This window comes from Equus asinus, chromosome 28, assembly GCF_041296235.1.
Source record: "Equus asinus isolate D_3611 breed Donkey chromosome 28, EquAss-T2T_v2, whole genome shotgun sequence".
Taxonomy (NCBI): Eukaryota; Metazoa; Chordata; class Mammalia; order Perissodactyla; family Equidae; genus Equus; species Equus asinus.
This window is the reverse complement of record NC_091817.1, coordinates 30,503,892-30,792,249: the sequence shown is the minus strand read 5'-3', so window position 1 is coordinate 30,792,249 and position 288,358 is coordinate 30,503,892. Positions and strand designations below refer to the sequence as shown.

Genomic DNA, 288,358 nt, shown 5'->3' with positions numbered 1-288,358 from the left:
TAACAACCGTACCCTTGTTGACTGTGTTTTTCCTAGTAATGTCCCATGACTGGCCTCCTGGCCTCCCAACATCTTTCTTTTGTCTTTAGCTGAAGAAGGTATTTAAGGTGGTGGCTTGGGCCATTTCAGAGACTTGATCGGTTTTCCTGGACATCTCCCAAGTATGCAGGAGGTGTACAGGTTGTTATATTTCTGTTTGCTTTTCTCCTGTTAATCTGTCTTTTATTACAGGGAGTCTCAGTCAAGAACCTAGAAGGGTAGAGGGAAAATTATTTTTCCTCCCCTCTGAGGGTGAAGTTGACCAGGCTTGATCCCAGATCTACCATGTATGAATGACTTGACTGGGGGTAGCATGTAACCTCTTGGAGTCTGTTTCTTCATCTGCAAATTGGGGGCAGTAATAACTGCCTCCCAGGGTTGGAGTAAGGATAAAATGTGGTAACTCACAGCTTCTGGCATTCAGAAGTTTGTGAATCAGAAACCCCTCAGACCAAGAAATTGACAAATTGATAATGGCAAGAGGGACTGAAAAACTGACTGAGTCTGAACGCCAACAAAACCAGCTGGCCAGCTCTGGCCTCGGTCCCACTTGATTGCCCTTTATTAGCATATATCCAGGTATCACGCTGCAGGCTGTGGAAGAGGCAGAAGAGAAAAGCACAGTTCCCCAGTCTGGGGGTAACGGGGAAAGGCAGCCTCATGAGGAAGGTGGAGAGATAAGCAGCCTCACCCTAAGGGTGGGAGAATTCAGTGAGTGCAATGGGACAGGTACAAGTAAAAGGCTGTGGGGACACTGTGGGAATACAATCAAGTCTGAATCCCAGGAAGCATGTCTGCCATGTTGGTGACCAGACCTCTAAAGCACTGGGGACATTGTAAACAGAATGTTTTGTCATTCTGCAATCATGAATGCCTACCTGGGGAGACATCCACTGCTACATATGAGTCCCACACTAAACAGGGGGATGGGAAGAGAAAAATAGCATCTGCATGGAATCCACTGAGGGCCAGGCACTGGGCTGGGTGCATTAAAATCATCTCCCTTGACCCTTAAAACAAGTCTGTGAATGAGATGCTTTTGTGCTCCATTGTAAAGTGAGGAAGGTAAGATTTAGAGGATCTAATTCACTTGAGCAAGATCATGCAATCAGAAAGACAAGGCAATATGTGTACCCCCAGGGCTTATTGATTCAAATGTTCTTTTTCCTACTATACTATGATGCTTCTCACTAGTCATATATGGATCACAGTTTCCCTTGGGAGAGAAAAGTAAGTTAAAGAAGGTGGAAACAATCCAATAAATTGATTCAAAGTGTCATCCAAGTGCAGTGCACTATTATTATCGAAGGTTCAAAAGAAACACTGGATTTACCCAGGCAGAGTAATTTGCCAAAGAAAGTGAGGGCTATTTCAGGTCCAGCATTCAAGTTATTTTTGTCTGTTGATTTTTGCCTGATCCTTTTATAGGACATAATCTACTGTGACCATATGCATTAGACATGTAAAGGACATGAGTCTACACCTTGACTTTGAGTAGGGACTCAGGACGTGATCTTGAAATCATTATGGTGGTTAATAAGCATGTTAAAATGGTTATATCATGTAGAACTATCCATGATTTGTGACATAATTGAGTCAGTTCATAGACATTATAAGGAGATATGGATTCAGGGGAAGACTCAAGGTAACAAAACTATGTATGGTCAAGGATCAGGGTCCTGAAAGAAGAGGCTTAGTTGTCCTTTGAGAGGCTGACTCACAAAATTCATGAGATTTGTCATCCGAAGCTCTTTTCTTAATGGACCAGATTTATCCCAATTCAAAGGCAAGAATAGATGTGCTTGGAAATTCACTCAAGGCTTAGCAGGATGTAAAACAATCCTGTAACCTGGTCAACAGTACTATTAAATCTGATGAAAGAGTATGTTAAAAAAAAAAAATAGAAGGGCATTTCTGCATCCAAGAAGAATAAGGAGAAAACAACACTTTGTCAATGTTGATTCAGTACTGTCCGGGGAGAGATACTGAAGTTAGCATATACCCACATTCTGGACACTAGGCAGAGTTCAAGAGTCATCTCCACTACCTAGAGAATATACTTCTTAATATTATTCATCACTTTTTGCTCTAATTGCTGTTCACAATGGAATAATTGAAAAGTCTGATGTGGATTACTTGGAATTACAGAGTATATAGTATGATTATTTGCAAGGTATAACCTGCAAATATGTAATTGTACGTTAATATGTTGGCCTCTGAAATCTACTTTGGTCTCTTGTGATTTGGGTCAGTATGATTTAGCCTCAAGTGGTCACTTACCTTGAATGCCCTGATATTGTTTCTGCACTCATGATGCTGAGGCAAGACCCTGAATCCTGATGGTTACACCCAGGCCTATAGCCCAGAGACACCTCGTCTGCATCTAACACTATCACTTCAGTACATCATGAGTATTGAAACAACGTACATTTTTATGTAAAGATTCACTCCCTAGTCCTTAAGCTGGAAGACAACAGGTGTGGCTCTTTTTTTTTCAAGTCCGAATGGGTGACTCTTGCTATGTGACATTCAGCCAACAGCCATTACTGCCTTTACTATGTTAGCAGGTACAGAAATGAGTAAGACAGAAGCACTGCCCATCAAGTACTGAGTCAGGTGGCAGAAACCATTCACGCGTTCATCCATTCATTTATACACCCATGAAACAAATATACATTGAGTGCCTACTATCTGCCAGACTCTGAAGATCCAGCAGCGATCAAAATAGACAAGTTCCTTGACTTCATCGTTCAATGAAGAAAGAAACATGTAGTGTGCGCAATGATGGTCCATGCTGTGGAAAATGTTAAACCAGGTTTAAGATGGAAAGAGAGTGATAGGCTGGGGTAGGGACAGTGGTGGTCACTATTTTATATAGAGTAATAATGGAAGGCTTTTATATTAAGGGGACATTTGAGCAAAGACTTAAAGGAAGTGAAGGAATGAGCTAAGTGGATAAACGGGGAAAGAGTGCTCCTAGAAGAAGGAAACACCATATGCAAGGGCACACTTAGCAGGGTCAAGAAAAATGCAGAGTGAAGTTGACATAGGAAGAACAGTAGGAGGTAATTTCAATGGGTTGAGGGGAACAAGATTATGTAGCACTTTGTAGGTCATGAGGAAGACTTTAGCTTTTCCTTGAAGTCAAAGGGAAAACTAGTGGAGAGGTTTAAATAGGGAGTAATGTGATCTGAACTGCTGTGTGGAGAACAGGTTGTTGAAAAGCAAGAGTGAGTAAAGATGCTACAGAAAAACCATCTCCAATGCTATGAACACCATTCTAACCTAGCAATTCAGGAATGATTTGTCCATTTAGAGACATCTGGAGCTGTTCAGAGGCTAGGTCCATGGGCCAGGGATGACCTCCTTTTTGTTTCTGTCCTTCCTCTAGCCTCCAAGAGGAAAAAAAAGAAATAGTGGTCCATGATCTCTGGAAAGAGCACCAATGGAGCATTTGCCTATAATTGACTTGAGGTAGAGTAAGTTCCTACTCTTAAGCAAGGCAGGAATAAAAAAGAGTAAATATTCAATCCAGGACACAAAAGGAAACTCAAATGACTCATTTCTTACCCTATCCCTGACCCCACTCTAGTCAGAGGACAATATAAATGCCCTCAAGTGGTAATGAAAAGGTGGAGATCCCAAGCTCTCTCTACTAGCCAAGAAGCTGACCAGAGAAAGAAATGACAGGAATCTGGAGTGTCTCTCCTGGGGCTACATTTTTGTCTTTCTCCAAAGGTTAAAATGGAGGCACACTACCATATTTGGGAAAGAAAGCCAGCAGTATTGATGATGATGTTGGCAGAGGCAATGAGCCAGCTAAGATGTCAACATTTCTGAATATAGTGGTTTTGGGGATGACATAAGAGATGGCAGGAGCAGCTGTGATGTGGGGAAAAAATGGTGAAAGCACCTCAGGACTAAAACAGTGACTCTAGGAAGGCACCAAAAATACAATCAAGAAAGAGACAGGTCAGCAAGATCCCGACTGAGGATCACATGGCCATTCTCTTCAGTGATCACTACCAGACAGTGGAGAAGGTAGAAGCTGCAGTGGAGATGGTGAGAAGGAGGTTCACAAAGAGCAGGGTAGCAAGTTGAGCAGATGCTGACCAGAGTTGGTGGAAATGGAATCTAGAGCATGACAGAAAGGTGGTGGCAGTGGGTGTGTCAGTCCCCTCTCAATGATTAGGTAAAACAGCACACATTTACATAAGATGCTTCCTTCCAGCACCAAGTGGGAAAAGTCTAAATGGGCTTGGGACTTATCTAAATGTTAAACTAACAAAAGAGATATTTGCTCCATCATCTCCCCTGGGTTTATTTCTCCATCTAACTTGGGTTGCACTAATAGATGCATGAGAAGGTCTGTGTTGTAATAAATGTGGCAACTGTCAACTCCTGCTAGGACTGGAAAATGGGAAAGAATAAAGACATTACGAATAGCTCTGGCCACAGAAAGAATCATGGCCTTAGACAAGATGCAATGACATAGAGAATGAACTGGGTTTGTCATGACTGAGAAACAAGTGAAAATGCAAGATTTATTGCTGTAGGACAGCAGAAACCAAAATTCCAGGGAAGGAAAAGGGTGGGAAAGGAGAAACATGGGAGAGGAAGGGCTTTTAAAAACTCCCTCATGTATCAGGTAATCGAGAAGGCCAAGCGCATGCCCAGGGCTGGACACATGCTCAGAAAAAGCCCAAGGAGACCTTAAACTTTCAGCTCTAGCTGACCTTCAGACTGTGCACAGGCAGGGAGTGAAGGCTGAGTCAGAGTTGCAAATGGACTGTCCAAGCTTTGAAGGAATGCCCCGACAGAAAGACAAAATCCACAAAGACTGAGAATGTATCTTTTTCTTTCTTTTCCCTTTTTTTCTCTTTTTGGCTCCAGGTGTCTAAGGAAACTGTGTCTAAACACTAGCTGACCAGTAAGCAAATAGAACACAGACTTTAGTGGCCACACTTGACAAATAATACAGAATTTCACAAAAGTCGTTTAGAAAATCACTAAATAAACAACAGCAGCTCATAACAATCAGCTACAACATACTATGGGAAGGGGGAGTTGCTGATTTCTAGAGTTGCTGCATCATATTATTCAAAACGTCCAGTTTCAACAAAAAATTATGAGGCATGCAAAGATACGAGGAACTGTGACTTATTCCCATATAAAAAAAATTAATAGGAGCTATAGTGTGTACAGTTTTCCCAAAACTAATATATCCTTTATAGGTAAATAAACTATGGTCAATCAATATGATGCAATATTCTTCTGCATTGAAAGGAAAGGAATGATCAGGCTGCAAAAAGACACAGATGAATCTAAATACATATTACTAGATGAAAGAAATCAATCTGAAAGGGCTACATACTGTATAAATCCAATTATATAATATTCTGTAAAAGACAAAGCTATAGAGATAGTAAAAATATCAGAAGCTTCCTGGGGCGTGAGTCAAAGAGGTAGGATTGAGTAGGTGAAAAATGGGAGTTTTGGTGATGAAATGCTTCTGTATGATGCTGTAATGGTAGATATATGACACTATGCATGCATCAAAACCAATAGAACTTTACAGCACAAAATGAACCTTAACATGTAAATTTGTAAAAAATCCTGTAGGCATTTGGGGATCTCAGGATGAAATGCATAATATGATAAAAGAATCTAACTATTTTACAAATATATGAAATAACCTCACTGAAGGGGGTAGAGGGAAAGGATGGTGACTAAGTACCTTTGGAATTGAGTGGACTCTATAAGATAAAGGCAAAAGGAGCTGTATATAAGCACTGTACTCTCATCAATAAAGTTGTTTTCCAGGACGGTGGATTATTAATTCTCACACTATACATGTACATTGGAATGAACAATTAAGTCAATGGTGGTGAATGGTGGCAGCCAGGTTTCTCACTGTTGTGTAGGAGGTTACACAGAAGCAAGGGGAAGAGGCTAGAATGATCTATGTGATGATGGATGATAGTTGGAGATATCTGTAAGAATTCATGTTTAGCTTAATATACATACAAGTGGCTATATATGGAAATATTTACAGATACGTGTATACACACAGTTTTAGTATACAAACATACATGCCCCTGGTTTGTAGGCTGAGAGGACCTAGAAAAAATGACATCCCAGTAGCAATGAGCACGCCTAGCTTCCAGATCTTGGTTTCTAATACCATTCTCCAATACAAGAAAACAGGTCTCCTTGGTAAAATGGATTATTCTAGGACTGGGGCAGAAAATATACAAAATAAGCATGGGGCTTCTTGTAGTGCCAGAAGGTAAGGAGGTGCTAAAAATAAATATCAATAATGGGGACACAGGGGCCAACTGAAAGAGCTCCCAACGGCCAAAGCTGGGAGAATTTGAGCAACAGAATAAAGAAGTATGGGATTAAAAGTCTGAGTATAAAGTAAACATTGATGAGTCCATACTGACACAAATAAATCATTGAATAAATAAATCAATGTAGGAGAACAGACAAATCTCCCGTGCAAAAAAATTCCAAATAATTTACGTAGATTGTTCGCCCACAAGGTGGGAGAGTACAGCCCCACTCCCCTAGTGTGGGCTGTGCACAGCGACTTCCATCCAAAGACTCCAGCATGTAAAGAGGGGTATAAAGAATAACTTTACAGTTGAGAAACCTGACAAACAGGAGCTCAGCCAGGTGACCAATATCGACATAAATAGTGGCAAGCCATCTTGTGAGCACGTGGTCTTGATATGATGCGATGAAAATAGTACTTTATCTCTGTGGTCTTCCTCCCCAAAACACATAACTCCAGTCTAATCATGAGAAAAACATCATACAATTCTCAATTCCGGAACATTGTAGAGAGCGTCTGGACAGTACTTCTCAAAAATATTAAGATCATCAAAAACAAGGAAATTCTGAGGAATTGTCATAACCAAGAGGAGCCTAAGGAGTAACAATAACTGGGTATAATATAGTATCCTTGGTGACCCTCGGACGCCAAAAGCAATAGGTAAAAAAAAAATAAGGAAATCTGAATATAACGTGGACTTTGGTTAATAATAATGTATCAACACTGCTTCATCAATTGTCACAAATGTACAATCCTAATGCAACGTGTTCATATTGAGGGAAACTTGGTATGGAGTATATGAGAACTCAGTACTATCTTCACAAATTTTTGGTAAACTTAAAACTGTTCTAAAATGAAAAGTTTACTTATAAAAAGAACAATGACTAATATCATATCACATTTTCCTCAAGTATTTTTCCCTATTTATTTTATATATATTTAAATTTATTTTATATGTACTTATATAACCTGTTTTTTCAATTATTTTAGATAAATTCATTAACCCTTGTTATCAAAAACCTTTTCTTTAAAACATTGCAACTGCAACAAAAAGTATGTATGGAGGTACCGTAAGTTACTCAATCTCTATTACTGTACATTTAAAGTGTTTTAAGACACCTCTATTTATAAAATATCTTCCACATAATATTTTTTAAAGATTAGATACAGGTGGATTTTTTTCACAGGTTTTCAAGGATGAGTATCAGCAGTGTGGTCATTTCAAGGGCAGAGAGTAGGAAACAAAAGTATTTGCTAAACACAATGCTTCTTACATTTTCACATACATAGGACTGGCCTGCAGATCTTGTGAGTTCAAATGCAGATTCTGATTCAGTAGATCTGGAGGGGGCATCTGAGATTCTGCATTTCCAACAAGATCTCAGGTGGTCTTAATGCTGCTGGGTGGTGGACCACACTTTGGATGGTCAGGCTGTAAAGAGCACTGTGCCTTGCTTCAGAGAAGCCAGATTGTCTGCTTTACCATCTTTCTTTCTAGTGTGACCTTCAAAAGTCACATGCCATCTGAGAAAATATACCCTCCCAACCCCTTCCTTGTTCCTCTTTCCTCCTGTGGCTGCTGTGAATTAGATCATGAACGTGAAAGCTCTCTGTGACCTATGAAACACCTCATGTAAGTATGTTTGAGTTCTGTCTTTCACTGGAAAGCTCACTGCAGTGAAGCCCCCATATTGTACATTGCAACTTTTGCAAAAGTGTCTCAATCACAAAAATGGCAACATTAGCAACTAAGACATGCATGAAATGGCTGCAGCACCATTAAGGTTCTTACAGTCCTCGTCGCTGGGAGTCAGACCGTTTAATCCTCATTAGGACTGACATCATTAGCGGAAAGAGTTAGGAGACGTAAGAGGCCATAAAATCTGCGCCTTGTTTTCAAGGAAATTGACATTCTTAGCAGAGCTAGGCATGGTACAGGTCATTAGGGATGGTGGGATCATCATTAAACAAGAGCAAGTCAATCACATTGAAGATGGCAGGCGAACCTTGTGTTTTCCCAGAAACGGATGCTCTCAGCAGCACGTTCTCATCAGGGGCCCACAAAAACACTTTCCCAAATAAACAGGCATGTTGGGGTTTGCATTTCTGTCCCTGGGATATGATCATCAAGTTGTCAGGTAACATGATACCCAAGAGTTACAGATTCTGTGCAGATGGATCCAGCGTAACCTTACAATAAGGAAAATACATTTTATTTCATTTCTTTAATCAACTGGAAATTAATCAAGTAAAGTATGATTTTATTTTATTATGAAGGCTTTGCTGGCACTAATAAATGGACGGATGGATGGATGGATGGATGGATAGATGAATGGGTTAACAAGTGTAAAAATAAGTGAACGGTGAGTGATAAGGGTTGGACAGATCCAATCACGTGGGATTTGGTGAATAACACGATTATATTTTTAACATGCAAGAAACTCCATTAAACCCAAAGTTTTAACTAGTATATGAAGAAAACTACAACTAATGGAAAGCAGGCAAATATAATATACCTACATGCAGACAGAAATTGGGAAAGGAGGGAGAAAAATGGCAAAAAACTGAATTGAAAAATCTCAGAGGGCAGGAACCGTCTCTCTTATCCACAACTATATGACACAACAGGAACTTAGTAAATATTGTTGAATGAATGAACGACCATGTGATTGCACTAACTGGGTTAAGACTTGAAAGTGTATGAGCATCACTTGGGGAGTACAGATGAAATCTCCATTTCCAAAAATTCTGACTGTGTAGGTCTGGGGTGAATCCACAACATTTATTTCTCCAGTAACTATCCCTAGATGTCTCAGATACAGGTGAGCCTCACTGAGAAACTCCAACCAATTTTTTCATAAGAAGTTATTTTCGAGTGGCCCCAAAGAGGCACCGGACATGCCTCATGACATTCTGTTGTGGACAGTCTAATAGCTCAATACTGAAACCACATCTTTGATTTCGGGTTCAAGACTGTCTCTGGAATGCTAAATTTGCCAGGCCATCGGTTGAGCAGATAATTCTGTAGGCAAGCTACATTTCAAACTCTACTGTCTGTTCAGAGATTTCTGTGTCTTGCTCTTTTCTGAGATATTAGTTAGTATAGTTGTTCGAACTTTGGATCAACATTGGAAGCGCCAAATGGAGGGGTTTTAAAAAGACCCATGCCTGAGGCATACTGTAGTCAGTAAAATCACAAATCTGGAGCTAGGACTCAGGGGTGACTATGTAGGACAGGTGTCCTCCACACAACCAGCTTGAAGACCCTGCTTCATCCGCACCTGCTCCACTTTCAATGAAGTTTCACACAGCCCCTTTTATCTTCTTCCTCACCATTGGTTGTATTTTCTGAAAACTGCTGGATTCAAAACCTTTTACGTCCTGAATTCTGGTTAAAAACAAGGGAAAAGCCCACTGCATTAAAATGAACCAGAGCAGAAATAAACGGGGAAAGAATCCATTTTTGAAATTATAGTTTCACGTAGCTTACTTTCATTTAATAATTTAGTTTGGCAAGGCTGCGGTGTGTTCCATTGTCATGCAGCTTGGATTCGAGAGGGAGAAAAAGGGTTGCAGATCCAGTAAGGGACCGCTGTCTTACTGGCCTGCCCTCGAAGTGATCCCACTGCCTGGGCTGGTATCCTCAGGTGGGAGAGGATCATTCACAAATGCATAACCTCTCTCTATTCATTAAAAAGACCTATGTGCTTTATATAGCTTCTGCCTTGTTCCAGAACAGATTAAGGAAAGTTTAAAGGTAATTCAATAAAGGAAAGATACATTGGAAGTAGGTGAAAACAATGAAGCAAAGAGAAGCAAGGACACATGGATGAAATGAAGCCAAATATGAGTCCATGTCCCCATCTACTCTCCCCAGGCCTCCCATAGGCTCCTTCGGGCTCCCCAGCCTCCCGAATGCTCTCAGCCTGTGTGGTCCTCTCCTGATGCTGTTTTGTCATGCCGACTCCACCTCTCTCCACCGACACCTTGCATCGAGGTGCCTGCCTTATGATGCTGCCCCGGCCGCGCTTCTCCAGCTTCAGCACGCACCAGAATCTCCTGGAGGGCTTGGTAAACCTCAGATTGCTGGGCTCCTCCACCTGAGTTCTTCCTTCAGTAGGTCTGGGGTCAGGCCTGAGAGTTTGCCTTTCCTACAAATATGCAGGTGATGCTCATGCTGCTGTGGGGACCACATTTTGAGACCCACTACTCTTACGGTTTCTCGTTAGAATACGCACTCTTGGGACAAGACAAAATAGCTCTCCTGACTTACAAGGCTATGGAGTTTTGGCCTCTACCTTCTTCTATAGGCCTGCTGAGCAGCACTGTGTAACCTCTAAGCTCCTACGACAGCTCCTCCTTCACACAGTTTCTCAAATGAGCCATACTCCCTTCTGGTACAAGCCCTCTGCACATGCAGTTCGCTCTCACCATTAACCTCATCACACAACCCCTGCCCCACCATCACCAAAACTCTATTTGTCCAGTTAACTCATGTGTCATCTCCACAGGGAAGCCCGTAGTACAAATCAGGTTTTCCTGTTTTATACTCCCACTGAACCCTATTCCTTTCCTCTACAAGACCCATCTCAGCTGGTAATTATTTATTCATAAGTGAGATATGTAGATTAATGTCTTTCTACTCCTCTAGACTCTAAGCCCCTGAGAGTAGCAGCCATGTTTGGTTTTGTGCACTTATTTTCCTTAGATCCTAGCACACTGCATGGGACAGAGAGGAATCGTTTACTTCTAATGAAATAAGACTGCATATACTGGTAAAGAAACCAGTTGTTCATAATTATTAGAACCATCTCTGATTCTTGAAGTAGGGTGAGGGTTGCATGTGACACAAACATCCTGGTCACCCCAAAGTAACAAAGCGTGCATTGATGTCATCCCAACTGAAATTCCAGGAATTGAGCTCTTGGCTCCTGCCCTTCACTGAGTTCCTAGCATGGGCCAAGAGAAGACTTCCAGAGCACGTTATGGTGGTGATAGGTGGACAGAATGTGATACTCTGCTGGTGCACTGCTGATGGCTGATGGTCTGGCTTAAAACAGAGTTGATTTAGAATCCTCAGAGGAATCGACGGACTCTATATACTCCAGGCCACATTCCAAGAATATTGCTTCTCTCAGCCAAACCTTTGAAAAATATTGGATATCATCAGTGTGTTTAAGATTTTCCTCCCTGGCAAGTCACTGGAGGGTAGTTCGATGGGTTCCATTAAAGACTGAAACTTTATGCTTTACAAGCCAGCCTAGACGAGAAACCTGAACCTTGGACAAGCTGCCCAGGACCTTCTGGGATAGCCAAGGTTACATCTACTATCATTTTAATAGTCGTATTCTGGCTTCCCTGATCTGTAAGCCTAAAGCTTTCAGGCTCCAAATTTCTTACAGGAGACTGCAATGGAGGCACAAAGATTCACGCGGTGAGAAGAATGGGGGCTGACTACGGATCACGATGATCTGGGTTCAAAACCTGCCTGTGCCAATGGCCAGTGTAGACACTTGAGTAAATTGTGTAAACCCTCTCTAACCACCCGTTTCCTCAATTGGAAATGTTAAATATGTTTTTAAACGATTAGGAATAAATAAGATAATGTATGTAAACTGACCAGCTTATAAAGTATAATAAATTTTATCTTTATTGTCATCTATGACTCATGATTTTAATCAGCTATTTTAAGGAACTGAAAGCTTGATATACAATCATAAAGCGATGTCACAGGAGTTTTCATTTGTGAAGCAGAGCAGATTTGAGGCCAGGCTAAGCCTGGCTACAAGCCTTTGTTCTTGTTCCCTCTAATGCCTTGAGAAAGACCCAATGGATGCTTTTTTAAAACACTAAAATAGAAAAAAGTGATTCCCCAGGGCCTAGTGGATGATGGGACCTAAGAGAATCAGGCTGCCTTTTGTGCTCAGTCGGGTGGTGGCAGGGCCGGCACCTGGGGCCCACCTCAGAGGCTTCTGTTCACAGCTGAGTCCTGCAACTCAGGCTGCTCCTGAACACCTTGTAAGTCGGGTATTAACCTGGCTTGCTCAGCTGCCAGATCCTCTCCCCAGTGGTTTCTGCAAAGAGTCTTAAGTTTGTCAGCTCATTTTTCACTTGCAGCATCTAACTCTGGAAATGGCGAATGGTCTTGGTCTTCCCCCAACTCTGATTAGCACACAGAGCATTTTTTTAACAGATTCTTCCATTTTTAATACTGCTCAGAGCACCAGAGTGAAACAGCACTCACTGGGCATCAGGAGACACTTTTGACCTGACTCTCCTTCTGAAAGGGCATTCAAGGAGCAGGAATGGCATATGCAAAGGTGCAGAGGCAACCAAAGGGCCTGGGGTATGTAGAAAGAATTTGGAAACTCAGTGTAGCTGGAGCCTTTGGAATTCAAAGGGTGGGTTAGAGAATAGGGTCAGGCAGGGATGTTGGAAACAGACATTAAAGGGCCCTTCTTGTTCCTGGGTTCTTCTTACTCTCATAAGACACACGAAATCAGCACATGTAGGGGAGACATGGAGAGGCTGGCAAAATTAGAGTACGTGTATGAAATGCCACTCTCACTCCGGCAGGCTTTGAGAAGGATGGAGAGAATATAATTGAAACACAAGTAAACAAAACATCAGTCAAGATGTTCTGAAGTAGATGTTGAAGTAATCCAGATTTTAAAATTATATATATGTATATAATTTTATATATTTATATATTATATATATAATTATATATATAATTTTTCCTTATGTAAACATCTTAACCACCCCCTAAGCCTGCACACACACATGCGCGCACACACACACACAGACACATTTTAAACAGAGAAATCACAATGAGGACGAAGAACAGCCGTGAAATTGAGGAAGCCATCCTAAGGAAAAGTCAACTGGATGTGGGAAGAAATGGCGGAAAGAGCAAGCTTTTTGTTTGCTGGCTTAGCATGTCTAGATGGATAAATAAATTATCATGAAGGAAGCTTTAAACAAAGGCCTTTCCCTCAAGGGTCTTGGTTTTACCATTTGTAAGATTATCATTTATAAGTCCTGTCTCCGATTGAAGACAGAACTTTATCAGGGTAGAGGGAGGAGGTGTGACCTCTGTTGCAATCATGATCATGCCCAAGGTGGCCTTCTGGTCAGCCAGCAGCTGTATTTTGGGGAGGAAGTTGGTGATTTGAGTCTACAGCATGAAGGCCTACATGCAAATATTTGAAAACCAGGATTAACGCTTCAGGGCTTGTTGCATGTTCGAACATTAGGATAAGAATTATGCCTGATGAAATAATTCCATGACCTGGGCTAGGTAAACCTGGCTTCTCAGTGTGTCTGGGCTATTTAAGTGAAAATTCAACCAAAGACACCATTTCCCAAAATTTTGAGTTATTTGCAGAGTGGCTCCATGAGCTCGTTCTGTTCCTAGATAACTGACATAAGTTGTCTCAGACTTAATTTCCTTAACTCTAAATTGGGTTACAAATACTGATCCCATCAGACTTCACTGAAGATAGAATGAGAGAAAGTGAGTAAAATGACTACGGCACAGTTTGATATATAGAAGGGCTCGCTTGAAGTTACTCCTTCCATCACTCTCTCTAGAGGATGAAGCCTCAGCTCATGGAATGCCTGATGATTTGGAGTCAAATAGGCCTGGAGGCTGTCTTATGAACTTGAACAACTTAAGTTGCCTAAGCCTCAATTTTCTCATCTTTCAAATGGAGCTAAGAGTAGCTACGTTACATGGTTGATGAGCTATAGGCAATAATCTGTTTTCATTGAACCCTTGTTCAATACATGTTTGAAATAAATTGTATCAACTGTTACTGAATGAGCTGAAGCAGGGCATGGTTATGAGAGGTTTGCTCAGACAGTAACAGCCAATCCAAGAGAGAAAGAACTAGAACATTCCCTTTTTAACTAAGTTAATTGGTGATGAACATGTGGTGGGTAACAAATATGTTGGGGAAATGGAGCATTAAGCTCTCAATCGTTGGGAGAGAGTGATGTCTAAATAGTTTTCTTTTTTGAACAACTTTTTGTATAACAAGATTATAACAATTCAATTAACAGAAAACAATACATTTGAGCATTGATCAAATACTATGTGGCAGACGCAGTACTAGGTTTTGAAAGAAATAGAAAAAGAAGATAGAAGAAAATACAAACTCTCACCCGTTTCCCAGGGAAAGTAACCCATAAGCGAACAAGAGTAGGCAGAATCAGTCTTTCAAGTAACAGTAAGCACATCTGTGGCAATGCACAGAGCCTATTTCTTAGTTTTCTCTTTTTCCCCTAGGTGACCAATACTTGCCTTTGCAAGGAGTCACTTCCTCAGTTAGGAATGCACCCAACAGCTTCGACTGGAGAAGAACTAAATCACAGAGGTAACAAAAGATAGTGCCGCTCTCCAAGAAAAACTCACACAGAGACACAAAAAGACCTTGAACATCTAGAAAATGTGGGCCCCCATTAAGGAAGCAGAATGCATTTTCTATTTCTAAACAAACTTTAATATTTTTCATCTGGAGTTATTTCTATACTGTCAGCAGAAAAAAATCTTTGCATGTGGTTGTGTATTTATGAGTGAGTTTTATCTCTAAACAGATTTGTAACTAAAAACAGAAATATCTTTTTATGGGAGACAGCTGGTTGGGAGATTAAAGATACACATGGAGAGAGAGAGGGGCTCAAATTAACAAACATTCCTAGACATAGCATGTCTGTGAGTATTAGGAATCTTTTAACTTGTGACCTAAAAAATATCTAATTCCCACCAGTTTCCCAGGATAGATTTCAGCCTATTTGACATTTAAAAGAAAAAAAGATCTTGGAAAGCCTAGCATGGAACTATAACTCTTCAAAATCTCAAGGAATCATAGATAACCTATAAATACTGTGTGAACGTAAAATTCCTAAATATGCAGTTCCGTTTATGGGATTCAGGAAAAAAAAATTACGCATCAAATCAGGCCAATTCTGGGCTTACTTTCTCTTTCTTGGAATACAAAAAAGATGTGCTTCTGAAATTTTGGATTTGATCTCCAGTTTTGAGCATCTGCCACATGTTTGTGCTAGGAGTGTGCTGTCATTGCAATAAAACTATTCTTGAGTTTATGTTCCAAAGGGCACTGGCAAACATAAACTTTTGAATTTTATGAACTTGGACTTTTTTTTATTGGGACTGGGTGAAACTCTTTGAATTTGGTAAACGAATCCCAAAATAGGATTTAAGGTACCAATGATGAAAACATCTCCAGTTATTTTCTTCCTAGTCCGGGAATGGCTTTTAAAATAAAGGACCAGAACTCAGGCTGGCTTCATCTGAGGCTGCGGTTACTGTCATGGGAACACTGGTGGGAGAGGGTTTGAGGACAATCACTTCCACGTGGTGAGCTCCATGTCCCAACTCAAGAGTCACATGGGCATTAAGCTGATTTAATTTTTGGAATCATCCGCATAAGACCAAGACATAGAGTTGGCTAGACTCAATGCTTTTAACACTAAAACCAGTTGCAATCGTCAGGGTTGGCTGATGCAAGAGAAATTAAACAATGTCCATTTCCCACTCTTCTCCCAATCTTGCTGTGTGTTTCTCAAAATTTCATTATTAAAATTGACTTACATGTTTTGATTTGTTTGAAAAGGAAAGATATGCCTCTCTTATATGTGGAAAACTAGTATCAATTGCCACAAGTCGAAGGTTATGTAAAAATAAATACAATGAAAATAAAACAATGCTAGAAATTGTTGACTCCTGATGACGCTCTAGTCTAATGCCTACTCTTTTGTGGTGGTTGTTTAAAGGGAGGTTAGCAAGTTTTAATAGATGTTAAAGAAAAATTACCAACAAAGTCATTGAACGGACTGATGGATTACTGAAAAAGTTATACTTTTACCCTTTGTAATATTTACTGTCATGGGTTTACACTATGAAGAACGATCATCTTTAACAGTCATCAGCGGTTTATATTCTATGCTTTGGGAAATCCTTCTCTAGAGGGCAGCTGCTACCACTATACAGAAGCCATGTCACTTGATAAGGCACAGCTCTTTAAGAGCTTATCAGTCATTAGCACCCAGGAGTGGATGAACTTTAGATTCTTTCTTGGTCTCTTTTCTGCCCATCAACACTGCCTGCCTCATCTTCTTCATTCTAGAGTACAGACAAAGGGTGAAGCTTTCCTTTGCTCTCATATATTCCACACTTTTATACACATTACTTCTACAATCTAGATAATTCTCCTCCTCAACGCAGTCTTTCCTCCCACAAACATGTCATTTTCCACTTAGACAATTTCCACTCACCCAGTAAGTAAGTCTCAAAGAACCTCTAGAGGACAAGTTGACAATAGAAATTAAATGTGCTACTTTGAGAAATGTATTAATCACAAGTCTTTTCTTAAAGGTATAAAGATATGAATACAAGACTGATTATTTTAGCATTGTTTGAAAAATAAAAATGGAAGCAATGACATTATCCATAAGACTGGCTAAATAACCATGCTTGCTCCATAAAATATATTTTGAAGCAGTTAAAAATAATCCAATCATCTATATACTTACACGGGAAGATAGCCATCTTGTCTATATAATTTATTGAATGCCTCCTTGCTCCTTACCTGAATTAATTCATTCATTGAACCTTCACAAATCACTAAGGAGTAGCAGTATTACCCCATATTACAGATAAGGAACTGAGGACATAGGAAGGTGAGGTTATTCACCCAAAGTCACCCTGTTAGTGTAGAGGCAAGATTTAACCCTAGGAATTTTAATGCCTTAGATAGTTCTTCTCAAGTTTAGACTATCTTGTAGGTTTTGAAGAAAATACATTGAATTGTTAACTTCATTTACCTTGGAAGGAAGTAGCAGATTCATAAGGGGTATCTCTGCATCCCAACAGAGCACATGGTGCTTGTTCTCATTGGCTAATTGCCTGATGCCTTTAAGCCCTACTTAGAGGGTGGAGACATGAAATGGGACATTTTTATTTATGGACATTTCTATTTATGCCAATACCAGGGTCCAATACAAGGATCATAGTGTTACTCTGTGAGACCCAATGTCCGGGGTAAAGACCTTCCAAAAGGACTCACCCCTGCAGGATTGGATTTTCATGACTATATCCCCATAGATCTTACTTCGGTTCACTATCTCGCAGTCCAGATTCCTCCCCACTTCCCACCTCCTCGACCCTCTCAGTCTGGCACATTTTGTACCTAGCTCATCTAGCTCTGTTTTATTTTTAACTCTTCTAAGATTTGGGGTTCTTCTTTAGACTTTCTGAATATCAGAGCTCAACTTATCCCCCCTTTTTGTGGTGGGGGGATTTTTATTTCCAGAGTCGTGCTGAGCTGGCACTGCTGTCCCCAAGTGGAGCTGGGTAGGAAGAAGTTGATTATGGCCCATGGTTTTAATCTTTGGATCTCGTCTGTCTTTTCAAGGTGAAGCACAGAGATGTATTGGGGGGCGCTGTTGATAAAATCACTGAGGTAGGGTCTGGCTTATTTTGAGTACATTATAATCACTATTGGCAAATCTATTCTGAAAATCTCTCTTTGAAAACGAAAGCTCTGGGCAGTATGACAAGTATCATGAATTACCACCTTCCTACTCAACAACATAATTATTATTGTTGTTATTATTCCACAGAGGTTTATTTGCAAACTTTAAATAGCAAGTACTTTTATCTGGTTTCCTGCCAGATACCAGGTGTCCCTCCCTCTGTCTTGGTTAATAATGCCTATAAACATCAATTGGAAATAAGTCTGGAACATTTCCGTGATACGAAGTGGCAAAAGATGACTGAACATCACGGGGTTGACTATGGCAACAAGATGGGTGTTCCTACTGGGGCCGACACGGGGCAGACACTGTTATGTGCTTCATATTCAGAATCTCTCACCTTCTCAAGAAAACATCAAGGTAAACATTATGAGCCCATTTCAGAGATTGGGATATTGAGGATTTGAGAGGTCATGTGATTTGACCAAGGTCACCAGTAAGTGGTAGAACCATGATTCAGATGTACAACTTTCTGATCTAAAGCCCCAACATATTGTCTAATTCTGACTTCCAAGGTCAAACCACAGACTTGCTTTGGTAACCTCCAGCCTTTGAAAGGAGTTCTTGACAAATATGAATGCTAAAGAAATTCTTCTCTAATTTCTGGGTTGTGGCCACCATGAAGGGGTGGGGATATATGGATAGGAGTTTGCTTTTCTCCTTCCTAACCACGGCTACGCATTCTGGAATCTCCCAAACCTCACAGCACTGTGCTGCATCAGCACACAGCTGTGGGATGTCTTCCAGAGAAGATGTTTATTTTCACTGACTGACCCTTCCTCTCCCACGCTTTAGTTTTATTTTATTTTTTTTATGGGTGTAAGTGTGAACAATCACCATCCACATGAAATCTTCCAGCTGCTTCTGGAGCTCTTTGGAAGCCAAGGTCTGAAAGCCATAGTCTACTCTGCCCTGTTGGAGGCACTCTCTGAGGGAGGGACCCTAGGGACCAGGCAAGGCTGGGAGGGAGCAGAAGGCAGGGAAAATCCAAGCCAAAGATCCCTCTGGACCTTCTGTGGCTGAGTGGGGCTGGCTGTTGGGATGATCAGTAGACATGGAAAGTCTTTCCAGCTCTGCTCCTGTTTCTTTCCCTACTGGTCCTCTGTGGATTTTAGGACTGGCTTCCAAGTGTTTTTCATTTGGTCTAAAGCAAAAGGCCCCGAGCTTCCCATCAGGAACTGCAACTTTTCACCTGATAAGAAAGTTATGAGATCTATTGGATACATTCCAAGTGTGTGGCATTAGATTATATACTTTTTTTTTGCTGAGGAAGATTAGCTCTGAGCTAACATCCATGCCAACCTTCCTCCACTTTATTATATGTGGGTCACTGCCATAACATGGCTGATGAGTGGTGTATGTCCCCCCACAAGACCTGAACTCGTGAACCTGGGCTGCCGAAGTGGAGTGCACCAAACCCAACCATTATGCCAGGAGGCCACCTCACATTATACAATTTTTTAAAACTTTTTTATTGAGATAAAATTCACGGAAGATGAAATTCACCATTTTAACCATTTTAAAGCATGCAATGCAGTGGTTTCCAGAACACTCACAATGTTGGGCAGCCAACACCAGTATCTAATTTCAGAATATTCCCATGACATCGACTCACTGAATCCCATCAACAATGCCATGAAGCAGGCATTCTTGTTTGCACTTTCCAGATGAGGAAATGGAGCCTAAGAGACCTAAAGTGACAGAGGTTACAAAGGTGTAGAGAGGTGGAACTGGTATTTATATGCCAGAGTGCCCCGTTTCAAAACCCAGCTGAGCCTGTTCACCTGGGGGGCTGCTCACAGGAATATTTCTTGATACACAGAGACATTCAAGTGGCACTAAAAGCAATGGCTTACTTCTCATAAGAAACCCAGAAATTCAAATGGAGGAGAAACACTTGGTGGCATTGAGCTTAAAAACTTCCCAGTGAAAAGTTGGAGAGGTACTACGAGATTGCAATCTATAACTTAGGATGGGAGTTGGGAGGTTATGACTTTGATGGAAGTGGAGCAGAGGGTACAAATGAAAAAACAAAAAAATAAGAAAAGTATGAGTTGCCACCAGAAAGTCTACACATACGTTTGATCAGCATCTCCCTACCTCTGTTTCAGTCATGACTCTGTAGAACTCTTCAGTACGTTACTCTGATGGATGAATGTGGTCTACACTGTCATCCAGGAACCAGTAGTTTAGCCAACAAACTAAGCCGCTTGTGTAGGGCAACACCAGGTTACTACAGATGGGAACCATTAATTAGGAAGAATGCCTACAAGAGTGAGGAGACGTTATGCCAGCATTGTAAGTACCCAGCATTAGGGGGAGATGAACTCAGGGAGGCAAGACGTGCAGCAGGTGAGACCCAAACATGGAGGGTTCTGATCTCTTGAATCAGAGAGGGCTTCAGGCAGAACCCTAGAAGAGGAGGAATACTGAGCAGCCCTCAGACCACTCCCAAAGCCTTTATTCCTTCAGTGGCATCTTCCCTGATGCTTCTCCTCTCTCCCTGTAGCATTCGGTCTCTCAGAGATGTTGCTCTTTTATTGCAAAGCCTGGTCCACGTGGATCCCCAGAGTAATTCTCATCTCCTCTTCTCATGGGATTGGAGGTAAAAACTGAGTATGCTCTTCCGGATGGAGTTACGTCTCCCTTTGGATCTAGAGGATTGACTTCAAGTTCAGAGGCATGGCTTCCTCCCTCTCGCTGCTGCTCAGTTAATTCCTTGCAGTTCTCTTTCTCCAGTCTGTGTTGGTTTCAGGGTCTGAGGTTTGCGCTTGAGCCCTTCTATCTGAGGGCTCCGATTCCTCACTGACTCCACTTGAATTACACATATGCTTTTTAAATCCCTTACTTTAAAACTGCTGCAATTTCCCCATTCAAAAGGAAATATTTGAAAACAATCCCTTGAAGAATTGATATAGTAAAGATGTCAATTTTCCTCAAATGGATCTATAGGTTTAACGCAATTCCTATTAAAATCCCAGTAAGATCTTTTTTCATAGACATGGACAAACTTATTCTAAAATGTATATGGAAAGGCAAAGGACTTAGATCAGGTAAAACAATTCTGAAAAAGAAGAGTGAAAGAGACACTTTATCTAATGTTAAGTGTTGTTACATAGCCACGGTCATCGAGACCGTGTGGTATTGGCAGAGGAAAGGACAGAGAGCAAAGGAACAGAGTAGAGAACCCAGATATAGACTTATATAAATATAGCCAACTGATTTTTGACAAAGGCACAAAAGGGCAGCCCTTTCAAAAATGGTACTGGAGCAACTGGACAACTGTAGGCAAAAAAAAAAAAAATGAACCTTGACATAAAACGCACAACCTGCACAGAAATTAACTCAAAATAGATCAAAAACTTAAATGAAAACTGTAAAACTATAAAACTTTTAGAAAAAAAGAAAAACAGGACAAAATCATCAGGATCTAGGGCTACACAAAAGATATTTAGACTTGACACTCAAAGCATGAAGCATAAAAGGAAAAACCGAGACATTGAACCTCATTGAGATTTTTAAAATTTGCTTGGTGAAAGACCCAGATAAGAGGATGAAAAGACAAGCTACAGACTGGGAGAAAATATTTGCAAACCACATATCAGGCAAAGGATTAATTTCTAGAATATAAACAGAACTCTTGAAACTCAAGAGAAAAAAATAAAAACTAACAAAAATGATTCAATTAGACAATGTACAAAAGACAAGAAGAGATTTTTACCAAAGAGGATATACTGATGGCAAATAAGTACATGAAAAGATACTCAATGTCATTAGCTATTAGAGAAATGCAAATTAAAACCGTAATGGGAGATCATTACACACCTATCAAAATGACTAAAATTAAAAATAACGCTGGCAAAAATGAAGATTAACTGAATCACTGATACATTGCTGGTGGGAATATAAAACAGTACCACCACTCTGGAAAAGGGTTCAGCAGTTTCCTATACAACTAAAAAACAAAAATGTGACTATTACATAACTGAGAATCACACTCTGGTATTTATCCTAGATAGGTGAAAACTATGTTCACACAAAATCTTGTGCATAAATCCTCATGGAAGCTTTATTCACAATGTGCAAAACCTGTAAACAACCCCAATGTTCTTCCAAAGGTGAATGGTTAAGCAAATTGTGGTATGTCTATACCATTAAATGCTATGCAGTAACAAAAAAGAAATGAACCATTAACACACGTAACAACTTGAATGGATCTCAGGGGAATGAAGCTGAGGGAAAAAAGCCAATCTTAAGCTCTAAATACTGTGGAACTCCATTTATATAACGTTTCTGAAATAAAATTATAGAGATGGAGAACAGATTAGAGTTGCCAGGCCTTAGGAATGGGATGGTGGAGTGGTGGGAGTAGCTGTAAAAGGATAACGCTGGGGCCAGCCTGGTGGCATAGTGGTTAAGTTCACCCGCTCTGCTTCGTTGGCCTTGGATTCACAAGTTTGGGTTCTGGGCACAGACCTAGCACTGCTCATCAAGCCATCCTGTGGCAGAATCCCACAGAAAATAGAGGAGGATGGGCACAGATGTGACCTCAGTGACCGTCTTCCTCAAGTAAAAAGAGGAGGATTGGTAACAAATGTTAACTCAGGGCCAATCTTCCTAACAAAAAAATAAATATATAAAAGGGATAATGCAAAGCAGTCTTATGATGATGGAAAAATTTTGTATCTTGATGTAATTTTGGTGTTGGTGTTTACACAAATATACACGTGACAAAATTGGTATAACTAGATACACGCACAGATGTGTGCACCTATAACTGGTGAGACCAGGATGAGCCTTATGAACTGTATGAGTGACAATTTCCTGATATTGATATTGTACAAAGTTACACAACATGTCACCACCAGGGGAAACTGGGGAAAAGACACATGGTACCTTCCCCTACATACCTTTATAACTTCCTGTGAGTTCCTGATTATTTCAAAATAAAAAATAAAAATTCCCTTGAGCAGGGCATCCCCATAAATGATCCCCATTCTTTTCTTCCGGTAGAAAGGAGCCTGCCTTTGCCTCCCATGCTCTCTCTCTCGTTAATTCTACCAGTTACAATCTCATTTCCCTCCTACCAATTCATTCTAATTATCTTCCTTGAGGTCTCTGGCAATGCTTTAGTCTCTTCTCAGTCTTCTCAGGGATTTGACCACGTGGTAACTATTCACCAAACTCTGTCCTGGAGAACATTAATTTGATTAAAGATATTTGCGTAGGAAAATGGGTGACTGAGTCTGTTATTCAAATACATTCCTAAAATGCTGAGTGAAACAACTTGCTTTACTGCGAAATTTCCGAGAGCCTTTAATAAAGTGATTTACTCTCTGAATTTCTAAGAATCTGTCTGATCTTGAAGCAATCACCTCAGTAACTTTCCACATAAACTTTCTTTCCTGGAGCTAATTCATGAGAATGGTGCTCCATATAAGACCACTTTTGGAAATTTTGCTAATCTCTATATAGCCGCCACACCCATATACACCCACACGCATTTACACATCATTCTTTGTATGCCTAATTTCTCTGACCTCTGTGTTTCTTCATGACTCATATTACCTGTTCTATTTATGTCTCCCTAAAGGCTCATTATATTTCTTCCTTGCACCCTGCCATCATGATTCCCCAAACTATAATGCTTATTGTTTCATGATATTCAGTATTCAGGTAGCTCATCTTTTCAATCTGCCTGCTCCCTCTTGATGTCAATTTTCATGGTTTCATTTACCTCTATGAAGCATCTTCTAAATCTTTCTCATTAATCAGACGTTGCCTCTCTAATTCACACTCATGTATCCAATCTACAACTGGGCATCTCCATTTGGGTGTTGTGAAAGCAACTCCAAACCAACTGGCCCAAAGCTGAATTGCAATCTCCCAGTCCTGGTTGTTATAGGCTGAATGGTTGTGTGCCCCCCCAGAATCATATGCTGAAGCCCTAACCCTCAATGTGGTGGGTATTTGGAGGTGGGGCCTTCGGGAGTAATCAGGTTTAGATGAGGCCATGAGGGTGGGTTCTCATAATGGGATTAGTGTCCTTCTAAGAAGAGGAAGAGACCAGAGCTCTCACTCTCTCTGTCAAGTGAGGACACAGCAAGAAAGCAGCCGTCTCTGAGCGAGAGAGAGGGACCTCACTAGGAGCTACTGTCACCCTGATTTTGGACTTCCCAGCCTCCAGAACTGTGAGAAATAAGTGTGTGTTGTTTAAGACTGCTATGGTTTTTTGTTACAGCAGTCTGAGCTGACGAAGACACTGGTCACCTTCTCGTTTTCCTCATTTCAGGAAAAATTACTTCCACCAAGCCATTCATCTAAGTGAGATACCTAAAGGTGGTTCTCAACCCCTACTGCCTCCCTCTCCATTAGAATTAGCATTTACAGAGTACCAGTACCTTCCATATGAATTAGGCCATATATACCCATTCCCTTATGGAAAATGCGATTTAGATGTTAAGCTCATGCCAAAACAAAAGTAATGGACCTATATCATAAATCACTATCTACCAGACATCCAAATCCAGAGTCTTTCCACCCAACTCTTCTACTTCCTTGAAATTCATTCTTTCAACCACAAATAATATTCATTCTCCCTTTTCCATTTTCTTTGCAATTCCCCATGGCTTCTTTCTTAAACACTTGCAATAGTTTCCTTAGCTGAAATTTTCATCTCCAAGCTTTCCTTTCTCTATTGAATATTCACGCCAGCACCAGATTTTCATGATTTTCAGAAAAATTCATCAGCTCTCATTGGATACTAAATTAAGTTTACAATTTTTAACTGGAATTAAATGATTTACAATATGTCCCACCCTCTATCTCCATCTGTATATGCAAAATAGCACTGTTTCTTTTTTTTCAATCAAACACTTTCCTTTCTAACTACTTAATTATATCTATACTTTTGGTTTATACATTTATTTACTGGTATCAGAACCTCTGGATTGGAAGCTCCAGGTCCTAGCCCCAGACTGGTGTCTATCTTGCTTAATATCTCTCAACAAATTTTATAAAATAACCTAAAGAAGTGTTAATAACATATGTGTAGAGGAAAACAGATGGGAAGGACTGTGATAGCAAGAAGAGACTGATGTGAATTCAAGTCATTGCCTACATTCATATCTAGAAAGAGTTGTAAAAGGGCGAGTGAAAGGATGGATGCATTCATACAAGCATACATGAATGAATAGGTGGCAGATCACACTGTGAATTAAAGAATAAGCCTTAAATATGTGGAAAAATTTAGGTAACTTCCTGCATCACCCAGCCTGAGCTACCAAACAGCGAGAATTGCTTTTGGTCATCTCGTACTGACAAAGGCTTGAAGATCCTAGTGCTACCTAAACCCTAATTTTCAGACTCCTCCATGTTCCTGCCATCGTAGGAGTCACTATTACCTACTTACTCCACATGAAACAAAAAGATGCATTGAAAAGCCATAAAACCAATGATGGGATATCTTGTCCTGCCTCATCAGTGAATTTCCTATGGACTTTAGTTTTCTCATCAGTAAATTGAAGGCACTGGATAAACTAATATGGTAGGATGACCCTCACCTTGGTACACTGACTTTCTGGGCTTCTTGCTTGTGGATCAGCTTTTTGCTTGTGTGTCTCCCCCTAGCTTGGCCTCAGAGAACCAGGAATCACTTCCTGCATGGGCAGGATGGGACTAAGAGTCTCAGTAGATCACCTGCATCTGTCTGAACTTCTCTTGGATAACCAATGCATCTGTCTTCATTTCTATTGCAGGTGTGGTTCCCTAAGATGGAGATGAATGTTGCAGGAATGTCATTATGGAGTACTCTTGAGATCAACACCCATGGGAAGATAGGGAAGGAAGCAGAATTGGAAGGATGGAGAAGTCAAGTGCAATGTAGTCTCAACCATTCATGACGTCATGAATTCAAATGACTTCATGATGAACTCTGAAACTTGGATGGTCTTTTAAAGTTGTCCCCAGTTGGAGTGGAGAGATAGGCCTTTATAATCCTATGTCAACTAGACATTGGATACAGGCTGCCCCAGTTGAGCAGAACAGTTCTCTTCAGCCAAGGTACTTCCAGAAGAGAACTAACTTCTGAGGACTGTTTGCCAGTGGCACTTTCAGTAGCTGGATAATAGGCTCTTTAGTCCTAAAACAAGTCTAGGTGGCCCATCATAATGATGGATTCTGTCTCCAGGTAAAGCACAGTGTCTGGAAATCATAATGCCTGGCAAAGAAGTAGGAAGATTTGTGCTGGCAGAGGTGTCTTAGAGAGTGGTTGAAATTCTTGCGTCTTTCTCACTGTATGGAGAATGATCTGGCACTACTTATAGCTGTTTACAAATTCCTCAATATGCTCATTGACATTGACATTGGCAGAGTCACTAACTTGCTGGTCTGTAACCTCTTTCTCCCAATCTTTGTTGACTGGCTAATTTTATTCTCCAATTCCCAATTCACCTTCTGGCCAGCAGACATCATTTTCAGTCTCTTCTGAGTTAGGTATCCATCGTTCTTTTGGATGGATTGCTTGGAATAGGTTGAACAATATAAGGTTGACTTGATGGGTAAACAATTTGATGGGATAAATGGGGAAAATGGATGGATTTATGGATGAGTGGATGGGTGTATTTGATGGAAAGCAGTATCCTCTGGCCAGTTATCTTGAATTCCTCCCTATGGTTCTTCTGTTCCAATATCAAGGAGAAAAAAATGAGGTTAAAACTGGAACTTTTGTTGGAAAGAAGAGAAGAAAGTGAAGTAAAGTTCTCCAGTGCCAAAGGGGATCAATCTTACTGATCTCAAATGCACCATGCTCATCTCTATCTGGTTTTTTGCATATGCGGTTCTCTCCATCTGTGATTCCCTAGCCTCCACTCTGGTTTCATACAAATCCCATCTATCCTTCCTGATCCAAAAGAATTCCCTTGGACTACTCGGTCTTCAACAATCTACCTTGTTCTCTGAGCCAATTTAATATTCTCTGCCTAAATAATAGAACTCAAGGTAAGAAAAATTCATTGATCACATATTTTGTGTTTGTGGTTGTGTTATGACTTCAAGATTAAAGAAAAATGGTGAAAACTCAGTTCCTCTCTCAAGAAGTTTGTTTTCCTTTTTATGCATTCCATAGCAGTACAATATGGTAGTCATTACCATACAAGGTATATGATGTGTTGAGAACAGGTGTATAGTAAATGCTCAGTAATTTTTTTAAATAAATGATTGCATGAATTAACAGATTTGCATTTCAGCAAACCATCCAGGATAGATGGATAAATTTACAATGTGGGAAGACCAGGTGGGGGGTTTTGCCTGAAATGAGATCCTAAGCTAGGATAGTGGCAAAGATGTCTGAGAGATAACTGAATAGTCAAGAAAATAGTGCCCTACTTAGGGACACACACAGAGCCCCTCTCAGGGATCTGTCATCAGAACATGTTGGGTCAATGAGTGAATGATGACAAAGTTTGCACCCTGTCACATTCAAAATAATAAATCCACAAATTTAGAGGGAGTTTATTTTCTTTTTCTTACTATTTTAAGTCTTTATCATGAATCTTCACATTTCTCCTTTTCCCCTAGTTTTAGCAAATGTATTTATAGTTCGATTTAAGTAATGAAGCATTTTACACAGTGATCTTTTCCCATTTAGAATAATCACTTGTTTTTTTTCTCCAAACATATTTTATACTAAGACATTTTGGGAACAAATTCCCACAATTTGGGAACAAATATCTTCCAGATATCAGACACATACTAAAGCTGAATTTTAGCAGCTTACCAATGAAATAAAACAGGTTGAAATTTGAGTTGTCAAATTGTCGCTTTTGGTTCAGGAATGACCAACTGAGGAAGTGCAGATGCTCTCCTAAGCCCACTGCCATAGCATTAAGAAGCCCATTTTTTTGCTGATTTGTTTAATACATGTAGTTTTGAATTCTAAATTTAAAAGAACTACGTCTCTTACCCATCCCCCTGACACACATGCATACTCTCACAAGGCTCAAGCTGTAAAAGGCAACTAATTTTGCCCCAAAACCAGTGTGTTTTTTTCACTCTTTGTGCTTTTGTTCATGGGTTTCTTCAGGGATAAACGTTTTCTGAAACACTTCTCTTCCTGTTGTTTAACTCCCAGATTTCCACTGTGAGAATTAGCCACTGCCATCTCTGTCTAGAATACATCATATTAATGTGCGTCATTATTAATGTCTGGCACAAAGGATGTGTTTGATAAACATCTATTGAATTAAATAAATACACAGATCATGAAGAGAAAATAAAAGATCAGAAAAGAAATGCATTTATAAAATTCCAATGAACATACACTTCAGATTTTTGCATTTCATTGTATATACATTTTTAGATGAAAGAAAAATATTGTAAATAAATGTCAAACTCTTCTTAGTAATGTGCATACAGAAGTGTCTGGGGGAAGTGTATACGATTTACTTGGAAGGGTGTAAAAATAGATGGATCTATGATGGGTAGAGGGATGGATGGATGAATAGATATGTGGTTTACAAAACAAGCAAAATGTTCACAGTAGAAACTAGGTGGTAGGTATGTGGGTGCTCACCGTAAAATCATTTGCTGTATTTGAAAAATTTTATAATAAAATGTTTGGAAGAAAAACAAGATGAAAAAGAAAGATTAATCAAAGAATGTATACATGCAAAGAAAGTAATCTCACTGAGCCCCCCTGTCTCTGATAATCAGCATTAACTCAATTTTTTCATTAACTTATTTTTAAGCACCCACTATGGTTCACATAACAATATTGTGTTACAAGACAGGGAGGAAAGAACCTTTGCAAAAAATTTTCATGGGAGGAAGATTCTACTAAAGGTCACCCAGGTGGTCTCTCCCTCGATGTACACTTACCCAAATATTTAGGCATCAATCTGAGATAACACAACTCATAAGTTGAGAGATTAATGATAGTTTACATGTGTTTTTGAGATATGAGGGACGTTTTATGGAAACAACCAACCCAAGATTTGTAGCAGGATCACAGGGAGCTCTGGCCTGAAGCCATGACATCATTCATGTGCAATATTTTATTTATCTGGATTTCAAGGAAATAAATTAAGGATACATTTGAGGCTAGAGAATGAAGCTTTGGAAATCACATATATCTTTCTTCTGATTTTAGAGTTTGAGCAGACTAATAAATAAAGGGCTGGGGCTTGGTTGTTTAGATCCACGGGAGATGGAGAAAAGCCTGCAGTAATGGGGACCCAGGTGTAAGGCCAGAGTCAGCTAGTCCCTTGGGAAGGTCACCTAATTCACAAGTTAATTCACTTACTTTGTGACCTGAAGTATGCTACAAGCTCTCCACACCTCGATTGCCTCATCTGTCAAATGGAGCAATAGGCTTTACATGCAATTGTTGTTATGGACTTCTGCTGAATATGACAGATTGAACACACTGGTTTGTCTCCGATCCCTCCTAACAGTTCAGTAAAATGACAATAAAAAACTAAAAGAGGCATAAGCCTGAAAGGGCAAAGAGAACAAAGGAGGAAGTCAAAGAAGAAAAGAAATGGACACATAGGTTTGGAAGATAGAAAGCTGATAGGAGAGTGAAAACTGACTTAGTCGAGCAGCGAGAGTTGGGGAACCAACTTACAAAAGCTTACAAAAGTAGCCACTTACAGCTTACAAAAGTAAGCCACTTTTTCTCTGAAAACTTGAGAAAAGCTCAAAAATTGGACACTCCAGTTGTCTAGGAAGGCAGAATGAGTTGCAAGATTGAACTCAGCAAGGTTTCTTAAATGTCTTTATAAGATTGCTCAGATCCTCAAGTCATCTATTCCACTCTGTGGGACCAGGGAACCATCATTCCCCAACTTCCGTAGAAGACTGTATTTAATACTTAGAGAAAGTGGGGGCAACCCCGTAGCCGCGTGGTTGGGTTCACACGCCCCACTTCGGTGGCCCAGGGTCTTGCTGGTTCGGATCCTGGGTGAGGACCTAACACTGCTCATCAAGCCATGCTGAGGCAGCGTCCCACGTAGCAGAACTAGAAGGACCTACATCTAGAATATACAGCAATGTGCTGGGGCGGCTTTGGGGAGAAGAAAAATAAAAAGAGGAATATTAGCAACAGATGTTAGCTCAGGTACAATCTTTAAAAAAAAAAAAACTTAGAAAAAGTGAACCAGAAATGCCAGTCTCAGGCCACAAGGCACAGATGAGGGTAGAAATGAGACAACATACTAAAAAGAGAGAGATTAAGTGAATGTCTACAGACCGAAAAGGGGAAACTCCACCTCAACCCCCTTTCTTATTTGGCTCCTGTAATTCTGGTGAGCAGTCATAGAATTGTAGGAAATATGACAGTTCTTTACTTGGGCAACTGACCAGCTCAACAAAAGGGAAAAAAATTGATTAATAGATAAATGGATGGATGGGAAGAGAGAGAAACAGAAATAGTATACTAAGCTTTTTAGGAATGTGGAGAGAGGGAGGGGGAGGTGGAATGTTTGACAAGGGGAAGCAGATAGAAAGGAACTGAATCTCATCTTCATACCACGAAGTCAATAGATGGTATCTAAAAATGAAGAAAAGATAAGTATGAACATATTATTTAGAAATATGAAGCTAAATACTTGCTGAAAACCACCAAGGAATTTGAGAGCAGCTGTTTCTGGGCAGAAGAGATAAACTTGGGCAGGATTTGGGCAAGGAACTGTTGATTTTTGTTAGTTACACATTTATGTGATTTTTAAAAAGTATACACATATTTTACTTTCACAAAAAACTAGTTCACATAAGCATTAGGGCTTATCAATAAGAGAATTGCACATGGAAGGAAGTGGGTCCTAATAGTGAAGATGTGGACTCTGAGCTGGGTTGTCTAGATTCTCAGTCTGGCTCCAGCTCTTAAAAGCTGTGTTGGCCTTGGGGAACTGATTTATGCTCACTCTCGTTGCCTTAATTCTCCTATCTGTAGAATGAAAACAACTTCCTAATAAAATGAAGGACCAGTTTCACAGCTTTATTGTCGGATTAGAGAATGAGTAAATTTCAGTGGATTAGGATATTTCTACCAAGTAGGAAGTGCTCAGTAAGAAGAGTATCATTATTATGTAGAGCCATTTAAGAATGATGTTTACATATAAAAATGCATAGCAATTAATAAAAGGATACTAAGGTCTATATTGAGAAGTCTGTTATATTGTTTAAAAAATAGGAAAATCCTGGAAATACAGGAACATGTAAACAACGATTTTCTCTTAGTTGTGAAGCTTTCTATACTTTCAGAATGTCTATAGTGAACAGATCTCACTTTTATAATCAGACACAAAACCTTGATTTTAAAATGTGAATGAGCTTTGGAAGATAAATCTGGCTGTCGTGGGGAGAAATGATGTGAAGATTAAATGAGAAATGGTAACATCTGACACGTCCAGACAAGATATTGGCTTTGTCCAAAGGTAATTTTCTGAAAGAAAGGTGACAACTGGTTTTGTCCAATCTAGGTTCTAGTTGTTATCTAAGGTCCCAGCAACACACATACGCATCTCCACCAATATCTGAAGAAATCCCTTTATTCAGATGCAACAATGATAAAATGTTTAGTCAAAAACGACTTAAAACATTAGTCTTAAGCATGGCTATTTACCAGTGTTTAATGGGTAGTAAACAATATAAAAATATTTATTGATTGAAGAGATAAAGAGTATTGGGATGTGAACTGCATACAGCTTCCCATATCATTATCTCAGATGCAATTATGTAAAATGACCCATAAGAGTTGCTGATTGTAGTGCTGATATAAACCTTTAATTCTGTTTTCGTTAGGGAACTATCCAATCCCATCCACAACCACTGTCTTGGGCTAATTCTATCTGTTGAAGTTTCTTCTGGACTTCTTTTCTTGAGCTACCCCAGTTCTGCTGGTTTGCTTCTGTTTACTCCTCTCTGTTCCTTGTCACTTTGATCTGCATTCAGCTGGTCACTCTCTGGTATCAGAGCCCTTGTTATGCTATGCATAAGATCCCCGGCTTTTGTGGATATTCTCATTAATGTTCACTTTATGTAACTTAACATTGCTAAGGAAACTTGCTTCCCTCCATAACGGATGTCAAATGTTTTCATTCCGTTCATTCATTCATTTTTTTCAACAAATGAATATTGAGCACATGCTCAGCTCCTGATGTGCCCTGATGAGCAAGACGTAGTGCCTGATCTCAGGAAGGTTGAAGTCTAGTAGAGGCAACAGGTACTTCACTTTATAACCACAAAGGCAAGGATGTGTGCCTCAATAGAAGGAAATATAGGTGCTAAATGACCGTATAAGGAAGCACCTGATCTAGACAGTGTGAGTCAGGGCGGATTTCTTGGGGAAGGAAAACTGTGTATTGCCTTCTGTCCCACTTCTCTAAATGGAATGCTTTTCATTCTTATCAACTGCTGAGGCACTTTATCCCTCTGTTCTTTCTGGGACAGGCATAGTTTCCTAATGTGAACCTGAGTTATAAATGGATCTTCCATTGGTCTGAAGAATGATGTCCATGACACATCAGCGTAATGTCATCAAACAAACACTGCATTGACAACAGCTTAGGTGGCTTCCATTTAACTTTTCTCATCCTGTTACTCTAAGCAACATTCTGAATTCCATGAGGGCTTAAGAGCAAATCTGTCTTGCTTAATGTTTTAACACAAGTGTTTAGCACTGTTTCTCAAATAGTAGGTGTTCCATGAATATTGGTTGAATAAATAAATAAATGGAGTGTAGAAGATAATTAATTTTTACTAATCTTCCAAATGAAAGGGCTGAATGAGATGGTCGCCAAGTCCTGCTTCCACTCAGAAATGCTTTAGTTATGTGTCAAATGGATCTTTTCATAACAATGGTGGTCTCTCTACACTTTCCTTCAACTTGCCTTCAACTGCTTCAAAGAAAAGTCATCAGACAATAAATCAAGGGCATTAGACTCAAATACTTCTGAACCACATGTGTGACAGAATGGACATAGGCCCTGGAATCAGATAGACCTGGGTTCTGATCCTGGTACTGTCAGTTGCTAATTAATTGTGAAGTGCCAGGACAATACAGATGAATTCTCTGGGCCTCAGCTTTTACCATCTCGAAAAGAGAAATAGTGATGTGCGCATGACATATAGAAGGCACTCAATACGTATTTGTTGCATGATTCAACTTAACAGAAAACCAGATGAAATAACCTATCTATATTGCCTGAGATGAGTGTTCAGGTGTTCACTTCCTCTTTCTATACATTTTACAATCAAATACAAGTAAATAGGATGATGGCTGGAATGATTTCTCTGACCTTGACAAAAAGTAAGCATCATGTCAAATTTTTAAAGGGATAAAACTGCACAACTTTCCTACTTTCCCACAGAATTTAAATAGAAAAGAACAAGCAAAATGAGACAAGCAATTTATTAATCCATTTCACAATAGGTCTGTATTACATTATCTTTAAGGTCCTTTAACAAACAAAAATTAATTTCTAGACCCACAAGTTGTTGGCACATTGATAGACTCCTTAATTACAGAGTCTTTGGTTTAGAAAATAATGATTGATTATTTTAGACTGTATTTCACTTAGTTATGGATGAGACTCTGAATATTTGCACAGAGAAATTATTTCAAAGTTATTATGATTAATAAGTGTTATAGACAGGATGTCTGAGTTATTGCAAAGTCTGAGACAATGAAAATAATTCTCTAGAGTATCTGAAAGGGTGGTTCTGAGGTAGATGACAGGAAATTAGGAAAGTGAATTGTGCTTCTGTTTATTTATTCCGCAAATATTTATTTGATACTTTCTAAATACCAAACCCTGTATTTAGACGAGGCATGATTCTTACCCCAAGAAAATCATACTATAATGGAGGAAACCAAATATTATAGAAACAAATGCAATGTGGTGACATAGGTGCCATGATAGAGTTCAGAGAGGGGTCTCAAATGTGTGACTTTATCTGACGTGCTACACAAACAAACAAACATTGCCTCACAGACAAGACGACTTGAGCTGAAGTTAGAGAGAGAAGGAGAGGCTTCCCAATGGCCAAGGGTAGGAAAGACATGCCAGATTGCTGAAACAGCATGAGCAAAGGCAGCATTAGGCTTAGGGGACCCTTTTAGGGGCTTGGTTGTAGAGTGGAGGGTACCAACGTTGAACGGCAAGGATGAGGCTAGGGTGGTAAACAGTCCATTGGTGGTTTGCCCACAAGCAAGGAAAGTGACCACAGTCACATTTTAAAGAAACCATTCTGGTGTCAACATGGAAACCTAAAGATGTCTAAAACAGGCTCCATGAGGCTCTTTGAGAAACTATGCAGATAAAAGGATGACGGGCAATGCTGAGGTTCAAAATGGCAGTGGGATGCAGTACAGGTAAGGCGACCCTCAGGTTTCTGACTAAGGGTATTGAGTGTGGGGTAGGGAGTGAGGTTATTCCCAGAAATATGGAATTCAGAGAAAGAAATAAGTTTTATGGGCAGGATAGATTCCAAAAAAGAGATTACAGAGATCTGAATTACAGGTGTCTTTTATTCATTAGAGATATATTCTTAATGAGAAACGATAAAGTATTTGACATAGGTAAATCTTGGTTTTCAAAGTAGGGATCCAAGTTTCCTGAATCTTCTTGTTATTATAACACCAAGCAAAACAGAATGCTTTGCGCTTTAGCCTTACTGATGGAGTATAGAGGAAAATGATTCACAGTAATTTTCATGGTGGTTGCTCTTGCTTTGGGATTCATTGCATGTTGTAAAAAGAGAGAGAGACTCCTATTCAATTCACAAGGTAAGGATATCAGGGGAAGATTGGTTGGAGGTAAAGAAAAACACAGAAACTCATGGCTTCTCTTAAACTGGGTTCCAAGCCCATGTTTGTGTGTTCAATTACAAAGAAATAAAAATTATAGGAGAGTAAAATCTAACTCCAGGGTAACCTGATGTGACTTCCATCTTCTTTCCATGGGTAATCCTTGAGATGTCGTTCTGTTTATATTTTGTCTGTCCCTTTTTTGTTCCATCTGCGTCAAATTCCTTGGCAGAAGAGTTCAAGGAAGCAGTAGTGATAACGGAGATGTCACTGGATAGCCAGTTAAGGGTGAACCAGGACAAATAAATTGAAAACAAATTTAACTTCTATGTGTATAGACAGTACGGAATAAGGACTGTTCCAGGAATTGTAAAAAAGCAAAAATTCAGAGAAGGGAACACAATGCCCTGGACAGGCAGAGATCTTCCTCTTTTCCCTCCCAACCTTTTGGTGCAACATCTCTTAGACCAAATCCCCAGAGAGGCAGTCTTGTGTACTGGGATGCCCCAAAATGGGTTGGAACTCTAAGCACAGCCACTTGTTACCTATATGACTTGGGAACAACCTGTTCAATCTTACTGGTGTTTATTCACTTACATGCATTCATTCATTCACGGAGGCAGGACAAGACAATGGTCATGTATTCGGCAGTGATCAAATGAAAGAGTGAATTCACATTTTACAGGTGAGGAAAAAAACATAAAGAGAGATTATAGGGGTTCATAGTGAAGCCTAGACTTGATCCCAAGTCTCCTGATAGTGACCACAAATATTTTCCATAAGAGACAGTAACAGAGGACACCACCGTGCTTTGGAGGGGAATGGGACTATGAACATGATTTGGGTTCCTTGGAATCATAGCAGCATTTTTCCTCTGTTCTCAGATCTGTTTAAGATTGTGGGGCTCCAAGGGTAACTTGGGCAAAAATATTTGAGTAATTTATCAACCCTCCACTTTACTTATGCTGTTCAGCTCTGGCCTAAGGGAGTCAAACCACGAGCCTCGTTCACCAATGAAGCTCATCAATCATTCAATCCATCCTTGTCCCCAGCCCATGGAGAAGAACTGAAGTAGCTAAAGGGAAGTTTGGTATCATTTAAGGAACAGCCAGCACATAAATACGGTCGTTCAAGATGTATGCCTTTTAAAAAAAGAAATTGTTTTGCAATAAAAAGAAGTAATGATTATCAGGGCAAGAACCATGAAATAGCAGATTGGAAATAAAATATGCTTTTCTTAAGTCTCTATTTCTATGTGGCGGAAAGGGAAATAAATAATAGAATGCAGAGCTAGGGGCTGAGAAAATATTGCCAAGGGTGGAGTCTGATGACTTGAGTATGAAACAAAGACCCAGATTTGGAGAGAGTTAAATATGTTGGTGAAATCAGAACAAATTTTTAAGTTCACCACTGACCTCACATGCAATGCTTCTTTATTTCTTGACTTTTAAACTCGAGGGACCCTTTCATTTTTTTTTCTTTTTTCTAATCTCTTTTGATTTCCTTTTAAGAAGTACTTAGCCATTGTTAGGCTCAAATAAATCCTCTGATTCATTAGGATTCATTGAGATTTTATAATATGATGTTTTAAATAATACCGCAATTAACATTCTTTGTGCTCTGTTTTTTTATTCTCTGGTAATCTCTCTTTTGTCTCACCTTTGTGCGCTGCCTTGAAGCTATCATAGTCAATTTCATATATATATATGGACAGGTACATACATATATATATGTAACTTTGCTGGTAGATTGTCTAGGCTAGATTCTGGCTGCTTTCATTTTGTAGGTCACTGCAATGTCATATTCATACTGAAGTCTTTAGTGAACTGCTTTGTGCTAGGAGAAAAGTAGGAACATGTTAATTTTCCTTTTCTCTTATCCTTAAAAATATCTCATTTTTAGCATCTTGATGAATTTATAAATCAGGCTTTAAGGTTTTATTAAGTTTCAGGTAACAGTAAATTAAAATCTCATTCACAGATGCTTCATTAATTTCATTTGTTGCCAATAAATGCATCTACATTCCCTGATCCATTTGAGTGTGTCCTATAAATATATATTAATAATGAATTCCCAGAAAGAAATGCAACACATTGTTGTGTAAAGCATATTACAATAAGTATTTTCAAAGTGTGTGTTTAATACATAATTCAAATTATCAAAATGTGGGTGTATAAATCATAGCAGAGCTTAGAAATGAATTCTTATATGTAAATTTCTAGCAAGAATCTTTCTATTTTTCTTGTGAATGTGTGGGTTTGGAATAATTACTTGATAGGCATCCACACATATTAATGGTTTATAAGCATGTCATAATTAATCTGTCCTCCTAAATGTAGCACAGAGGTATTTTTTCTTTAAATTACTTTAACTGCTACAGAAAAAGTGTCACAGCTTATGTTTACCTGATTGACTCTCCTAACTCTGGTTTTTGTCTTGGTTCAATGAGTAGTTCAAATACTGGAGATGTTGGGTCATTATTTTTGCTTTTGCGTGATTCAGACTGAGAGCTGCTGCACATGGAACTTAGACTGAAGGATAAAAGAGCCAGGAATATCCAAGCTGTCTTCTCTCCTTGGATCCTGTAGCTTCAAATATTTATCTTGAGGGTGTCAAAAATAAGGATCATCATCAGGGAAGGGGGCTGACATTGGCTCTAAGTGGATGATGTTAGCTCTGTCTAGTCACAGAGGATTAAATTGGAATCTAAGAGTGAGTGCAACTCACCCAATTTTAGAAAGAATGTCTGACCAACTCAAAATATCTTAACATAAAGAGTACAGCCTTAGAGGCAACGAGTTTCCTGCTATTGGAAGAGGTTATGCAAAGGCAAGAAAACCTCTTGACAGGGAAGATAACCTCCTCTGGATGTCCATGAAAGTTCTCTCAACTCTGTCATTTTATGATTATCTCCCTGGGCCAAAGCTTTCTGAGGGAGAACAATACTCTAGTGGATTCTTAAATAAGCAGGTAAAATAATTTTTGGTCACCTGAGTTGGTTTTATCCTTTGTGAAATTAATTTAGAGTTTAGTATCTCAGAGTCTTTCCCCTTCTTTATAAGGGCACCAGTCATGTTGGATTAGGGCCCACCCTTATACAAAAGGGGAAACTTTGGACATGGAGATAGACATGCACACAGAGAGAACATCATGTGAAGATTGGAGTCATGCTGCCACAAGCCAGGGAGCTACCAGAAGCTAGAAGAAAGGTCTTGAACAGATACTCCTCTAGAATTTTCAGAGGGAGCATGGCTTTGCTGACACATTGATTTCAGACCTAATGGTTAGACTTCTCTTTTAGAATATGTTCCGTTCCCACCCAAGTCTGAAGACTGATTAAGAAAGAGGAGACTTCCTTTTCATCTAAAATGGTATCCTTTTAAATATTTTGGACATCTCTCTGAAAGCAATACTGTAAATTAAATCTCTTCCAAGATACAAAGGGTGAAGCAAATCTTTACCTATTTTCTTGCTCCATGTTGCAGATACTGCCAGGTAATGGCGTAGTGGGTCTCCCTGTCTAGAACAACCCCTGATCTGTGGGGTGAATGAACATGGTATCTGATACCTGAATCCTATTGGATTTTATTTATGTTTTGTTGCAAAACACTTTGACACTTTTATTACCTAATCCCTTCCTATTATCAACTCCAGAAAGTAGGCAAGGAGGCTAGTATTTCTACTTTAAACAAAAGATGGCCTCATTCATAGAAAGATTGAGTGGGCTGCTCATGATCACACAATGAACTAAAGACAGAGTAGAGACCAGTGTATTGGTATTTTGTGCTAAATGATTTTCACCTGGTAGATGTCAGCATGTGTTTTAATCCTCTCCTCTAATACTTCAAGATGTTTGCCTGCTTTGATACAGGACTCTCAAATATCTATTCTGTCTGCCTTGGAGAGGGTTAAATATTTTGGCCTCATTGCCTTCTGGTTTGGCTATGTGACTTGCATGGTGAATGAAATGTGCATGATGAGTGGAAATGACATGTGCACATTTAAGAAAAAAATTATAAGTTATTGTGTGGTCCCAACATGGCTGGTCCCTCTGGCATAATGCTGGTAATACTCTCAACAGAAACTACTTTCTTAACTTGAGTTCTGGCATAAAAGTGGTATGGAGCATGCCATATCCAACACATAATGGTCATGTAGAGTGGATGACAATAATCTTTGTTTGTAAACTACTGAGAGTTGAGAACACATCCTTAGCATAACATAATGTAAGCTAGCTGACTAACACAGACTTCAAAGACGTTATCTTCTCTATCTTGCCTCTGGAGGGAAGAAAAGATTTTACTGTTATTCAAAAATCAATATAGTAGAAACAGATCTTGAATGTATTATGCAGACTTTTAATTTATGATGTGCTTAATATGTTAATACAGAGATTAAATACCTCTGTGTGATAAGACCTAAAACTTATTGAATACCTACTATGTTTTTAAGCACTTTATACCTCATTTTAACTGTCTCACATCAACCTTGAGAGGAGATGTGATGGATTATAGAAGCATGGGCAAATTTTTCCCTTTCCTGTACCATGCCTTCACATATAATGTAAGAGCTAGGAAATTTTTTTTAAAAAACACATTTTCTTCTTTTAAAAATGTGAAAATTAAATCTCAAAGAAAGGAAGAGACTTATTTAATATTCTTCATTTAATATTTGTGAGAAAGGCAGTACTAGAACCCAGATACTCTACATCAGGGTTAACACAATTACCACAAAAGAAAGGATTTTCTAGAGAAGTGTTGGGTTTTTATTATTTCACTCTTAACTGTAACCCTCATATAAATGATTATGCAGAGTTTCTCTGGGTCTAGAATGTTGAATTGCTCCAATTTTGCACAAAAATTTAATTTTGAACCATTTTCATGATTGGTATTATCAGGGCTTAAATTACAGATCCATCGTATGAAATGCAGACAAGAAGGGGCCCAACATCTTAAGGCAAATGTGGAGGAGAGAAATTTGGGATAGCATTCAAGTAAATTCTCAGTTATAAGTATATATATGAAGACAAGTATCTACCTGTAGAGCTATTAGAATGGAAACCACATATACTAGACCAGATATCAAAGGTGAAATGCAAAATCTGATGTGGTTCCCTGAGGGTTAAGAGGGTCACCATAGTATATATATTTTAGAAGGTCCTTATCTGTGAATGTGAGCACTGATGGAGCTGTTCCAGGTGCTGACCTGTCCGGGCCGTCCAGAGGTGAGAGATGCACCAGTCAGCTTCTCAGGGGTGAGGGGAGTGCTAGAGACTGTGGATTTGTAGTGGCATCAATTAAAGGGTCAATAGAGAAGATGGTCTCATGCACTGGAAATACCTTATAAAAAGCTGCAAAATAAACCAAGAAGCAAATGTAAGATGTATCAATTGTCATCACTGTAGATTTGAGAGTGGAGAAAAGGCTGGAGGAAATGAGGATCTCCTGTCCTCATGTTTTCAGAGGGGAAAACAGTGCTAGTGGAAAACATGAGAGAACTGTAAAAAGTGCCTGAGACCAAGTACATAAATTGTACAACATAAATCACTGTTCACACTTTTTGGCATCAATATAAAACAAAATATTTCAAAAAGGATGAAAAGAAAACTGGTAACAACCAGGAGAGAGAAAGGTAGCGTTTTAGGAAAGAAATATGGGTGTGTTTTAGGTTTAAGAACACGGGCAAGAATGTGTGTATGTTGGCCTCAGGTGAACAAGAATGCTTGTGAGGGTGGAGTTTGCCAGAGCATGAGGAAGGACTTGCAAATATTTTAGTACAGTTAGGCCTAGGACATCTTAATTATAATCATTTGTCTCTGCACCTCCTTCTTGCTGAAGTCACAGTTCTTTCCAGATAAGCCACTAGGGAAGATCTGTGTGATGTGACACAATGAAGAGGCATTTGCAGGAATCCTGTCTGTCCCCTGTGGTTTCGCATCCTAATGAAGCTCACCCACTTTCCCTAAGCAGAATCCTAATGACTGAGGCCTTTTAACTCTCTCTTTGTACCTTTTGAAGCTTTGCTGAAGTGTCTGAGAATTCATTATACTTTATTTGACTTCCTTTTATTCTACAGAAGCAAGGAGTCTCTAATGGAATGCTGGAATCCACATGTTTCAGGAATTGCACCCAGTGAAGTGAAGGAGAATCTTTAAAAAAATGATGCTCCCTGGAAGATAGTTCAGCATTTATGTACACATGTATGCTCACACACATGTGCGAGCACATGCATCCTCACACTCGTGTATCACTCATGATATGGTTACTTGTTTCCAGTGAAGCCAACCCACTGAACTTTGAAAAAGAGGTCTACCCATCTTTAAAATAAACTATGCACGTGGCAAACTACACTGGGAAAGAAAAAAATAAGTGTCAAAAAGAAAGCAATTCGGAAGGGCAATAGAACAAAAAGTAGTAGTTAATTATGATTTATAAACTTATTAACTTGCTGAGCATTGTAACGAACCGAAGAACAAATTTAATTTTAAATAGCATTAAAGCAGCAAAGTTGCCTAGATGGAAACATGAGCCATGGAAATGTATCTAAAGACTGAGAAATCACAACTCTTTAGGAAATAGCCCAAACGTCACCTTTTAATTCAGCTTTCATCCATTTAACATGAATGCAAGCAGAACGAATACAGAATAACAATGACTCAACATTTCCTAGATAATTGTTATTAAGTAAAACAATGTGTATACTTTTTTCTTCCTTTGACACAAGTTGCATACTATTTGCAAAAACAAATTACCATGGCACTTTATAGTTTTGAACCCTAACGTTCTTCATGCATACTCTGTGCAAGTCATGGTCTAATAGTCTATATATTACGCATGTACAATTAATCAGAAGAAAGCCTCATATCCTCTACTTTGAAAGCAAAAAACCCAAAACATTAAAATGATATAGAAATTTGGTATTATAGAAATGAACTACATAATAGGTGATGACAAAGCTAACTTAATTGTATTCGATTACATAATATTACATTTCAGTTGAATTATAACTCTGAATTTCCCTGTTTTGCCCACTAGTATGTGAAACAGAGGAAAATTGTCGTGGAGAATAAATCAGACTGTACCTCCTTAGGCACATCCCACTTCGTAGAGTTTTAGGACCTGGGAAGTGATTCTGTTCCTACGCCAATCAAATGTAACAAAGATTGATGATCAGAGATAAAGAGGAATAATGGTGTGTCTATACTAAAAAGTTTTAGGGAACTAAAAGCTTAACCTACCCTCAATCTTTTTAAAATGATGAATAATTTCTATAGAGCACCTGAGTTTTAGGCTCATTTCCATGTTGTTTTTCTGAACTCCCCATGCTGAGCTCATCTGTGCCCCCACTGAATCTAGATCTTTTTTATATATAATTAAATTGTACACGTGTTGAGCTCTTATTCTATATCAGGCACTGTGTAAAGAGTTTTACAGAGATCATCTAGTTCCTCAAAAAAAATCCATTAACTGCTAGATGAACTGAGGATAAGAGAGTTGAAAAAGCCTTCCTAAACACATCAGGCTGAACTGGGGGAGCTGGAAGTGGATCTCAGGCAGCCTGACTCCATGTGGTGTTCTTAAGTCTCAGGCTGTTGGTGTGGTGGGATCCATGTGATGGATGGCTGGATGGCTGCTGGGTTGGTTGGTTGGTCAGCTGGTTGGTTTGCATGCCTTTCCCAATGGACTGGGAGCTTCTCGAAAACAAGGATTACAATTTATTCATTTATCCTGGAAGCACTGATCGTGTACTACATACTAGACACTATTCTGGATAATTGAAGTATAACAAGAAAGAAAATAGAAAAAAACACCACACCTTACCTTCTGGTGGGGGAAGAAAGACAAATACAACTTTACAAATAGATACATAACGTGTCCAGTGTTATAAACTGCTATGGACAAAAATAACCCAGGAAATGGAATCAGCAGTGCTAGTGATCAGATGGTAGGGAGCTATTTTATAGACGGTGGTCAAGGGAGGCTTCAAACCAAGGTGATACTAATTCCAGCAAAAGATCAGTCATTGAAAGGCCATGAAGCATGACTATATGAACTATGTAAAAGAAACACCAACAAGAGCAGATGGTAGCAGGTGACATCAGAGAAGTAGCAAAATGAGGGAGATGCCATCAGATAAAAGCTGAAGGCCATTTAAAAACCTTTGGTTTATGTATACAGCACCTGGTGTAGTTCCCTTTCCATAGGTTTTCATTTTTTTCAAAAAAAAGAAAAGACTTGACTTTGACCTTGAACAGGTCACTCCTTGTCTCATTGATGTAGAATCATCATCAGATAAATAAATGATAAGGCTGGTAATGGGTTCTTGACCTCTGCATATCTGATTTTAAGTTGCATAAGTAAATTCATATTAGTATAAAATCTACTCTTTAATGGCTTAATAAGATAATTAATTTAAAATCAAGATCAATAAAGTTCTGAGAGAGAAGTGACCCTAGACTAACCCAAGATGAACTGTACTGTGCTCAGGACTATGGCTTTTAACAATCTGGCCTTTTATAGGATAATTTAAGGTATTACATGAGGAATTAAGCTTAACTAGTTGGCACTGGCTTCTAGAACACTCAGAGCAAAGGTATATGAGAGAGAGAGGAGGAGAGAAGGATCGGGGAGGGACAGGAAGAGAAGGAGGAGGAGGAGAAGGGGGAAGAGGAAAAGCAGGAGAAGGAGGAAAAGAGAAGAAAAAAGATAAGTAATTTTCTCAAGGACAGAACTTAGATTTTGGAATCAGTCAAATCTGGGTTCAAATTTCAACTCCTCCACTTGGCCATGAGATGACTGGCTGCTTACTTGCAGAAATTCCCATTCTCCTTTGTCCTTGCTAACCCTGACCTTGCCTTTCTTATCCTCTAATGGCTATGTCCCCAGGGAGATGGAGCCCACCTCAACTTCATGATTGGAACCTTTCTTGGTCTAAGGTCATATCTGAAATGTTTACGTGTGTGTAGGTACAAAATCTAGAAGGATCTAGGAGAGCTTCTAGTATAGTCTTCCTTGATCTTAAAGAAACGTAAGACAGGAATGTTCCCTTAATTCAGTCTCTAGAGAGTGACAGCTGCCATGTGCCAGGCTGCCTTATTTTGACAAGCTACAAGTTAAAGGTGGCAAAATGTGAAGCTGGTAGAAAGCTGGCTCCTTGGGATGACGAGTCATTGAATTACACTATCTTGTACTTGAAATAGCAGTAGTATCATCTAAGCCACTCTTAGATGGGTTTTCTGTTTGTTGCAACTGAAAGCCAACTAAGTAATAAAATTCACAACATAAGTGATCTCCTTTTATCCACCAAATACCTAGTGAGCCCAATCAACCGTGCTAGGAGTGAAGGGTACAACGGTGATAAAGGTTCTTAATCCTGTTGACCCTTAATTTACTAACTTTAAAGTGGTGCTACTAATACTGACCTCATAATCTCACCATTGAGATTAGATTATTATTAATCTTGAGCTTTGTAAACATTAGGAAATCAGCTGAGAGATTACTATTGTATAAATGGAAAGGTTCAATGGATGCCTCTGGACAATAAAAATGGTTCCAATACGAGATTTGGTAATTGATGATGGCCTCTCTTCAGAATATTAACACCAAATAAGGATGTCTGAAATGTAGATAAGCTTTAGTTTTTTACCCTGAAGAAGGTTAGGCAATACCATTATGGTGTCATGGAAAGAATGTAGTTCAGAATCTGAAATCCAAAGGGCTCTAATTTTTATTGCTAAGTGACTTGGGAAAACAACATATTTGCTCTTGATTCACTGAGAAAATAGAAGCTACATCAGAAGAAACGTTCTACCTGTGTCCATCACCAAATATACCAAAGTCCCTGCATCTGTATCCACAAGGGTGTGTCTTTGTTCCTGTTATGGTGAATGAACTCAACCTTGCTTCACAGGCCAACTTCTCCAGTGTGCCCTGGGCCTTCTCTCACCTAGCCAAGGATCACTCTCTTGCTCTGATCACCTCTCTTTCATGCATTGTCAGGCTTCCCCTATTACCGTATCACTTCCAACATCATACAAATACACTGTAGTATTTCCCATCTCACTAAAAGCCCTAGCTTTATCCCATAACCTCTTTAGACTATTGCCCCATATCTGTTTCCTTTTACAGCAGAACTCCTAGAACGGGATGTACATTCACTGTCTTGACCTCTCCCCATCACGTTCCCCCTTGTACCAATTCAAATTTAGGCTTTTAGTCTGACATCTCCATGGGACCCACTCCTATCAATTATTCCTGTCACCAAACATATGGTCATGTATTGGTCCTCATCGCACTTATCAAATGAGCAACAATTGACATAAACTCCTTTCATCTCTAAATGCTTAACTTGGCTTCTGGGACACCACCACACAATTCTCTTCCTACTTCACTGATCAGCACTCACCAGTTTCCTTTTTTGTTTTCCCTCATTTATCCCAGCTCTAAAAAGTGAAGTGCCCTCTGACGGACGTCCTGGAACTCTCTTCTTATCTAACTGTACTTATCCCCAGGTTATCTCACTCAGTCCTTTGAATGTGGACCTCATGTGTTTCTCTCCTATTTGACTGAACATCTCAAAATTCATCCATCGCAAGCCAAACTCCTGATTTCTTGCCATCCCACCCCCAAATCGACTCTTTCTACAGTCTTCTCTCAGTAAATGACAACTTTATCTCACCAGTTTCTCAGAGCACAAACCTGGGTGTCATGATTGAGTCTCCTTCTCTCCTCACATCCCATTTCAAATTCATAAGCAAGCCCTGTCAGATTCATCTCCGAAATACTTTAAATGCAAACATCCCTCATGTTCCCCACCGCTATCTCCAGGTCCAGCGACTGATTTCTTACCTGATTCTGTTTTGCCTGCCCTGCTCCCAATCTATTCCCCTCACAGCAGCCAGGATGACCCTTTTAAGACTGAGCATGCCACCCCTTAGCTCAGAATCCTCCAGTAGCTTTTTATTTCTTTCAGTAAAAAGACTTCTTTCAGAGTACTAAAGACTGTCTACGGGCTCACAGGATTCTCCTGCCGCCAACCATCGCCCTGCTGACAGCATCTCCTACTAGTTTCCCTTCCTCACTTCATTCAAGTCGCATTTGCTTCCTTTTTTTCCTTGAAGACACCAAGCACCCTCAGGGTCTTCACATCTGATGTTCTCTCTGCCTGAATGTTTGTCTCCAGTTACCTACCTGGAGAGCTTCCCCACATTGTTCAGGGCTCAACTCAAACACTGTCCTTCCCAAGAGGCCTTCTGTGACCAACACACATAAAATAATCCCTTATCAATAACACTCTATTCCCTTACCCTATTTAGTTTTCTTCAGAGGATTTTCATCAACTAACATACTATGTTTGTTTCTCATGTGCCCTCTCTCCATTAGAATATAAGTAGCACAAGACACCAGTTGGTCAATTCTATTCACTGCTGTGCCTAGAACTGTGTCTATAACATCATTACCTCTCCACAAATGCCTCCGGGGAAAATAAAAGAATAAATGTAATAATCATCTATGATCATACAGACTATACAGACAAATACTAACAAATGTAAGAGTAGATTTAGCATTTGTGTATATTTCCTTCTTATCTTTTCCTACATATTCATATACCTTTGTTTGTTTATTCATTTGTCTTGAAGAGTGTAGATCTCATAAAATACTCCATTTTACAGTCTAATTGTTTCACTTGACATGCAAGCCAAATTATTTTCACACATTATTTTCAACTTTTCATAAATGAGTCTTCTAATAAAATGGGGTAACATTGCTTCAAACAATGAGTCAGATTTTACCTATCCATCTGCCCATTACTGGACATTTAGGCTCTTTCCATTTCTTTCTTCACTCTTTTCATTAACCTTGCTATTTTCAGTACCATCCTACTTCTAAAACTTAACAATTTCCATCAATATTTCCATGTTGTGCTTTCTACCTGCCTAATCAGTTAATACTGAGTGTTCATACTGGATTGCATTACTGAAAAAAATGGTTTTCACACTAGGGTTTCAAGCCTTGCTCTGTCCACGCATGAGTGTGGGAGTCACCATGTTGTCTTGGGAAGAGCATGGACTTTGAGTTCCTTGGGCATAGATTCAAATACCAGCTCCAACACATACAAATTCTGTTACTTTAGGTAGCTTACTGAGTTAGCCTGAACTCAGCTTCTTCACTTAAAAGAAAAGTAGAAGGAACAAGACATATCTCACAGAGTTGTGGTCAAGATTGAATGACAACTAAACGAGAACAGTATACAAAGGTCTTGGAAAACTATAGAGATATTCCCTCTCTTTCCTTTGTTCAGCCACTTGTAGATTTTTCTCCTTCGCCGATGGTTCCAGTTTGTTGCCGTTGTTGTGGCAGGGGCCTCTCTAAAGGAAGATTACACAAATCTACCCTGTTAAACTCTAGGGACTGTGTGAATCGCTTTTGCCAATGAAATGTGGACAAAGGAGTGTGTCACTTTTGAGCAGAAGAAGCTTGGTCAAGCATGCCTTGTTGTATTCTAGGTCATGACAACCAAAAGGAGCTTGTTGTATTAGCATGAGTCCCAGAGAGAAGAGGGCAGAGCTATAGCTGACCTTCAGTGGACATGCAGCATATGAGAGAGACAAACTTCCATTTTATGAGTCACTGGGACTGGGGGACGTTTATTATCACAGTTTAATCTAGCCTACCCTGACTACCCACCCTAACAACACAAAAGAGAAGTATCCAGTGTCTCTCCCCACTTCAACAAAAAACGAAGCATCTAGGATGTCCAGGTAAAAAAAGAAAACGTAAAATAAACAAACATACAAAAAGCTATGCCTACTTAGAACCTAAGCCTGGCCAAGGCTCTTTGTGAGTTATTAAAATTATTTATAGGTACTATTTGCCCTCAAAGAGATCACAGTCCATTATGTTAGCATATGTTGTTGTAAATTATCTCTTTTCCGTTCACACAAGGGAAGATGTTCTCTGACCTGGAAACATGAAGGAGACGTCAAAAAATGTCCTTCTGCCAAAAGGATGTGGAGTGAAGAGAGAGTTTTCTCATTGAATCCACATCATATTCTACATATATCCCAAAGCAGCTAGCTCACTGCAGTGTCTGTTATTGTAGAAGGACAAAAAGCAATTCCACAAGCTATTTTAGGTTTCTTAATGGAAAAACTAGATGCCGAAGATGAAAGAGTTATTAGAAAAATAAGTCTTAGCTTTCCTATAAAAGCATCCAAAATGTGCTGCATATCTTGGCCAGTCCATCAGCACTGTGAAGGTATACATTAACAGACGGGATCTCTAATCAAAATATACCTTTCTTCCCTAGAAAGTAGCCAAAGAAGAAAAAGAAGAGCCAGAAAAGACACGTGAAGTTGAGTGAACATGTTTCAACCTCATTTTTGATGCACCTTGTTTCCAATGACAGACAGAGTCCCTGTGGGGGGAATTCACCCAGGCCATTCACTCAACCTCTGCTTTCTCTCCTCCCTTTCCTGGCATTATAGCTCCTCATCGCCTCTGTCAAGTTCTGCTTTTGATGATGTGCTTCTCTGTCCCTGATCCTTGCCATTTCCTCTTCTTCTTTTATTTAAATTTTTAATCATGATAAAAGATGCGTAACATAAAATTTACCATCTAAACATTTTTAAGTGTACAAATCAATAGTGTTAAGTATACTCACATTGTTGGGAAACTAATCTCCAAAACTTTTTCACCTTGCAAAATGCAACTCTACACCCATGAAATAACAGCTCCCCATTTCGCTCTCCCAAGCCCCTGCCAATCACCCTTCTTACTTTCTGTTTCTAGGAGTTTGACTACTCTTGATACCGCATGTAAGTGGAATCACACAGTATTTGTCTTTTTGTCACTGACTTATTTCACTTAGAATAATGTCCTCAAATTTCATCTATGTTATAGTATGTATCAGAATTTTCCTTCCTTTTTAAGGCTGAATAATATTCCATTGTATGTGTACATATACCACATTTTGCTTACCCGTTCATCAGTTCATGGACATCTGGACTGCTTCCATCTTTTGGCTACTATAAATAGTGCTGGAAGTAGGGTGAGGTGATGAGGTATCTGCCTCGGGCATAAAGTTTAAAGGACTTCAAAAAACTCAGCAATCAACGTCCATAGTATTTCAATGCACTTTTTAAGATATCAAAATTAATGCAAAGATCCACAATAGACAAAATATCAAAATTTTAAGTAAAGAAAAGCACAATAACAGTACTATAGAGAGCCACATTAGAGTCAGAAACAAAAGAAAAATTAGTAATATTGATCCTGCCTTTATTTAAAATTTACCGTTCTGTTCATCATGGAATTTTTGCATTATTGTTTAAATTATGCATTAAAATATTATGTATCTTGATTACTGAGCTTTTTGGTACCTCCTTAAATAGTGACATCTGTGACAAGCACCTCACTTTCCTCACCCTAATCCCAGCTTGTCAAACAGATTAGAGTTATGTGCCTATGGTCCCCACTGGCTTGATAAAATTAGATCAGACTAAGCAATAGCTCCTTTATTTTTCTCTCTCTAAACCTGAGAAGGAGGCCAAGTTCTACAGCTTAAGTTATCACCCATTCTGCCCATGAACCTGCCAAATATATCATTCTTTGAAACAGCCCTTTTTGTGAAAATAAATTTTTCATGGCCAAATTAGTTTTGTAAGTGATCGGTTGAACAGAGGTAAACAGGTAATACTTGAGAACGTCTAGGAAGATATGCTAGATGTGCTAATGTGTACTGATGTGCCAGTATATACTGTGACTCTCTGAGGTAGGTGGAGCCTGCAGTATTTTTCATATTTGAGAAAGAAAGCACCCTTTCAAGGACAATCCAACTCAGACATCCAGGGAAATGTCTAGAAATCTTGGGGAAGAGATCTCAATAAACTGTCTCAGAGAAGATGCACACAGCTTGTGAGAAGGTAAATTGATAATAGGCGTGCTGACACAATCTAAAAAATAGTGTCACAACAGAAAGTTGAAAATAGCTCACTTGCCACTCTGAGGGAAGAAAGTTTATGTTGCATGATTTAACATCCTCCTGTTGTTAGATAGCACACAGCTTCGTGTAGGATAGAGTAAGAGAAATGTGAGTTATTGTTCACAATCCTTTTATAGCTGATATTCCTTCATTCACAGAAAAGTACCATTTTGTTAATTTCATTTTAACTTTCACAAAATCATCATGTAGAGTTGAAAGACAGGGTCAAAGCTGGCTTTACAAGAAGGAGGAGAAATGAATTGAAATCGATTAATTTGAAGGCATGGAAAAAGGCTTCTCTCTCAGCATTATAATTGTGAGATCCATTTCTCTGGGTGAGCCAAGGTGCTGGAGTTTCTTTTTTTTAGATATTGGCAGGTCAGCTGTTTTATAGACATCCCATTATAAAGAGTAGATCAAGTTTATTGGTTGCTCCCCATATGCCAGATCCTCTGCTAATCACTAATGTAGATTATACTTTTTAATACATATGACAGTCCCATGAAGTAGACACTATATTACCCCCATTTTACTCAAAAGGAAATTAGGTTCAAAGAAGTTAGGTCACTTGCCAAACTCACAAACCTAGTAAACAATGGAGCTTGGATCATAAACCAAGCAGTCTGACTTGAGTTGGCTCATAACCACTAGAGGCTAGAACCTTAAAATCTTTGCCTTCTAAGTATCAGCAGGTATTAAGTTGGCATCCAACTGGCAGCAAGTTTGGGGGGAACACAAACCTTTCCAGCTAGGACCAACCTAAATAATGCAAAGGAATTAAAGAACAATCGAGAAAAGTGGTGGCAGGACCATCAGCATCAATATAATAGCTTCACACTTTCCATGTGTACAACAGTCAAAGAGAAAAGAGGGAAAAGCACCCCATGCCATGGTGGAGTTGTCATATTAAGAGTATCACTTTCTAGGAAAATAGAAGATTAAATCCATACCACATCATATCCACAAACTTTCAGAGAAAGAAAGATACTTAGAGGTAAATAATTCTCAAAATCTGACTATGGCAAAGACATTGACTCTACTCCCCAAACCCATGTCCTCCTCCACATTTCTTAGCTCCTTTCCACTAAGGCCATGTGATGAGGTCTGACTGATGGATTTGGCAAAGATCTAAGAACTAGTGCATGACCCTTCAGCTCTTCTTTTCGCCTCCTGCAAGGACATAAACATTTCAATGGCAGAGCCAATGACAGAGTATCTTGGTTTGTTACTGCAAAGAAGACATCTTTTGAATAATATTCCGTTATATGTACATACCACACATTTTTTATCTATTCATCCCACGATGAACACTTAGGTTGTTTCCATATCTTGGCTATTGTGAATAATGCTGCAATGAACATGGGGTGCAGTTATATCTTTGAGATCCTGTTTTCATTTCCTTTGGATATCTACCAAGAAGTGGGAATGCTGGATCATATGGTGGTTCTATTTTTAATTTTTGGGGAACCTCCATACTGTTTCCAAAGTGGTGGCACCAATTTACATTCCCATGAACAATGCAAAGGATTCCCTTTTCTCTACTTCTTCATGGAATCTAAAAAAGCTGAACTCCTAGAAACAGAGAGTAGAATAGTAGGAAGAGGGGAATAGGGAGATATTAGTCGAAGAATACAAACTTTCAGTTATAAGATGAAGAAGTTCTGAGGATCTAATGTAAAGCATGGTGATTCTAGTTAATAATACTGTATTATATACTTGAAAGTTGCTAAGAGAGGAGATCTTAAATGTTCTCACCACAAAAAGTAACACAGTAATTATGTGACTTGATGAAAGTGCTAGCTAACCTATGTTGGTAATCATATTGCAATATATAAGTGGATCAAATCAACATGTTGTGCACCTTAAATTTATACAATGTCATACAATCATATCTCAATAAAGTTGGAAAAAATAAAATAAAAAAAGAAGACATCTTCTCTGGAGAGTCATCTAAGCAGCGGATTTGTGAGTAGGAACAAACTTTAATGTGCTAAGTTTCTGAAATTTCATTGTTAATTACTTACCACAGCACTACATAGCCTGTACTGATAAATGCATTGTATCAGGATCACCAAGAAAGCAGCCCAAAAATAACAGATTATAGGCCCACACTCCAGCCTACAAAATCAAACTTCCAAAGATGGAGTATGGATCGCTGTCCTTACAAATCTAGGATATTCTATTGATTAGCAGTTTTGAGAAACACTGTTACAGACACTTAGGCTAGTCCCATTCAGCCTTCCAAGCTGTTTCCTCTCCAAAACCTACCATTACAGATAGAAAAACACAAAAGGAAACCCACAGATGGTGAAGCTAAGCCTTGGGTGTCCCGGCACAGGACAGAGAGGAGCATGGGTCTGACCACCAGCTTTGCTATTTCCTTCTGGTATGGCATTTGGCAAACTTTTTAACCCTTCTGGACCTACTTTTTCTCATCTGGAAATTAGAGCTAAAAATAGCATCTACTTCTGGGGTGATGGACATATCTTCTTGATTGGAGTATTGGATACACAAATGCATATATTTGCCAAACTTTTGAAATTACACGGCTAAGACGTGCATCTCACTGAATGTAAGTTTTACAATAAGAAGAATAATAATAGTAAATAAAACAGCACCTACTTGGCGGAGGTGTTGGGAAGATTAAATCAGATAACCACAGAGAACACTTAGCATGATGTCCGGCATCTTTTGGATGTCTGGCTACTATTAGCTATCATTATGTTTATACTATGTGTTACGTATTATTTATCATGTATCATTATCCACATATCCTCCAAAGTTACACATACCTAAAGCCACGGTAGATTTGGAAATGGGAAGAGAACTCAGACTATTTCAGATTGTAAATTTTGTCCTTGAGGTGTATTTGTTCATGTTTTAAGTGCATAAGGTCTCTTTACCAAAAATACTTCAAAAAGCAAATTTCATACTTACTCTGCGAGTTCCTTACAGAATGTTTTGGATTCACACCTCAGCTTATCCATGACTCACAATTTTGCAAATGGTTCATGCTCCAACACACAATATATATTTTGTTATGCCTTTGCTATAATTAATCAAGCAAAAAATGAGTATTACATTTGCTAATGACAACTTTGTGCCCCAAAGAAAAACCTCGCCACAATGTTAATACACCTATATAGTCACCTGCATCACAATGCACAATCCTTAACCCCAATTTCAAGCCTTAATTGCCATGGCCACAATAATAAAGGATTTTTTTAAAAAAAAAATACAGTTTCTCTAGGTTTTCGCTTTGAGAAACGCAACACGGCCTAATGGTATATAACACATAGAGAACAACAGGATAAAGAATACCACGCATTACAAATCTGTTTGGAAAGAGACAGATTAAGTTGCTACAAATTTTAATTTACTGGAACCCAAGAAAATGCACTTAACAATGATAGACTTTAAGAATAAAAGTTTTTGTTGTAAGAAATGTGTGAAATGTAATATAGACTCTTCTATCAAGAGGACCCCAAGAAAAAGTATTTATTGAGTTTCTACTCTGTGCCTTGTTCTGTGCTAGAAATCCTGGGGATGCAGACAATGAAAAAAGCAAAATTCCTTTCCTAAGAAACTTAACACTTTGCATTGGGAATGCTGCCTACAGTTGGGGTTTTGATAAGTTGCCAGTCTCTTGTCTCAACAACAATAGCGACAACAATAAGGACAAGCTCTGAGATTAAAAACCTGAACATAAAATAAATGATAAATATGATCATCACAGAGAAATAAGTGACTCCTGGGCAACAGAAAGATTTGGACGTAGCAAAATTGCTTATGTTAACATATTTGAAGAAAATTATGGCTACCAAAAGAGAGAGGAGCAAGAGATGAGAGAGACAGATTCCAATGTGCACAAGGTATGCGGGGGGTGGTGGTGGGGGGAGTCCAGACACACCCATGTGGACCTCTCTCTCCTTGGACAATGCTAATCCTGTTGCAGGGACGGCACGCAGGCTATGAGTCTGACGCCATGGACCACGTGGGACCATCCCTGTGCTATCCTTCTTCATTTGTGAAGCTCCCCAAAATCTAACATTGCAGCAGGTCTTTTCATGCAATTCCCAGCATACACACACACACACACACACACACACACACTTCTTAGACTTCTCCTTGTTACTATCTTCATCAACATGTTTAGTGTCTTATGAGTAGTTGATAAAAGTTGGCTTTCCCATAGGAAGATAGTAAACACATGTTGAGTATTTATATTGTTATCTTTTTGTTTAATCCTATTAACAACCTCAAAGCTAGATATCATTATCCCATAATCATGTGTAACCTAAATGTCCTCTCCTCTTTTAGTTTACAAGCTGCAGAGAAATATTCGGTTTCACCAATGACCACTCAGATTTATAACTCAGCCCCTCTATAATATCCCACCCCCCAAAACAATCCATTGTCATAAAAGCATTATCAAACATGATGACACTTACTGATGGTGTTTGGGAGGAGAATAAAGAGGAGAACTGATATTGCATTTATGTGAAAAACAAAATCTCCCTTAGACACTCCTCTTCTCCACAGTCAGCTCCTAGCTCAGATGCCAGTGGAAGCACCTGAAGTTGTATGATACAGCAGCCCAGTACAACTTAGATCTGCCTTGACTCTGACTCCCAGTTTTTCAACTCTCAACCATTCAAGGTGCTCAGTCAAAGCCAAACATTCTCCTGGAGCTGTGGTGTCCTTGAGAAGGCAATTTAGGTGCCATCTTTCTCCACTTGAGTATTTTCTTGCCGCTCACCATCCCTTCCACGTATTATTCATTTCTTTGAAACACATATGGGGCTCCACTTAGGAGAAATTCTGGTGAATGAAGTTGTCTTCATTCCCTTACAAGTAGTTGGGACTGTGAGCTTCTGCTTTGTCCAGATTGCCTCCATTTAACATTGAGATAACTCAAGTGTTAGGAAAACACAATAAATGTCCTAATCGATCATCATTTCTGGGACTGAATTCTTGGAAGTGAGAAGCTGAAGATCACAATACACTGAATTCGAAGAATGCAAAATTAGATTACCCTGTAACGTCACTGGAGGGCCTCCAGTCAGCATTTCCCTAGTAACGCTGGAATTTGCCATGTGCGTTTCCTTCCACCTACGTGAGAAAGGAAAGTAAATGCAAAAGGGAAAAAAAACCCAGTAGTACAAGACAGCACATGATTCCAAATCTAATCTTGAGATGCAGAGGAGAACTTCTGTAGGAGCTTTAGAGCGAACCCCAGCAATCAGAGAAATGCACAAAGACTTCTTAGCGGTAGTAGATCTTGAAAGATGGCTGGAGAATATACGACACATGAAGAGAACTTCAATATAACAAAATAGGCACAAGGATTTTTTATATACTTTCCATACATTTATTTCACTGGGGCTGGGATGACTGTCCAAATCAGCTCATCCAATTAGGGTTTTTAAGTTACTTGAGAGGAAGAGACTATCTCTATCAAAATTGCTTAGAATCATCTGTTTTCAGACACATTTAATTTTATTATTCTTGATGTACTGACGATATACTTAAATCTTCTCACCATCTTTGATCTTCCAATCCTATTAAAGTTCTTCTACTTACTCTACTTAATTCATTTTGAGAAGATGCGTATGAGCCAAACAAAAATTGATCTATTCTCATGTGACTGTGAGGCAGCTCTTCCTATGAAAGGCACAGTGGCCACAGAATTAAATGGATTCATCAGAGAAAGAACCAAGCAAGCAAATCTGTCATTGACGATTGCAATCCTTACAATCAGCAGTGGATAGCTAGATACACAAGAAATTAGAACATTTCAGGAACAATCATCTTTCCCCAAAATAAATCTAGCTTAAGCCTAGGATTATTATATGTTACTTCTCTGCTTCAGTTTCCTTTTTTCTCCTCTCCTCTTCTTCCGTCTCTTTTCTTCTCCCCAATCCTCTCTATAAAACAGAAAGAGAAATTATTTTGTGGTCAGACACACATGGGCTTGAGCATTACTATCTGGCTAACCAGGAGCAGAGTATTTCACCTTCCAGAGCCTCAGTTCCTGACAATTGCAAAATGAGGTTGATAACATCAGCCATTCAGGGTTGCTGTGCAGGTTAAATGACATAATGTAGGCAAAATGCAAAATTTCTAGCAAGGGAATATGTACCTTTGACACAGTAGCTACCCTGGAAATAGTATCTATTATATGACAATTAATAGTAATTGCCATAGTAGTGGTGGGGTTTTTTTGTTTGTTTTGTTTTTATTTTATTTTTTTAAAGATTTTATTTTTTTCGTTTTTCTCCCCAAAGCCCCCCGGTTTATAGTTGTATATTCTTCATTGTGGGTCCTTCTAGTTGTGGCATGTGGGATGCTGCCTCCGCTTGGTTTGATGAGCAGTGCCATGTCCACGCCCAGGATTCAAACCAACGAAACACTGGGCCTCCTGCAGCAGAGCGCGTGAACTTAACCACTCGGCCACGGGGCCAGCCCCCATAGTAGTGGTGGTTTTAACATTAGTAGAAATAAACTTTTGTCCAAGACATATGGTAGTCTAACTAGACTTGTTACAATTTCCATTAAAATTTATACTGAGATGAGATCATAGTGTTCCTGAAATATCCTCTCCTACTCACAGCAGAAGTTCCCTGGGAAATATGACAACACCTGTCAGATGGACGTGTGGCCCGAGTTCCTATGCCTGAAGTGAACCAAAGCTCTCTATTTCGAGGGGCACGAGATCCAGTGGCAGAGAGCTTTCCAGCCAGATATCCTTCCTTAGACTGAGCAGCATTCTTTCTCCCTCCTCGAAGTTTCCATCCGCTAGTCCCAGTTTTGTGTCCCCTGGGGCCAAGCAAAATGAATCTACTCACGCTTCTTCATGACAGCCCCTTAGAAATTTGAACAAAGTGATCATGTCCCCTCAGAGCATTCTTTTCTGCAAACTATACACTCAAATAATTTCTCACATTCCAAGCCCTTCATTGTCCTGAATGTCAATGTGACACCCAAGACTGAAAACTCTAACACCATCTATGGCAGAATACAGAGAACAGAGAACCATCTATGATCTGCACTATGAGTTCATCATTGCAGCTAAATGAGTTGCCAATCTCTTTGTGTTGAAACTTATCAAGTGTATGATTAAGCAAAATATCCAGATCTATGATGTGCCTCTGTATGTGTGTTTGCCTGGGTAAGTCGTATACGTACTTGTGTACACGTTTCCCTCTCTCCCTCTCACTTCTCTCTCTCCTGCTAGAGAAGATCCTTGTAAATGGCTTCAATTTCACATGAATATTATGAGAATTAAATGGGTTTACATGTAAACTGCTTAGAATGGTGCCTAACCCACGTAAGCACTAAGTGAATGCTAGCTGTTATTATTATCTTATCCTCACACGCATTGGTACAGTCCATTTGCCAAGGGCTGTGATAGATTCTGGGGATACAAATGATGTATAAAATATGGCCCCTACCCTTAAACAAATAAGAGTCATGGGAGAAAATTTTTTTTAATGATGGGTTAAGTAGTGTATTGGAATTAGGCACGTGGTGCAGCGTATGGAACACAAAGGAAAGATATTACGTTCATACTGGTGGTTGCGGAGAGGGAGGGACAAGGAGTATCAGGGAACTATTCCTGGAGGTTAGGATACCTGAGCATGGAATTTTCAAAGAATAAATTGGAATTAGCCAGAGCATAAAGCGGCAAGCTTGTTCTAAGCATAGGGGAAGAGTAGAGGATGATGCTATGGGCATTTGGAGCTGGGGAAAGTTTGATAGGTTTCCATGCATTTGGCTTCAAGATATAGATGCATTGTAAAATGCTAAACATCCAATTTACAGGAGGTTATCATCCTATCAGACTGAATGCTTGTCAGTCTACATCTGAGAAATACCAAGGTGTACCAGAATGAAAAAGCTATATGCAGACACCCAAGCTGCACAAGGTCTAAGCTGTATGACCTTGGCCATGCAGTTCATCACCTGGCATTGTAGTTTCTTCATCAACAAACTGGGTGTAATGAGACTTCGCAATAATATGAGGAAGGCATCTCCCCTCTAGGAACTGATTAGGATGCTGCTGCCACTACTGCTGGTGGCGTTTTCCATTTATGACATGATCTTTAAGACAGACATTGGCCAAATAAAACATATAAGTATTCTGAAAGTCACACTGTTAACAGAAAGAAAGTAAAAGATGTTTATCATGGAAAAGCAATTACTGGGTGCTGGGCATGAGGGTGAGAAACAGGGTTAGGAGGAAGGGGGTGGAAAAGACTGTTATTTGCAGCTGCCTTTCTGCTTTGAAATCATACCCTCTATTAAGTGATGCTCTGACTAAATTTCTCTACTTCTTCCACCAGAATCTTTTGGAAATACACAAACTTTTAGCCAAAAAAATAGTCTTCTTCATTTTAGACACCTGCCACATCTAAAACAGTTTTATCTGGTGATTGATTATTTTGTCGCGCATCTTCCAATGTTCGCATCTGTGACTCATCTGACTTGAAGAAATCAGGCTGTCTGGGTGCATTTCCCCCCTTCGGGTGATGTAAGCCAAGCTACAGGAGGAGAGCACTTCAGACTGCAAACACCCTCGGCAACTTTTGCTTCTTTAGATGAACATTTCTTAGTCCATCAAGAATTGCTAGTATTAAACACTAAATGATGACTATATGTCCCATTGCAGAGAACTATTGATGCTATTTGGGCCAGTTAATGGATTTCGCTTTTTATCTATTTTCCCTCCATATTCTATACCAAAACCTCTTTTGAAGAGTTGGCGTGACGTAGGTGATTTTCGTTCCTCCTCTTCTGTTCTCATCCCTCTTCCAGGATTCCTTCTTCAAACGTCCTCTTTGGCAGTAAATTTAGCACACATTTATTGAACACCTACCCTATGCCCATATGTTTGAGATACAGTGATGAAGTATCAATAATTGTTGGCCTCTAGATATCTCTTGCAGAGAGACAGGGGTGAGACGGACAAGCATAGGAAATAATACACCGTGGCAAGATCAAATTATAGACAAGACTCTCTGTGGGAAGGGAAAGATCAGGGGATATTTTTCTGAAATGTTTGATCCTTTAGCTCAGTTCTGAAAAATGAAAGATAATGAGGAGTAGGAGGGAGAGGAGAGGGGAGCAGAGGGAGAAAAACATTCACTGAGTATTTATTATATTCTAGGCACTGTGAATTGTCATCTTCCTAAGATTCAATAATTCTCTGAAGTAGGTACAGATGTTATTATCTTTTTACAGTTGTGGTAAACTGAGGCTCACATAGGTAAAGGGTTTTCCCTTAGCAAGGAAGGGCCATAATCAGAATTCAATCTTGGGTAGCTCAATTTCCAAGCCCATTGGCTATGCGATGGAATTCTGCTGCCTCCCGTGATAGGAGCAGAGAAGGATAAAATAGGGATAGACAATGATGTGGACAACTCAGTCAGGAAAGACAACAGGTGAGAATCCTTGGATGTCATCAACAGCAACGAATTGTTGACAAATGGCCCTGAGTGGCAACATCAGGGGGCCCGGCTGCCCTTTGCACTCAGCTCTGGGGTAAACTGAATGCTTCTGAGTGTCTTCTGGCCATTATCACTGCCCCATGTCCTATTTTACCTCTGTCTCAGGACAGGACTTCAACTGACACAGAATCAATATAAATGTATCCTTTGGACAAAGATTTAAAAAAACTGTGCCTGGAGTGATCGTAATCAGTAATCATGGGCTTTTAGAGGGAGAGAGAAACATACAAGTCTTTTGGACAAACCTCTTTGTCTTAGACAAGAAGTGGCTCAGAGCAAGGGAACTATTTGCCTAAAGCCAGAGTCCAGAATCCTGGTCTCCTGCTCAGAGCTGAGTGATTTCTCTTTTTAACGAATTAAACCTCAGGTGACACTGCCCTCCTGACTCAGGAGGGTATTTGTGGGCACAGGAAAGGAGAACAGCCTAATGCCCAAAATGCTTTCCTAAAACTGCAGGTTGGAGAACCTTACCTCCCTCCCCGGGTCATCCCCCAGATGGCTCCTAGTCAATAATAAGCTTGAGACAGTCACATGAGAATGACCCTTGACATCTTTCTTTCTCTCGCCTGCTATAACCAATTCAACACACAGTCCTGCTTCCATTTCCAAAACACGTCTAGAACACGCCCCTTCTTTGCTGCCACTGCCTTAGTCCAAGCCAGCAGCCCTTGTCTCCTGGTAAACTGCAACCAGTCTTTACACATCCATTCATGCTCTCAGTTAGCCGTAACGCTCTTTGTCAACAAATACAATCAGAACACTCCTGCTTAAAAAAAAAATTCCACGACTGCCCACTGCATTTGAGTCAACGGTTCAGGATTCTTTCCTTATCCTACAAAGTCCTGGCTTATCTGTCTCTGTGTAATTCCTCAGAGCTCATTAAGCATCAGTCTTACTGATCTTTATTAGTTCAGCAAACGCTCCAAATTCCATCTTGTCTCAATGCCCTTACGCAGTCTATCCCTTCCATGGAATGTTCTCTTCCTACACTTATCCCAGCTAACCCTTCTGCAAATTTTAATTCTCAGCTTAAAAAGAATACCTTTAAGGAGGTCTTCACTTACTTCTCCTTACAACCTCTCCCATATAAATTAGTTCCCCAGTTATATTCCCTTATAGGCTCTGAGCAATTAAATCACATTTAATTATTCATTTATTAGCAAACTATTTGACTCTGAGTAAGCTGTTGAGTCTCTGAGCTTTCCTGTCCTCACCTAAAAAATGGGCATAAGAATACTTAGTCTGTAGAGTAGTTTTAAGGATTAGAATTAAAGTACTTAACAGGCATTCATTGAAAAGCTATTAAAAGTGTTATTCTTAAATTCTACCCATGCCCAGAACAAAACTCTGTCCAATGGGGAATCAATCACAGCTTAAGCCCAGAACTAAGGTGACTGTCAATCAGAATAGAGAGACTGTCTGGAATATTGTTTCCAAGAAGAAAGCTCTTGAGACACCTGTGTATCATACCGCATTCTGTTCTGACCCACGTGTGCTCTGTGGAAACACCATTAGTTCTCAGCCACCAGAGGCAATCGAATAGGGAGAGGGAAATACACACAACAGCTAGAGAAAGCACTGAAGTACGCACGGCCTACATTGTGTAATTTTATCTATCTTAAACTGAGGGCACTAAAGAGAGACTTTTTAAAAAGCTTTCTCCATTGGGTAAGGATGATTTCTGCCTTCCTCTTCTCAGCACTGATAGTCAAAGTTTCAATGTTCATGAAAATTGCAACACAGAGCTCTCTTAAATCCTGTTGTCCAAATTGTACACTATTTGCAAAGTAAGCCAGTATCAATCTTGACTAACATTTCCAATGGTTCTCCTGGAGTGCAAACACATTTAAATGTGCTTATTCACAAGTTTAAAAAAGAACGTAAATGTATGCACATACGAACATTGAAATAGCCTTCTGTGAGGCATTTTAATAAGCCAGTCCCTCAGTCCATACCAACAAACTAGAATTAGCTATCAGATGCAGAACTGTCATTCTGCATACCTGTAATTCATTTCAGGAAATTCATATGTTCTAGAAAAGTTGTCTGCATGCCACCATTTTGTAAATTGGATTATAGTTTTAAAACACCCAAGAAAGTAGCTATTTTAACTAGCTTTCGAATGAAACCTTTGGTAAAGTGAAGAATCATTTTTGTAATGTGAATAATTGGCATCATTAAATTCGCTTTGTAAACAAAGGACACTCGTACCTTGTTTAGAGTCAAGTGAATGATCCATCTGCTCTTGGTTTGGGGATTCATTCACTCAGTTAGCATTTTCCATGTGCTTACTATGCATGTATTCATCCTACAAATATTTACTGAGTGCTTACCATATGTCTGGCACTGTATTAGATGCTCAAGATACGGGAGTGAACAAGAGAGATGATGGACTTTGCGCTCTTAAAGCTTGTACTCTAGTGGGGCAAGATGACCAATAAAAACAGCTAAATAAAAATATGCAATACAGGGGCTGGCCCCGTGGCTGAGTGGTTAAGTTCGCGCGCTCCGCTGCAGGTGGCCCAGTGTTTCCTTGGTTCGAATCCTGGGCACTGCTCGTCGGACCACGCTGAGGCAGCGTCCCACATGCCACAACTAGAAGAACCCACAACGAAGAATACACAACTATGTACCGGGGGGCTTTGGGGAGAAAAAGGAAAAAATAAAATCTTTAAAAAAAAAATATATGCAATACAATTTCAAGTAGACATATGTGCTATGAACAAGAATAAAGCAGTCTAAAGGGATAGAAAGCGAGGGGCTACAGGGGACTGGAGTGTGGAATGGTGCTTCTGCTGATGGGAAAGCCAGGGAAGTCCTGGTTAAACAGGCAAAACAAGGGAGCAAACCATGAGAAAGAGTAGAGGCAGGGTGCTCCCGGCAGAGGGAACAGCAAAAGCCAAGGTTTTGAAGCTGGAGTACACTTGTGTGTGGACAATAGCAGGAAAGTAAGTGTGGCCTGATTGATCAAGGGCGAGACTGGAAGATGGGCCAGGTGGCCAGCTTATGTTGCACCTTCCAGGCCATGCAATGGAGGCAGGCATGAGCCAACTTTTCTCGCCACCAGCAGAAGCAGGAAATGCATGGCCCTCAGAATCCACAGATTTCTGCCCACCAAGGAAAGGGATGGTTTTTTCCAAACAGATCAACATGTTTATATCTTTTTTCTTATACCCTCCTTTTTCCTCTCTTGCCTTCTCTGCTTCTATTGCCCTTCCCTCCCTCTCTCTCTCCCTTCCTTTCCTCCTTCTATGAATATTTATTGTGTACTTACTGCATTCCAGGCACTGTTCCTAGGGATCTGATGAACGCCCTCTGCCTGGGGTATAGAGGAAAGTTCTCCCTTTTACCCACATCCCTCCCCATCATATCAAGACTAGAATCTGTTGCATGAGCTTCTCCACTGAAATGCAGGCAAGTGGGACAACTTGTGAGTCAAACACACGTAGGTTGGAATCCTAGCTCTAATACCTATCAGTTGTATTATTCTGGGCAGTGCATATAATTTCCTTGTTGTCTTAATTCTCTCATCTGCAAAAAAGGAATAATAATACAGACTTTGAAGGAAGTTTTTGAGCATTTCTAGTTTTATATATAAGTTAGTGATTATTTTTATTACATTATTATTTCTGCTTGCTTTCTTCCTTTCCAACTTAAATCTCAACGTAAACAAAGGCTTCGTATACTAAGGCTTTATATAAGGCTGAAATCATCTTCTGAGACTCTGTCTCCCCTAGTGTTCTAGAACATCATATTCATGATTTTAGGATACAACCCAAGGGATCTGACAGCCCAGGATGACCCAGAAGGGAAGCATGATGGAAAGCTGTTTCTGCCCATGGGCGACCGTATTAAATGGCCCCAACTCTTCACCTATCCACACTCTCTACCACGCTTTGCCACTATGAATTTCCTCTCACTTAAAAAGCAGATCATATTTCTTTACCCCTTAACCTTTGTTCTGGCCATGTGGTATGCTTTGGCCAACAAAATAAGGTAGCAAAGAGAGTTTCCAGCTCTAAGCTTACACCTTAAAAGGCCCCGCAAACTTTTGCTTGACGGCCTGTGCAGTTGCCATCACCATGCGAATGTGCCCAAGCAAGGCTTAGGAGGAGGGTGAGAAATACAGGAAGCTGAGCCAACTTGCCCTAGCCCAGCCCAGTCCAGACCAGGCCAACCCACAGATGTATGAGAGTAAATAATTGTTATTTTAAGTCACTGAATGCTGGGACCATTCATAATCTAGTATTGTTATTGTGGTAATATTTGACTGACATACTAGCCTTAATTTAATCAATACAGTTATTAATTAAAATGATCAATTAATCAAATATATTTATTGGATTTCTATATTTAATACACCAGGTGCTGGGGATACAGATATAAACTAGGAGAGTATCATCCTTGCCTTTGGGAAGCTTATAGTCTAGGTAAGGGGGAAAGACAAAGAAATGCTACTGGCAAGAGTTAAAGAGAGAATGTTTCCGAGACAAGGGGACGCCTGGAGTCAGCCTTTAGCCTGAGATGATTGGCTGACTGGTCCTAGTGGTGGGAAGGGGAATTGCATCTATGAGATGCTTTCATTTTAATGAAAAGTAGGACTTAAAAACCCCAAAATTTCAGCTCTGGAAGGATCCTCCCCAGAATTTATTTTGAGTCAGCTCTCGTTTACTGTTAGGGGAACTGAGGCTCAGAGAAAGGGAATGACTTATTCAAGGTGACTCAAGGAATTTGTGGCTGATCTAGAACATGAACCGAGGGCCCCTGCCCCCAACGTTGGCACATCTAATTCTATACGAGCCCGGACAGGCCTCAAAGTGTCAGTAAATTTTGAACTGCCATAATATTCTTGACCAGAAGTTTTATTACTAACACCATTTAAGATAAGATTAATCTCCATCCTTATTATAATTCATAATTGTAACATGACTTTTTTGCTCAGGTGATTTGAGGTGTGATAATCAGACCTCATAATTAATAATAGTAATTAATAACTTTCATTTATTGAGCCTCTGCTCTCTTGCTTTAGGTATGTGGGTACATTTAATTCCTGCAACAATCTAGGCACAGACAACGAGCCCCAGTTTACAGAATTAGAAACTGAATCTCAGGGAGATAAAGCCTTTGCCCAAAGTCATACAGCTAGTAAATGACAGAACGAGAAATCAAGCCCAGATCAAAGGGCTGTGGTCTTCCCACTTTTCTCTGCAGACTCTGCTATGGGAACCTCCACCTGCAATGTCTGGCTCAGAAACGGCATCCCTGTTCCATCTTTCTCCACTTTGCCCTCTGCCTGGGGAAAGAATGATAGGAGCCCACTGCAATGTGATAAAACGATCTCCCTGTTTAGATCTTGCCTCACTTTTTACACCATGTACCAAAGGATGCCTCCAGAGCAGGAAGCTTTGAGAAGGCCTGGGAGAGCCTGGGGCTTCTAAGTGGAAACAAGGAACTGACTCAGCAGGGCCTGGCTATCTTCAGAGTCTGAGGACAGGCACATCAAAGGAATGAGAGCCTGGTACCTTTGATGGAGGAACCAACAGGAAATTATCAGCCTCGTGCTGACAAGGACAAAGACAAGAAAAGGCCCATTTGGGCCTCATCTCTGTCTGGATTGGAAGAGGCAGGAAGCAGAGGGGACTGCAATCCTGGCTCCAGAGCAACCATGAACCCTGGCTTCCTCTGACGAGCAAGGTGAAGGAAAGGTGAGGCAACTTAAGATAAACACCCAAACTTTTGGCTGCCTGGATGAACTGAATCTTTTAATTCAAGCTGTCAGTGGGTTCTTTTTTTCTCTTTTCCTTTTTTAATCGAAACTGTAGTCACACAATACTCCACCCAAGTGCCTGATATGGATTTCTAAGACAGATCCTAACATAGTCATAAAAACTCCCCTCTGAAATGTGCACTTTGTACTGTGTCTATGTGTAGGTGTGTTCAAAATGTCACGAACTGGAATGCCTAACTCTGGTTCCCAGGAATTAATCATTTAGAAGAGTGAAGGGGGGAATTAACTTGCTTTAACACTTAGAAGACTCTCCTAAGTAGTCGCCAAAATAGAATTGCTGAATAAAAATATGGTTATCTTTCCATAAGAACTAGAACTCTTTTTTTTTTTTTACATTTTTCTCTCTAGAATTGCCTTGTAAAAAGTTTTCCCACTGGGGCTCAGCTGCAGGTTACAGATACTCTGGGAATAAAGGCACGAAAGGAAATTTCTTTTTGCCTTTTTTTTTGGTTACAGTTCAATGATTTTTAGTAAATGTATATATTTGTGCAACCACCATCATTATCCAATCTTAGGGTATTTTCATCACCCGGCAAATTTCCCTCATGCCCATTTGCAGTCAATTCCTCTTCATCTCCTTAGCCAGGACCATCATTGGTCTGCTTTCTGTCTATAAATTTGCCTTTTCTGGACATTTTATATAAATGGAATCCCACAATATGTGGCTTTTGCATCTAGCTTTTAGCAGGTTTTTAAAGTTCACTCATGACGTAACATGCATCAGTATTTCATTTCTTTTTAATGCTGAAGACTATTCCATTATATGGATGCCTTACATTTTGTTTACCCACAGCTGCTGGACATTTGGATTGCTTCCAGATTCAGGCTACAATGAATAATGCTGCTGTAAACATTCAGGTACATGTCTTTGTGTGGATACATGTTTTCAGTTCTCTGGAGCAGAATCCCAGGTGTGGAATTGCTGGCTTGTGCAAAGGAACACTGACTGCTGTACACTGGGCTCCATCTGATTCAGGTGTGCAGTGTCTGGGGAAATCTAGCAAGCAATTGGCAACTTACTTTTTAAAATCCGCTGATGCTGTCATTCACAAAAGGGATGGCCTAAAAGAAACAAAAAGCAGTTGTCATTTGATGAATTCTGAACAGAAGGCAGAGGGCAAAAGCCAGCTAATGTCAGATTATAGGTGACCAGGCTCACCCTTGAACTTGCCTCCCAAATGGAAATGATGCAAGTTTTCTCATGGATCAAGTGATGTCCTCACTATCACAGATCCTGCACATCATTGTGTGTGTGGAATTAGATTGACATGGTTTCACATTCTCTTTACCTCCATGTAGATAGGATGAGAAAATTTAGACAACAGTTAGTTGCCAAACAAGATCAAAGGCCAAGTATATCTGAGGGAGAGTGGGACCCTCCTGCCTTCTTTGCTGGGTAACCTCCTTTGTAAGAGGAAATGGCAAGGTCAGAGCACCATCACTATATTGTGGCAGGGAGTGTGGAGGCTTTAGGAGGTAGCCTCAGGGGACTTTGGGGGGTGGCCTGGGGCATATTCAAAGTTTTAGGGCTTAGAGAAGACGGAAGAGGCAGATGAAAAGAAAGGACCAAAGCGGTTGAGAGAGGAAGCAAAGCAGAGTGAAGAATGGGCTCAGTCTGGGTCAGGTACCAACCTGGGGAGGTGGCCTCGCGACTCCTTCGCCCGGGGCATGTGTATGGAGGGGGGAGAGGGGAGGGTTGCCGCATCCAGTGTCCAGAGGCTTGACACCTTGGAGGCCTTTAGGGGAGGCGGGGGTAGAGGAGCAAGGGAACCTCACAGCTGAAAACTTGGCACACCCCTCTCCCAGCCGAGGACTGGGAAGTTTAAAGGCCATGGCCACTCGGAGGACGAAGGATGCGTCCGCTCCGCGCAGGACGCCGGAGGGAGGCAGCATCGGGCGCCGCCGGCAACCCGGAGTCGCCGAGAAGAACGCGGGCCGGGCGGAGAGGCTGGAGGTGGGACCCGGAGAGCCTCGCCCCGCCCGCCGCCCCCGCGCCGCGCGGATCCCCCGGAAGCTCGGCGCGCTCCGGGACCCAGGGCTGGAGGCCCGGAGCCTGAGGGCGGGGTTCGGTCCCCCTCTCTCCTGGCTCTCCGTCCCTTCCCCGTTCGCGCACGTCCGAGGCTTTCTCTTCCTTCTTTTCGTTAACTCCTTTCCGTTAACTCCTCTGGGCCTGCCTGCCCTCCGCGTCCCGCTTACCCTTCTCCTTCGCGGGCCTGTCACTGTCCCCTCCTTCCGCATCCTCATCCCCGTCCCTCCTGGAGAATTTTTTACCCTCTTTATGCATTTGCTTCTTCACCTTCCCTCTGCCTCTTCTTGTACCGCCACCCCTCACCCTGGAAACTTGTTCTAGCCAGGGGTCCCCACCAGGTCACAGTCGTTCCCTTCCACCCTCTGGACCGCAGAGTGTGCGGGTCCCCACTCCGCTCCCCGAACCAAGAGCGCCCCGCCCAGTCCCTGGCGGGATCCTGAAGCCTCGGCCCTGCCGGTCCTTTCTCCCGGCGACGCAAGGCCAGGAAGCCGGCCCGGGCTCCCTCCCTCCAGCGGGTCCTCCTTGAGGGGTAAAGAGGAGGACTGAGGGAGGATGCGGGCACTGCGCCCTCAGGGCCTGTCTTCCGCAGAACCGCACTCTCCACGGAGCCGGGCGGGCGTGCAGTGAGGGGGCCTGAGGCAACAAGTGACGCTACAGGCAGGGGCCCTTGGTACCTGCGGGAGGCGGAAGCCTAGGCATCCGAGGGACGCATGAGGCCGACCCTGGCGGAGCGTTCCTCGTGCCCCCCCTCCAGACATGAGGCATCGGAGGAGGGGGTGGGGGAGAATTGTAGAGAACGGAGACGTGGCTTTTCCCAAGTCCGAAGTCTCCCTCCCCCAGGTTTCATCGCCCGCGCCCCAAGCAGAGTTTGCAAGGGATGGGGGAGGGGACCCGCCGACGTGGAGCGATTTTCGGAAGGTAGAACAATTCGCTATTGCCTCCCCCGCTTGGACGATGCTTTCCCCCAGCCCACCATCCAGGCCTCCCGGGCAAGGGCCCAGCCCGACCAGCTGGAGCGGATTTGGGTGAAGGAGGAAAAAGGGGCTCCCATCCTTGCCCAGCTTCCCTCCGCCGCCCTCCCTGATTGGCTGTGCGTCTCTGGAGCCCAACTTCAGTCGCTCTAGACTCTGTCTGAGCCCCAAGGGAGCCGGAGTGCAGCGACCCAGGCGGGAGGGGCGGCCACGAATCCAGGGGTTGGCATCTCGGGGCCCCTAGGGGGAGGGGCGCGGACAGGGTCGTCCCCCGCAGCCTCTGCTAGGCCCAGCTCGCCGCGTCTCGCGGCCTCGGCTCCTCTCCGTCCCCCGCCCTTTCCTTCCCTCCCAACGGCTGCCTCCCTCCTCCTCCTCCCCCCCCCCCCCGCCCGCCCGCCTGCCCGCCCGCCCGCCAGCTCGCCACCTCCCCCCGGTTTCTCATTCCTGCCACTAGCGCGCTCGGCGGCTCATTCCGCGGCCACCGCCAGCCGAGGGGAGCGTCGCTAGCAGATGCCGCGGGGGCCGCTTGCAGCCGCCGCCGACTTGTGAATGGGACCCGGACTGGGGCCGGGGCTGACACCGCTGCGCTCGCCCTGCGCCAGGGACCGACGGCCGGAGCTCGCGCCCACGCTCCAGGGCCCCAGGTGAGGTGCGCCGCCGGTCCCTTCCTGCCGCCTGGATGGGGCTTCTTGGGGTGGGGGGTGGTCTCTGGATGAGAATGTCTTGGAGGGAGGTCTAACTGGAGAAGCTTTCACTAATGCAAAGCAGAAACGGAGGAGGGCGGGGGTACAGAAGATTTGTTTAAAAATCCAAAAGGGAGCAGGGAGCCAGCTGTGGGCGCAGGCAGCGCAGGGGGCCGAGGCGCCAGATGTGCGCTCCAGCCTCTCTCCCCGCTCGGGCCTCGTCTGGGGTCTGCGCTGAGGCCGCGGGAGAGGGGGTTTGCACCCGGCAGGGGCAGGAGACTGCAGAGCTGCGCTCCGGACACGCCGCCAGCCCAGGTCGGGTCTCTGGGGAAAGTCGCCCCCGGCGCGGTGCCAGCCCGCCCGCCCGCGCTGCGCCTCTTTCCGAAAGCGGTGACATGACCGTGCTCTGCAGGGTTCCTGTCCTTCCTCCCCGATTCCCTCGAGCGCTGCCCGGGGCTCCGTCCTGCGTTCGAGACCTCCGGGGAAGCCCCAGGAAACGCAGGGAAGCCGGTTGGGGTCGGCGATTCCCCCGCACTTGAGTAGCGGGGGTCTGGTCCGCTGACTGCGGCTCTGGGCGGCCGACTGCGGGGCGCGCTCCAGCCCTCCAGGCTGAGTCTCTTCGGGAGCTCCGGGGGCCGTGCGTCGGCTCCCGCCAGCCCAAGGGGCGATCCGCGAGCGCCTCCGACTCCGGCTGGGCTCCGGCTTGGGCTTGGAGGAGCCTGCCGGGGTCGACGTTAACTTTGCGAAGCGAGCCGTCTCCGAAACCTTCGCCTCCTCCCGGGGCGCGCCAAGCCTCTCCAGCTCTCGGCACACAAGGCCTCCCTTTCTCAGCTTTGCCCCGGAATGCGAGCCGCGGGTGGGATGCGCGGGGAAGCCCGGAGGATGGGGAGGGCGGCGAGGAGAGCACCCCTTTCCCCCTCCACCCGGGCAGAGCGGTGGGAAGGCCCCCTCGCGCTGTGAAGAGTCCCCCGAGAAAGTGGGGTCGGGGACGCCCCCGGGTCTCGCTTCCTTATCCCTTTTTTGCCAAGGCCCTGCTTTTGCTGGGGGGCTCTCACACCCCTCCCTCTCCCGTGCAAGAGGTTTTCTAGATGCTAGAAAAAGCCCTGTTGCTTTTGCTGATAATGCAGCAGGAATTTCACGGGCCATCGCACTGCTATTAAGAAATTGCATCTTTTAATTATTTAATAATGCCGTCCCTGCGTGACGACCGGTCGTCCCTCAGGGGTGGGGGTGAAGGGTTGTTCCTCAAACCCGGCTGCATGAGGCTATAGATCTGCGTAAAGTCTTTCCTCCAGTTTCCCCCTAAAGAAATGTTGCTCAGATGGCTCTGAAATCTTTCCTTGTTTTCCTCTTTTGATCATTCCTATCGGTTTCATATGAGGCAGGGAGTTAAGTTTTCGGTTTAATCACAGGGAAGCCACGATAATTAATCTGGCAAGAGGATGGATCAGTTTCTTTAGCACTTGGGCTCGTAGCAGCCATCGATGGTTTTGCGGGATGTCTGGATTTCCCGGGGATGGGGAGAGACTAGTGTTCTCAGGAGCGAGGATCCATCAGCCTGGCATCCGTGCATTCGCCACGCTGGGCTCTGAGCGCTAGAGCCTTACACGATGGGAGAGAAGAGAAGGGGCTGACCTTTGTTTCATTAGTCCTGGGATTATTCTTCCTACAAATATGGAGATGCAGACACCAGAACCCAGAAGTAGTCACTGCCTAACCCCAGCTGCTGGGAGCCTGGTCTTCCAGTAGAACAAAGGAATAAAAGTTGCAAAACAAAGGAGCAGAGTTGTGGCCAAAGCAAGAAGGGCCCTGAAGCTCCTGATCGCTAAAGGTCATGAATCCTGAGCTCTGATTCGAAGTCTTTGAGTTGGCCAGTGGGCCCTGGAATTCGAACCTCGGTGCAAAACTGAAATCCTGCCTAGTACAAAGGAATGTGAGCAGTTTTCAAGCATAGACCAGGGAAAGGCATCTGAGAGGCCAGGAAACTTTGCTTGAGTGAGAATCGTCTTTACATCTTGCTTGTGAAACATTACAAATTAATGCATTAAAAATGCCTTGTAGCCACACTTTATTATTAATAATAATTGCGATTATCATTATTTTCCTTGTTATTTGAGTCTACATAAGCTGGTCACTTTATTATGTTGTTTGGGGGGAAAAAATCATCTTTCCCACCCCTGGGGAGGGGAAATGGAAAGCTGCATTGAAAGGACTAAGCTAGGATAGTCTGTGGAGGCCCAGAATGTAGATTTACCCAAACCAAGCTTATTGCTTACTAGAAAAATAGGCTTTTAAAATAGTTCTAATTGAAGCAAAGGACCATCTTGATAGCACTTCAGAACTTTCATTACATTCAGAATTCTTATCAGAACACCAGACAGTAAAATTTCTAGAAAGCTAAATTCTATTTTCAATTAAGATGCAATCTTTTGTTAATTTGAGAATTTTTTTTTTAAAGTTACTGCTCTGTGTTTGTATGACCCAGCACTCATGTTTCCTCTTTGCAGTGGATGTGGTGGCTGTGGCTGTGGATGTTTGTTTTTTATTCGTGCGAGAGAGGGGGCCAGGGTTAGAGAGCCATGCCATGATTTGGGGGAATACAGATCAATTTCATGCTCCTTTAATGCACTTGTCTTCATAATTCATGGTTTTTCTTCCACTTTGAATAGAATTACATGGCTGCTTTGTAAAGATTCTGGTTTGGGGACCCTCATATGGGAAACGCCACGACTTTCACCTCAAGGCTTGATTTACAGTGCCAGAGCTACACTCCCATGAGCATGGCACATCTCGGAACCTTGCCTGTGAATGCCTGTGACTTATGAAGTTGACAGTTCGTGTAAACTTTGATCTGTGATATTCGCCTCTATTTTCAGAACCATCTAAAACAAGATCTGCAAAAATCCGATTTTAGTCTTACTTCATTTTCAACACACTTATGTAGACAGATGTTCAAGAAACATCATTTCGTTTAAATTTATTTTCAATATTGATTTTTTCACTTTGATCATAGGCATACCTAATCATTAAATAATAATGATAAAACAGTGGTCAATAGAGTTTGAACATAGGTAGCAATCCTTTTTCTTGAACTGTCAAGTTTGTGGAACGTCTTATGAATTGCGAAGGGCTTTTTTCCTAGAAAAATCTGCGCATTGTGTAGTTTACCAGTGAATGACTTAAGGAATTGAAATGCATTCAGGATGCTTTTTCCCCCTGATGAAATTGATCATTGTTTCATTAAAGTTACTGATTTGTCAAGAACCCTCATTCTAGATTTACCACGCATTGTGAGTTGGCAGCCTTTCCAATCCAAAGTTATTGCCCCTGAAATATGTAAAAATCTTTGGTCTATATAAATGTGTGACAATGGGCTAGGGGGAAATCATCAACAGGTCTGGTAAAAAGGAAAAAAAATAAAGCTGGAGGAAGTTGGACAAATTCCGGTGCACCGGTAGGAGTGGAAACCAGCTTTTCCATCAGGATTACTGTGATAGCCATCCACAGCCTCCTCTGTGGGCAGGAAGGACTAAAGAAAACACTCGAGGAGGATAATTAGACATCTTTCTGCTATAATTTTACCCTGACATTGAGAGCCTTGTGCATCTCTGGAAGTGGGCTCCTTCGCGGAAGATTGCACTTCTGGCCACTAGAGGGCAATGGCGCCCTTCTCCAACTTTCTGCATGGGCCCCATCTGCTTTTGAGGGCACCATGAAAAGAGGTTTTGTTACCACCAGCCTTGTCTCCCCTCTCAGGAGAGACCGAATTCAATCTAGCTGTAGTTCAGGCTCCCGCACGAGCAGTTTGTCAGGATTAACATCTTTCTAGTCGGTGGATCCCGTTATCTTCAGCCTCTTCTTCCCACCTTGGAGTTTACTAGAAAGTTGGAAAATCTTGTAACTTAAGGTTGTCTGAGCTGGAGATGGGTGGGGGCTGGGCTGTCTGATAAACAAGGTCAGCTCTCACTGAAGCAGTGATCTGGGAGGATTTTCTGGCTCTTTTTTTTTTTTTTTTTTCCTGCCAGAAAAAGCATCATTTCAGACTCCGAGGGGAAGGGAATGAATAAAGAAGAGAAATATTAGTGAGACGGCTGTGATATCATTGCCTGTTCTTTCAAGAGGTTTTGAGGACGTCTGCAAGCCATTTCTAATTTGCAAAAGAGAATAGCAGTTTGATCTTTGGTAAACACTTGTGGGTATGGAGTTTTAATATAACAGTAAATGTTTTACTATTATCTTTAAACCGTTCTTCATATTACTGTATAAAACCTAACTTTTGCAGACAGTAAAATTTAATTCAAGATTGGTCCTCACGCACTGGAGTTTAATCATTTGACTGTTTTTTCCTCCTCAGTGATATGGAAATTACTGCTTAGGATTAAATTGCGTATTTCAGGCTACACAAATTTATATTTGTTACTCTTTGATAGTGTCATTATGAAAGTTCTGAAGAAGAATAAAAAAAAAACCCTAATGCTATATTATAATTAAGAGGAAAGCTCTATTAAAAAATAAGTACTGTCTTAAGTGGATTCTTATTTGTGTCTTTTTGTTTTTTTTAACTGAGTATGATTGCCTCTCTGGTGAATCAGGAGTGGAGTTCTTTGCAGCTCTGAGTGTGTTGGAATGCATAGACAGTAGATGAAGAAGGAATCAATGCAAATGGATTATGGGAAGGAGTATTAAGTAACTCGGTGGAAAGTAAGACAAAGTGTTTTGTAAACTGATGCTCGCTTACCACCGGACAGTTTATTTAACGTAAAAAAAGAAAGCACTTTTAAACTCTAAGTGCTTGTGAATAATACACGTTTGTTAGAACTGGAGGCAAAATTTCCTCATTTTGTTTAATTACTCGTCAGACAGTTGCCGAGTTCTGAGATTCTTATTGAGATAAAGCGTCGTTCTCATCATCTGTATGGTCAAGGTTTCTGCTCAGGCAGAGAATCTGGTGCACCAGGATGTTAGGTGAGATAGGAGTATGAGAGAGGAGAGAGGGAAGGAGAAAGGGGAGGAGAAAAAGAGTGTGAGAGAGACTAATGATGCTGTTTCTCATGGCAGGCCAAATACCAGTGTCTCTCTCTCTCCTCGTTTAGACCATGTGAGGTGCTGAATCCAGAAAGTTGGCATAAACAGCTCTACGGGCCACAGTAAACAGTGGCCAGGGTCTAATTCTATTGCCTTCTGGCACTGAGTACTCCTCAAACAACACTGTGAATCAGGACTGCCTTTTCCTCGAATTTTCCTGGTTGTTGCAGGTAACCAAAAGCCGTCATGCGCTTCCTCCACAAATTCCCTTATTTGCCAGAAATCCTCCTGACATGGCATTGGCATGATGTCACAAATTAAGGTTACTTCTCTGGAATCGCTTTTCTTGAAGCAAATGGCTTCGGGTGCGGCTTCGTCCCCAAGTGATGGTCCCCTAACACGGCAGCCAGGGCGGTGGAGGCGCCTCCCTGGTTTCCCTTTAAGAAGCATCGAGATCTCTTTTCAGCTGTCATTAGGCTCCATCAGTGAGAGCAAGCAGTGAGAATGTACAGTAGCATCCTCCCATCGATGCTGTTTGCTTCTCAGTAAGAACAAGCAGGATGAAGGCAGGGATGGACATATCAGGTCTAACTGCTGTGTACCCACCCCTGCCATGGATCTCTGGGAACGTGTTACCCATCCTCACATCCTGAATGCTCAGGCCTCTTGCCATCATCCCCAAGGCTTGGACCAGCCATTCAGACTTGGAGGCAGCATTGCCTAGTGGCAGGGCCTGGCTTAGGGTGAGGAGAGTGAGGCCGAGGCATGCAGGTGCAGAGTCTTCATTTAAAATTTTGATATTTTTGGGGCCGGCCAGGTGGCACAGTGGTTAAGTGCGCATGTTCCTCTTCGGCGGCCCAGGGTTCGCCGGTTGGGATCCCGGGTGCGGACATGGCACTGCTTGGCACGCCATGCTGTGGTAGGCGTCCCACATATGACGTAGAGGAAGATGGGCACGGATGTTAGCTCAGGGCCAGTCTTCCTCAGCAAAAAAGAGGAGGATTGGCAGCAGTTAGCTCAGGGCTAATCTTCCTCAAAATAAAATATTAATATTTTGCTTATCATGGATATTTTCCATTAATCTTGATTTTTAAAGTATTGCATTACACTGAGTTTTATGGCATCCCCTTATATTTTGTGTGCAAGGACTGTGCCTCACCTGACTCATCCTGGTTCCAGCCTGCCTGGCATTTTGATCTTTCCCTGTTGCAGCTCTGCTGCTTACAAACTATGTGACCAGGAATAAGCAACATCCCATAGATTCAGATGCGTCATCTGTAAAAATGGAGCTAATGATAATGTCTACGTCCTGGGATTGTCGTAAAGATACAATGAGCATGGAATGCACCGCCTGGTTCATGATAAGCACTCAATAAATGCTCAGCCCTTTTGTCCTCTCAGACATTGACCTGGGGTGCAGTTTTATAGACTAATGGTGGCAGGGAGCAGATCCTCCTTACAATTATTAGGCCAAAATTCTGCACCGAACATTCACTTGAGATGGAGGCCTCTCCCAATTAGTGATGAATTGTTTATTAGCGACTGCCTTTTTTGGAAATATTTCATAACGTTTGAGTGATCCATCTCTCTTTCATTTAAAATATTCAAGAGGGAGTGGAGATTTTAGAGATAATTATGGCTTTTGAAATGCGCCTGCCTCCTTCCCACCTGTGCATCCCCTCTTGGTTCCTTTTACATGTGGGTGGCTGTGGTAAGTTGCCCTGAAGTTGTGCCTTCCTGGGAAAGTTTGCCAAGCATGTGATGTTGAGATATTCATCCTAAGCTTTGCTTTCGTTTAAAGGGGGCTTATTACTATTCCAGACTGGCTTCAATGATAGTTAGTCTCTCGATAAATCCTTGCCATCGCAAGAACGTTCCTGTTTGTTTTTCAAGGAGATGCCGTTTGGGATGGTAAGGGGGTTGAGCGGGGACACGTTTGACTCATGCAGAGACTGTGACTGGAGCAGCTCTGGCCCCGTCTGCGGTCTTCCTCAGACCCAGGCCAAAGCACAGTGATTTGGCACAGTGTTGAAAATAACAGGAACCCTCGCCCCCACGCAGCCCTTAATGGTTTTCCAACTGTTTTCACACCCCATGTCACAGTCAGGCTGGGTTTTCCAAGGCCCCTGGAGTTTCCAGGTTGTCCTGCTGTGTCCCATCTGCGGCCTTCTTTTGTCATCTGTTCCCACCCCAGGCCCTGCTGAGTTCCCTCCCAAGTGCACCTCGAGGTTACGGAAATACTGCCTATGTTGCCCCGGAACAGGGAAAGAGAGAGAGCCTACTTCGTGAGGCCCTACTATGTGCTGGGTGTTGTAGCTGATACCTCATTTATTCTGTGCAGTCACACTATGAGGAGGGTGCTGTCATCACCATTTTACAGATGGGGAAAATGACTCTTGGGAGGATTCCGGACGCTTGTCTAAGCGCTCGAGGCTGGAAGAGGGAAAGCTGGATTTGCAAGCCTGTTTTGACTCCACCTGCCCAGCAGTTTTCTACTATGAGTGACACGTGTCACAAGCCCAGGCCTCCCTAGCTTCCTGAAGAAGAGCAGCTGGATGGAGAGCTGAGCTGACTATGCAGCCCTGGGCCCCACCTGATCCCAGATCTTATCCAGAAGAGAAGTGTCCAAGATCCTCTCGTCTGACTCTCCTCTCAGCAGTTTTTCTGTTTGCCATTACCCCTGCTGTTGCTTAAATGTCCTGATGACAGCCTGCTAACTGCCTCTCAGGGAACCTATGATGAGAGGCAGTTCATTCACTCCTTTCATTAAAATTTCCCATCCTCTGAGGAGCAAAACTACACCTCTTTTATGACTTTCTCCAAATAGTGGCTGCCTCTGCTCCTCATCACTTTTTCCTTCTCCTGACAGCTCTACAAATAATTGAAAGTTGATGTCAGATAATAGTTAAAATCCAGCATTTATTGAGCACTTAGCTTATTTCAGGCACTGTGCTAAGAATATTGTGTCTAATGCGAGACTTATCCACGGTGACCCTATGAGCTGGTAAGATTGTCGCGAGCATCTCATAGAGGAAAAAAAAACCCCAGGCGTTCCCAGTGATCCATGGCTGGTAGTTGGCAAAGCTGAGATTCCATCTCAGGCATCTGACACCAAACTTAACGACTATCAGGATGCTCCACCGTCCAACGCTTCAACTAATCTGGTGAGATATGGTTTCCAGACCTCGCGCCTTCCTCATCTCTCCTGTCCACTTCCACTCCATTTTGTCCTTGTCCCCTTTAACATGTGGCATCTTAAATCAGATTCCTTATCATGGACATTGTGACCACTGCACAGCGACTGGGCCTATTCCTTCCTGTAATGAGGACTGAACATTTCACTTTACCAAGTAGAACTCTCAGGAATCAGCTGTCTGAAGTCATTAACTGAATGATCACCTCTTCTAGTCAACCTTCATTTAGAGATGAGGGTCCAGGGACCCGGAGAGGAACCATGGCTTGCCTTCGATCACACGGCAATTTAGGGGCAGATGGAAGGAGAAGTGGGCAATCTTGGCTCTTAACTCAATCTCTTACCATTATCTACAAGCAAAAAGTTATGTTTTTTTTGTCTTTTTGGAGTGGATATAATTGTGATCTGATTCTTATTTAAACATTAGTTCCGGTATATATACATATAAAGATACACAGTATTATGTCATTGGCCACTTAAGTTGTAACACCTAAACATGGGGCTTTGCATTATTCTCTATTATTTGGAAGCCATGGTCAGCCAATCCAATGTCATTTGATAATAATTTGCAAAATGTATCATTTGACCCTGGCCTTCAGCTCTTCCTCCTTTACAGTCACCTACCATTAATATGTCCATTCCTAGTCTCCATAGGTAGAGGAAGAACTGTGTCTTACCTTTCCACCCCAAGCTTCACAGGGCCCTCTGGCAGAGTTTGGTTTGAACTCCATTTCAAACCCATTTCTTTCTCACCTACTCTAGTGAAAGGCCCTGGGTTGGGTACATAGAAATAGTCAAATTGTAAGACTTCCCTTGGAGTGCTGACAGTATCAGTGGTGCAGAACATACTAGGTCTGCCTCTGAAAGCTCAAGGCTGCGTACAGCAAACGCTGCGAAGGAAATACAAATAGGGCCTCAGGAAGGACAAGTCACATCCAGTTCAATAATCAAGGATGGTTCGGGGAAGGAATAACAGAGCTGCACGCCTGCATGGCAGATAGGGACCCTAGAGGCCACCTAGACCAACACAATATGCCACCAGGTGTTCCAGCCATGTCACTGTAGTGACGATGGCTGGATCATTGCTGATGATGTGGAACTTTACCTCTAGATGCAAACCATTGAGACATTAGGAAACTTCACTATTAGAAATACTTGCTTAGATTGAGCCAAACTGTCTCCCCAAAGGTCGTATCCTTTGATGCAAGCCTTTGATGCTATGCAGAATAGACGGTATGCTTCCTCCACATCTCAGTTATTCAATATCTAAGTCCTCTTTCAGGTTGCCTTCTCCCTAGCCTTAACATCTCCAGAGCGAACCCCCCATTGAGTTTTGCTCCAGCCCTTCTAAAGGGAAAGGACCAAAGAGAGAAATCTAGGCAACTAAACTCTTGACTATGAACTCCCTTCCACACACTTCTTTTGTTGCAGCCCAAGGCTACATTACATTAGCTTTTATTGCCAGCCGCATCACCCAGAAGCCTTATACTCCGCATTTTATTTGTTTATTTGTTTTTCCTTATGTGCTGCTGTTAAGTCACATTTCCCCACCTGTCCCTGTGCACATAAGATATGATAAGTCACCTTCGGTGGTGAGAGCTCGGGATCTGCAGTCAGGCTGCCCTGCCTCAAAGCTTGGCTCTGCCACTTCCCAGCTGTGCAAGTCACTTTCTCTGCTTCTCAGTTTCCCAATTTATAGCACTGGGTTAATAATATCTACCTTATAGGGTGACTCTGATATTCAATGATATTAATGTATAAAAATGCTTAAAACAGCGCACGGATGGAATGAGGCTGCTGTTATTATCATCTCTGTCTTGTTTCATATCGTTAGATTCAGTCCATTGATCCAGCCTCCCAAAACATTTTAAAATTTAATCTTTAGTCTGTCATACAGAATATCTGTCATCCTTCCCAGCCTCGTGCTATGAGTTGGTTTACTCAGTCACCTACCTTTCCCAATAAAAACAAAATAGCAACAAAAATACCCACAGGAGGAGCAGGGACAGAATCTTGTTAAACTACGCACAAGACACCTCCTTTTGAGGGATTCCTTGCCCTGGAATACAGCATTCTGCATGTTCCTCATTCCTTCTAGGGCATATTCGTCATCTTGTTTGCTTTTTTGGCTGCATAGCATTGGAACCCTTTCCTGTGTTTGCACAATAACCCACAATAAGATGTTTTCTAGAATGAAGAGCCCTCCTTCTACACCAGAGGTCAGAAGTCCCAGACAGTTGCTTCCCTAGCTCTCCGGGAAGCTAGAACACTGAGTCAGCACCAACTTCCCAGTTGGCTTTAAGTTTGGATTCAGTATCTTACACATTCACAGGCATGCATGCACAATCACGGGCCGTGAAGAACTCACTCTGGTCATTGTGGCAGTGGCTGTAGCACCATCCAATCTCCACGAGTTACCAGGGTGGTAGAGTCAGCTGTAGCCCCCTGTGCTCAGCAGGGATAGCCGTGGTGCCCTCACCCACCTGGTTCTGTGGCAGGATCTGGTCTCTGGTTATGACTGCCCAGCCTTCTGACCCTCCTGGCTGTTTTCTGAGTCTTTAGTATTCTCCAGTCTTCCTGCAAGAACTGTGCTACACAGAGTCTGTTTCTGTTGCTTTGCACTAAGAAGCCCAAAAAGCTTCCTTGCCAGCATATCCTTGCAACACTGTTGTGAGAAACCTTATCCACTGCGATACTGAATGAGGGATCTGGCTTTTGAGTTCCTCCCTAATGCTGAATAGAATGTCAATGGTCAAGTAGTTAGATGTTGGGGTGTGAGGTGCAGCACAGGGGAGCCTTCATTAAACATTGAATAGTACAATGTGGGTTGGGCAAGAATTCGGTAGAAGGTCAGTATCTGGGCAGAAGCCTAGTGATGTAGCTCAGTAGATGAGGTGGGATTTCCACAGGCAGCTGTGGCAGACAGCACGCGGCTAGACATGTGGATGGCAAATGCTCCCTTGGAAGGGAGAGGGCAGGTTGAATGGGAAAGTGGCCCATGGATGCTGGCTGTGGAGCCAATACAAAATTTCCAAAAATATTATCCAGGGGAAGCTAAGGCCAGAGTCAGGGACAAGAGTCCAAGTTGGAACCCTAATCCAAGGGTGGCAGGATGGAAAGGAATATTCTGAATTCAGAGCCAAACATCTTAGAGAAGCTAGGATTGAACACATAGGAACTCTCTAGGCATTGATGGGAGCATAAAAGATGTCCCTGTACGAATGAGCAAGTGGCCCCCAGTCATATCCCAGCTTCTGGAGGGGACAGTCCCACACTCTCCTGGCAGCATGGCCTCTGACTTGGCCCAAGGATTGGATGTTCAGGTGAAAGTTGTCAATACTGTCAGTTTGGTGAATTGGGGCCACAAGGACAGATAGGTAAAAGCTTCCTCTGTTGTTGGTTTCACACCATCCTAGGACAACTTCACTGACCACCTTTGGAAGGAATCAGGATCACCCTTCCAGAGAGGGAAGCCATCAGGGCTGGCTCAGGGTTTCAAGGTTTCTGAGACTCAGTAGCCTATCTAATAGGCAAGGTGGTTGAACCATAGAATGGCTTTGATTCTGTGGTTGATGGAACCTCTTGCCCAGGCCTGACCCAGTCATCACCAAGCTGCACAGAACTCTTGGAACCATGCGTCTTAATTTCTATGTGGTGCTCCGTGACTGGTCACTATGGACACAGATCCAGTCCACAAACCAAGGGTGACTAACCAAACATCAGTGAGGCTGGCTGAGCATCTTGATCATTAGTTATCAACTTTCCATTGTCTACTTATTAAAGCATGTATATAAGGTTTTAAATGTTTAACAGCATATTTAAAGGTTTTATAAAATATTTTCTTGAGAGTAGCAGCAAAATTGTATTTAAATTCCAAACCCAAATTGAAAATCAGGGTTCACTTATGCAAACAATTGTAATTCACAACACTTTGTCCTAAAATATCCCAGTGGTGAAGGGAGATTGCTCTTGAACTGCCTTGCTCCACTGTAGGCCTCATGTAAAGACACAGCTGTAGTATAAGATACAGTTTTCACTTTTACTATTATTCTTGGGAACCCGAAAAGCACTATATAAATGAAGTATCGCTATTAGTAGTATTATCTTAAGAGTAAAAATTGCAATTTATCAGTTAGAGCTGTGCACACTCGCCTTCAAAGTAATGCACTGGTGATTTTTGGGTTTTATTCATCACCATTCCTACTGCAAACATTGCAGAGAATGTTCAGCTTCCGCAGATCTCAGCAGTGCATTTGGGAGCCTTAGTCTGGAGACAAATGCAGCCTGAGAGGACACATCTTTGAAGTGAGAGATGGATCCCGCGGAATCATTTCAGCTGCCCTCTCCCCATCAACCCCACTCCCGCTGTGCCTTACATTGTAAGCCAGAGAGGCACCCCGTTTCCCTTACAGAGAGGCATGCCTTGTGGTCTTTCCTTATTGGATACAGAACTTCTGTCTCATTTCTCACAAATAGGGAAAGATCACCTGTCAGCAAGTTTGTGGCCAATTGCTGACAAATTTTCCCTAATAGGCTGCCCTCTGGTTCCCTTGCTCTAGGCAGCCCAGCCCAGTGCAGCCCTGGCGTTGCTGATAAATAGCTGTGTGGCCTTGGGCAAGCCAATTAACCTCAGTTTCCTCATCTGTAAAGTGGCCTTTTGGGTCCTTGCCAGCTCTAAAATGGTCTGGCTCTCAAATCTTCTTCCATAAATCACTTGGCTTGGGGCTTTCCGACCGTGGCATCTCGGCATTCTAGACAAGGAGCCATGCAGATGTAAATGCCGGATATGAATGCATGGATTTGGTTTGCCCGCAGAATATGCCCATGCGTGATGGTGGGCAGAGTATGCCTGCAGGGTGGTGAGTTTGGGACTCTCTATGGCATACGTTGAATGCTAAATTCAGAGTTTTGGACTTCATTGCCTAGGTCCTAGGGAGCCTTTGAAGGATTTGGAGCAGGGGAGTGATATGTTCAATGCTTTACTAAGTGATCTCTGGACCAGCATTGAGAAGAACTGATAGAAAAGAAAAGAGACTCTAAACAGGGAAACCGGTAGGGAGGCTGTCATGGTAGGGATGGTTAAGTTGGGACTGGGTGCAGCATTATTGTCATTGCTGATGTGTACTGAGCATTTACTGTATGCACGCACTGTGCTCAGCACTTTCCATAAATTGTCTCAATCCATCCTTGCTACATCCTCAGTGAGGTAGAAGCTGTAATTATCCCCATTTGTAATACATGGAAGCCAAGACTAAGGGGAATTAAACAACTTTCCCCAATGTTATGCAGTCAGTAGTGGACAAGCTGGGATTTGAACAGAGAGATGCCTTGTTCTCCACTGCTCTCTTATAGGGAGACAGATTTAGGAAGCTTCTAGGGGTAGGTTCATGAGACTTGCTACTGGCTGTCAGTGAGGAATGAGAATGGATGTTTTGTGAAGTACTTACTGAGTGCCCAGGAGTGGTCCTCCAGAGGTGGTCTCATTGCATCTTCCCAACCCCATAAATAGGAGCCCTCAGATCCCATGGAGATGCAGTGGCAAAGGATTTGAACTCAGCAGCTGAAAGATCCAGAAGGCTTTTCCCATGATTCTTCCAGTGCATCCAAGACTGATAGACTCTTGGCTTTCTTCCCACTCAGGATGATTTCAAGATGACACGAATATTATGTTTTCTGTAATGTGTTCCTACTACTTGAATGTTTAAAAAGATGCGTTAGGCAGAAAAGAAGTTGTCTGTCTAAGATCCATGTTCTCTTTTGAAATTTTGGTTCCTGCCAGCCCTGGCATAGATGAAAGGAAGATGTCACCAAGAATCCCACATCAGAACATTTATTTTGCACCCACGGTTTACAGTGTATTTCTAGGGAATGTTGAGAGAAGCCATGTAAACTCAGTCTTTTTCTGTAAATGGGCATTCTCCGCTTTCTGCTGTGTAGCACTATACTTTTTACAATGTGTATAGAAGGTAGGAGAAGAGGATCACATTGAAGCTGCTCTGATGCATATTAATAAGGGCTCAGGCTTCTGAGAGATAAAAGAATCTCTATCCTGGATTTTAAGGAGACATTAAGAGGCATCCCATTTGTCACTGCAAGCTAAGACTTAAAAACAAATGTAATTGCAAACCTCAACATTGCAAAGTCTTGTTCAAAGAGACAGAGGCCACAAGATGTCTGCGTTTTGTATCTCATCTGCTCCAGTATTTTTGGAGCATTTTCATCTGCTACCACTTGATCCATCCTTTTACCCATCTTTTCTTTGTTAACCAACTCACTGTAGGACAAGAGCTCACTTCCCTTGTCTAGACTCAAGTTACCCGTTTTGTAGAAGAGGTTTAGAATGGAAAATTGCCTCCCCACAGGAGGGATCTTGAAGAACAGCTGAGCTCTGCTTAAAAAGTCAAAAAAGAAGTTCTAGTCACCCTGCTTGACCCAGAGACTACATATATTATTCTTCTCTTAACCCAGCTCCTGGGGTTCAGATTTTTATTTGGAAAATGAAAAACAAATTGATGGTAAGCTTTGGGGAACTCAGATCTTAGTTCTGGCAAAGAGCCTCCAAAACCTGTTCCCCGACTCATTTAAATTAACAGTTGTGAAAACAAAGCAAGGAAGGAAAGCTTCATGAGTAAGAATGTGAATTTATTAAATTCACCCAAATAGTATCACTCTTCAAGGATTATCTGTCTTTGCTTAATGTTGAAAATATTGATATTAGTGTTTCCCCTCTTTTTATATTTGCATGGGGTACAATTTGATTAATGTTTTTTCTGAAGATGGTTCTGTTCTGGGAAAGTTACATTGATTGTATTGGCTTGGCCTGCTGAGCATGCCTCCCCATGCAGGGCTGATTTGGGTGCGAAACGGAGCTGTTTTGGAAACAGTAACTTTACCGGCATTGTTGTACCTCCTTTGAGGGCTCAGTTGGGTTTGCTATAGGAGAGCATTGAAGATGCAATTCACGTGCTCTCAAATGGGAGAAATTGTGCTAATACAGCTTTAATTTTCATATCAAATTGAACAAGAAATGAGTTTGTCAGAAATAATCATGTTTATTGCAGAGGTGCCAGGTTGGGTAGTTACTGAGATGTGACTGTTACTCTGTGAGGTGACTCCGTGGTGGGGATGTGTAGATGGAGGTCGTCCAGTGTGCTGGACCCACTCACACCCCCTGGGAAACTCCTAGGCGCCATTCCTGGCATCCATTCACCCCAGCTACGAAAACCCCCAGTCTCCTGCTGTGTTTGGCTCAGTCGCTGCCTCATTCCCAGTGCCCTGCGGGGCTCCTTATAAAAACAAACCAAAACCAAATAGAAGAAAAAATAATGCTTATGTAAATAGTTCAGTCCCTATGAAATTTATGCTTTACTTAAAATATATTATGACTTGACACCTGAGTCCGCAAAGGTGGGCCTGGAAATCCAATGTAGTTTGGGGATGAACTGGGGAGACCTCACTCACTCTTATATTGAACACATAGGAGCTGATTTTAAACTTATTAGTTATCTGTGAGGCCAGAATTCTTTTGAGTTTTTACTTCTTAGGTTAACTTTTGAATATATTTTCTCCAAACACTCAACAACTCTTACAATTCATCCTGGATCTTAGGATCCAGGACGGTAGTAATATATCTGAGTTTCCAAAGTCAACTTAGGCTTCTCCTGGTGTTTTTTTTTTTTTTGGATGGCGGGGGGGGGGGTAGGTCTCTTTTTTGAGTTAATGGGTTTTTTTTTTTTGATGGGGGGGTAGGTCTCTTTTTTGAGTGATTGAAATCTTATATCCTCTCAGTGCTCTGTTGCCTTCACAGCAACAATAAAAATACATATCCTTCCTTGATGATCGTGGTGTGTGCCTTATGTTCACTGTTTCATGTTCCATTCCGGACTACAGGGCAAGTCTGGTCTGAGTGTCGAGCAGTGATTGAAAGCTCACGGGCTAAAAGGAGTTCAGACTAAAAGGGCTCAGTTTCCACTGCCACCAGTGTTTGGCGGTGTGGCCATGTGTATATGACTTATCCTTTTTTGCTTCAGTTTCCTCATCTGCACCATTGGGATGATGACAATGGCAACTGCAAAGATCCGAGTGAGTACTTACTAAATGTTAGCTATAACGCTGTGAGTTAGAAATGCATAGTTATTTCTGCTCTGCAGACAGGAAGTGGAAGTGCAGAGAGTTTATACATCTGGGTCATATGACTAGTGAGTGACAGTGTGGCATTTGTGTCCAAGTTCAGTGACTCCAAACCCATTTGTTCCTTTCTGTCTCCGCTACTCAAGTGTACTAAGCTGTTGTTTCTCTCTGTTGCTCCAAACTCTCACGTGAATTTGACAAGGACTAGCTTTCCATCACTTACGAAGGTTTCATGCTTTGCTCTTAAAGAAATCGACATAAATAATGCTCTTTCCAGCATGAATCATATTTGCATACCGCTGAGGATGTTAAGAACTCATTTTTCTCCACCAAATCCTTTTCTTTTGAGCTTTTATATGTTTACAATTAAAATTTCAGGATGATAGCTCTCTAAGCTAGTGCTGTCCGGGAGACATATAACAACAAGCCACAAATGTGAGCCATATGTGTTATTTAAAATAGTTTAATAGTATCATTAAAAAAGGAAAAATGTAACAGTGATTTTGGTAATGCGTTTTATTTAAGCCAATATATCCAAAATACCATAAATATAAAATTATTAATGTGATATTTCACATTCTTTTTTCATATTGAGTCTTTGAAACCTGGTGTGTATTTTATATGTCTCAGGTGGGACTAGATGCATTTCAAGCGCTCAGGGACCACATGCAGCGAGTGGATACTATATAGATACTGCAGGTCTTGATTTTTTCAAGAGACAATTTGTACAACAAATATCTTTTTAAACAACTCTTGGTGAGGAAGATACACTCTTGGGTACGCTCTTATCTAATTTCATTCTCAGAACAACTGTGTATATTCACCCCTATTTTTTTTCAAAGGAAACTTAAGGTTAATGTTATGTAATATGCTTATCATTCTACAACTAGTAAGATGCAGAACTTTTAGACTTTGCATATTTTGTCTCCCTGTCCAGGGCTATTTCTGCAATACTATAGCCACTTAATAGCGATGATGATGATGATGACGTTGATGAAATAGCAATAATAATATTAACATAATTCTGTTAACACCTGGCATTGGTGAGTTTATAACACATTCTCTTACATTGTCTCATTTAGTGTTGTGTTCATTCACATTTCCTGCACAATCTTTTAAAATATGAACTTACATCCAAAACGAGTCCCTGGCAGATTGCAGATGGCAAGGTCCAAAGCTAATGAGGATGTGATAACTCATTGAACCAAACTGCTTCCAATGCTAAGTTTATCCAAGAAATCAGATTCGTGTACAGACTAGAGAGTTTCAATGGGATGTATGAAGTATGAACGCCAGAGAGATGAGGTGTGGTGCTTGGGCCATATCAGTATGTACATATGTGAATGGGCATGTGCAAGTCATGGTTGGAGGGAGACAAGAGAAGGCACAGAGAGATGCACTGCCTCATAGCCACATGTCAGCCTCAGCACCTTTAAACCACAGCGGTGGGAGCCACCTTCTTTCACTCTTCTTAGCTCCACTGCTGCTTTCCTGAGTCTTCACCCCGAAGCTGGGTCTAACAGAGGCTCTAACAGAGGGATCGATAGAAAGGGGATGGCCAAGATAGAGTCTTACCTACAACCAGTGATAATCATGGCTTTCAGACATGTGGGTGAGTGTCCCTGAAACAAAACAAGACATTAGACTAAAATAGGTCATCTGTCCATCTACCCATCCATCCATCCACTTAGCAAGTATTCATGATACACTGATAATCACTTAGGCTGGAGATTAAGGATGGACAAGCTAGACATAGTTTCTACTATTATGGACCTTATATTTTGGTTTGAGGGAGCAGCAATAAACAAATGGACAAAATCATTTTCAGTAGTGATAAGTGTGATGAGTAAAACATGGCAATGTGATGTGTTGGGAAGTGATTCTGACATTTGAGAATGATAGCCACCCTCTCTGCTCATCCCAGCTGAGGAGTACAGCTGATGAGGATATGGAAGATGATGGTGATGATATTTGCCATTATTGGGGGCCTACAAAGTGATGAGTAGGGAGGGAAGAAGGAAAATAGAAAAAAGAGGATTGAAAATGGAAAGGAAGGAAAGGAGAGATGGAGGGAGGGAGAAAAGGAGGACAAGATATTAGTCTATGGCTGATATTTTTCATAAATGATGACAGGGAATCCCAACAGTTGTTCTGAGAATTGGATTCCCCCATGTTGAAGGAGAGCTCCAGATAGGAAAAGTAACTTTACCAGCATCACAGGTGACGTTAGGGCTCTGCCAAGAGGAGAATCCGGGCCTCTTTGCCACAGCATCTGCTTGCTCATGCCCATGTCTCCTCATGGGTGTTCATTGCCTTTATGCCAGGGAAGGTCTGTCTTAGCAATCATGTATTAGGAGAGTTGTATGCATCTCTTGGGGGTTCTGAGGTCAATGAATGCATAGAACAAGTTTGTGTAAGTAAATGGTTGGAATGGATAAAATTATTAAAATATAGTTCCTCTGATTATGGATGGGAGCTTTGAGGTCCATCTCAAGAAGAGACATTTACATTAAATCCGAACTTCTCCCTTGATAAGAAGTGTTAGCTGTAAGTGGAAGGACACAGAATTGTTTTCTGAGAGGGCATCAAACAAAGCAATTATCCGTCTTAGATATCACCAATAAGTGCCATTCTGGTAGGAGTCATCCTTGGTTGTCCTCTCATTCCACTTCCTTAAATTCACTGTCACTTAGTTTTTTTAAGATAGTTCTCATTCTCAGAAGAGAGAAACTTTTTCTGTTTCCTTCGTTGGCCAGTCATCTCAGCCTCTTCCCTTAAATATTGGAGATTCTTAGTGCTTTCATCCATGGTGTTTTCTTCTGGTCATCTTCTCTTCTCCTATAATACGTGTTTCTCGGGGATGATTCATAAATTTCATAGCATCATCTACCATCTTAACACTGGCCAATCCTCAAGCTGCAGCCAGACTTAACTTAGCAAACCTTTAAATTCGATCCTTCTCCTGTTTTCCATATTTCAGTGACATCAACACTATCTGTCAAGTTATTATAGATCCATTACTATATAATAGATTACAGAAAGCTGGCTCAAAATAGTTTAAGAAAAAAAGAGAAAATTTTTGCCTTATAATTGGGAAGTTTAGGAGTGGTCCAGCTTCTGGCAAGACTAGATACAGGACTTAACAATCTTGTGAACAATCTTTCTATGTCTCCATCATATGTGGACATCTCCATCCACTTATCTCTGCTTCTCTTTGAGTGTTGGTATCATACTCTATTCCTGCTGAGAGGTTTTCTCTATATGACAAAAACAGTGACACAATGACATTAGAAGTCTCAGAACTTTTATATTTTAAGATCACAAAAGCAGAAAAGAATGATCTGTCTGCCTCTACATCAGAAAATGCCAAAGAAGAACTGAGAATGCCTTGTTTGGGCTACAAGTTCATCTCTGAGGATATTTTCTGTCTTATGAATACTCTTAATGGCCCAACTTGGGTCATATATTCATCCTTGTGTTGATAGTGGTGTTAGGACAGAAAAGAAAAACTCATGTACCATATAGATGCTCTGAATTGCTATTGGATAGATGAATAGATGAATAGATGAATGAACTAATATTTGGCTTCCCTAATCCTTTCTTGTCTTTTAGTCAGTTCATGTCTTTGGGAGAAGGGATTCATGACACCCTCCAATATAGAATTACTCGGGTACAGCTGTCTATGTGCTGTTTCTCAGAAGCTATGGCTTCCATGAAGCCTAGACCAGCATACCATCTCACAATTCATGATGCCCGGTTATATTGGATGGATGAATGAAATAGTAAGTTATTGAAAGTATAAATGAATGAATGAGAAAATAGATGGTTATAAAGCATTTCTGCTCAATATATCCTTTAGACTCAAAGATCTGAAAGTGACTTTGGAGGCCATTTTATTCATTTACTTTTTTTTTTTTACAGAGTTAGGTGCTGATCTTTACAGAAATTTAAATGATTACCCCCAAAGTCATATGGCACAATGGTATCAGAGCCAAGAATAGGACTTCAGCAGTTTTAACTCCTCATGAGATGCACTCTCCATTACACAATTTCTTTTATCAACCAATATACCTTAGATAAGCACCTACTATATTTCAGGCCCAATAGGAGATGCTGTAAGGGATAGTAAAAATGAAAAGACAGAGTTCCAGTTCTCCAGCAGCTCACAGATGAATGAAGGCAATTTGGTGAGTTCCCAACAGCACAAATATTGTATACCCAGAGAAGGAATGTTATTCTCTCCAGCTGCCTTGATATTTTCTTGTTGTCTGAGTAGTATTTGAACATTTCATGTAACTGGACTACTAGGGTTGTTTTACAGAAGCACCTGAAGACATGTCAACTCTAGCATCCTGGTCTGTCATCCTCTAGTGTCCAGGAACTTAGGGATAGCAGGGAGAAGGAGGTGGTAACACCTGGCGACAGCTCATTTGTTATCATACACCTCATTTCTTAGGTTCTGTGAAGACACCACATCAGCCAGATTGGTTGTTCCAGGTTTTCTCTATCCAGTCTCATGACCCTTCCCTTCTACATTTGATCTCTGTTGACCATTTCTTTTATCCCTTGAGTTCAACAAGCTGAATGTTCAGGTAGAAGGAAAAAGCAATAAGGGTTGCCAACCTTATGTCCCCTCAGTAATCCAGGCAATCCTAGGCTGGGTTCGGGTGGCTTACCTGCTCTCTTATGATGGTTTTTGGTTTGGTTATCATTCCAGTGGAGCTTTGCTGCCTGGAGAAATTACATATGGAACCAATTTACAGACTCATATTCTGAACTTCCTTTTGCATGTTAAATTTCACAAACCAAAAGTCCCCAGTACTGACTGGAAGGAGGGAATATCAGGGGCTTCCTGTGGAGGGAGGAGAAGCTTGGAATGTTCTGTTCTTTGTCATAGGACTGATTACATGGGTGTGGTCCCTTAGTAAAAATTCATAGAGCTATGCTTTTCTGTATGTATTTTATACTTCAAACTTTTAGAAAAACTGTAAAAGCAAAAATAAGAATTTTGTACCCCTAGAGCAGTGGTTATCAACCTGGGATGATTTTTCCACCAGGGGATATTTGGCAAGGTCTGGAGATATTTTTGGTTGTCACCACTGGCTAGGGATGTGGTACTAGCATCTAATGGGTAGAGGCCAGGGATACTGGTAAACATCCTATAATACACAGAACAGCCGCCACTCCAAACAAATAATTGTCTGGCCCAATACTGCTGACAGCCAGAAGTCCTGCGTCAGAGAATGAAGATCAGTCTGAAAGATTCATTGTTGAAGGGCCGTAACTACCATTCACAGAGACTTATAAGGTGGATCATAGCTTCATTTCACAGTTGAGGAAACTGAGGCTAATAGAAGCTAATCTGTCCAGGGTCATCCAGTTAGGAAGCCAGGTCCCCATGAAGCCCTACCCTCACTCTTTACACCAATATATTATCTTGCCTATTATCACTTCTCCAGCACAAAAATCACAATTTTAAAACTTACATGTTTTTCTCAATAATTGAAATGCTTTTTGTGTAAAATAACCAGATAAAGGTATTAAGAAGAGGCTTTATAAAGATATCAGCCACATGATCTTCTGCAACAATGCCCTCGTTGAAACATAATAATAGATGTGAATTACTTTTTCCAAAAACTAGTCAAAAGAAAATTTGCAAACTGGAAGCACAGTGTTCTTGTTGTTGAACCAGTTGAAATTTGACCTTTGGCTACAGGTAAGCAGGTGGCTATCATTCAGGGGAGTTAAAATGTGTTCCTGGCTGCTGTCAAGAGGTAACATAGCCTCTTCCATTTCCTTGAGTATGAAGTATTCTGAAGTTTCCCATTTGTAAATATTGGTGTATGCGTAGTCTATCACTCAGGATTGTAAACGGGAAACAGAACCAGTAGGATATGCATATATTAAGAGATGCATTGAAAGGAATGGGCGTAAGCGATTGTAGGGGTTGGCCAACAAGCCTGAAATCCATGAGGCACGCAGGCAAGCAGGCAGGAACTCTAGGGCATGCACGGAAGCTGTAGTCCACGGTTGGAATTTCCTCTTCATTAGCTTCATTGATGCTCTTAAGGCTTTGCAAGTGGTCGAATCAGGCCCACCCAGATGACCTAGGATCATCTTCTTTACTTAAATTGGACTGATTGTACAGTTTAATTACATCTACAAAATATCTTCACGGAGATACCTCCATTAGTGTTTGATTGTATAACTGAGGACTATCCACCTAGCCAAGTGGACACATAAAACTGACCATCACACAGAGTAACTATTTTTTTCTAAGCCAGAAGTCAGTTTAGATGGTATAGTATCGTTATCAAAAAGTGTGATAAGTGTGAAGTAACGCAAAATACGCTATTTCTCTTAAGAGTGAGAATATAGTTGGCCGTACCTAGCTATCTAGATCTCATCTGTTCTCCGTGTTTAGAGACATCTTTGTATACAACCAATTACTTGTAATTCTGTGTTAAAACGTACTGTGATGTCACACTGAGAAGCAGTGCAGCAAACTGGAAAGAGCTAGGACTGAGGTTAACCTGGACTCAAAGCCTAGCAGTGCCACGTAAGATCTATGTGAACTTAACTGTCCTAGGGATAATAATCCCCTGCCTCAGAGAAGCTGGTGAGATTCGCTTGAGAGACGCTGTGCGGTGGATGGCAATAGAGATACATGCATGCATGTAGTTGTTTTCGTAAGCGTCCATTTATCCAAATGTCTACCATGTAATTGCCACAGTGCTAGGTACTAGGCACACAGAGGTAAAACTATCATAGCCCTTACCCTCAAACTGCTAATAGTCTGGAGGAGGAAGATATCATTAAGTTGGTAAATTCAATATGTTCTGATACATGCTGTAATGCACATATTTAGGACCATAAAAAGGCCTCTTGAATGTTGAATAACTGAAAGCAAAATGAATTAGGCAGAAGTCTGTTCTTTGAATGTATGCTCCTTGGATGGGCATTAGGACCAGCTCTGCCTTAGTAGGGAATTACTGTTTGTTAGGGTTTAGCTAAAGCTCTGGGCAGGCTGCCAGGAGAAAGGTGATTGGATTTCCAGCGGTTGGCCATGTGAAGAACTCAAACAGTGTGGCCTATTTACTTGTCCACTTATTTATGGCCTTTCCTGTTCTTAAGAGGAGTAGAAGTAATTCACACCGGCAATGTGCTAAGATTTCAACAAAGGAAGATTTTAAAGAAATTAGGATGAGGGGAAAGTAAGAGTAGGGTTGAAAGATGTAGCAAAGGACTTCACTGAAAGCACACCATAATTTATGACATAGAGCCTTGTTTCCTAGTAACCAGAGCAACTGGAGAAACACCAAGAGTTATACAACCACCACAAAATAAGAATGCATTAGTGTCCAGGTGAGACAAAACATTTCTTGACACTGATGCCAGTAGAATTTCTCCCAAAGAGCATTATAAAGAGTGCAGTGCCTTTAACAATTACCCAAGCATAAACAGAAAACCACACACGGTACACATGTATTTACATATAAATATATGGCTGTATATACAGATACATCTCTAGCGCTGCTTAATTTAAGTAGGGGCCCAAGCAAGTCCAGCTCAGTCATCAAGAATCTTAAGACAGTGGTGACACCTCCATGGATTTCAAAGGTCCCATTTCAGCCCAGCCTCTCCCCGTTCTCTTCATGTTCCTTTAACACACTGCTCCATGGCCTCCTACCAGAAGGAGCCAAAATGACATGGCCTAGAAAGGGAGGATATAACCAGATGAACCAGACCTGCTGGTCGTTCCAGAAACACACTTCTCTGAGGATTGGTCTCAGAGCCACTGAGAGCCTGAGTTCTGTGCCCCTCTCTCACTTATCTCCCCCAGTAACTTCAGACAAGGCATTTTCCTCTGTGGTGCAGTGTTCGCATGCCTGGGAGTGCTCCCTGGGCTCCTAAGAGTCTTTGGGTCTCAGAAATCAATAGTGAACAGGTACAGCATCAGAGATGCGTTTTGGCCTTTGGCCTCCCGTAAATTCATGAGAAAAGAGAAACTTGCTTTTGTCATTAATGAATCTGTTAAAAAGTACATCACATCACTACATAAATGACATTAACACAGGGTTCTTTTTATTTATTTACTTTCCTCGAAGGAAAAGTCTCTCAAGAGGAAGAGAAACCAGTGTCCACTGTAGAGTCATGGTTAATGGGTCTGTGCAGGAATGGGACAAGGAGCCTGTGATTTGAGCTGAGTTACAAGAGAACTCAGGAGACATATCTGTGGACTAAGCGAATGGACAGCTGGCCCTTGGCCTGGGCTTGGTCGTGTAGCTATGGCCGTGTTCCTCAGCTCCTTTGTGTCTCAGGTGTCCCCACCAGTAAGAAGTAATAGCTGCTCCATCTTTATCAAGGTTGATGTGAATGGCTGTGTAAAGACAGTCTTATACTTAGATAGGGTTGGATGGTGCCAAAGACATGAAGAAGAGAGATTCCCGCCAGTTTAGCCCAAAGCACTTCCATCTCCCTGGGCACCTTACCTCTCTGCTCCAGGCTCACAGATGGCCATCATTGGGCAGCTATAGAAGGAATACAGCCTGGGAGTTGGGAATTCTGAATTCTCCTCCAGATTTTGTCATTTTTAGTTCAACCTTGGACAAATAACTATCTTTCTTGGTGCATCTATTTACATAATTTTAAGCAATGGCGCTAAACTTGGTGACCTCAAAGAACCTTTCCAATTCTGAGGGGCTACAGTGTACCAATCACAATGCTACAGAATAGAGATCTGTGAGCAAACAGGACAGATCCCGCCGTCTGTGAGAATTCTGTTGGAAGAGCATCCACGATAGGACAAGCTCAGGTTGGGGTGATAGGCATAAAGGAAATAAACAGAGTCATGTCAGAGAAAGAGAGGTAAAGTGGATCTTTCTAGCTAGGGTGACCCAGGAAGACTTCTCTGAGGAGGTGACTTTATTTGATTTTCCCCTTCATCTTTGCAAACTACAAGTTGAAATGACGTCTGAAAGAACAGCTTTGTCCTTTGCAATCTGTCTCAGCAATAGCAGTAGAAGACAGAATTGATTTAGGGAGCAGTCTCCTGTCCTGAATTGTTTGTGGAATGTGCCAGGGTATAAATAAAGAAAAATAAATAGAGAAGGATCTTTGCAACTTGACCAAGAGATGCATTTATAGCTCTGGGGCGGAAATGGAGCTTGATAAAGAATTTTCAAGATGCATTAGTCAATTCAGTGAACGTTTACTGGGCTCCTACTGTGTGCCTGACTTTAAGCAGGGAACTGAGGCTAGAGTGTTTAATCATCTAGAATCTTCCTGAAGAAAAGCCTAGTCTAGGGGCCGGCCCGGTGGTGCAGCGGTTAAATTCGCATGTTCCACTTCTTGGTGGCCCAGGGTTCTCAGGTTAAGATCCCAGGTGCCGACATGGCACCGCTTGGGAAGCCATGCTGTGGTAGGAGTCCCATGTATAAAGTAGAGGAAAATGGGCATGGATGTTAGCTCAGGGCCAGTCTTCCTCAGCAAAAAAGAGGAGCATTGGCAGTAGTTAGCTCAGGGCTAATCTTCCTAAAAAAAAAAAAAAGGAAAGAAAGAAAAGCCTAGTCTAGAGGGAGAAGAGTCACACAGAAATAAATCGTTCTATTGCACCAGTGGTGGTGGGAAGGGATATGGGACAATCAGAGAGATTGGTAATGGTGCTGGTTTGGTGAGGTATAAAGCAGTTCACAGAAAACACTAAGGATGAGTGTTTAGGTGAAAAATAAACCACCAAAATTATTTTGAATTATTTCTGTTGAGATTTTACAATATTTATATCACTTTTATCTTTGGAGTTAATACTGAAGAAATAGCTTGAAATGTTAAAAAATTAGATGTGCAAAATATTCACCGTAGCAAAAAAAAAAAAAAACGAATACTTAAATATCTAACAAGAGGAGGTCACTTAAATAAATTATGGTATATTTTTATATTGGGCTGTAATTGTCACTGGAAGTATTAACAGAGAAACAGTAGCTACATGGACATATGCTTCAAATAAAATGTTAAGAGGTGCAAAGTAGGCCACTGAATTATCTATTCAGTGTGATTTTAACTGTCTACACATACACACCAGAGGATGGAAAGGAATCATTCTGAAATACCACCAGCAATGATGTAGGGGTGGTATGATTAATTATTTTATTTTAATTTTAAATTTTATTCTTTTCAACTTTTCATTAGCACGCATTAATACTTGAGAAAGAAACACGTTGCAAATAACTCCAAACCTGGGGTATTTGGAGAAGAATGGAATAGTGGTTCCTTCTAGTTCAGTGTGTTTCTGAAGAATTAGTCATTATTCCTCTGGAACAGAAGCTAAATCTTGGATTTAAAAATAAACTTTACATTTTGTTTCCAATTCTGAGCCTTTGCGATACTGCGATTCATTTTTACTGTCCACATTTTTTTTCTTTCCAAATTTAAGTGAAGCAAGAATAGAAAGCATATGTGAGTTTAGAAAACCTGGTTTTATTGTGTATTTCTGTTGGCACTCAGAAAGAGCTGGGGAAAAGGAAGGCAGAGATCTGGAAATGGAAAGCACCTTAGCATAGCCATTTTATGACTGAGAGCTAAAAGCCTTAAACATGAGGAGTGGTTTGCCCATGGTCCCATGGCTGGTTTATAGGAACAGCAGGCATCATTATGGTACAGATGAGGAGAAAAGGCTAAAAAGGGTTTGACCCAAGACTCATTGTTGTGATGATAGTGGTGGCGGTGATAGTGGTATTGTTGATAATGGTGATAATGGTATTTGAAGGTAGAATGAGGAACGGGGCTCATGTCAGTTGGAAGCTGCACTGTGGTCATTGTAAGAATATAGAACCTCCAGGATACATTCTTTTAAAAGCAGAAGCACCATATCAGAAAGAGATTTATAAACAATACTAAATCAGGTGGAATTTAAGGTCTAGATTCAAGCTTTGCTACTCCATGAAAACTCAGAACATGTCAGTTTTCCGAATAGAAATGTTTATCTCCATATCTGAATTTTAAAATTCATTGTGCATATGTTCCGTGATTTAAAAGTAACAGTCTTTTCCATTTTTCCCATTCTATTGCAAATTGCAATCGCACCATGTCATCAAAAAGTTATTTAGTGACAACTTATGGGGAGCCAAAAAGTTTCCTGTAATTTGCATATATTTTCCACATTTGGAATGTTAGTGATTAAGTTTTTTAGTGTTCACTTAAAATAATATATTATTAGTGAAAATAAATATAATAATAAATGCAAAATGTTGGCTTTCACGGCATATGCTAAACATTTTCACAGTGCAGCACAGCATATGCTTAGTTCTTCATTAAGAGATTTTAAAATAACTCGTATTTAGCAAGAATACATTATCTTTTATTCAGAATTAATTATATGCTGTTTTGTGTACCATAATTTAAAGTGCTACCCACTTCTAATATGTAATACGCAAAAGAAACTATGGTTACAATTCATTAGAATTGGCTTCTTTCCTTTGCAATTTAGTGGCATAATGAACACATAGAGCTGAAATGCTATTTGTTACTTGAATCAAAAGTTACATGAAGTGCTGATAACTAACACTTACAAATCCTTCATTTTTTTAAGTCACAGCATGGCTCAGGAGAATGGAATAAGTCATGAGAGTAATTCATGCATAATTAGTTATTTTACCATTCTTTGATAGTTTTAAGAACAAGTTTTTAGATGGGCTTTTGGAATTAGAGGGTAGAAGAGCATTTAGAAATCATTTTGCATTATTCAAACACGGAGTGTTATTCAATTGTTTGGTATGCCCCAGCAGATACTTCTTTGAAAGCAAACTGTGGCTTCTGTAAAGAATTTGCTTCTAGGTGTCTATTAAATAAATGTAACATGCCTTCTTAGGAATGAAAGCCCCGGTCTCAAACACTGAACTGGAGGGATATTCATGGTCTGATTATGTGTCTGCAGCCTTTGTTTGATCATCTTCTATTTCAACTATTATTTTTAGTGATAAGGAAAATGATGCCCAGAGAGGTTAAATCCTTAGCCAGAGTAATAGCTCATGACTGGAAACCCAGTGATGGAGACCAGGTCTCTTGGTTGGGTAAGGTTGTTTTTTGGGGCTGTGTGCAACCTGCTTATATGGTCACTTTCAACCTTAATTTTTACCAAGAAGTTCAATAAGGGAGGTCCATTTGAATAATATGTTACCTTAACTAAGCAGGATGAAAGGACAAAAACAGTCAAAGTACATCAAAAATGAAAATAAAACTTCTGAAATGCAGTTTCCATTTTCAAATTATATGATGACATCTTGACTTTTTCATCAAAAGTGACAGAACCTTGAATAACAACACTACTACTCACGCTGACCAGGGTGGAATGAGATGAGCACTCTAATGCTTTGCTGATGAGCGTACAAAGCAAGACTGGAGGTATTTGGCAAAGTTTTTCTTGAACCTAAACATGTATAGACCTACAGTCTTAGCAGATTTACTTTTGGAAATGAAGCCTCAGGAAACATTCTGAAACACAAAGATTGAATGATGAGAAAATGTTCTTCCCGGTGATTTCTTATAGTATGTAAATTGTACCTCAAAAAAGCTATTAAAAATTGTTCGTCACATTTGTGCTTACTGGACTCAAAAGTGAAAACATGCCAATGAATACCCTTTAGAGAAAGTCTTTAAATAGTAGCAGTTCATTCATATAACTTAAATGTTAGAAGCCATATGTTAGAGTTATGAAGATATTTTTAATAATATGGAGAAATACTTGCAGTATAGTATTTACCAGAAGATACATGATAGAAATCATATGTAAACCACAATCTCTACTGTGAAAAATTTTTAAAGATGGTTAAAATAATCAGAAGGTAATAAACCAGCATGGAAACTAATGATAGCTATTATTGGGTGATAAGATTATCCATTCATTATCTAGTCATTTGCTTATTTATTTGGTCAGTCTTATTCATTTTAAACCCATGCACTTTCAAAGTGTTCTCCCATGAGGATTAATTTCTGCTAAAAATCAGGAAAAAGGCATTAGGAGCACTTGAAGTGAGGCATCCTGAGACACAGGCATCTTGACCATGTCAAAGGATGACCAGGTAAAGCACACTTTTTAGTAGATTCAGCTATAGTCCCAAAATAGGTTTTCCCTGGGAAGGGGGACCTTTTGAATAGGATTGACAAAATTCATTATGATTTCACTTTCTCAGTCATAGTAATTGTGGATCAGCCCTAAGAATATAACGTGGAACAAGTTGCATCACAAACAATTCACCTAATGCAATCAATTTACATAAAACTCCCTCTTTATGCTTAGCCAATAGTAGAGTTTTCATTTCCATCAATTACATCCACTGTAATCAAAGTGTTAAAGAGCACAGAATTCAGAATTTTCTCACTGCAGCAGCCCGTGGTGAATGACTGGCACTGATTGATAAGCCGCTCCTTGCTGCTTGATACCTTCTCATGGTCAGGCTCTCGGTAGGTTCCAGTCCAGAATGTAAACATGTTTCCTTCAACTCATTAACTCAATTACACAGCCTCTGAATTGCAGCAAACATTCCTTATACAAAGCCACTTGCATAGTCTCTGTGATAGCTGACACTTCATAATTCCTAAGGGAAAGCATGAAGAATTAGACTAAATTCCCTGGATTCTCAAAGAAAGGGAACATGATGAAGACATTGAAATTGCTCATACTACACTGCTGTCATTGTTGGAGGAAGCGATACTGTGTCAGGTGAAAAATGTAATAGCTCTGATTACCCGGGACCCATCTTTTGGGACATTTCCAATTCACACTTAACTCTGAAGCCTGCTCTAAATCGAAAGATTCCAGAGTGTGCTGGTCTAGGGTTTTCTTTCATCTCAAATGATATCATTTTTTCTCATTTAAAATTCACTCTGAAGGTCCTAAAGTCAAATATTTGACATAGATGTTTCCATGAAAAAAAAATTTTCTCTCTCTTTCTCTCTGTTACACTTTCTCTCTCTTACTTTCTGTTGTGGAATATCTTAGTATACAATTTTGTGGGATGCCCAGTCTCTAGGCCAAACCCTGGCCTTCAGTGCCAAGGGTCATGGGACCTATTTCCTACATGCTCTGGCCCTTGCCTTGTTTTACAAGGGTTTTGTAAGAGGCGGTCTGCACACCATCTGTTTCTATATTACCTAGGGACCTTGTTTCAAGGAAGCACTCAGGACCCTAACCCAGGTCTCATGCACTGGGGATGTGCTCTGAGAAACTACCTTTGTAACAACCCTCTAGCTGTTTGCAAGGCTCCTTAAAGTTTGAGAAGTACCAGGTTAGCTCTTGCCCACTTTCAGAAAGCTTTCTCCCCTACTATCCCATTCTTTACTTCATAACAGTTTTCTTTACAGAGGCACATGAATACTAAAAGAGGGTGAATAAACATCCTAATATCCCAGAGCCAACAGAGATGGATCTAGACTGGACTTTCAAGATGTGCTCTGTGGACCAGCGGCATCCTTATCACCTGGGGCTATATTAGAAATTCATTTTGGAGGTCCCACCCTGTAACTTTCTGATTCAGAAACACTTAGGGTGGTTTGAAGAAGCCATCCAGGTGATTCTGATGATTTATAAAGTTTGAGAACCACTCCTCTAAAGTGTAGTTATTTCATCTCCCAGCACCAACTACATGCCTCCATTCATTCAAGTCATTCACCTTACCAATTTCTATAAAGGATGAGACAGTTGTTTCCTTCATATCACAATTCCTTTCACAGAATCTCAGAGGCTTAAAGATCCAGAAGAGATTTTGGAATCAATGTCGCAGGCAAATGATGCCTTTAAAATAGATAATGGTCCTTCCAGGAAGGTAATGGTTTTGGCTCTTAAAAGCAGCATCAAAATAGCCTGACATGACCCATTGGGTTTTAAATTAGATGACAGCCCCCTAAGTTAAAGCTAGTTCAGTTCAATCTTGGTTTTGACATTTACCAGCTGTGTAGCTTTTGGGGACGCTAAAGATTATCTGGGAGCTTTACTTTTCACATCCGAACGAGAGTATAATGATAGTACCTTTCTTTCACATGGCGATTTTGAACATTAAATGAGGCAATGAAAGGAAGGTGCTTTCCTGAGGGCCTGGTAACCAGCAAATGCCCAAAGACTGTGATAAGACATGTAACCATGGATATGCTTTGCACTGTTCTGACCTCTAGTTCCCTCATTTTCAGTTGGGAGTAATTGTAGTGCCTTAAAGTGGTGAGTTTCAGTAATAAAACAGAACTGAGTGAGTCTGCAGCGAGAAAACCTACGGTCTTCCTAGGAAAGATGGAACGATGGAGACCGGACCTCTCCGTATCCCCAGCCTCCAGGGCTGGTTTCAACACGTGTTCAGCACTTGATGAATAGACATGTGAGCAATTAATCAATAGCTAAATTTTACAGAAAATAACTATTTTTACAATGCAGTTATATACATTCTTTTTTTTTTTTTTTAAAGATTTTATTTTTTCCTTTTTCTCCCCAAAGCCCCCCGGTACATAGTTGTGTATTCTTCGTTGTGGGTTCCTCTAGTTGTGTCATGTGGGACGCTGCCTCAGCGTGGTCTGACGAGCAGTGCCATGTCCGCGCCCAGGATTCGAACCGACGAAACACTGGTCCGCCTGCAGCAGAGCGCACGAACTTAACCACTCGGCCACGGGGCCAGCCCCAGTTATATACATTCTTTGGCTAATACTTCCAACAACCCAATGAAGAAGAAGTGGTTACTTATCTCATTTTACAGAGGAGGAACGTCAAGCTCAGAGAGCTGGAAGGAATTGACTAAGGTGGGGTGACAGCTCAGGTTATCTGACTGCAGGGGTCCTACGCTCAATTCTTACACTCTGTTGCTTTCACCTCTGTGTGACTTTGGCTGGTAATCTCCAGCATTAAGAAGAGGGGTGGGCAAGGTTAGAAATAATTTTTTAAGCACCTGTGGATAGTACTTTTTTTTTAATTCAGTATCTGTAAACTAATTAACTCCCAGCCAAAGTGAGGAAAGAGAGACTTTTTATTTTGTGGTTAATATTATTTTAAACTGTGCTCTTGTTAGATATAATACCGAAAACACATAGAAACAATTGTGCAGCTGAATTCGTGAAGGCCTTTAACCCACCAGCCCTGGAAGGAGGGAGAACCTGCCAGACACGCAGGAACCCATGCCTTCCTTGCCTCCGCAGGAGGGTGACCACTCTCCTGACGTATATGACGTATCTTTAGGTAGAGCTTCAACATTTATTTTAATCTATTAGTACCCCCACCACCCCCTGTCATTGATGAAATGTAATCATTTATCCTATAATAAAGGGTTTCTCAATCTCAGCACTATTGAAATTTTGAGCAGGAGAAATTTTTTATGAGGGTTCTTCTGTGCATTATAGGATATTTAACACCATCCCTGGTCTCTACCCACTAGATGCCAAGTAGCATCCCTTCCCCAGTTGTGACAACCAAAAATGAGTCCAGACACTGCCAAATGTCCCCTAAGGGGCTAAAATCGACCCCAGTTGAGAACCAGTGCCATAGCGTTTCCTCTGTCCTCGCAATTTTTTGAAAGTTGGATCTTGGATGAATCTTAATGAGATTCAGATTCAATTTTTCTATTTATCTTCTTTATTCATTGCTAAGGCTTACTTTCTGGATGGTAGTGTGTACTTCCCTCTGGAGGCACATAATGTCAGTAATTTCTCTTTTTGTGATGTTAGCCATCATTGATGCCCAATGCCTAGATCCTTTATAAGGGGTTGCAGAATGTTGATATGCCACTTCTGTCATCCCATTGTCACTGATTTGCCAGAATATTTGTATAAAGAGCAGCCTGCCTCTGTGATTGGGTTGCCAGGAATTTGAATGGGAAATATGTGAGACAAATTTCCCATTTTCTGGGGTGTCTTTGACCTAACAGCCAGCCTCTCCTATCCTTGCCATGTAAACAGACTCTTCTCAGCTTTTAAGACCCAACTTATCAAATGAGTCAGGACCAGTGTGGCCTCCTGGCCCCATTTCGTAGAGTCAGCCACTCCTCCCGTGCTGTTCAGGCTCAGTAGGAAGCCTACCATGTTGGGCATAATGATTGGTCATAATTGGTTCCCATCTCCTTCTCTCTCACTGGACAGTGAGTGAGGAAAGCGAGACTGTCTCTCAAGCTTCCTTCATCTCACTACCTAGATTGGAAGCAGACAGCTGGGTACCTGGGAGAGAACACGGGCTTTGCAGTGAGACAAACCTGGACCAAAGCTCCAAATCTGAACAGTCGCTGCCGGCTAATTCAAGGGAGACACTCAAAGTTTTGTGCTTCAGTGTCTTCATTGTCAAAATAGAAAAAGTATGATCTCACAGAGCTGTTTTTAAGGATCAAGTTATTTGGAAAAGCTGCTCGTGGGAGACGAGCACCTCGTGGTCAGTAAATGTGGTCAGTACACATTTACGGTGTCCTTTCCCATTAGGAGAGTAGCTTGTCTTTAAGGAGTGCTTACTCTATGGCATGCTATACTACATAGTGGCCGTTGTGGGCCTTCTCATTTGATCCCCCTCCATGCCCATATCCTGTGTTATAGGTAAAGAAAGGGACGATTACAGAGGTCACGTGTCCTGTCCCAAATTTCCAAGCTGAGGTGGGTTGACTCTAGACTTCAACTCAGACTTTTCTGATGCCAAAATCCATTCTATTATCTACTGTGCATTCTGCCTTTAATTGGGCATGAAGCTTTGAATGAATGAGTGAATGTCTAAATGAAAGGATATAAAAAGATAGTGCTAGAAGTTTATTGGCAAATAATCCTTTCCTCCCAGAGGGCCACATTTCCCTGGAAGTCGGTTGAATCTGGACTTTGCATTTCACATTTGGCTTGAGGCAGGAGTGATCAGAGCCGTGACTTTGGTGTGGACTTGGCAGGAAAGCGGGATGTCCCAGGCCAGCAGTGTGGTCTGTCTGCTCCTCACCTGTATTCGGTCACTGCCCAGAACTATTATCTGTTAAAGCTTGAGCCTCCTAATCAGCACCAGGCAAACAGGGCTCAGCTGAGCCCTGCATCCAGCCAAATGTCAGGGTGCCCCTGGGGAGAATTTAACCTCGACATAGCCCAGGAAGCTGAACTCTCTTGAAAAGGCTGTGAGTGGACAAGCAGCTCTGTGGTTTACTCGCCAGGGTGGAGGTCTCCCGTCCACAGCCTCTGAGTGGGACCTCATTGAGGTGGGAAGGGGAGAGACTGTTAGGTGAACTCTGACTGGAGAAGCACTTGACACAGTGCGTGGACCAGAGTGGGTTGTCAGCACATTCTCTCTCCTTTATTCCCCTCCTTCTCGGGCATGCTGTGTAGACATTGTACGACATTTCCTTGAATCCGTTCTATGTTCATACTCCAGGTCACATGTGTGTTTTCAAGACAAACTGATTTCAGAGCACATCAGTAAACTATATAGCTATTTAAAATTGACAAGTTTTATTTCAGAATATATTCAGAATGATAAGATTTTTGAGCGATATGATGTCTTTATGGTTAAGAGAACAGAAAAAAAATACTCAGGTTCCCTCTGGGGTGGTCTGGGTCTTGATACTGACAAATGACATTCTACTCTAATAGACAACTAAGGTAATCCACCATTTATTTTGATAGGCTCTATTGCTTTGCTATCAACAGCAGATACTCCCTACTTATCTTGTGTGAGCTCTTTATCATTACCATTACACTGAATGGCTCATCCTTGGAATACCATTAATTTTTTATGCCAATTTTCAGAATATGTGGTTTGATGGATCAATTTAAATATTTAAGAGAAATATTGAAATATTGGATATAGAGCGGCATATACATGCAGTATTATACAATATTAAATATATTCAACATATATAAATTATAAATATGTGCCTTTTAATATATAATAGCAAATCACTTGAGAGGTGACTTTTAGTAAGAAAATACAATACAATCTGGCAAGGGTTTATCGAGTGATGATTACATTCCAGGCACTGCCATTCCCTAAAATGCTGGAGACACAAGATGAATAAAGTAGGACACCAGTCCTGATGGAGGTCACGGTACATCAGGGAGCCAGGCATGTGACGCAAAAACCATACAGGAAAAAAGTACCACAGAGAAAGGATTGGGCAAATTAAACTGCCCACTTTTGCACATCAAAAATATCATAAGCGAAATCATAACTAAAGAGCAACTGTGGGAAATATTTTAAAAAAATATGACCCACAGAAGTATTTTAATATTTGAATAAAGAGCTCTTGCAAAAGATAACAAAAATATCATCACTCCAATGGAAATGAAGAGAAAGACTTAATCATACAATTCCCAGGATTTTGTGTGTGACTGTACACACACATGAAGAATTCAACTTTGTTACTACTCAAAGAAAGAGAAATTAAAGAAATGATGCATTTATCCCTTTGAAAAAAAATCTGTGGGTGGAGAGATTGTTATCATGTTACCAGGGAGTATAATGGACATTCCATTATAATGCTGGTGTGCATGTTAATTAAAACATCTTTCTGGAAAATAATCTGCAATATGTACATGAGGGTTCAAAATGTCACCTCTTTTGATCCAGCAATTTCACGTCTAGGCATCCATTCTACGAGAAAAAGCAGGCATGTGGACAGAGATTAATGCACAATTAAGTTTGCTGCATTGTTATTTATAATAGGAAAATTTTTAAGCTACCCAATAGCTCAATAGTAGGGGTTGAATGGTTATTTAGTTCATTGTACATCCTGACAGGCAATTACACCACCATTAGAAGCAGGGTTCCCAAAGAATGTTTAGTAATGGGGCATGAAAATGCTCAGGGTACATATCAAGTCAGGTACCATAGAAGAAAGATCTCAATTGTTTTTAAAAATAGGGAAAAATAGTGGAAGGAAGTAGGTATTTTCTCACTTACATTTTTTCCAAAATTTTGACACTGAGTGTGCATTATCTGGTAATTAGAAAAATATCAATAAGTAAAACCTAAGAATTGTATTGATAATCATAATGAGATGTGAGATGAGAATTATACAGAGGAAAGAGAGGTTTCCAGAAGACTGATCAATTAATTCCACTTGATGAGTCAGACAGAGAAAGCTGGAGAAGAGAGATGGATTGTACGGACTAAGACATAATTTGCCCTGTGGATAAGGGAAAGAAGGTCGTTTCAGGAGTGTGTGTTGGGCAAATGACAGAAGCATAAACATACCTGGCATGTTGAAGGAATGAAATTGATCTGCTGTGATGGGACCACGCACTCTGCTGGGCAGAGGGCTCAGTCAAATCAAGAAAGGTGAGAGACGCCAAGCTGTGAGAGGCTTTCCATTTTCAGGCCATGCTAAGGAGTTTAAGCATCGAAACCTCAGCTCAGAGTCTGGGAGACTCACAGCTGAATCCTGATTGGAAAACACACACCCACACGCACACATGCACACATACAGGGTAAGATCCATTTCGGTACAAGAATAAAAGGAAAAACATGCATATAAATATATGTACCAGTACTTTTCAGAAACATCTTGGGGAAAAAAATTCAATATTTTCTTCATGGTAAAATTCCAAAAAAAACCTTGATAGGAAAAAAATGAACAGACTTAAAAATACTCTTTCTTTCCCTATGGCTAAGTCTTTCCTGTCCTTCAAGGCTTCCCACCCTTAAATAAATCTGTTGGAGATGCTTTTCCTGACCAACTATCCTATAACAGGTGTTCCTTCCCATCTGTTATGTTAGTAATCACTAATCAGATTGTAAATTCGTGCACAGTGAGATCTGTTGTATACACCCGCTGTTTCCCCAGCACCTAGTACATATTGTCTGTACTCACTAAGAGTTGCTACTGGGGGCCTGCCCAGTGGTGGAGCACTAAGTTTGCCTGCTCCACTGCAGCGGCCTGGGGTTCACTGGTTCGGATCCCAGGTGCGGATCCTAGGTGCGGACCTACGAACCACTTATCAAGCCATGCTGTGGCAGGTGTCCCACATATAAAACAGGAAGAGGGGCTGACCCTGTGGCCTAGTGGTTAAGTTCGTGCACTCCACTTCCAAGGCCAAGGGTTTCACCAGTTTGGATCCTGGGAACGGACATGGCACCACTCATCAAGCCATGCTGAGACAGCGTCTCACATAGTACAACTAGAAGGACCTACAACTAAAATATACAACTATGTACTGGGGGGCTTTGGGGAGAAGAGGACAAAAAAGGAAGAAGAAGATTGGCAACAGTTGTTAGCTCAAGTGCCAATCTTTAAGAATAAAAAAATTAAAAAAACAGAGGAAGACTGATATGAATGTTAGCTCAGGGCCAATATTCCTCAGCAAAAAGAGGAGGATTTGTAGCAAATGTTAGCTCAGGGTTAATCTTCCTCAAAAAAATAAAACAAAATAAACAGTTGCTACTGAATGAACTTGACAATGCCCTGCACTTGACAGGCTTCATCAGAATTCATGAAGTTGACTGCTTCTATGACTTCTCATGACTCAGACAACTCCTAGTCTAGGAATAAGTACAGGCATCTCGAGCTGGGGAATGTCGCTTTTCACATACAAGTGGGTGTTCATTTTGAAATTGTCGTTAATCTTGGAGATAAAGAACAGCTGGATAATACAGGATAAAACAGTTCATTGCTTAAAGTCAAGCGGCAGGCCTGGGTTCTAGTTTAGCCTCTGTCTCAAATTCCCCAAATGGAATCACTTCCGCTTTCTTCCCTCAGTTTTCTCCCCTGTGCTGTGAGGATCTGATCTCAGTCTGAGTCGCTGATTCTAGAACCACAAGAGCCTCCATTTCTTACCGGCCTCATGATTTTGAGGGCAAAGTTCAGCAGAAAGTAGCAATGGATAAATGCTTGATACCTTGTTGTCCAAAATATCTATTAGATCAGAATTCTTTGTATTTTGAGATTGATTACACCATCTGGGAAAGTTTCTGGAAAGTTCTGGAAAAAATAGCAGTTTCTCCCAGAGTGACAGAGGTTTTTTTCTCAACTGTGTGTTAATGGGGAGTCCTGCTTTCCTTTGAGAACTCTCTACCCCTCTATAAGGGAATGACTTAGTACAAAAATGTATCTTTACTGATGCGAATGCTGAAGATAGTCTGTCACCGCTGGTATATTAAGTATGCCCGTTGCCACCATGAACACTAATGGATCCCCTGTCTCAAGCAGAAGGCAGCAGGTTTCGAGCTCCATGAATATACGCCTATTTACTCACTGCTAGAGATCTGTGAATTGTTTTTCTACACATGGAAACAGCAGAGTGAGGGCAAGAAACTGCAAAGTCATGTAGACAAACACCATCCCGGATTCAGCTCTCTAGATTTCACTATCAGTGTCAGGGAGATTTCTTTGACTTTGATATATTGTCAGAACATACATAGGAAAGAAATTTCCAGAAGAATGAACAGACGATGCCATAATTTGCTTTCAGTGATAATGCGTCTCCTGGGAGTGGGGCGGGGATTGCCAGAGCAAGTGATTGTAGTCCGAGAATCAGAGGACCAACATAATTGCCACCTTCTGCTTCAGAAACACTTAAACTAAACATCTCTGTGTTTCCATATCTGTGAATGAAGTCAGCGCGGGTGTTAAGCACACACAGAACATACAGACGCATTTCTGGCTAACATAAATCAAAGGGAAAATGTTTGAGAAGAGTCTGCTTTCTCCTTGATAGGCAGAGGTAAGATGCGGCAAAGTCTCGAAGATGAACAGAATGGCAAACTTCATGATGTTCAAGCTGTTATATATACCCCATCAAATATTTGTGGAACTTGATATTGCTGAGTTCTGTAGCTGTTTAATGACTTAATATTTAATTTAAAAGGATTTCCTCCTTGACGCATGCTGTGTGGATTGTAAAACCTATACAGTGCCTTTTAAGGTACCTCATAATTCACTTTTTTCATTGTCTTGACTACAGGAAACATGTTAGGATACTGTGTGGGCGAGATGTAGCATTTGCTCATTTTATTTTCCCTTTTTCTTTTCTCGGTTGCCATCGTGTTTTTGCATTAGAATCCCACTTATATAATGAGACTGTGCGATCCTCATTTCCATTGTTATTAATGATTCCTTTACATTAAATTTTCACTTTTCTGCCACATGTGCCCTATAAGAAAAAAATACTTTTGCTGGAGCTGAGAAAGGAAGAGACACATGAAACGAGCTGCTACATTGAGCCAGGCTCTTTGCTCCGTTATCTCATTTTATCCATGTGTAATCATAAATAAAGATGCTTATACCCATTTTTTTCCTCGGTTAAGAAAACTGACATTTAGAGAGATTAAGTGATTTTCAGGTGTTCAGGTTGGAATAGTAGACTCGGCATCTTTACTTCTCCGTGACCTTTGCATGGAGTGTTTGCTGAGGAATGTGAGCCTATGGGATATTTTTCCACTTAGAAATAACACGGTGCATTGGAAAGTGTACGGAACGTGCAGTGAAGCAGGTCTGGGTTCCATTTATGCCCCAGATACTCCCAAGATGCCTGCTGGGGGGTTGCTTAGACTCTCTTGAGTCTTAGTTGCCCCTTGAAAAAGTGGGGTTGACCACAGCTCTCTTTCTGAGTGTCTGTAGGATTAGCAATACCGCATGTTCCTGGCTTGCGCTGGATCCTAGGGGGGTTATTCTTGTCTTGTCTTTTTCTCCACCCATCCTCCACTTATCAGCCTGTGAGCCATTGATGGAGTTATTGATGGCTCCTCCAGGTGGACAAGCAGCTCAGTGGGCCTCAGAGAGCGACGGCTTTCTTTTTTGGTCTGTCAGCATCTCTCCGTGAACGAGAAAAGAACAAGCAAAGACAGCCAGGCCTTTCAAGCCGGGATGCAGGAATTGGAAGAGCGGTTTGCAGGAGATAAATCAAAGAAAATTGTCCAGAACTGGTACAAACAAAATTTGAGCTTAACAAGTGCTGGAGTGGGGAGGCAGGATTTCTGCTCCTCTCACTGGAACACAATTACGCATCTCAACGGGGAACGCAGCTCATTGGCAAACTCTTGGGGGCGCAGGAGCACTAGTCTCGTTCTGCCTGGGACCAGCGACTTGTAGCTCTTCCCAAAGGCAGAGCACTAGGCAGTCGGTCAATGCCACTTCTTCCTTATCACACCTCCTTTACCAAAAGCAATAGGTACTGTGTATTGAGCCCCACCCACTAACCAGGTGTGGAATACACTAGACACTTCATTACTTTCACCAATTTAACCTTCATGACAGTCCCAAGAAGAAGACCTAATCATTTCCACTTTATAGATGAGATAGCTTGTTCAGAGAGGTTAAACAACTGCCCCAAGGTCACACAGCTGTTTGGGACAGAGCTGATCCATTCCGTGCCATGTCGTCTACCCTGGCTTTGCAGCAGTGCCTTGTCCAAGGACAGTATCCTGAGAGCAGCGGGCTGCGCCCATTTCATCAAAACAGATAAATCTTCAGGGCTGTGTGGCTTGTGAGAGGTCGATTCTCCTGAAATACTTTTGGTTTACTGTGAAAGCCAGTGATTCGAAGATCCTTGCCAAAGGATCATCATAAATCCTGTTTAGACAGAGAAACCCCTAAAGGAAAAAGGTTCTTTGCAGTGGCCCACAGCCTGGAGCAACAGTGTCCAGAAGAGGAAAGTTTGCAACAATGCATGAATGAGAGCAGGAGCTTGTTTACATGGGCAGGGGCACAGATGGTCGCATAAGTAGGATTTGATGACGAGTCCCCTCATCCCACACAGAGGGTGGAGAAAGGGTTTCTGGACAGTGTTTGAGAGGCCACTATCGCATGTGGATTCCTATAATCCTCTGAGTTGCTATGTCTCTTTGAGAGACAAGAAAGCTTGTCTGATGTTCTGTCCCATACCATGGGGAAAATTAAAGGCATGGCTGGAAGCCAGTTCTTTCAGCCCCCTTTTCCCTGTCCTGTTAGTCTAGTCAGGCTGGCAGACCAGTCTGGCCGCGCACAACCCCAAAGGATGGAGAGATGAGCAGATTACCAGCCACACAAGCTTTTCCTTCTGTGGATTCAGTCTGCTTACATTTGCCAGGATCCACCATGTGTAGGACACTGTGCTCTGTGCTAGAGGGTGTGGGATGCGAAGGAGGAGAACAGGAAACTGTGTGTGTGTGTGTGTGTGTGTGTGTGTGTGTTTAGAGATGCTTCCTTCCTTTTGCAAGGATATTCCTAGGTACGTGCCTTTTAATAAAAAATATTAACTATCTCTTCCACCCAAGGATGGAAGATGATTTAATACTGCTCTAGTAATTTTTGCATTATTCTGTACAATATTTAGGAAGGGTTTATAAAGAACAATGCTGTTTTGAACATATACACACATTCTGAGAAAGGTACGGACTTGGAAATAGAAGGGGAAATTACAAACAAGGGAACAGCCATGGGAGCTGCTTATAAATGTTCAACTTCTTGGGTGCTTTCTTTGGACTTTGGGAAAAGTAATGTTATCATTCACACATTGTACATATATGTATATGAATTATCAATCAGCGACAATCCTATAAGGTAGACACGATTAGGGACACATTCCAGATAGAGAAACAAAAGTTCGAGAGGTTAAGTCTCTTGCCTGAGGTCACACAGCTAATAAGTGATGGAAACTTTATCTGAACCCCAGATTCCTGGGCAAAGCTCTACTCTCTTGTTCCCCCCTGGAGTTTTATTGAAGGGCAGTGAGAGACAGTTAATTCAAGTATACTGAACTAGCACTGTTTCATTACTCTCATCAGCAACTTGTTCCCTGTGGAGCCTGGGTGTTTCTGCAGCGCTAACCAATGCACAGCCCCATCCTCTGTAACATTCCTGCCCCTGCTTCCACAGCCAGGCGAAGGAACAAGGAAAGAGAAAGTTAAGTGAACTCCCCAATGGGAAATCACCAGGAGTCAATGGGTATTTGTGTTATTCTGTTTGTTTGATTTAGAACAAAACAAAACAACAAGTGTTCCCCGCCCCTGGGTCTAAGGACTTAGCCACAGATTTCACAACAGCGGTTCCCATGAATAATGAAATAGTTTCCCAGTTGTCTGAAAACAGCCACAACATCAAAGAGACACACCAAAATGAAACTCAGGTGCTCCCTTCCTCTCCCCAGTGTGCCAAGCCTCAGCAGCATCCTAGCATCACCTGGGTACTTACTACATAGGCAGGAGCTCAGCCCCTTTCCCCAGATCTGCGGGAGCAGAATTGCATTTTAATAAGGCCCCTGGTGACTTGCACATTGCAGTGGGAGAAGCCCTGTTCTGTGGAATGCTGGGAAAGAGGAGGACTTACCTCCCACCCAGGGCCAGGGCTAGGGTGAAGTGAGTGAGTCTCTCACTCTGCCTCCAAAATTTGAGGATGCGAAAAAATGCAATGATCAAGCAATATTTAACACAATATTTAAAAAATTATAGAAAAACTTTTAAGGGTACTGGACATCGGTAGTCTTCTCCTTTCTGGATCTTTCGGGGAGAGGGCAGGAGAAGCTGGTGGAGGTCTGGGAGCTTTAGTTTCTTGTTTTCTCCAAACAGTGTGAATTTTCAGCAAGTGAAATTGCATTAAGAGTTGTTTCCATTTTGGTCTTCATACTTGTGTATTATTGGATTTTCAATAACTGTGATTATGCACCAAGAATGTAGCATTACCACCCGAACATTTAAGCTCCGAGTTCAATTTGACCGCGGAGCATAGATTATAGTAATGATGCTGATAATGATGCAAGTAGGTAACATTTATGGAGGGCTCGCTATCGCAAAGCATGCTACAAGAATTACCTTCTTTAGTTTTTACCAGAACCCTATGGGGGAGGTACCATTTTAATCTCCACTGTAGAGATGAGGAGATGGAGGTATATAGAAGTTGGATAGTGTGTCTGAAGATATCCAACTAGTAATTAGAGGGAGCAGAATTCAGATCTCGGCAACTTGCCCCAGAGTCGGCTCTTTACTACTTCACAAACCTACAGTAAAATAGTGTAAAATGCATTTACATGGTAGTCAAAGTTTTAAAGCAAATTTATGCATGCTTTTTCTTCTTCAATGTGTAAGTATTAGGTTGCCAAGTCTTTTTATTCTGAAAATCTGTCCCTTTTTAACATTTTTTATGTTAAAATGCTCTTTAAAACAATGAAATGAGAGTAATAGAGGATGGCAGTTGCCTTTTAAAAATGTCCGTAAAATTTTGGCTGCCATTTTCTTTTTAATTGGCTCATGAGGGGAGGGGAGAAGATGCTGTTAGTGGAAGGGACGACACAGATTTCAGGGTCCTCCCTGATGTACTGGAAGCACCTGTGAGCCAGGTGGGCCCCACGTGGCTGAGCCCCACCTTGTCTGTGCCTCTGCTCTGCCGTGTAGCGCCCCCGAGCAGGCCTCTGGCTAGCGTCTCTGTGGGCCTCATTAGCAGTGGGTGTGTGTCTCTCCACAGTGGCCCATTCACAGAGCTGCCAGCAGTGCCAGGGAGCCGCTCGGGGCTGCCTCTCCGGCTGTCCTGGGAGGCTGCTGCTCCAGGCTGTGTAGAACAAAGCTGGGCCTTGCCCTCTCACAGCCTGTGGCCCTTGTTGTCCCCACATGAGCCGTCCTGAGATGGAAGAGGGAAGGTGCCCCTTGGAGATGGCATTGTCACAGCTGCATCCTGCCTCTGGAGGAAGACTCTAAGCGGCCAACTGCTACTTGCTGACCTTCATGACGGTGGAGTGAGTAGGCGCTGGATTTACGAGCCTGGCCTCTCCATCTGCCAGCTGAGTGCAGGTGCCAGCGACACTGCCCACCCGAATGGGGGACGGGAATGGTGGCGCAGAGATCCCGGCAAAGGGGACCGGCTTCTGTGGACACAAGCTTTAGGTTGCTTGTGCCACTTTATTTATGTCCTGCCCCGCCCTAGCAGCTGGGCACTCCCCACCCTTGTCCGCCTTTGCTGTTTCTGTGCTTTCTACTCCATTTGCCCTCTCCATCTGACATAGGCTTCAGTTTTAATTCCGGCTTGGTCGCTGCTGCCAGAGTTGTGGCTCAAGGACTCGGCCTGGACCGTGGATCCTATGTTAGGAGTTTCCGGAAGTTTGTTCTGGTCTATCTGGAGGAGAAATGGCATGGACTGGGCCCCATTGCCAGATTGTGCTGTCAGGGCACACGCGCTCGAGGCACTATTTCCATCTTCCGTCTTTGTCTGGTCTCCTCCTCATTCAATCTTCTTGAGTCTGTGGAGTTGACTACCAATTGGTGCCTGACCTAGTTACAGAGAGCCACTGCTTTCGCCCTTGCTCATCATAGGCAGTGATCATAATGGTTTGTGCACTCTGGTTCAAAGTGGACTCAGTTATTTTAGAGTCATTTCTACCTCCTTGGAGTGTATGTGCATGCGGGTGCATATGTGCATGTGTGTGTGTGTGTGTATGCATTTATATCTGTATGTGTGTGTATGCATGTATGTCTGTAGGCATGTGTGTGTGTGTTGTGCAGCTGCCTAGACGAAGGCTGACATTTTCGTTGCTATGCTGGCACTTTGCTTTGGGACTCAGTCCTGTGGCTTTGTATCGGATAGTTAAGGGCTTGTTGGTTTCCCTGTGTTGATCTCCTTTCAATTTCTACTTGGAGCACTTCTCTTGGGAGCTGGGTTCTCACATTTTCTGCTCCTGGTGTCAGCTCTGTCTGCTTCTTCTGCCAAAGGCCACCAAGGAGTTACTCAAAGGACCTTTGCAACTGTCTAGTCAATGAATGAAGAGCTCAGTCGGGCCAGATCCTGGGACAGCGCATGCTTCTCCCTGGTCCTTTCTGCAGCATTACTGGGCCATGACTCATGCATTTGGCTTTTGCCTCTGCTGATCTCAGAAGCCACGTGGGAGGCTGGTTTTATGGTGTCTCCCAGAGTCCGTTTTCAACACCAGTTTACCTTGTATTTTGAAAGATATTCTTCCCAAACAAACTGTACTTATAAAGTAATAACCAATCTGTTTTCTCATTTTTAATTAATGGTATGTACATAACTGCCGATCAGAGCTTCTAATCAGTGTCAGTTCATCACCGTTAACATTTGTTTATTTCCTCAGCATCTTCTATGTGACGGACCTCTGCCAGGCGCTGGGAATAGAAAGGTGAACAAGATTCAGTCTTAGCAGGAATTTCCAATATGTGATATTGTTGTTAATTCATCATTTTAATTTTGGGGAAATTTACTGAGCATCCTCTGTGTGTTGGGAGTGGTGCCGAGTGCCCTGCATACATCCCCTCCTTTTGTCTTCAGAGCTGACCTGTGAGTTACGCATTAGACGTGCCACTTTTCAGATGAGGAAACTGCCACTTGCAGGGTTGAGTCACTGGCCCAAAGTCACACATTTAATTACAAAGCAGAGGCGGGATTTGAACCCAGGATCGTCAGACTCAAACTTTCCCCTGGAGATTATAGTCACCAAGCGCCATCATTCCTTCCTTCTCTTTCCTCCTGGGCAGCTGTTTGCTTTTCTGGGCCCCATGTTCTATTGTTTCTCTTCTGGCTTAGTTTTTTTCCAGGTTTATTGAGATTTAATGGACATATAACATTGTATTAGTCCAAAGTGTACAACATAATTTGATATATGTATATATTGCAAAATGATTACCACAATTACATTAGTTAACTTCGATCACCTCACATAGTTACAAATCTTTTCCCTTGTAATGAGAATTTTTAAGATCTACTCTCTTAGCAACTTTTAAATATATAATACATTATTGTTTGAAGTCTTTGTTTATGGTTTAGTTTGAAGTCTCTGAAAACCCTGAGTACAAATGAGTCTGTTGCCAGAAAGATTAATAGAGCTTTGAGCTTTCTAGGACGTTCAGCTTACTCACCTCCTGATTGTTGAGGTGGGGAAACTGAGGCTCTGAGTGGCAAAGGGATTTACCCATGGTCATATAGTGGCCAGGTCTGGGTTTGAACTCAGCATCTGTAACATGCTGGCCCGTTCTGTTGGTCACAGCATATACCTCCTCACTGGCTAATTTAGTCTGGGCTAGGTGGCAAATCTCAAGAGATCTATCTTCTGGGTAATTCTATCTAGGCTTGAAGTAAGAACAGCCAAAATTAGATTATGATGCAAACTCATCAAGGGTCTAATTTTGTCCATCACTGGGTCCCTGCTTTCCAGCACAGCCCAGGTTCCCTTCAGGTGGTCAGCAGGTGTGTGTTGGATGAATGAACTGGATGGAATGCAAGGGGCCTCCAGGGATAATCTTCTCGTGCTTTCTGTTTGATAGTTGCTGACCACACCAGAGAGTACTTTAGAATCAAATTGATGGTATCAATATTTAATTTGACACTTCAATGATTGAATCATTTAGTATCGAAAACTGTTTTCCTGTTTCTATTTCAGAATAAATTGGCTGGTTCTTTTGGCATCTTGAAGCAGAGTAGTTTTTAACTTTTTTTTTTCTGGCTCTACGGGAAAGTGATGGAGGGAGCTCACTGATCAGACCACGAGTTCACTTTGAGCGTGGCCGGCTCAGGTCTTTACCTTGCCAAAGAGACACTTCAGGTTGTATGATGAGACTCCAAAAAGTTACAAATTTCTGTCTAGGACAGATAATATTTTAAAAAGTGTACAAAAAAAATGAGGAAGAAGAGAGGAAAGATATCACCCGCAGTTTATTCACTCTGACTCATAAATCGTTCTTATTTTTTTCCTGCCTTCCAGTACTCAACTTAGTCAGGAATATTTTTATATTGTCGTAATTGGAGGAAAGGTTTTATTTCATAGTGAACCATGTTGAAATATTCCAACGTATTCTCCCACGTTGCTTTACAATTCGCATAATTGCAACTTTGGGGAAGGCCTGCTATTCCAGGCAGGGTGCGTACTGTGTCTTACTTAAATATTCTTCTTTGACAACAAGGCAATTTTGACTTTATGTGAATAGAAGGATGTAATTCCTGCTGGGAATCTGGGTGAAATAGAATAGGGTTATGAAAGATTTGCAATACCTAGAAGATCCTGCATTTCAAGTCGGTTAGTCCACATGAGTCAGCTCATTAAATCTCGAACGCTCTATTTCCCCACTGAAAAAAGAATACTTGAAACATGCATAGAGAAACTTAGAATTAGTCAATATCAGAATTTAGTGGGTTGTTTTGCTTTTTAAAAAATTTAAATAATTAAGATGGCTTTAAAAGCAAGCTTCTTTCCTAATTGCTGGGCGCATTTTCCTCATTTCTGAAAATGGGTGGCATTTAACTGCAAGACAAAACAAACAAAGCAATAAAAATTTAAAACTAACTGCTTAGGAAAGCTGACCCGGTCTTTAAACATCTTCAGGAAAAACAACTAGAAAGGCAGTAAATCCATCTGCTCACTCTCAGGTCAAACCTGTTAGGATTAGTCTCCTGATGAGGTGACAGGGTTTTAGGGGAGGTGTCTGCAGAAAGAATCTGGTGGCGATGAGCTGACTTGGAAGAGAATGTTGAGAGAGCTTTCGTTCACTCTGTGTGCGTCATAATTTGGCAAGGTCGCGGGAGAGAATCTTCTTTAGGCCACTAAAAATAGATGGTCTCGTAGATCCAATCGTGCCGTCATCTCTCCTTTCCTTTTCTTTAGTCATGTCTTATTTTGGGAGCTCTCTTCATTCTTCTCACCCACCTGCTTCCTCTGTAACTCTGTGTCGGCTTTGGATAAGCCACTGGCCCTCTGTGTGTCGGGGAAGAGGGGGAAGGCGAGAAATCTCTGCACTCCCACTCACTCGGCTGCTTTACCTTGCCGTTATCATTTCCTTCTTCCATCCTTCCTTCCTTCTCCATCCTACCTTCTTCCTTTCCCTCTTCCATCTTTTCTTCTTCCATCCTTTCTTCCTCTATGCTACCCTGCCTCCCTCCCTCCTTCCTTCTTTCCTCTTTTCACCCTTCTTCCCCCCCCTTCCTCTGTCTCACCTTAGCATGGCCCCCAATTCTACATATTTATCTCTGCAAAGAGACCGGCACATAGAAATGCCAGATACATAATTATTGAATAAGTGGAAGAAAGAATAAACAAATGGATGGTCTGAGCTGTAGAGAAGGCAGAGTTCTAGTGAGGGAACAATGGGGCTGGGGGACCTCTGCCTCCCTTGAAGGCATATGCTATTACTGTTTCAGTATCCCCTCTTTCCACACCCTGTAGCCCCACTTCCTAATACGTAACCTATTCACTTCATGTGTGTGTTCTATCACCGTCTAGCCATCTGTTGTATACATCTGTCCATATCTAAACATGCACATCTATTCAGAATGAGGTTCTGTGAAAATTCAGAGGGGTCATTTAACTCTCAGATTCATTGTGTCTGCTTTTTCCATCTTGATTCCATGAATTTGACACAGATTTTTGTAAATAGAATCTTACCCCAAACCCTAATATGTATAAAATGGACAAAACAGAGCTCCTGTGGATTAAATAGAGGAAAGGAGGAAGATGTGGGGATCCCAGAACCCCCCCCCTCACTGCCCTGACCCCCTTAGCTCCTGCAGCAGGCTTTGGGGTTCCCTGGACATGCCTAGGCGCTTGCAAACACAGTTAGTAAAGTCACTGGGTTAGATCAGGGCTGAGTTTCCATTGGTTCTTCCATCCCGTGATTTGTGATGTCCCTCAACCTTCAAGTCTGGTCTCTCTGTTTACGGTTTGCAGCAAACACAGATGGCTGTGCAGTAGGTGCTGTAGGAGCTATAAATGATGCAGACAACAGAGCTTCTGCTCTCCAGAAGCTCCCAGGGATTGAGGGTGGCAGGCAAATGGTGAGGAAAATAATTCCCTAAAACAACAAGGCGTGCCAGGACTTAAGGCCTGAATGACTGATAAAGACTCTCAGCAGTACGTGTGGCCTCTCATTCCATCAAATACTGATTGAGCGTCAGCTCTCTGCTAGGTATATGTGTGCTGATGTAAAGGGGTCCAAGAAAATGACCTGACCCTCTAATCGTTTGCTGTTTATTTTTCTGTGCACTTTCTGACTGTACCCTTGAATGAATGTTCTACAAGAAGAGCAGCCTTGTCCCCTGTCTTTGTGGTACTCTCGTGTCTGGACCAGTATCTGGCACATAGTAGATGTGTAAGAAACATTGGTTTATGGGCTGAATGGTTGATAAAGATGATGCCATAGTGAGGGGTGTGTGTGTGTATGTAAAGTCGGGAAAGGAAGGTGGGTTATCAGGAGGTAAAAATTCGTCCAGGGTCGGGGGGCTGGCCCCATGGCCGAGTAGTTAAGCTCGCGCGCTCTGCTTCAGCAGCCCGGGGTTTCACTGGTTCGGATCCTGGCTGCAGATATGGCACAGCTCATCAGGCCATGCTGAAGTGGCATCCCACATAGCACAGCCAGAGACACTCACAGCTAGAATATACAACTACGTACTGGGGGGGCTTTGGGGAGAATAAGAAGGGGGGGAAAAAAAGAACATTAGCAACAGATGTTAGTTCTGGTGCCAATCTTTAGGAAAAAAAAATTGTCCAGGGCTTTAAAGGACAAGGAAAAATTTATAAAGAAAAGAAGAGGAACACACATTCTGTGCAAAGGCAAAAGTAGGAACAAAAGTAGGGAAGAATGAGACAATATGGGAAGCTGAGTAAAAATGATGTGTTCCTGGAAGGGGCTGCCCCAGGTGAAGCTGAAGGCCAGCAGGGCTGGCTACTGAAGGGCCTTCCCTGGGGGAAGAGCGAGTGCTGAGAAACGGAAGCCATGGGGTCAGATTGCCTGAGTTTGAAGCCCTGCAAGCTGGGGAACCGGAGTGCATTCCTCATCCTCTCTATCTTAGATTTCTCCACTTTCAGATTGATGTGACGATCCATTTAAGCACAGGACCTAGAAGAAAGCAGGGCTTGGTTATTGCAAAAACAAGAGGCCAGCCCAAGAAGTCCTTCAATGCTTCGAAACTGGTAGTGGCATGAGCAGACTCTGGTTTAGAGTGAGCATGTAGCAGCATGTGGAGGATGGGCTGGCTCTCATGGCCTCCTAGAGAAAGATGCTGCCTGCATCCTCCCCCGACTCCTTCCCTCACCTGCTCGAGACTCTGAATGTCCCCCACCTGCCAGCACTGCTCTAAGCCGCCAAATACTTCTGGCTCAGTTATGTTTCCTCTACAGCGGTTGCTCGTTGCCTAAGGCCGAGTCACCTCTGTGAGATCCAGGGGGTTAGAGAACTATCTGGCATTGGTATCTGAAATGGCTGTGATCTAACTGAGGACCAGTTTTCACTCCATGAGCCCTGTGGTCCTGTCCTTATCTCTTTGTGTGACGCAGACCTGGCAAGCATATGCCTTGTTAGTCCGAGCTTTGAATGAAGCCCTCGGAATCTTCATTCATATTATTTCATACTGTATTTCTCCTTTCTCACTTTTATTATGTAAAGCAGTACTGTATGCTTCTGTATTGGATGCATCTTTGCAGGCGGCCTTAAACTCCCTTTGGAATAAAATGGGGAATGTATAAAATGCGTAACAAGAATTATAGAGTGTGGTACAAGGTGGATTCTGTGCCCAGTGAGTTTTCAACCTAGTTTCTTCTCCATGAAGACCTACATTCCTAGAGAGTTATTAGACTCTGCTCCAGCCTACGTCACCAGGTTGGGGCTGACGTTGGTCTCTCCCTATAATTCTATCTATGTCCTTGGAAGAGAACCAAGGTCATTCCCTGCAGTCCCATTACACAGCTGATCCCACACTTGGTATTACTAAGGACACTGCAGGGAGCCCGAGGAATGCCAGAGGCAGGGCCTCTGTGGCCTCTGCTTCTCTCCCACCTCCCACTCGGGGCCTCAGTTCGCTCCATCTGTAAAATAATCAAAGCGCAATAGATCAGTGTCGCCCACTCTTCAGTCATTTGTATTTGTCCTCACAATATCTGGGCACCGCCTACACTGTTATTTACTTAATATTTTCTTTTGACTCATTCTGCTTTTCTTAAATATTTTTGAAGAGAATTATATCATTATCATTGATGGCACACTAGTACCTCTCGTCATAAATAAGAGGTAGCCCCCAAATTATATCTATAGTTAAAAAGAAACAATATAATTGAGTCTACTCTGAGCCTGAGACTGCCTCCTCTGTTAAAAGAGAGATTTGCTCAGGAATCACTGCCAATGGAGATTTTCTCTTTGCTGAGATCAAGTTTGAAAGAGAATTGAAAATGTATTGTCTACATCCTGACTCATTGTCATTTATTGCCAGGAATAAAAAAATAGTCATTTCTTGGGCTCCTATTGTGTCAGGCATTGCACTAATTATATAGAGTCCTTATAACAGAAAACTGATACATTTTTGATCATGATGATGTCCACTGATATTTAGTGAACAGTAAATGTGTGCCAGAAACAATAGCGTAACTTGCATGCATTATCTCCTTTATCCTCATCGCCTTGCAGCTCTGTGAGGTATTACAGTGTCCATTTTCCAGGTAAGGGAACATAGCTCTAAGTCCTGGAGCTGGTGCATAGTGGCGCCCCAGATGGGAACAGGTGCACTGGACTCACAGTTCCATGCCCCAGCAGGTGCTACACTTCCTGCCAAGGTCTGTCTCACTCCTCAGCTTGGCCCCGTGCTATCTCCCTGCTTCCTGGGTGACATGCCCTCTTGGTCTGGCTTCTGGACAGAGTCCTCTGGCTTTCTCCGAGGTGATCAGACCATCTTGTCAGTGATGTCAAACCTGGCCATGTCTACAGAGCACTCCAAGAGCTAAAGGGAGACCCCTGGTGTCCTCGTGGTCTTCTGCATATGCAGTGTCCTCTTAAAGATGGTCTTCTTCATGGTCCCAGCTTTGGCCCATGAAATCACAGGCTCAGGTTGCATGCTAGAGGGGGAAAGGCCCCCAGAGAGCCTCTAGCTCAGCCTGTCCTTGAATGTAGTCAGAGCTCTGTTGGAGGGAGGGAGCATGCTGTTAGCTGGGGAACTCATTCTTCCGAGTACTGAATTCTGCGGGCTCAGAATAGGAAAGTACTGTATTGACCATCAAGTGCACCCCAGTACCCAGTGCCAACATTCATTTTGTAACTTGTTGGGTAAAGAGTATGGTCTAAATATTTCAGAGATGAGCAATCAACGTGAATCGCATATGTGTATGTGTGTGTGCATATGTGTGTCACTTACATACAATATTGGACAGCTGCAGACATCAAAGACAAGAAGCCATAAGATAGAGATTTAATAAGTGGACATGGCAGTGGAAGAATTCACAGAGCCTTTGATTTGAATACCACAAGGCCCAGTCTGGTAAGATGACCCAACTCCACACAGCTGTTGACAGTATTATTTTTCTCTTTGTTCTCAACTCTTATCAATGGAATTAGTAAAAGTCAACTTTACTTGCAATCATTTGAGGAATTAAAAAAAAGGTGACAAGGAAAAAGAGAAATGGAGTTTTGAGAGAGAATGTGTGTGTGTGTGTCTGTGTGTCTGTGTGTCTGTGTGTGTCTGTGTCTGCATATGCCTGGGAAGTGAGTCCTGGGGGAACACTGTAGATAAAGCTTCCTACAAGAATATTAGATTCTCAGCAGAAGCATGTGATTTTTCCCAAGATCCTCAAGAATGTCAAAATTTGTGCATACAAGTGAAAAATATTATCCTCCCAATAAAGTGCAGCAAACTATAACTGAAACATTTTAATGGCCCGCTTCCCCTGCCGCCCGTGAATGAATTCAGTGTACTTAATGAGGTGTGATGAGGATGCAGAGTGCCCGCTAGACTTGCTTGCTGGCTCGCGTCAGCCCCTCTGTGGCCAAATTCCTGTTTGTGCCTGAAGAAAATTACAGGTCACCACCATTGCAGGCCTTCAGAGGCACTGCCCACGGATGAGATCTCACTGCCAGGGACACACTTCTTTATCTACTAACTCATTTGCTGAAAAGCTATTTGCAAGCGTTCGTTTGTGCCTTTGTCCTCCTGATACACAGTGGGTCAGAAAACATTCATGCTTCTTGCCCTTGTGGAGCTTATAAACAACTTGAATTTGTGCAGCTTATTTCTTCAGAAAAAGTGTCTAAGAAGAGGTAAATAACAAAATGAGATTTTTTTCCTTAATTTTACGTAGCAAAAGGACAGTCTCAGTTAATTTTGAGAAGCCTTGTCTTGTTTCTTTCTGAGCATCATGGGCCCAGAGAGAACCCTCCCCTAATTATATCATAAATCAGTCACATTGCTGTGGCCTGGGCAGCTTACTTTTCTTACTATGAGAAGACAGTAGCAGGCTGCTACTATTTCTGGCACACAGCAAAAACTGCAGTGTGTGTATAAATACTTCTCTGACTTTGTGAATAGGGAGATTGGCAAATAAGTTGATTTCTTGGTTGTTATGAAAGTTGTCCAGACTTGATAAAATGTTAGAGATACTGTCTGAGGCCTTGGGTCACAGTCAAAGGTCTTTGCTGTTCATCTTTCATTTTGAGGGGGCTTGCTCAGTGGCTGCTTTCTCTGGATAGTTCAGTACTGATGTAGTCCTCAGTTATTTTTTTTTTTAAATCATTGGACTACTTCCCTAAATTAGTGCCCTAATTTATGTCTGGAGAAAGCAGTTGAGAATAGCTGGTGGATGAATTTCTATACATTCAAACTGCCTGTGTGCAAAGCCTGGCTTCGCTGCTCAGTGGCTTTGTGAATGTGGGCAACTTTACTCATCCTTTCTGGGCCTCAATTCCCTAGTTATGAAATAAATAAAATCATAGTGCTTGATGTATAGGATTCTTATAAGATTCAATTATATATTATAGGAAAGTACTTAGCCCCGGATCTGGCACATTGCAAACTCCCAGTAAATGTTAGCAATCATTTTTGCCTGTTTCGAATAGGTTGTGTCCACATAACACCCAGTTCCTGAAGATATGGAAGAGCTGGAAGAGTTAGCATCCTGTATACATGACTAGAATCAGGCCCTTCAATCGTCAAAGATGATTAAATGCCTTTACTTGGCATCTGAAGTATTTGGGAAATATCGATCGCACTTTTGTAAACTGGATACTTGCACAAACACATGGATTTACTGTCAGTCAAGAAGTACCTGTTGGTTACCCAGTCTTGTTAATAGCCAATTGTTTGCAAAACGATAGCCTATTTTACTGATTTTAACTATTTTAGAAAACAAACCAAAGAGCTTGCCGTTTTATCAAGGCTGAATAATTTAGGCCAAGTGCGTACCTCATTACAGTCCTTTAAAGAAATTACAAATTGTACCTGTCATTTGACATCAAGTAGATAAAAGGGCAATAGATTTTCAACTTTTTAAAATTTAAAAAATACAGTTTTATAGTTGTTCTCTAACTACTACCATTCATCTATTTCTCCAACAAGCCAAGCCCTACAGAGGGTTAGCAGCGTACTGACTCAGGCCAGATAAAAATGAGTATAAGATGTGGTTGCTGTCTTCAAGGAGCTCAGAGCTTCCCTGGATGCAACATGTGAAGGGACAGCCCGCCATAATAACAAAGAGCTCCACCCATGGGAGAAATCAAAGAGCAATATGGTGCACTAAGAGAATCCAGGAGTCCTGGAGTCCACACCACGGAATGAGGGAAAGTTCCACCACCGTTACACTAACAGGGAATGCGAGGGGAATTCAGATGAAGGAACCGTATGTGCAGAGAGGAACAGGGGACCATCAGGCCTTACCTGGGCAGGAGGTGAGGCTGGGGCAGACCTGGGAGAAGTGCTTAAGCTGTGTTAACCATTGTGGACATCTCCTGATCTGATGGGGAACCATTTAGAGTTGAAATGTTATCAGATTTTTTGATGTAAAGATTGCCATCCTTTAGCAGGTAGCTTCCATCAAGAAGAGAGTTTCTGTTGTGCCATGTGCATTAGTGTCAAATGCTGAGATATCTGTTCATTCACAACAAGGAGGCAAATAAGCAGAATAAAATAAACCACAGAAGAGGTGAAAGTTGTTCTGGAGCACATGTGATTGCGTGGCCCCTGCTGGCTTTATTTTCCCCAGTAATTCTTTCTAAAAGTTTACCAATTGACCAAATGCACATCCGTGAAATTTTCCTGAAGCTGGGTTATATTTATTTTTGTTTGCTTGCTACCTTCCCCCCTTCTCCAAAAAAGTTAAAAAGTAAAACTGCTGGCATTTTAGGGCAAAAATAAAATATACTCTCTTGGAGAAAGGCTTTTTATTTGCCTTCTAATCTAAGTGTTCTCAGATTCTATAACAATATAAATAGACTTGTATAAATGTGACTTTTATCGTGGATGTGCTTAACTTTAGCTTTTCCCCTTTTTCTGACATTTTATTCATTTTTTATTCAGTAGAGACATCTTGGCAAAGTGGGAAGGCACAGCAAGGGAAATCTGGATTTGAATTCCTATTCTGCTGCTAATTAGCTTTGTTATCTTAGGCAAGTTATTTAACTTCTCTGAGGTTAAATTGGCTTCTCTTTTAGGAGGTAGGGATGGAATAAAACAAGCCCCTCCCAGTGTTGTCGGCAAGATTAATTAAAAGAAAAATGCACTATAAATTGGGGGCATGTAGTGGGTGGCAAATAAAACTGGCACGTCCAGTATTGCAGTTGTTAACATGTTAAAGGGAGAAATTGAAACTACATAATTTGGGAGAGAAATTGGGATAAAATGTAGAGTAGCAGGAGGTTTGCTCATATGCTAGATGACTGTTTGTTTATTCATTTCCCAAAGATATTACAAAGGCTGTGAATATTTATTTAGTTCTGCTCCCAATAGCCCTTCTAATGGGGAATTATTTGGGTACAACGAAAGACATTTGTAAATGCGGCTGATAAGACTGGCTTTGCACAAGGAGTGTTTTGTTGGACACAAGAATTCTATTGTCCCCGGCTTCAGTTGTCAAGTGCCCGGGGAACCCAGAATTTATGGTGGCAGCACAATGAGCCTTTCAGGGCTGAGCGAAAGAGCTGTGAGATCCCGCTCCCCGGCTTTTCAGGCCTTCTAATCTTTTTATCGGGCCCGGACAATGCCGGATTCAGCTGCTGCCTGCGCCTCCTGACTGTCCATTGGCCGTCAGGTATTGTGCGGTAATTACCATGGTGACAATGGACTCTCTCTACGCCCGTCCATCCGCGCTTTGCAAAACCGCGAAGGTTGTCAGTTTGTATTAGGTGCTTCTAAAGACATGGCTTACTTAGAAGAACTGCTAAAGAGAAATAAAGATAATCGTATTGCGTTTGATTTAAAGGACCACTGTGTCAAATCCATTTGGAGCCCAGGAACTCTTTATGGATGTTTTCTTGTAATTACAGTCAGACGTGGGGCGTCCCCCTGCGCAGGCCGCAGTCGCCGCCGGCCTTGGCGATTTCACAGGCAGGAATAACTTCGGGCAGCTGGCAGCACGAACGTCCGTTCAGGCGCCGAGGTCCAGGCTGAGCCGGGGAACTTTGAGGGTTTCCTAAACCAAGAGACTCAATTTCCTCATCTGAAAAAAGAATGGCATGGAAAATTCTTATAGATTACTATTAATTAGATATTATATGATTGTATGTTAATATGTGCAAATATATGAATATTAGTTCTATATAAATGGTTGTATATCTACCATAGGGCTTTGCAAATAGCAAAAGGACAATAAAAGGTAAAACTAACTTTTCAGTCATGCACAGTTGAAAAAGCACAGCCTGTATCTTTTCATAATCACAGCTACTGATTATGGAGTGCCTACTCTGAGTGCAGCTTTGCATTTACTATCATTCTTCCTCACAATAATCCTACAGAATATTCTTATCCCATTATGTAATGAGGAAACTGAGGCTCAGAAAGTTCTTGCTTGCCCAAAGTCAAACGATCTTGGAAGACGCAAAGCCCGGATTTTAAGTCTTGTCCCCTCACTTTCGATAGCCTAATGCTTCCCCCATTTTAAAAAAAAAATGATAATCTACAAACCTATCTTCAAAATATGCTTCACTGTATGGTTTTGGAACTTTGGTGATAACTGGAAAGAAATACACCCAGTGGTGATTAATAATTGGGTTTATTCATCCCCTCAACAGTGTCAGGAACGTATGACACCCACACAAAGAAGAAACCCTCACATGAGGGCACCCAGGACTACTGCGTATATGTTGCCCCTTGTCCTGCCTGCAGAGCAAGAAAAACACATCAGCAAAACGGCCACTTTCTTGACCGACTGAAAAGTATATGACCTTTGCTTGACTTCTTTGCCTGATAAAAGTTTCAAAAACTTGATATTTCATTGGTTTATGTAATAGTAATATATTTAATCATAGTTTGTCAGCTCTGTACAGAAATCTCTCAGATTCCCTGATGTGTTGTTATATCAAAAAGGAGAAATTGACCATGGTCACATATGAGAGGGCTAGGCATCATTTACCTCTGAAAGTGAGCCTTGTGTGAGCTCCTAGAGCTGCTGGGAAAGGGGTGGACTTGTTAGTGGCCCAGTCTGACTATGCTACTTCCTTGCTCTGTGTACTTGGGCATTTACCACGTAGCTTCAGTTTCATCATCTGTAAAGTTGAGCTGTCACCGTCTCCTTGGACTATCCTTCTACCCTCAATGGCACCTCTTTCCCTTTTCAACCAACACCTTGTATTCTACCTGTACCAGCAGTGATCACACAGCAAGTGGCCGGGAGATCCTGAAACACGTGTTGATGGAGTAAGTGAGGTGGGACTATTTTAATCTAATTCACATAGACTTTCCACACTTACCCCCAGCGCTAAATGTTATTGTGCTGTTGACAATGATCCTGGCACACATCTGGGCTGGCTGAGCCCACATTCTAGAAGAGGACCCATACAGAGAGATCTATAAGCCACGGTATATGATTTAGAGCAGAGATCGTAAGAGAGGGATGAAATCAACACGACTTGTGGGTCAAAGGGAAGGGTAAGACCCTGTGGTACCGAGCCTTCCATACAAATCAGAACTCAGCAAAAGGAATCTGTCACAATCATATCACATTCTTCTCTGAGTTTTCTCCTTGATTTTATGCTTGCCACGTGTTTTCTCTGTCCCGCTTTACACCCTTGGGTTCGGATGTGCTTTTTCTTGATTTCTCATCTCTATGAAATAATATATGGCATGTAGTGTCTGTGCCTCTAAGAGGCTTGGTACCATGGGTGGCTGCATGCAGTGATGGAACAGGCTGAGAGAGGTCCTGTGATGTCCCGCAGGTTGGGAAATGAGGGGAAGATACCCTGAGAGTAGGTAGGGCTGGATGCAGCAACGCTGGGTTGTATTTTCCTGGCTTAGAAGGGAACCCATGATTCTGAGTCTAGAGTCATGAGATGTGGGAGAGAGGAGGGAAAATGAACATTCCAACTGAGAACGCCAATGCAGAAAGCAAAGGTCTGCAGTGGACCTGCCCAGACCTCTGAGACCCGATGGACTCTCTTTTTCCTGTCAACTCTGCTAGAAGCACAAAAGCAACTTCGATGTCTGTGTTCATTTTTTTCCTTTTCTAAGAAATGTGGTGTAGTTGTATACCAACATTTCCCACAGAACCCACAGCCCCTCTTTCTCAAACGTTTGCTGTGATCAGAATTCATAGTCAATTAATCCATCTATTTTTCCTTTCCTTCCAAAGCTCTTAATTGTCTCTGCAGGCTTTTGGGGAAAGGAGTTTTATAGGAGATATTTTTCAGAGAGGTAAAGAATGCATGATGAATTGGGAATTCAATGAGTTTTTATAGATTTAAGAAGTAAGCTTTTAAAAACATACTGGCCACAGATACAGCTGTTTTATGAACTGGCTGGAGACTTGAGAAGGAAACCAGGAGAAGCACAGGCTATGAAGTCTGCTGTGCTGGGTCCGATCCCGCCTTGGCTGTTCTTGGCTGTGCACCTTAGGCAAGAGTCTTACCCCTTTGACGGTGGGGTACGATACCCAGATGGGCTCATGATACCCAGAGTGGTTATATATATTTAAAGAGAGTACATTGCTGAGGCCTGTGACAAATGTCTGTTCCATCTCTGTTTATAGTGTTCCAGTTATTTGTTGCTGAGTAACATACCGCCCCAAAATTTCATGGCTTATAACAACAATTTATTATTACCTCTTATAGTTGAGTGGAGTGAACTCATCTGGGTAGTTTTTACTTGGGATCTTTCACGCTGTGTAGTCATATGGCTGGAGTCACGTGATGGTGTGACTGGGTTGGATGTCCAAGACAGCTCCTTCTCTCACCTTCTGGCACCTCCATTTGGATGTCTGGAACTGCTAGAGATGGCTGGGCATCTCTCTTACTGTCTGCAGTTTCTCCACATGGCCAGCTGGAGCTGCCGCATAGCATGGACATCTAGAGTGTTCAGACTTCTGACTTGGCAGCTGACCTCTCCCGGAGGAAGCTTTCTAAGAACACAAGAGAGGCTACAAGGCTCTTATGACTCAGCTTCTGAAATCATATAGTGTCACTTTTGCTATATTTTATTGGTTACTCAGGGACAGCGCAGATTCACATAGAAGGGGACTACACAGCGACATAAATATCTGAGGGTACGTTCCATTGGCAGGGGGGTCGGGGGGCACTTTGGCGACTGGCTACAACGTGCAACGTGGTTGCAAATAGGGTCCTCCTCACCAGTTATGTATTGAACGAACTGCCTCATGTGGCTTTTTCTCCATGACTCTCTGTGCATCTGGAAATAATTCCAATGCTACTCTGTCCTTGACATCCTGGGCCTGGCACACGATAAGACAGTTTTATTGTTCTTGCTACAATCACAAAATCAAGGTTCTATGAGCAAATTTTGGTCGATTTACAATTTAACTTTAGCCCTTTACCAAGAAGCATTTTTGCTGTTGCTGTTCTCATTGTTTTGGAGAAGGCATTGTATGTGAGGAACTGTTAGACGGAACCAAGGAAAAGTGGACTCGTAAAAAAATGAAGTATAATAAATCAACTCAAAGTTAGAAGCTATTTAAGCCCATAATGTGGGCCGAGTTGATCCTAGAAGGTGGAAGCTCTAGAGATGAAGGACGTTCAAGAAATCCTTTCTTCTGTTTTTTAGGGAAGGGACGCCAGTGGCACCTTCCTTGGTTTAGTGCCTCAGTTTTTAAAGACGACAGCTGTTCAGACACTCCATATTCCTCTTTTCATTCATTCAACAAATATACATTGAACAGCTGCTCTGGGCTAGGAAATGTGTTAGACGCTTTGGGAGATATGGAGATGAATCAGACCAGAATCCAGGCGGAACACAGCCCCCACACAGTGACTCCATAGCGTGGTGTAGTGCGGGAGGGGGTGAGAAGAATGTAGTCTTGATAAAGAATTCCAGCTCCATCAGCCCAGTGCTCTGCTCTGCTGGCGTGGGGATGACATCTCCTGTCACCACTGCCCCACTCTCACTCCTCGCCCTTGAGCCTGTCATTCCACAAGGATCTGACAGCACCAGAACAGTGCTTCTCACTTTAGGGGGGAAGGTACTTGCTTTGGATGCTGAGAAAATGTAAGTTCTCTCAGAAATTGGCTCTGAGACTTCATATCCCCGCTACAGATTTGTTGTTAGTGATTTAGTAAATACATGCAAAGTACATAACATATTATAAGAAGGTGGATGTAAGACTGCTTTTATCTTTGTTATCAAAGTACCAAATGCACATATGATTAATCACACTATCCTGTGGTACCTCTAAATCCATGACAAATTTTTCCCACTTTGCACACAATTATAATTTGTTTACATCTCTCTCCCCACACCTGGACTGTTATCTTCTAAGAGAAAAATCTGTCTTATGCAACTGTGTGTCCCCAGTGTCTGGTAGTGCATCACTTTATTGATTCATGTCACCCCTAGGTTACTAATGGTCGTTTTACTTCTTTGCAGAAATCACTGTATTTTTGGCTCTGTGGCCCCGTGACACTCATTCCTGTCGCCATTTGTTGAGTGACCAATCAGATGGGTGGAGTGTGTTACAGAAATTGGCAACAGGTATCCAATGGGTGAAGAAGGTAAGATGGACCGACGTTACTGAATGATTCAAATGATACTTTATGTGTGGAGAAGGAAATTATGCCTACCCCATCCACCCCTCAAACTTGCCTTGATGGAGACCTTCACCAAACCCAAAGTAGATTCTGAGATGGGGGGAAAGGCCTACTTTCTTGGGCTTTTAGGAATGTGATTATTCATTGTCATGACTTGGTTCTCTTTATTAAACACCTGTTATGTGCCCATCCGGCGATAGTTTTCTTGAAGATGCAGACGTGAATGAAGGAACTAAAGGGGATTAGAGTTCTTTAGCAAGGACTCAGCCGGATAGATTGACAAAGACCTGCCCTGTTGCTTTTTTCCCCTTTTCTTCTTTTGAAAAGAATTCTTTAAATATCAACAAGATGGCTTCATCCCACAAGGAAAAGAGATTGCTAGAAAGTTCCTCAAAAGACAGAGCGCTAGATCATAAGCCAGGAGGCTGATTTGAGCTCCCAGGCCCAGCTTTACCACTCACTGTCTGTGCACCCTTAGGTTAACATGCTCTTTTCTGGGCCACAAGGGTGGCTGGAACGTCTCTCATGTTCTTAAGTTTTAGGATTCTGTGAATCCATTTGCCTCCTCCACCTGCTCCGTGTAACTGGAGCTACCTTTATAGGGCGTCCAAATATCCAGATAGAAATTTAAGAATTAATTCTACCAGCATGACTTTCCACAGTTTAGGATTCTAGACCTACCTATCCATATGCCTATGGCTCATCTCCACGTGGATGTCCAGCAGGTGCCTTAAATGCAGACTCAAAATACAAGTCCTGATTTTCTCCTCCAAAACTTCATTTTGTCCTGTGTGCCACATTTCAGTGATGTGTCAAAATTCACCCAGACCAGAAACATGGTAGGGATTCCCTGTACTTCTCAATCCCTCACCTCCAACAGGATTTATTCATATTGATTCCTACTGATTCTACTCTCTGATTATTTCTGAAATATTTTTATTTCTTTCTGTTCCCACCACCACCATCCAGATGTAAAACCAAATCCTCTTTCTTCCAGATTTCTGTAATTGCCACCTAACAGGTCTTTTTGCCTTCAGAGTTCCTTGTCCCTTGTCAGCTCCAGCATGATCCATCTTTCATACATATCCTGACAATGTCCCTAAATCCAGATATTATGTTGCTTTCCTACTCAATCCATTTCAATGATAGATATCTGAATTTCTTAAAGCCTCTAGGACCCTTCAATGATGGGGTCACTGTTTACTGTCCAGACTCATCTCTCAGCCACTCTCTCTCCACACCCAGCCCTCACTATACACATCTACTCTAGAATCTACCATATGGCACAACCATCATTTCCCCCAAACCCCATAATCTCTCTCTCCTTACAAGCTAACTATCCCTCATTTTATGTCTTATCTTGGACCTCATTATCTCTAAGGAGCTCTCCCTGATCCCCTAAGCCTGAGCTATGGGTGTCTCCTAGACAACGCTTTAGTAGTCAGAGATTAGAGCATTTACTGTGCTTTCCATGTTGGGTTCTAATTGTCTATTTAATTGTCTGTCTTTCCAGGTAGATCTGGAAGTTCTTGAGGGCAGGATTTATTTTGTTGCTCCCACTTGCAAGCGCTGTATCTGGGCCAAAGTGGGCTCTCAATAAATATTTATCAAACATATAAGTAGAGACTTTAAGTATATTTTGAAAAGAAGATGAGGAAGGGGGGCGCCAATGTTACCAGAGATAAAAGTCATGATAACGGCAGCTAACAGGTGTGGAACACTTCCTAGGTGTCAGGCATAAAGATTTTTAGAGGTCTGACTTCTGTTAATGCTTGCACAATCTAATGTAATGGGAACTATTAATATCCAAGATTTTCTGAATGAGAAAACTGAGTGTGAGATAAGATAAGTAACTTGCCTCTGGCCATCTTGCCATACTTTTTACCTTGGGAAATTTGACTTTAGCCCTTTCCCCTAAATGAACCTGCTACATTAAGGACAAAAAAACGTTTCCTCCACAGAAGGCCAGAGGCTTTTTCTGCAGCTCACACAAGCTATTGTTGCCTAGATGGTCATCCTGCATGATCAGGACTCATAAATCTTTGGTGTTTTCCACTCATGTTTTATTATGGGTCTGTTTGGGAACAAAATTTCAATTTGAGGAGCTCCTCCAAAATCTTTCTCTTGTGTTCTGCTCACTGTTTGTTATGGGAATAAACCACTGAATGAAAACACTCTCCCTGGGAGCAGAGCTGCACTTCACTGCAAATGCACCAATATGAGTTGGAAATTGTGTGACTGACTCCTCGCGCATTAGCATATTTTGCACTCATTTGCTCTGCAGCCTGGCTCAGCAGATGAAATGCATCCCTCCTGTGGAAGTTTCTGTGAATGATGATCAGCTCATTTCTGCCAAGCCAAATGGGTCTCTTCATTTCATCAGCCCTTTGAATTCTTCAATAGGACATGAGACTGACATTTCCTATTTTTCTAGTTAATAGGGACAATTAGAATGCGGTATCAATGAAACAGAGTCAGAAGTTAAATAGAAAGTACTTGAATTTAATTTCTCTTTTAGGAAATCTGTTAGATTTTTTTTTCCACTGAAGAATCAAGAACAGCCTGTTCTGAAGAGTTCTGCCTAGCTTTTATTTCAGGGAGAGGAAGGTAAATGATTCTAATGCTGTAGCACCCGTAAAAAACCACGACATGGTACAGATGGAATGGTCCTTTGATCTTTCAGGATAAGCTTCGTGTTTCAGAGAGAGGGATTTTTTGTTTTTTTCTTTTTTGCCTAGAGGGAAAAAGGGACTTATTCATCATCATACTGTAAGTTTTGGAAGAACAAAACAAAACTAACCAACAACTTGGGCTCAAGACTCAGATTCTTGATTCCCAATCAGGTCACGATGCCAGAGCTTTTTGAACAAGTATGGTGTGCTGTGCACACAGGCAGAGATGGAGGGGCACTTTCCTTTTCCTCAAGGGGTTTACCTTGAAGTAGGTGTGTGTAAGGCACTCAGAATCCAAGGAAGGAAGGAAGAAGAGGTGGTGGAGGGAGACAGAGAGAAAGACTTTTAACAATGGTGGTGAGTGGTTTGGGCTCACAGGGTCAGCTCTCTGGCTGACTTCCAGGGAAATCCACTTGGACTTCCATTCCTGGCACACCTGTCTTCATCCCTCCTTAGAGCAAAGGAGGAATGAGCTGAGTATCTGCAGGACTGGGCTTCTCAGACCTGCTGCCTCGCTGGGCTTTTAGTAAGGCACTGGGGCACAACTATGAATGTCTGGAAGTGAAAAGTATTTGCCCTTATGTTCGTGAAAAGTGTACACACTTTGAGACCCTCCTGAATGATCATCAGCAGGAGCTGCTGGTCACAGGTCACCCAATTATCATTCATTAGCACAAAAATCAATCCCAAAAAGCTGCTTGAGGGGGCAGCTTACCTGCGCTGGAGTATCTACCAGGCTCTGCCTTTTCCTTGACAGTTTGAAATGTTGGCAGCCTGCCTCCTAAAACCCTGAGCCTGCTGGGTCTGTCTGAGAATGCACATTTCCTATTTCGGGATGTAGGCCACCGTGGAGAAAGAGGCCAAGGATCTGTCTGTAGCTGGTGTCACTAGAATCATAAACAGACACTTGCTGACTGCTTTAAAGATCTTCACTGTTTTCGATGTGACTGTCACTACTGCAGTCCACTAAGAATTACAGGAAGCTCTCCTGTGTCGGGCAACGTGAATGTCCTAGCTTTGTCCGAATCAACACTAAAGGAAAAACTTCAACCAAACTTGTGATTCTTTGATCTTGCTTTATTTAACTAACGAGGAACAAAATGCAGAGACCACTCCTGATAATAACAATGAGAGCTGATATTTATCGAGCACCAGGGACGTGCTTTACGCTCATGATCTTGTTTGATATCACCAGAACTTTGACTGATCTGGGCAGTCATCACGATTCTTTTCTAGATGAGGACACTGAGGTTCAGAGAGGTTCATAAACTTGCCCAGGGCCATGTGATTAACAATGGGTGGAGCCAGGCTCTCTACCCCTAAGCACTGTCTCGTCTAATTCTTTCGTATCTTGCCTTCCAATCTTAACTAAATTGGAGGGCAATTACCTTACAGTTCTCCTGGTATGGCCATATTCTAAGTCGCCACTTGAGTTACAAAGGAGATCTAGAGGCTTCTGACTGGCACAGTGGATACAACTGAATGTGTACACTGAGTGGGAGATAATGCATGAGGAGAGGGAAAAAGAACCCTAGTTATCTTCCCTCACTGGCCATCTCTTGAGAACGTTCCTATTGTAGGCCTTGGAGTAGCTTTGGAGATACAACAATGAACCAATGCACATGCATCTGACATACAACAATAAACCTAAAGTCGGGCCTTCAAAGAGCCCCACGTCTTGTGGTGGAGCCAGGCTGGCAGCAAGCATGGCACAGAGTTTCTTCTAGACAGCTCCAGGGATCTGTACATGCACAGAAGGTCTCAGTCTGATAGAGGAAATCAGGGGATGCTTCAGTGAGGAGGTGACCTTTAGGTTTAGATGTGAAGCATGAGTAGGAATTTTCCAGAAGATCAGGAGGGATTTTTCAGGCAAAGAGAACAGTACAGCAATTCTTGAGCCAAATTCCCCCATGAGTAGTTGGTTTTATTATCTTTAAATAGATAAAACAGTTAAATAAATGAAGATGGTTCGAAATTCAAAAGATGAAAAAAGGTCTACAGAGAATTGTCTCCTTCAACCTCTATCGTCTTACCCATGAATTCCCTTCCCTGGATGCAACTGCTATTTTTGGTTTTCTGTGTGACTGTCCAGAGATTTTCTCGGCAGGTACAACCACTCGTATCCGTCTAAGTTGCTTCCTCCACATTTGTTTACATAGATGGTATCCAACTGTAAAGGCTGTTCTGCACACTGTCCTACCCCTTGATTTGGAAAAGGAAACTTTTTCCCTTTTTCGTTTTGCTTGCTTTCCCTTTGATTTTAAACTTTAAATTTTTTGTTAAACATTTCAAACCTACAGAAAACTGCAAAAATAATGCAATGAATTCCTATGAACTATTCATCTAGAGTCACTAAGTTTTTGTGTATTTTTATTGTTTTGCCATGATCTCTGCAACAATTTTATGGATTTAGTCCCTGATAAAGGTGCAGCTGGGATGTCAGTTTCCTAGAACCCTGGGAGAGCTGCCTCTTCCCAGCACTTATTTAGCAAGATAACCAAAAGTACTTGAACCTGAGAATGTGTTCCTCTTAATTTCCCTGAGTTGCCATAAGCAGCAAATCCACCCCCAGGATGGAAATGGCAGGAGGGGCCCCTCTTTGGGTCACTTGATGCCTACCTTGTGCTCATCTTTGGGAAAGGGTTCTCCCCTATCTTGTCAGGCACTCACTCAGCAAGAGGTGGGGGTTACCAGCAGGTGAGCATCTCCCTGCCTTCTGGGCTCAGTGGTCCAGGGTGGGAACAGACAGTCTAGGTGAAATCTAATTACTTCACTTCCGACAACCAGCCATTTAGATAGTGTGACTCTTCTGTTCTGCTTGTCAGAGTCAACACGGCAGCCCAAAGGCTGGTGTAGGATTCCCACCTTTTCAAGATCAAAGCACCTGAGCGCTGCTCCAGTTATCTGTGCCCTTCCTCCGCACGTTACGTGGCAAGGGATAGTTTGTACTCAACGTGAGAAGGACTTTGAACACTGTGACAGGCAGGAAGTAACCCAAGAAGACAATGTGATATGGTTTCACAGAGGACTCTGGGCCTAGGAGGATTGTTCTCAGGTATTCATTCATTCATTTGCTCATCAAGTAATTCCTGAAAGGGTTCACGACACTCTTTCCTGCTTTTTGCCAAGACTAGCACATGTTCTTTGCAGGCTGGCTGCTCAAGATCTGTGGGGTGACAGACATATAGACATGTCCTGGCTGAAGAAAGCAGTGGAACCTGTGCATGGTGGGGTGGAATCTCCAAGGAATGACTTTCTGGCATTCATTAATTCATTTATGGACCACTTGCTCTGTGCTAAATCCACATGTGCACCTGTGCAGAAGGCCATTGCAGTTCCCATTCTCATGGAACTCATATGCCAGTGAGGGGGATCCCCTGACCCCCTTCTTCTAAGTCTACCTATTTCCTTAAATTGGGCCCATCAGGAAGGTTTATTCCTCTGCTCCCAGAGTGCTTCAGAACAAAAGCAAGCGATCGTCTGTCTGCCTTCTTTCACCCATGTGATTTCTAAGGCACAGAATCACCATTTTCTCCAGAGGCTACTAACTCCAATTACCCTATGCCCTGTGGGGGCTCAGAGCTCAAGGCAGTTTGAGAGAGCAGAGAAGGAAAGGTAACAAGCCATACTGAAATCTGCCACCAATTTTTTGTGTCTGCTGAGGAGCTAGAAGGCTGCAGCCAGACCCCTGGCAGATGCTTCCATTTGGAAGCTTTAGAAAAGTTGTGGAGGGGCCACTGAGTTCATCTTTTCAAGAGGCTCTGAATTTAAGACTCTAAGCACCATTCAAAATGCTGTTAGGTTGCCATAGAAACAGTTCTTATACTTCTTTTTTCCTAAGAAAACGAATTTTTAAAAAATTCAGCCACATAACATACTTGCAAGAGCTAGTGAGAAGGTACCTCTTTAAATGAATGTCTAGCAAGTTTCCTGAAGTACCATATTTCTGTCCATAACAGATACTATTTTAGACCTCTCAACACTCCCAATTTCTCTTCAGAATTTCCACTTGAAAAATGGACCCAAGAGGATTGTTATTCATTGCCCCTAAAGATTTACATCATGCTTTGGGCAAAGAAAGAAAAAGCCTTTGTGGCTTGTGTAGTTTCGCTCTTGTCAAGGATTTGAGCTGGACCCCATAATGGCCGTGAGCAGCCTGAGCTCACACGGGAACAGCCCAGGTGGCTGGAGCTCAGGGTCATGGGAGCGTGTCCAGCTCCATGCCCTCTTCCCCAGTCCTTCTCTACTAAGCTGCAGCATGATTCCTCCGAAATCTAAATGGTATCAAATTCCCTCAGCCTAAAACCCAAAGCTTCAGAAGCTTGTCGTCCTTGCAGGATAAATTGCAGGGTCCTCTACCTGGCTGCCAAGACCGACATGATCCGGCCTCCACTCACTCTCATGTCCTAAAGCTCCCATCTCATCCTCCCATTTACTCTGTGTGCATATCAGATTGCTGGTGATCCATGAACACCCTGTGATGTTCACTCTTAATGCTTTTTCACAAGTTTTCCTTCCCTCTTCCCATTTGTCTGGGTGTGCAGAGAAGGATGCACTCTTCCAGGTCGGGTTCCCTGACCCCATGAGGTAGAGTTTTTCACTTCTTCTCCCTAGTTCTTTGATTCCTTGGGGGGTCTCAATATGCCTTCCATGGGCCCTGGGCACCTTTGCCTTCATGAGCATCTTTTTCTCTAAAAAAATAATAAATATTATATTTTGTGATTGCTTTGGTATAAAGATGAATATAATCTTCTACCCTAGAAGATCACTTTTCCTTCTGACTTTAAAAGAAATTAAAACATTCCTGTGTGAAGATGTGGAGAAAAGGGAACCCTTGTGTACTGTTGGTGGGAATGTAAATTAATGCAGACACTATGGAAAACAGTATGGAGGTTCCTCAAAAAATTAAAAATAGAATTGCCACATGATCCAGCAATTCCACTTCTGGATATTTTTCTGAAGAAAATGAAAACACTAACTCAAAAATATATATGCACCCCCACATCCTTTGCAGCATTATTCCCAATTGCCAAAACATGGAAGCAGCCTAAGTATCTATTGAAGGATGAATGATAAAGATATGTGATATATATGTATACAATGAACTATTATTCAGCCATAAAAAAATAAGGAGATCTTGTCATTGGTGACAACATGGATGGACCATGGGGCATTATGCTAAGTGGGATAAGTCAGACAAAGACAAATACCATATGATCTCACTGAAATGTGGAATCTAAAAAAATCTCAAACACATAGATAGAGCAGATGGGTGATTGCCAGAGGTGGGGGTTTAGAAGTGGGCAAAATGGGTGAAACTGGTCAAAAGGTACAGACTTCTAGCTATAAAATAGATAAGTTCTGGATATGTAACGTACAGTATGGTGACTATAGTTAATAATACTGTATTGTATATTTGAAAATTGCAAAGAAAGCAGATCTTAAAAGTTCTCATCACAAGAAAAAAATTATAGCTGTGTGTGGTGATGGATATTAAATAGACTTACTGTGGCGATCACTTTGCAATATATACAAATATCAAATCATTATACTATATTATATATAGTATGCCAGAAACTAATATAATGTTATATGTTAGTTATATCTCAATAAAAAAACAAACAACAACAACAACAAAACCATTCCTATGAGCCCCTAAAAGTATAGCAGGCTCCAGGCACTGCGCCTAATGGAGAACAACAAAACCATTCCTATGAGCCCCTAAAAGTATAGCAGGCTCCAGGCACTGCACCTAATGGAGAAATTGGCGTTGACATTCTTTTGTGATCCCTTTGCCATTTATTTGTGTAACAAGCCTGCAAGATCCTTGAGGATAGAATTTGGATGTTCAATGCTGCATCTTCTATCACCGCATGTGGGTTACATGTGCACGCTCCATGCACATGGCCTTCACAGGAGTGAGACATGGTCTCCATCCACCTGGGCCTTCCACTGCTGAGAGCACTGGCAGGTTCTCCTTGATAAGCCAGTGTTTACTGTTCCACGTCCATTTTCAAAAGGGGTAATATCCTCCCTTCCCACTGTCTGCACAGCCCTTTAAAGTTTGCAGAGAGCTTGCTTGCGCATTATCCACTTTGATCCCTTGACGTGGGCATTATCCATCTCATCCCACGGAAAAATAAACTGAGGCTCAGAGAGCTTAAGCAGAGTCTGGAAAACAGAGTTGTCTCCTCCCCAGGGTCACACATAATACATGGCAGAGCCATGATTCTAGCCCTTTTTCATCTCCTACGATTAATGTCAATGTTCTGTCCATCAAACCACAGAGGTACCAACCCAAATGAAGGTGGAGATCGCTTCACTTTCCTTTAACATTTTTAGAAGCACCAAGACCTGTAAGCAACAGTAGATCCCAACGTAGGTGGAATTGCTTCTCAGTTGAACACTGCTGTGCACTACCCAGTTGCCACATCCCTGGAGGACTGGTGGTCCAGCTACTGGGAGTGCACATGGCAGAGAACCTTCAGCTCTCAGCCCCTGTCAGGTTGCCTCAGTTGCAGCTATTCATCTCAGCCAAGGACATGCCCCTTCCTGGGGCAGCCCACATCCAATGACTGAGCAATAAGAGTTTGGCCATCTCAGTTCTACTTGGGATCTTCCTTAGCCCAGGGGACCAGGCACAGTGGTCTGAAGCATTGTTGGATCTCCATCCCACCTCACCTTCTCCCTATATTTGTTCCTGCTTTCATTCCCTTCCCATCCCTCTCATGGATGTTGATCTCAAGGGCACCCTCTAATAAACATCCCCATGTGAAACTCCATCTCAGAGTAGGCTTCTCACAGAACCCAATCTGACACAAACTCTATTGAATGTTTTGCAGCAAATCTTCTTGTGTCTGTCCGTGAATATACTAAATTCATTTGTTCCTTCATTGTTTTCGTTGAGTTTGTATTCATTGGATGCTAAGCTCTGTGCTAGGTACCAAAGATACTGTGGGGAACAAGACAGAAAAGGACCTCATGGAACTTAAACTACTTCTACTCTGAAGACTGGTTTTAATCCTGCTTCTCCCTCAAACTGTGCTTCTCCCAGAGCATTCTGGCTGCCCCTGCACTTCAGTGGAGGGCAAGAGAAGTCTCCCATTGGGCCCTGCTGATTGCTTTTCTAAATACATGCTGCGTCTAAGAGGTCGATGCCCGTGTCTGAATGGCCTTCTCCTCCTCTTTCGTGGGACTCCTCTGTTCCTTTTGCTTAGCCCTATCAGGGGGCCCAGAGTGAAGTCTAGGTTAGGAGGGCCAAGGCTGGAACAGAAGAACAGAGGCTAGAATGGCTGCCCAGAATAGGTACTCAGGCGAAGGACAGAGGTGCAGATGAGAAGACCAGGGGGAATCAAAGTCTAGATCAGAAGCTGAATTGAAAAGATAAGCTGGAGGGGAGGCAGGCCTGGATTTCATCTGCGGCGTGGTGGAGGAAGGGACTGGAGAGGGAAGTGGAGCCTTCCCTGCAATGGCCCCACGTCCTTATGAAACTATTTAATGACATCCCATTTCAATCAGAATTAAACCCAGGCACTAGCTCTACCGCCAGTGCCCCCCTAGACATGGTCACTCCCTCCCTTTCTGCCCCCGGCCAGCCCACTCAGCCGCACTGGACATTGCTTTCCCTTGAGCAGGCCCAGCCCTTTCTAGCTTCAAGGGCTTGGCACTTTCTGTCCCCTCAGTCTGGGTCTCCTCACATACCTGGCTCCTTCTCATCACTTAGGGCTCAGCTTAAGTGTCCCCCCTAAGAGGCCTTTCCTGATGTCACACCCTCCAAAACCGCACCTGCCACCCACCCGGCAGTTCTTCGACAACGTTTCATCATTCCGTCTAATCCTTCACAGCGGTCATCACTGTTTGTGAATTTCATGTCCATTTCCTTTCGTGGTGTACTTTTTTATTGTCTGTTTTCCCCCATGAGATTCTAAGACCTCCAAGGTTCAGAGATGTGCCCAGCCCATAACCTTAACATCAAGAGCAATGCCATCCACACTAGTAATAGCTCAGTAAACATTTCTTGAATGAATGACTAAGCCAATACCTAGTTCTTAAATGTTTCTCTTGTGGCTGGACAGGAATACGATGGTTGGGGGGCCTGCCTTAGAAAATTGCGCGAGGCGGAGGGCTAGAGCGTGGACTCCTGCACATTGCTGGGTTGAGCAGAATCATCAGATATCTCACTATTCCTTGTTCTTTCTCTCTCTTTCTGACTTCCTCCTGGGCCATCATTCAGATTTGAGTGGCGTCGTTTCCTGGAGTATCCACTCCTGGGACACCAACAACTGCATAATGGCTTCCCCACGTGTGCATCTGTGCATTAACACCGGCCTTTCAGGCCTGCTCCAGCTTGCCCGACCCATCTCCTGCCAGGAAAGAACGTGCATCTCTAAAACTCCGGAAAATTGGGGCTGACATGTAGCTTGGTACCCAAAGTGGTTTCACTCCAGCAAACACAGAGAATGATAGCCATGCACTTAAATACTTGAGCAGGTATCAATCAGAGGAATGTTCCAATAATCCATGTTCATAAAGCCCGTTAGTATGGATTTTTGAAATAACACTTACTCTGCTTTATTCTTGACAAATGGTGTTTGTACCCATTGAGATATTTTATTTCAATTATGTGCCAGTGTTGTAGGGGGACGGTTTCTGACAATAGCAAGGCATAAGCCATTTTTACTATGCTTCTATCGCTATTCCCATTGCTAAACTCGACTGGACAGTTCATTAAGATGAAACATTAACAGCACATGCTTTGGGGAGAATAATCAGGGAACATGACAGCTTGTGGAGGCCTCGGCATTCAGAGAAGCAGACAGATGACAAACGTGCTGGTCTTTGGAAGAGGTGGCAATTGGCCAACCAGTCAGAAGCCATGCGTTTGCCAAGCACCTACGTGTGTGTTCAGCCCTGAGCTGAGGTACTGGGGGACAGAAAATGCGGGAACCATGGCCTTTGTGCTCCAGGAACATGACATCTCTTTGGAAAGGCTGGGGAGATTTCGACTGTCAATCTGGGGGCCCCAGAAGGGTATGCATCAAATGCCTGACACTTTGGGGCTGCCTCTAAGTTCAGGAGTAATTCAGTGAGGATTTTAGAGAAGATTACTTAGATCTTGAAGAATAGCAGGATGTTGATTAGTAAACTATGTTCTAAATATAGTAGCTGCTAATGGCTGTGAGTTTGCTTTTCGGGGGTAATGAAAATGTTCTGGAATTAGATAGCAGTGATGATGCACAACTTTGCAAATGTACTAAAAAACACTGAATTATGCACTCTAAAAGGGTGGACTTTGGGGCCAGCCCAGTGACATAGTGGTTAAGTTTGCATGCTCTGCTTCAGCAGCCCAGGGATTGTGGGTTCAGATCCCAGACACGGACCTAGCATCGCTCGTCATCCCATGCTGTGGTGGCATCCCACATAAAATAGAGGAAGATTGGCACAGATGGTAGCTCAGCAACGATCTTCCTCAAGCAAAAGGTGGAAGATTGGTAACAGATGTTAGCTCAGGGCCAATCTTCCCCCACCCAAAAAAAAGGAGGGGAGTTGATGATATGTGGATTCTATCTCAAAGCTGTTATTTTTTACAGTACTCTTCAAACTCAACACAGCTAAATTATAGTGAATTGTATCCCATGTTCAGAAAATTGGACTTAGTTGAAATAGAGAAAAGGCGGGGGGCAGACTAACATAGGCTGGAAGCATATACCCATTTTACAGATGAGGAAATGAAGAGTCAGATCAGTTCATGCCTTGCCCAAGAAGCCACAAAGCTGATAAATAATATGGCTGAGACTTCATCTCTAGACACTCCAGCTTCAGTGCTCAGGTGCTTCCCACACCACCCTGCTGGTGCCCAGAAAAAAACAGATCCTGGGTTGCAGCAGTAACACAAATGATGACAATGATTTGCCTCTGCAGAGCGTCCTGGCCTTTGTTTCTCTCATCTGTTCTTACCGCATCCCTGTGAGAAATGATCCACACTGTTGTGTTGGTAGTTGCGGAAGTGGGTGTGTCTTAGGAAAAAAGGGAGACCCGGGGAAAGGAGACCAATGCTGTTTTTCCAGGCTGCAAAAGGAACACTGCATTCTCTTTTCTAGGCATGCACGGTGTTTCCACCTCCATGAGGGGTCTGTCTCCTTGGACCTTCATATGCAACCTATTTCCCCAGTGCAAGCCGAATTTCTAAGTGAAACCACCGTAGAGACGTGGGTTCCACGGATATGTAGAAACAAGGCTTGGAATTAGGTGTCCCGTCTGTTAAATGCAGAAGTAAATCCTGTTTCTTTTCTCTTCTGTATGAGGAGCAGATACACATTTCTATTGTAAAGCACCCATCCAGGTTAAAGCCACTTAAATCGTTATCTCCCCTGTGGTTAATAAGAGAGCTTTCGATGTCATTCTCAGCTTACTAGTGTAAACAATGGGTCAGATTCTCATCCTGTTGGCCAGGATGGAAATCTGACTCAGGATTTGTAAATACTGCTGCCTTTAATTTATTTTCACGGGGACATTTTCTTCCCCAGCAGACAGTGGAATAACAGCATCCTGGGAAAGAGCCTGTGGAGGAATCACGATGCATTAACCTGAGCCGTGAGATCTAAACAGAAGCTCTGTTTTCCATCTCCCGCCAGAGCTCAAATCCCGTGGTCCCCGCTGCTGGGCTGCATTTGGGAAGCGTAAATAAAATTAGATCTTTGCGGAGGAAAAAGAAACTAGGATTTATGAAGCGGAAGTCTTTCTCAAGCAGCAGACATTCTCTTTGCCCATTTCACTACAGTTTTGTTAGCTTTAAAGGAATTAAAAGAATAAAATGTTAAAAAAAAAGAAAGAAAGATTAATACTTCCTGAAATATATTCCAGCCTATTTCAGAGTATTTCCTTTTTTCTGTCCTTGAAGGTTCTGGGGTTCTGGACTTGCGGACTGACTCAGGGGTGGGAATGCCTGGGTCTGATCTCGTTTCTACCTGTCACTTGCTAGGAAAGTGACTGCTCTGTGCTTCTCTTTGCATATTTGTCTAATGTGGTCAACAATAGGGGGATGATTATAATCACCAATCATCAGTGTCTGCTCTGTAGGAATTCTGTGACAACTGAAGGAGGTGTTACCTCTAATGCACTTAGACCCATGCCTGTCACATAGAAAGGGCTCCCTAAACAGGACTCAGGGTGTGGTGATGGCGAGGCACAAATCTGTACCATTCCAAATATCCAGGTGTCTCCAAATGGAGGGCTGTATAGACAGGATGGCAGCGATTGATGGACTCCAGGTCACAGGTTTTTACGTCAGGTGCATGCAGTTTGATGCTGGAGGGCCGGCTTCCTCTGGAGCTGGCCTGAGCATCAGTTTATGAAGGCGGCAACAGGCACAGCCTCCCCCTCTCCAGGCTGTGCTGGCCCACAGGCTAGTTACCACGCCCAGGGTGCTCCTTTCTGCAGAAGGGTGGTGCCTGTGAAAATGCCCCTTGGAATACAGAAGAAGCACCATGCAAGGGGCAGGAGAGGTGTCACATAAAGTGGCAGCCAACCTGGGTTGGAATTTCGGTTCTGCCTCTGTCTAACTGTGTGGCTTTAAACAGAAATACTCTCATGAGCTCATGGAATTTTTTGTTTTCTTTTTTTTAATGAAGGATAAAACAGTGACTGCCCTGACTGTCTCACGGGGTTGAGGAACGACTTGCATGTTTGAAACTGTGAAATTGTATTTGTCCTCCCCTTTTCCCAGCTCAGTGTAGCCCAGCGCATAGGAGGAGGAGCTGTGGATCGCCCTGTGTGTGTCGTTTCAGCTTCCTTGTGAGCTAGCTACCTGATTTCAGCCAAGCGATTTCACCCCATGAAGCTTTGGCTTTCTCATATGTCAAATGAGTATATTCGTTTTCAATTGTTGCTGTAACAGCTACCACAAATTTAGTGGCTTAAAACAACATGACTTTATTATGTTACAGTTTTGGAGACCAGAAGTCCAAAATAGGTCCTGTGGGCCAAAATCAAGTTGTCAGTAGGGCTGTGTTCCTAGGAGAGAATCTGTTTTCTTGTCTTTTTCAGATTCTAGGAATTTCTTGCATTCCTTGGCTCATGGCCTCTTCCTCTGTCTTCAAAGCTTGTCACTCCATCCTCAGCTTCTCTCATCGTATCTTGTCTTTCTGTCCCTCCTGCCTCCCTTTTATAATGACCCTTGTGATTACATTGAGTTCACCTGGATAATCCAGGCTAATCTGCCTATTTCAAGACCCTTAGTTGAACCACAGCTGCAAAGGCTTCTTTGCCATGTACGTTAACACATTCACAGGGTCTGGGAATTCGTATGTAGACGTCTTTGGGGAGAGGGCATTATTCTTATTTATAGGACTGTTGTAAGGGTCAAATAAGATAATGCGTGTAAAATACCTACCATAGTTCCCAGCCCATAGTAATAACTCTGTAAATGTTAATTCTCCTCCTTAGAATGACTGGTAGTGACATTTTCTCGCATCCCTCCAGGAGATGGCTGGGGATTACCGTCGTCGTAATTCCCACAGCTCTGCACACTGGCAGAAATAGACTACGTGCTTGGCAGTAGCTAGAGTCTTCCACCCATTTTAGCCCTGGAAGGAAGCTGGTCTGCAGAAAGAGTTTTGTCTGAATAATGTCCCCTCCTGTAGGGTTAGCTTGACCAAGTTTTGCCTCTTTTCTGAGCCTCAGCCTTCTTACTTGTAAACTGAGGTAAGGGAGAGGGGCCTGGCTCTGCAGTTCTTATTTCCCCTGAAAATCTATGGACTGCAATCATTGATCACAGGTGAATCAAAAAATATGCAAGTTGGGCCAGCCTGGTGGCTCGGTGGTTAAGTCTGCACAATCCACTTTGGCGGCCTGGGGTTCGCCTGTTCGGATCCTGGGTGTGGACCTGGTACCGCTTGGCAAGCCATGCTGTGGCAGGCATCCCACATATAAAGTAGAGGAAGATGGGCATGGATATTAGCTCAGGGCCAGTCTTCCTCAGCAAAAAGAGGAGGATTGGCAGCAGATGTTAGCTCAGGGCTAATCTTCCTCAAAAACAAAAGAAAATGTGCAAGTTAATGTTAAGGTCTGTTTACTGGATTCTCAGGGAAAAACAGTCCCTTGCAAAATAACAGTGACAGTGGAAATAACTATCACACTGTCCAGCCATCCATGAGCCTTCACAAGGCTTCCTGACTGTGGGTGTTCCGGCTCAGGCTAGGCTGTGAGATGACCTACGGGAGGCTGGCCCTGAGCACTTTCTGTAATGAGTGGGTCTCAGACAAGGGAGCATTTGAGCTCAGGCTTCAAGCTTAAGGTGGGGGCTGAATTCTTCCATTTGGAAGATTCCTTGTTCATGGATCAGGCATGAAAAAGGGAAGAAGCCTACTATGTGCCAGATGCCTGCGGGATGCTGTCTTCACATCATTTATTTCCCACACTTTGCCCTGTGCAGGGGGCATTTCCTCCCCATTTTTCAAATGAGAAAACAGAGCCTAAGAGAGATGGAATAATTTGCGTGATCATTTACAGCTGGTAAGTGGCAACGAGCAGAGGGAAATTGAATTAATACTTCCAATCCAAAACAGAGCTTCTTAGCTCTAACAGCAGGCCCTGCCTCAGCCTGAGCTATCAGGGTTTCTCTCCATGTCAGGGTACACATCGCAGGCCACTCGGTCAGCCCCTTGAACGTCTCAACTCTCTCATGAATGCACAGAAACCCAAGGCCACAGTATCTTTTTCTTCCGTGTTTTTTCTTTCACCCAAAGTCCTTGCAAGAAACATCTCCTTCTGTCCTGCCTTCTTCTTTTCACCCCTGTGTGTTCTGTCTCAAATCCCACTTTTCTGAGTTATTCTGCCAGAGAGTTGAGTGAGGGATGTTCGCAGACAGATTGAGACTTAGCATCCCGGTGCTCCCTCTTGCCTTCAGAGTCAAGCTGTCTTTGTGGACTGGACGCTATCTGTGGCACCGTCTTCACTGATAATATCTCTGGAACTCTTTTGGGGTGTGTGTTTTGAGTCATTTTAGAAATCGCACGAGCACTTTCTTAGGCGAGTATTGGAAGCTTGTCAAAGTTATGCAGAGACAAGATGAGTGCAGAACATGAGTTCGTGCCACTGAACTTGATTGAGGTGAGCAGCGACATGTGGCTCTAATGAGATGGATCTGTGTTTTCTGTGTGACTCAGAAGCTTCTCCATCAGGACATTTGGATGCATGGGTTCAGGTGTTTGCACAAAATCAATCTCTTTAATTGCAAACCACAGTCCCTGTGGAGGAGTAACATAGCGGGCCCCTTATGAGCAGGTGCAGTATCAGATCAGGGCCTCTAAGAGTCCTGAGCAGAACGAAGCCAGGCCTTGAATCAAGCACACATTTTGCATTTCTCACGTGGTGCAAGCCATAGTGAAAATCAAGAGGCTCTGGGGGTGGAGGAAAAAAAATCCAGACAGCACAGAATTTGTGTCTCTATGAGAAAGGCTGTGCTTATTGGGCAGTCCACCTTCAAGTTGGATCGCTACAAGTGAAATCTCTAAGATCAGATGTTCAGGGGTCACACTAGCTGTGTGACCTTGGGTGAATTACTTAGTCTCTCAGAGCTTCAATTTCTTCATCAATAAAGTAGGGATAACAGTAGTAAAAACCTATAAGGCTGTGTGCAGATTAACCAAAGAAAACACGTAGAAGGCTCGGCAGGGTGTTCAGCATGGACTAAGCACACAATGATTGTGAGCCACTCCCATCCTAGGCTACTGTTCATCAGCTGTGTCCTTCTGGACCAGCAGCATCCGACTGAAGGCCGAATTGGGGCTGATTTTGGAGTTGTCCACTGCCAAATGGACACCACGATCCCCCTCCGGGAAATTCTTTCCTTTCTTGGTGTAGAATTTTCAGCCTAAGCTGTGCTCTCAGGTAGCAGACTTCGTCTTCACGAGCACCTCTGAACATTAAGGAGGATGACTTATTCCTTTCTCCTCCATCAATAAAATGAGACGATAATAACCCTTACCTTGGTCGGCTGATGTGTAAAATGAGCTTATGTTTGGGAAAGCCCTTTGTAAATTACCAAGTGCTATAAAGTATGAATTATTATTGCGATTGCTCCACTCCAGACATTTCATAAACAATACAGAAAATTAAGGACGCATACTACTGGTATTCGAAAAGCATTTACGCCTTTTTAAGTATGTTGCTATAAACTATCGGCAGACGGGTTTGATAATACAGTCTTCAATCTGATTTAAATATTAGGAAGCGCCCACTGAGAGCAACTTTCTAGCAGAGACCATGCAGCAGATGCCAGCAGGCAGCGGAGTATAATGGCTAGCTGTGACAGCACTGTGGTTCCACTGGGTTTGAACACCAGCTACCAATGTGCTTCGTGACTTTGCCCCGAGAGAGCAAAGGTCTTATGAACCTCACTTCCCTCGTTTGTAAAATCAAGATGGTAATACCTGCCTTATTGAGTTGTTGTGAAGAGTAAATAAGGTAGTGTTCACAAAGCCCTGGACACACTGAAGCGTTAATCAGAGTCAGGGCCCACGCCATCATCTGGGCTCCCAGCAGCATAACTGAGGTCACTGCCATTGCAGCCCAGCAGTCCACCTCCCAGCACCTCGCTCACCCTGCTGACCTTCAGGCCCCCAAGGTCAGTTCCAGCAGGGCCAGGTCTTTGCAGATTCCAATGCCTCCTCTTGATAAATTGTGTGTGAGTGGTGGGGTGGGAGGTGGAATGGAGTGTCAGACCACCTATTAAAGCCAGTGTGAACAGGCCGAATTTCTGGCCATGGTGAATTTCTGATGATGAGAGCTGACCAGACTCCAAGGACCCTACATCACCAGCCAACTCCATTTGGACAGTCCCGATACAGCCACGTCCACCCTGCTTTGGTGACAAACCAGAGAAATGTAAAATTGACCTCAACACTCTTAAGTTCTAGGGCCCAAGGTTTTAATGCTGGTAATAGTAACAGGTAGTGTTTATCGAGCACTTAGTATACGACACAAACAGTGTGCAGCACGTCACAAGAATTATCTCCTTTCATCTTCACAACAAGCCGAGGAGAAATGTGCTGTATTGTGTGTGCTAGACCCCTCTTTTTCAGATGAGGCCACGTGATGAGGAAGAGCAGAGGTTGGCTTTGAACTCAGTGCTCTTTGCTGCTGCAGTGCCCACCAGCTCATGGGGGCAGAAGTCCTGGGGGAGGGTGACAGGCAGGAACTGACCAATCACGGTGGGCTGTTCTCTAGTCTAGCTCAGTCTGCACTCTGCCCTTCCCCATCTGTGTTAGTGTCCTGGGGCTGCCATAGTAACAAAGGACCACAAACTGGGCAGCTTAAACAATGGGAATTGATTGTCTCACAGTTGCAGGCCAGAAGTCTGAAATCAACACCTTGGCAGAGTTGCCTTCTTCTGAGGGCTGCGAGGGAGAATCTGTGCCAAGCCTTCCTCCTTCTCCTGGTAGTCTGAGGCTTTCCTTGGCTTTTAAATAGTGTTTCCCGTGTCCAAATGTCCCTTTATAAAGAGGAAAAGAGTCATATTGGGTTAAAGTCTATTCTAATGGCTTCATCTTAACTTGATTTTGATCATCTGCAAAGACCCTATTTTTAAATAGGGTCACCTTCACAGATCCTGGGAGTCAGGACCTCAACATCTTTTTGGGAGGCACAGTTCAAGCCATGATACCATCCAAGCTCATTTCTAGGATTACCACTTTAGACATGAATGTGTCCAGTGTAAGTCTTTTTCTCACCTACTTCTTCAACAGCCATTCATTGAATGCTTCCCATGAGCTCAATATCCTGCTACCTACAGGAGATGGATGATGAACAGAACACATGATCCCCCTCATCATGGGGCATGATGGTACACTCTCAGAGAATTTAAATCACTAGACCCCAAAGTACTGCAGCTAAACCTTTTATCAGTAATTTCAAATGGTTCATCTAAGGAACAAGTGAATGTAGCTTCCTCGTTCTGAGTAAATCTAAAGAGAGAACAACTGGAGACAAATATTAATATGTGATTAACATTATTTGCATATGTGGATCTCTGCTTCATCCATTGCTCTGCAAAGTAGCGTGTGATTTCTTCAAGTCTGCCTGTGCTTTTTCCTAGTGTCTGGTGGGGTGTCATCACAGGCCTCCTAGACAAGCCCTGCAAGAAGGGTGATTTTAACCAGTCTGTGCCACTTCTTAGATGAAAGAATGATTAGCCTGTGCTCTGTTTAATTAAGCTTCACTTAATGGGCAAACGTTTTCTTTAACGGGCTTGCTGTCACCTCATCAGTTATTTAAGGCAGTTCATTTCACAGGAGGGGAGAAAAAAAGAGAGAGAAAGGAAAAAAAATTTCTCTTTTGCTCAAACTCCCTTGGTCTGGGGAGACGCATGGCTGTCTAGAAGACACCTAATTGCCGCTGCGATCATGTGCTTGTTCTCTATTTAGTCCTAGGCTTCTTATTGAAACACTAATCAGGGTTAGGTCTCACCTCTTGATGAATGATTTTGTAAAAACTTGATATTCCTCGGCTTAGCCAGGAATGTCTGCATGCAAGTATAATGCCACTCAGACTGAATGGGAAGATAACTAATGCCCTTAATTTTGCAAAGAGGGCTGTGATTTGGTACATACAGTACAGATCAAGGGAAATCAGAATGAAATTAATTTCCTTCTTTGCGTAGGCACCACCTCTGCTATATCATGAGCCACTTTTCTTTAGCTGTTTTTGCTGGGGATTTAGAGAACGCTTGGCACGTCTATTTGGGCTAATTTCCTGTAGCCAGGGTCAAATTGAGGTTATGTCATTTTATCTGATGTCAGAACTTGGGGAACTTAAGTTCTCTGACTCTCATTTCATTTGTCAAGTAGGAATAATTATCCCCAGATCACCCAACTGAGCATCATTCATGCTTCCAGTTCAAGGTCTAACACCACAGGTATGCCACACAAGATTATTTCCCTGTCCTTTTATTCCCTGAGCCCTCCCCCACCCACCAATCCTGGAAGGTGGGACAGAGGTAGTTGTTTTTCTGTATTTTTTCCCCCAGAGCAGTCACACACCCATCCTAAATCTGAGTCTTAGGCACCCTGTTGCTTCTAAATTCTCAGGGCTTACTGCGTCCAGGTGGAAAATAAATAACTAAAGCAGACATTCTTTTGTTTTGACTGAGGGACATGAAAATTATGGACATTTGGCTACCTCTGCATGGTCAAGTGACTTGCTGCCGACTTTCCATCTTTGCATGCTGCCACTCCAGCTATGAATCTAAGCGTTTTCTTCACCTGCATTGGCCAAAGAGTAGAAGTCATTATCATCATAATTATTCTTTATTATTTGTGCGTGTGTGGTCTACCACCTGCCTCTGTTTTGGGCCTCACACACATTTCCTCTTTCTTGAGCCATCCCTGTGCTCTCACAGTCCCAAATTCTATCATTACCTGAACACAGAATCTAATTTCGTGTCCTAGATGTTTGGTCCTGCTGTTCCCTCTGCCTGAATTGCTATTCCTACCCTTGAACATCTGGTTCCTTCATATACTTCAAGACGTAATTCGGGTTTATCAAGTAAGTCTTCCCTCATCAACCACATCTTTGTACCCTGGTTTATGTGAGTCTCCTTGGAGCTCTCTCAGTTCCCTGATACATCAAAGCACCTCTCGCACTATATTTACCATTTTCTGGGCTGTCTCCCAGCCTGTCACCACCACCATGAGACTCTTGGTGGCTTGAGGACCATGACAGCATCTTCTTGTTATTGCCTCTGCTTAGCTCAACACCAGGTTCCCAGCTCATGCTCAAGGCATGTTTGGTGAGTGCATTTTCATTACTTTTTTGCGTTCGTGTGTGAACAAGCACCCATGAGTCCTGTGTTCGGAAATAACTTTGGAAGTTGCCCACTAAGCCAGCATGGTGCGTGCTCCTCATGTAAATGATCCTGACTCCAAGACTTGGGTATTAGTTGTTTTCTGAGAACCAGTGTGAACTCAGAGGATGAAAGAGAACATTATTCCTAATTCCTCAATCAATTAGCACTATAGATAATCCTTTCATCCTTAGGCCTTTTACATTGTAGGTCACCTGTCAATATCCAAGAGCCGACTCTTCCTTCTCCAGGGAAATCAAAGATTCTTCCTTGGTTTTCTCTGACCTCTGCTACTTGGATGTTAAAAGTTTCCAAAATTTCAACATTTCCCCTAACATGATTTCTTCTGCCTAATGATCTTGGTTCTGTGGGGAGTAGGCAAAAATATTTAAAGACAAAATGATTCTGGGATTTAGGATAAAAATCTCTTGAAGCTTGAAGACTGGTTTACCTAATCCAGTTCTTTATTTTTAGAGATGAGTTTCCACTTTGTCAGACAAAGTACAGGACTTCCAGTTAAGTTTGAATTTCAGATAAACAACAAATAATTGTTTTAGTATAAGTTTGCCCCCCAAAATTGTATGGGACATACTTACACTAAAAACAATTGGTATTTATCTGAAATTCAAATTTCAGTTGGTGCCTTGTGTTTTTATTTGCTAAATCTAGCACCCTAGTTCCCACAAAAGTTAATAACTTGCCCATTATGATTCAATAGGCTTGATATAAGATGATGATAGCGTTGAAACATTAGGCGAGCTTTCTGAGTTCCAAACCAGTATTCCTTCCTAAATCATAGGATCAGGAGTGGAAATTTTTCCACTCTAGCACAAAGTGCTTTTTGCAAGTTTGTGATGATGATGCCAGAAATCTGCCCCGTCTTAGCAAAGCAAGAGTTGGTTTAACATGGGACCCAACTCAAGAGAAATGAGCTATATATTAAGACAGTTTATCAAGGGTAATGGCAACATAGTTTTGTCAGTTCAGCACACCACAAGCCTGACTGCAAATGCCAGGTGAGCTCCCACTGAGGCCAGATCTTCTCTTAAAAAATGCTGTAGTTTTTTGTTGTGTAGGACATTGAAAAGATAACAAAAGGAACTGTTTTGAGGATAACCAAAGCCCCGCACACAATAGAACAAGAGCAAAACTTACTCTGAAGCTACCCATTCAGCCACTATACAAGATGTCCAGGTGTCTCCAATATACACTTTTAATTCTCCATGTTCACTAAGGAATTGATCTAAAATTCTCTAACCAGTGAGAAGTGAAAGGATTGTCATTATTCTGCTCTCATCTGAACTTCTCATTCTCATGCTTTCTTGTTCCAAGATGGCTTCATTGGGAAAAAAAAAATTCTATCTTTGTATTAAGGTCTTTATTATTCTTTGCAGGAAAAAGAAAATTGTATCTTTTCTCATCTATCTGCTCAAATTTCAATCTCAGCACCAAGTGTGTGACTTGTAATTATCTGAAGGAGACGTTGCTCCTTTTAAGTATGTTTAACAAAATGTCTGCTTGTTTTTTCTTATGACCCCAGGAACATTTTCTCTGGATTTTGGTTTGGATACCGTTGGTGTTTCACTCTGAGTTTTCTCAAAGTGAAACCTCCGTCCCCTCCTCATGTCACGAAACCTATACTCTGGTCGATTTATAGTAGTGTCACTTTTCAGTTAAGATCCAGTCTGAAAAGTCGCTCCCTCTTTTGTGTGTAAATTTAGTTGCCAGGACACACCCTGTATGACACTTAAACCTTTCCTCCTTAGCAGGAAGATCATAATGGTTATCCAAGCAAAGAGGGTTGGGCATCTGTTGAAGAGGATGCCCAAGCTAGTGAAATGCTGATATAAGACAAGGATTTAAATGAGGTAGCAGCTGAGGGTTCAGTTCATTCTGGGCAGGGTGAAGCAGGATTCAGCAGCACCTTGCAAAGACTCAGCCATATAGCCTGCTCGGACATCTCAGCTGCCAAGTGGGGAAGGGAAGGGAGGTAAGGCATGGACATTGTGCGTGTCTGTGTGTGTCAGTGGGGGGGTGAGGGGGGTATAGCTAGAACAACTCTAAGGCAGTAGAAACTATCAAGATCCCAGAGTTCTTACTCTGGATGGGTCCAAAGAGTGTCCATCTGGGGAAGGAACACAGTCACCACCAGAGAGGTATAAATACAGGCAGGAGGCAGCAACATTTACTGTCTCCTCTGCCTAGATAGAAGTGGGACCCAAAGAAGTAGGTAAAAATGCCAGAGGCAGGAGCAGACCCCAGGGAGAAAAACCTGGCATGGCCTACTGGGCTTCTCCTGGAAAACAAGGCATGCACCTGTGATGTGCAGAGAACGGCTTCAGACAAGGATGAGGAGGGGGCTCCAGTACCATCCTTCCATTTCTACCTTTCAAAATTCTACCCATTTCCTTCCAGACCTAGGTCCTATCTCCTTTCTTTGTGAAGTGGCTATGCCATCCTGAGTATGTCTTGACCTCTCTTAATGTTTAAGCCTCTGCTTGATACAGCCCAGTCCGTAAGGGGGCGTACCCGAGCACCTGCTATGTGGCAGGCACTGTGCTAGGTGCTTTTCACACATCCTTTATAGCCTTTCCTTCCAGCATCTTCAGGAGTTTGGGTTATTGCCTCTGTTGTCCAGATAAGGAAACAAGGGCCTCGGGCACTTCACCGTCAGAGCGTTCAGTTGAGTTCATATGGCTAGTGAGCGCTGCAAATGGGATTTGAAGCCATAGAAAGCCCATTTGGAAGCTCTTGCCTTTCTACCTTTGATGCTGAACTTCTCTGTAATTCTTCTCTAAAGGTCTCAGTTTTTGTCTCTAGAGATGCTCAGAACTTGGCTAGATCTTATTCCACATAGCAACCACTTAAGAAATGTTTGTGGAGATGAGGATTTCTGCAATAATTCAATACTGTGAATTTAGTGAAACATTTTTGCCATCAAGAAACTCATAAATTACTGGAATTTATAGAAAGTGAGTATTTCACCCAAGGGTCTTACATTCTTCAATCCAGACATCACCAATTCCTTCAACATTTCCTTGGAGGAATTGCCCCGACCCTTCCCCTATGTTCTCCAGCCTACGTGACTCTTCCAAATAGTCCTTGAATGAATGAATCATGATTTTCAAACTTCTCTCTCTCATAACATTTTCTGCATTAGAACAAAATTTTGCTCTACATCCTTCACTGCCTCAGCCTGTAAAGAAGGTGCTAATGAGTAATAAAATGCAAGTGGTGCACAGAACTGTAGGAAGGCAGCCAGACAATAAATATCTTCTAACAAAAGGAAGCAGCCCAATGTGAGATACCTCTGTGAGATCTCATAAGCTAATCATTGTCAAAAAGAGTAGGTATGTCGCTCATGGAAGGAGGAATTATGTGCAGGTAGAGGCAAGTCCCAGGCATCAATGTTTCATCTGAGGGCATTAACGTGAGGCCCAGAATTATTCTCTGACAGGAAGAGCAGCTGGTCCCCAACCGCTGCTCACGCCACTGGCCACTTCAATACCCATGCTGCAAAGGAGATTCAATCTTATTTTCAACAGCAAATGAAAATAAGTTTGCCAAGATGACCTATTGGAACTCATATGGTCAGGAGAGCCCACGCCATCTCCTGTGACAGGTACCTGGCTTTGTCCACACTCCCCACGATTGCTCCATTCTTATCCCACATCAAGGATAATTGAAAGGTCCGTGGTCTCTGCAGAGGGACTTCTGGTCTGTAGCTCTATTTTCTTTTTATTTATTTATTTGTTAATTGCAGTAACATTGGATTATAACATTATATAGCTTTGGGATGTACATCATAATATATTCCGAATTCTGTGTAGATTACATCATGTTCACCACCCAAAAACTAATTATAGTCCATCTTCTCATATGTGAGCCTAATCACCCCTTTTTCCCTCCCCTCTCCTCCCTTCCCCTATGGTAACCACCAATCCATTCTCCATCGCTATGTGTTTGATTGTCGTTGTTTTTATCTTGTACGTATGAGTGATATCATACAGTATTTGACTTTCTCCCTCTGACTTATTTCACTCAGCATAATACCTTAAGGTCCATCCATGTTGTCACAAATGGCCGGATTTCATCATTTCTTATGGCTGAGTACTATTCCATAGTGTGTAAATACCACATCTTTATCCATTTGTCCCTTGATGGACACCTAGGTTGCTTCCAAGTCTTGGCTATTGTGTATCAGATAAGGGGTTAATATACAAAATATGCAAAGAGCTCATACAGCTCAACCACAAAAAAACTAACAACCCGATTAAAAAAATGGGCAAAAGATCTGAACAGAGACTTCTCCAAAGATGACATACGGATGGCCAACAGGCCTATGAAAACATGCTCAACATCATTAGCTATCAGGGAAATGCAAATCAAAACTACAATGAGGTATCACCTCACTCCGGTCAGAATGGCTATAATTAACAAGACAGGAAACAACAAATGTTGGAGAGGATGTGGAGAGATGGGAACACTTGTACACTGCTGGTGGGAGTGCAAACTGGTGCAGCCACTATGGAAAGCAGTATGGAGTTTCCTCAGAAAATTAAGAATAGACCTGCTGTATGATCCAGCTATTCCACTGCTGGGTATTTATCCAAAGAACTTGATAACGCAAAGGCATACAGATACCTGCACCCCTACGTTCATTGGTCTGTACCTCTATTGAGTCTGGGGCCCTGATCTATTTTCATGGCTTTCCTTGTTGGAATCAGCCATCCCCCTTCTCCTCACCCTACACCCTATCTCCTAGCCAAGTAGCTACATCAGAGGTCAGCTAACAAGTCACGACTACAGAATCCTTTTGGGTCTGGGGACAAACCAAAAGGATGCCCATGTATGTGAAAGGGACCCGTTTGCAGCATCCGGCAGATTTTATATCCCTATCAGAGAAAGGAGCGAAATCTCATCTCCTTTCTGTAATAATAATAATGGGTCATTTACATTTATCTACAACCCACACTACTCAAGGTTAAAAGCCAAAACTTTTAAAATTACCCAGAGGAACGTAAGTCGCCACTGCTGTCAGCATTTCATCATCCTTCTCCTCACCTGGGCAGTCTGCATTATGCTTTTACAAAGAGGTTCCCAATCCATTATCTCATTCAACCCTCGAATTAACTTGGGAGCCGGAGAGGTCAGGCATCATTCGTCCTTTTTTTTCGTAAGAGAAAATAGATTCAGAGAGGTGAAATGAGTTGTCAGCTGTCAGTGGGCCCACAGTTTCCTGAGGCGGGACCTCCTCCCTAAACCGGGAGATTATGGGCACTGAAGCAGGAATTTACTAACCTGCCGCTGGACTGAGACAGCAAGTCTGTTAGGTATCAAGATCTCAGCAGTGGTTTCTTTTTTCCTCTTTATTTTTTTTTTAACGCAGCTGAAGTGCTTTTCAAAGAAGCATTTTGCTGAATCTAGCTGTATGTGCTGTTTGCTGTGGGATGTGGGGCCTGTCAGTTTAACCATCCCCACCTATTGTAGCCACTTAGCCCTTGAATTTAGGGCGGTCTGCGATCACACCTGGAGAGCCCCCCATCTTATCCGGCCCTTCATTTCACTGATGGGAAAACTGAGGTTTAGATGATGAGACATTGCACAATGAGTTCGTGGCAGGCCTTTGAATTCCTAGAGCAGGTTCTTTGTCCGCCTTCATTGAACAGACGTTTATGCTCCAGACGAGGATGTTTTAGTGCCTGGGACCAACACTGACTAATACAACTTTTTCTCCATGATTGAAATGACCACTGAGCACTTGAAATGGGTCTAGCACATTGAGGAAGTAAATTTTCCACTGTATTTAATTTTCAATGGTTTAAATTTAAAAAGTTACATGTGTCTAGGTTGCTACCACATTGGATAGTGTAACTCTAGACCTGTGGTTCTCAATCTTGAATGTACACTGGCCCACTGGGAACTTCAAAAATATGGATTCCTGGTTTTCATTGATTTTACTTGGTTTGGAGTAAAGCCTGAGCCAGGGGATTTTTAAGGCTCCCCAGTTAATTCTAAGGTGCAGCCAAGTTCTAGAGACATTGGTCTATATTTTAATCTCCGTGAGGGCCAGAGGCCATGCCAGCTGTGTATATCATGGTACCAGTGGCAAGGAATTCAGTGAGGAGTCAGCTCTCTTCCCAAATCTTAGGGAACTTCATATATCATGGGGAAGAGGAAGACACAAGCAGGGGCAAAGACTTTTAAAATGCCCTGCTTAAATTGTTTAAAAGAACAATGTGATCCAAAGGAGTGGAAATGGTCACTTCTACCTGGGAGAGGGAGAGGCAGGTGGGGTCTCTGTAGGGTAACGGTTCTGATAATGAATTATAAATAAGGAATATTTTTTCCAGAAATCCATTTGTAGCAAGAGATGTTTCTGCCAAGCAAGTCAAAACTCACTCACGTCTGTAATTCACAATAGGATTAACCTCGGATTATGAAAAATCTAATTAAGAGAACCATATTATCTGAGACCCACAAAAGACACTTCACGTTGCCTTTGAAAGTCCTGCGTGTCTGAGAGTGTTCGGCATGTGCTTCAGAAAATGCTCTGCACACATACAAGACACTTGGCTAGTTTACTGTATCCCATTACTTTTCCTTTATGCTTAACGTTTTTTAAAAATCCCACTACTTTTGATATATGACGTTAATACATTTGAAAAGAAAGAATTGGGCTTCAAAGATTGGGTTATTTGAAACCACGATGAGGTCATTATGAGGCTATTGTTGGTCTCTGCTTTCTAAAAATAAGGGGGAAAATCCTCTGTGGTATATGTGGACATGCAGAAAAAGCCATTTAAAAATGTGGCAGAGTTTAGTCTACTCTTAGCATGATAGCCTGGTTTCGGGGGAGGGACATTAGAAAGAGACCTCCATAACAGCCCACCCACACTCTGATAAAAATCAACCTTCCGATAATTGGAAGCAGCTTGACTTTCTGCGTTCCACACTCCTGTTCAGCGGCTGATTAAGCTGGACGGATGTGTGTGGACCGCAGTGGATTGGGGTCACACGGGCTGGACTTCTCAGAATTCTAAAGGCTCTTAGCAATGGTGATTTGAGACACTCTCCCTACTCGATGTAGTAATTATTTCAAAAAACCACATCAAGCCCTTGTCAGTTACTAAGCCCACCTTGGGATAATTCCTCCTTTTATTGTTTATACTTTAAAAAAAAAAAACAGACTTTGTAGAAAATGGTTCTCCGCAGGATGTCAGATTCCAGCGAGAATATGCAGATCGGTTTTCCTCTTTCAGTTCTCCACTGACCATTTTTAAAGGGAGCTCCTGGACTCTTATTATGGATGTCTTTTCCCATCTAGAACCTGGCTGGCTGTTTCCATAGAAATAGTTTGAAAGGGAGGACTGCTTTCAAGCCGGGGGCCTGGGGGAGAGGGCAGGGGAGATGAGATCCCACAGAAATTGTCTCTCTTTGTTGATGCTTTTCCCTCCCTCTTCGTTTTTCCTCTATAGAGTGAGGAGTTTAGATTTTGTTCACTTTGTCTTTTGCTTTGCATGTTTCTTATCTCTGTATTTGTTTTCCCATTTGTCTACTGAAGAAGGACTGACAGTGGAGGGTCTAAGCTATGGTTTCATCCAGTTCTGAGATTCTAGTATTGAGTAATGCAACAAAATATCCCAACCTGAAACAGAAGTGGTAACATTGATAATACCTACTCTTGGAAGAACTTGGGAACCAAAGTCTTCTCAGAATGTTCCACTTGAGAATCAGTTCATTGGCTTCACAAGCTTAACATGTTTAAAATCACACTAATGCTCTCTATTCCCAAACGAGGCCCTTCTCCTGTTGGGGCCAGGGGCAGCTCCACAGTCTTCTCACTCTCCTCGGACTGCAGCCTCATCCTCTATCCTTCTCAGTCTGTCCAGTTGCCAAGGCCCTCCGCATCTGCATGATTTCTAGAACGGCCCCTTTTCCTCCACCTGAGTCTTGCTTTTCTAGTTTAGAGCCGTATTACCTCTCACCTGAACTGTTGGAATGACTCCAGAAAGTCTTCCTTGACTACACACCCTCCTCTCTCAAGATACTCTAGAATCCTCTACTTTTGTACTGTCCTAGATGGTAGCCACTAGCCACACTTGTCTATTGAGCTCTTGAAATGTGGCCAAGTCCAAACCAAGATGTGTCATCAGCTTAAGATGTCCAGGTTTTGAAGACTTCAGACCAAAAGAAAAAGCAAAATATTTCAATCATTCATATATTGATTACATATTGATATTATACAATTTGGGGCATACTGGTTTAAATAAACTATATTGTTAAAAATAATGTCCCCCATGTTTTTAAACTTTTTAAAGCTCTAGAAAATTTGAAATTATACATGTGACTCATTATGTTTCTATTGGACAACACTGGCCTACTTTATCTCATCTTCCTCATATATTTGTATCACTGCATTTAGTAATCCCTGTTGTAAGTATTATTTTGTTCATCTCCTCTCATGGACAGTCTCCTGGAGCCCTTTGTAAGGCTTGCACCTTATTGCATGTTGTATGTACGTTGTATGTTATATCAGTGTATCCAGGACTTATAGTACATATTTATGTGTTCTTGTTGAAGAAACAAAACTCCTAATTTATCCTCTTGATCACCTCACTGTGTGCCAGGCCGTGTCAAGTACTACACAAAGTTCTCTCCATGCATATCTTATTTCATTTTAGCACTCCCTCTTTAAGGCCGGTCCGAGTGTTTTTCACATTTTCAACATGGCGGTGTAGAGGCTCACAGAGGTTGAATCTTATGCCTAGTGAGTAGTAACTCTTGATCTCTAACCCTCTAACCCTGGTTGACTCCTGAGTCCATGCCTTCAGCCATTTTGTCAGAACTGCTATTTTTCATGTCAGTTTCTCCTGCATACCTCCGACCGCTTTGACTCCATCAATCTCCTGACCAGAGTCCTTAATGGATTCCCATTGTGCATCAGGTGAAGTTCTGATTCCTAATGCTGAGATTCAAGGCCTGTCACATTAGCAGGGCTCTGCATTGCCTACTCCCAGAGGACACCATTCCCATTATATCTGATATAAGTGGGGCCTCCTGGAGTTGGGTCCCCAGTCCTGCCAACTGGGACTCGAACCTTCTAAATGAGATTAAACCTTCATCCAGGGAAGGTTGCTCTGTCTCAGCACAGCACAGCCTCCCTGTAGACATGGAAGATCCCTACTAGACTATTGCCATCCTCTTATTTTATAGAAGGAGAAACTCAGTTCTAGAGGAGGAAGTCTTTTTTGAAAGGTTACACAACTGTTCTGTGACAGAACCTTTGCTAGGACACAAGCATCTTCACTTTTGTTGTGGAGATCTCCCTGTTGCCTCAGTGTTCCTTGGAAATTCAGAAGAGAGGGAGGCGTTTTCTGTCTGAACAAATAACCTCCACAGCTACGGTACTTCACACTTGCCGAAGAAGAAGCACCTCACTTTTTCCTCTTGATTATTATAGTTTACTAGGTTTGCTGTTGGATGATAAAAGAAGGCACTCAAGTTAACTCATGTACGGGAGGTTTACTGTCATCCGATGCATAGGGCATTGCAAGTGACATAGAAGTTGAGGAACAGAAGATCAGTAGGACTGGGTCCCACAGAGACAGCAGCTGGAGTGCAGGGCAGTCCTTGACCAGTAAGGTGTTCAGAGAACAGGGCAGTGCTCAGGGACAGAAGCCATATTTCTTTCTGTTTGATTTCATTTCTAACTGGCTTGCTCGTAAACTGACTTCACTGAAACGTTGGCCATAGGATGTAACTTTGTGGTACTCCATCCCCCAGGTGCCTCATAACCTTTCTGTTTCTGCTCCCTCACTAACTGGCAAATGGTTCCTGTTTGCTTTCATTCAAATTCACAAGTGAAAGTGATTCACCCAGCTTATCACTTTGAACCAGGTTACACAGGTTGAACAATCATCGGTCAGTTTGTGGTTTGGTTATCATTGGACTAGATATGATTCAATCAGCCATGGCTCAGGGTGAGAGGGGAAGCTCCAGATGTTAGAGATTGTGAATATAGGTGTTTACTTGAAAGAGGCTAGAGTAGGCAAGTACGGGGAGCAGGAGTGATATGTTACAAATTTATCTGCAGACATGTGGTCACTGATTCTTCTGTGCTCTTGCACACAGTCCTGTTTGCAGTGATCACCTCATACCATCATTCATCTGCTAAGACAACTGTGTCACCACTGTTTGAGTACAGTCTGCAGATCAGAGATGCATTGCAGCCTGTGTGTCCCCAGGGTCCAATCCAGGCCAGGCTCTGTGAAAAGTTATTGCTCAATGAAGGAATGGCAAATAAAGAAAGCTTTATAGATATTTACTGCTCTGAGACGAAGGGAGATTTACAAATAGGGCTTTGATGCCACAAATGACGTTACGTTATGTTGAGCATCTGTCACTGTGATTTTTGCCCTAATCTTCCCTCAGGTATTTTAGCTCATGCAAAAGAAAAATTGAAAATAAAATCTCTCTCTTTCCACACGTTAATAGAGAGTGTTTATTCCTAGTCTGAGATGACACTGCTGACAGCGTTATTTCCTGTATGTGTTGATATACTTTATTCATCTTAATGATTAACATTTAAAAATATTACAGTGAGAAAAAACTAGCTTAAGATTGAGTATAGCACAAAGAATTTGTTCATTGCACACATTGCATTTGATCATCTTACCATTTGAAGATGATTTAATTATTTGAAGAGATAAAGAATCACTGAATGATTCTACATGTTTTGGGTCTGGGGATTTGTGGATTCCTATACTTTGTGGCTGTGAGAGCCTAAGAATATCAAGAGTGATCATACATACTTAAAAATAAATGAAATCCACCTCTAAGAAAGATGATTTTCAACATCAAATCCTATTCTGGGGTTGAGATGGTCCTTGAGATGGATCTTGCAGTCTCCTTCTCTTGAAGATGAGGAATGTGGAGTCCCAGAGTTTGAGAGCCAGGTCAAGCAAAAGCATGGCTTTTGCAGCCACATAACCTTGAATTTGAATTGCAGCCTTGCCAGTGATTCAGGGTGTACCCTTGGGTGATTTATTTAAGTACCCTGAGCCTCAGTTTCCTTGTAGATAAAATCTGAGTGATACTTACATACAGTTGTGGTGATATATACCAAACGCTGAGTGTACTACCCAGCACTAGAAAAACCACGCACCTGATCAAGGATGATCCCTACTATCATTGCCTGATTTTCTGTAGCTTGTAAGTGATGGAACCAGGATTTGGACCCAGGTCTGCCTGACACCAGGAAGTGAGTGATCCTTTCACTTCTAAAGCTAACATTCCTGTGGTTCTCTATTTCTCTAAAAGCAGAGACTCAGACTTACATCGGAGCAGATTTAAAATTTCCACTTGTCCCTAGAGAATATCACTGTCATGGATAAGGAGCCCTGTTTCCTTTACACTTTAACATTTGAATTTGGCATTAGAAAGTGGAGCAACATATGCAATGAGTATTTTGCCATCTCTGCCGTGTATTTTGCACCTGAGAAGAAGTGATTATTACCCCAAGCTTATGCTTTGCTCCGAGTATAGAAATCAGAGAAGAAGCAATGTGATTTGATAGTTATTGTAACTATCCTTTCCTTTCCTCATTCTTGGTGATTTCCTCAGACATGGCATAATTCCTGTTATTTGATTGGAAACTGGAGACCAGCTTAGAGCCCTAGTGATGAGATCTGAACGGGGAATAAAATATGCTTGGATTAATTTGCATAATGGAATCCGATTGGTTACAAAGCTGTGTTTGTTGGAGTGGAGAGCAGGGCCCCTGAGGTCCCCGACAAGGAGACATTGCAGAATGTGTGTGTGGAGTTTTGAGTTCTGGCATGAGCCGCGGTAATATTCTTAACGTAATGATAACCTGGCTTTAACTGTAAATTAGCTCCTTGGAAACGAAAAGAACAGGTCAGCCTGTCTGATCCTTCCAGCTCTGTGGGGAGGAGAATGCTGAAAAACCAAAGCCGCTTGCTTTCTGTGAAGCGCTTTCGTCTTCCTTTCTCTACCCAATAACAATTTCCAGCAGGAGTCCAAATATACTTAAACACCCGTACATGTCATTTTCTTTTACGGAGACAAAAGCAGGCACAGCGAGAGAGTTTTATGCTCAAGGCACAGTAGCTTAGGACGGGCTATCTGCTCTCGAGATAGAGAGGCGAGCCTTCCACTTAGAGCTGGTGGTTTTGCAAATCCATTTTCCTGTCATGTTATTACTCCTGTGACTTTCAACAACATTTATTTTTCCTTCCAAGCAATATGCCCCCATCATAAAATAAAATTTTCCTATATGTTTTAGTGGAACCCCAATGCTTAGACCTCCTGGTATATTGCTGGAAAGTGCTTCCATGGAAGAATTGTTCAAGAACTGCCTTGGGGGTCTTTATTAAAACCAGTTAGAACGTTGATATATTTCCTTAATTATTACCAACGTCAAGGTCTTCTTAGGAGGGCGGTCTATTAATTTTCATGTGTGATTCCTGCAAACTCTCTGCCACTGAATACATCGAGCAGATCTCTAGATTTTAGAAGCATTAAAAAAAAAAAAACTCCCTGAAGACATCTTTTTTAACCTATACCTTTAGAAATTCTGAAATGGAGTTTATAAATAAGAGGCAAAAGGGCCAGCCTCGTGGTTAAGTTCACACACTCACCTCCAGCAGCCCTGGGTTCACGAGTTTGGATCCTGGGCGCAGACCTACACACCATTCATCAAGCCATGCCGCAGCAGCATCCTACATGCAAAACAGGAAGATTGGCACAGATTTTAGTTCAGCAACAATCTTCCTCAAGCAAAAGGAATAAGATTGGCAACAGACGTTAGCTCAGGGCCAATCTCCCTCACCAAAAACAAAATAATAATAAATAAAAATATATATATATACATATATGTAAAAATAAAAGACAAAGATAAACTTTTGTGTAATGTGCTGTTTAAGGACCTGGTTGGACTGTGTTCTTGATGAACTGATGTAATTACCTCTTGTTCGTCTTCACTTTGGCCATTACTGCAAGATGCTTTGTCTTCCTCTTTCTGGTTTGGTTTTAATGGTTTAGTCAGTATTACTCCCCCGCACACAGTGCCACCAAAACTTAAATTATTATCACCATAAAACTATTGTGTGTGTCTTGGGACATGTGTCTATGTTCGATCAGCAGTCTTCACTTAGAGAGGCAGTGTCGCATCAGATTGTAGCGAATACAAATGCACATCTTGGAACCAAACATTCAGGGTTCATACCACAGCTCCTCCACTTGCTGGCTCTGTAACCACGGGCAAGTCACTTAATCTTCCTGTGCCAAAAACTACTTACCTGTAAAATGGAAACAACAATACTCCTACTTTGTGGAGTTATTATGAAGATTTATTGACTCAACTCAGTGAAAGCTCTCAAGAGAGAGTTAGGCAGATAAAAACACTGGGACAAATGTTAGCTATTATTAATATTTTCATCATAGTCATATTATTAATATACACCAGGTTCTAATAGTGGTTTACTTTAGGTGGCTTCTAGGTAACAGTTCTTATCACGGTATCCATATCATTTCCTTATGAACTTCAAACACAAGAGTTGGTATTGTTCACTGGTTAAGAATATAGACTCCAGGGCCTGGCCTCATGGCTTTTTCCTCAAGCAAAAACAGGGGACGATTGGCAACAGATGTTAGCTCAGGGTGAATCTTCTCACCAAAAAAAATTTTAAAAAAAAGGAATACAGACTTGGAGAACCACATGTCATGGGTTCAAATTCCAGCTCTGCTACTTATCAAAAGCATAACCTTGGACAAGTTGCTTAATTTATCTGGGCCTCAGTTTCCTCATCCTTTAAAATAAGAATATTCACAGTACCCATTCATATGTTTGTTATAGGGATTAATAGAGGGGTTACTATTTGTAAAGTTTTAGAAGAATGGCTGGAAAAAGTTTTTGCTAAGTAGATTTTCATTCTGAAATTGAATAAATAAAAAAAAGTCTTAAAATTCATCTTATGCATACCTGAGATTAATCATCAAAATAACTTTATATATTACCTAGTAATATAAGCACTTACAAATAATGGGTCCAATGAATTACTTTTAAAAGCAATTTGGTTTTTCTCTTCTTTCCAACAGAAGAAAATAATTTCATCTTTTCAACCAAGGGTTTATTGTTTATTGGTCATGTGGATATTCTTAAATTCATTAGTATCAAGCTAGAATTTTTTTATAAAGGAAAAAAGTTGTCATCTAGTTTCAACACTTCTAGTGTCAAAAATAATTGTGCTTTACAGCAAAATGGCAGCCAGAAGAAAGAGGTGTAGAAATATCAACTTTAATTAAACCCTTTCTTTCAAATACACTTCACAGTTTATATGCAAGAATAATTTATCACCATGTGAATGAACACTTAATACTTGGCATGGTGTAAAATGGGCAGAGATCTTGTTGTACCATATGCTCTTTCCTTGTTATTTCTTCTTCTTGAGATTCTGTGGTGGCAATGTCAAGTTTGAATGTGAAGTATGTGGTTCAAATCTTACATTCAACTCTTATTGATGGCCTGCTTCACCTTTGAAGAGCTCAGGCCCTGGACATGTAATTGTGAATAAGATATAATCCCACCCATTAAGAGGCATCCAGTCTAGTCAGGAGATGGCATATGAATCAGAAGAAATGCCCCACCATCTCTCACCAGAACTCCAACCATGAATATGAGGCTGGGAGCTGCTTGTAGAAAGTGTCACCCAGTGGCTTCACATTACAGAGAATGAGGCAGAGCCACCAAGAGGGAAACTGGTGAGCTGCCACGATAAACTAATAGCAGATTATTGACCCTATCCTCAGCTTCCTGACTTAAGCCTGGGGATCTTCTTGTTGCTTCACGTTGCCTCATTTTAGGATCTAACCCCTCCTGGGTTCCTCCCTGTGCTCCTTCCGCACTGTTAGTTTGGCTTGCAAGAAACAGCATTTGATGTAGTATTAATATGCCCAAGTCTGAGGGTGAAGCTGTTAAATGATGACACTGCCTTTTTAATCTTCCTCTTTCTTCCACGTAGCCCTTTACATATCCCAAAGTGTCTGTATGCAACGAGTATTAAACCCCCATGCCTTGAAAAGAGACTAACAGAATACATCATGGAGTGGTATTGGGGCAATGATAGACACCTGAAATTAACTGTACATCTGTGACCTCCCCAGATGCCATTGTTCCATATTACAAAGGAAGCAGAAAGGCTTGGGTTGGTAAAGTCAAAGACCATCAGAAAGGAAGGGGTTCTCTACCAACAAATTAGAATTCCACCAATTCCCTTATTTTCTAGACTACTGAGGCCAGATGGCTATGGTATCCCCAGGTCACTCTTGTTCCTCAATTCCTTTTTTTAGAGAAAGCACTTCACCACTCTCTCCTGGGAATCTCCATCTGTAAGGCAAGAGCACCTCCCTCTGCTGAGTGAGATTCCACAGGCTTGGATTGTGGCATTCTGGGAAGGGAGGGAGTGAGCCAGTGTGCCCGGTGCCCACTCTGGGTCCAGCCTGATACATGCAGCAGTTCTTGTCATCCCCTTTGTTCAGATGATACCCTGGAGATTCAGAGGGCCTGAGTGGCATGCCAAGGTCATCCATATTGTAAGATATAGAAGTGGTATTCCAATCCAGGTCTATCTGATCTCCAAATCTAGGTACATTCCACTATGCGAAGATCCATACTTTCTCCTTCATGTTCCCTTTTTCCCCCCACCACTTTATCCAAAGTAGATTGCTAAGAATTTGATGATGCTTTTTATTCTTACAATTCTCAGGACACTCACCAATTTCATTTATACACACCAGTGCTGAACTGTCATCCTCAATATCAGTGTGTTATCCTCCATGCCCAACAAGTTTCTGCAATTCCCTCCTATTGGTGGTGGGTATAGTAATGAGGCTTGTCTGGTTCTGGGAGCTGGAGCTCCAGCTGGAGTCTGGGTGGCACTCCAGGGGGTGAGGATGATTGTCCAGAAGAAAGTGTGAGGTGCTAAGAGAGGGAAACAAGCAACAGAAGTTCTTTGGGGAGAATTAAGTTTCTAGCACCAGAATTACTAAGTCCAGTGAATAAGTCCAAGAAGCTAAGACAGGAGTTAAGGACTAGAGAGAAGAGCCAGAGCACTGGAGAGAGGACTGGAGTGACTGTAGGTCAGAAACGTGTAAGGTGTATGGAAAGGTGGTAGCTGCTCATCCTTACTATTGATGAGTAGCTGAGTCATGGCTGGACACACGGAAAAACAAGACTTTTGGACGAGTTGATAGCACATGGTGTTTTATTTCACTTCTCCTGGCTGGACAGAGTTTGTAAAATATCCTTTGTAAGACTTCCAGATTAAGGTAGGATCTTTGGCTTCTTGTGTAGACCTTTGACCAAACAAGAGCACATCTTGCTCATGTTGAATTGAATTGAATTGAATTGAATTGAGACTATAGCCTTCATTGGTCCACCAATGAGAACTTGACCCATTATTTCACTTAAAAATGTTTTTGTGACCACCAGTGGTTTCTCAGGATTTTCCGAGACCTCCCTTCTCTAGCAGGATCCATTGCTGCCATCCTCCTTCTGTATACCCTCCAGTGATGCTGGATGTCTTGAGACATGCTGTGCTTGTGACCAGCTCTGGGCTTGCAGCATGCTGATCTTTCTGCACGGACATCTCATCTACTCCCTTCTTCTCACAGTGATGCTCACTTCATGGTTGAGCCTAGCCATCCTGTCCTCTTGGAAGTTTCCTTTAACTGCCCCCACGCTGCCATCTGCATCCTCAATCCCCATCAATTAGATGTTCTTCTCCTGGACTCCCATAATGCCCTAATTACAAAAACATACCCAAGCACAATTATGATTAATAATAATAACAGATAAATATGGAGTGCTGACAGTGTACCAGGCATTGTTCTGAGAGACTTAGGGGAATTACTCATTTAATCCCCATGTTGAGGAGGCAGTGGGTGCAATTCTCATCCTCATTTCATAAATGAGCAAGCTGAGCTCAGAGAAGTCAGTTAGCTCACCCAAACCCATATGTAGTAAGTGGTTAAACAGCCAGTGAGACCTAAGCTTGTGACTTGCACAGCACATACATTTTCTCGTCTTATAGGCCTTGAAGGGTCTCCATGTGTGTGTATCTCACCCAGCATGTGTAAGCTACGAGAAAGCAGAGACTATTTCTTAAATCACGTCTCCCTCCTCACTACCCAAAGTGAAGTGCTCACGGGGTGCCATGTGGGTAACTGTTTACAGCATGAAATTGAAATGCAGTGGGGATGCAGCCTGCGCCTCATCTGACCTTTCTCTCTGCCTGTAGAAGCCTCCTGGGGAAGTGGGCAGGCCTGACGTGATGTGCTCAGCGAGCAGAGACATTCCACTCCAAGAGAGGTCTGTGTGACGCGTCTGGGAGGCTATCATCGGCCGCAACACCTCACGGTTGGTGGAAGAAGGGGTGACAGCCGCATTCTCCTGTGCCTACCACGTAACCAAAAATGAAGGAGAACTATTGTTTACAAGCCGCCTTGGTGTGCCTGGGCATGCTGTGCCACAGCCAGGCCTTTGCCACGGAGCGGCGGAGCCACCTGCGACCCTCGTTCCACGGACACCACGAGAAGGGCAAGGAGGGCCAGGTGCTGCAGCGTTCCAAGAGAGGCTGGGTCTGGAACCAGTTCTTTGTGATAGAGGAGTACACCGGGCCTGACCCCGTGCTCGTGGGCAGGGTAAGGCTGCTGTTATTCACTACCTACTTGTCTCCCTCTACCATTCCAGTAGGAAGGCATGGCCAGAAAATCTAGAAGGGAAAACACCAGGGCTCTGCCCATCCAATAAAATCCACAAAATCATTGTTCACACATCCTTCCAACCTTTTTCCCCCCCAGTTAATAAACCTATCCATAATATGTTAACATAGACATGTTAAGAACACCTATTTTCCACTTAATGCTATAGCATAAAAGTTCCCTTCTTTAATGGCTGCACAATGGTCTCCTGAATTCAAATGATGATTATTTATTTAACCATTCTCCAACTGGAGGCATTTCTCTGACCACACCCTAACCCCAACGTGGATACCCCGCCTTTGTGTCCTCATAACACTGTGTACCCTTTTTATCATAGCCTTCCTTTTTGTATTACACATGTCTATTTATTTGTCTGTCTCCCTCACTGGACCTGAAGCTACTTGTTGTCAGGAATGGTGTCATCCTTGTGTCCCCAGGGCCTGGTGCTGAGCCTAGCTTTGGGGAAGCCTCTGAATACTGGATGAGATGAATGGGTGTGTCATAAGAATGGGTGGGATTTTGTCTGCTTTGGCTTAGGGATGGCAACACCCTGTTGGGATGGCTTGAGAATCATAGCACTGCTCAATGTTGCCTTGTCCGTGTACCTACTACAAAATAGTGCAAATTTGGAGAGTCTAAAGTATGTTTGAAAAAATGTGTGCCCGCTATCATTTATGGTAAAACATGCAACAATCTTTCAGATGATAGTGACGTTAACTACAAGGAGGTAGGTATTCATATACATAACAAGGAAAGCCTACTATGCGCAGGTGCAGAGCTGGGCAAATGGTAAACCGGGGTAGAATTCTCCCTGATCTCAAAGAGTTCAGAAATTAGTAGAAAAGAGACATTCACCTAAGCAATGAAAAAAAAAAAAACCAAAATGAGGAATAGAATAATGAAGAAATTCAATGCAAGTCGTTATGAATTTACATGGTAAATTCGATATGGTTGCATTGTAACCTTTGGGAAGGATAAAAGAAAGTTTCTTGGAGAACATGATAATAACTGTGACCTGAAAGATGAGCAGAATTTTCCAGTGAAGGGGGAAAGGGACAAGAATAGATTTGAGGGGTGCTAATTTCTGAGCCTCAGAGATTCCAATAAAGTTGTGTCAATTGCTCTTTAACATGAGAACAGCATCCCATATTTATGAAATTGACATATTTGGGGAGGGTTCATATTAGCTTTGCGATAATATTGTTCAGGGCTGGGAAAGTGTCTTTCTGAAGAAGTATATCAAAGGAATTTCATTCATTCATACCAAAATGGAAAGATTATGCCCAAATAGGAGGAGACTTTGGAAATGGGAGCACAGGGAAATAATTAGCACTCAGAATTCCATGCATCGAGGAGATGGGCTCTGTGCCCAGAGAGGAAGAAGAAACTTCAGCCATGGCAGGGACTGCAGTAGCTTGAACAATGTGGAGAGCTGTGCATGAATTGTTTTGAGAAAATGGGACTTCTGCCGTGGAGACTTTCTCATTGGGGAACAGCCTGTGTATTAGGGTGGGGGTTGCAGAAGAGACGGGGCCTGGAAAGGCATTTCAGCATCTCTGTGGAACAAGCAGTTGTCATGCCTACTAACAGGGAGAGTAGGGGGAAAAAGGGAAGTAGTGAGTGACCTTTAAAATCTAAGCACGGGAGAATGAGTCTGGTGTGAAGTTGGATGGGGGGAAAGGAAAGAAAGTGGTTGGATGCTATGGATCTTCCTTTTGAGATAATGCTGACCTATGGTTCCCCACGAATAAGGGAATAGACTTGATGACTTGTTCCTTAATCACTTTTGATTGACGACATTCAAGGTTGAGTGATTTAAGATGCTCTGAAAAAGTGGGATTTGGCAACCCAGAGACTTTTCAGGATTCTTGCAGGAAGCGTGCTGTGTCACGCTGTGCTATGCAGAGGAGAAGCCATCAGTCTTCGGAGTTAGAAATTGGCTGTGTACACCTCAGCAACAGGATCCATTGATAGCATCGAGTGATTTCCCAAACTGAATTCCGTGTGGAACCTAATAAATACCATTGTCAGTTGTATAGAACATCTTTATTGGAGAGGGAAAAAAAGGAATTTATATCCAACTTGCAAATCTGAAAACAAGAAAAAGATAAGGAGGAGTATATTTATGAAATCTTCTAGTTATTTGGTTGATCATGAAATTTCTGTTTAATTCCCAAGCGACTTGCCAAATTCATATGTAATACATGAAGGACCCTAGACACATTTGTCTGGGCACTCTCATTAAAGTCAGCATTTCATTTCCTTCCTTGTTGCTCATGCACAAGGCTGAGCCCCTAGCTTTTGCCAGGTCTGAGGCAGGAAAAATGAACACATACAAACCATTGTTGATGGGTGGGGTGAAAGCAGAGTAGGGTACAAGGATCCTGCCCTCACTATGGAAACTTGTGTGAAGATGGGGGCAACGCTATTGATTCATCGGAGGCCATCAAATAGCCTTATATTTTACTCAGAATGACCTTATTCATAAGAAATGTTAGCATAATTTAATGACAGCACATAGCTTGTTATGCATAACAAGTTTTGAAGGGAATGAGAGAAAGTGTGCTTTTCTTTTTCTTTTCCTGAGAAGCACAGTAGACTAGAGTCAAAATGGCCTCGGTAATTTGTACCTACAGGCATCCCCCTGAGCTGAAGTATTTGATCTTTCATTGGGACACTGCAGATCAATTAAATATTTTTTGGGAAATTGAAACAATACAAAAATTTTTAAAAAGCAATGTGTTCAGTCTTGTTTTGTGACTCTGGGCAAGTTCTCTAAGCCTTGGTTTCATAACAATAATAATTAAAATGGCATTAATCATATTAATATTAAAATGGCATTGATGATAGTAAGTGTAAAATAATATAATAACTGTTATATAATAATATTATTATACAATAATAATAAGCTAAAGAGTTTTAATTTATGCTGGATTTTCCTATGTAGTAGGCAGAACCAAAGGCTTTTCATCTTCCTGGTTACTCTTAAAGCAGTGAAAGGAAAGCTTCCCTTTCCCCACGAAGGGAATAATGAGGGCAGAGGAACTCAGATTAAGATGAAAGCTGCAGACATTGAGCTTGGACGACAAGGGAGGGTGAGGAATTTCTTGCTACAGGAAAATTGGACGTGGTCTTTGGGAGAGTTCCATGTTATGAAACACACAGCAGAGGGAAGGCAGAAAGGCACAGGATGGTTGCTTAGAGGAGGACCTGGCTGATTTCCTGGCCCTGCCAAGTGTGAATTTAGTCAAGTACCATTTTTTCTCTGGGTTTTGTCAAAGAAAGTGAAAAACCTAAGGACATTTAAGCTTCTTTCTACTGTCTAAGAAACTACATCTATATCAGCCCATCCCACCCACCTCATGCTTTATGGTTAGAATGGGAGCTTCTTCCATGCAGGCTGCATCCCCCAGTGTCATTCCCAGGGTGCCACACAGTAAGTCTTCTGGAAAGGTCTGATCAATGAATTGTTTGTAGGAACAAAAGCCAGGAAACAAGTTTAGTGTCCTTTGGAAGAGGACTGCTAAGAGAAATGATGATACCATCCATACAGTGGATGAGGTGGATCTTCATGGACCAATGTGGAAGGCTCACCTGAGTTTATTGTTGTAGGAAGACAGAGGTGAAGAGTGATGTGTGCACTATGGTACTTTATTGCATAAAAATACACTAGGACACTGTGTATCTGGATAGATATTCTTGCACATGCATAGTATATGTCCCAGAGATTCACAAGACACTGGTAATAACAGTTGTCTCTGAGCAGTGAAAATGAAGGAATGAGAATCAGAACTGAGAAGACTGACTTATTGCATAAATGTTTATTTTTATTCTATTTTATTTATAAGAATCTTATATATTTATATATAATTTAAATATACAAATATGAATGTATTTCTTTCAAAATAACTCTGTATGCATATTTTGTATGTGTGCATATATAATAGGAGAGGGGGAGAGAGAGTATGAATCTTGGAATTAAAAAAAAAATGTTTGGACGCTGGCTTCACTGTTCCCTGGCTGTGTGACCTTGGCCAAGGCAATTAACTTCTCTAAGATTCTATTTCTTCTTTTGTAAAATGGTATGAGAATGCCTTCTCTCATGGGGTGTGTGTGTGTGTGTGTGTGTGTGTGTGTATTGTAGCAAAAAGCATGTAAGTGAGTCTCTGCCCCCCCATTGCATCCCTCATGGAATTACAAATCTCCATTTCTCTTTTTCCAGCTTCATTCCGATATTGACTCTGGTGATGGGAATATTAAATACATTCTCTCAGGTGAAGGAGCCGGAACCATTTTTGTGATTGATGATAAATCAGGGAACATTCATGCCACCAAGACATTGGACCGAGAGGAGCGAGCCCAGTACACGCTGATGGCTCAGGCAGTGGACAGAGACACCAACCGGCCGCTGGAGCCTCCCTCAGAATTCATCGTCAAGGTCCAGGACATTAATGACAACCCTCCTGAGTTCTTACACGAGACCTACCATGCCAACGTGCCCGAGAGGTCCAACGTGGGTGCGTACTGTGGGAAGACCCACTCTGCCTGGTGTCTCTGCAGGTGGCTGAGCTGGTGCCCGTACTCCCAAATCAAGAAGAAGAGCTCATGCTATATGTTCTTTGGCAAAAAAAAACCAAAAAAATTTCATTTGTGTAGCTGAAATTTTGAATATTTAAAATGGATCTGAGGTTTTAAAATCTAAACATACATGGCCAGCCTGGTGGCATGGTGGTTAAGTTCATGCACTCTGCTTTGGCAGCCCGGGGTTCACAGGTTCGAATCCTAGCTGTGGACCTACGTGCCGCTCATCAAGCCATGCTGTGGTGGTGTCCCACACACACAATAGAGGAAGTTTGGCACAGAAGTTAGCTCACCAAATCTTCCTCACCAAAAAAAAAAAAAAAAAATCTAAACATACAAAATTTGAAGAAGTATCGAAGAGAGGAAATAACATGATTGAATCCAGATCATTCTGGTCTGGTGCATGTCACTGTGTGACTTGGAAACTGTTATGTCTGTTCTCTGAGCCTTAGTTTCTTACTCTGTAGAAAGAGAATAACAATTTCTGGTCTTGCAGGATAAGAAACAATACGCATTCAGTCACTAGCACATGTTGATGTTCAATAAGTAATAGTAATGGTAATATTTTTTTGTGTAGGCATCATGCTACTTAATGATTTACATGCACTATTAGCATTTAATTTTTGCAATGATTCATCGTTGCAATGAGGAAGGTCCTATCTGACATATTTTGTAGATGGGAAACCCAAGCCAGAAACAGGTTAACTCATTTATCTAAAGTCATATGAGCTATTAAGTGGATCCAGAATAACACTTACCCATGACACTATGTCACCATCTATTAGAATAACTCAGAAGTAGGTATGTCTTTTTATTATGCAGAAAGACACATTGCATTGTTGGAGGATAATTCTCTGAAAGATTTCTTCAATTAGCCACCTTTTCCTGGCAATGAATTTCATTTTGCTTTATAGAATGCATGTAGTTGTGATCTTTTGAGAAACATGCCTCATGTTAAGAAAAGTTTGCCTTTCAGACAGTGAGAAGGGCTATTCGGATCACAGATTGAGTCTGGTTATATGAATCAGAGATTTAGAGTCCAAATGAAGTTAAGGATCACCAGGGCCAGCCACCCATTTTACAGATGAGAAAACCAAGCAGCAAGAATGGGAATCAAGCTGCTCAAGAAAATTAGAAGCAGAAGTGAGCCTAGAGCCCTAAGCTCCTTCCACTCTGCATGTAGAGCCCGTGATGCTAAAAGAAAATCTCCTTCTCCATCTCCAGGAAAGTCACACTCTTCTCATACTTTACAAGAGCCACCCTGAGCCATTTCTTGCCTTCTTCTCTTCCCTTTTACCTGCCCAGTCCTTTAGTCCATCAGTATTCACCTGGGGATTTTAATGAGAAACAACAGACATCAAATAAATCCGTAAGTAGAGGACAATAATGTTAGCAACTGAGCCAGGAGGAAAAGGCCGGTCACCAAAAAGGATACTCCAAGGGGATTTTCATTTCTCCCACCTTTGGGGCTCCTTGATGCTTAAAGGTAACACCTACACTTCCCATCATGGACAATGAGAGTAGAGTCTGCAGTCAGTACTGGGTTGCAATCGTGGCCTTGCCCCTGACCAACCGAATAAACCCAGGCAACTTCTTAGATATTTCTCGGTTTTAATTTTGTCATCTATAAACTATGATGAAGGTCAAATAACATTGATGTAAAATGCAAACAGTCATAATGGACTTAGTGGGGCTCCAGAAGCAAATTAAGCATAAAAGAATAAGTTTCCCTAGCTGTACCATGATGGTAGAGAATAGAGCTTACTCTCTTTTATAAATCTCCACTACCTAGAATAGTGCCTGGTTAGATAGGAAGAGCTCAAAAAAAAGTTGTTTGCAGGAAATAAGGAATTACAGAAGAGTAATTAGAAAAAAGTGAGGTTTACTTCTGCACCACATGAAAATCACTGACAACCTTGTAAATGAAAGGGTTGTCAGGGGCGGCGTAAACAAGCTGCCCAGCCTCCCACGTAGAACCTTGCCGTCTGCTGCTCATGTCACCAAAAGAACTTGGGTTTGGTTGTTTGCTGGATAGGAGTTAGACTCCTGACTCCAGCAGTAACCCACTTTGCAAAATAAATTGCACAACTTTATTACTCTCACATCCAATTTCTCACAGGTACAATGGATGTAGAAAATGCTGAGCAGACAGACGATGGCAGAACGCGCGAAATGTGTCCCAAACAGTGCCTAACACAGAGGAACTCGATAATTGCCGGTTCCGTCCCTTCAGCTTCTCCCCCTCCATTCTGAAACCCAACATGCCAGGCCCCCAGATACTAGTGCCCAGCAAGGAACAGAGGTTGTTCTAGGCAAGACAGACTCCCAGCTTCCTTCAATTCCCTGGTTTCCTTTCATTGTGACCCACAAATGTTCACCTTAGATCTCACCAGATGTCTCCTGGAGGTTTCTGTTCTTTGACTACGAGATCCGTTAGAGGTGGGAAGATGCACTTTTCATGCCAGTAAGGAACAACATTCTGTACAATATTTATAGCCATAAATTAATTAAAATGTAGTATTAGCAGCCATTTTATTACATGCAAAGCAACAATAAAATGATGTATTTATTGCTCTGCTACAGATGGGAGACTGCACTCTGTCCTTTCATGAAAAGCAATTCATCATTAATTACCCTTTATGAGACTCTTTGGGAAGATTTTTATTTAATTATTTGGTATACTGAACATTTCAATTGCATGGGTCTTAGAATGTTTTTGCAATAATGTTCATATTATTATTTTAACTACTTAGCATAGCAGGAGGTACTATGAATATAGAAAGTTCATTTTTAAGCTATGAGAATTTTTTAAAAAATGATAATAAGGAAGGAAGAAAAGATTATTTTGCATCTCAACCCTGGGAAAATGAGAAAATGAGAGCATGTTGAATGATTGTGGGGCTTCCCTCAGTTTTTAATTTTATGATGAAACTTTGTAATCTAGAATATAATTTGAAAAGCTGAGGGACTGTTGCTAATGAATTTACTTCCCTTTGAAGGAACGTCAGTAATCCAGGTGACAGCTTCAGATGCAGATGACCCCACCTACGGAAACAGCGCCAAGTTAGTGTACAGTATTCTGGAAGGACAACCCTACTTTTCAGTAGAAGCACAGACAGGTACCGTGGAATGTCATTGCGATCTCTGACACATTGTGGATCAGGAGGCCATGCCTGCTTACTAACCCTATTTGAGTCTCAGTTTTCTCAAATATGAAAAAGGCCACCTTACAGAAATATTGCAAAGATTAGACACTGCTCATGTGCCTGGCGTATCATTGGTGTCCAATGAGCCATACTTCTTATTGTTTCTGTCTGTATTTCACCATGTCACAATAATAAATATAATCTTAAAATGCATCTTTTGTCTTAAAATTGTGTTAAAATTCAATTTAAATTTAAGAATTTATCTTAAAATACTTAAATTTTTTCTTAAAATCAACTATGGATCCAAATTAAGAGACTATAGAACTTGGGGGCTGATATACAAACTGGCAGGTCTCAAAGCTTGCTTGGAAGCCCACTGTGCAGGGGTGGGGGGGGGCGGTGTTAGTGCTCAAGTGTGTTTGGGGGACAACACGTCCCCATCTCCTCCACTGCACTTATAGATCCCCAGTGGGCATCACCATCCAGCAGATCTCTTACAGGAAACAAATAGCAAAACCAGAGTGAACAAACATAACAACCAAAACCAAAATCAAGATGCTGCACTTCATTTACAGCAAATTTGATTCTAGGATTTTTTTTACAGAATAAACACTAAAATCCTGTGAAACTACTAGTCCACAATATTATCCCCCCAAACCCTTTCTGTTTTCCACAATGTGCTGTATATATTTGAAAGATATTTACAATAATCTGGATTTATTATTATACTTAAAATCTGTCAAATATGTGCAGTCATTCATTGCTTAACTACAAGGATACGTTTTGAGAAATGAGAAATGCATTGTTAAGCGATTTCATCGTTGTAGGAACATCATAGAGTGTACTTGGACAAACCTAGATGGGATAGCCTACTACACACCTGGGATATATGGTACTAATCTTATGGGGCCACCATCATATATCTGGTCCTTCATTAACTGAAACTCATTATGCAGCACATGACTGTTTGTATATGTGTTTATATGTATACGCATAGTCTGCCAATTAGATGTTTTGCTCATTTACTAGACATAATTTCTGCTCACCTATGTAATCATTTATTTCTAGCCACTTTGCTTCAGAACACAATCTATGGGGCTGCTTGCTGTGATTTCATCAAAGGCATTTGCCATTTAGCCTTTCCAGGTTTAACCAAGGATTATTGTGGAATTTCATCTAGATTTTTGAGATGTTAAAAACCGGAGGAGGGACTCCAGTTGCAATCTTGTTTGTCTCAGGGTCTCATGGTGAAGAGCCACCAATTTGAACCTTCCAAATTATTTAACAGATAAGGAAAACAAAGTTCAGTGAGTTCAAGGGTATTGCTGAGAAAAATACAAACATTGTGGGGGTTAAGAGAGGGATAAGAGCTTAAAGCTTCCACAGCGCTCTCATATTTCCAGTATAAATGTTACCATATCTACAGACAGAAAAAGCTCACACATGTTCCCAAGAGATTCAAGTGAGCATGGTTTTCATGCAAATTATGTGCTGATATCCAGGGATCGTGCAGAATTCAATCATTAATTTATCATTGTTGTCAGCAGTAGGCGATAGTAAACAGTGAGCATTTGTATGAGCATTGTGTATATTTTTAACCCATTTGGTTCATTCTTTAAAACATTGTTAACATTTTAATGTGTTACTTGAAATACATCCCTGCTACTTTTAATTTGCACAATAGAAATGTTTCTAAGAACTGCGTGTAGGGATAAACTTTCTAAAGATTCTGCTGGCAGTCCAAAAGCATGGGCTTAGTCACAGATAATCCATGCAGTGGGTTCTCAAATATTTCAGTCTTTAGGAGCTTTCAGCGTTATACCTGAGAATTATGAGGTTATTACTTGCATTTACAGTTCAACCTGTAAAACATAAAATTTTAATACTATGTTAATAATTATGACAATTTGTGGGAAAGTACCTCTATTTGATGCTTCAAGTATGTCTGCCTTTGGCTATAATTATCATGTCCAAGTGACTCCTCCATGAGGACAGATGCCTGAAGCGTGTCCTATTCATCTTTTCTTCCCCTATATCTAGGACTTTTTTGTTGTTAGGATGTTGTTATAAATGAGTATCTATGTTGTATTCTGCTTACCTGTCCAGGTATCATCAGAACAGCCCTTCCCAACATGGACAGGGAAGCCAAGGAGGAGTACCACGTGGTGATCCAGGCCAAGGACATGGGTGGACACATGGGTGGACTCTCAGGAACAACCAAAGTGACGATCACGCTGACCGATGTCAATGACAACCCACCAAAGTTTCCGCAGAGTAAGTAGGTGGCCTTGACTTTCACTTTTCCATGGTGCCACAGCCAGCTGTCTTCTCCGACCCAAGCCTGCCTTACTCACCTTTCAAGAAAGCTAGAAAAATGAAGGCTCTTTATATCATTCTTGGAAAAAACAAAAACAGGACAACAGCAACAAGAAAACTTAGGTGGAGTAGAAGTAGTAGGAGAAAAAGGACATATGAAAAGTTCCGCAAGCTTGGAAACAGAAAATCTATATTGCTACGTATTTAGGTCCTAGTGATGTGAACTAGTAATTAATTAACCTTTCTCTGTCTTAGTGTTCTCCTTTCTAACCTGGCTGTAACAGTCCCTGGATTAGTTATCTATTGCTATGTAACAGACTGCCCAAAACCTTTGTGGTTTAAAACAATAATAATTGTTTATTTTTGTCATGAGTCTGCAGTTTGGGCAAGACTTGGGGGAGACAGCTGGTCTCTCTTCCATAGCATCAACTGGGGACAGCTTGACTGGGATGAGAGGAGCCACTTCCAAGATGGCTCAGTCAAATGGCTGGCGAGTTGGTGTTGGCTATTAGTTCCCCTCCATGTTTGCCTCTCCACGGAGTAGCTTGGATAGATTCTGAAAGTGACAGCCCCAAGGACACCAAGCAGAAACTGTATAGCCGCTGATGACTTTGCTTCAGAAATCACTCAGTCATTTTCACTGTAGTCATAAGACTGCCCAAATTTAAGTGGAGTTCTTGTAGCCCCACCTTTCAATGGAAGGACTGTTAAAGTCACGTTGAAGGAAAAATATGTGGGATGGGAGATATTGTTTGGGTCATTTTCAGAAAATACAGTCTTCCACAAGACCTAATGAGTAGGATGTTGTTAGAGCTAAATGAACTAGCATAAAATCTTATGTTGATATCCGGCATAAATTATCAACAAATATGAGCCAGTATCATTATCTAGGGAATATGGTCCTTCAACAAAACTTACTGGATTGCTGCAGGAAATAAAAGTAACAATGATTTTGAAAGGTTATTATTCATAAACTTAATTACAGCAACTACCATCCTTTAGTGAATAGTTGCCACTATTGCAAATCTCTACAAGAGCCTACTGTGTTCCCTGAAAGGTGCAGTGAGTTGCCCAAAGAATGTGGCAAAGCCAGAATTTAAACACAAATCTGTTTATGTATGTATAGGTATAGACAAAGGGACAGTATAATCATAATGATGCTGGTACATGGGCAGTTCACCATAAAAGTGTCTTCTTCATTAGATTAAGAGAGTAGCTGGTAAAGCCTGTGAGTTTATGCCAGAGAAATGGCACTTTTCACAAATGAGGAAACAAGCAAGGCAACCAAGTATGTCCCCGGGGAGGCTCCGTGGTCATCAAAGGAATCCAAAGACACAATCTACACAAGGGAGACATTGAGACAGAGGATTACAAGACAATGACCAGTTCTCATTGGGTCCCAAAAAAGGTGAAGAAAGATGCTGTGCCTGGTCAGCATTTCCAATAAGCTTAAGCCTCATATAGCACTCTAAAAAAGTTCATGCTCCATTATCCACACTCTAAAATTGTCTAGTATGCTAGAAGGAAAAGGCCAAGCAGGATTATTAGCAGGCAGCCATCAATGTCCTTGCTCTCATACAATCATATGGTAATGTTACCTCACTACTGTCCAGGTAACAGTTTCACAGCCATAAGCTCAAATTAGATTTAGGGAAAATCAACTCATAGCAGGTTTTTCTAAACCTTCATGTAAATTGGTAATCATCTACAGACTCCCACTTTCCACTTGTCCTTTAATATGGAGGGCATGATGTGATTAAGTTGAGTATGGGTCCGAACTGGAAATATTCAAAGCCAAATAATATAGGTAAATATAGACAGAGTATTGAAACTGATAAAATTAAGTAGGAGGGAAAAAACTTAAAGAAGTTGAGTCACTTGCCCAAGACCACTCAGCTTAGAAGCGGTAGAGGCAAGGTTTCCAACCATTGCTTTTCTGTATTGTTTTACACGGAATATTTTTTAACAGTGAAAATGTAAATAAGATCGTCTCAAATCTCACTTCCCTACTGAAAACCTTCCAGTAGCTTTCACTAGGTTTAAACGAAATTTGAAGTCGTTTCCATCTCCTCCAAGGCCCTTTTCACACCGTTGGGCCCCAACCTACCTACCTACCCTTATCTCTGAACAGCAGGAATTTTGCTATTTGCTCTTCCTTTTGTCTATACTTTGTATCCCCAGATACTCACAAGATTTCTTGCTCATTCCCTTCAGGGGAGTTCAGATGCCTTTTTCTGAGGGGTACCTTCTTGGACCATGCTGTTCAAAATCAATCTGTCTCTCCATCTGTGTCCTGCTCACCCACACATATTTAACGCAAGCATAGACATTCACACACTCACATTCATACACATGCACCACCACACTCGCACAGCCACACACTCACAGTCTCATTACCCTCTGCTCCTCACCATACTTTCTTCTTCTTCTTCCCAGCAGTGACATCAGAGTATGTATACATTTGCTTTTTTCTCTTCAGTGTGCCTCCTTAAGGGAAGAATGTTGACGGTTTCATTTACTCCTGAGTCTCCAGGGGCTAGGACAGTGCCCGGCATGTGTTAGGTTCCCAATAAATAGGAAATGAATATATATGGAAGGCCACACTGAGAAATCTTTCCCACTAAGTCAGGGCTTAATCAAATGGTGATGGAGGTAAGGTAAGAGGAGTGTCAAATATAGAGCTAAAAGGGCCATTATCTTGATGGATAAAATTTGCATTTGATTTTAAAATAAATATGAAGCTATGGAAGCCTTTTAAAAAAAGAAGGTTTTTTGTTTTTTTTTTTTCTGGGCACCTGGGCAGTGCCATATGTGAACCTTGGAAATAACTTATGGACCATCCCGAAGACATGAAAAGAAGTCTTGGCTATTTGAATGTATAAAGACCTACAGGGTCTTCCATCATATCCTGATGGGAAATATAACTGAGCATTGTTTTCCTTTCTCATACATGGCAAGTGACCCCACTGTATCACCCTGGACCCCGATATTGTTTCATCATCCTTTGTAGAACGTATTTCCTTGACAAGCAGACCATGTGGGATCTTCCTCCCAGCCATCCACTGCTTTCATGTTTTCGAACAATAGAAAGTTCAATTTCAAACCCTTTGAGAAATGTATTGAGATTCAATGAAATCTAAAGTTTTACAGCTGCCAAATAAAAGAGAAAATAAAAATAGATGTCTTCTTCTTCTAGGCGTATACCAGATGTCTGTGTCAGAAGCAGCTGTCCCCGGGGAGGAAGTGGGAAGAGTGAAGGCTAAAGACCCAGACATTGGAGAAAATGGCTTAGTCACGTACAATATTGTTGACGGAGACGGTATGGAATTGTTTGAAATCACAACTGACTATGAAACACAGGAGGGCGTGGTGAAGCTGAAAAAGGTGAGTCAGGGTGAGGAATCAGACACGTCAGTGGTGTGGCTGGCTTTGTCAAGGCAACACTGCGGGAAACGGGGAGTTGAAGTTTAAGAAACGAGAATATGCACAACTGGGGGCTGACCTGACTTTGCAGTTGAGCTCTGAGCTCTAGGGAGATGACAGAACTGTATTCCTCTCTGTTGCTGCAGAGGGAGCTGGTGAAAGGGGCTGATGATGCCCAGCTGAGATGAATAGTTAGTTCTTATATGATTTGGCACAATTTTCGCCTGCATAAATCAAAATTTTGGAGAATAGCCCGGAGCGTGCATGGCCTTCCCCCTTTACATCTGCCAAGCTGAATCTGTTAATATGAGCTGTTCAGAACTTTTCCTGTTTCAGATATCCAGGGTCCACTACATTGCTGGACACTCTATGAAACTTGAACCAATCCTCTGTTTGATTTTCTCTCAAAATTGAACCTGAGAAATAATAATAATGGACCTTCTCCCAGAGTCAGTTAAACTGTCACTGAAAATGTGTCCTTGGAATTAATTCACAACCAAGAAGGTTTATTGTTTTGTTTTTTTTAAATCTAGCATTTACTCAATACTAAATATTGTCCAAATAAAGCCTGAGCCTCTTAGAAACATTCACTTATTTTTTCACGAAAATCATGTAAAGTCGATAGTGTGATCCCAATGGGCAGTGTTATCTCCATTTAATTATGAAGAGATTGGGGCTCAGACGGATTAAATAATTTGACCCTGTCATAATCACGCAGTTAGCAATTTACAGACACAGAATTGAAACCTAGGGTGTTCTGAAACAACTTCCCTCTCAAGGCATTTTGGAAACCGCTGGACCAGAAAGGTTCATAAAAGAAAGCCAGATAGGATTCACTTTCAAATGAAGAAACAGTTCCAGTATATTCTAAAATGGTTTTCCCCCCTGATTCGCCACTTGAGAAATCAACACCTCTCCATCATCAAAGTATATGGAGCATTAAATCTGAATTGGATGATGGGATTACCTTGGTTTTAATCAAGCATTCATTTTCAACTTTGTTTTGTAGCATGAATATTAAGCTCCTTGGTGCAATGGAAAAGATTGGACTGTAACACTGATAAAAAATTAATTTAAAGAATCAATAACAAGGCCAGGAGCTGGAGAAGAGGGCACGGGTGGGGTGTGGGAAGATTCCTGGAAGGAATCCTTCCGTAAGGGAAGAAGGGAAAGATGTGTTCTAGGAAGCTGACTTTTCACATTTGGAAGCCTCTTTGGGTTTGGGAGAAATATTATGGGACATAGAACAAAGAGAAACCAAGGAGGTCTCTGTCGTAAAAGCATATGGAAGTTGGGGTCAACTTTGGGTATGGGAGAAGTCAACACTAGTGACGATGGATGGTATAGCCACAGAAGCCTAATATCAGCCACAAGGGGCTGGGGTATTCCCTCCCTCTAATTTCTCTTCTGGAAAAGTGGCTGTGTGAATTGTGTGTAGCAAAGAGCTGTCAACTTACCTCATTAATTAATATTAGTATCCCTCCTGCTTGACACTGACATATGAGCATTGACATAGCAATTCCTGCCTCTCATTCTTTGCTATTCAAGTAATTGGGTACTTGGTTATGCTAAGGTTGTCACCTGTTTTCGATGTATTCAGGGTCTACACACACACTGTCTCTCTAAATCCTGAAACATTTAAATCACCCTGTGGAACTCACACATCACAGACGAACTCTGAATATGGTTAATTTGCACATTTTTCCCCAATTGAGTGTGTTTATTCCAGGCAGAGGAATAATCTTGTACAAAGCACTGATGTTTAGGTTTAAAACAGAGTAAAATGTTATTTCATTTGTAAAAGAACATTTGCTTAAACTTGCGGCATAAAGTTCCAAATGTGTGTAAGCATTAGAAGACATTTTAAATATTCCCTATTTTAATAAAATTATTTCGATGTCTCCTTATTTCTTTCTATTCTTCATCCACATGTATGTAGATGTGGATATATAACACTTCACACAGTTGCCATCATAGGGTGATCTCATTTGTTAACTTAATGTCACATCGTAAACACTTTACATGCTGTTACATAATATCCTTAATCATTTTTAACGACTGCATAACATCCCATCCTATTGATGGACTATTATTTCCTTAATAAAATCTCACAGTTGGATTTGGTCTTTCGTGTGTACATTTCCCCTGATTAGATAGAACCCTCTATTATATCTAACAAACATCATGCATTTTTGAATATTGTTTGTTTTTGGTTTTCTGTTGAATCGATCCCTCAGGGAGAACTTTCAGAGGTAGGATTAGTAACCTAGGGGGTATTAAGATTTTTATGGCTTATGCAGTGTGTTGCCTCATTTAGCTTTATTTCAACTACTCATAACATGGATATAAATGTTCACATGGGAAACTACCTTAAAGCTTTTTTGGAAGGAGGCAGGGAATAAATTGTAGTTAAATGCTTATGTGTTATCCTTCCATCAGCCCTGCTCCCCGTTCAGTCAAAGTGATTGGTGTATATGATCAGTCATTCCTGGGCAGTGGGGACGCAAAGATCAACCAGACTCAGTAGATTCGTTTGGGATGCTCCCCACCTAGCAGGGGTGGGAGATGAGGAACTACAGAAGGACAGCTAAGGGACCACGCAGATCTGCCTGGGGGAGCTGAGGAGGACGTCACAAGGCAAGACAGCTTGGGCTGACACCAGAAGGCTTAGTAAAATCTCACCAAACTAGGAGAGGGCATTCCAGACAAGTGTCTGCAAAGATTTGGGGAGCTTTGCTTGGGATCTGAAAAGTATGAGTCAAACTGCAGCTTGACTGTATGAGCCTCAACATCAATGGAACGTTCCAGTGGGAACGTGACTCTGGGTCCCTAGGCATATGCCTCAACCAGGTTCCAAAGGTTCTGCTCTAGGAGCATCAACAGAGTATCTGAGATTTAAAAATTTCTCCTTACCTGATCTCAGAACGATCATATTCCAGTTTTTTTATCTTGTCTATTATTTGCAGAGATTGTTGAGAAATCACAACAATCTCATACCTTCAATCTATAAATATAACTCCTTTCTGCTGCTCAGTCACCCAATGAAGGACAAAGGAACTACTGAGTCCCAGAATGATGGAGCAGCTTGGGGCAGACTTCGCTACAGGAAGAGGGAGTGTTCTCTGACTCTGGCAAGATGGGGGTGGGAAGATGATGGAAAAAGTTGAACGTGTTTAACTTTCCTGAAAATGGAATCAGCCTTAGTTTGGAGTTCTGTAGAATTAGGTCAGGACTAAGCCCTATGATTAGGTGCCCATTCAACATAAGTGTTTTCTGGGCAGATGATGGCAGCGTGGCAGGCAGATGCTCGCCCGAAAAGACCCAACGCTTTCCAAACATTTGGTAGTTCGGCATCATCCAGAGTGTTAGTTAGAAAGTTCTGTTTCCTGGGCATGAGGGCTTGTTTCTCTGCTACAATTTGACTTTTCATCCTTTGCTGATTGATTCACTGTACCTCCTCTCATTCAAAATTAGGGAGTGTTTACCATAAATCTCCCATTAACTGCAGCCATGCAAATGCTGTTTCTCAATTTTTTTTCATATCTGTGTAAAATCTCTACTGTTTATGATTGGACTTCCCCCCCCATATGTCTTATATCAAGAAAGCATTATTCGCATCCTCCTTATCACTTGACATTAATGGAAGGTAATGTAGAAATGAGCACAATCAAAACAAAACAATGCTGTTAGAATCTAGCTAGAAAATTGTATCGTAGTCTTGCAAAAGGGAGACTGAGAAGCATAACAGATATGTTAAAAATTAGCACCATACTGAGATTTTCTTCTTGATGTGTTCAGGAGTGCAAGAATTGCAAGAGGAATAATTGTGTCAATAAGTTAGTTAATGTCATTCAACAAACCCACCCACCAAAATTACCCATAAACCACCTTAAGTCATCTTATGGGGCACTGCCAGCAAAAGTCCCAGACTTTGGGAAGTGCTGGGTCAGAAACTTAAAAAATGAGGCTATTAGTCTGATTAAGCCAGATGTGTGTAGGCGTGGAGGGGAGCAGTCATCTAACAAGACATCCCTTTGCTTTCTGGCTGAAGTTCAGAGGGATTTTTGTTTTTTGTGTTTTTGGTGAGGAAGATTGGCCCTTAGCTAACATCTGTTGCCAATCTTCCTCTTTTTGCTTGAGGAAGATTGGCCCTGAGTTAACATCTGTGCCAATCTTCCTCTATTTTGTATGTGGGACACTGCCACAGCATGGCTTGATGAGCAGTGTGTAGATCTGTGCCCAGGATCCAAACCCATGAACCCTGGGCTGCCAAAGTGGAGTGTGCAAACTTAACCACTACACCACCAGGCCAGCCCAATTCAGCGGGTATTTTTATTACCAAGATTCTTAGTACTTTACAGATTGGACCACAGCATTTATTTTTGTAGTGTTTTAATTCTTTTCCTTAGATGATTTTTAGTGACCAATTTTGGCAGCCTTAATCTTGTTATTTAGAATGAGGTTGATTTTAGATCATGTGGTCCTTCTGTGTTTGTTGTGCTCCTAGAATTACCCAATAAGCACAATCCAAGTTTCAGCAACTGATTTGTCTGATTTTCTGACCAAATGGCTCAGGTAATTGAATATTGAATAGACACTGATTTTCTCTCTTTGAGGAACTATTCACTCTGCCCTTAAAACAATCAGGTCTTTCTCTTCCATTATTCTTTCAAGGAATTGGTTTTCAATCTTCTCTTCCTTCTTGCCAGCCTGTAGATTTTGAAACCAAAAGAGCATACAGCTTAAAGGTAGAGGCAGCCAACGTGCACATCGACCCCAAGTTCATCAGCAACGGGCCCTTCAAGGACACCGTGACAGTCAAGATTGCAGTGGAAGATGCTGATGAGCCCCCCATGTTCCTGGCCCCAAGTTACATCCATGAAGTCCAAGAAAATGCAGCCGCTGGCACCGTGGTTGGGAGAGTACATGCCAAAGACCCTGATGCTGCCAACAGCGCGATAAGGTACAAACAGATTTATTTTAAAAGCCTAGATGGGCAATTTTAGAGGCAAGAGGTTTTAGGAAAGCCTTGCAGGAACCACATCCTTCAGTTTCAAAAAGGGTCCAAGATGATCAGGTTCAATGTGACGTAAACAAGATTGAGATTTAGAAGACATGAGTTCTACTCCACATCTGCTACTAACTTGTTGGATAGGTTTGTTCAAGCTGCATAATTTCTCTCTGGAACAGATTTCCCAGTGTCTACTCGGTGATATAACCCTTAGCTGGGCCTTTCTGCCTCAGGTGAAGTATAAATAGTGATTGTGAAATAATTATAGTAATTATAATTTATTGAATACCTTTCTACGCTCCAGTTACTCTACTGGGTGTGTTAGACATATGATCTGATTTATCACCTCAACTTTATTTTATAAGAATGATTATCCCTTACATGGAGAGGAAATTGGGGCCCTGCAAGGCACAGTGGCTTGCCTAGAATGACATAGCCAGTGAACAGGAAGCTAGGAAAGCAAGTTCTATCTAACCACTGCTGAACACTTTGAAGAGGTAACAAAGTGCCAAACAAACTTAGGGTGCTTTTGTTACTATGAATATATTTTTGTGACTTAGAAAAGCAAGCTAGAAAGGTGATTCAGACCCCTGCATCCCTTTTCCCTAGTGAGTTAAGGACCAGTGAGGCTGTTGATGAAGATGAGAGGGTGATAAAAAGGAGGCTCGAGTCTCAGATTCCAGACATTCATGGGGCAGAAATGCATAGTTGCCTGACACCTGCTCTGGACTGGATTATAGCAAGTGTTTCTTCTTCCGTGGCCATTCCCATAATTTCTTTCTTGCCTGGACTCCTTTCTCTGTCTCCTCGTGGTCTGCCTGCCTCCAGTCTCCTTTCCTTTTTATCAACTGTAGCCAGACTGATCGTTTTAAAACTCACATCCAAATATCACATCATACTTCACTTAAACAACAACGAAAAATCAGTGATCAAATTGTTCCCCATTGCCTTTATCCCCCAAATAGTCTCAACTCTCTTTTCTTAGCTTAAGGCTCTTCTTCGAGCCTCTCCACCCCAGTTCCTGCTGTGTCCTACTGATCTCTTCTGCTTTTTGCCTTACTCCTCCTTCACATCAGACTCTAACTCGCAGCGAGACTGGGCTACTTGCCATTCTCTGAAGTAGAGCTTGCACCCTCCAAATTCCTCACCTTCTTCACATGTCCTTCCCCCTGCTTGGAGCTCTCTCTCTCTTTCTTCCAACTTGCTGCATGGTACTCGTTTTTCCCATCCTCACTTAGGCGTCACCTCCTCTAGGAGTTCTTCCAGGGCCCCCTACTGATGGATCAGATCCCTTTCCACCTCACCGCACTACATCATAGTGACACCGTACATTGTGCGTTGTCCTCAACACGCTCAAAAAGGGTCAGGGATGGGTCTATCTAGTTCAGGGGTTGATAAGCTACAGCCCACAGAACAAATCAAGTCACCATTTGCATTTTGAGGAATCTCTACTGTTTTCCATAATAGCTATATCTCAAAAAGATATCTGCATGCCCGTGTTCATTGCAGCATTATTCACAATAGTCAAGACGTGGAAACAACTTAATGTCCATCAGTGGATGAATGGATAAGCAAAATGTGGTATATGCATACAATGGAATATTATTCAGCCTTAAAAAAAGAAGAAAATCCCGCCATATGTGATAATATGGATGAATTTGGAGAACATTATGCTAAGTGACATAAGCTAGACACAAAAAGACAAATATAGCATGATATCACTTGTATGTGGAATCTAAAAATGTCAGACTTAGAGAAACAGAAAAGAATGGTGGTTTCCAGGGGCTAGTGGGTGGGGAAAATGAGGAGATATTGGTCATAGGGTACAACTTTCAGCTATAAGATATATAAGTTCTAGAGATCTAATGTACAGCATAGTAACTATAGTTGATAATAATGTACTGTACACTTGAAATTTACTAAGAGAGTAGATCTTAGATACCCTCACCGCACACACACAGACACACAGACACACACACACACACTGGTAACTAGTGAGGTGAAGAATATGTTAATTAGCTTGATCATGGTAATCATTACATAAACTATACTTACATCAAAAGACTACGTTGTACACATTAAATATGGACAATTTTTTCTTTGTCAATCATTCCTCAATAAAGACAGGGAAAAAAAGTAAACAGATCTGAGTATGAAATAAAATTGTCATGAATTATGGAGTTTTCCTGTTTACACCGAAGAAAATGCTGGTAGGCCAGAAGAAAGTCCCAAATGTAAATTTTGTACCATTACCTTTAAACCCTAGAACTTTTTTCCTTTAGGGAGAAAGGAAGAGAATTATCCTTTATTGAGCATCAACAAAGGCCTCAGGCAACTTGTACTAAGTTATTTAAATTAATACTCAGACATGTTTTGAGGCTGTGATTGCATCAGGATCCAAAAAAATGGAAGTACTGAAGCTCAAAGGGATGACATGAATTCCTTAAAGTCACATGGGCAGCCAGTAATGGAGACTGGATTTTGGCCCAGATCTGCCTTGAGTCCATTTTGAGCTTTTCACTTTAGCCCAGCAACCACTAATGAAAAGATTTCCCAAGAATATTTGAGTACTGTGTTCTCTCTGTGCAGGAAGATACATCGCATAATGACTGAGAATTGGTGTAAGACCTTTCAACTACTCAAAAACTTTCATGATGGGAATTTTAAATGAGTTAGCTTTGGCATAGAATATTGAGGTGCATTAGCAACTTTTGAGAAAAGTAGTGATGTAAAAACAGCTGCTCCTTTCCTCTGAACCTCATTGTCTCCAAGGATCCACGTCTGCAGTTGGTTATTTGGGTCATGTTTTCAGTGGTAGTTGTCCTGTGCGTGTAGGCAATTTCCTTGTCTATAATTGTCCAAAGATGTACCACCCTTGGACCAACTGGCCTCACCCTCTCAGGTCCCTTTTTGTTCAGTGAGCCTCCGATCCACACTACCTACTTTCCTGATTGCTTATCTTCACTTTTAAGGAAATTGATGTCCTTGTACATGTGGATGAGGCCTTATAGTGTCGCCCAAACTCCTAGCTGTGTGGAAATATTGCAGATCTTTCTTCTCAGACTCCATAGCATTAGATACACTTTTGTTTACCATTATCTTCCTGAAATATTCTCTCCTCTTAGCCTCGTTGGCGGTAACCTCTTCATGCCTCAGACAGCACCATACCTGGCGTCTTCAGTAGTCATTGATCCCTGTCCAGGCACTGGGGGCTCCTTGGGGCTCAGCCTTTTAACTTTGGCCTTTCTCTCTCTTCTCTCACCTAGAGTGTTCCCACCCATGCCAGGATTGAATTAACTTGATGCTCCAGGTTCTCAGCCTCTAGGCCGATCTTTCTCCCTGCTTCTACTTCTGTACTTATTCTGTTGACTGCTGTGCATTTTCACCCACTTATTTTTTTCCTTCACTAGGTTGGTCATTCATTCAAAACATAGTTTTGAGCTCGTAATTATTGAGACATACTTTGGAAAAGGCTGACTCCACCCCTGACTCTGAAACCTGCGATAGAGTGGAATCTTTGCTCAGTTAGCATGGCAGCACATCCCTAGTGGAATTGCAGCCTCTCCTTCCTGCTAAGTGGACTTTGTTTTTGTATCTCCCAATGTCTCCCTCTTGCTGATACTCAGCTGCAAACTCTTCAGGACTCCACCAGCCTTTCACAGATCTGCAAATACCCACAGAGTCCTACTGGTGCTTTCTTCATCCCTTAGTCTTCCATTCCGTCTGTCACTCCCTTTCCTAACTCCTTTATCACCTTATTCCTTAAAAACTACATCAGATCCTTAAATTTCCTTTGTCCTTTCCTCTACTCTATCTTGCTCAGACCATCTTGCCCCCCCTCCACCTTATTAATCACCCTGATAGTCAGATTCCATTTATTTGTTCCTCTGATCAAAGGGCTTCCATGACTTTTCACTGGCTGTAGGATGAAGGGCACACTCTGTAGATTGACATTTGAGAGCTTCCGTGATCCATCCACAGCATGTAACAGCACCAGAAACAACAGAAATCATAACAGTTATTATTTGTTGTACAGCTTAACCATATGTGAGGCACTAAGTTATGTATCTCAAACATCTATTATTTTGTGTCATTCTCACAGATAACCTAAAAGTTAGGTACAATTAATATTCAAGTTTAAAAGATAAATAAACTGAGATTTAAAGAACTTAAATGGCTTTTCCAGTATCACTCAGCTTATAGATAGTAGAGCATGAACTTGTACCTCGTACATTACAAAACCAAAATCCATGCCCTTCACTTCTATAAAATAATGTTTTGAATTATTAATTATCCTTCTTCCCCTGAGTGTGTCTTGTCATGTCAACTAGATAGCAAACTGCCTGGTGGCAGGGGAAAAGGTCTTCTATTATTTTTGCCTCCTTTTCACACAGGGCTACTTGCTGAGGCTCGGTTATTGAGCTTCTCCCTATGTTAATGAGGTGTCTGATGGTTTATCCTCAGCTTCCTCCCTGGGGAGGGGACTCCTCATTCCCTTCCCACAGGGAACTGTGAAGCCCAATGGGATCATGGCTGAGCTCATGTTTTGCATACTGTGAAGTGCTACTTGATGCGCAGCTCCTCTTTCCTGGAAAGAACATGATCTAGAATTAGAAGGTTGGGGTTCTAATATTGGCTCCCCAAGAAACTAGATATACACCATTTCAAATCCCATCATTTGCAAATTAAGAAGCTTAAACCCTGTGATACCCATGGTCTTTGCTACCTCTAATATTCTTGGATTTTTATGACCCTCAATCAATGCCTTCAGATATATGTATTTTGTAAACTTTAGGAAAACCCAGATAAGCCCTCGAAGAGCAGGAAACTACCCAGTTATGAAGCCCAGCATGCTACTCGAGTTAACATAATCATCTTTGCTCTTCTCCGTTTTGGAGTTGGTCTGGTGGAGTGAAACGGGAAAGGACCTTGGAGTTCAACAGACTCATTAAAGCCAGGACAGCAATACTTATAACTCTCTGGGTATCCAGGGCAAGTTATTTTCCCTTTTATCTCAATAAAGGTCATTCTTCTTACCCCACCTCCCTCCCACTTTGCCATAAATATACTCCGGTAATATTCTGGAAATTATTTTAGCTTTTGTTAGGAACAAGCAAATGTGCTGGTGGACAGGAGTAGCTAAAACCTCTGGCTATGTTGTGAGGCTGAGCCTGGAGTCAGTGAAGTGTGAGGAGAATGCTCTACAAATGTGTGGCCAAGCTTGCTTTGCATATTTCCCCCTGGAATTCAGAAGCTAGCCACCCGAGAACCCCTAAAACTAAACAAATAAACTAAATAAATTCACTCAAAGTATACTCAGAGTTTTCTTTAAATAAGGAGAAAACTGATTTTTTAAAACCATAAATGATCCTTGATGGTAAATTTAGATAAACTCAAAACTATTTAATATTTTGTATGCAAAAATCTGGCAAAGATTTGATGCTTTTGTGACTTTCTGAGTAGTTTGGGAGCAAGGCAAACCCATTTCCCAAATGCAGTTTCATAAATATTCAGGTGGTGGGTGATTGTAGTAAATATGGAGAATATGCAACATGTTATTACGCTTCTCAATCAAATATGCTAAATAGCTCTTTCATTCATTGTACTGAATAAAGAATTCCAGTGTGGCAAAATGATTTCTATAAAAGATTCATGTACGAAGTTTGAAAAGTAAATTTGATTAAAGAGAAAACCTAGCTCAAGCAATTCATTGAAAAAGTTGCTTTAAATATAGCGTGGAGAAAATATTCAAATATTAAGCTGCTTGGAATGTCTCGGTTTAATTGCCTCATTTGCATTCTGCTTAGGTATTCAATCGATCGTCATACTGACCTCGACAGGTTTTTCACTATTAATGCAGACGATGGTTTTATTAAAACTACGAAACCTTTGGATAGAGAGGAAACTGCCTGGCTCAACATATCGGTTTTTGCAGCAGAAATCCGTAAGTGTTCTCCTAAGGGTTTTGATTCTACTTTACCAAAGATTATTCCTTAAGACTATATATTCTGGAAAATGACAGACAGCTGAGATAGAATGAATTTTTTAGTCTTAAACATATTTTTCAATCTTTAAAATTTATTTTTGGTCATCTCTCTAGGAAGACATATAAGCAAATAGAGATATTTTCATTTTCTCTGGCAGAACTGGCAAGGGAGCTGATAACCCTCAGCAGCTTGAAACTCATAACGGTTACTGAAGGATTCCCCACTTTAGCCTGTTGCTCAGTTTTGTTTAAACCCAGAGCAGCAGAATCCTTAGAGCTGAGATTTGTGGGTTCTTGTTTACCTGTAGACCAATGGTTCTCAAAGTTGCTTGCATCGGAATATCATGGAAGGCTTAATATAACAAAGATTTCTGGATCCTACCCTCAGAGCCTCTGATTCAGTAGGTGTGGGGTCAGGCCTGAGAATTTTCATTTCCAACAAGTTCCCTGAGAGTTGTGATGCTCTGGGGACCCCACTTTAGGAACCACTGTTATGGACCACACTCTGGAGGGCCAGGCTCCATTATAAGCATTTGGAATTAAACCTCAGCATCAGAGTTACCAGAAAGGATGCGATTTAATTTACTAGTCTAATACTGACATTTATTCCAGGACACTTCCCTCACACTGGGCCTAGCATACTTCAGGTTTTAGATGGCTTTTGTGCCAATGATGCCTTTCCCTGCACTGCCCGAATGAGTGGCTGTAGCTTACTCTTTCCTAAGAGTAACCTTGGACTAATGTGGATTCCTCCCTTGCATTGACTCTCTGAATTCTCTCCTTCCAGACAAAGTGCATCAGGAAGCCAAAGTCCCAGTGGCCATTAGGGTCCTTGATGTCAATGATAATGCTCCCAAGTTTGCTGCCCCTTATGAAGGCTTCATCTGTGAGAGTGATCAGACCAAGCCACTTTCTAACCAGGTAATGCTGCTTCCCCTCCCCTGGCTATGAGCAAGGCATTTGGAAACAGAGTTTGGTTTTGAGAACATCACCTGGAGATACATCCCATTGCCTAAGAAGGCTTCAGGGCCCTAGTTTAGCTCTGGAGCTATGCTCTCTAATTAAAACTGAGCTGCTTTGCCAGCCAGGAATTTTTGAATAAATGATGTGCCAATGTCAGCATGATTATTTATGGGCCACCTTTCTCTTTCAGCCAATTGTTACAATTAGTGCAGATGACAAGGATGACACGGCCAACGGACCAAGATTTATCTTCAGTCTACCCCCTGAAATCATTCACAATCCAAATTTCACAGTGAGAGACAACAGAGGTTCGTACCAAAGTTCCTATGCATTCAGAGAAGTAGAAATGGAAAATTAATGGCATTTATACTGCAGAGCACAAGTATTTTCCCTAATCTTAATAATGCCTTTCTGTTGAAGAACAAACAAGAAATAATAATGCCACCTTTATTTTGAGACATGGGCTCATGTGGTGCATATGAATAAGTGAGTCTAATTTATTTCACTTTTTTTTGTTGGCTTTGATATTCATGAAGCAGTGGGAAAACCAAGTGGGGAAGCTTACAGGGTCAATATGCAAACAACTTCATTTATCTTTTTTTTAAGAGGTTGACAAACCCTTGAGGAGAAGCATGACTTTATGAATATTGATATCAAGTAAAGCATTAAAAGAGATTAGTTCAACTTTGTAAGGCAATGTAATCTTTCAGCTGGCCTTCCCATCCAAGCCCAGTTTTAATGCAGTGTGGTTGGGCACAGAGCGTGATACCCAAAGGTGGGTGTGGAATTATTGCCTGAAGGACAGGAAGAAAGCATTGTTTGGCCACTGTAATCATGGCAAAATGTCATGTGATTGCTACTTATTGCATCAGTCAAGGAGGTTCTAGACTTACAAATTATTGGAAGTAGTTGTTTTTGTTGTATAGGCCCAAACTAATGCAGTCCCTTGACAAAGTTGGTGGCAGAATCAGGATCAAAAAATAGGTTTCTTGACTCCTGTACATACTATTTTGGTCTGCACCTGTTCCTAGAAACCTGTGACAATGCAGGTCTGTAGAAACAGGAAGACAAATGTCATCATTCGACAAAGGAATAAAAGATAGTCCTCTTGAGTACATGTGTTTTCATTAGCCACATGCCAGCTATGTACCAGGTTATAGATTGATTGCTTTCCCAGTAACTGAGATCAGGCTTATAGGATCTTAAATTAATCTAATAATTATTATTTCTTTCCCCATCACTGTTACCACTATCATAAATACCAGTAGCTATATGTTCCAGACACCATACCAAGATCCTTCTCATACTCTATCCATTTAATTCTCTCAACACACTGTAGGAAAACATATTATTATCATTCCCATTTTGAGGGTGAGGAAAATGAGGCACAGAACCATCCAGTAACTTATTCAAAGTCAATCAGCCACATGGGAGTTAGATCTAGGTTTTAAACCCAGGTAGTCAGAGGCTAGAAGTTACAGCCTTAACTACCGTACCTTAGTAGGTTAATTGTTAAAGCAGAGTAGTGTTCCCATTGCTTGTTGGATTTGGGAAGATATGATCTGACACTTTATTATTATTTCTTGAACTGATTTGAGCGTTTAATTATGGCCCTTATAAATCAAGCACATATCAAATGAGTCTGTGGGGTACAATGTCTTAGATGCTATCGGACATTCTCTCCTGTTGCTTTGTTTTCTGCAGTGGACGTGTTCTTGAGAGCCTAGGTGTGAAGGACGTTATATGGAGACACGTGTTCTAAAGGAACCCTACAAAACAACCTATGATTCACTTTGTAAATGATTCCCATCATTTTGAAATAGAAACGTTATGTGGAGGTCTTTCATTTTATATTTAATCTAGGATTTTTCTTTTACGTGTTGGCTTTGGTTGATGTGCACCTGTGAGCACCTTAAGCCCCTTAAATGGTAATTCTGCACCAAGACAGATGAGTGGTACTCAATTAGGAGCACATGTACCTCCAGTGGTACACGTACATAATATGGGAATTTCTTTTCGTAAAGGTGGATTTCTCCAAAGCAGGGAGACTCTGGCATGTAGTGGGCATTTAATAAGCATTTCCTGAGCTGAATTGAACAAAGTGGTATAAACAGTGTTCTCATAATACTTTCTAAGATATGCATGCATCTTTGAGTTCATGAGAATCCCTGCCTCCACTCTTGGAAATTTCTTAATTCCTAAATTATTTCTGATCCCATCCTGGGTTGATAGATTGCTCCATTAGCATAGGCTTATGGTAGTTTTATGATGAAGAAGACATGAATAACAAAGAACGTCAGCACACGTTTAGTTTTACCAATAGTGGGGTGATTGACTCTGTTGTCCAGAAAACTCTGGTATTCTCACATACCTCTTATGCTGCCACCTCTTTTATTATGTTTTCTCAGATATTTGTGGCCAAACTCTACCTGTGTGTTCATATAATCCTCAACTTACATTTGAGATGTATTCCCAGCAACATCCCTGTTTATCACTGGACACCTCCTGACACAGCAGGTGTTTCTAGGCTTTTCTTACTGTGCAAACTTCCCCTGCATCATTTGCCTTGTCTTCTTTCTTTTTATGTGTGCGATAATACTGAGTTGCTGTTAACTCTCTGAAAACATTACACTAAGACATATTGTTCTCTAGGGAGTTATAAGTATTTCACTTTGTTGCAATATTTGGGGATGCCATCTATATTTTTCAAGGAGATTGTATTGTCATGGATGAGCCAGCCTGCTACACAATCTATCTTCCCTGTCCTTTCCTATAAAAGACTATTCTTACATGGAGCTACCACTTTTCCAGGGAATTGCTACTTTTTAAGAAAAATGACTTTATTAACTATGGCAAACAGCTAATGAAAACTCCAATGTTTAGAGCTATTACAAAACCTGAAAGCAAAAACAGTCCTATAATTATCATTTAATAGAGTTTCTTTCTACTAGCTCCTAAAAGTAATTACATATTGAAGTAATCCAAAAGGAGTAATCACATTCTCCATCCTATTAATAGCCTACTGAGTTACCAAATTTCTCGGCTGAGACTGTTTTCCATAGAAAACATGAGATAATGGTTTATATCATGCTGAGTAAAAGCCTCAGATTTCTTCCTCTTTGAGTGTTTGCTTCCATTATGCCGTGTAGGTAATCAGGATTGTGTTTGCCTAAACTTGGCATATTTAGAAATATAACGGAAGCCATCTTAATACACACAAGCATTTTATTTCACTTTATCTTACTCCATCTACAGCCCGAGCTTCAAAGACAACTCAGCAGGCAGCAGGAAAGTAGAACACAGCCCATCTTGGGCTATTAATACCAACAAGGGTGCTGTTGGGGCAGGTGAAGAGCTGATCCGTCCAGGTTTTGAGATGTATTTACTTTGAAAATATCAGACTTATGGCATCTCTAAAAACACAAGAAATGTGTAATGGATAAGAAAGTGCAAAGAAAAAAATAATGAACTAGCTCCTCTCATCTGGCTAGCTCTTCATTGGTTTATAAAACTTTCTCCTGGCGATTGTTTCACTTGATTCCTTAAACAGCCCCATGCGGTAGACACATTGGATATTTTTATCCCCATTTTCTAGATGAGAAAGGAATTTGAGACTATCAGAAGCTTCAGAGACTTGCCCAAAGTCACGCTGCCAATAAGTGAGATTAGACCAAAGAGTTTGAGTAGTTGGAGGGTTCTGTCTGATGTATCCAACACTATGTTATGACTACAAAGCTCATGTCTTTTCTAGTTAATTCTGTTTAAAAAATCTTTGTTTACCTCCTAGCAAATAATAATAATCTTCAAAGGAGGAAAAATCTGACATTCAGTTCAATTCATCAATCTAGGATTCAAGGGAGACTATGAACAGAGAAGGACAAACCATGCTTCAATTTCAATTTTCATCACAGCCATAATAATTGTAGTAAAATATATTTGCAAAAGAGTTTATAATTTTCTTTTACTGCATAATTAATAATATATATTCCCTGTAGGAAAATTAGAAAATACAAACAAGCAGAAATTAAATTAAAGATAATAAAATAACTTGATAACATACTATCCAGAAATAATCACTGCTGGTTTTTAGACCCTTCCAGACTTTTTCTTGGCCTCTATTTTGATCTTTAGAAAAGGCTATCAGAAAATACATGGCCATTTTTTTCCCTCTTAGTAATATGGGATGCACACTTTTCAGCATCAGTCTGCTCATGTCAACATTTTCCTCTAAATATCATCCTAACATCCACTACAAGGCTATCTGACATCAGTTGACTATTGTTGTGTAAGTGCATTGTTTTCACACACCTTTGCCGAATCTCTATTTGAGGTTTAAGGATAAATTCCTAGAGTGGAATTACTGGCTCAAAAGCTTTTGATAGTTAATTGACAAACTGCCAATCAGAAATATTTTGACCACCAAAAATATTTGCAGTACCATCAGTAAAATAGGTGAGGTCCTATTTCCTCACATTCAAGCTGACTCTAGATATTTTTATTCTTTTTAGATCATTGACAAATTGATAAGTGAAATATAATCACATTTTAAAATAGTTTCTTTCATTACTAATAAAGCTAAGATTTTTAAAATAAGTATTAATTTATTCTTCTTTTATTTATTTGTTTTGATGAGGGAGAGTGTCCCTGACATAACCTCTGTGCCAATCTTGCTCTATTTTATATGTGAGGCGCCACCACAGCGTGGCTTGATGAGCAGTGCTAGGTCTGCTCTTGGGATCTGAACCAGTGAACCCTGGGCCGCCAAAGCACAGTGTGCAAATTTAACCACTATGCCACCGGGCCAGCCCCCATTTCATCTTTTTTGCTTTATAAATTGGCTGTTCATGTCCTTTACCCACTTTTTGAATTGTATATTCATCCATTTGCAATTGATTTGTAAAGCCTCTTCATCTGCTAAAGCTGTTAACCTTTGACCTATTGTACCTATTGTATAGAGTTCCTCAGTGTATCAACTTCCTTTCAGTTCTGATGATGCTGTGTTCTTAAGTATAGATGTTGCACTTTTTGTATCAGTTTTTCTCTGTTTACTATTATCCTTAGGAAGGCTCTCTTTATCCAAAATTGGTATCAATATTCACCTCTCTTTTCTTCCTTCTTATCTATCATGTTTCCCATTTCAACTGTTTCTCCATGTGAAATAAATATACAACCCCCATGCGTTGCCATTTCCTAAATATTATTTAAGAATAATCAGTCATTTCCAACTGCTTTGTAACACCATCTTTATATCATCTGCATTGCATACTCTACGATTTTGGGGGACTTTCAGTTTTTCTCATTCTATTTACTCTAGTACTAATATCATATTTTTCTTTAATGGTTGCATACATGCATATATTCAAATCTGACAGATGCCTTCTGCACATTATTATCATTTTATTACTCTTTCCTAAATTTTGGTTTCTTTGTTCCTCTAGAAAGAATTTAGAATTATTTTTCAGGTGCCTGATGTAAGTACCTTTGTGAATTTTATTGTTTATTTAATCCATTAGTAAATTTATGGATTAATTTAAGAACTAAAACTTTAAAATATTCTTCCCATCCAGAAGCATGGTCTGACTTTCCATTGAATGAGCTCTCTTTTTCTTACCATCAGGAATGTTTTATCCTTTTCTTCATTTTTACTCCATACATTTCTTATTAAATTTATGGCTTAGCTACTTTATATTGTGAATGCTGTTGTAAAGTTGATTTTTAACTTATATTTTCTAAGTGACTATTTTTAGTATAAATAGCTATTTTAACTAGTTCATTTATTATTGGACATTGTTCTAAAATGATATAACTTCTCAGCTAATTTTCCTGGATTTTCTAGGAGACAACTATATAAAAAATCATGAGAATTTGCTTCATCGTTTTTTAATATTTGGGTTTTTTTTTTGTCTTATTGCATAGATTTTCACTTTTAGAATATGTGCTAAATAATAACAATAATAATGACCACTCTTGGCTTAATTTTTACTATAATGAGGATATTAGTTCTAGCATTTCACCATTAAGCATAACATTAGTTGTTAGATTAAAATTAAGATCCGTATTGTGGGGTGTGTGCATTTGAGTGTGTTTTAAAAGGAAATTTCCTTTCCCATTATTATTTTATTTAAAAAATGAGTATTCAATATTTATCACAGGCAACTTTTGGATTCTAACAAGAAGATAGTATAATTTTACCCTTTGACCTAATGATTTGACAAATTAATTAAGTTGCAATATCCTAATATTCAACCTCATATTTTTAATTCCCAAACCTCTTGTTCCAAACAATGACCATTTGATAAAATATAGAGGAAAAAGCAAGGGGTAGAGATTAAATGCTTAACTTTATCTCTGGAAGGAGAACAATCTTAACACCTGAATATTTGACACATAATCCTATTACTGTTTTATAAAAGAAATTGTCAATTATTACGTTATTCCTAATTCACAGATTTAGCTGCTATTTTAAGAGATAAAGACACTGAAATACCGAAAGCTGGACACAACTGGAACACATCCCAGGTTCCTAGAACCCCAAGGCCACATGCTTTCCAATGGTTCTTCTCAAGTAAAGATGAAAGCCTGTCACATCATGGGGTCACTTTATTATTAAAACATTGTGTAGTCATTTAAGCAACAGAGGACAGTTTCAGGAGCTTGCATTAAGTTCCTATTATAACAACAACAAAAATACTCAGGATTTGCAAGTCAACAGATTAGAAGAGAAGCCCTTTAGATGTCATGAAGCACCTTCCTTATTTCATTTGACCTTCTCTGCCCTTGATGTTTCTTCCATATTTAGTGTCAGTGACATTCATCAAAAACTAGGTATTTCCTCATTCCTCATCTTAATCTCCTCTTTTTATCTTTCATAATCATGGAAAAATGAGCTGTTCTCATGTACTGTGGGCCAGGAAGGGCCCTAGGAGTAAGGCTTTAGCGATGAATCAGACATAGTTCCTAAGGTGGCTGTAGTGAGGAAGGACAGCTAATTTTGATAGTGGCTATTAGTGACCTATCTACAGAGGAGCTGTGACTGTCACGGTAGCCTCCAAGCAGGCCTATCTGATTCCAGGCTTGCCCCCACTTAACTCAGTCCTTGCTAATAAACATACCTGATGCTGTCTCTTTCTTCTTAAAATTCTTCTCTGGCTCTTCATTTCCTATGAATTTTACTGAAACTTCATAGCTTAGTGAGCAAGAAGTTATAAAATCTACCCCCTGTAAATTTTCCCTCCATCATATCCTTTCTCTTGCTACAGTAAACCTTAAACTCTAGAACTTTAAACCACCTCTAGTTGTGTAAATATGCCACACTTGCTGGGAATGTACTCCACCTGTCTGTTCTTCCTCTTTCAAGTCTCACCATAAATGAAGTCGCTTAGGTGAAGCTTTGCTGGACATCCCCAGCCTGTCTTGGATGCTTCCTCCTCTGTGCTCCAGGAACTCTGCACTAACCTTTCCTATTTCTCTTATCACTCTGCATTCTAAGCGCTCATTTCCTTGTCTGTCTCCCACTAGAATATAGGTTCTGTGGGGCAGTATCCTAACACTTAAGAAAAGAGAGTTGACCAAATGCATGAATTATAAGTGAAAAAGTTGACGGCAAACATGTAATGTGCTTCAGAAATTTCAAGGATTTGTTCTTAGTTATTATTAGGGGAAAAACGATTGTGTTATGATAGAAGCTTCAGGCTGAAAAAGACAACCCACATTTGGTGTTAGAATATTAAGAACGAGTCAATCACCCACCTCTTCCATCCTTTCATCCATTGGTTATTTATTATTCCACAAAGTTGTATTGGACATCTGGGGCTTGGATCCAGGAAGAGATGACCTTCAAATGTCTTCATTTTGCAAGTATAATATTATCAAAGATGGGCCAAGTTGCAGACTAAACAAGCTCTGATACATGATACCTTCAGAGTTAAGTTTGAACTGCTAAAAAAACAGAAAAACAAAACAGAACTGAAAAAAAAATTGCTTAGGAAGCATTTTTGGCTGATTAAAAGGGAATAGCCAAGACAGATTCTCCCTGATTAGACCAATTGGCCAACATCTTTCTTTCTTTCCTTTTTTTTCTTTGTTCTAAACCTAAGACATTTTTTTTTTTATGAGCAGCACCAAATAGCATCCAAATTTGTGTCTTGTTTTTTGCTTTTATAATTTAAAGATAGCCAAACAGATTTCTGTGGAACTTTTTTTCCCCTTAATTGCTTCAATATGGAGGATGCTCTGCTGGCAGATCAAAATGGCAGATGTCTTTTAATGCTCTGCCATTTTGCCTGTGTAAATAATTATGTTCCTTTTCTGCCTGAAATTCGTTGGTGCGGTTTGTCCAACACAGAACACAATACATCTGGGAACCCATCGCCTCTCCAACTCCACAAAAAGGAAATAGGTGTTCTTGGAAGGTCAGACACATTATTTTTTCAAGGTTCCCTCTGGTCATTGACTTAACTAACTCCTAGGGTTTCTCAACTCACTAAAAGACCCTAAATGTTTATACCCCGCTGAATTCCTTAGTAGATTTCCTTGTCTTAAACCAAGAAATATTTAGGCAGTATGTTTCTTACTCCTTCCCTATCATCAAGGAGAAAATTATCCTCAAACGAAAGTGGAGGGAGGGGCCGGCCCAGTGGCATAGTGATTAAGTTCATACGCTCCACTGTGGCGGCCCAGGGTTCGCAGACTTGGATCCTGGGCGCAGACCTACATACCGCTCATGAAGCCATGCTGTAGCAGCACACAGAGGAACTAGAAGGACTTACAACTAGGATATACAGCTATGCACTGGGGCTTTGGGGAGACAAACAATAGAGGAAGCTTGACAACAGATGTTAGCTCAGAGCCAAGCTCACTAAAAAAAACAAGACAACATTTTTACAAAAAAATAAGGTGGAGGGAGAGTTGATTCTAAGGGATGTGCTGAAAAATCTATTAATGCCAACAAACAATGCACACTTAGATGTCTTGTACACTCATGCACATAAGTAATTATTCCTATGATGTTATTTGTTGTATTTAATATTTTGCCAATCCCTCAGTATCAAAGACGTTAATTAAAAGATCATGATTACCCCCTCCCCAGTAGTGGGCAATTCCTTGATTCAGTTGGAAGACCTTACAGCCAGCAGAGTCTCGGGTCAAGCAATTTACTTTGTTAGTATTTTAAGACTAGTCTCTTATTGAATTTACCTCATTGTAGCATTTCCTTCCTTCTTAAATATTGGAAAAATAGTAGATTTCTTTCTGCCTCTTGCGTGTTGGTTTGTTTATGAAGGTGTGTGTATGTTTCTGAAAATGCTGTGGGAAAGGAGGTATTAAATGTGAGTCTCTCTGCCATATAATTCTTAGGTTTCTAAGAGCAGTTCTTTTATCTGGGATCTGAGTCCACCTGGATCTTCCTGTAGGCTTTGATGGTGTCCATGTAATTATATAACCATGTCAGGGAAATTTGGTAAAAAAAGAACCAAAGTAATTTTCATACAATAATATCAGGATTCTGGAGTCTGCTGTGTGTTATTAAAAATATCGTGAAACCTAGAGGGGTTTGAATCTTAGTTTTGTTTGTATTTTCCATATTATTGTGAGTAATTGCTTCCTTCTTTGTTTCTCAATTTCCTTTCCTATAAAATAAAGGTAATTATACTTTCTGTACATAGTTTCAAAAATTCTTTGGGATAAGCTATGCGGAAGCAACAAAGAGTAAGGTTTACACATATTACTAGCTCAATAAATGTGACTTAGTTGAATCGGACTCAGCCTAAATAATAAAAAAGAATAATGAGATAAAAAGATGACGATATTTAGCAGGAACAAAATCCACAATATATGTGCAAGCAGCATTGATCAGGTTAGGTTCAAAGTGCGGAGTGGTGGAAGAGGGAAACTGGAAATTGACTGCAAGGTAATGAATCGGTAAAATCTGACTGTGGAAAAGCCAGATTGATGCTGAGATGTAGTGAAAGGAACATCATTCAGCTATTTATTCTGTTAACACACCAAACACTGCTAAATGCACAAAGATGAGTGAGACAGGTCCCTGCCCTCAAGGAGATGACTGTCTGGTGGAGAGGTTAGGCATTCGAACAATCACATAAACTGTGAAACTGAAATATGCGATATGTGCCATGACTACAGGTAGATAGTTCATGTGGCATTCAGAAAGGCAAGAAAATAAAGATACAGAGACAAGCTGTTAAGTTCACCTTTAAGCATTAGTAATATCAGAAATATAAATGCTACAAACTTTAAAAATATTGTTTGAAATTTCTATTATTTCAGTCCCTTAGATTGAAGGTGGCAAACAGTGGCATCAAAAATTAAAATTAATTTTTCAAAAATCACAAATCTCAGCATAAAAATCTAAATAACTAAACTTTCCAATGACGTCTGTTGTAATTGTGTAGCATTTATACTTCTGAAATTCTTAGAGCTTAAAACTCCACTAAGGCTTTTGGGACACACACTATATACAGTGTATGTATTTTACATATGTGCTTATATATATATAGTTTTCTATTATCATGGTAAAGCTATTGCCACATTTCTCTGGATAGTGGAAAGAGCCCAGAGGAAAGTAATCAAATAATGCTTATTCTGCTAGTGACTGCATAACTAAGCGTCCTCAAGTGCGTGGAAGCCTTTTATGCAGTAGATAGATTACTTTGTCTCCGAGGCGGCAGCAGAAAGGGTAGAATAGCTAGATTTGGGTCAGAAGTAGATAAAATAAGAGCAAGGGTTGGCCTAGATTCTCCATATCTTTAACAGTCTCAAAAGAAGGGTCCCAGACAGATGTACCCTGGGCCTTTCTTCACAGGCTGAAGTGTCTCTGATCGGGTCAAGCAGTGGGGAATCTTAAGCTTCAGAGCAGAGGACAGAGGAAAAGGAGTGGCAAGGAAGAGCATGTTAAGAGCTTTAGGGAAACAGGTGAGAGTACAGGTGCTTTGCTGCAGGGCATCCTCTTTTCAAGTTACTAACATGCAGGGGCTATGATCATAAACTGTCCATTTTGCTCTGCTCCCAATTTTCCTTTTTTTCTTTGGCTAATACAAGGTTGGCACCCAGTACAGTCTATCTGTCGAAAGCTGTTTCCCCACCATAATTTTTCTTTCTGATGTCACTTGTATGTGTCCCTCCACTGGGCCACAACATCATCATAACCCTTACTTGCATCCCCAAACTGGTACCATGGAGACCATCGTTATCAGGGACCTGTACGTTTTGTTAGTGTAATGACAATGTATACAGGTAAAAACAGCATATGATTAGGTGGCCAGGTTGTAGACATAAAAATTTGAAACCTGAATTTATTTCCCATTAATAGAAACACTGCAATTTGTGCATGACATATACTGATAATTAGTGGCCCCATTTTCAAGTTTTTGCCTAAGAAGGAAAAAAAAAATGGAATTGTCTTCACGTCTGTGGCCAGAGTTGAGAAAGTTGGATGTCAGGATGAAAAACTAAGGTGCTTGAAACACATTTTCTTATCATGGGAAATATGTTGCCCGGGACTGAAGATTGTGAACTCTTTTCTTACCCCAGGCTGATGAGCGCTTCTGTGTAGGCACTTGGATTCAAAGCTGTGACATTTCCAGGAATTTGCCTGCCGCCCTTTGCCAATAAGTTTCTCTTCTTTGTTAGTCTACTGCTCAAAAAGGAGAGCTTCCAGAAAAGAATTAGTACTTACTGTGCATCTCCAATAGTCTGGCGCTGTGCTAAGTACCTTTGTGAATGGAATCAAATTTAACCCTAAAAATTATTAGTTTCCTGGATGCGAATAAAAAACTCAAGACATTTATCTAATATGTCTAAAGTCAGGCAATGAATATGGAGAGGATTTAAGATTCAAACCCAGGTCTATCTGACCTCAAATACTGAAAGATTTTCTCTTTGGAAGCTTTATAAAGGAGAAAGATCTGAGAAATCATTTGATGGAAATTTAAAAATTGATGTAACGTTTGTCTTTCTCTGCCTCATCTCATTAACCGTGGAACCAATTTGACACTTCCCCGAAAATATGTCCTTATGGAACCTCTTTTTTTTTCTTGAGGCACCTGTAAACCTCAGTAATATATATGTCCAAGTGAGGGGACCCTCTCAAAGACAGATGGAGGAGTGGCTGCCGGTTAGAATAATTTAGAGGAAAGAGAATCTGTAGTCAAACAGGATGCAAAATTGATTTCTAGAATAGGGGTTTTGTTATTGTTGTTAGTTTGTTTCTTTTTCCGTTTGTTTTTCTAGATTCATCTTTCGTGAAGTTCCTGCCCACAGTGGCTCTTTTTATTAGTGAAAGGTCAGTGATCAGAGTAGACCACAAGAAAGACCATCACAGGGCACAGCGCCGACTCCTCTAAAACAGCCCTCCCGAAAGAAAGCTCACCCTCCCATTGGTGGTGGGGCTGCTTAGATCTAGAGAGGAAATAGTTTATTCATCCAAGCAACATAGACCACCTCAATGCCACACCAGTCTGGTTAGACAGGTTTCCCTTCCACACATTCACCCGTCACCAGTTCCCCAGCCCTGGAGCATCTCAATACTGGCTACGTTTTCTGGTAGGAAACTGTTAAGTCTCCCGAGCCCTCTGGAAGCACAGCACACAGGACAACCACTGGCTTTTATTACATTATTTGGTTCCAATAACCACCCCGTGAGTCATGCTTGATATCAACCAGTGTTCTTCACTTTAAAGATGAACAAGTGAGGCTCTAGACATGGCAAATTAGTGTGTGCCCAAGAAGAGCCCCTCAGTCCATTTCTTTCCCACCTGTTGAACTAATCTTCAAATCCATATGTGAAATACGTTTGACTAGAAGAGATTAAAAAAAAATTTCTCGAGATTCTACTGATCCATCAGCCAGAGATTATAAAAGGTTTAGTCGGCTGGGGATTTTGATGAGCTTTTATATAGTAGTTTCAGCGTGTCTGAGAGGACTCCGCTGTTCAGAATATGAAACATCTTGAATTCACATGCTGGCGCCCGGCTCAGATCCATGTTTTCCGTTCGTGTTTGATTTTCAATTACCTTCACATGTAGGTCAGCCTGCTGAGATGCAGAGGCACAGTCTTGCATGGATGGCACATTGAAGAAGAGATTTTAAATTACAGCTTCCACAGGTTTTAAAAAACAAAACCGTTCACATTCTTTTCAACCCAACACCATGGGTGATAGGGTGGGACCCAAAAGATAAATTAACTAAATGATCTACTGGGGATGTCATCCATATCACAGAGGTATATTTGACCGAGCGATTTAATTAGTTTTCTTTTCTTCTTAAATTTTTCATTTTCATTTTTATTCACGATGGCGTTAGTGACATTTCAGATCATTAAAATGAGGTAGATATTGTAACTTTTAATTTATGAAAAGAAATATGGGACGGAAAAAGTAAGATATTTTGAAATAATCTGTGATAAAGATGCAAATATTTGTAATTGTTAAGCATCTTAAGAACAATGGTATAGCCTAGAATAGGAAGGAATAGTCAAGAAACTGAATTTTCAGTTAACATTTTATCTGAGCAGTTTGTTTTTATTATTTCATGATTTTTCCATAGTATAGATAATTTTGCTCCAGTGATAAGAGCAATATATGCCAATCACACAAAATTCAGAAAATTTAGAAACGAAGGCTGGCTGTTCTGCCTTGTTTTGATTGAGATGTTGGCAGCGAAGGGCAGAGAATCTGTCATTATTAGGCCTCCCAAAAACCATTGCATGTACACATCTTAGCTTCTGCAGTTCTTGGAATAGCTACCCATCCCTAAATGAGAGTGAGTCTGCCTTTTACATAGACATCTATGGATCTCACAGAGAATATATTGCATGTGCTTTAACCTAAAGCATATCAATTTATTTTTGAGATTTTACGATATCTTTTCCTACAACAAGAGCTAATTCGTGGTACTGTCAATCCATTTAAAGCCTGCTAGCTCTTGGGCCATCATATTGGTGACAACATTCATATTGCTATAGATTACTAATTCTTACCTCATCAACGGAGGCAGGCCATACTGAGGATCTGTGTGCCTGTGTGTGTGTGTGTGTGTGTGTGTAGGGGTGTAATTTGATGGAGCGTATTCAAAACTTCTACGGTTTTATAATACCAATCTTCTCCTCCAGAGCATACAGCCTGGGAAAAATATTTTTGGCTGGTAGAGATATGCAGAAAACATGATGAGGAAGCATTTGGGGACATAGATTACAAAAGATTGAGAAATACATGAAAGCCAATATCTGGAATTTTGGTTAAACCTTTTACAGAACACAGTTGTGCATTCGTTCAACAAATATTTGTTGAATGTCTGCTGGGTGTCCAGCACTGGAGAGACTGAGATGAATCAGATAAAATTGTCTATTCCCCAGAAGTTGACAGTCTAGGAGAGGTCAGTGGTTATGGCAGCAAATAATGACAGAATAGCAGGATACCAATTTCTACAGGAATATACAGTGTCATGGGTCACAAAGGAGATGGTGGAAGAGGTCTAGAAAGGGCCCCCTGAAGAGCTGGCTTTTGGATGCAATTTTGAGGCTGGAGAAGTTCATCTGTCATGATAAAAAGAGCAGCCTTTAGGGCATTAGAGCAGTGGGTAAAAAGCCAGAACAAACGGAAGAGCGTGATGTGCTTGGGGAATAGAAGTAAGTTCTACTTGTCAGGCTGAACTGGAATGTGTGGGAAGGGGTGGGATGGGAGCCTGGAAGGCAAACTCAAGTCTAGATTAGGGAAAAATCTGGCGGTCCGCTGTGTAGAGGTGGACTGTGTTGTGTGGGCAAGACAGAAAACTTGGAATCGTTTTAAGCAGGAGGAGCGACATGTTTAACTGAGTGGCTAGTGGGGCTTGAATTTCAAAGGAACTGTAAACCTGCTGCTGGGTTTATAAAATATTTTCTCTTTAAAGACGATATTTTCCTTTAGGACTCATGCGTGGGTTCATAGTTTGGGCAAGGTTTCAGGGTAGATTGGAAATCTCTTAAAGAAGCAAACAAACAAAAACTGGCCAAAGGCTTTTCATGAACCAGAGAAAGTACAAACATGAAAAGAAGCTTTTTTGTGTTTTTTTCTCATATTCACTTACATATTTAATTATATCCTATACTAACAGAGTATGTGGTTGAAGCCCACACTCTCTTGGGGTATCTGATGAAGGGGCAATGCTCAACCAGAAAATGGGGTGCTTAGCTTGCTAATGAGGCCCCTCAGTATTTACCAAATAAAAAAGAGCCAATTTCTGGGTTTTATCCCAAAATGCAAAGAGATCATTCTGTGATCTTGTCATGCCAAATGACAGCAGCTTCCATAGATGCCTAGATTAAAGAGCAAGTGGGGAAGATTCTGGTTGCTAAGTTGGGTGATGAGAAGAGCACCCTCAAATCTGCCAAGCTGAATGCAAAAATGGGAAGACTGTGTTTCAAACGGTCTAGCCTAAGATCGCACTGTGTCTCCCCTCTCCCAACAGATAATACCGCAGGGGTGTACGCCCGGCGTGGAGGGTTCAGCCGGCAGAAGCAGGATTTGTACCTCCTGCCCATCGTGATCAGTGATGGTGGAATCCCGCCCATGAGCAGCACCAACACCCTCACCATCAAAGTCTGTGGGTGCGACGTGAACGGGGCGCTGCTCTCCTGCAATGCTGAGGCCTACATCTTGAATGCTGGCCTGAGCACCGGGGCACTGATCGCCATCCTTGCCTGCATCGTCATTCTCCTGGGTAAGGGCTCTCACTTACAGGGAGGGCCTTACAACCAGATACCCATCCTCGAAACACATATATTTCTTGAGGTCAGGCTGGTTTCTGGGAACTCTGCTACACACTGTGGATACAATTTGAGACAAGAAAGAGGCAGTGCCTGCTCTCATGCATTGTGTGGTACAGTGTGGGGAGCAGGCAGCAGACCAAGCAGTGATAGCAAAGTCAGGGAGGGTTATGATGAGCAGATTGTGGGGCATCACAGGACTACACAGCAGAAGCTGTCGGGGGCACTGTGAGGGGACATCAGAGAAGGTTTTGCAGAAGAATGTAGGCAGACATCGAGTGTTTGAGCAATGATTTGCCTTGCAAGAGGAAGGAGAAGAGTTAGAGGAGAAAGAATAATCCTGACACAAGAGACAGTGTGTGAAGGACTCAAGGAACTGGGCGAAAGTTGGCCTGGCTAAAGCTGAGTCTTGACTCCTCTTCTATCATCATATATAATATCTGAGTGCAGGCCTCAGCTTATGGGGCTCCTGGGAAGCTTTTCCTGCACTTGCCAGCTGAGTTAGTTCTTCTGCACTTTCATCCCATCTGTGGTTTACTCTGTAACAACAAGAGTGTGCTGATGCAAATAGCATCTACCATTGCTGGGCCTCAGGAAGATTAGATCATTGGTCTCAACAGAAATCGAGATTCAAATCCAAGTATGTATGATATCAAATTTATGCTTATTCCATAATGTATTGTCTTCCATTGAGTGAATTAGTAGGGCTCAGCTACGTGAGGAAAAGCCAGTGAGCTTAGTTCAACAGATAGTTACTGAGTGTTATCTGGGTACCAGGCCCTATGTTCAGCCCTGGGGGATAAAGAGAAGAATCATAGAAGATCTCTGTACTTGAGAAGTTCATAGTCTGTCGAGGAAAATATGCATGAACAGGTAAACTACAGAGGCATATGGTTTGTGCCATGAACCAAAGGTGGTGGGGGTACAAGAGTAGCAAATGCCTGACATTGCCTGGGAAGGTCAGAGACATCTTCCTGGAGGATGTAACATACTTTGTCAGATGCTGAAAGAGTTTTCCAACTGGTGAAAGGGTCTAGAATGGATATTCCAAGCAAAGGGAACAGAACACGAAAGAGCTCTGAAATTCATAGTCTAGTAGAGGAGCCAGATGTGTAAACCAGGTGATAAGTGTTATGATGATGGTAAGAACAGGGCCAGGTGGGTGCATGGAGTGGGTGCCAATAGCCCTGTTTAGTGTCAGGATGGGGTTCCAGGAAAGGTTTCCACGATGAAAGATAAGACAGAGTCAGCCAAGCAAAGAAAGCAAAAGGAGTGGTCTGGTGGGAAGTGTTGTCAAGAACAAGGCACAGAGGAAGGACTCTGCTTGGTGAGCACTGGGAGCCATGTGCAGCCTGGCAAGTACACGCCCTCATCCCTGCATCTCAGAGTGATGGTGGGCCCAGAGGGGCTCTAAGTCCACTTCCCAAATTCAGCCACAAACATTTTCTTCAGTATTGCTAAGTGTGTGGGAGAGTGTTCTAATGGAACGTTGTAAAAACATCTTGTGGGGAGGTGGGGGGATCGATAAAGAATTAAGCAGCATCTGAGTTTTCCTTATAAGGAACTCTGCTCACTCATCTTAGATGCCCTGAGCTTAGTGGAAGCCCCTCTCTCAGGGAAGAGATGGAGTTGCTTCATCTGGAGTTTCAGCTGATGCTATTTTCCTGTATTCAAATAAGCTAGAGAAGATTTGTCTCTCGGGGGTCTTTATAAACTTCTGCTCTTCTACTTGGTGGTCTGAAGAGAATCTAGCCATGCTTATGATAAGATTTCTTGTTGACCCCACCCCCAGACCTCTGGGCAGGAGCTAAGCATCAACTCCTATAGAAAGTTAGGACCCAGAGTTTCTGACTGTCCTCATTCCCAAACTTTGGAGAGGCAGCTGTCTTCCTTTGCACAAAGAAATGAGCATAAGCCACTTTTAGGAGGCTGCAGACGAACATATTTAGAATGTTTCTAATTCTTAGGAAGATGACTTCCAAATAGTGTTGGATTCATTTGTAAAGAGCTCAAAATAGTTCCAGCTTGCCGGTTTGTTTGGATATAATATTTTCCTGGCAGCATTTTGCAGAGCACGAGCCAGGTGGGGGGCCATTTTGCACACTTTGGGGATTCTAGGTGGAGCTCTCATTTCATAGCTGGGCTCCATGTCTGAAGCCTGTGCACACCATGCTCTATGCCCAGCAGACTCCCCTCTATACCTTCCAGAATCCGGGAATGCCGGCCTTCACCTGTGCTTACTTTCTTCTTCTTTCCTTGCAGTCATCGTAGTGTTGTTTGTGACCCTGAGAAGACAAAAGAAAGAGCCACTCATCGTCTTTGAGGAAGAAGACGTCCGTGAGAACATCATTACCTATGATGATGAAGGGGGCGGGGAAGAAGACACAGAAGCCTTTGATATCGCCACCCTCCAGAATCCTGATGGTATCAATGGATTTATCCCTCGCAAAGACATAAAACCCGAGTATCAGTACATGCCTAGACCCGGGCTCCGGCCAGCGCCCAACAGTGTGGATGTGGATGACTTCATCAACACTAGAATACAGGAGGCGGATAATGACCCGACTGCCCCTCCTTATGACTCCATCCAAATCTACGGTTACGAAGGCAGGGGCTCGGTGGCTGGGTCGCTGAGCTCCTTAGAGTCTGCCACCACAGATTCAGACTTGGACTATGACTACCTACAGAACTGGGGACCTCGTTTTAAGAAACTAGCAGACTTGTATGGTTCCAAAGACACTTTTGATGACGACTCTTAACAATAACGATACAAATTTGGCCTTAAGAACTGTGTCTGGCGTTCTGAAGAATCTAGAAGATATGTAAACAGGTATTTTTTTAAATCAAGAAAAGGCTCATTTAAAACAAGCAAAGTTTTACAGAGAGGATACATTTAATAAAACTGCAAGGACATCAAAGTGGTAAATACTGTGAAGTACCTTTTCCCACAAAAAAAGGCAAATATTGAGGTTGTTTATCAACTTCTAGAGAAAAACCACTTGGCATACAAAATGTTTAAGTGAAGGAGAAGTCTCATGGTGAACTTACAATGAAGGGAAATTGTTTATGTGTTATGAACATCTAAGTCTTTCTTTCTTTTTTTTTTTAATTTGTCAAAGAAGCTTCCACAAAATTAGAAAGGACGACAGTTCTGAGCTGTAATTTCGCCTTAAACTATGGACACTCTATATGTAGTGCATTTTTAAACTTGAAATATATAATATTCAGCCAGCTTAAACCCATACAATGTATGTACAATACAATGTACAATTATGTCTCTTGAACATCAATCTTGTTACGCTGATTCTTGTAAATCTTTTTGCTTCTACTTTCATCTTAAACTAATACGTGCCAGATATAACTGTCTTGTTTCAGTGAGGGGCGCCCTATTTCTATGTCATTTTTAATGTATCTATTTGTACAATTTTAAAGTTCTTATTTTAGTATACATACAAATATCAGTATTCTGACATGTAAGAAATGTTACGGCATCACACTTATATTTTATGAACATTGTACTGTTGCTTTAATATGAGCTTCAATATAAGAAGCAACCTTTGAAATAAAAAAAGATTCTTTTTTAATTCTGGGTTTGAGTCTTAACATTGAAAAAACTTGAGTGTTCCTAATGACCCGTTTATATTTCTAATTTATGATAATTGTGATCTTTTAATAACCCTATTTATGATCTGTTGTAGTCTGCTGCTTTTATTGTTTATTTAAAATCAGATATGCTTTGCAAATGTTCTTTTCAGACAAGATTCTGTAACATCGTGTAAAGCTTTTGTACATTGTCGGTGTTAGCTTCCTGGCTTCTCTTCGCACACATCTTCTGAAAAAGAAGGATGGTAAAGCTCTAGGTCAATCTATGATTTTGCAATAACTTGTTATATAATATGCATTTATCTTGTATATCAGTAATTCGATGGTTCTGAGGGACAAATCCGTGAAGGAATGAAATTCTCAGAACTCTGAAGTTCCAGATGTAGATTTTATGCCCCATACTGAGCATTTAGGGGTTGGGAGAGTAAGGAATCAAAAGTATAAATTTGCCACATACAGGTGTCAGCCCACCCCTGTTATTCTGTTTTTCCTTGCTTTGATCTTCCGAGGCTCTCATAATGACTCTGACAGTTGAAGCTACTTGTTTTTCCTCCTGTAATTTTAACTCCTCTGAACATAATGTGGCGTTTTAAACTTTGATAAAAGAAAGAGAAATTCATTTCCAAACCTTTGTTTTAAAATATGCTTTGTTTTACAATAAGCTCAGAATGAGGGCAGGGACCATGGTAGATTCTGAGGGTCAATGCCATTTGCTTCAGGAGTATGCCCACAGTCTCCTGCAGTCCCAGCCAGCTGCCTGGGGATTGGGACTTCTGTGAAGGACATTTCATCTGCTCAGCTGGGCCAAAGGTCAAATATAGCAATACTCTGGGAAACACCACTAGAAGTCATTCTGCAACTGTTTCCCCTCTCTGCCCCTAGACACAGGGCACACGCTTTCTCTTGCATTGTAGACAATTTTTAGACTATCTTTTTTTTTTAACTTTATTGTGAAAGTTTGTTTCAAGCATTTCTTGATATCCTGCTATGCTATTTTTACCACTCAGTCAAATGCATACAAAGAGAAGTGTTTTTATGAAGTGCTCACTTCCATTATACTTTACACTGAAAACAAATTGAACACTTCAGTGGAATAAATTCTGTGGACAATGTTACTTTGGAATCTTTCATTTCAGTGAAGGATTGCACACTCTCAATACTTCCATAATTGCAGGTTTTGTTCACTTTTTACATAGTTTTTGTAATCCAAAGAATATTTTGCTAGATTTGCACAGATCTCCAATTGAATTTGAAATGAAGAAATCACTCAAAAGGAATATGAATAGCACTTAAACAAGTATCCAGCTGTAAGTAACCCCATCACCACGGATGAGCCCTTTTTCTAGGAATGTATTTGGATTAGATTTGACAACTACATTTTCACATTCTTATGTTTAAGTTTAAAAAAAAGAAAAAAGCCTGTCTTCAATAGTTAAAAATACTTATTTTTCTTTTTATCTTCTCTTTTTTACTTTAAACCTCTATTGTTTGTAGCACCCTCTTAGAAGCTTGGAAATAAAATGTCTTTCCTGAGTAGTGGAGTCCTTTTTCATTGGGAACATATTGCCTTAAAAGCAATCTTAGTTTAAGGGGTCCTCCCTTATTTCGATATAAAGTAATCACTACTTTATGACATCAATTCAACAGGAGGAGGAGCGCAGCTCTGTTCTTCTTGTCCTAGAGTAGTGGGTATTGTTTACATTCATCCTTCATTCATCCATTCATTCGCTCACCAAAATCTAGCTTTCTAGTCCCTGTGCTAGTTACTTAAGGGTGCAGAATGAATCTTACTACTTTCCTTGACAACTTTCAGTCTTCCCAACTCTGTTCCAAAATATCTGTCCTGTTGTTTTATAATCGTCTATTTACCTCTATGCTTACCCCCCTCCCCAGACAATGCAACAAGGTATTTCCTCTCCTTCAAGGTTGAGGGAACAAAATAAATGAAAGATATAACAGGAGATGGTGAGATGTTGACCGTGAATGGAGGGTAGGCCAGTTGCAGCAGTTCTGGACAGATCTTGTGTTTAGGTAAATTGTGTCTTATAGGCCCGTCTTCCAGGGGATGATGGGGAAGATATGGGAGCAGATTATTCACATCATTTGGAGAAACTTATTAAAAGTATACATTCATGGTGCCCAGAGAATATGACTCTGTATGTCAGGTGGGACCTGGTCAGGAGTATTTGAAATTGCTCCTGGGTAATGGTGCCACATCCTTCACCTCTTTTTGAGAGCCTTTGTGCGACAATGGGTGGGGCGTTAGGGAGTGAATTGGGATCTCTGTGAAGGAAAGTAGACAAATCTATCTGGCAAGCAGTGCGGAGGCCAGATTAGGAGCATCTAAACCTAGAGGTATACCAGGAGGGTTTTTAGGAGAATAAAAGTAAGATAGAATGAGAGCTTAAAATAATTCAGTAAATTGGGGATGGAAAAGGGCAAAGATGGCTGCTTCCACACGGCCATCAGCCTGGTCTCGACCATCATCATCTCCGACCTGGAAGACTGAAACAGCCTCTCAGCCATTCTCCACCTCCCAACCTCTTCTCCCCAAAGAAACCAGAGGGATATCAACACACGACTCAGATTACACCAGAGGGATATTAACACACGACTCAGATTACATGGCTCCTTAAGTGAAACCTCTTCACAGGCTTCCCAAAGTCTTCAAATAAATTCCAATTCCCTTACTTTATTGCTTTACATGACCAGGGCCCTACAAACCTCTCCAACTTCATCTTATTCCATTCTCCTTTCAGTGCACTATGCCCCAATCACATCCGTCGTCCATCAGTTCCTCAGAGAGACAAAATGTGCCCCCTTTTCCATCTAAAGTAGGTCACCCTTTGTTGATTTCCTTTGCATCGATTACAACTCTTCAGACTTACTTTGCTTTTCGTGTTGGTGGGACTGATGACCCCAGCAAAATGTAAGCTCCAAGAGGGCAAGAATCTTTTTTTCTTGTTGTTTGTCCAGTTCTTGTTGTTGTGTGTCAGTGTTGTATGTCAGCATGTGCCTGAAACATAGTAGGTACACAGTCAATACTTCTTGAATGAATCATGGCGCATCCATAAGGCAGACTGATCAGGATTTGATGACCAAGTAGAGAATGCCAGTGTTCTTTTAAGCTTCCGTACCTGAGAAATTGAGTGCATTGTGATCTTGGTACCAGGGGTTGTGAATCCAAAAGGGCAAGTGGGTTTGGGGGAAAGAGGTTAAATTAACCTTGGATTGGACTGGTAAATTGGAGGTGCTTGTGTGACAGCTAGATGGAGCTGTCAAGTAGGTAATCAGAAATAGGGATGTGCCGCTAGCTCACTGAAGAAGTAGGGCTGGGCGTGTAGAGCAGGACTCATCAGATGGTGGTTGAAGTCTCAGGAGTGACTGTGATTCTAATTGGGTTTCACTGCTCTCTCCCAACTTTAAAGGAGGATTTCGATGGTGAAGTAAGTCCCTCTGGTGTTGAAAAGTAATGCTGACTTTAGTTTCGTTAATAAGGATAATTAGTAAGTGTAAACCTTACCCATGTATGTCAAATGCTTTGAAAAATAAGAAGGGAATATTAATTAATTCACTAATTCTTTTCTCCAATTAACAAGGCTCTTTTGAACTCATACTACGTGGGAGAGTATGTGCTAGATATGAAACACTGATCTCATGCCTATGAGAAGGCAAAGCATGTGCTACAATTTCCACATTACACTCAGAGAAATGGTAGACCAGAGAGATCAAGCATCTCTCCGAAGCACACACAGGAAATGATTGTCAAAGCTGGGTGGGAATAGATCTCATTTCTCCCAACTTGGTCAAGGGATTTATCCCTTAAACCTAAAGAGCCAACACAATAATATTTTTCGTACTCAGTGATTCAGTGAAGACATTGGCAGTTAAGAATTTGGGATGAACACTCCCCAGCCTCCATGGATTTCAGTTTATTATTCCATTCACCACAGAGCTGAGCTACAGGATCTAGTCATATCTGATTGCCCAGCGTGCCTTCCAAGACCAAAAGCCACACACGGGACAGGATTGTGAATTATTTCCACTGGGGTTTGCATCTTTCTACAATAGGAATGTTTAAAATCAAATATAAAAGAAACTGATTAGGCATTTTATTGCTGTTTGTATTATGTTTCACAGAGAAGTTTGATATTTCCTCCTCTTCATGGGATTAAAATTGTGTAAAAAAGACAAACGTCAATGTCAGGAGCCTCTGTTAGGCCCCAACAGCTTGGAAGAAGAACGGAACTTTCATCTTGCAGACTAACTCATCTAATTATTTTTTATGATCGGAGGCTGCCATCTTCTTAAAAGGACGTTCTTCATTCCAGGTGTTTTTATTCATTTTAAACATGATTTTATAGTTCTTTGTCATTTCAATCTACTGATCCTCATGACTTGGTCATCTCTCAGAGGCTCTCAGAGGCAACACCAGTCTAAGACTCATCCTGCGCAGAGCTCAAGTCTTCAGTTCAAAAGTAAAAGCAATGTACCCCTTGTTGGGTGTGGCATTTGATCCACCCTTTTGTGTAAAGCCTGGCTCCAATGCTTGCTAGCTGCGCGACTTTGGACAGGTATCATGGCCTCACTGGATTTCATTTTCCACAAAAATGCAAAGCAAATAATACTTCCTACATTGTCAGAGATAGTGAAGAATAAATGAGCTCATGTTACTAGAGCCACTAGAAGTTCCTAGAACAGGGCAAACACTTAAGATAAAGGTAGCAATTATATTGTTAGTGTCTGTATTCTCTTCCCAATCCCAGCTTCCAGAACAATGGAAGGGAAAAACTTGCCATCTCATGCCTCCCTTCTCCTCTTCAAAACCAATTCATTCTCTCATCTCTCTCCTGAGCCAACAGGAGAACATAACTTTTAGCACCTGTTGGTTTAGTTCAGGCAGGGAACTGATCAACAGTTTCCCACCACCACAAAGAAATAAAGAATAACTTTAAAAAAAATAAGACTGATTATCTGATCAATGAATTCACTTATGTTTGATTAGTGTCGGGGATCAGAATTAGCCACCTCAAAATGTGTCTCTTTGGAATGAGGGTTATCTTGGGCTGGTTACTTTTAAAAACTGCAGACATTGGAGAAGCTCTGAAAACGCAGAATTTAACCCTTTGTAAGAGACTTTTACATTTGTAAGGGAAATCTCCATCTGTAAACGTGTCTCCCTATCTGTACCTGGAAGAAGGAGGGATGACCTTCTCTCTAGAAACTCTTGTCAGTGTGGAAGGCACGGACCTAGACCTAAATCTGCATAATAACCTCTTGTTTACTGTGCTTTTCTGGTCATCTCCCATAACTGACTGCCCCCAAGCCCAACATCCTCCTTTGTCTTTAGCTGAAGATGGTATTTAAGATGAGAGCCTCTGCCATTTTAAAGAGTTGCTCAGTTCGCCTGAGTCTCTCCCACGTATGCATGTTTTAAAGCTCTGTTTGATTTTCTCCTGTTATTCTGTCTCTTGTGAATTTAATTTGCAGCCCAGCCAGAAGAACCTAGAACTGGCAGAGAAAATGTTCTTCTTCCCCTGCACCAGAATATATAGATAACATTGGCAAAGCAACAGGGAAAATAGCTTTTAAATGTTTTATTAGAAGACAATAAATAAATTCACATGATTCCGAGTTGTATTTAAGTGGATAGAAACTGTATCAAATGGTATTTGAAATTGGGATGAGCTTGTCAAGAACTGCACAAACTTTGACATTTCTAATCTAAGGAATTTGATATTTGATACGTTTTTGCTCATTTGTTCAAACAATGGTGCTCCTTTTTTTATAGACATAATTTTCTGAAAATATTTAGATTTGAAGACATATAATTTCATTAGAATACTTCATTTTTTATATAACAACTCTGATGAGTTTAATTTAACCACAATTTTTACTTCATTTAGCACTCAGGAAATTGGAAATTATTTTATGCTATGGTAATTTTCTCCCTCTTTTTTAAAAAAAACACTAACTTGGATACGAACAAAATAACACTGCTTGGAATTATAATTTTCAAATTACTTTCTCTTGTGAATTGGTGAAGAGGTGGTCAGTTGGATAAGGCTGACCTAGCACACTAGATCAGCCCTCCCATGGGGCACTCTCCTTTTCATTTTTTTTCACTTTGGATTCCCAGCACAAAATAGGTGCAGAGCAAATATTAAGGGCAGGAATATAGCATTGGATGGATAAAAGGGAATAAATTCTTCATTTCATGTTCTAGGTGTTACAGCATCTTGAACTACTGGAAATGTAGAAGAGAATTAGCTGAGTGTCTTCCTTCATTCCCCACCTGCATGTTTTGATGGTACGATTATAATGCTTTGGATTTAGACTTGACATGACAGGAAATTCTTCCCTGGATATTCACCCAACACACACTCAAATCAAACTGGGGCTCAATGCACTGAGCGGATTGCTGAAGTGCCTTCAGATGGTCTGCGTGATTTGCTAGTCCTGAAAGTTCACTTAATTTCTGTGGGTCTCATTTTCTGTTTCTGTACAGTGGGGACATGTGATCTCTGTCTGGCATGCCTCTAAGAATCCCAGAAAAGATTGACCTAGAACAGGAAAATAACTAAATATATAGCTTGCTGCACAAATGAATGATTTTATTGTTGTTTTTGCTGTTATTTGGGCTTGTTCCTACTGTAACTGGATCTTTCTAGCATCTGCAAATGATTCAGAAGATAACCTCAGATCCAAAAGCGAATTTAAGTGACCCTTTGCTTCTGTTTTGAAGACTTTGTTCCAGTAGCCCAGAGTGGACTGAAATGGCCACTGAGGGATGGATACTGCATCTTGTTGTGTAAAGCTTTTGGCCCCAGCAGTTCTCCAGCACAGCCTCTCAACTTCCCTGCAGTCTCCTCACCAGCATGGAAATAGTGACTCCTGGGCCTAGGCTATGAAGACTCTGATGCAGGAAGCCCATTGTTTTCCAAGTGTGGAATGCGCTTATCTGCATCTCTGGTGGTTGGGAGAAGTGGGTTTAAGTGACATTGAATAACAACACATTTTAAAGGACAAAAAGCGTTCCTTTTTAAATTACTAAGCAGATAATCTGCACATAGTTTTCCCTCCGTCTGTAGGCTTTGTGTGTGTGTGTGTGTATGTGTCTGTGAGGAAAATTGGCCCTGAGCTAACATCTGTTGCCAATCTTCCTCTTTCTTTTTTTTTTTATTGCTTCCCCAAAACCCCAGTACATAGTTGGGTATCCTAGTCGTAGGTCATTCCAGCTCTTCTATGTGGGACGCCGCCACAGCATGGCTTGATGCACCATGCATAGGTCCATGCCCAGGCTCCAAACCTACACAGCCTGGGTCGCCAAAATGGAGCCTGTGAACACAACAGCTATGCCCCTGGGCCAGCCCCCTCCCTCCCTCTGGAATCCACTTTCCCCTGGGGTGGTTCATTCCCTGACCACTCAGCTAAGCCAGCCTCCTATTCCCTGTCCACCATATTGCCTCTTTGCCATTTGCAGAGTGACAAAGACTGTCTCCTTTGGCAAACTTTAATCAGGCTCCTCTGAGTCCTCAGTTCTACTAGGCCCACACTTAGCCTTCCCTCTCTGTCTTCATAGAAACCAGTTTGAGCAAAAATCCTGCTATCAGTTGAGAGAAAATTCTCCACCTTTGGCATCTATCCTCGTATCTTTTTTTTTTTTTTTTGAGGAAGATTAGCTCTGAGCTAACATCCACCACCAATCCTCCTCTTTTTACTGAGGAAGATTGGCCTTGAGCTAACATCTGTGCCCATCTTCCTCTACTTTATATGTAAGACACCTGCCACAGCATGGCTTGATAAGTGGCACATAGGTCTGCACCCGGGATCTGAATCGGCGAACCCTGGGCCAATGAAGCAGAGCACATGAACTTGACTGCTGTGCCACCAGGCCAGCCCCAAGACTACCCTCATATCTTAATCACCCTGGTCTGCCCTCAGCAAGAATTCTATAGAGTAAGTAGCAAGAATCCCCTTACCTCTGAGGTTTCCTTTTAATTTTCTTTCCACTGACCCCTATCTGCTCCTTGAATTATAAATCCCCACTTGTCCTTGTTGACCCTGTCATACTCACCCTCATATCGGTTCCCCTACATTAACTTCAGGGTATGTGGGGTTAAAACCAAAAGCACCCCTCCCCTTTCCCTGCTTCTTTAGTTACATTCAGATATAAGTATCTGTTTCTTTAATCTTTGTATCCCTAAGCTTCACATAACGCATGAAACTAGTGTTGTGATTAGAACACTGACCTCCCCTCGATTAGAGCACCAACCTCCACTCTCACAATGCACCTAGAAGTCACAAATAGTTAAAACCCAGGTGACCTCACACTGAAGTCTTAACTAATGACAGGTCCTTAAAGTTTATGGAAGGAAAACTGATGTCCAGAGCATATCAAGAAACTAGAGATTCCAAGACCCCAACTCCTTGGCTTCCTGCTGCTGGAATCCACCATCCATCGCAGAAGCAGACAACCAAGGACACTCACCTGCAGATTCCCTTATCTTGCCACCCATCTCCCTGCATGTAGTCCATTCCTCACAACCTTTAAAACCCCTTTCCTCCTGTCGCTCAGGGAGATGGATCTGAGGGCTTGCTCCTGTCTCCTGGCTGATATCATCCTAAGTAAAACCCCTTTCCTTGCCACAAGCTCGGCAACCAGTTTCCGGCCCCCTCTTGTGCAGTGGGTAAATGAACCTGAGCTGTGTTTAGCAACAGTTGGAATCCAATCTCTCTCCTCTACTTGAAAACCTCATTGTAGTAGCCCCACTTGAATAACACGTGCCTTACTGTCTTTAACAAGTGTCACGAGTAGTTTTTTTAAACAAGAGTACAGTAGTCCCCCCTTACCATGGGAGATGCATTCCAAGACCCCCAGTGGATGCCTGAATTCATGGAGAGCACCGAACCCTATGCACATGTATTTGAAGTGTGATAACAAAACTAGCACAAATTTCTTTTTCTTTCTTCACAATTTCACAAATAAAAGATTCCTTCTTGCGTAGATCTTCGCAACGTTGGTATATGATTTTTTTCTTTTAACCGGAAACTTTCACCTTTTTGCTTCAAGGAAGATCTTTACAGCTTCTCTTTGGGCATATCCGAATTGCCAGCATTGCTACTCTTGCACTTTGGGACCGTTATTAAGTACGATAAGGGTTACTTGAACACAAGCACTGCGATACGCCGCAGTTGATCTGATAACTGAGAAGGCTGCTAAGTGCCTAACAGTCCGGTAAGAAGACAGTGTGGGTATGCTGGACGAAGGGATGATTCACATCCTGGGTGGGATGGAGCACGATGGTGTGAGATATCATTATGCTACTCAGAATGGCAGGCAATTTAAAATTTATGAATTGTTTATTTCTGTAATTTTCCGTTTAATACTTTTGGACCGCTGTTGACAAGTAAGAGAACCCTCGAAAGTGAAACCATGGATAAGGAGGGCTACTGTACCTATCACTTTCTGATTTTTTTTCTCTTTCCAATGCTTGCTTTGTTTGTTTTCAGTAAATGTTGACTCTCTCAAATGTAAGCCTCATAGGGAGCAAAGACTTTGTCTTTTTCACTATGCATCCCAGAGCCTAGAATAGAGCCTGGCATGTTGTAGGTGTTCAATAAATAATTGTTGGCCCATTAGAGATGGTGGTAAAATTTGTATTGTTCGTTCTGATGGGGTAAGGCCTACTTTGGGGTTGTCTATCTAAGCTTTATAAACTCCCTTTTTGAAAAGGGAGTTGAGACCTCAAGATTAAAGTCTTCAGCAGCAAATGTCTAGCTAGAATTTAAGAAAATGATTTTCTTTCCGTCTATTTATCTGTGCAGTTACCTTCCATACCATGGAGAGTTTTGCACTAGTAGCAGTCATACGATGTTTCCTTTTAAAATTGTGATATTGTGATTTATAATAAGAAATACATGTATATATTTGGTCTTTGTCCCCTTTCTGGCAGAGCTTCTAAAACTCTCAGAATTTCTTAAGTGTTAAGAGCATGAAGGTGTCTTTTGTTATAACAACATGGTGACTTTTGGACTGCACCTAAGGATGGGGCTGGTTGTTGACCTCTGGGGAGGGGAGAGGGGCTGGAGGTTGAATCAACCGCGAGTGGCCAATGATTTAATTAATCATAGCTGTGTAATGAGGCCTCCGAAAAAACCGAAAGGACAGGGTTCGGAGAGCTTCCAGGTTGTGAACACAGGGAGATTTGGGGAGAGTGGTGCACCTGCAGAGCACGAAATCTCCACGACCCTTCCTGACATCTCATCCTGTGCATCCCCTCCATCTGTCTGTTCCTGAGTTATATCCTTTTATAATAAACCAGCAATCTAGTAAGTAAAATGTTTCTCTGAGATCTATGAGCACTGCTAGCATATTAGTCGAACCCAAGGGTAGTTGGAACCTATGAGATATAGGCAGTCAGTCAGAAGCATAGGTGACAACCTGGGAGCAGGCAGGGGGAGCAGTGTTGTAGGACTGAGCCTTTAACCACGTCAGAATGGTGTCAGAATTGAGTAGGACACAGCTGGTGTCCAAGAATTGCTTGTTGGTGGGGAAATCCTCCAGCCCCTCATGTTGGAATTGAGGTCAGAAATCTTTAAAACTATATCTGTTTAAATAAAAATGAGCTACTTAGGGGTTGGCCTGGTGGCATATTGGTTAAATTTGTGTGCTCTGCTTCAGTGACCTGAGGTTCGCAGGTTTGGATCCCGGGTGCAGACCTAGCACCACTCGTCAAGCCACATTGTGGTGACGTCCCACGTAAAGTGGAGGAAGACTGGCACAGATGTTAGCTCAGTGACAATCTTCCTCAAGAAAAGGAAGAGGACTGGCAACAGATGTTAGCTCAGGGTCAATCTTCCTCACAAAAAAAATAAGAGAGAGAGAGAGAGAGAGCGCTGCTTAAAGATAAATATATACTACATAAGTAATACATCTGTTACTCAAATATGCTGATTGGGCAGAGGGTACGAGGAGAAAGGTGTTGCATTCAGGTGTACTCTGGGAGTTTGGGCAACATTGATGGTGTCCAGCCAGCCCACTTATGGATGAGAGAGCTGAGGTCCTAGAAGGTAAGTTAACTTGCTTCAAAAATCACAGGACCAAGAAGAGGATCTAGAGAGAAAATAGGGCTCTCTTGCTTGTGACTTAACTCCCAGTTCTAGGAAAACTGAGCCCCAGAGTTACCGGCCGTTGTGTCCATTCTTCTTTAACACGTGTTTTTCCTGCTTTCATGTGGATTAAGTTCTACTGGCGATGTTGAGATGGTGATTAAGTACTGACACAGGCCTACAACTTGACAGGAAACTTGATAAGACAAACGACTTGATTGCTCAACTCCAAATAGTAACAAAAAGTGATGGAGGGGGAACCTGGAGATGAACAAAGACTTAGGTGACATATGAACCAAACCGTCTCTTGGATCTTTAGTCAACCTTATGCAAATCTTTATTCAAGCAAGTAAAACGCATTAAAGCCATGAGTCACTCAAAAAAAGTTGAATACCGATCGGATATTTGATATTATATGATATTTGATAATAATTTGACATTATTGCTTTTGCGATTAGATTTTTGAAAAAGGTTTTTTTCTTTAGCAATACATACTGAAATATATATATGTATAATAATGTCTGAAATTTATCTCATATGAATTGGGGCTAGGGGATGAGGAATGGTGGGGTATGTGGATGGAATAAGGTTGTCCACGCATCGGTAATTGTTGAAGCTGTCTGATAGATATGTATGGGCTCCTTATACTCTTCTTTCTGCTTTTGTTTGACATGTTCCACGATAAAAAATAAACAAAATGTGCCCCTGGCTTCACTGCACTCGTTGTTCTTGATAATGTCTTGCCTTCATCCCAGACCAACTGATTCAGAATCAGATGGAATTTACACATGTATATGTTCTTAAACAGCGCCTTATCCAGCAATATTGGAGCCAGAAGAAAAAGGAAAAATTAGTAATATTGATACTGCCTTTATTTAAAAAGTTGATATTTTCTTCATCATGTATTTTTTGCATTAATGTTGATTTTCTAAAAAATTTTGCATGAAATTTTATTTATCTTGATAATTGAGGTTTTGGTGCTCCCTTAAATTGTGCACCCAGGGGTAATGCCTCAGGGGCAATTCCTCACCCCTGTGATTCCATGTAAGTGTAATGAGGGCTGAGAAAACTTGGGTGACTGGTCTAGGCCAGCACATCTCAAATTTTAATGTGCTTGCAAATCCACCGGGGATCTTGTTGAAAAGAGACTCAGGAGGTCTGGAATGGAACCTGAGAGTATATGTATTAACAAGTTCCTAGGTGATGAGGATGCTTCTGCTCTACAGACCATAATTTGTGTAACAAGGTTCTGAGCTATTCCAAAAGGTGTGAGGTAAAACATACCTCATGTGCACACGGAAGCAGAGTGAATGTTATCCCACTGAAGACCATCCCCTTCCACATGAGGTAAAGATCACATGGATGGGGGATCCATGTCCCCAGCATTTGACTGACAGAGTGACTGTTAGAGCCGCTGAGCTGAATCATTTCCTAACCCACAGGACTCCCCAATAAGTAAATGGCGAAGTGAAAGACAAGCAGCTGTAGGTCTGAGACTCCTCTGGCCATTACTATTGAGCAGGGCTTGATATCCATCCTGCCAGAAGGAGACTCCAAATGGGGTTTCTTGGAAGTCAGCATTAGCTGCTTGCCTGGGTTTATAGCCCCTTAAAATATTTCCTTCTGGTCTGCAGTCCAGCCTGCCACATTTGGATGGAAAGTTCCTCTCAGGTCAGCTGCCAGCAGGCAGAGCATCCTACCTGGGGCACGTACCAAGCAAACTCCATCGCTTTGATTCGATGCATTCAGCCTAAGGGTGGGCTGAGCTGTGACAACCAACTCTCAGACTGGGAAAGCGTACAGGTTTTGTATCTCAGACCACAATCTGAGTACTGCAGAAAACATCACTCTTTATCTTTCTTTTAAATCTCCATGGGACATGCCCATTCTGCCAAAACTGGAGGAATTGCATTGCACCCCAGCCATGATCACCCTTGAGTTTCCTATTCAGGGTTGCACTGGAATCAAGGAACCTTCTGGAAAATGGAGGAAGAGTCTTTAATCTCCTTTTCAATGTATTTGAAGCAGACGTCTTGTTTGTGCAAGCCACAGTGGTCTGAGGAATTTCTGAGCTTGACTCCTGAGAGTATAGAGAATATCTAATGTCTAGAGTCTCACTTCCTTACTCACCCTATACCCCGTTTCCTGTGACATACACCAATTCCTTGGAGTTATCCCAAAGGGTGACTTGTGGGTCAGCTCAGTCAGATGGACGTCACCCCTTTTTGTCTTAGCTGAGAGTGGAGTTGAACAATCAGTGTCTCCCCTCTCACTGCTGTTATTTGTTTCCTTGGGTTTCATCTTTTATAAAACAGTCTGAAAAGCTATTTGACTTCAGGCTATGTCTGCTTTCTACAGGGTAAATAATCTTGAGGCTAGAAGCACAAAACTTTCTGGCAGCTTTTTAAAAATAGAATAGAATGGGACAAAAAATATAAGAGAATCAGGTCTGATTAATATTTAGCAAAAGTATTCTGCTTTATCATTCTGGTGGTGGGAGGGGTAGACAGGAAACATGACAAATCAGTAAATATATATATGGTTATAGCCAACGTTATATGTACTTGTATAGTGGTAAGTGGTAAGGAGACAAAAAAAAAAGAGAAGAAACCAGAGAAAGTGGAAAGGAATTATCAGGTGCAAGAGAAGGTACGTAAATTGTAGATAGTCTGGCCAAGGAATGCCTCAGCGAAAAGGTGATATTTGAGTAAAGCCCGGACTAGAGTAAGCAGCTAATCACCCAGCCATCTGCTGTGAGAGTATTTCAAGCAGTGGCAACAGCAAGAACGGAACAAGAAAGGCAAAAGAGAGAGAGAAGGGAATACTTGCGTGAAATACAGCAGATAAACGAATTTATCTGTAATATTTATATGGCTCATATAAATCAATAAGGTACCAATGGATAAATAAGTAAAAGGATAAATGCAACTGACTAGTAGAAGAATCATGTATATATCATGTATATATCGCCACCAACTAGTAATCAAATAAATAGACACTGAACTCAGGTAGCATTTAAACTACTATATTTCAATGAAACCCAGATTAAAACAAATAAAAACAGTTAAAATTATAATACTAGCACTGACAAGAATTCAGAGAAACAAACGCTTTTAACGTTTTGATGGAAGAAGTGTAAAATGTATACTTCTTTGGAAAATTAATTTGGCGATGGATATGGTGAGCCAAGTTGTCAGAAGGGCAGTCATACTACCTCTAAGAAGGTACCCAGGGATGTCATCCAAATACAGAAAAATACCTGGGTTTCTTTATTCACAAGAGTGGTCAGTGGTATCCAAAGCAAATTAAATGTCCATCAACTTCATATTATTTCTCCATGTGGAGGAAATGATGGCCTCTGTAGTCAGAGCAGTCCAGAGAAACAGAACCAACAGGAAAACCTGCAGGGTAAGCCAGCAGGCTGGAGACCCAGGTAAAAGTTGCAGTTTAAATCCAAAGGCAGTCTGTTGACAAAATTCCCTTTTCTTCCAGCAATATCACTATTTTTCTATTAAAGCCTTCAACTGATTGGATAAGGCCCACCCACATTATGGAGGGTAATCTGCTTCACTCAAAGTTTACTGATTTGAACGAATCTTATCAAAAAAATACCTTCACAGAAACATCTAGAATAAGGTTTGATCAAATATCTGGGCACCATGATCGTGCCCAGTTGACACATAAAATTAGCCATCACAGCCTGCAACAGCTTCAGATTTACATAACGCTTCAAGTCCATAATACCAGAGAACAAAAAGAACACCTCTTCCTTGATGGATCTAGCAAAATCCAAGAGAAGATTGGGCCGGCTCAGAGTCCATGGCAATCCCTAAACCAACCCAGTTGGGCAAGGGTAAGACTATGATCGTTCGACAAGCCTAGGTCACACAGAGGACTAGAAGAGGGGTAGCCCTAATTGTACCATAGGAATGGATTTCTTAGAGAAAAGAGGTACAAGAAGAGGACGAGATAAGCATGTTGAGCAGACAGAAGTTCTGACTAGAGTTTCCCGCAGACGTTATCCTAGCCAAACTTCACGGAGCTGTCAGTATGGCATTAATATCCTTTCCATATAATCTTTTTTTTTGCTGAGGAAGGTTAGCCCTGAGCTAACATCTGCACCAATCTTCCTCCACTTTATATGTGGGTTGCTGCCACAGCATGGCAGATGAGTGGTATAGATCCATGCCCAAGATCTGAGCCCAGGAACCTGGGCTGCTAAAGTGGAGCACTCCAGACTTAACCACTATACCACAGGGCTGGCTCCTCCATATAATCTTTTTATTTTCCAAGTACTGTCCTTTATTTGTTCAAAAGAATAAAGGGGGAGATAATAGATTTCTCTCTGCTCTGGTCACACCACAACTGTAAAATGGTTTCCAGATATGAAAACCCTAGTTGTCAGAAAGCACTAACAAATCAGCATCTATCTGAGTGATAAAGAATTTTAAAATCATTTCACAAAGATAAGGGCTAAAGGTAAACTTCTCTGGGTATATTTAGAGCTGACAACAATCCCCAAAATCATCCTGTGGGATGAGGGTAGGCTTCCTCTGTGTGGGTTTGTGGTTGAGAGTGATAATAAAAATTATTATTCTCAGTGTAAGGAAGGACGACAGAATTTATGTCTTTCGAAAATAATAAGCTTCCCATTACTGGTGGTATTCAAGGAGATGCTATAGAATCCCTGATTAGGGATATTGCCATTATATATTTTCAGGGATTAGACTAAAATCTAAGGATCTTTTTTTTTTTTTTTGAGTTCAAAATACTCTTACCAAGACAGGAATCTTAAGGGTGGTTGGGGGATGTTACAGGCCAGGTCTCAATATAATAGTGACATAGCAATATTTTGGATTGAATATTTCAATTCAAATATTCAATTGAGTATTTCAATTTGGCACCATTATAAGGAAATCCAGCTTTTGTTTTCCTCCACTAAAACAAAGGACCACGTGGGACTTTAACATCAAAATATTTAAATCTTTTCCTTTTTGTTTCTCTTGCAGAACAAATTTGATTATTCAACCTTGCATTTTCAGAAGATATTGTTCGTTTTTACAAATTGCTAAAAAGGGGGCATTTGAAAGCTAATTTCAAATTGCTTCTCCATGAGGCCTGGACCTATAGATGCTCAGTGACTTCATCTTCTAATGATTTATGGGCAGAAAAGACTAGGTAGTGTTGTCCAATTGAAGGATAGTTTCTTATAGACTTAATTCTCATACATTCATTGAAAATGTATGTCTTCAAGTTTTAATATTTGTTAAGTACTAAAACCATATTTCTGTTTTAGAATGAGAACTCTGAGCAAATAAGAAAGTTAAGGAAAAGAAAATAAAAATTAATTTATAGCATATATGAAGAAGTGTTTAAACATCGATTTGATAAGAAGAGACCTACCACCTGAAAAATTTCTGTTTTTTATGGATCAAAATGGCCAAATACTCGCAATTTCAATAGAAGAAGAAGAAACAAAGATGAAGAAAAATATAAGAAAAAAAAAGTAAAATGAAATGTTAGTAACAATTAAATTAAATGATAAATATTTTCAAATGAGTGAATAAAAATGAGAGCAAAAATAACAAGATCAAGACCTCCATTTATGTGCAAACAGACATATGCAAAAAAAGAAGCTTAATTCATCCTTCATCCTTATACAAAAATTAACTCAAAATAAAGACTTGAATGTATGACCAAAACTGTGAAATGTCAAGAAGAAAATCCTTCTGACATTGGGTCAGACAAAGACTTTTTTTAGCCCAAACCATAAAGGAAAAAAGCTCAACAAATTGTATTTCATCAATATTAAGAACTTCTGCTCTTAAAGAAAGGACAAGTCACAGACCAGGAAAAATATTTGCAATCATGTATTTATGTTGAAAGGTTTGTCTCCAGAAAATCTAAACACCTCTTAAAATTCAATAATTAGAAAATAAACAGTCAGATTCAAAAACGGACCAAAGATCTAAAAAGATACTTCACTAAAGAACTTGTATAGATGGCAAATAAACACATGAAAAGATGTTTCACAGTCTTAGTCATTAGGGAAATGTAAATTAAAGCCACCATGAAAACCACTAACACGTAATAGAATAGTAACAAACAAACAACCCAAAAATACCAAAAGTTAGAGAGAACATGGACCAAATGGAATCCTCATATATTGCTGGTTGTGTGCAAAGTATTACAACTGATTTGGAAAACCTCTATGTAACCCCACTCTGAGGTATTTAACCAAGTAAAATAAAAACTACATTCACACAAAACACTATATGCAAATATTTATAGTGGCTTTATTCATAAACCTAAAGACTGAAAACAACCTAAAATATTCATCAACTAGGGAAGAGATAAATAAACTGTGATAGATCCAATCAAAAGAATAAACTATTAATACGCGTAACATGGGTGAATTTCAAACGCATTTATGCTCAGTGAAAGAAGCCAGGCTCAAAAGGCCACATATTGTATTCTTCCATTTATATGACCTTCTTGCAAAGACAAAACTATAGGGACAGTTAATAGACCAGTGTTTGCCAAGGATTGGGGGAGGGGAGACGTTGACTACCAAGGAGGATGAAGGAATTTTCTTCTGTATCTTAATTATGGTGGTGGTTACATGACTGCCTATATTTGTCAAGACTAACAGAACTGTGCACTTAAAAGTGTGGCCTTTACTGTATATGGCTCACACATCAATAAAATAAATGGGAAAGAAGTATTAGATTATAAAACTTTCCCACCTTCATAAACAGGAGCATCTCCATCCTGTGCCATCCTCCCAGCAGGCTTCCTGGTCCAGATCCGAAATCCCAGAAGGTGGGGGCTAAGCCACTTGTCATACCTATGTGTACTTAACATAGGGTGGGCCTACTGCCAATGCCAGGCAGCTTCTCAAGCTGCCAGGATGTATTCTCCGTCTCCCATTAGTCCCATTAAGAACAAGCCAATGACTTTAATTTGGATTCCTGACTGAACTATAAACTGCACTCCATCTGCTTCGTAGTCTAAGCAACAGATAGGCCAACACTTCCTGGAGAGGAATTCACTCAAGTGCTCGAATGGAGGAAATGGGTGGCTGAAGATGTTGGTGCCAAACCTCTGGTGATTAGGGAGGTCTTCTTTCGTGGGACACTTTCTTGATACATCCATTCATCTCTCGTAGGCCCATCTGGCTTTGTGGGGTGCAGAAAGTTTACTACATCTGTTAAAACAGCTGATAAAGAATATTCCCATCTTCAGCTTGTTGCAGATCCCTTCCAGGCTGGCAACCTTACCCCAAGCAGTCCTTGCTTAAGGGCAGTCCTTGATTGGGGGCAACAAGGGGTGTTTGCCAATCACTGCCTGTGCTTTCACATCTTGCTTGCAACATTTCTTAAATTCAAGAAAATAAGTCTTTTCAGTCGGGCTGGAGCCTTTGCTTTGTGACCAGAGCAGGACTTTTAAGAGCTTTGTCCATACTGAGCAGTTCTGGGGAGAGGAGGCAGCTGAACTCTGAAGTCCGGGAGCCTGTGTGATGAAACAAGCGATCAAACTGATTATCCCAGCTAAACAGATTCTCAGTTTCTTTACCTCGTCTGCCCTCCAAGGCAGAGCCAACATGGCCAAACTGGTTCTCGGGGCTTTTGAGGAACAAAATAAGGAGGAGAGTGGGAGACAAAAGAAATGAGGCTCTGTGGATGAGACCAGGGGAAAAAACTTTCAGGAAGTGTTAAGAGAGAGGTGATGAGTAGTTATGCTGTGTAAGAAAATGAATGGAAGAGAAAGTAACATTTTAAACTTCGTTGCTGTGATCCACATTCAAGATAGGTCAGAAAAAAATTGAGTTGGTCTGCAACTCATTTTGGGTTACTCAACTTTTGTTGTTTTCAATTCTTTTTCTTGTTCTGCTCTAAATTTTGTCAGCCATCCTAACTCGGGTCACGACTATGCTGAACTTTTGCCTTAGGCCTAGGAGACACCTTGCCTTTCTTCTATTTCTCACTCCGATATATAATTTGTCATCAAAATATTGGTTTTAGAGGCCAGCCCCGTGGCCAAGTGGTCAAGTTCGCACACACTGCTTTGATGGCCTGGTGTTTCACTGGTTCAGATCCTGGGCACGGACGTGCCACTGCTCATCAAGCCATGCTGAGGCGGCGTCCCACATGCCACAACCAGAAGGACCTATAAGTAGAATATGTGACTATGTACTGGAGACCTTGGGACAAAGAAGAAGAAGAAAAAGAAAAGAAGATTGGCAACAGCTGTTAGCTCAGGGCCAGTCTAAAAAAAAATATTGATTTTACCTTAGAAATGTCTTTTACTTCTTCTCCACACAGCTGCCAATCATCTTCTTAAGTGAAGAAACTGTCTTACCTGAAACAACCTCCTCCACTCTCTCTCTACCTCTAGTCTAACCTTATTAATCTTTTCTCCATAATGTTGCAGGAAGAATCTTTCTAGAATACAAATCTGATTATGGTTGACTCTTGCTTAAAACTCAGCAATTCTCCACTGCTTATGGCTGAGTCACAACCCAATCTCTAGCAAAGTATTCAAGATCCAACCTGCTCCATCCTCATCTCCCACCAGGCACCAAGAAACACTGATGTATTAGAAGGCCTCAGATCAGGCCAGGCTCCATTCACTGCATCCCAATGTCTTCAAACCTGCAGATTCCATTTGTTTGGAACATTCTCCCTAAGTGTCTACTGGATGCTCAAAATTCTGCTCCTCCTTCATTTCTCACCAAGGCGTCATCTCGTTTCTAGACTCTCCTCCTCTGTACATCTTTGGCATCCTAAGATTCTGACCACCCTCTCTCCCACCATACAAATGCAAAAGGACATTGAGCTAAATTAATATTAGAAAAAAGTTTCTCCGAAGATGAACTTTATTTATTATGTGGAATACATTAGCTTCTTTGTGTCAACTCCCTGATTCTACAATAAGATCATGGTGCTAACGAAAGGGCATTCAAGGGTTGTGCTTGATTTTGTTTTTCCTTATCATTTTTCCTCAAAACACTCGATCCCCATCCCCACCCCCAGTGAATGCTGTGGCCATCTTATAATGCAACCAGAACAAATTACAGCCTGCTTTTTTAAAACAACTGTATTGAAATAATTCACATATCATACAATTTATGCATTAAAGTGTACAACTCAATGTTTTTTTGATATACTAACAGGATTGTGTGCAGCCTCTGATGTCGGGCTCTGACTTTTCCCCCTTGTTTTGGTCTTTAGCCTGGCTGCCAGGGCTCGCCCTGAGGTCAGAATAAGCCACTTATTGGTCAAAGGTTGTGCTTCCGCCCCCTGGGCAAGTGATATTTTTACCCTTCACCACTGAATGTGTGCAGATGGCTTGGAGGCTGCTATCATGGTTCATAGGTTTTGCTCCACATTCAGCCAGGGACTAGTAGGCGGGAGGTTCCCTCTCCTATCTCTCCTGAGAAGGCACAGCTGTGGGCGCGCACACAGTCTTCCAGACTTACAGGGATGAGCAAGATATTATTTGTAAGCCTGCCTTCCAGGAGTTGCCTCTGCATCAGTGTTAGGTCAGAGGTTGTGTTTAAGCTTCATGTGCCAGAAAGGTTTCTGCTCTCTGTTGATGAGTCTGTGTGTGGCTTGGAAAATGCTTTCAAGTTCACTCCAATTCCTGTTTGCTCTTGAGTGGGTTCAGCCTAGCACATGTGCACAGCCATTCCGACTTCCAGAACTGACTAAGACCTTCTCATCTGTTTCCTTGTTTCTCTATTAAAATTTTCTTTGTTCTGCCATTTTGCTTCTGTCATGGAGCTTCTAGCCTCTCAATTGCTCTCCATCAAGATCTCCTTTGTTTTCCACAACACCCATTGTCCTAGTCTTTTCTCATGGTTTTGGGTGCTGGAAGGCCAAGATTTGGGTGCCAGTATGGTTGAGTGAGGACCCTCTTCCTGGTTCACAGTTGGCACCTTCTTACAGTGTCCTCACGTGGTGGAAGGGGACAGCCATCTCTCTAGAACCTCTTTAATGAGGCACTAATCCCATTCACCAGGGTTCTATTCTCATCACTCAAGCAGCATCTACTAATACCATCACCTTTGGGGATTAGGATTTCAACATATGAAGTTTGCAGGGTCACAAACGTTCAGACAATAGCCCCCCTAGGCAAGGAAGCAGTGTGGAACTCTTGTTCTTACAGCCTGCCTTTCCCCCAGGCACTGAACAGGAACTGAGGATGGGACCCACTTTTCCCAGAGTGACACCGATGCTCCATTAGTGGGTACTGTGGGAGAGTGGAAGCCCATTGTCTTCTCAACTTGTCTCTCCCAGTATGGAAGCCCCTCTCTAGGACTGCACTGGGTTGGAGGTGATGGGGGGCAATTGATGGGGGATAGGAGGAGAAGCATTCTTGATCTATCCTGCCTGAAATAGAGCTGCACCTGCACAGTGAGAGATGAGTGGAGAAAGAGAGCCTGCCACCTCTCAGTCTCCATTGACTAGAATAGAGCATAGAGCCTCTGTGACATGGGACTGAGGGATAAAAACCACAAGCAGCCTGCCCCTCCCAGGTGGACTCATAACCCCAGCCTGTGAGCTGGGAGGAAGGAGACTCTACCTTCTTGGGGTCATCTGTCCAGTGGAGAGTGCCCAGGGTAGAGTTTCTGTAACAGGACTAGGGGGAAAGGTGAGCAGGTCCTGGCTCAAATGCATGGACTCTTGTTTTTCATATTGAAATTTAATAAATTTTCTTGAATATGTATTTCTTCATTTGAATGTGTCTTTGGGACAATTTCCAGACACTTTAAATGATTGGTTTTGTTTTGTTTTATTTTTTATAATTTCCACCAGTTAAATTGTTCTTTCGCTGGGAAATGCATCCACTGACACCCTTACTCCACCATGTTAGAAGTGCTGGAATTACTTTCTTCTCACAACAAGTACACAAGACAGCAAACAGGGAACGAGAGGCTGCTTCTGTCTATACACCATGTCTGTTTCTTACCTTATCACCTTGATTTTATGAATGTGAACTTCGATCTCTTAAGCTTGGATTTTTGAAACTCTGCTCCAAATTCACCCCTCCCCGACACACTCGGTTTTCACTTATCTTTCTGCTCTTTCTATGAAAACCAATACAGTTGAGAGTGTTTATCTAGTTCTTTGAAATCCTTGGCTTTATTCCTTCATAGCAGATTTTTATGCGCTTTGCATGTGGACTTAATGAATGTTAGTTCCCTGCCTTCTTTCCTTCCTTCCTGAGCATCATTTACCATGCTATGCCTTAGGTTTAAGGGCTAATCAAACCTATCTTATCTCCCTTGCTAGATGATTATAGTCTGAGGTGTAAGGACACCTATTTTTCTTTTTCTGAATTTTCCGTGGAGCTGGCACTCTACTTTTCAAGTATCAGGTGCTCAGTACATGTCTGTTTATTGACTAATTACACCAAGCAAAGGTGCCCATGCTGGAGATCCTTCTCAGTGAGGAAAGGTAGAGAGAAAGAGACAAGAAAGAGACCAGCATCAGATTACGTATGTTACAGCAGCAGGCCAATCTGTGGAGGATGCTGCTGGGCAATCTCAGGTAATGACCTGGACTGAATCTCACGCTGGATGATTAGGGGTACATGAGAGCTGTAGGCAGCAGAAGACCTTGGGCAACATTAAGTGTATCATTCTAAACTGTGAGAAAGAGGCCATCCCGTATGGGAAGAAGGCACTGACATTGCTAAACACGGATCGTAGGAGTTTACGGAAATCTCGCAGCCAAACTTTGCTGGGATAGCAGTAGGCGTGCAGGGCAAGATGCAGAGAATCCCCAAGAGAGCCGATGTGTGCACTTGTGGGAAGCCAAACTGCGGGGCATGCCAAAGGAGAGAGGCAGATAGGAGTAACAGCTGGATCAAGAGCAAAGTTTGTATTGAACAAACTGGAATTTTCTCTTCAGCCCAACTCGGAGGTCAGAAGCACCAGACGAGTTACAGAAATATGCATGTTTATTGTATGTCAAAGTAGCCAGACTCTCTGTGCTCCATGGGTGGGCTGGGTGGAAATGACCCTGACGACAGAGGGAACAAGCCGGCCTCTGTGTCTGATGTTGCATGGTGGGCTGAGAAGCCTCAAACATGTGCAGTTTATGAGGACCCAAATCTGATAATGAAGGAATGCAAATGGAGACATCTGGGCTGTGTGCCTATGTGCAAAACATCGCTCTGGCAAGGAGGAAGAGAAACTGTTTGATGAAAAAGTGCTTTTAAAAATTTACTGCAAATATTATACATTAAAAAAAAAATAATGCTTGTCCATTCAAGAGTACCTAGAATATTTAACAAAGTAGAAGCAAAGAGTGAGACCCAACCACGCAGAATCTGGCTGTCAACATTTCAGTCCTCTTCCCTCCCCACTAGTCTTCTTCTTTTTGCTTCTAGCCTATTTCATATGCAATATGCAAGTTTTACATGGTCGTGATCATATTCTATGCACATTTCTGCACCTTACATCTTTCTCCTAATAATGTATCATATGTATTTTTTATGTTACCATTTTTCCATAAGCACCATTTTAATGGCTGTATAACAATCCATCACATGGGTGTGTTATCATTTAATAATTTCTTTCATTATCTATTCAGGTTTTTTATTATTATATCAACAGAATGGGAACCTATGGTGTGATAAGCATATTTCTGCAAATATATTTCTGCATATTTATTTTCCCCTATGTCTTAGGTTATTTCATTTGGATGGATTTCTGGAAGTGCAATTGCTGGCTCATAATAACCCTGCATGAACATTTTTAAGACTCTTGATCCATTAATGCCAAATTGCTTTGCGAGACTTCTGCATCAATTTACATTTCCATGCAGTGTATGGGAGTTCTTAGAAAGATAAATATTAAGACACAGAGGGAATCTGCCAGAGTCTCTAGGTAAGAATTAATGGAATGAGCTGCTGGGTATCACCCAAGAGATGAAAGGGAATAAAATCATACCAGTGATGCACAAATAGAGAATATTCCTGGCATATACCTGAGTAATAAGTGGGTGCTTGTTCTCAGATAATCACCTGTATTCAAGAGCCAACTTCTGTGATACGGCCTCCAGGACACCTTCCCACATCACTCCAGTCAAAATAGGTTACCCTTTTCCTCATGGATCTTCCTTCAGAACCCTTTCTCTGGCCCCTCTTATTAAAGTTGGTTCTACTCAAAATGCCTGTTAAAGTCCAGGTTCATCACAGGTATTCATGCAACGTTGCTAAATTTAATTTGTATGTCCAAAGGCCATGGGAATGTGAAAAGAAAGGAAACAGGAAGAAAGACGAGCTGGGACAATTATGTGGGGACAGGAGGAAGTTAGTGCAGTAGTGTATTGTGCAAGGCTGGCCTTCTGTTTGGTCATGATGAAGAAACTATTGGCATCAAGATTTTCTGAAATCGTTAGGGAGGAGAGACTAATAGACTTAGTCATTTCATGTTTTGGGATACAAGATTGAGGAATTCATACCTTGAGAAATGTGCTGATGTCTGTGTCTCATGGTGGAGTCTCATGGGAGCCATAACCAGATCATACTCCTGTAGGTAGTGCTAGGGGTGGAGATGAGGAGAGCGTTTCTTAAAGGGAATGGGTACTCCAGCTATCAAACATCCTGGGAAGAAGTCATCTTGTGTAGGAAAGAACCAGGGTAAGAAAATCTGATTTCTGTAGAGGCAATCGGTGTGTGCTGTGTCCCAAGGAGGAGAAAAGTAGGCTGTACTTCCTCCCACTGTAATCAAATCTTCACCACAAACTTCATGTACATTGCTAGCCGTGTCTCTGCAGCCCAATGTGGATCTCAGGGAAGGTGTTCATCCAGGGACCGAAGGGAAGGAAGTTGGAGGAGTGCAGAGGGAGAGCATGCATAGAACCACCATCAAGTCGCAGCTTTGCCCAGGCAAATGGTGACTTCTTCAGGGTCACTGCCAGAGAGTGAGCCAAAGCCAGCTTAAATGAGGAGATGCAGAAAAGGCCATGGGACCTGCTCCGGAGCACATCTGAAGCATCACCTTGGGAACCAGTCAAGAATAGCTCCTCATTGCATTGGGCATGTCCAGTTTGCAAACACAAGGGTAGAAGGGGCAGTGGCCACCATAACTCATATACTTAGTAACACAATAGGGACAAGATGAGCTACTCTGCTCAGGTTTTTCTCTGCCTCCTGCTACAGGACCTTCACACATGTAGACTTCTCACAGTCACCTTATGTAGTCACTGGTTATGCATACATTTTTCATGTAAAGAGATGACTTATGTACAATTTATAGGAAACATAGGTATTAAATTCTGGGTCAGGAAACTCAGAACCTGGCCATCTATAAAGAAAAGTTCAAAGAAAAGAAGAATAAGGAAGCTTAAAGAGGAGGAAATTGATCCTTCTCTCTTTACCAAAAGGAAAAAAAAAAGTAAAAGGTAAAACCTATGAAAGCAAGTAACCGAGATGCTGGAGATGCAGAGCGGCTGTAGATCTGAACATGTTTACAAAGTAAAGAGAAGGCATTTTATTAAAAAGTTTACAAATAGCCTTTGGATTAGGGTGATATGATTAGAGGTGATTGAATCATTTTATTTAATGTTGATTTGATACATTCACTGCTAATTAAATATGTTCAAAATTAAAGCAAGTTATCTTGGAATGGAAAAACAAAGGCAAACTTGAGGAACAAAGAGTTTTCAAGACATCGGAAGAGCTGACATCTTCTAAGTGTGTGTGGGGGGAGTGGCTGTGATCCACTCAGAGGGCAAAACATGCCTTATAGAGATGAGAAGGAGAAAATTTTAAGGAAAAACAAAGCTCCAAAAGTACGGGGTTCATAAAAAATTGATGAGCAACATTTATTGTATAGCTTGTGTTATTGAGAGAAGAAATTTACATATGTAATATAAAAATAGCCTTTTTAAATAAAAACATTATCAGGACACAATTAATTGCCATAAAAGTACCCAAAAAGTATAAAATGAACTTGAGAAGTGCTGTTTAGCATTGTTAATATAATTTGGGTAAACAACTATTCCTTCTATCAGGAAATTATCCTTCATTTCTTTTCTTTCCTTTGTTTTAAAGATTGGCACCTGAGCTAACAACTGTTGCCAATCTTTTTTTTTTTCTGTGTTATCTCCCCAAATCCCCCCCGTACATAGTTGTATATCTTAGTTATGGTTCCTACTAGCTGTGGCATGCGGGATGCTTCCTCAGTGTGGCCTGAGGAGTGGTGCCATGTCTGCGCCCAGGATCCGAACCCACGGAACCTTGGGCCGCCTAAGTGGAGCGTGTGAACTTAACCACTCGGCCACGGGGCCGGCCCCTATCCTTCATTTCTGCATGTGCAAATGCTGCCAGTCTCTGTTATGTTCCAAATAAAAGATCTCTCTTCCCTGCTCAATAGTGGTTTAAATTTCTATGTCACTTAATTGCAACAGTTACTTTTAGACAGAGTCAGTGTCTCTTCTGGAAATCCCTACGTTAGTATTTTTACGTTTAGTGGGTTTTTGGTAAACACAGAAGAAATGCATGCAGGTGAAAACTTTGTCATTTCAAAGTGCTCTTCATGAATTTTAGTTTCAGTAATGCATCAGTTGTGAAAGCAAAGTCTAATTTGCAAATTTATACTAAAGTAGAATTACCCCCATCTCCTTCAACTTCAATATTTGATAGCCCTTTGAATCAAACAGAAAATAAAAAGGCCCCACTGGTGAGTTTTGATTGACACAGCCGATCTATTCTGGGCAAAGTTCTGTGCTCAGCATGGAGATGCCTGAATCAATAGAACACTAAAGCCTCAAACCCATCTTGGAGATGTTTGAATCCCCGAATGGAAATGTTGACCTTTTCTTGTTGGAAAGTCACTCCCCACTTTAATGAAGTTGCAGCTGCAAAGAAAAGTGCACGGTCAGCTGGAGTCAGAAAATAATTTCATACTGATTGGATGTTGATCATTCCTGACATCAAATCCCCTACCTCGATCCTGTTACTGCAGACCCTCATTAGAGGGCATAACCTCGAATGGCCAGGTCTTCAGCTCCTCTCTGAAGCAGGGCTGAGACAAATGAGATTTCAGGAAGACCAGCTAAGGGACGAGTCACCCGTCCATTCTCCAAGGGACTCAAAGGTGGATCAAACAAGACATTGAAAAGCTATGATCTGAGAGGTTGCAAAGGAGATAACAGTGATTTAAAATTCCGGCTTCCATCCACTTTCTAGGAATGGGAAAAGTGACATGTTCCTGTAATACACAGATTTTAGAAATGGATGTTCAGGACATAGCTTCCCCCGGGCCCATTTTTCAGTGAAAGTCTTGACGGTGGGGGAAACCAGGTTTCCTTGATATCTCAGTATGAAGGATGGGGTCCTATGAAAAAGAGACACTCCATCTTGAGTTCCTAACTGTGAGGCCACCGGAAGAGGTGCCAGTTTCTCTGTCTCATGAAATGCTGAGTTTGTCACTCAGTGGGAACGATTGTCCCCTCCGATGCCTTTGAGTTGTATCTGAGCAGAGAGATATGAGCTTTTCTCCCTGCCTTCAGAAGACTCAAGGAGCCCTGAAGGTCAGACATGATAAGGCAACTGGACCATGTTTGATGTAGAGTATTGTTTTTAGGTGATCAGACCAGAGTCATCCCAGAATGGACTGAGCCGCCTTTGGAAGAAAAGGCATGAGCTCTTTATACTCAGCTGTGTTCAGACCTGTGTTCAGAAAGACTTCTCTGGGGCCAGCCTAGTAGTGCAGTGGTTAAGTTCATACGTACCGCTTCGGCAGCCCGGGGTTCCCTGGTTCGGATCCCGGGTGTGGACATGGCACCGCTTGGCAAGCCATGCGGTGGGAGGCGTCCCACATACAAAGTAGAGGAAGATAGGCACGGATGTTAGCTCAGGGCCAGTCTTCCTCAGCAAAAAGAGGAGGATTGGCAGCAGATGTTAGCTCAGGGCTAATCTTCCTCAAAAATATTAACTAAGTAAAATAAATAAATAAATATACTTTTTTTTTAAAAAAAAAGAAAGACTTCTCCGCAATGTGATCAAGATATTAAAGATGCTGGTGAACAAGGAATGGGCAAGAAAGTGGCTTGGGTGTCCTTTAAGGTTACTTCAATCCCCCAAGTCAGAAACTTAATTTCATCACCAATAAAATGGGGATTTAGAAACATCCCTCGCTCACAGAGCGTCCATGAGAATTGAATGTGACACTGTACGTGCAGTATCCAACACAGGGCCGCACCTATGGCGGCGCCTTAATTAAAGTTAGTGCTCTTCTTATAAACAATTCAGCTCTAACCAAAGCTTCCTTATTCTGGGAATTGCAATTAAAATTTAAATATATATCGTGCTCGAAGGTGTCCGCCAGACGTGTCTTAGGAAAGGGAAGTTTTAATAAGTACACATGCTCACCCTGGTGATATGCTGACATTTAAAAGCAATAATATTTGAACTGAGCAAGGCAAAAGGTTGACACCCTGATGTGACTGCCCCACATAATCATCTGGGCCCCTTTCTTGTTCAGGAGGAGAGATTATGCACCTGGCTCAGCAGGGCGCTGCTCGCCATGTTTGCTAGTGAAATCTAAATCCAGTGCCACTCTCTGTTTGTTTAATGTCGCTGTCAGAATGGAGAAATAAAAGTCTCATGATTTCTCTCCATAACACTCATACCCAGACCTCGGGTAGGCAAGAAACTCAACCCTAAGGGAGCAGTATCAGAATTAAGCCCTGGGTGGAGACACAACGTAATCATCTTTTCCTTTGATCCCTAAGGGGTGGCTGTAAGTATTAGGGAATTTCACCAAGAGTCCAAAAAACACAGTTTGTTTAACATATCTGTTGTCCACAGGTTAATGCATATATTTCATTTACTCCTAAATAAACCATCCAAAGGGAATGCCATGTGGATTATTTCAAACTGAAGACAATCAGGGCCTGACAGATTCTAGAAGAGCTTTTTACCTCCCCCTTAATTGTCTAAAAGTATTTAGATAGGGGCGTGTATCACAAAGAGAGCTATTACCAGAGATAACTTTTTATATCCAAAAGACTTCTTTGCCTGGTGTGGCAAACATTTGGTTACCCAACATTTGCTCTTCCCACCTTCCTGTGAATTGTCTCCCTCACCTTTGAAATCTCAGACATCTACCCACTTCTGCTTAGCTCAGGATGGCACATAAGCCTCAATTGCCTGCCTATCTGGGAGCCTCATATCTTTGGGGTTCCCATATGTACGAAATTAAATTTGTTTTTCTCCTGTTAATCTGTCTTACATCAATTTAATTATTAGGCAAGCCAAAGAACTTAGAAGAGAAGAAAGGAAAAAAATTTCTCTTCTACACCTGCAACAAAGTAAAATTTTTATAAAATATATTTGGACATATACATGTTAAGTAATGGTTTAAAGAACTAGTAAATGCTCTTTTGGATATGAAACTATATTATACAGCAGCAAAAATTAACACAGTGTAGTACTTGTGAAAAATCAGACACATGGATCAAGGAGACAGAATGTATATACAATTACCCATATGATTTCAACATGTCATTGTGTAATTGGAGGGAAGGGACCATCTTATAAATGACATTTGTAAAACTAGCTCATTTTTTTCTTTCTTTTGGTGAAGAAGATTGTCCCTGAGCTAACATCTGTTGCCAATCTTCCTCTATTTGCTTGAGGAAGATTGTCCCTGAGCGAACAGCTGTGCAAATCCTCCTCTACTTTTTGTATGTGGGATGCCACCACAGCATAGCTTAATGAATGGTGTGTAGGTTGGCACCCAGAATCTAAACCTGTGAACCCTGGACTGCAGAAGCCGAGTGTGCAAACCCAACCACTATGTCATAGGGCCAGCCACAAAAGACTAGCTAATTTTTAAGGGAATAAAAATGTCAATAAATCCTTTTCATCTATATATTAGTATATAGCATACATATGGATGAAGGGCTTATATATAAAATATTCTAAGCACAGAAAATTAAAATAAAATCAATACTTTATGAGATCTTTTGAGAAGGAAATACTTGTAAACTTTGAAGTGATAAAAAGTCTTAAGGGAAAGATCCAACAATTTTATCTCTCATAAAATGAAAATTTTGTCTACAATAGGATAAAACAAAAAAATTAAGAAGTCAGATTCAGAAAAACTCAGATTCAGATGATGATATCTTAAATATCTGTATAATTTATACATATTTATAATAAAAACTATCCCAGATTATAATAGATATGTTAGCAAAGAAAAATTCTCAAGTAAGAAAGAACAAATTGTAATCAGAAATGAGAAAACAGATGGAACATTTTCATCTGCTATGTAACCAAAAACAGAAAAATGGAGTAATTTGGTGTTTTAAATTTGTGGTGAACTGGTAAATTGTTATGCTGTGAGGAACAATGAAAATCGATAGAAACCTTTTGGAAATTAATATGCAAAACATCGAACCATAAAAATATTCAAAACCTTTTGAAGCACTAGCAAAAGAATTAATATTAAGGAATTTATTTGATGGCAAACATATATCTGATAAAGGGTTAATATCCAAAATATATAAGGAATTCATACAACTCAATAGCAAAAAAAATTAACAATCCAATTAAAAAGTGGGCAAAGGAACTGAATAGATATTTCTCCAAAGAAGACATATAAACAACCAATAGATACATGAAAAGATGCTCAACATCACTAATCATCAGGGAAATGAAAATCAATACCTCAAGGAGCCATCACTTCACACGTGGTGTTAGAATGGCTTCATCAAGAAGACAAGAGATAAGAAGTATTGGCGAGGATGTGGAGAAAAGGGTACCCTTGTGCACTGTTGGCTGGAATGTAAATTGGTTCAGATATAATGGAAAACAGTGTGGAGATTGCCCCCAAAATTAAAAGCAGAATTACCGTATGATCCAGCAATCCCACTTCTGGATATGTATCCAAAAGGACATGAAAACAGGACAATGAAAAGCTATCTGCACTCTCATGTTTATTACAGCATTATTCACAATAGCCAAGACATGGAAACAACATAAGTGTTTGTCAGTGAATGAATGGGTAAAGAAAGTGTGGTGTATTATATACAGTGGAATATTATTCAGCCATGATAAAGAAGGAAATCACTTATGACAACATGGAGGGACCTTGAGGACATTATGCTAAGTGAGATAAATCAGACACAGAAAGAAAAATACTGTGTGATATCACTTATATGTGGAATCTGAAAGAGCTAAGCTTGCAGAAACAGATAGTAGAATGATGGTTACCAGGGGCTGGGTGGGAGGGGTGGGGGAACTGGGAAAAGTTGATCAAAGGGCACAAACTTGCAGTTAGAAGATGAATAAGTTCTGGAGAGCTAATGCACAGCATTGTAATGACAGTCGACTATACTGTATTATATACTTCAAAGTTGCTAAGAGACTAGATCTTAAATGTTCTCGCCACAAATGAAATGATAACAATGTGATGTGGTGGAGGTGTAAGTAATTAACCTGGTAATCATGTTGCAATATATAAACATATCCAATGAACCCCTTGTACATCTTAAACTTACACAATGTTATGAGTCAATTATATCTCAATGAAAAAATAAAATAAAGAGTATGTTGTGAAGGATAAAAAAAATTCTAAAATCTGAAGATGCCCTTTGGAGCACTGTCTGAAACTTGAAAAGGAAAATATAGGGGAAAATGGAAGCAAATTTACAATGTTGCCAGTTTAGAAGAAGGTTTAGCTCAAACCGTTGGGTGAATACGTAAGGGGGCAGGTTGTGAGGGGAAGTATTTTCAATACTATACTCTGAAATGCTTGCCACAGTTTCTGGAGAGAGCCTTTGGAATTTAAAGATAGAATCTAGTGATTTTCAGCCATGGCTACATGTCAGTACTAACTAGGAAAGTTAAAAAAAAAAATACTGATTCCTGGGTCCACACTCCACCAATTAAATCAGAATATCTTGGGAGTGAAGCCCAGGCTTCTGTAACCTTTAAAAATGCCTCAAGTGATCATAACGTGTAGCCAAGATTAAGATCCTTATGTCAAAAAAGCATCTAAATATCAGCTCTGCTTACAGCTTTCCAGGAATGCATAGTTTTCTTTTTCCTTTCTTTTCTTTTCTTTTTCTCTGTCTTCCTCCCAAACAAGAACAGAGACAAAACCCAACATCAGACTTCAGCAAGATTAAAAGAAAACATTCACTTCCGTATGTAGTTATATGTTTATTTAATGTATTTATTTACATACTTGTGTATTTATACTCTTTTCAGGTTAATATTTTACCTGATTATAAGATTTATGGTTATAAAATGTCTTTACTATAAAATTAATTCAGGCTCATGTTGAAGCTTTAAAAGAACACAAACATAAAACTCAAAATCACCTGAATTCACAGGTCAAAGAAACAACCAGAAATTTCTTGGTGGATGTTTTTTCCCAGTCTCATTTTATGTATAACTTGGTGTGTATTTTTTAGAGTTAAGATTATACTCTGCATAAAGTTTTAACGGTATGTTTTCCTCATCAAATCCTATATTTTTGGTTGTTCCCATATTAATAAAAAATCCTAAAATATCAGTTAAATTGTTTTTAATTGTTTGGCTGCTAGATTTTTTTAATTTTTTAAAAAATTTCATATTGCATAAGGAGGGATAATCAAGTGGCCCAGCTTGTATCCGGTTGCATATAAATTAGAATAATAATGTTTAATCATATCTGCCCTCAGGGAAGTGTGAGGCTCAAATGAGATGAAGCTGGTAAATTTCTCAGCATAATCTCCAGCAGCTAGTAGCAGGTAAATAAGTGATTAGGGTGATAGGGCATCTTTTGTTATAGAGATTGGGTTTAGTCCTGGGTTCCTGAGATAACTTCAGATCCATAAAGGTGAAAGTGGAGTTTCCTGTTATTCATAGCAATCCCCTTCAACCACACTTGAGTTTATGTTGAGATGATTTTTGGAAAGCGTCTTGGTAAGTATACGATGGCGCTGGTTGCCAGAGGAACCAACCATATCATTAGAGGGCTGGAACTTTCTGTTTCACCCTCCTCACCTCGGGGGAGGGAAGATGGGCTAGAGGTTGAATCATCACCAATGGTCAAGGGTTTAATCAGGCCTACCGACATAAGGAAGGCTTCATAAAAGTCTCTAAGGTAAGGGGTTTGAAGAGCTTCAAGGTTGGTGAACAGGAGGAGATGCTGGGAGAGTGGTCCCCAGAGAGAGCATCAAAGTTCCGAGACCCTTTCCCCATACCTTGCCCTATGCGTCTCTTCCATTGGACTGTTCTTGAAATGCATCTTTTTATAATAAACCCATAATCCAGTGAGTAAACTGTTGTCCTGAGTTCTGCCATAGCAAATTATCAAAGCCAAGGAGGGGGTCATGGGAAACTCTGAAGGGTCAGAAGCACAGGCGACAACTTGGATTTGTGATTGGCACCTGCAGTAGGGACAGTCTTGTGGGACTGAACCCTTACCCTGTGGGATCTGATGTTATCTCCGGGGAAATAGTGTCAGAACTGAGACAAATTGTCGGACACCCAGCTCGTGTCTGAGAATTCCTTGGTATAGGAAATTCCCCACACATTTGGTGACCAGAAGTGTCAGAAATGTTCTGGAAATAGAATGAGAGAGTAAAGGAGGAACAGAGAGTTTTTGCATCTTCAATATACTTAGCCAATGATTTATTTAGTATAAATTCCTAAGGGTGATAGGCACAGTGCACACTTCTAAATTTGCAAACACGTCATTAATAAGTAAAGTGGTGCTGATTTCTGCTCCTATAGAGTACAAGAGTGTACCTGCTTCCCACACTCTCAAAGCACTGGGCACTATGCTTCTAAAACATTCATTCACTCCTTCATTCATATTTGCCAACCTGATAGTCAAATCATATCGTATTTTAATTTTCATGTACTTGATTACCAGGAAAGCTAAGAGGAGCTGGTAGGCTTATTAGCCAATGTATTTTTTTCTTTTATGTTCAGCGTCTGTGCTGCTCCCAACCATATCATATTACTTCTCAAAATCTTAATTTCTCATTTCTATTGCTGTGTCGCCACCAGGACCTTGATACTGAGCAATGGGCTCGCTCTGCTCCCCACCATCTGAGCCAATCCATCACAATGAGTTAGAGATGGAGAAAGGACATTTAATTAGATCAGCTGGCAAATCAGAAGATGGTGACTAATGTCGCAAAAGCCCTTCTTCAAAACTTACCGAATCTTGAGGCAGTTGTGTAGGGTCTTCTGTCAGCTGTGATGGATACCTTGTAGGTGTGTTTCCGGCCTGTGGTCAGCCTGTTCCTGGAGAGACACTCACAGACCAGAGTTTTAATTTATCAAGCTATTGGGGAGTACATACGTAAACGGAGGCTGTAAATCAGGAGAGCATGTGAATGTTTTTCGAGTGCACGAAGAGCAGTGAGTAGTCATACAGAGGAGGGGCTGGGGCCATTTAGCATAACAAGATGGCCTCACTTATGCTTGCTTACAGTCTCAGACTGTGTATTCATAAGGACGATAAGAGCCGCCCTGAAGGCTCTCAGTTGTATCTTTAGAAGGCGTGAGGAGTATCTAAGTTTACCACAGGGCAGAGAAGGAGCCTGAGGCAGTGAAGTGGCTGGTCCTTGGCTTTGCATTTTCTGCGTTGGAATCCCTGCTGCTGGTGAGCTGCATTCCCCTGGGGAGAGAAAGCTTGTCTAATGTGTCTCCTGTCTGGGAGCTGTGTGGGTACTGGCTCAGCTTCCCCAAGAGCACCCAGGGATCAAGACTTCTCCCTTCGGAGCTGGTTCCCGCTTCTAGGGGAGGAGAAGCTGGGCTGGGAAGAACGGGCTGTCTCCTGCTTTGGTAGGACAGGGTGAGTCATACGGGAATGAGTCTGGGCCCACAGGACTCATCAAGCAGGAATCCAAGAGAAAGTCGTCAAGATCATTCCAGACACAAAGAGTAAGATGTCATCCTCACAGAGAGAAAGCTGGGCTGCCAGTTACCAAACTCCTATTCTTCGCAGCGTGTGATGGTGGGCTTGATATTCACCTTTACACCTTGTTGGTTGGCAAGAGGTACGCATTACAGTCACCATTTACAGACCATGAAACTAAGCCTGGAGCTTCAGCTATTTCTTTTAACTATGGCTCTGATTCCCTCTGGCTTTTGGCTGTCCAGTCTCTCCAACTCTTAACAGATGATGGGTCCCATCAGGAATTCACTGGTGTCTCCCTCTTCTGGGTGAGACAGCACCTGTGCCTCCCCACCCACGCTTTGACCCCACTGCCGGGGAGCCAGCGGTTCTTCTCCAGTCAGAAGCAGCGGGATCACAGGATGGCTTGGGGACTGTGGTCAGTGCTGCTCCTCCTAAAGGACTCAGCAGAAGTGGCCTTCCCTTCCCAGGCAGTGGGCCTTGATGGCAGAGCAAAACATCCCATACTTGTTCTTTAGGCTTTTATCCCACCCCTTGTGTGTTCTTAAGAGGTTTTCCTACCATCTCTGGGCCTCTGGACAGGAAGTTCAGAACACTGAAGTGCAGCTAACTTTGCCACCTTCACAAGTTTGCCTAGAACTGAGGCAGGCTCCCCTGCGATGGTAACCCCTCAGCCAAAAAACAAAAACTATTCAAAAGCAAGATCAAGAGACATTTAGTGTTTTGGTTTAAACATTCTGCTGCTACAATTGATTTTTTCAAGTGATTGTTTTCTTTGAGCAAAACCACTTCCTAAAATCCATTGATGCTTTTCCATTTCCCATTTGGCATTCGCAAGAGAGGATGTTCTGTTTTTGGTTGGGGGAGAAAGAAGTCTCCTGAACATCCCTTTGCTACAAAATTTGAAATCTGCCCATCTATTTGCCTGTCTCTTCCGATAAACTGAGAGGCCCTCAGGCCTGATGTTAAATGGTTTGGCTCTTTCTAAGTCCAGCATCTCACATTGTGCCTAACCTGTAGATAAAAAACACTGAATGATGAACAAGTGAATGGAGATACATTGCTTATAGTTCCAGGGCTCTGACAATCAAGTTAGGGGTCAACGTTTTCTCCCTCTGAGGAAAGTGTAATCTCAAGCAGACAAAAGGTCTGAGGAGTTTATAGCTGGGAGGGACCGTTGAGGAATCCTGTGATCAGGACCTCTCTTTTTGTAGATGTCTAAGAATGATGGCGAGAAGTGTCTAAAGTCACAGGGTGCACTAGAGCCATAGCAGATAGTTAGAGAGCTAGAGAGATATGGAGTAGACAGAGATATATATGTATATGTGTATATATATATAGATACATGTATATCTGTCTACTGTATATTGCTGTACCTCTCTGTATATCTATACCAACACACACATAGATCTATAAATCTAAATACGCACATGTGCTTTTATATACATCTATGTATGCGTGTGTATATATATACATACACACACACACATATATATATAATTTTTTAAAACTTATTCATATTTAAAGAATGTTCATTGGATGCTAACCTTCCTCCCCTTTCACCCCACCCACCAAACACACACACACACACACACACACACACAGACCTACACACACACTTTGCTAACCTCTGAGGATCAATGATTTTAGAGGCTAGTTTTTGGATACTGGACAGATGTCAGGGAGGCCAACCCGAGAGCCTCTGTGCTGAACACTAGGCTAAGATGGCACGGAGAGAAGGGCTCTGATTTTTGGGGGGGAGGGGCCATTCAGGAGGTGAAATCAAGGAGACAATATTCTTGTTCTTTCTCTTCTAGGAGTTGACTCTCCCCTGAGTTTCTCCAGGACAACACTGTTCCTGGCTTGAGATGTCCTCTTGAAATGAGACCAGAGGGGCCTTCCTCGGTGAAAGCACATACCATGGAGAATATTGTTCCCAGCTCTTGAAAACTTAGAGCCTCAATTTATCAAAAAGTCCTGTAATTTGAGGTGTTGCTGCATTGAACAGATTACTCCCCTCCCAAGAGAGCAGACTCAAAGGCTGGTGACACAAAACAGTCCTTCCTCTGATCAGCAAAATCATGCATTCCAGAACAAATCCCCAGGGGCCTTCTGCCTCAATTATCTGTGGATTCTTCCTCTTGTCTCTGATCTCCCCTTTAACATCATCGGTCTTGTCTCTTGTTTGTCTTTGAATACTACAGAATGATCTTTTGCTCTCTTCCTGGCCTTTGCAGGCCAACATGCTGTCCCCGGAGGAAACTCTGAGCCACGTGTTTTGCAGTGGACTCCCTGATGTTTTTGACCTTGGCCTCACTCATCTGAAGGAGAGCTTTCTGGCAGCCTTCTCCGGGCTCTTATCTCTCCCATCCATGCAGGGGTGTCAGAATGTCCCGGGGAATCATCAATCAAGGGCCCCATCCTGACATCAGCTCTTAGAAACTCTCTGGGTGCCTTGAGTGCATCTGGAGGTCTAGGCAGACCACACTGGGCGGCTTTTATCTACAGACCCTTCCCAGAGCAGCCAGCTGATTGATGGCAAAATGGAGAATTAAACATTTATGTGTGGAAGACCAGAAAGGGACAGGAAGAAAGGAATTTAAGTGCATCTGCTTGCTGGAGGAACATTATCTGTGTGAGCACTGCGGTTCCTCCCAACAATGCCCATTTCTCTCACACGCCTGTGAGGAAAATCACCTCCATGTCATGTTTGTCATGGGTCGCCCAATCATATTAGGTAGCTGAGCTGCTTCTCCATGTAAACAATTGCAAAAGACCTGTGATCACTTTCTCTTCATTCAGGATTCATGGAAGCATTATTCTCTCCAGTTTATTTCCTGATCCCTTCTCCCACCCTAACTCCATGCTGAATCTCTTCTCCCAGAAATAGTTGAGAACCAGTCACCTCACTTCAGAGAACACTCTGGAGGTCCGGGGAGTGAGAATGATGCCCACCTTGTCTGAGTGAAGGTGTGTTATGATCAAGGGGGTGTCACACTCATTCTAGGTGAGGTTGGAACTGTGAGAGGCAAAATTCATCTCAGTAGAAGCCAAAACTTTCTAACAATGTTGTTTTCAAACAAATCAAAGGACTGCCTTGGCAGGTAATGGAACCCTCTCTATCTGGATGTTTTTAAGAAAATGTTAGACAATTGTCTTAGTAACAAAGGGGGGTTCATGTTTTTGGTATGGAACTATGTGATTTTTAAAGGCCCTGCAAAATCTAAGATTCTAGGAGTTTCTTCTGCTCTTTTGATATTCCCCAGCTTTCTCCTTGTAATATTTTAGGATCAATACACTATATTTCAGGCTCGAATCTCTTACCATGATGCCAGATGTTTCCTTCATGGAATCTTGACTAAGGACCCCAAGAAGGGACAAAATTCTTCTCTAATGTAGAAAACATTTTTGCTTCTGTTCTTCAAAGGAATCCAAAAGTAGGGTTTATGGATTCAGATGCCTAATTCCTCAGGTTTCTAAACTCGTGTAGAAAATTTACCTGCAAACTTAAGGAGTTGCATTGTTCTAAGTAGAGAGGTAAGTTGTCTACTTTTTTTGATGATCAGACACTTCTTAAGGGTGAAAAGAACATTCCCAGTATACTGGTAGAGAGTGGGTGCACCTTCAGATCCCTTGGGGCCCCTACCCACACCTCTTTGTCTCATTGTCGCTGTTTCTGTCTGTCTATCTCTCTGTCAAACTGGATGAAAAATGCAACCCAAGTGCAGATGTCATGAGTACCTTACATAGCACAGGATGCTATGAGAGGAGCCAAGCAGGGAATAGGCAAGATATTAGAAAAGCGTTTGGGATTTAGAATCACAAGAGGCAACACAAAGCTTGGACACAGGCTTTGAAGTCTATTGAAAATAAATTTTAATTCCGATTTGACCTCTATAGCTCTGGAATCTGGGACCTCGTTAATAAAATGAAAGTACTACTACCTATTGCTTCCAAAAGATCAATACTGATAGATACCAGCAGCTCCTGCAATAATTCAAATAGATCCTAGAGACGGGGTAGTAAGTACTGATTCAGTATTAATTATTAAGGTAACCACTATCATAAAAAGAAAAACCACAGATGATATTTTTTGAACCAAAGGGCCCACCTGTTTTATAAATTTGATAGAGAGGTGAGCTATTTTATAGGAACTGAATTTGTGAATCTGACATGTAGAGAAAAAGCAGAAAGGTTCACATTTTCAGGAAGAGCAGTTTTTGGAGCTCAGTAATTCTCAGTGGTGGACCTGGTGAGCTGGTGACATAATTAAGCCTGAACTGTAAGGTTGCGAGGGATTTCTTTTTGATAGAATTTGATTTTTACTTAGTATTTCGAATTTCAGAAGGGTTGGAAGACACTAAAGAGCTTAGCACTCTTTGGATAAAGACCTACTGTTACAGACTTAGTTTCAGCACTTGGTCAAATGGCCTCATAGGTTGAAGGAGCTTGGGCAAGAAGGTGAATAAATCATGTTGGTCATACACTATACATTGGGAACTCTGCTTGGGTCTTACACATGCTTCCTTGTATCTTTACAACTCAAGACGTAGGTGCTATTTTTGTGAAGGTTTTTCTATTTTCAGGAAGCATAATATTTTAGAGCAGAGGACGTTCTCCAAATTGCAAACTGTTTTGTGACATATGCCTTCCTTTCATCTGTCCTAGAATGCTTCCAGTGAGCATCCTTGCCTTGATGTACTGCAGTTTGGTTCATTCCAGCCAAAACCTTAGTGACCCCTTTGCACTTTAGGATAAGTTTTATCATTCTTATCAGATATGTGCGCACACACACTATAGACGTGGTCCCATGGCATCGTAACTGTTGATTTCTGGGTCTTTCCACCTCTCCAGAGAACAAACAAGATCTTGTTCATCATCATATCCCCAGCTCTTAGTATAATTGTTACAAAAGGATGTATTCAAATTGCTGGATGAATGAATTTATAAATGAATTTTAACTTCTTTTTTGGACCTTCTCGGCAATGATAACGTTCAGCGTCAGGTCTAAACAATACTACATGAAGAATAACAGGACTATAAGGTCGACCCTTCCACATCAGGGTAAGATGATCCTTTTGATTTTTCTTTTAAGGAAGCAATTTCAGATTAATAGGATGCTTTTCTGCCAACTTGTGTACATCATAAAAGAAATCAGAATAATTTATAAAATTTTCATCTCAGTTCTAACCAATCATTTTAAACACAAACATGAAGGCATTTCTTAATGATAATAAGTGTGGGTGATGTGGGAAACTGAGTTTCTGTAACTCAGGCTCTCTCCAGGATAAAGTAGTATCACCCTTCTCGGAAACTGCATCAACAGCATTATCAAGGGGGTCCCCTTGAGACACACCTACTCACAGGCATGCATTATGAAGGGTCCACTCCATCCTGCTGTCAGAGGGGCTCATGCTTGCCATTTTAGTCTTAGTGAAAACAACTCTTTGGTGTGTGATCTCATATACAAATGGCTATTTATGCTGGGCTTTCCTATACCCCACCCCATCAAACCACACTCCTTAGAGATTTCTCATTGGGTTTTAATGTATTATCAAAGCAGAAATTATCACATGGCAAAGGAATTTTCCTCTGCACGCTGCTCTCCATCATAATATATAGTCTTATCAAGCTACTCAAATATATATGATAGCATTACATCAGCATTTGCCTTTCTTGAAGAGTCCTGAAACAAATGATACATTTAGAATTTTTCTCTTTTTTGGAAAAGTCTATGAATTCGAATGTGGATAGCAGGAATGACCGGGAGTTTGGTTTTTACTCTTCGCTTGCTAGAATTTCTAATCAAAGAGACCACATTGGACATTTCTGTTTCAGAATCACAAATGTGGTCCCCTTCCCATAGGGATGATTCAGAAAGGTGGTGAGCTTTGCAATCCTGATATTCAATCTTGACTCTATCTCCAACTCTAACATTGACTGATATGTTCAATAAATGATAAGTGATATTTATCACTGTTGTCAGGTCAGTTCAAGGCTTGGTGACACGGCCACGAGTCTCAGCCGCCATTTCATACTCCACCTGACTTACATAGTAGCTCGTCTTGGATGATTTCCTCTACTTAGAGTCCATCATCTGCTGTTGTATGGAGCTGAGCTCTTTGAATTCATGTTTCATATTGCAATGCAAAAGATGCTTTATGTTGTATGACTCTTGCCTACCTCTTTAGTCTCAACTATGACTTTTCCCTTTTCTTAGTTGGTATACCACCACAGAGAACTATCTACCGGCAGAGTGCTCTTAGACAATTTACCTTACTTCTCTGAGCCTCCTTACCCATCCAACGGCAATAATCATGGTACCCACCTAAGGGTTGTTGGAAGACTAGTCGGATTTATGCATGCAAAGTGCTTATGAGCATTTTAAGCCTACCTACAGTGAGAAGAGACTGGACAAAACAGAGAGTCTGGGGAGGAAATTGTAATAGAGATGGTGACAGCCCAGACTTGAGCAGTGGAAGCAATGAAAACACCTAAGGTCTATTGGCATTTACTGAATGTCAAGTGCAGACTAAGCATTTCACCTGAATTGACACCCTTAATGCTTGGGAGAACTCTGAGCTGCCAGTATCCTTATTTTGAAAATAAAGAGACTATAGTTCAGAGAGATAAAAACAAAACAAAAAGTTCCATTTGATCGTAGAACCCAGATTTGCTCATGGTTTATGTGAAGCAAAAGTAGCAGTCTATCTTTGAAATAGTGGAGAAATAGAAAAATAACAGTTTTCATTGTGTTAATAGGTTACAAAACGCTCGCAAACATTTTGTCTACTGTGCTTCCAAATCATACAGTAGAATCACAAAGAACCATATTTAAAGTCTGATATAAACAGGTGTATTATGATTTAAAGAGATAGAGAATTCAAAACCAGGGAAATGGTTCATTCGTGCAATGCAGTACCATGCAACCATTTAAAAAAATGATGGTGATGAGCCAAGCCTGATGGCCTAGTGGTTCAAATTCGGCGTGCTCCACTTTGGTGCCCCAGGTTCGTTTCCCAGGCATGGAACCACACTGCTCATCTGTTCATAACCATGAGGTGGCGATGGCTCACATGGAAGAACCAGAACTTGCAACTATACACAGTTGTGTACTGGGGCTTTGGGGAATTAAAAGGAGAAAAAAAAAATAGGAGGAAGATTGGCAACAGATATTAGCTTAGGGCAAAACTTCCCCTGCCAAATAAAAGAGAAAAGTGATGGTGAAGCCTATTTTGATGTTGAAAAACGTGCTCTGTGAATTGTTGAGTGATATGAGCAGTTTAGAGAGCAGCATGTATGGTGTGATGCCATGTTTACGAGCGAGTACACATGGCTTCCACAATCAGAAAAAATAATTATACTATTTAAATTTGACAATGGAAATGAACTTGTTTTCCCACTTTGGCCAAAACAAAATCCAAACTCCCATTATATTAGTTTCTAATGACTGTCTCGTCTACTACTCTGTAAACTCCATGAAGGCAGTGGTCACATCTTTCTGTCACTTTATCCCAGCACCTAGCACAGGGATTGGCATAGAGTGTATTCTCAAAAGAAAAATGTTTCGTTTGTTTGTGTTAATAAGGGATGTGTGCATATATGGTGTAGTGTGTGATAGGAGCCTTGTCACTGACTCATCTGTCCTCAGTTTCCCAGCTGTAAAGAGCCAGATAAGAGTTTTTCATTCACTAGTCTGTAGTCCATGGGAAACTTCTCATCTGATAATCTTTTATTTTTGGAGTTTCTTCTTAAAATGAATAAACAGCAATTGCCCATAGTCCTGAGTTCTCCTTTCCCCCCTCACCCCCCACCCCATTGCAGAGAATAAGCCTTGCTCTTACTGTGCCAACACAGATGATGGAGCTGAATGTCCCAGCATTCTGGGGCAAGGGATGGTCCCTTCTCCCTTTGCTTCCCACTTGTGATGAGAGGGTCCCTGGAGCCCCCCAGTTGTCAGCCTTCAGCACTATAGCTGTCTTGCCCAACTGAATCGTTCAGTTGTCTGCTAGCCTATCCTCCTTACCTACACATTTCAACCCATCTCCCCTTCAATTCCCAGGAAGTGTGAATGGACTTTACTCTAACCAGCCCTTGTGAAATTTTATTCTCTGATTAACAAAGCAGGAAAATTCCTTCAAAGAGATGTGCAAAGATAGAAGCAAAACAAGGGAGAGCTTTTTACCCGGGACAGTTAAAGGCAGTGGAATTGAGTGGAATTTGAATCTCAGTCCAGAAATGAAGTAAGAGATACAGTAGAATATAGCCAAATTAAGAAGAAAATTAGTAAGATCACACACACACCATCAAACGAGGGGGAGAATGAGAAAGGTTTGGAGATACTGCGTGGGTTAAGAGGAATCATTTAATACAAAAATGTGCAGCTTGCGTCGGAGAAGGTCTTTGATGCTGTCAGAAGCAGTCGATATCTTAAGGGATTCAGAATAAACAAAAAGAGTTAAAGAGCAGGCAAAGCCGTTTTTGGAAAAGGCTTTGCGGTAGACACATCCTTCTCCCCAAATCTATTTTGGATATGTCAAGCTTTCTAGCGCAGAGACTTCAGTACTGGTGTTCAGCTTTTATAGATACTCTAGCCTTCTCCGGATTTCATAGATGAAAAAAAGAAAGACAGCATGAGGCCGGAAAATTCTGGACTAGAATTCTTCTAAGATACTTTTTACTTTCTTTGATCTTTGTAATTCACCATCTTTGACACCCACGTCATTTTTCTCCTGAGGTCAACGTTTTACAGGAACGGCCGACACACTGTTATTCTGAATCCGCCTCGACTTCATTTGTGTTCAACCTTGCTAAGCTTGCAGATGCCAGTTTGGGCACATTTAGAGGGAATGCAAATGGCCAGCAGGATTTTTATTGATCGAAAGGAACATGTTTAAACAACCCTCAATAGATCTACAAATTAGAGAACTCCCCACATTAGAATTTCACTCCGTGAGCATTTCCTTCTCTTTAATTGCTCGCTTGCTCCTTCATTCCATCGACATTCTCCATCAGTGTTTAAATACTGCAGCTGTTTCTCCCCGGTGTTTGTCTCTTTTAGATTAACATTAACTTGCCATTTCAATCCTCTAAAAAATGCTTATGATTGACAAAACTTTATGAAACTGTGGCAAATTGGAAGAAAATTAGCACCACGAACAAGGACCAGTTAAGCTGCATTCAGAGAGAAATTTGTCGTTGTGGGCTAACAGTGTAATTGGCTGGTTAGCTACATTGTAAACAGATTCAGCTTTATCCCCCACCACTCTCTTTTTTCTCTTCCTTTCTTTTTTGTTCCCCTGAGACTTAAAGTTGTACAATTTCACGTCATTGATACCCTTGGAAGTGTTTTCCAAAAATTTGAGACACTTTTGTTTGGTTCGTTTTAAAATGAATGCCACGGATCTTTAAGGTATTGTGTGATAATGATCTTTTTAAACCTTTCGCTTTCTGTTTCCTTATCAGCCATTAGTGGCTCTCTTAATCAAGAGACATCACATCAAAATAGCCAAGTGGGCCAGGAATCTAAGTAAACTGGACTTTTTTCTCCCTAATACTTGTTTATTTTTAATTGAGGTCTAATTTACATATAGTAAATACACACATTTTTAACATAGAATGATTTCGGATACATATGTATATCGCTGTAATCGTCACCCAAATTGAAAGAAATCAGATCTTTAGAACATAGACTTTGAAGCATTATTTTTAAGGGTTTTCAAACCACCTTCCCCCCAAAATGATATGGAAAAATCCCCTGTGAAGCATACACCTTTCATTCTTCAGAAAGAACCCATGGTTCTAAATCTAAAATAAGCCTTGTCCAGAAGACCTTATTTTTGAAACAGCAGCCTGGTAAATGAAAAAAGGGAATTCAATAGTGTGTGATGAGGAGGATGAAAAATTAGTCACTTTTTCCAGGACCAATATTTAAGTCATATAAGAGGTGTCCTTTTCAGCTTTTCTGTAACTACTCCTGGAGCCCCAGTTCACAGCTCTGTGTTCTGAAATGGAACATCGCCATCAGGCAGAGCTGGCACATCATTCAGGTCATTATTTATTCACTTATTTATTTATTTTCATTATGTCTGCAGCAGCTTGCCTGCTAAATGCCTGTATAACAGCTAATTAAAATAGCTTTTAGACATTATATTTTTCAATTAAGATGCAATTCGCTAAGCCAATCAATTACAGGTTATTATAAAATTTTAAAGGTGACTTAAAATGCAATGGCACAAAATTAAGAAACCATAATTTACTCAAAAGGGCCACCTTGATTTTGAAGTGTCAACCCCTGAACTCTGTATGATCTCTAAAGTGTGTGGTAATTATGTCGCTCCCTCCCCAACTCTGACTAATGTATTAAAATAAATTAAAAAGGCGAATTAGAAACGTGCTTATGAAGTTTCCCCTGCATTATTAAATCAGGAACAAAGAATCATATTCTTCATGCCAACGTGCCACAATCTATACTGTCCTTGAGATGAACATAAATTGGGAATAGCTAACATCAGTTCGTGGAAAAGAAGCTTGCGTCATCATGAAGGCTTATCTTTCAGCCTTGCTAACACATCCCTGGGTGTACCCAGATGTGGACATGTGCCTTATGCTGGTGCATTTCTTATCCAGACAGAAGCTCATAGTGGGAAAATTTTCATTAGGCAAAAGATGTGGGTGTCATTAAAAGGGAACAAGATTAGTATTGACTGTGGAAGGAGAGGTCAGAGAGGGGTCCGGCTTTCTCATACTGTGCTTTTTCATATATATCTAATCATTTCAGGTCCTGATGAGTCCTTTGTGTGCAGAATTCCTGCTTTAAATGTTGTAATACATCAAGCCAAGGTTCATCTCAAAAAATGTGCTTCGAAGGCTGTTCCAATTCTGCTACCATAAATTTATTATTTAAAGAAAATGCTGTGGCATACAATATTTTAGCATCTTAAAAATGCAGGAGGGCTAACACAGAGGGCAAAGACAGGACGGGAACATGAGCAATAACTTCTGCTGGTTGTTATTGGAGCTGGATGTCCTGGCGTGGCCAGAGAGATCAAAAGTGGTGGAGGATCCAGAAATAACAGAGTAGATCAGAGGAGAAGGCCTTTTTCTACATTGCTCTGCTCCCAGGGCGATGTCTGCAGCAGAGGCCCCAGGAGGCAGGAGCTGCACTCCCAGGCCTAATAAAGAGAGCATTTCTCCTCTCAGATGGCCAGCAATGGCAGCATTAGCCTCTAACTACTCTACCTCCTTCCCAGCTCTCTGCCCAGAAATGCTCGCCCAAGGGCCTCAGAGGATCTCCCACGTCCACCTCCCATCTTATCAGCTGGACAGTGTGTGCCTGGTCATTGTCTCCAGCCACATCTCAAACCCCCAAGGAATTAAAAATGAGTGTTGTCTGCTGGAGCTAAGGCTTGGAGTGTAAGGGCATCCTCACCCTGAGCAGAAATCTTCAGCCCTAGGGAACAAATCAGCGATGTCGGACACCTGGGTTCCCATCTTCCCAGGCATGTACTCATCAAAAACCTTACTCTCCGGGTGTCAGTGGCCTCATGTGTAAAAACTTAGACCCTGTCTCATGACATCTGGACAAATCAACGATGTAGTGCGTGCAACATGTTTGGCACAGGGCAGGGCCCAAAGCCAGGACTCAAAGTGTTAGTTCCTTCTTCTCTTCCTTCAGTGCGTCCAACCGGTATACCCTTCTCTTTTGCCTTTTAATTGTTCTACAGCCCCAGACAATTTCTTGGTGCCATCAAAACCCCCTAGGGGAGGGAGATTGATTTCTTATGCCTAAATCTTAAGTGTTCTGTCTTATGAGGCACACAGCTCTGTGTCCTTGTCTAGGACTCAGTATCTGATGCTGCCAGCTTCCTGTTGGCCTTCCCATGCAAGAGGGGGTCCTCCTCTTGTCCCCTGAAGTTGCTTTTACTGGAACACCTGGAATGGCACTGTGACATTCCAAGAATCGTCCCGTGACTGAAACAATTTTTCCATGTATTAATTTAATTTTCACTCACTTAACAGTACTTACTAAAAGCTTCCTCTGCACCATCAGCTCAGGCTCATGCATGGTCTCCTCTCCGGTTAGCATGGCCTTAGTCAGCCTCTCCCAGATGCAGGGTATTTCCCTCTCATGTCCCCATGTTCCTTTTAACTCCAGCAACTTTCTCCTCTCCTACACTTAGTTTCTCTTTTACGTGCAACACGCTTTATGATGGCGCTGATGCTGATGCAGACTAATTATTGCAAGACAGATGTTTCTCCTTAGGACATAGAATACTTTTCTCCAAACATGGGTGTGGCATCTGATGAAATCCTCCAGCACTGCCTACGAAGAGCTGTGTGACCTTGGCAAGTCGCTTGGCCTCTCCGAGCATTTTTTCCCCTAAATTTAAATCAGAGCTCAAAATGCCTTTTCTCAGGGTTCTGTGAAATAATCACAATGGAAGACTCTAGCATGTGGAAGCTCAGAGTAAGAACAACTTTTATGTTAGTGTCTTCTCTTCAGTCATGGATCCCATTTGGGTATTTTTTCCAATACTTTTTATTGTGGTAAAATACACTTAACATAAAACTTATCATCTTAACCATTTTTTTAATGATTTTTTTTCTTTCTTTCTTTTGAGGAAGATTAGCCCTGAGCGAACATCCACCACCAATCCTCCTCTTTTTGCTGAGGAAGACTGGCCCTGACCTAACATCTGTACCCATCCTCCTCCACTTTATATGTGGAATGCTGCCACAGCATGGCTTGGTGAGTGGTGTGTAGGTCCACACCCAGGATCTGAACCCAGAAACCCTGGGCCACCGAAGTGGAGCTTGCAGACTTAACCACTACACTACCACCAGGCTGGCCCCAGAACTCATTTATTTTTAAAGTTTATTATCCTCAATCCACAGTTTGGTGGAGTGCCCAATATCACAGATATAAGACAGAGCCCCACGACTGTCACTCACCAGCTGTGTGACCCTGAGTAATGTGAGGAACCTGTATGAGACTCAGTTTTCTTTTCTATAAAATAGGAATAAAAATAGTACTTCCCATAGAGGAATGTTGTGAGCTAATGACCATAAAACATTTATCTGAGTCTGTTCCCAATAAGACCAATAAATGGCAGGATTGGGGCTGGCCCCGTGGCTGAGTGGTTAAGTTCGCGCGCTCCGCTGCAGGCGGCCCAGTGTTTCGTTGGTTCGAATCCTGGGCGCGGACATGGCATTGCTCATCAGACCACGCTGAGGCAGCGTCCCACATACCACAACTAGAAGAACCCACAACGAGAAATATACAACTATGTACTGGGGGGCTTTGGGGAGAAAAAGGAAAAAATAAAATCTTTAAAAAAAAATAAATAAAAAAAATAAATAAATAAATGGCAGGATTGTTGTTATCATCAATTCTATCTCCACCATTATTATAGAGAAAGTAAATTCCTCAATTACTTTAGTTAGTCACAGCTAAATGAAGTGAGGATGTGTCCTTTTCACCAGAGAAAAGAGTGCTCAAAAGCAATCTAGGTAAAGAATAGTATTTGCAAAAAGACTGGAATGATTTGCAATACAATTTCATATTATATGACCCTTCTTGGCACGTCTCCCATCCTCCATTCTTTCCTAAAAGTCTCCCAGCGCCCAGGAAAGCACACAGTAGAATCTCCCCTTCTGCCAAATGCTGTGTGCCAATTGCAGGAATCATTCTTCTGTTCTGCTGTTTGCGTCGTGGTTAGTTCAGATAAAGTCAGTGTCTTGTAAGGAACATACATTCTAGATGGCTCCCCAAGATGCAACACCCAGGTGTTTTTTTCTATGTACACTCTGATATATTAGCATCTAAAAACCATTGTGAACCACCTAAGAACTACTTGCTATGTGTTTACTGTAGTGCTAGAGAGCAGGAATTATACACGTACCATCCCTTTTAATACTCAGAATGAATGTAAATTAGACAATGTCCCCATTTTAGAGATGAAGAGATTGAGCCTCATAAAGGTGAATTAACACGATGATTTTAACTCACACAGCTTCTCTAGTAGGATCTGGGGTTTGAGAGTAGCTCTGTGTGAATCTAGCCTTTATTTTTTAATTTTAATTTTTTATGGTCGGTTTCAAATAAACTGTTCCCTTATAATTTTTCATTCTCTCTTTTTGCTTTTGTTTCATTGAGAAAGATTCCCCCTGAGCTAACATCTGTTGTCAATCTTCCTCTCTTTTTTCTTCCTTTCCATAGCCCCAGTACCTGGTTGTATATTCTAGTTGTAAGTCCTTCTAGTTCTTCTATGTGAGCTGCCACCACAGCATGGCTACTGACAGACGAGCAGTGGTGTTCTGTGCCCGGGAACTGAACCTGGCCCTTCAAAGCAGAGCATGCCGAACTTTAACCACGAGGCCAACAGGGCTGGTTCTGTTTGAATCTGATCTTTACTCTGCTCTTCTTCCTCTAGGACAACTCAAAAACTGTTGGGTTGGGGGCTGTCTATCATTTGCCTGTATATTTCAGAGTGAGTGGAAAGTAAGGGCCACTTTAAGCATGGATATTTGGAGAAACAAGAATCCAAAATTAATTCTGCTGTCTCGACAAGATGGAGGAAGGAATATATTCCCAGTGCTAGTATTAAAGTTAATGGACTGGATCATAAATGAATTAGATAGATGAATAACGAAATTTAAAAAAAGAGCCCTCTCTCCAATATGTGGCATTATCATCATCTTTATAGTAAAAATATTCCCCTACCTGAAAGTATAGGTAAAATGTTCTGACATTTGAAAGTGTGATGCACAGAAGCTCCAAGACTCCTCCAGTGTTTAAATACCTTTCCAACACATTCCCACTTCATAGCTGAGGGAACCGAGGCTAGGAGAACAAATGGCAGCCAGAAGGAAAGTGGTAGATCCAGTTAGGGATCAAGAGGACCTTTCTGGAGCTTCGTCTGTGCACCGATTACTCTCCTGAGGTGTCCTCATTCCACACAGCTTCGTGGGAAGATCCAGGCCCCAGATCAATGAGATGCGCCCTCTGATCCCATTTCCCCTTACATCTATAGGGGCTGCTAAGCCCTACCACCTCTGGGGACTTCAGCTTCTCCATCTGGAAAGCAGAAATGACATTGCTTGTCTCATGAGGCTTTTGTGAGCAAGAGATTTGATGGCATTTGTGAAAGTGCCTTTTGCCAAGCTTGGTACACGCTTTACGCTTTTAAGAAATGTTGCATTCCCATCTTTCCCTTTGGACAATACTTTAGATAAATAAAGTAAACCTTACCCCATTTCTCAGATTAGGATGCCCAGGCCACAGCTGCTGACAGCTTGCGTGGCTTTGTGTTCAATAAAGAGGCACATGGAAGATTCATCGGCCAGATGTGACAAATGGGCACTTTCCCCTTTCATTAGCTGGTGGCAGACCATCGATTGAAGTTACAACCTGTCATCTCTCTTGATGACCTTTGAGCTATCGATCCTTGTAATTTTCTTAAATGAATATTCCATCTACAGGACATGTACCTGCCAATTTCAGAGATCAATACCATCCTTTTTGGTGGTCATTACAGGGATTTGTAATGTCACCCCTCAAAGCAGATTCTTGGGTCAGAAGGAACCAATTCATTCTGTCCAGGGCAAACAGATCTCAGCACTTTTGTTGAAAATACAACCATCTGGGAGAATCACTTTCTCTAATGAGCAGTTCTTAGTGGAAGAATTCTACCCTCAAGGGGAATTTGAGTCAGTTATTCAAGTGGTCATTGAATGTTCTTTTATTTCTTTATCATCTACAATGTGTCAGACTCACTACTAAGCATAGTGCCTGTAGTTAGTACTACCTAGGATATGTACACACATACACATAAACACATATATGTATATTATACGTGTATACGCACACATATGAGTGTTTATATATGTGTGCATGTGATGGAACCACTGATTTGCAGACATGGTATGCACATAAACAACTACTAAATGAACAAATGTCTTATCTATCAAAAGAGAGAGGTAGCTAATACTCTGTGAGAACCTGGAAGAAAAAAGAAAACATCATTTTAATGCAGATAGATCAGAGATGACTTCATAGATTGCGAAGTTTGTGAAGAATTTGGACAAATGCACATGAAGAAAGAGAGGGTATTGAGAGAGAAGAAAAAGCATGAGTGCAAAATGTGGCCATGAAATTGTGGGCAGACTATGTGCAGCATAACTGAAGAGCAGGGCCTTGTCTCACTTATCTTTGTTTTTCTGGCACCTGTGTCAGCGCAAAGTTGATCGTTAAAGGTTTGTTGAATGAGAGTAGCTGTGGATAGACTAAACAAGGCTCGGGGACAATTAATTTTCTATAATAACGTAAGTGTTATAGATCTGATCCCTGGGAAGTTTAGAACAAGAAGGGGAGATATAGATACAGATATAGATATGAATATGGATATGGATATGAATATGGATATGGATATCAATCACAAGCACATTTCTCAGTCTGTGCTAAAATGTGTGCTTGTCAATGTTCATAAATACTGTGCTACTGGTTGACCTTAGAAATATATGGTGTTCAAGTAACAAAATTTACTTTATTCCATTTAATTACTGTGGCCCAAAATTCATTTTTACATTGCAGAAGGGAAACTACCCAGAAGGCCTACCTGCTTCTGAAGGAGGAAGCCCATTTCTGAGCTGTAAATCTGACCTGTGGAGCCCAGCGGTTTGAAAGAGACTTCAATTATTTCTGGCTGTCCTTGGAATTGTAAAGGCCTTGGCACTGAAGGATGCTGGGATTCTCTAAGGCTGACCCTACCACAATTCATCAGCGAGCAGGCAGCAAACCCCTGAAACGATGTCCCATCTGGTGCGCTCAGGATGCACACGGCCTGGAGGCAGGGCGAAGGTGTCACCACTCATGGGCGCTCAGCATTTGACTCATGTTACCGTAAAACTGTGCACTGGTGGCATCCTGATCTTTGGAGCTGGTCATGTCATTGTTGAAGAAAAGTCAGGTATTTGAATGAAGGCGTGGTAAAGGGAGTTGAAAGCACAAAAGAATGGAGAAAAAGACCTTCAGCAGCAAGTAGAGGAAATCTGACTCGAAGTCACCCAGGGAGGGAGGGGAGTGTTTACTTTCTCACATGATGAGAAAGTCTGAGGTTGGAGCCAAACGCCTCCACTGACTTCAGGAATATTCTCGTCTCTTTCCTTTCTCTCCACGTCTCTTCTCCTTCTTCCTCTCCCTTTCTCTGCATCGTAGCTTTGATTCTCTCAGTGGCTTGCCCTCAGTATTTCCCCTTTTAGTCAGGCATCCTCTGTGTAGCTGGAAAAGAGGTACAGGTATCCAGCCCAAAGCTTACATTAGCTTCACTTTCTGGAAGGAAACAGAGAGCTTACTTAGTCTATATATGATCCCGGTTGGTGACAGACTCATTGTGCAGTCACTGTGGCCAGATAGATCGGGAACCCTAAGTGGCCAGACCTGGGTCACACTCAGGGTGACAGGATACTGTGCTTGGCAGCCAGGGCGGAAACACGTTAAGTGGAAGAGGGACAGTTTCCAAAAGAGACGTCCGGAGTGGGAGGCTGTTACTACACCCAAGATGAGCAGGAGGCTGCTGTTTTAGAAATGGGGGAAAGACTCTTTTAGGCAGTTCACAAACTGACCAGTGAAGTAAAAAACTTTTCCAGAGACCTTATTAATTTGGTGAGGGTAGCAGGATAGAAAGAGAGAAAAGAAAGTAAAGCTCTGGGCACATCCACAATACTCCAGCATGTGGTAGAGTGGTCTGATTCTGCAACAAAGTAAAACTAGGACCTTTTGTTTTGTTTTGTTTTGAGGAAGATTAGCCCCGAGCTAACATCTGCTGCCAATCCTCCTCTTCTTGCTGAGGAAGACTGGCCCTGAGCTAACATCCGTGCCCATCTTCCTCTACTTTATATATGGGATGCCTACCACAGCATGGCTTGTCAGGCAGTGCCATGTCCACACCTGGGATCCGAACTGGCCAACCCTGGGCTGCCAAAGCAGAACGTGCACACTTAACCACTGCGCCATGGGCTGGCCCCCAAAACTAGGACCTCTTGAAATGTTGCAGCCCATCCTCAACATCAATTCTTTTTGTCTTTTAAGCCAAACTTGATGAGTACAGCTTTTGCTACAGGCATAGTCTTGTGTTCATTACATAAATAATAATAATAATGATGGTGCTGATGATATTCTCAGGTAAAAAGTATACCATAAGTCAGATGGGCTTAGTCATCAGGTCTGGACATTCTCAAAATATATGGTGGCCCATGGAAGGAACGAAGGAAGTCATCTGGGAGGGCTGGGGTTGAGGGAGCTGACTTGGATCTTAGGAGGGACATTCAAAATATAATACTGAGCACCAACTCCATGCCAAGCTTTGTCCATTTCTTTTTATATTACTCTTTCATTTAATCCTTCAGAACTTCCACCAGAGAGAGGTTATTATCATTTCTTCATTTGGACGAGAAGACTGAAATGCAAAGGAGAAGATTTTCTTGCGCAAGTTCAAACAGTGACTGGATTAAAACCAGTTTTTGCTACAGTGTCATAAACACACAAGAGCCAGCAGCAGTAACACACACTAGCACAATACTTCCTTCCAATGCAGTTAGTATTATTAGAATACTAGGAAGTATGAGAATACTAGCATTATTGGAATATTAGGAAGACAACATGCTTTAGGAACACAAAGGAGTAAGCAAAAAATGCTGCCGGTCTTCAAGGCTGTATAATGTTAGCCAGAAGAAGTAGAGGAAAAGGAAAGCTCGATGTTGGGAAGGACATTGGAAAGGCCAAGGGTTCTTAAAGATCAGAGCACCTGATGCCAAAGGTACATGCGAAATGCACATTCAAGGAGTAAATGAATGATAAATGAATGAATGAATATTTATTCATTCAGCATTTTTTACTTATAAACCTTCATTATTAATTCACATGATATATTATGTCTGCTTGAGTCTTCGAGGAGTTGAGCAAATCAATACGTTCGTTCCTCATCTCATTTCCACAAAGCTTTCCACAAGAATGAAGTTGAGCGGGAGTAGGGGGGGGCTTTTCCCTGTCTTCTCCCCACTCATGCCCACTCCTAGATAGTTCTGCTTAAGGCATTCGTAAATCTCTGCCTATGCACCCAAATCCTGGTGTCTGACAAAGAAAAACTTCCTGTGAATTATAATTTGGGTTTTTTTTCAATATAGGGCAATCAGGATGTAGCTTTGTGGTGGCCGCTTAATTTGGAGGGCATTATTTTTAGCCCTGTAAAGGACCAGTGGCACGAAAACAATTAGGATCTTTTGTCAAGTTAATTAAATTTTACTAAGTGTAGTAATCTCAGTGGGCTTCGTACACCAGAGGTAAAACTAATTAAAACGCAAATTCTTCCTAGTCTAATAAGGAGTCTAAGTTGGGTAGCTGAGGAATGTTGTGCATACTGAGAGATATTCAAAACTAATTTATAACGAGCTGAGGGCAAACCTTTAAATGGCTCAGTTCTGTTGAAGGCTCACTTGAGAATGCCAATAAGTATGTTAAATTGGAGGCGGCCACTTAAAGAAAGGAAGGCAGATTGGCAAGCCTTGCTGGGCTTAGGAGAAAAATGGATCCAGCTAAGACAAGTTAGGATGGGAAAGCTGGCGGAAATGAGGTATCCAGGTTTTATCTGAAAAGCGCTATTTTCTCCCCAGGTTCCTTCTCTTCATTAAATTCTCCCAGGGCAGGCTGAGCTGATGGCTGTCACTTTTCCTGTAGGGATTCTTGTCTTGGAAAGCTACACGGAGCAAGAATGTTTAGTCCACAAGGACACAAATCGGTAGTTAATCCACACCAAGTCTCCTATTGCACGGACAGCTTATTTTTAAGATGAGGCCATTAAAAGGCTAAAAACCTCATTCCATTCTAGAAATTAGCAAAGTGTTAAAATGGTAATCCAAAATGGCTCAGACTTAGCCCTTTCTTTAGAACCCACCGACACCGATTTCTACGTCCTGTCAAATGTCTATGAATGCAGTTGAGAAATTCGAAATGATTGTTGAATCAAAATGGGCAACCTTCATATAAACTTGGGCACACTTCCACTGACATGCTATTACTCTCCTACTGATTGAAAGTGGCACATACCTGCTGACATTTCCTCATTTCTCTGTCTCATTTCACACCCTGTGGTCTGGCTCTGTACCTGCTAGCCCACCGCTTTTGGCATGTGCTGCCAATACTCGTCTAATCACCAAACCGAATGGCTTTTCTATGTTTCTACTACCTTCATCCAGATTGGATCATTTGTCACACTGACCGCCCCATCCCTCCTGACCCACACTGCTTTATTTAGTTCTGTGATGCTGTTATAAATGCAACAGGACTTGCTGGGAACAAGCGATATAAAATCTCTTTCTGAGAAGGGGGCTTCTTGCCCGATGTTGCTCAGTCAATACACCAAGATTCTTTTGAAAATGACAGGTGGGTGCCATCATATTTGATACCTATAATAACATTGGAATGTTTCCTTGTTCTATATTATTTTAATATTTGCATTATAAAAGTAATACATATTCATTGTAGAACATTTAGGAAGAACAGAATGATAAAAGGAAAAGGAAAGATGCATATAATCAAACCACAACTTTATTTCCTTCTTTTTTTTCTTTTTTCCTTTCATGGTTTTAATGCAATACACGTATCTCTGAGTACACTTGCCATGTAACACTCCAGGCTGAGCATTTTTCCATGTCACTAAAATCATACAAGCAGTTCAACAGGAAGAACACGGGCTTTTTACTTTGGCACGTCTGCTGTTAAGTCCAAGCTTTAACTCGCCGTCTAATATTAGCCAAGACTTCATACTTTTTCTTCAGTCTAGGTTTCTTGTCTGTAAAACAGGAATAAAAATGACTATATCATAAACTTGATAATAGGATGATTGGCTAATGTTTAAGACTTGTCTAGCTGTGCGTTTTTTGGTGGTGTTATTATTATTTTGAATTAACAAATAGAGTGTTTAATGGTTCACAAAATTTCATAATTTACTTACTTCCGTTATTTCATATATGATAGTCCGTAATTGACTTAAATTAATACCTACTGTTAAACATTTAATTTCTTCCTTAGTTTCCTAATATCAATAATTCTAGAATAAACATCTTCATATCTTTCCTAATAAAAATTTCTACACACAGACGTACAATTTACTCCTTAGGAATTCTGCACCAGTTTCTACTCTTGCCAGCTGTGCATGAGAAGGTTCGCCTATTCTTAGCCCTTTCATCTGCCCTGGTGCCTTCAGCAGCGAGGGGGAGGTCCACGCTAGCGCCACCTCCACTGGTAAAGCACCAACGGCCTCACCAGAAATCTTCTTCTGCCCAAGAAAAACCTTTACCCCAACCAAGGCTGACTTATAAGTCTATATCTTTTAACAAAACTCCACTTTTTACAAGATTCTACAAATAACTCTGATAAACTGCTCCCACTTCTTCAATATCACTTCTCTCTCTTCATTCTAAGTGCTGCATCCATAAGAGAGATACTCATCCGTGTAAATTCATGCCTGGAATTACATGGAGATGAATAGAGAGATTTCAGTTCACTTGTGGGGTACTTAAGAAGACCTGGGCTCTTGTTCTGGAAGAATGAGAAGGCTCACTCTAAAAGGAGGCAGCCAAAAAGAGAAAACGCTTCAACCACTGTTGAAGATATAGGGAGCTCGAATGCTCTATACTGTGTACTCATTTGTTATTCTGTTCACTGAGCATTACTAAACGATAGTGTTCCAAACCATCCTAGCCTCTGGGAATATAAGGTAAACATGAAAAGTATTTTTCCTCTGAAAAGCTCATTATCTGATTGAGTGAGGGTCCACAGAAGTAGGTCCATCAGTAATGACACTGTAAGGTGACAAGTGATATGGTGGGGAGACACTGGAACATGGAGGGGAGCAGTAAGAAAAGTGATGAAATAGGAAAGCTTCTCACTTGAGCTGGGTCTTTAATATTGAGTATAAAGTCACCAAATAGAGGAGGAAACCCAGTGTTGAAAACAGGTTTGGATGAGGGGCCACGCTGGGGGATGGATCTCCCACAGTTTGTGTGGCTGGATTGGACGTGGTTTGGAGCAGACGGGATGAGAGACGAAGCTGAACACATCACAGGGCAGGGCTCAAATTCTAAAGACTCTGGATTCTCTCATCTATGTGTTGGAGGACCATTGCACATTTTGACGGAATTTGCTTTGTCAACCAATGGCTTAAATTTACTGAGATATTGCTCTGAGCCATGGTGGTTGTGATGAAGCTACGAGACTCCATTCACTCTTCTAAAGCTAACAGGAGGGGTGCTGCTGCCTGTCCTAACTCACAGTTTGATGGGAGAATCATGTGACTTACCATAAAATAAGTGCAAGCAAAGCTAAGTATAAGGTAACATTTCCTTCCAGAAAGGTGTTACACAAAGGGGGCATTCCTGTGGGGGCTGCCATCATAGGCTTTGAATAATTGCAGGGCAATAAGCTAATTACTGTGTTTAATCTTCTTCCTTTATAGAACTCTGAACTGAAGGACTAAACTTGAAAAATTAATTTAAGGCCATGAACAAACAAAACCACCAGCCCCCAGAAGGAAATCAACAGAAGAGACATATTAGGGCGCTCAAACTTTGCGTGTCAAATCTGCTTTCTTTCCCCAAATCCAAATTCCCCTTAATTGTGCTCGTGGCGTGCTCCTGGGTTACTGTGAAACCAGCGTGGGGAAACCCTGTTCAGAGTCAGAGTTCTAATACGGGATACATTTCTACAACACAAACGTTCTAATTCTGACTCTGTGACCTTGGCAATTCAGTCGGCCTCACTTAGACTCAGTTTACCCCCTGGCTTTGATGGTTTGGATTCAATTCTAGGGTCCAATGCTTAATCCCTTAGGCACTTGTAACCTTTATAATCCTGGGAGCACTGATGAGTTCAGTTAATTTGAATCCCATTGATCCAATGCCTCTTTTTATAGCAAATATTTTATGATATTTCCTCTATTATCTGGAAATGAAATTCACAGATATTATAAATTATCTATATATATTTTTTAAAAAATCGGTGCAATGCCCTAATTGTAATACAGAAGTGAAATTAAAGAAAGTAGATTATAATAAGGTATAATAAGGTAATAAATATTTCTTGCAAGTTAAAATGTCCGACATGACATTATAAGAAGACGTAATAAAGTAGCAAGATATCTACATTCATACACAAAATCAGCATGAATGGGACAGCTAAAAGTGCAGAGCGAAACAGGTATATTGTCTTGGCAGCATAATACCAGTAGGGGTATTTCTGTAACTGATACGATTTTCCAAAAAGTAAAGAACTCTTGGTAAGATTTGTTTTTTTTTTTGTAATTGAGGTATAATTGACTTGGGAAGATTTTAAAAATCTGTCTTCCCCAATTTACACAGGAGTTGTATTCCTGAAAATTTCAGTGCATTTTTAAGCAATGAGATAAATTCCAAATATTCATACGTAAACTGGACTTGAGTCCAGGTACATTTGATTATAAAGAGTTTTTAAATCTATCTAAATTCCTGGTGCACTTTCAAAAGTCAGATGGAGCGCAAGGTAATTTTTCGTTGTTCAGGACTGTTGTTGCATTGCATTCCTGACCTCCACCCTTTCGCATACCAGTATCCCCCAATCCCTATCATCACTAAAACATGCGTGCTGTGGTACTCTCTCGGTTGAGTACCACAGTTCCAAAATCTTGCTTGAACCATTACTTAGGTCATTACTTTTGAGGTTGAGTGTCCTAAATTCCATAACGTTAAGCGTTCAGAAGGATTCCTGATCCACAGGAAATTGGTATGTGTAAGGCCTACTATTATGGGCTGAATTGTTTGCCCCTAGAACTTCTATATTGCAGTTCTAACCTCCAGTAACTCAGAATGTGACTGTATTTGGAGAAAAGGTCTTTAAAGAGATAATTAAGTTAAAATGAGTCATTAAGGCGGGCCCTTATCCAATATGACTGGTGTCCTTATGAGAAGAAGAGACTAGGACACAGACACTCATGGAGGGAAGGATGTGAGGAGTCACAGGGAGAAGATGGCCATCTCAAGGCAAGGAGAGAGGTCTCAGAAGAAATTAACCCTGCCAACACCTTGATATTGGACATTTATAGTTTCTAGAATTGTGAGGAAATAACTTTCTGTTGTTACAGCTACCTTGTCTGTGGGACTTTGTTAGCGCAGCCCCCGCAAACTAATACACCTACTTTTCCACTACTCCTGGGATATGATCCCCATTGCAACTGTAATTACTATTACTACTCGTACAACCACTACCATGACCCCCACCGTCGCAATTAGTAATATGTATTGAACTTTCACTGCGTTATTTTTATGGTACCAATTGCTCTCCATGACAACCAGAGGAGCGAGCTCAGCCTCTGCATGGGCCACGAAGCTACCAAGTAGCAAAACGGGCTTTAGATCCAAATACGGTCAGAGCCCAAAGCCCATATTCTATACTGTATTTTCCCTCATTTTCAGGTGAATTATTCTTGAGATACATCAAATGTTTGCCTCTAAAGTCTGAAACCTCTTGGGCCACTATTAGGAATTACGCCTATGTGTATTCCGACTGTGAGGAGCTTGTTAAGAGACCTTGGCCAACTCTGAAACAGATGATCCTGTGACGGCAGGCATTTATAAATCCTCTATGATATGTTAGAGGCAGTACTGCATAATGGTTAAGAACACTGATTTCAAGGTCAAGTTGCCTGGAATCGAATCCCAGTTCTGTCATTTACAAGCCAAGTACTTAACCTTTCTGAGACTCAGTTTTCTCCTCTGTAAAATGACAGCTTCTATCTCATAGGGTTATTTTGTAGCTAAAATGAGTTAATTCAAATAAAGAGCTTAGAACACGGTTACAAAATGAGGGGCCAACATAAGTTACCTAGTATTAGTAGAAACTTTACAAATGCCATCTTGTTCATCCTTATAGCAATTGAGAGCATCTTGCCCTCTCTGACACTCAAGTCAAAACCCAGAGGGATTTTGCGATTTTCTCAAGGTCACACAGCTAGTCAATGGAAGATCTGTGTGACTCCTCAGTCCTTGTTCTTTCCAAATGCTCTATTCCTTTTCTCAAATATTTCCAAATTTCTTCTACATATTAAAAACAAATAATGCTGTGCCTCCACTCCCCCCACCTTACAAACAACTTCTATCCTTTCTGCTAAATAATATACCTATCTTTTTCATGGCAAGGTGGGATATAACATCAAGCTCTGAGATTGTGTGGTGTATGGCTATCTTCTATTTTGCTGGAGAAAATAGCAACACTCACATGGTTTAGTTTATTCATTCAAACCAGAAATAGATGCCCACGGCACACCATTTGATATCTCACAAAAAAAGTGTAGACATAAAAGGAAAATGTAATCCATCACTTGGATTTTTCTTTTGCTATTTGGTACCACATACCTGAAGATATTGAAATGTCTATATGCTCAACAAAGAGAAAATATCTGGAAAATCATCGCATTTTTTACTTTCCACTCAGATACTGCAGCATGTGGACATATCCAGGTCTTTAGAGAAGCTAAAGCCTTTTACTTTAATCTGAAGGTCACGTTGCAGATGGAAGTCAGCTGTGTCCACACCAGAGCACTAGGAATCATTGTACTTTGGTTGCGTGAAGGACTTGTCTCCATCCTCCCCCACCAAGAAGTGTAGGAATGTATTCGCCACCAGATTAAAACCAGCATCAATCTGAATCTTTGCTCCACTGGACTCGAAGTTCTGTGAATATTAATGGAAATTTCTTTGTTGGATGGTTGGCTGCTTAAATTCATCTGACATCTTCAGTTGAAGTCATTCAGGCAATTAATGTTGAGCATGCGCCCACTCAAATAGTGGCCAGGTGTGGGGCATAGGTATGTGGGCAGTGCGTGTGTCTGAAGGTCAGAGTGAAATCAGTGCAGGAAAGATGGTAAGACACTAGCGAGATGGATAATTTTGAATATATTTTAGGTGCAAAGGGATAGAGGGGCAGCTGATTTTTCATCCTTATTTGATAACCTTCATGTCACAGGTCTGAGAACCACCTGCCCGTGGGGTTTCACCGACTGCCCCTATTCTCCCAGTGCAGTCCCAGTGGCTTTTGTGGGTTCTGTCACTGCATCCACAATGGGGTGTGAGGTGTTATCAGGAACAGCACTGGAGCAGGATATAGTTATGAAGATCTGCGTGAGAAACTTGACTATCCCATGCAGTCACTATGCAGCCTAGACCAATTTCTTAACCTCTCTGGGCCTCTGCTTCCTCATTTGTAAGATGGGAATAATAATGGGACGTACCTTGCGGGGATGTTGGAGGTTTAAATGACTTCCTGGAAATAAAGCTCTCGGAAGAGCGCCTGGAACGGCATCAACACTGACTTACCAATTATTATTTTCGGAGGGAGTTGGACAAACTAAACAACTTCAAAGAGAACACTAAGGATAAAATGGTGATTTCAAAACAATGTCAGGATCAGAATGATTGAAAATATTTACTTGCTAAGTCCAACATTCCAAATTAGTTTGCCCGGGGCCAAGGTACATTTTGAGACAGAGGATAACATAGGGCTTGAACCCAAGCCTTATGCTTCACTAGTTGATTATTTTGGGGGGAATTGCTGAACTTCTCTGAATCCATTTTCTCGTCTTCTATGAGAACAATAATACTGGCCGGTGTTATACGACTTCAATAAGAATTAACACAGTAAAACACTCGTGTATAGTAAATGGTCATTTAAACAGAGGACTTGGATCAACCTGTTCACCACTTTTCTCATCACTTCCTGAGATGCAGAATATGTTTTTTCCCCCATATTTAAACTATTCCTAGAAAGTTATTGTTTCTTTATCTAGCTGTACTTTCGCACATAAGGTCAACTTTCTCTAATGCCTTCTCCCTTTGCTTTGTGCCCTATACAGCCTCGTTATTCTTAAATACTGTAGTTTGCTTTTGAGAGAAGAATGGAGAGCAAATCTATGAAGAATGCCCTGCTTTCTGGTCACATCCCGAGGAGTTTCAGCCCCGGAGATGCAACACGGGCATGGTAGCTGGGAGAAGAGCATCCCAGGCAGGAGAAGGTTTGTCCTGGGCTAAATCACTTAAGGCCCACTCTGTTCCTCCAACTTCCAACTATTGTAAAGTGCAAATGTCCTCTTGTGACACACACATTGTCGCACCAGCTGTGGGTAATGTAAATTGGTACAACTTTCCTGGAAAGACATTTGGCAATATGCGTCAGAAGCCTTAAAAATGTTCATGACATTTGATGCATAAAACCATCTACAAATATTAATACATAAACAAGCATGTGGACTGATCAATGGGGACAAGACAGTCATTAAAATATTATGCGTTACAGACCCACATTCAAAACCCAACAATGTAAAGTTCATTAGTTACGTTAGTCTTCCTCTAAGAAACGGCCTTCTTTTCAGCCATTACAAATTACAGTGTAAGAATATTTAAGGACATGGAATAATAGTGGTGACACAACCTTAGGAAAGAAACAAAAAAGAAACCTTTATATGGACTGCAATCGAAATTATGTGCGAGTGGGTGGAAGATAGAAAAATTTACCTCAGAAATTAACAGTGACTCTCTGTTATGGAATGTTGGTTTTGTTTTTTTGTTTTTGCATTTAATTTTTTCTCTAAAATTCACTGAAATGAGCAGGAAAAGCATTCCAAATGTTGTTTTGGAATTCCTTTGCTTTAGTTCGCTGGCTCCCTGTGGGGTGTGGGTAGACCGGGTTACCAGGCTTGCCCCAGAAGCCCCACATGTTGCTGTTTAATCTGGGTCTCAGCATCCCTGCCCTGTCATCAATGTCACTTTCTGATGGACCCCAGGTGGTCATGGATCCCCATCCCACCCTAGAATGGAAGGGAGCCAGGCCTAACAGCTGGATGTGGTTCTGGCTGTTCCAGGTACACTTGCTCCCATATTTGTGAAAGTTTCTGGTTAGAGGCCACAATTTACTGGGGATCTGCACTGCGTAGTGCAGTAGATGCTTTCGGTGTCTTGACTCATAACATTCTGAAGCTCAGAGACGGGACCAGCATGAGAGTCAGCCAAGCAAGATGCCTAGGGTGCAAACTGGAGGGGGGCTCTCAGGTTCGGGCTTGCCTCCTTAAATTTTACACCCAGGTGCCTCGCTCACACCACCCTAGTCCTGGCCCTGCTCAGTGAGGCAAGATACCTTGCTCAAAGTCATGGAGCTGGCAAGAGAGTGAGTTTGTGATCAATTCCGAATCAAACTGATTCTGAATCCCATGTATTTCCATTATATCAATCTGCAGATTTAAAAAAGCCTAGCATATTATAAGTATATATGGGGCACTTATATTTGTGTGTGTGTGTCCACCCTGATGCAGTGGAATTCTTCATATTCAAAAGCATAAAGAGACTGCATATTTGATTAAACGGCAAGCACAGTGATCAAATATGAGCCGTCTCCTCGTTTCAAAGGTGACTACTGTCAGGCACATCCCAGGCTCAAGCCAGAAATTGACACACATGGAAAGCAGCCACAAGGTCAAAGAAACATGACCTAGAAATGGTTCTGCCAGCAGTTCATGGATTCTGCTGTTCTGTCGCAGGCACTCAAGACTTATGTAATTAGACATCCCATCTTCCCCAGTTGAGTTGACTTCTGAGTTCACAGAACAGTCTGGGGCCACTGGGCAGCCAGTTAGCAGTTCACTGACAGGCCTAACCACAGTGTGGCAGGAACAAAGAAAAAGACTTCTAGTCAATTTCATTTTATGGTGGAAATGTAATTGGCCCAGTAGAATCTCCTAGTGCCGGAGAAAAGAGTGTTGTCTTCTCTCTGCTTGGGATGGTGTTCCAACACCTGGCAAAACAACCTACTCTTTCAATTCCACTTCATAATCTCTGAAGCGATTTTACAGTAATGGGTTCATTTTGCTGCACCCAAGGAATAGATGGGTTCTGTTTTATGCACGTCCCCAAATAGAGAAAGACCCGAAGTATCTGTGCAGACACAGAGAATCACCAAAAGAAAAAATAATCCCAGATTGTATTTTAGGTCATTGATGCATTTAGAAAACATTTATTACTCACTTATACACCAGACACCAGGTGTAGCATGACTTCATTACTCTTTCCCATACACAGCGAGGTCAGCATTATTTATTATGCTCCTTTTCCTGATGAGGAAACTGAGACTTCTGGAGGCTTTATGTTTCACCTAATGTTACAGTCAGTAAGTATTGAGACCATGATTCAAAATTGCATCTGGTGTTCTTTTCTCTTGCTGCCTTCCAAATACTTGTAAAAGTGAATTGAATTTAATTGAATGATGGCACTGTGCACACAAGTGATTAATACATGCTGCAAGAATGAACGCTTAGTGACTATATTTATACCTTGTGTCCATAAATTTAATATATGTTGTGCTGAGGGAGATGCCTCTATGGGAAGATGACAGTTAACAAGGTCATTTTCTGATATGGAAAATACATAAACGTGCACATGCCTACTGCATTTAATTTCCCCACTGCTTCTGAAATGGATATTTGCCAGTCGACTGAGAGCTGTTGCTCTTTGTTATCTGAAGGTACCATATCATCTTGGTTGCATACAGTACAGAATGAAGATGGGAGATTAATCCCCCTGGAAACTTGCTCACATCTCCCTAGAAATGGAAAGAGCTAAGGCAGCCAGAGAGATCACCCCTCCCGACTCTCACTTGCTCTGTGAATTCTGATAACTCAATCTCCACCCTTTGGTTTCCTAGCTGTAAGGTGAAGGGCTAGGACTCAAGCTTTTCTCAGATTATCTCCACTCCTGAAGTTACATGCAATCTTTTATATCCCCAATATGTTGAAACTGATAATAAGTATTGTGTCCTTACCCAGCCTTTTTGTACCATGAGACTGGGTCCTTGTGAAAAAAGGGCTTTCTTTTGCTTAACGTTATGGTGCAAATTTTGGTTGAGAAGATGGGTGTTATCATTAGCTACCTTCAGAGGATCCTAACTTGGTAGAGGCCACTCTACCGTGGGGTCACATCATCCTTTCTTTTCCCAAGTTGCTATAACCCTGCTGTCACCTCCCACTGATTTTAGAGACATGATAAATCCTAATGGTCTAAAGGGTCTGTTATGGGCTGACTTGCACCTACTTCTCAATCCTCAGCTCATATTGCTCATATCACAGGGTCTTCGCACCTTCTGTCTCTTTGGCCTAGATCATGCTGATCTATACACACTATATATACATTGCCAGGTCAATGCCTATTCATTCTTCAAATCTCCACTAAATTGTTCTTGTTTATTTGTAATTGTTCTTATTTGTGCCTTAGACATGTCTTCTCTGAAACTTTGGTCAACTTCTCACCTGACCATCTTTCTAGAATTAGGCTGTTGATATTGTGGGGGATTGTGTTACTTAATATTCATCTGCCCCTTTAGATTGTGACAGTATTTGCTCAACATAGCATTCCCAGGGCCCAGCACTGCCCTGGACACAGAGTGGGCGCTTGCATTTGCTTAGTCAATGCATAAGTGATAAACAGCACAGTGGTCCAGCCTTAGGTCAAGTGATGATACTGTTGGAACTCTTTGGGGGCAGTCGTGGTGTGAAGTTGTGGCACTAGACTTGGTGTCAGGAGATGAGTGTAAGTCAAAGCTCTTTCACCAACTACTAGAGTCCAACTAGACCTTCAATGTAAGTCTCTGTTCCCCTGTTTCTTCTCTGGAGAGGGAAAATTATTACCCCCTCTAGGGTTTTTGTGAGGACTAATGAAGCAGTGAAGTCTTAAAAATATGAAAGCACTATAGGAATCTCAAGCGTGGTTACCATTTTTTATTTCCTAAGGATAACTGTGATCCTGATTGGCTTATAAGAGCAATTCACACAGAGCACCCTGTTGGAGTTGTGACAATGATGATCTTATTAATATATTAAGTGTTTACCAGGTTACTGAGTGCTTCCAAACCACTGCAATCACATAATTATGTAGCCCTTCTTCCTAAGTTCCATAAGTATTTTAATTTCTTTTGGAATTTCATTTATAAGTTTCTAGAGTGCTATGTAGTTCTGCCCCAGAGAAAAAATAATTTTCCTTATAAATGCATGATTAGTTGCCACATACTTGGAAACTGAAAATTAGCATCCATAGCAATGTGCGATTTCTCTGTATTTTGAAAGAATAGTAAGATTTAACTATATTTCAAGTCAAAATGAAGAGCTTACCAATGTTACCTTGTTAACTGATAACACAACTATTGACATTAAAAGAATAGATGCAGGATCTCATCAAGATGGTGGTGTAGGCAGATTCTGAACTCATCTCCTCCCACGAACATAACCAAGTTACAACTATTTTTTGAAAAATTTCCCTGGATAGAAAACTGAAACCTGGATAAAAAGAACCCCCACAACAAGGAACCGTCCTAACTAAGGTGGAAGAGGCAGAAATTCCTTCTGGAGAGAAAAAAAGCCACCTTCAGGAGCAGTGGAGTTTCACAGCCAGCCAGGTGGGAGCCACCCTAAGTTACGCAGCCCTCCCTGGAGGAGTGAGATCTGGAGCGGAGGCCGAATACTGCTCTAAGCATCCTTCAGATTCAGCACAACTGAGAAGAGGGTCTTGCTATCTGGCTTTGCTGGCTATTAACTGTACCAGAGGAATTCCCCTAGAAAAGCTATTGGAGGAAAGGCGGAAACACCGGGGCCTTAAAGGGCCCATGCACAAATTCACTCATCTCAGAGAGCAACCTAAAATTCCCAGAAAGAAGGCTAACGGTCCTTTGGTGAAAAGAGACTCACCTGGTAGGCTCTGGGTGCATCTTGGTGAGAGGAGAGACCTCTCTGGCAACTGAGACATTGGGGTGGCCATTGTTGTCACCTAGTCCAGGCGTGCTGACCCAGAGCCTGGCAGATGCCATTGAAGTTCTTCCCCTGGCCTGTTAGCCCAGGGGTGTGCCACAACCACCAGAGTACAGATTTAATCTAGTTCAGCCAGGGCAAGCAGCCTACCCTAGGGACTGGCCCCACCCAACAGCAACCCCTCAGGCTACTTGTCAGCCTGCATTGACTGAGTGCCTTGATCCTCTCCAGGCAGGAGAGTGTGTCTGTATCTGTGTGAGGGCCTGTGTGAGGACCAGGTGAACTGTGGGGGGCATTGGTGGAGAAGTGGGGGCCTCTGAGGGGGGCATTGGGGTATGCTCCAGGGGATTAGGAAGTGTGTACAGACCAGGACTGCATTGATGGTATGTGCGGACCTGTGGGGATGAAGCTTATCAATGGTAGAAGACCTGTGCTTCACAAATAGCCATAAAAAGGATCGGCCCCACCTTCCAAAGCCTGAAACAATTGAGTGTTACCATGCCTAGGGCCAGCCCCATTCAGCTGCACTCCTAAGAGAACTGACAACAGCATTGTAGGCCTGAGGCCTATAGCAACTCTAAGCCCCTGAGCCCAGCAACCAGCTACACTGGGTACATAGCCAATTAACAGGAAAACTGCAACAGGAGTGTACTGTTAGACATTGTAGCCAATGGTGCTGAGGCTCCCCAAATCAGATTTACAAACAGCTGACCAGGGGAGGAAGGACTAGAAACCCTGGGTACCTGCAGTAAGAGCAACCTGGCCACAGCAGAAGAACATGAGTAGCTCACAAAGAGGTCACTCCTGGATCATTTGGACTGGTGACAAGAGGGAAACACACTGCTGGGCTTCAAAAGGCATTTTTACATAAGGCCACTTCTCCTAGATCAGGAGACATAGGTGACTCACTTAATACATAGATATAAGCATAGAGAGAGAGGCATAATGAAGAGACAAAAGAATACATTCCAAACAAGGGAATAGAACAAAACCCCAGAAAAAGAACTAAATGAAACAGAAATAAGCAACCTACCTGGCAAAGAGTTCAAACAAAAACTTATAAGAATGCTCACAGATATTGGGAGAAGACTGGATGAACACAGTGAGGTTGTCAATGAAGAACTGGAAAATATAAAAAAGAACCAATACAATATTGGAAATGAAAAATTCACTAGAGGGACTCAATAGCAGAGTAGATGATACAGAAAAATGGATCAGTGAACTAGATGAAAAGACAAGAGGAAATCACCCAAGCTGATCAGAAAAAAGAAAAAAAATAAACAGAATGAGAACAGTCTAAAGGAACTCTGGGACAATATCAAACACACTAGCATTCATATTATAGGTGTCCCAGAAGGAGAAGAGAGAGACAAAGGGGCAGAAAATCTATTTGAAGAAATAATAGATGAAAATTTTCCTAACCTAAGGAAGGAAACAGACATCCAAGTACAGGAAGCATAGAGAGCTCCAAACAAGATAAGCCCAAAGAGGCCCACACCAAGACAGATAATTAAAATCTCCAAAATTAAAGATAAAGAGAGAATTCTAAAAGTGGCAAGAGAAAGGCAACTAGTGACATACAAAGGAAATCCCATAAGGCTATCAGTGGACTTCTCAGCTGAAACCCTGCAGGCTAGAAGAGAATGGCATGATATATTTAAAGTGCTGAAAGGAAAAAACCTACAGCCAAAAATACTCTGTCCAACAAGGTTGTCATTCAGAATGAAAGGAGAGAGAAAGAGTTTCCCAGACAAGCAAAAATAAAAGGACTTTATCACTAAGAAACCAGTTCTACAAGAAATGCTGAAGTGAGTCATTTAAGTGGGAAAGCGATGAACACAAATAGGGATAAAAAAATTATCAAAAATATCAGGCAATAAAATCACTGGTAAAGGTAAAAATATAGTAAAATTAACAGATCAACCACCTATGAAGATAATATGAAGGTTAAAAGACAAAAGTACTAAAATTGCCTCTTTCAATGATAAGAGGGTAATGGATAGACACACAAAACAAGAGATTAGATATGATTTCAAAAATATAAAGCTTGGGAAGAGCAAAGTGAAAAAGTAGAGCTTCTAGAAAGAGGTAAAGCTAAAGTGTCTAGCAACTCAATATAGACTTCTATCTACATAGAATATTATATAGGAAACTCATGGTAATCACAAACCAGAAACCTATAATAAGTAAGCAAATACATAAGACAAAAGAACTCAAACATTACTAAAGAAAGGCATCAAACCACAAGGGAAGAGAGCAAGAGAAAAAGAAAGGAGCAGAGAACAACTTCTAAAACACCCAGAAAAAAAAGTAACAAAATGGCAATAAATACATAATTATCAATAGCTACTTTAAATGTCAATGGACTAAATGCTCCAATCAAAAGGCATAGGGTGGCCAATTGGATAAAAAAACAAGACCCATATATGTACTGCATACAAGAGACACACTTCAGACCTACAGACACTCACAAACTGAAAGTGAAAGGAGGGAAAAAAGATTCTCCATGCAAATGGCAAAGACAAGCAAGTGGGGGTAGCAATACTTCTATCAGACGAAATAGACTTTAAAACAAAAACTGCAACAAGAGACAAAGAAGGGCACTACATAAAGATAAAGGGAACAATTCAACAAGAAAATATGACACTTGTAAATATCTATGCACCCAACATAGGAGCAGCTAAATATATAAAGCAATTATTAACAGACATAAAAGGAGAAATAGACAATAACACAATAGTAGTAGGGGACTTTAACACTCTGTTTACACCAATGGATAGATCATACAAACAGAAGATCAATGAGGAAACGCTGGCCTTAAATGACACACTTGACCAGATGGACTTAGTAGATATATATAGAACGTTCTCCAGGATTGATCATATATTAGGCCACAAAACAAGTCTCAATAAATTTAACAAAATTAAAATAATACCGTACATCTTTTCTGACCACAAATGTATGAAACTAGAAATCAACTACAGGAACAAAATCAGAAAGGCCACAAAAATGTGTAGATTAAACAAAATGCTACTGAACAACGATTGAGTCAATGAAGAAATCAAAGGAGAAATCAAACAGTTCCTGGAGACAAAGGAAAATGAAAATACAAGATGCCAAAATCTTGGGCTACAGTAAAAGTGGTTCTAGGAGGGAAGTTTATAGCAATTCAGGCCTACCTCAACAAAGAAGAAAAATCCCAAATAAACAATCTAACAGCACATCTAAAGGAACTGGAAAAAGAAGAACAAGCAAAGCCAAAAATCAGCAGAAAGAAGGAAATAATAAAAATCAGAGCAGAAATAAATGAAATAGAGACTAAAAAAAAGAGAGAAAATTATTGAAACCAAGAGCTGGTTCTTTGAAAAGATAAACAAAATTGACAAACCCTTTGCTTGCCTCACCAAGCAAAAAGGAGAAGGCTCAAATAAATAAAATCAGAAACAAAAGAGGAGAAATTATAGTGGAAACCTCAGAAATACAAAAGATAATAAGAGAATATTATGAAAAGCTATATGCCAACAAATTGGATAATCTAGAAGAAATGGATAAATTCTTAGAAATATACAACCTTCCAAAACTGGACTAAGAAGAACTAGATATTTGGATAGAACAACCACCAGTAAGGAAATTGAAACAGCAATCAAAAATCTCCCAAAAAATAAAAGTCCAGGACCAGATGGCTTCCCTGGTGAATTCTACCAAACGTTCACAGAAGACTTAATATCTCTCCTTCTCAAACTCTTCCAAAAAATTGAAGAGGAGGGGAGGCTTCCTAACTCATTCTATGGAGCCAACATTATTCTGATACCAAAACCAGACAAGGACAACACAAAAAAAGAAAATTACAGGCCAATATCACTGATGAACATTGATGCAAATATCCTCAAAAAAATACTAGCAAATTGAAAAAAACCATACATTAAAAAGATCATACGTCATGATCAAGTGGTTTTTATTCCAGGGATTCAAGGATGGTTCAACATCCACAAACCTATCAACATGATACAACACATTAACAAAATGAAGAATAAAAATCACATGATCATCTCCATAGATGCAGAGAAAGTATTTGACAAGATAGAACATCCATTTATGATAAAAAAAAAAAACTCTAAATAAAACGTGTATAGAAGGAAAAATCTCAACATAATAAAGGCCATATATGACAAACCCACAGTTAATATCTTTCTCAATGGAGAAAAACTGAAAGCTATTCCTCTAAGAACAGGAACCAGATAAGGATGTCCACTGTCACCACTCTTATTTAACATAGTATTCGAAGTCTTAGCCAAAGCAATCAGGCAAGAAAAAGAAAAAAAAGGATCCAAATTGGAAAAGAAGAAGTGAAATTGTCACTCTTTTTCTTTTTTTGAGGAAGATTAGCCCTGAGCTAACTGCTGCCAATCCTCCTCTTTTTGCTGAGGAAGACTGGCCCTGAGCTAACATCTATGCCCATCTTCCTCTACTTTATATATGGGATGCCTACCACAGCACGGCTTTTGCCAAGCAGTGCCTTGTCCATACCCAGGATCTGAATCGGCAAACCCCGGGCCACCGGGGTTCCAACTTAACTGCTACACCACTGGTCTGGCCCCAAAACTGTCACTCTTTGCAGTCGACATGATTTTATATATAGAAAATCCTGAAGAATCCACTAAAAAGCTTTTAGAAATAATAAATGAATACAGTCAAGTCTCAGGATACAAAATCAACATACAAAAATCAGTTGCATTTCTCTTCACTAACAGCAAAGCAGCAGAAAGAGAAATTAAGAATACAATCCCATTTATAATTGCAATAAGAAGAATAAAATACCTAGGAATAAACTCAAGCAAAGAGGTGAAAGATCTGTTCACCAAAAACTATGAAACATTGTTGAAAGAAATTGAAGAAGGCACAAAGAAATGGAAAGATAGTCCATGCTCTTGGATTGGAAGAATTAACATAGTTAAAATGTCCATATTTCCTAAAGCAATCTATAGATTCAATGCAATCCCTATCAAAGTTCCAACAACACTTTTCACAGAAATAGAACAAAGAATCCTAAAATTTATATGGAACAGAAGACCCTGGATAGCCAAAGAAATCCTGATAAACAAGAGCAAAGCTGGAGGTATCACACTCCCTGATTTCAAATTATACTACAAAGCCATAGTAACCAAAACAGCATGGTACTGGCACAAAAACAGACACACAGATCAATGGAACAGAATTGAGAGCACAGAAATAAACCCACACATTTATGGACAGCTAATATTCAACAAGGGAGCCAAGAGCATACGATGGAGAAAAGAGAGTCTCTTCAATAAATGGTGTTGGGGAAACTGGACAGCCACGTGCAAAAGAATGAAAGTAGACCATTCCCTTACACCATGCACAAAAATCAACTCAAAATGGATTAAAGACTCGAATGTAAGACCTGACCCCATGAAACTTCCAGAAGAAAACATAGGCACTATGCTCTTTGACATTGATCTTAGCAGCATATTTTCAAGTACCATGTCTGACTGGGCAAGGGAAACAAAAGAAAAAGTGAATAAATGGGATTACATCAGACTAAAAAGCTTCTGCACAGCAAAGGAAACCATCAACAAAATGGAAAGACAACCTAACAATTGGGAGTTGATATTTGCAAACCACATATCCGATAAGGGGTTAATATCCAAAATATACAAATAACTCATGCATCTCAACATCAAAAAAGCCAACAACCCAATTAAAAAATAGGCAAAAGATCTGAACAGACATTTCTCCAAAGAAGACACATAGATGGCCAACAGATACATGAAGAGAGGTTCAACATCATTAGCTATCAGGCAAATGCAAATCAATGAGATATCACCTCACTCCAGTCAGAATGGCTATAATTAACAAGACAGAAAACAACAAGTGTTGGAGAGGATGTGGAGAGAAGGGAACCTTTGTTCACTGCTGGTGGGAGTGTAAACTGGTGCAGCTACTATGGAAAGCAGGATAGAGCATCCTCAGAAAATTAAGAATAGATCTACCATATGATCTAGTTATTCCACTGCTGGGCATTTATCCAAAGAACTTGAAAACACAAATACATAAAGATACATGCACCCCTGTGTTCATTGCAGAATTATTCACAATAGCCAAGACTTGGAAGCAACCTAGGTGCCCATCAAAGGACGAATGAATAAAGAAGATGTGATATATACACACAATGGAATACTACTCAGCCATAAGAAATGATGAAATCCAGCCATTTGCGACAACACGGATGGACCTTGAAGGTATTATGGTAAGTGAAATGAGTCAGAAGGAGAAAGTCAAATACCATATGATCTCACTCATAAGTAGAAGATAAAAACAATTACAAGGGCCGACCCTGTGGCCGAGTCATTAAGTTTGTCCACTCTGCTTCAGCTGCCCAGGTTTTCACTGGTTTGGATCCTGGGAGTGGACATGGCCCCGCTCATCTATTCCATGCTGAGGCAACATCCCACATGCCACAACTAGAAGAATCCACAACTAAAAATATACAACTCTGTACTGGGGGGATTTGGGGAGAAAAAGCAGCAAAAAAAGATTGGCAACAGCTGTTAGCTGAGGTGCCAATCTTTAAAAAAACGAACAACCAAAAATCAATGACAAGCACATAGCAAGAGAGATTGGATTGGTGGTTACCATAGGGAAAGGGGGTTGGGGAAGGGCAAAAGGGGTGATTAGGCTCATGTGTGGTAATGGACTATAATTAGTTTTTGGGCAGTGAATATGACATAATCTACACAGAATTTGAAATATAGTATGATGTACATCTGAAAGCTAAAGTAAAAAACAAGAATGTATGCCTGAATGCATGAATTCATCACTTTATAATGTTTTTTCCCATGGTTAATTTGAATGGGCATTTAAGGAGAAGAATATCAGGCCCTCTTGTTTTAGAAGCACATATTATACACTCACATATGTATAGATGCTCAAAAATAAATAAATTTAGTGAGAAAAATGTATGTATCACATATCAGTAAAATAAGAATTATATTAATCCAGTGGATTATAGTTTCCTATTTAAGAAGAGAGGCAGCAAACTGCACAATCTGGAAGAAATGGATAAATTCTTATACTCTTACAACCTCTCAAAACTGAATCAAGAAGAAATAGAGAATCTGAACAGACCAATCACAAGTAAAGAGGTTGAAACAGTAATCAAAAACTTCCCAAAATTAAAAGTCCAAGACCAGATGGCTTCTCTAGAAAATTCTCCCAAACATTCAAAAAAGATTTATTACCTATTCTTTTCAAACTATTCCAAAGAATTGAGCAAGATGGAAATAATCCTAACACATTCTATGAAGCCAACATCACCCTTATACCAAAGCCAAAGAAGGACAACACAAAAAGGGAAAATTACAGGCCAACATTGCTGATGAATTTAGGTGCAAAAATCCTCAACAAAATATTGGCGAACCGAATACAGCAATACGTTAAAAAGATCACACACCATGATCATTCAGGATTAATACCAGGGACACAGAGAGGTTCAACATCTGCAAATCAACCAACGTGATACA

General features: G+C 41.4%; 1 protein-coding gene and 1 long non-coding RNA gene across 2 annotated transcripts; one reads left to right on the top strand and one right to left on the bottom strand.

Moving 5' to 3' along the window:
* Positions 1-55,396: 55,396 nt before the first annotated feature.
* Positions 55,397-67,421, bottom strand: LOC123281593 (uncharacterized). The gene is made up of 3 exons (XR_006521198.2): positions 66,654-67,421; positions 66,042-66,083; positions 55,397-55,651 (listed from the first exon to the last, which is right to left on the bottom strand). It is a non-coding gene; the product is annotated as an uncharacterized lncRNA (long non-coding RNA).
* Positions 67,422-68,475: 1,054 nt separating this feature from the next.
* On the top strand, positions 68,476-213,934 carry CDH11 (cadherin 11). The gene is made up of 13 exons (XM_014854450.3): positions 68,476-68,665; positions 129,710-129,834; positions 168,705-169,107; positions 173,390-173,684; positions 176,748-176,867; positions 179,001-179,168; positions 182,407-182,594; positions 187,343-187,596; positions 193,452-193,588; positions 194,418-194,551; positions 194,784-194,901; positions 210,053-210,304; positions 212,613-213,934. Exons 3-13 carry the CDS (start codon positions 168,880-168,882, stop codon positions 213,107-213,109), a joined length of 2,391 nt encoding a protein of 796 aa, XP_014709936.1. The 5' UTR covers positions 68,476-68,665; positions 129,710-129,834; positions 168,705-168,879; the 3' UTR covers positions 213,110-213,934.
* Positions 213,935-288,358: the final 74,424 nt, after the last annotated feature.

Excerpts from the sequence above, each read along its gene's own strand:
- CDH11 (XM_014854450.3), top strand. The coding sequence starts at position 168,880 with ATGAAGGAGAACTATTGTTTACAAGCCGCCTTGGTGTGCCTGGGCATG. Across the intron at positions 173,685-176,747 it reads GCCCGAGAGGTCCAACGTGG|GAACGTCAGTAATCCAGGTG; the intron begins GTGCGTACTGTG and ends TTCCCTTTGAAG. Across the intron at positions 193,589-194,417 it reads GGTTTTTGCAGCAGAAATCC|ACAAAGTGCATCAGGAAGCC; the intron begins GTAAGTGTTCTC and ends CTCTCCTTCCAG.